Source organism: Myotis yumanensis, unplaced genomic scaffold (assembly GCF_028538775.1).
Source record: "Myotis yumanensis isolate MYYU_CA2020_CCGP unplaced genomic scaffold, mMyoYum1.0.hap1 SCAF_6, whole genome shotgun sequence".
Taxonomy (NCBI): Eukaryota; Metazoa; Chordata; class Mammalia; order Chiroptera; family Vespertilionidae; genus Myotis; species Myotis yumanensis.
Window position 1 is genome coordinate 28,040,651 of NW_027223757.1, and position 288,358 is coordinate 28,329,008.

The 288,358-nt window shown below is 37.8% G+C and overlaps 1 protein-coding gene across 6 annotated transcripts; it reads left to right on the top strand.

The window, feature by feature from the left end:
- The first annotated feature begins 62,215 nt into the window (after positions 1-62,215).
- ADGRG6 (adhesion G protein-coupled receptor G6) lies at positions 62,216-196,869 on the top strand. 6 transcript variants are annotated; one of them, XM_070417804.1, is made up of 26 exons: positions 62,216-62,457; positions 69,994-70,094; positions 127,676-128,017; positions 130,224-130,847; positions 139,373-139,441; positions 141,775-141,861; positions 147,668-147,753; positions 150,449-150,501; positions 151,680-151,742; positions 155,456-155,598; positions 158,490-158,601; positions 159,670-159,734; positions 160,302-160,512; positions 161,551-161,722; positions 163,275-163,415; positions 165,550-165,669; positions 167,756-167,801; positions 169,360-169,466; positions 173,145-173,272; positions 173,989-174,257; positions 175,407-175,503; positions 177,969-178,252; positions 188,129-188,230; positions 188,848-189,000; positions 191,193-191,238; positions 193,968-194,054. In XM_070417804.1, coding segments are annotated over exons 1-25 (3,591 nt in total). In that variant the 5' UTR covers positions 62,216-62,455; the 3' UTR covers positions 191,207-191,238; positions 193,968-194,054. The 6 variants fall into 6 exon arrangements, with proteins under 6 accessions (XP_070273905.1, XP_070273906.1, XP_070273907.1 ...); XM_070417805.1 differs by having other exon boundaries at positions 141,778-141,861; XM_070417806.1 differs by lacking the exon at positions 141,775-141,861.
- Positions 196,870-288,358: the final 91,489 nt, after the last annotated feature.

Here is a 288,358-nt window from a genome sequence, read left to right on the forward strand (position 1 = left end):
GTTTCTTTGGATTTGGGGATCTTTTTTATCCCCAGTATTTCTTGTGAAGAAGTTACATGAAAAGGTACTTAACATGTTAGAGTTATCATATAGCACAGGTCATGTTGATTGCCATTATGTGCTGTTATGTTTCGTCATGCCAGTAATTTAAAATCTGGTTGACCCAGCCTTAATGATGCTAATGTGACCAATGAAACAGGATAAACACATTCTGCTTCCTCCTTTGCTCAGTTATGTTTCCCTCCTGTTGCTAAAGCTTTACTTTGGCATTATTAAAAATCCAGCTTCCTGTCAACCATCAAACTAATGTTTGATTTTTTAAAAACAAAAACACCAATTGATATGTTCTGTCCGAGATAATACTTAATTGGATTTGTAAAATTATATTTTTAGTTCTGTCTTTTGTATTTAGTAAGTAGCATTATTCTGTAAAGGAGGGTTTTTGTTTTTTAATTACATGGGAATATTTGGTTACTCTGAAATACAGTTCCTATTGGCAAGGCAGAATAAATGCTTAATCTCTTTAGTTATCAATTTTCAAAGTTGAAGTTCTAGTACCACCTCAAATGGTAACAATTTTTTTCTCTTTTTTGAATATTATTATGTAGAGGTATATTTTCACTGATTCAGTCCATCGCAGCTATTATCTATCTTTTTTAAAATATATTTTTATTGATTTTTAGGGAGAGAGGAAGGGAGAGAGGTAGGGAGATAGAATCATCCATGAGAGAGGAAGTCATTGATTGGCTGCCTCCTGCACGGCCCCCACTGGGGATCAAGCCCGAAACCTGGGCATGTGCCCTGACTGGGAATCAAACCAGTGACCTCCTGGTTCCTGGGTCAATGTTCAACCACTGAGCCACAACACCTGGGCTATTTATTTATTTTTTTTTATCCTCAATTTTTACACTTTGGTTGGTAGAATGATAGAAACTTTCCCATCTGACTCCTCTGTCTACCCTCACCTTTTTTTTTTTTTTTTTAGTTAAAACTTCTTAAAAATTTTATTGAAGTATAATTTGACATACCAGAAATTTTATGTACTTAGAGTACACATTTTGATGATTTTTTCTATATACAAGGTGGGCAAAAGTAGGTTAAATTACCAGACATCATTACCTAAAAAATAAATTATAATTAAGAGTATAAAATAATAAGAGAAATAGTACAAATAAATAATACAATAATTAATAACAATACAGAATAGACTGTTGCACATACAACTGTAAACCTACTTTTGCCCACTCCATATATGTATCAGATAGTAATCCTCTTGAAAATAATTTTAGAATTATGTGGAGCAAAAAGCAAAGAAAATCAGAAGATAAGTTTCTATTCTAGTAACCTGAGGGCACACAGTTTCATTAGAATTCTCTATTGCTCAGGAGCTTAAAATCTAATTAGGGATTAGATTTGCACAAATCTAATTAGGGATTAGACATGCTTAAATAAACATAATTGGAGGCATAGCTTTAAGTGCCAAAAAGAAAACACTCATGAATTGCTGCTGAAACTTAGTAATTTATTTTCTCCAAATTAGGGAAGCTGGAGCAGGACATTTCACTGAGAGGGTGGCATTTGAGTTGCCCCTTATTCTAGTAGACTAAGGTGGATAAGATCAAAAGGAAGCATAAAAGGAAAATATATAATGGGTCTTTTGACAAGAAGGAATGAATCTTATGAGGAGTGTGTTTGATTTGGTCACTATTTACCTCCTCAGGAAAGTCTCAGTGTTTGAACATTTAAATTTCTTAACTACTTGGTGAAGCTGAATAATCCTGGAAACTTGAATTTAGTCCTAATGAAGTGTGAAAAATTTTATTAATGCTGATGCAGGTGACATAAACTCTTTGGTTCATGAACTCTTAAAGATGGAAGGACCCTTAGAGATGATCTAATCCAATCCTTCATTCTACAAAGGACAGAATGAAGCCCAGGAGAGATGCAGCCACTTGCTCAGGATCTCAAAGCTGGTTGTTGGAAGAGAAAAGGAGGAAAAAAATTCCAACTCTCAGACCAAGAATCTTTTCTTGGAATATACCTTATTGTGAGACCTAGTTCAAAAAGACTCTCAGCTAAACAAGCACATTCTTGAAATTTACCATGTTACCAAAATGTATATGTAATTCCAAGGGGGATCATTGATTGGTTAATTGGTCAATCGCATCATAGACATTCACTCCTTATTACCCTAAAAGCCCTTAAAGCCCCACTAAAAACAAAAAACAAAACAAAACAAAACAAAACAAAAGATGTGTATCATTTCTACTTACAAAGATCCCAAGCTTTTCAGAGTGGTAAGAAAAATTCACAGGAAAGGATATGTAGCATCCCAAGACAATGTATGATAAAATGTCAAATGATTGAGAGAACAGAACATGGGTTGTCCGGCCAGTGTGGTTCAGTGGTTGAACATCAACCCATGAATCAGGAGGTCACAGTTTGATTGAATTCCAGGTCAGGGCACATGCCTGGGTTTCTGGCTTGGTCCCCAGTAGGGGGCATGCAGAAGGCAGCCTATCAATGATTCTCTCTCTGATGTTTCTATCTCTCTCTCTCCCTTCTCTGAAATCAATAAAAATATATTAAAGACAAGACCAAGGGTTTAGGCTGTTGCTGGGTATGGAAAGAATGAAAAATCAGAGTTGGGGAAAAGGCCAAGAGGAGCTAGAAATATTCAAGAAGGTTTTCTGAAAAAGCAAAGCTTGAAGATAATAGGATGTTTTGGGTATTAAGAGGTTCTTAAGCCAAAGAAGGATCTGTGATTTTGACTAGGAAAAGAAAGACACGTCTTTACTCTCTTAATCTGCTAAAATTTATCATGTCCTACAATTGTGAATGTAAACAACAAAGCAATTTGTATAGCAAGTCCTGTGACTCTGTCACCAATAAAAATTACAGATATTTTCATACCTCATTACAGTTGTTGCAGTCATTACTGATATATTGAAAAGTCATTTATGCCCAATACCATCTTGAATGTATGGACATTATTAGAGATGCTTTAGATATTATTACTGTGTTAATAAAGACAAACATATTCTTAATCACATAATTTTTTCCACATAATTATTTTTAACTATTATCCTAATTAGGTAGAATAATGGCCCCAAAGATGCCCATGCCCTTTTCTCCAGAACCTGTGGGTATATTATCTTACGTGGCGAAAGGGGCTTGGCACATTTTTTTTTCATGTGTACTGCAATTTTTTATTATTATTATTATTATTATTATTATTATTATGTGTGTGTGTGTGTGTGTGTGTACTGCAATTTAAAAGGTGTCCTCATGCATCGGCTTGGCACATTTGATTCAGGTTAAGGACCACAGGGTGGGGAATGACCCTGGGTATCCAGGTGGGTTCAATCTAATCACATGCATTCTTAAAAGCACAAACCTTTCCCAGTGTGGGCAGAGAGGGGGATGTGCAAGGGACTTGATCAGCCTTTGCAAACTTGGAAGTTGGAAAAAGGGAGCCATGAGCCAAGGAATATAAGGGTGGCCTCTACTGGAAAAGACAAGGAAACAGATTCTCCCTTACATCCTCCAGAAAGGAATGAGCCCTGTCAACACCTTCATCCGAGCCCAGTAAGACCTCTGTCAGACTTCTGACCTTCAAACTGTAAGCTAATAATCTGTGTGGTTTAAGCCACTAAGTTTGTGGTAATTTGTTATGCAGCAATAAATAGAAAACTAGTACCCTATTTATTGTATGCATTTAAAAATATTACGTTAGGAAACTTCACCAAAGGTGTTCATGCACAAAAAATAGGTTGAAAAAACTGGCCTAGTAGTGTCTGTTGCTATAGTTAAAGGAAAAACCTTAGGTAGTTTGACATAGACACCAGTCAATGTCTATTGGTGCCCCAAAGGTTAATCTGACATATTTTTTTGACAATTGTCCAAATGTTCCAGTAACAAATTTTGTAGCAAAGTCACAAATACAGTTCTCATTCAAGCTTGGCTTTTTCTCCTCACTTTCTTTCTCAGTGCTTCTTATTTTTTCTGGCTTCTACCTTTTCCGTATCTGGATTACATTCATATATGCAACTCATTCATGCAGGAATGGGAGCCAAGGGAAGAGTGACTTTAATCCTCTTAATCAACAGTATTACTTTATTAGCTTCCAAATGAAACCAGCGGCTACTAAAATATCATGCTAGGGAATTGTAGGAAAAGGAAACCCAGTGAAGAGGACTTATGCCAAAGGAGACGGCTTTCCCGTTACCAACGGTGAGAGTCTTTGGTGATTCCTTTATTGAAATTCTTGGGATCAATTCCTAATTTGTTAAAACATGTTAATTCCAAAAAATATGTTTTAAAGTTTCCATTCTCCTGCCTATTAAACATAAGTAGCACATTTTGAAGTACCTGGTTAACTAAAATTGGTCATGTCTGTACAGTTCTAGGGAAGTGCCTTATAGAACTTTACCAGTGCATCCTTTTCTCTTCGTTTGGAACATATCAGAAAAAAATTCTTTGTAATCCAAAATAGATGTTTCTTCACTATGGAAGTAACCTGTGGAGAGCGGCTACAGCGTTTGGGCAGGTTCAAGCCTCGGACTAATGAGAGGGCACAGTCCTCTCGTGGCAAAGCCACGTGCAGGTCCCAGCTTGGAGGGCAGAGCCCTCCCAGGACAATTAGAGCCAAAGGCTATCGTTGTAAGCTTGACCTTATGGTCCGAACCTGTGGTCCCAGGTGGCTGAGTGATGTGGGCTGCGGGAGGTGCAACAAGTGCTGGCAAAACAAAGCTCGATAGAGTTCTCAGGTGCATGTAATCAAGTAGATTCGAAACCCACGAGAACATTGTAAACATCTTGACCCCGCCCTTGCTTTGCCTCGTGGGATCTGACTATAAAATAAAGACTGGGCTTGTAGGCTGTGGTACTGTCTCTCCATCCGAGAATAGTGTCCCACTTAGCTCCAGCTATATTCTCTTGTCTGTTTTCTTTAATCCTTCACCCCCTCAGGTTCACCACTGGCCTTGCTGGACACGGTTCAGTAACCAATATGAGTCTTCCTTTGTCAATAGCAGAGTTACCTGTCTGCTGTAAGGCACAGCTTACGACACATTTATCAACACATCCACATCCTCTTGTCTCAAGCAATCTTGTTAAATATGTGCAAATAGCCAGAATGGCTCAGTGGTTGAGTCCCCAGTAGGGGGCATTCGGAGGTAGCCAATCAATGGTTCTCTCACATCATTGATGTTTCTATCTCTCTCTCCCTCTCCTTTCCTCTCTGAAATCAATAAAAAAAATATTTTTAAAAATATGTGCAAATTAAAACTACCAAGGAAAACATTATAAAATTATAAATTATAGATCAATGTGCTTTTAAAAAATGCATAAAACAATCTCGTAGTCTTTCCCAGGGCTAGCTCCTTTAAGCAATGCAAGACAGACATGCTAGGTCAAGAACATACAGTGTGTAACTACTAGTAAGTATGATATCTAGACCTTATCATATGCAATGCCAAATGCAATGCCAAAACTAGCATGTTGCCAGATTTCCACTCTACAAGGTCTAATTTTGTCGATATACCTGCTTTTCATACTTCATAAAACTCAATGCATTTTCAGACATTTAAAGCTAATATTCTTTTTTGCTAAAGATGCATAGGTATGAGATTGACTTTTAGGTAAGAGATTATGCATTTGCTTTAGTGAAAAAGTAATTTAAAACTCTATAGAGCACATCTTAATTTTTATGGTTTTTCAGCTGAATTATTGCATCACTTTACTTTTTTTACATTTTAGAAAACACTCTGCAAGACATTCTGAAAATATTCCATGTTAAAATAGGTGTCATTTAGCACAACTGTTTGTACCCGGCACAACATTTTTAAATATATTGCCTCTCTGCTCCCACTATATATAACAAGTCATAGTCCCAACAAGGTCATGTGATAAAGCCCATTTCCCAGGATTATTTATATTTTACATTTGCAACATGACTAATGAAGTATATTTTATTTTTAATTGACATTTCTTTTATTACTAGTGAAGCTATTTTCAGTTCTTGAGGGCTGTTTGCTTTCATGTCCTATGAATTCCATGTTACTGTTCATTGCCAATCATTCTGTGGAAATTTAGTTTTATTACATTATATTACATTAATTTGCACATGCTTTTTGCATAGCGATGTTAATTCTTTGCTTTTCATATGTATTTTCAAATATGTTCCCAGTTTGTATTTTATCTTATCTATGTCTTTATATGTACACAGTAGAAAAAAATTAAATTTAGATGGGTCAACATAAAGAATTTTTAAAATTTCAATTGTATCTAAAGAAATTCAGTGCCCACCCCTCTCAGACCTAGATGAAGAAGGGCAGACTGTGGTGCTAGGCTGTCAGGCTGCCCAAGGAACAGTAGGGGGAGCTCCCTGGAGACAGAAGGGGGAGCTTCAGTGGGGCCTGTGTAGTTTGAAAAAGAAAAGCCCAGTCCTGGCTGGTTTGGCTCAGTGGATAGAGCATCGACCTGTGGATCAAAGGGTCCTGGGTTTGATTCCAGTCAAGGGCACTTACCTTGGTTACCGTCTCCTCCCCAGCTTGGGCTCTGGTCAGGGCTCCTGAAGGAGGCAACCAATTGATGTGTTTCTCTCACATCGATGTTTCTCTCTGTCTTTTCCTCTCTCTTCCACTCTCTCTAAAAATCAATGGGAAAATATCCTTAGGTGAGAATTAAAAAAAAAAAAGAAAAAGCCCAGCTTCCCAGGAAGTTCTGAGAGCTCTTCTCTCACCCCACTCATGCACTTCTTTTAGCATCCTTGTGTGTAACGAGAGAAGTTGATGTCTGCTGCATTTTAAAAGCTATATCTGAGTAGAAACACAGTGTCAAAAACTCCTGGACTAGCCGGCCTTGCTTAGTGGAAGTCCTTTCCTCTGTGAGGGTCCCTCTACTCTCTGGCCCCCTGACACTGTGAATAGATGAGAATCAGGAAAACTGTAACCTCACTGTGCACCGCTAACCCGACTCCTCTCCGTGCATTTCCTCACCTGCCCCCTGATTGACCTTTGAGGATGATGACCCAGTCTAGTCTGGCGGCTATTTTCTGCAACATATATGGGGCATTAAGATCTCTGACAGGACCTATGAGGAGAAGACCTGTGACGCGAAGGCTAGCACTCTGATGGCCTCCAGAAGCAATACCTGCTGAACAAAGAGAGTGTTCAGACTTTTGTTCATCATTTACTGTTAGATAGGTGCGTTCTCACTCCACGAAGGCAAGGACTTCATGCCCTTCACTGCTGTATCCCAAGGCCCTAGATTGGTGCCTGACATACTGTAAGTACTCAATACATACAAGTACATCATTTGGATTTTCAGAAAGAAAATCAGGTACCCTTGACAGCGTCCTCTTCTATGGCCATTCAACCGGGGGTCCCTCACCTCGGTGCTCTGGGCTCTTCTAACTCTCTCCCTACTCTGTCTCATCTGGCAGCCAAGCTTCACTTAGCCATCTCTTTGCTGATGTCTTCTAATTCCATTACTTAAGCTCCTTCCTTTTCTTTGTACTCCAGACTCTACTTGCCATTTCTATTGGGATGACTCTAAAGCTACACACATTAAACAGGTCCAAAATTAAACATTTTCTCACACCTTCTACCACCTGACCCTCCACCAATGTCTCAGGAAGTGCCCCCACCATCCACTCAGTTTATTCAATTATGTAATCTAGAAGTCATATCTGACTCCTGCTTTCCCTTATTCCCACAACCAATACGTTAAACCCTGTAGCTTTGAACTCCAAACATCTCATTTGTGTATGGCATGTTCTTTGACCCCCATGGCCATGACTCTAATTCAAATTACCAGTCTCTCTCATCTGCACTGTTCAACAGCATCAAATGCTTCTCCCTGCATCCTTTCCTTCCTTCTCTGTCTACTTTTCACCACTTAATCCCCTCCACCCAGCTCCTGCCCCCTCCCCAGGCCTTCACTGCACCGTTGTCTGTCCATGGGCTATGCATATATGCATTTAAGTCCTTTGGTTACTCTCTTCCCACCCTCCTCCACCCCGCCCTTTTCCCTCTGAAATACGTCAGTCTGTTGCATACTTCAAGAGTCACCTTTTAAAATCTTAATCTAATTCTTCATTCTGTACATCAGGTTATTTATTCACTTGATTCTTAGATTCATTTGTTGATAGATGCATGTTTGTTGTTCATAATTTGTATCTTTACCTTTTTCTTCTTCTTCCTCTTCTTAAAGGATACCTTTCAGCATTTCATATAATACTGGTTTGGCGGTGATGAACTCCTTTAGCTTTTCCTTATCTGTGAAGCTCTTTATCTGACCTTCAATTCTGAATGATAGCTTTGCTGGATAAAGTAATCTTGGTTGTAGGTTCTTGGTATTCAGCACTTTGAATATTTCTTGCCATTCCCTTCTGGCCTGCAAAGTTTCTGTTGAGAAATCAGCTGACAGTCGTATGGGTATTCCCTTGTAGGTAATTGAGCCTCTTTCTCTTGCTGCTTTTAAGATTTTCTCTTTGTCTTTTGCTCTTGGCATTTTAATGATGATGTGTCTTGGTGTGGTCCTCTTTGGATTCCTTTTGTTTGGGGTTCTCTGCGCTTCTTGGACCTGTAAGTCCATTTCTTTCACTAGGTGGGGGAAGTTTTCTGCCATTATTTCTTGAAATAGGTTTTCAATATCTTGCTGTCTCTCATCTTCTGGCACTCCAATGACTCTGATATTAGACCGCTTAAAGCTGTCCCAGAGGCTCCTTACACTATCTTCACACTTTCGGATTCTTTTTTCATTTTGCTTTTCCAATTGGGTGTTTTTTGTCGAATCTTTGGTTTGATTATTGTACTCCTCTGGTCTGCTATTGGGTATAATATTCTTTATTTCAGTCCGTGTATGCTTACTTTCTAATTTCTTTATCGTAGCATCGAGGGTCTCATTAGTTTTCGTGAGGTTCTGCACAAATTTATGGCAAGCCCTCAAAATTGCGATTCTTAGCTCCATATCCTCCATTTCTGTCATGTTTTTTTGTCTCTGCATCTTTTATGCTTTCTTGGTGCACCCCCTTGTGGTCTCTGTGCGCAGTCTTGTTCTAGCCAAGCCTTAATTGTTGTAGTTAACACTAGAGGGATTTGACCCTCAGGCCGACTGGCTATAGGAATCAGCTGTGCGGAAAACGTCTGCCTTCTGGGGAGGCGCTAATCCAGCCTTTGCCTGAGGCGATCGGCAAATGGCTGTGCGCAGGCTTTGGGCGGGGCGGGATCAACAGGGTGGGCGGAGGGAGCAGTTATGGCCACGCTCAGTCCCGTTCCCAGAGGCTCTGCTTCTCAGAACCCCGGCAGCCGCTGCAAACCTCGGAGAGAAAGCTGCCCTCAGGTTCCAACTGATGCCGGGTAATCCCGCTTCTCCCGTTTGAGTCTGGGTCCCTAGAGACTCGCCCGGATCTGGAGCCCAGAGTCTGAGACTCACTCCCGACAGAAAACGACAACCGCGCCCTCAGCCACCAGCCCGCTTTCGCGCGCACCTCGGTACCTTTGTATTTTCCACACTGCGCCGCCTCTGAGCCTCGATTTGCTGTTCTCTTTCCTTCTAGTTGTAGAGTCTCTCTTCAGCCAGCCTTCCTGTGGTTCTGGGTGATGTCCGTTCAGTCTTTTAGTTGTATTTTTGAAATGGTTGTTTGCGGCAGCGGTCTCCGGTGTTTACCTACGCCGCCATCTTGGTCGACTCCTTAATTCTTCTGTATCACTGTTGAAATCTCCTTGGTATGATCCCATTGCCCTCTGGATATAGACCACAACCCTTCACATTGACCTTAAGGTGACCCATCTGTCCTTGTGTCACTCTTTTCCTTGCTCTTTATGTTTAAGCCACCCTCAGCTTCTTACAGATCCCACACGTAGCTTTCTCCTGTTCCAGGATTTCTGCACATACTGAAGCTCTGCTGAGAAATACTCTTTTTCTCAACCTCATTTTATACTTTACCTAGATCAACCTTACTCATTTTAAAAATCTCAGATCTATTGCATATTGAGACGTGTTTTTATTTTTTTGAGAGCTCAAAGTTGTTTTTTATTTTATTTATTTATTTATTTTTTATTGCTTAAAGTATTACAAAGGGTATGTTTGTTTTAACACATTTTTGCAAGAAGAGATCCCCAAGTTTCAGATTTTGTAGTTATTTGAAAAATTTCTACAGAGCATGTATATTTTATTAGTAATCTACATGTTTCTCATACTTTATTATGTATGCAAGTAAAGTTGGCATTTCATTATGAGAATTAAGGACATTGAGAGTATATTTGCCTTGGGAAAAAGTATCCCTTCACTGGTGCAAACAAGCACTGATATATCTAGATCCCAGACAATGCTACCCTTAGGAAGAGGCCTCAGGATTTTATATCATAGAACAGAGGTCAGAAAACTATGTCCCACAAGTCACATGTAGCCCACTACTAGTTTTTATCAATAAACTTTTATTGGAACACAGCCACCCTCATTATTTTATGGATTAGCCTGTGGCTGCTTTCTTGGGGAAATGTGAGCTGAGTAGTTGAGACAGGAACCATGTGGTCAGAAAGCCTAAAATATGTTCTTTCTGGCCTTTTACAAAAAGAATTTCCTGATCCCTGTCAGAAAATATAATGACAAGGATTTTAACTCAGGGAGTTCAGTGCCAGGTAGTACCAGTAATCTAGCAAGACATCCAGTATGAGTTCTTCAGACCAGCTGGTCTAAGTTGCACTCTATTCTGATGGACCTGCCTGGAAGAGTTATCTGCAGATTGTACCAAAGTAACAGAACCAATTGATTTGTCTGAAGAGTGACTTGGAATTGTACATTAACTGAACATTAAAAAATATCTGCCAAATTTCTGTGTGTGTGTAAGAATGTTATAATGTTGGACTGTTCTATCAGGAAGTAATTTATCATCAGGCCCTATTCTTAAGGACATCTTGGATTATAACAGGAAAAGGGCATTATCATTGAAGAAGAGAAAGTTTTTTTGTATTGACAAGTTGTCAGTGTCCAACTTATCTAAAAACCAAGTAATTTAGATGTTAACCAGAAGCAGGCATGTGCCTCCCTTTTTCCCAGCAGTCAGCATCGAATTCTGATCTGCCAAGAGACTACTTATTTAATCGCTAACTACTTTATTTCAATACCTATGAAACATAGCTGTTAAAAGAATGCCTTCTTCCAGTCTTTCGAGCTAAGGATAATGCTAATGTGCATAAACTAACCTCCACTTCTGTGTCTTTAAATGTGTTGTAAATATTTATAATATCCCCTTGTTGATAAAAACAAAAAATAATAAAAATACAGGCCCTGAAGTCCAATCATCAGAATAAAATAAGGCTCGGCAACTTACTGTCCATGTAGCCATGGACAAGTTACTTAAAACGACAAAACTTCGATCTCCTTATTTATAAAATGAGGAAAATAATAGTGCAAACCACAGAAGTTTGGCTTCAATAAAAATAGAATATTGTGAAGCACTTACATGAGGTGCAGTGTAGAGTAAAATGTAAGTTCAAGTGTTTCAGTCTAAGATTGCCATAAATTGTGTAGGTGGGCCTATCAACCTTTCCGTCTCTGGACAGTAAAGTAGATGCTAGATCAACAGAGAGTACAAAGAGTCCTAATCAATGAGTGGTGAAGGGTGTATTGCATCTTCTGAATCTGCTTCTCAGTGAGAAGAAAAACGCAGCAATGGAAGAGCTACACCTAAAATCTCCTCCTCTCTTTTCACGGTATTGAATTAACATCCAAAACTGCAGCACCTTAAGAAAGAGATGATAAAATGTGAAGGGATGTCTAAATAAACTGTAAAGAACAGAGAATTATGTGTTTGAAATAGAGTAGATTGATGCTTCCCAGATATTCCTCTCCGGAAGGATGCCTGCTGCGTGCTCTGGAGTAGACAGAAACACAGGACTATTTCTGAAGTCATGAGGTGTAACTGATGATTCATTAAAACGTTATATTCTACATCTTGTTTTGTATATTTCTTATTTAAAAATACCCTGCCTGGCCAGTGTGGATCAGTGGATTGAGTGTCAACCCATGCACCATGAGGTCACTGGTTCGATTCCTGGTCAGAGCACGTGCCCAGGTTGCAGGCTCAATCCACAGTATAGGATGTGAAGGAAGCAACTAATCGATGTTTCTCATTGCTGTTTCTATCTCTCCCTCTCCCTCTGTCTCTAAAATAAAAACATATTTTTTAAAAATAAATAATAATAAAAATAAAATGTCCTTAAAATCTCAATAAAGAGAGGCATGCTGTACATTTGAGGGCTTCCTGCCACACTAGTACTTATCAGTTAAGAAGCACAAATTGCATAGGGATTTGTCTATGGTCTGTATACTTGTTGAGGAAATTATCTCTAAGGAATAAATTAATTTATGAGGTGAAAGAACCTATCATCTTGAACAGTATCCAAACAGTTATAGTGACATTTCCCCCTCAAGACTTACAAAGTTAAAATGATATTGGAGAAACACTATTTCAATAATCCTTTGAGTGGTAATCATTTTGATATATATATATATATATATATATATATATATATATATATATCTCCAATCAATACTGTGCACATTGTAAACTCACACAATGTTATATGTCAGTTATATCTCAGTAAAGCTGGGAAAAAAGAAAAAAGAATCCTTTGGGAATATTGTTAGATTTTTTTATTGAAGTAAACCAGAAGCAAACTTAATCTTAAGAAACTATTTGTATAATGGAAAAAATGAGGATTTTGCAGTTGGTGTATTTCTATTGTATATTTTTATTGATTTCAGAGAAGAAGGGAGAGGGAGAGAGAGATAGAAACATCAATGATGAGAGGAAATCATTGCTTGGCTGCCTCCTGCACACCCCCTATAGGGGATCAAGCCCACAACCTGGGCATGTGTGCCCTTTGCCGGAATCAAATCTGGGACCCTTCAGTCCACAGGCCAAATCTCTATCCACTGAACCAAACCAACTAGGGCTGCAGTTGGTGTGTTTGAAACCTGAAGTCTGAGTCTTGATTTTGTCATCTGCAAAGGAGAATAACAATGAAACATTCTTTAAATGATCAGAAATTATGTGTTTAAAATGCCTAGCTCGGTTACTACATGAAGTAGATGTTCAGTGTAATAGAAATGGTAATACTTTATAAGTCTTTACTTTACACTTTATACTTTATAAGGTTTTATTGATTCATTCAGATATTCACTTATTCCTTTGATGGACTGGTGTGTCACTGAGACAAGGTAAAGAGTAATAAACTGAATATTATTCTTGTCACACATTTTATTGATGTCCACTGCAGGGGTGCCTCCAGATATAAGTATAGAACACAGTGTGCACTGCCCACTAAATAGACCAGAGCAGTTTAAACAACTTGTTTATCTACAAAGTAACAAAGTTACAGTTCCAGTAGGGCGAGAGTACACATACGTCCTTCTGAAAATGTTTATTGAGCTTTTGCTATCAAAAAAAGCATTATACTAGCCATAAAATGCAAAGGGCTGGCCTAAAATGGAAGAATAAATTACAAAGACAGCAAACATTGCCGTTCCTAACTTCTAAGGAGCTCAGCAATAAAGGAAAATAGAATGATGTGCATGCATTAAACCTAGTGCATTTGTTCTGTAACAAAGTATAATAAACCTGGGCTCTGGGAGTGTATTTTCTCAAAGCTTATGAATAAAATTTTAACATAAATGGAAGCACCCAAATAAAACTCAACTCCAAAACTGCTATGTAGTTGGGGCTCAGAGACCATCTGCTTGGAATGAGGGCCAGACAGACTTGCCTAGAAGCTTGGTTTACCTGTACTCTGATTTTTTAAAATATTTTTATTGATTTCAGAGAGGAAGGGGGAAAGAGAGGGAGAAAGGGAAAGAGAGAGAGAGAGAGAGAGAGAAACATCAATGATGAGAGAGAATCATTGATTGGCTGTCTCCTGCACGCCCCTTACTGGGGATCGAGCCTGCCACCCAGGCATGTGCCCTGACCAGGAATCAAACCTTGACTGCCTGGTTCATAGGTCAACACTCAACCACTGAGCGACACCAGCCGGGCTGTACCCTGACTTTATTTGGCAAACCTTTGGTGGTGGCGAAGGAGATAATGGAACAGATTTAACCACAACCCCTCCCCACTGTTCCCACCCAGTGACCCCTTAGCACCACCCCTGACACCTGGGTTTTAATACTGGTTTTATCCTCAGGCTTGGAATCTAGATATAACTTCTGTTCTTTAAATAGATAGTGAGTGACTGGATGTCAGGCAAAGACACAATATCTTTTCCCAGGGGGCTTAGGAGCTGGTTAAGGGACAGAGACCTGAACACAAATAAGTACAGCAGCATGATAAACATCCAGCTGGTCTTCATTCGCTCCCAGGTGCTATGAATGGGATGGAAACCAGGCTTCTATCCAGAATAGGCTGTGCAGTCTTCACGGAACTGGGGTTGTTGGACATAGATCCTGAAGGAAATCTTTCTCTGCAGCACTTTTCCTATAAATAAAATGTTTCTTTCCAAAACACATGTTGTGTATACAAATTATCTTCATTAGTACATATTTTAAATGGCTCAAAATACAAAGGTTTGCATATAACTCTCCCGAGGAACCCACAAATGGAAAAGAAAAATCACTAGTGCCTGACCATTGCATTGGGGGAGAAAGAAAGGTACTCTGACCATTGCTAATTTGGTTATTTAGTGCCCAATGAAAGCTGAGCATTGTTTTATAAAACGTTGAAAATATTGAGTGACTGCCATGAGCCACAGACATAGCTGGGTGACTTACATATATTATCTCTAACAGAATTTCTCAGAATAGTTCTTATTCAAATTTATATCTCAAAGCCCCGAATTACTCATCCCAACAATAATGTTGTCTTGGAGGGATAGCCTTACCTATTAAATATCACTTCAAGGACAGAGTTTGAAAAGCAAGGCCCTAAAAAGCTTAATTTCCTGTGATTTTGGTCTATGTGGGATCTCAAATACTTGGTTTAGAATTGATAGCTTCCACAGCCCCTTAAAAGAGCCACATTCTGATGCGGGTCTGGCTGAAATATTTGCCAAAGGCTTGAGGCTGTCAGTATAATATTGACTTTATAAAACAAATTAATCGCACCTAAATATAAATGTGCTCTTCTCTTTTTGTCTAAAGAGTAGTTAGTTCAGGAGGAAAATGCTAAATGATATATTGAATAAAACATTTCTTTGTATCTCAAGTTCATTCAACACCAAATCATGTGCACTCAGGTCACAGAATGTATAAATTGATTTATAGGCTGCAACGGGCTTAGCCTGCTCAGTTTATGGAGGAAGAGGCCAACCTAAGAGATGAAGAGTCTCCATTGACATCATGCAGCTCGAAGAGAAATGCAAGCTGTGCTCGAATGCAGCTCTCCTCCCTCCATTTCCCTGCCTTTCCCACTGTACTGCTCCTTCTCCTATTGCTGGCATATGAGGTATTTGCCTACAAAGTTCCCAAGGAGATCTCTATCAGTGTACCATGCTCATGATATGTCCTCACTCTATGCATCCCATTATTTTTCTTAAGGCCCTCCAAACTTAAATAAAGGTCACTCAAGGAAATAGTCTTTCATAAGACAATACCCAACTGTAATATCAAAGCATGCTAACAATTTTCTAAGTCAGGAATCCCTTAATTCCATTGGATGTGGTGAAATGCAAATTTGTAGTAACAGTGACAAATAATTCATTGAAAACCAAGATAAGACATGATCAGAGTTTAGCTGGGCAGGGACAGGACTTTCAACTCTGGGAATGGCTGAGTTGATAATAGCGGAAGTGCAAACGAGTACATTGCAGTGTCTGTTCATTGATAGGGGCACAAAATTAATGAATAATAAGTAATCAGTAGCTTTCTAGTTACCAAACCCAAAAAAGCTTCTTGGGCTTTCTTGTCCTTCTTGTACCATTTTGCATCATTGATTGTCCTTTCCTTATTGAAACTGTTCTCCCTTGGCTTCTAGGACTCTGTTCTATATCCATTCTCCCTCTACCCCACTGATTGCTCCTCTAACTCCCTCTTTTGGCTCCTCATCTTCTAGACACCCCTCTACGACATTCTCTTTGTCTCTCTTCTCCCTATATAGCTCTCACTCTCACACTTTCTTTTGCCCTGATTTTCTATGGATCTAAACGTTTTCATATTTTAACACTCACAGAATTCCCACTACACTTCTCTGAGGCATCTCAAACTTTGTGTGTCAACAATGAATACATTTTATGAACACACTTTCCCCTTCAAAGGAGTGGAACACAGTTTTCCCTTCTTTTATGTTTGAGCTTTGCAGTGACCTCTTTCCAAAAAGTACATCATGAAAGGAGGGGGAAAGAGGAACTTTACAGGGAAGGAACCTGACAAACATGACCTCAGCCAGATCATCAAGATCAACATCCACAGTGAAATGTCATGGTGATTGTATATGTCCTTAATATGATGTGATGAAAAAGATACTTTTCCTCTGTGGTCTTCCTTATAATCTTAGTCTAATCTTGAGAAAAACATCAGAAAAATCTCAGTGGAAGGAAATTCTACCAAATACCTGGCCAGTACTCTGCAAAACTATTAAGGCCATCCAAACAAGAAAATTCCAAGAAACTGTCATAGCCAAGGAGTTTAAGGAGATATGCCAACTAAATGTATTGTGGATTCCTGAAAGAATCTGAGAACAAAAGAAACATTAGATAAAAACTAAGAATATATGAATAAAGTATGGACTTTAGTTAATAATAATGTATAAATATTTGTTTATTAATTGTACAAATGTACCATACTCACATAAGAAGTTAATAATGGAGAAACTGGGTGTGGGTATATGGAAACTCTCTGTACTATCTTTATAGTTTTTCTGCAAATTTTAAACTATTGTAAAATAAAAATATTATTCAGAAAATGAATTTAACATTTTCTTTCCCCAAACTTTTTTTTATGTTTCCTATTTTTGTCAGTGTAATTACAGTGGGCAAGTAGGACTTTGCCCTTGGTTATTCACATTTACCAGGCACATAGATTTTAGTGAATGATGTTTTATTATTTAAAAAATTTAATATCTGAGTTTAGCATCTGCATAGTAAGGGAGGAACAGTTAAAATAAGAAGCTTTTCAGAGAACCCCTATTTGTTAATGATACAAATCTGGGCCCCACACCATGAAATACAAAGTTGATTTGAGGCCATTCATAGTGGAGAAGTCAAAATGGACCCACTATGATGCAGATTTAGAAAACTATGAAATTATTTTTCTATAACTTAACTGTTTTATATAAAGACCACTCCACAGGATTTTCTGCCTTTTCTACTTGCCAATTTAAATTTAGCCTGACCTTCATGGCTCAGTGGTTGAGCATCAACCTAGGAACCGGGAGGTCTTATGGTTCAATTCCTGGTCAGAGCACATGCCCAGGTTGCGGCCTTGATCCCAGCGGGGGGCATGCAGGAGGCAGCAGATCACTGATTCTCTCAAATCATTGATGTTTGTATCTCTTTCTTCCTCTCCCTTCCTTTCTGAAATTAATAAAAATATTTTTTTTAATTTATTAAAGTCATTCCAGTTTAAATTCTAAATCTTTCTTCCTGATTAAATCTGTACTTTTGCAATAAATACTTGGGCTTCAAGTTCTTTTTCCCCTTTCAACTTGTCTGACCAGAGGTAATTTAATGTTTCAAGTAGCCAATGTGCCCGTTGCAATGAGAAGAGAAGTAGCTCCTAGTCAGCCACCATCCCCTGTGCTAGTGGCCTCTTCGGTGGTCTGTAGGGACCCCATTGGTCACTAACCTCCTGAACTGCTGCTCTTCACACCAGGAGCACAGCTAGGCCCACCTTTTCTCTCAGGATCCATACCTCTCCCCTGCTGACTTCTCTGCAGTGGCCTCAGGTGTTGCTGTTCTCCTCACTCTTCAGCTTCTGCTTCTTGACCTCTGACCTCTTCCAACTCTCTTACTATTTCCACATTCCTTTCCAGGACATAGGGAATGTTCTCTTTCCCTTCACTCCACATACAAGACCCGAGACACTGAGGAATGCTGTCTTTAGTCCATCCACCAAACCCCTTCTTAATCATTGGTAATTGCCGTTCTCTCACTGCTGTATTCTTGGGGTACCGTTGCTCTGGCATAATGCTAAAGTCAAGCCTTCTTGAAAGGACCATGCTATAGGAAAGAAGGAGCAAATCCTCTGGCTTTGGGATTATCCCAAACTTATTGTTTTTTCCTACCCTGTGCCCAACACCAGATCCTGTTCTCTCTTTTCCTTAGTGAGGGGGCAATGGGGCATAGACCAGACACCACTCTTGCTCTTTGCCTCTGCATCACTGTGTTGTGTTAATTGTGTTTCTATGCTCTCTCTCTCCTCTTTGCTGTCACTCTCTCTTCCACCTGCTATCCTACCAGCTCCTCTCCTTAGACATAGAAAGAATTTTTATTTTATTTTCCTGCCTAATTGGCAGTGTCTTCATGTCAGGGCTCCATGCTGCTATCCTCTGTGTACGGTTCTTCATATTCAAAGCTTAGATTTAGAAATTCTAAGGAAACCCTTTATCTCCCATAAATCAAGGCTCTTGCTAAGCAATAGTCTTTTCTTTTTCAAACTATCCTCTCATCATTGACTTTTTCAAACTGAGAGCAGCACATTCATTTCTTTTGAGTTCTTTGTACTAGTATAGTCTCTGCAGTGTCTGCCCTCTGCTGCCCTTGGGCAATAAGATCAGGCTCAGGGCTTCGCCTTCATGGCAGAAGAGCTGCCAGGAGCACATTTTCGTTACTCAGAGAAAATATTACAACAGGTTATACTTAAGGTATTATCCCAAAATGTTTTATTCTCTGTGTGGCTTTGATTTCAACAATGCAGGCTAGGGTTCTGGACAGAATCCCCACTTTCCCTAACCACCAAGACTTGTCACAGTGGCTTTTTCTTGGCTTCTTTCTTTGTCCCCAGACTCAATAAAATGTCAAGCATTGTCCATCTGTCAATATTTCTATCATTTTCCTCTCTTTCCAATCCCCATTAATTCAGCTTGTCCTTCTCACCTCGATTATTTCTGTAAACTTCTCATTGGTTTCACTGCCTGAAGTTTCCCCTTCAGTGTCTTTGAGATATTTGTGCCTTAGGTTGGGGAGGAACCTTTGAGATCCAGTTCTACTTCTGCATTTGCTTGTTTGTGAATTTGAGCAAGTTTTTAAACCTCTGCTTCCTCCATCTTAGGAAGCTATCCCGAGGATGAGATAATATATGCAGAGTGATTAGCATAGTGTCTGACTGAGGTCGAGCAGGTGCAAATGTTTGTCGTCGTTATTCTGCTCACAGGTATAAAATATTTCATGAGGTTCATGGGTGAGATGGACATCGAAGGCAGGCCAGGCTTCAGGAAACGCACAGTGGGGAAGATGGCGAGCACAGGTATAAAGGCAGGAAGGCACAGAGCAGGAAGCAGCGAGATGGAGCAGGCTGTGTTGAGAGGTTGGAAGAGAAATGTCGGGGAGGTTAGTTACAGAAACCTCAGGGATGATACTCATTTCTAAGGTTAAGAGTTTGTATTTTATTTCATAGGCATTTTAAGAAGTTTTTTGTTTAAAGAAACAGCAAAGTTGTGTGGGAGCACAGAGGTGTGTGAATTCTGAAAATAAAAGTAAAAACAATGTTCAAAAGATGGCAAAAACTAATAGAAGAAAGAGAGAGAGAAAAAAATACATTACAGGAACTGAGATAAAGAGTGAAGAAAATTGCCAGTGTAATAAGATTTTAAAAAACAAAACAAAACAAAAAAACAGAAACAAGGATAAAATCTTAAAGATAAGTTTCTTGGGAAGCAGAGTTACTTGAGCAAAATGACAAGTAAACTCACATACCTAGAGAGAAATATTCAATAACCCTACTAACAAATAACTCAAATAGAGGAATAAGACATACAATTAGGCAGATAAGTGACAGAATCCATTTATCTTCTGAAATAAAAGGCTCCAAGTGAACCTGGCTGCATCGATAGTCGTGTTGGGAAGAATTCATGATTCAGCTCATCAGGTGACCAATTGCCAAGCTCTTAGCAGCAAAAAACCATGCCTTATTTATTTCATCAGCTCCTGTTGCTAGCACATCACTGGCCTTCAGTAAATTTATTGAACTGAACTAAACTGAATACCTGAGGGTTGGAGAATGTGAAGTCTGGGCATGGAATGGGCTGACTTTTTCCATCCTTCACAAGGAGCTCTGTATTATTGCCCCTCAGCTACATAGGACCTGGCCTGCTGAACTGGTTGAGTCAAGTCTTGTTTAATTTTACATTCTGCCCAAGGAAAGTTTTATGGGTTTTTCCCCCTTATTACCCATCCGTGTAAAGAGAATTTATTTATCATGACTTTAAACTCAAGGATACAATTGTTTCCTTCTACCTAGGATCCCAGGAGCTGCATGGAATGGGCCAGTATTTGGACCACTGCCTTGTCCAGAAAGAGGATATTCAAAGTACAATCCTTATTAACTCTATTCTCCTTCCTAAAAGGCCATGTTATGTTCTCCAAGGAGTTCAGAATTACTAATGATAACTGAGGAAAGGGAGAAAGGTTAAGAATGCTAGGTGAGTGGATTAATAAAAAGGTAAACATTTGAAATAATGTATTGTATCCTTTACCCCATAGCCTTCAGGCTCTTAATTACCCTCTTCAGTGTACAAGAGAAATAGGCCTTAACTCCCTGTGGATAAGCATTCTTTGAACCTTTATGGTGCCTTTGAATTATAGCTATTAATAATGAGATCATGGAAGAATGAGTAAGACATTCCTACTCATTAAAGTTCTCCCAAATGATACATTCAAAATTTTAAGTCCCTTAAGTGGCTGTACTTTCCATTAAAAATGAAGAAAGTTGCCTTATTTTAAAATTTCTAGGATATGGGGCCTTGAAATACATCTACCCTAAAAAAGGTCAATTCATTTGTTTATGAATTACCTAGTATATTTTTTTCCTTTCCTTTTCTTCTGTCCTTCCTATTATTGGGGTGAAAGGAGGGTGACTAGAGTCCTAGTCTTTACTGCTAGGCCTCTCTAGGATGTTATATAAAGATCAGTTAAGGACTCAGAAAATCTAAAGGTGTAAAAAAGGCAGATACTATTATTATTGACATTTTGTTATTGTTATTACTCTGCTAACTTCCATTTTAACTGTTATCTTTCCATTCCCAGTTAGTAGTTTTATCCTGCTTTTAAAAAAATCATAATTTTTATCAATATTTGCTTAAGTATCAGATAAATAACAAAATGTCCCCCTAAATTTTAATGAAAACAGAAATAAAGTAGAAAAAGGGGGGAGGGGCTGGAGAAATATGCTCCTTGGAGAGTTATCAAACAGATGTTTGGACATCTGTGTCCCAGAACAACTCTGATTACCTAGATCTTACCATTTTTTTTTCTTTTCCTTGTGATGAGACCTTTTAAGATTCTCTCTCTTAGCAACTTTCAAATGTACAATAGTCATGATGCTGTACATTATATTGCCGTACTTTTTTATTTTATCACTGGAAGTTTGCACCTTTGGGACACCTTTACTTATTTGCCTGCTCACTGCCCTCCACCTCTGGCAACCACAGATCTGTTTTCTTTGTCTATGAGTTTGGGTTGTTTTTTTTTTGTTGTTGTTGTTGTTGGTTTTATTATTATTTTTATTTTTTGGTGTTTTGAGTGTGTGTGTGTGTGTGTGGTTTTTGTCTTTTAGCTTCCACATATACATAAGATCACATGTTGTCTATCTGTGTCAGACTTATTTAACTTAGTATAAAACTCTCAAGGTTCATCCACGTTGTCACAATTGTTCTCAGTTTGAAACGCAGCTGCATCGATTTATTCCTCAGTTTGAAAACCTGCAAGCGTTTTCTAAGAAGGATGAAAGTATTGTTGTTTTTTAAAGACACGGAAAATCTTAAAAAATTCTAATCTACTCAGGTCTTAAAAGAGTCCCAGTTCAATTTGCTTTTTCCCAGGCAGCTGAGGCGCTTCAGAGTTGCAGGGGGAATAAGATTGAAGTGAACTGAGAATGGTGTTGATTGTAAAGGAGAATTTTTCAGGTTTACTTTTACTCAAATTCCTGATGGATGAGGCCGCGGCACAACCTGAAAGGGGGAGGAGGTGAGGTTGGTCACGGTGCAGGCTGGAAGACTCCTGCAGGGGAAGAGGGAAAATCAGAGACCAAGCCAAATCCATGTGTCTTCTGTCCACCATTCCCCAGGAGGCTTACAAATATAATACACGTGAAATAAGTAATTGAGTAACTATGAGTTCCATCATAAAAGTTTCCCAGTGGGAATAGGCAATAAGTTTATTAAAAATAAACCACAACAGGCATCCCTGATGGTGGAAAACATTACAAAGAACTCAAAAGCTGGAAAGAAATTACAACTAATAGGCGTGTTCTAAGAATAGTAGACTGGGGGAGGGAAACTACCTAGAATAAATGATTTCCAAAGGAAACTCCAGTTATTAGAAAAGGGCCAGCAGAAGAGATGGAGATGGCCTGAGTTCTAGAGTACAGGTTTTGTCTCTCCACTGCCTTCAATTTTTAGAAGTTTTTGTTTTGTTTTGTTTTTAATTCTCTCCCTTATGAGTAGTTGCCATGCTTTAGGATAATCGGAAGATTCACACAATGTAAACAGGGGCCTAGTTCTTAAAGAAAAGAATGGGATTTACAAACAATTCTTACCATGACCTTGTCCAGAGAGGTTCATCTTTCTACATCTTGAAGAACCATCCATAGAGTTTACAGATAAGCCAGATGGTGGCTGTAAGTACTAGTCCTTTAAGAAATGTAGGCATATAAAGAGCAGGTGTGCCAATGGTCCACTGAGAGTCAGGCACTGGGGATTGGGAGTCAAACAATACCTTGGCCTTCCCATCAATGCTTATGTTTGAATGAAGGAGGGGAGGAGACAGACAAAATCAGCAAGATCACAGACCAGGACATGCCAAGCAATCACTTAAGTGTGTGGTTCTCAATGCCAGCAGAATGTTAGAATCACTGTCAAAACTAACAGTGTCCTGTTTCACCCCACACACCATCATATTGTTATTTAAGTTTCCCAGGTGATTCTAAGGTGCCATTAGGTCTGAGAACCACTGGTCTGGGTGCTGTGCTTTCTGGGGAGCCCAGAGACTAGATGCTGTAGCCCCTTTTTTAGCAAAGTCTAATACCAGAGATGGATTCATTTAGTCCAAGAATTCAGTTAAATATAGATCTCCCTAAAGGAAAAATATTTTGCATGGTAGTCACTTACACTTTAGTGCAGCCTTATCCAATAAATGGAACTTCCTACGATGATGGAACTGTTCTGATATAGTGTGGTATCTTATTTGGTAGTCCACTAGCCACATGTGGCTTTTAAGCACTTGAAATGGGTCTAGGAAAACTGAGCCACTGAATTTTTTATTTTATCTTATTTTAACTAATTTGAATTTAAATGGCTATGAGAGGGTGTCTTCCATATTATAGGTCAGCTCAGTTCTGGTGTGAATAGCTAATGAGGAAAAGGATAGCAGATAGGGTACTGGATACTGATGAAAGGAGTGAGAGGAAACCCTGAGGATGGAAAGATGGAAGAGAATGTAGTTAGGGCTCACTGTGAAAACTCATTCCCTAGGAAGAGGTGGAGGAGATTCTATAGCAAAATGTGTCATTCTCTATGCCACATTCAAACAATGCTGAAGGTATCCTACCTCTCTTCTACAGACAGCACCCATGCGACTAGGAAAGCTCACAGAAGCTCTTGCATGTGTCTGTTACTAGGAAGGCAGCAAAGGGTAGTGGAAAGAATAAAGCCCCCGGAACCAGGTAACCTGGCTCTGCATCTCAGCTCTGCACTTACAAGCTAAAAAAGACACCTGTCACCTGGGTCTCTGAGTTGTTGTTGTTGTTGTTGTTATTGTTGTTGTTGTTGTTGTTTGTGTGTGTGTTTTCATTTATAAAGCATGAGTGATAATGCACAAGGACCTACTTGACATCATTTAATGTATCTGATATTGTCAAATTAAATCAGCAACTGTAAATGAAGGTCTTTTGGACCTAAAAGAACCATTGGAATATTATTTCAGTGTGATGATCTAATCCCACTTAAATGCCAATCCTCCAAAGGTATTTCATAAAGAACTTCCAAAGACACAAAGGGCATGATGCTAATGACATCAAGACCAAAAGAAATATTCAAAGCATAAAGTTAGAGCCTACAGCAGGCCAGTCAACCATACCCCATAGATGGTTACTTACTCTATTAACTCTTTTTTCCTGTCTTACTCCAATCAGTTTATTAAGACACGTTTCATATACAAGGTCCAGGGCAGAAGGGATGGGGCTTATAAATGGGAATCTAGAAGAGGGCACAGGGTAGAACCCGAAAAAGAGAGTGAAATAAATAGAAGAAGGAAGTGCACGTTCAGGAGAGGAAACTGATGGGCTATCACTCAATGATCATGTCATTAGGAATAGGACTCCATTAAAATCCCATATATTTAAACAGATACACAAGGAGTTAGAGGGAACCTGGGGGCTTCACTCCACTCTCCATGCCCCAGAGAAGGGCAAGAGAAAGCCATCTCTCTCCATGGGTGAACCCACTGGGGGCTGTAAAAGGGGCTGCCCTTGGAAGGGTGTTGGAGGAAGGTAAGGTTAGATGTCCCCCTTTGATTAATTCTTGAGAATTGTTCTTTGCCTTCATTCCTGAACTGGGGAGTTGACCCCATCTGTCTCAAAACAGTAATGTTTTTTCAGTTGACAGTGTGCATTGAAAATGAGTTCATCTAGTTAGGTAATTTTGAGTTAAATAACTAGGTAGGGATATTTAGGTCTTATATCTATCCTTAAATCAATTTTATGTGTTTAATCATAGCATTAAAAAATAGGCAAATAGAATATCTGTATGTTTTACTTGGATAATGGTCCCAGAGAACTTTTGCATACATTTTGATAGAATGAAAGAGGTTCAGGAAAAAAGAAAAAGAAAAATAGAGAGAAAGGTGAAGGTAGCAGTAAGACTTGAATAGAAGTGACAGTGTGACCATCTGCAACACCAGTGTATATCTGGCTGCCCTAGACAATGCATCATAAAGCATTGTTAACACATCTTGGACTGTGGCTTGACTTCTAATATATTCCTTCTGATCATGTTTGCATAGTAATCCTTCTCTACTTAGTCTCACCAGCCTCGTCTTGCATGTGTAAGCTCTCGACCCAGGTGTATGGAATTCCCCATAGAAATTTCTAGACTCTTCCTTGTGGGCAGCACCTTTCCCAATTGTTCCTTCTGACTCCAGCCTTTTCAGCAGCCCAGAATTTTCATCTCTGCATCCTCAGTTCAGTGGGACCAGACAGAGTATTCCTCCTGTTTACATTCTACCTCCTCATGCCTTGGTCAGGAAGTTTTCTCAGGCACAGAGCCAAGATGAAATAGGACTTATTTTGTGATTCCTTTTTCTTAGTGATCACATGCTTGGACTACCCTTGCCTCATATATTTTTTCCAATTTTTTACTTTTTTTTTTTTATGGGTGGAAGTAGAAGCCAACTCTGTTTTATGGGATTTTTAACAACATTTCAATGGGGAGCAGGCCTAAGCCGCCAGTCAGACATCCCCCGAGGGCTCCCAGACTGCAAGAGGGCGCAGGCCAGGCTGAGGGACACCCCCACCCCCCACCCCAGTGCATGAATTTCATGCACCCGGCCTCTAGTTTAATTATAATTTCAAAATTATATTCAATAGCCTTAACAAAAATCCCTCCACACATGTTTTCAAGTGAGGTACTTCTAAATTTTAAAGCAATGACTTCAATTTAGAATTCACTTTGAACTTTCAAAAAGTCTGGAAACACAGGAAAAATCATGTGCCTATTCTGCTTTTTTCAGATTAACAATTGAGACTGAGATGATATATAAAAATAATAATTTTATAAAACATAGGGGAGAAAATTTTAATAATGAAAATTCAGTATTGTCTAACAATTTTAAAATTATAATTTTAAAAAGCTATAAACTAGCAAAATATTACAAATAAAATCAGGAGATAATAACAAAGATAGGAAAATATTTGTAATGTATATATTAAAGAATCTATATGTGTGCTATACGAAGAGCTATTAAACATTTATGAGAAGATGACAGACAACCCAATAGAATATCCAATAGCATAGCCTAGGAGTAAATAAATCACTGAGTTAATCCAAATGGGAAGGATATACTTGAAAGAAATGCTCATTTGAAAAAAGAGTGCTTAAAAAAAGAGGAAGATAACACTTTGTACCCATCAGGTTAGTAAGATTTAACAAGAGCTATAAAACCTATTGTTGGCAGAATGATGGGAAAGACTACTTTCATATATTTTCAGTGGAAATATGTTGTGTTAAACACATTTGGAAGGCAATCTGGCAAGATACACTAAAATTAAAAATAAATACATCCTTTGACCTAGCCATCCCTCTTCTGGGACTCTCTCCCAATGAAATAGAAGTATCAACATGTAGGAACAGATGTGTAAAGCTATTTGTTGCAATCATGTTTAAGTGGCAATAGAAGAGTAAATGAATAAGTTATGGAACACTTTTTTTTGTTCATAAACACTTATTCATAATGTATTATTCAGCCATTAAAAATTATTGTTAAATGAGTTTACTGGAGATATTCCCATGAGATACTGTTGAACAGGAAAAAAAACAAAATATAGACATATATAATATGGTCTCATTCGTATGAAAGAATGATTTTTTAAAACCCTCTGCATATGTGTGTTTATATTATACTAGAGGCCCGGTCCATGGAATTCGTGCACTAGTGGGGTCCCTCGGCCTGGCCTGCAGGGATCGGCCTGAAACCGGCTCTCTGACATCCCTGAGGGGTCCCCGATTGCAAGAGGGCTCAGGCCAGGTTGAGGGACCCCACCAGTGCACAATCAGGGCTGGGGAGGGACTGTGGGAGGGCTCCAGGGCATGTCTGGCCCATCTCGCCTAGTCCCAATTGGCCGGACCCCAGCAGCAAGCTAACCTACAAGTCAAAGCATCTGCCCCCTGGTGGTCAGTGCGTATCATAGTCAGAGGGACAATTAGCATATTAGGCTTTTATATATATAGACTAGAGGCCTGGTGCACAAAATTTGTACATGGGAGGGTCCGTCAGCCTGGCCTGCATCCTCTCACAATCTGGGACCCCTCAGGGGATGTCCCACTGCCAGTTTAGGTCCAATCCGGCAGTCGGACATCCATCCTGCAATCCGGGACCACTGGCTCCTAACCACTCGCCTGCCTGCCTGCCTCATTGCCCCTAACCATTTGCCTGCCTACCTCATTGCCCCTAACCCCTCTGCCTGTCTCCCTGATCACCCCTAACTACTCGCCTGCCTGTCTGATCACCCCTAACTGCCTCTGCCTTGGCCCCCGCCACAGTGGCTTCGTCCAGAAGGATGTCTGGAATGATGTCTGGAAGGTCATTTGGCTGTCCAGGCTAATTAGCATGTTACGCTTTTATTATTATAAATAGAGAGAGGAAAGAAAAGTTCAGTTTCTCAGTTCATTCTTCTAGTTCAATAGTCTAATATAAATTGGAACTTGACATATTACAGATCAGAAGGGCATTTCAGTAGGCTTCACAGATCTATGGAGAAACAATAAATATTTAATAGATAGTTCTGGGACAATTAACTATGGGGAAAAATAAAATTAGATCTGCAGTGCAAATTAAATACTAATAAAAAGCCTGGGAAAAATCAAGGCAAAAAACGTATCTTTACTGTTGAAAGTATTACAGTTGTCCTTTTTTTTTCCCATTGACCCCCTCCACCTAGGCACCCCTCCAGGCCTTCACTACACTATTGCCTGTGTTCATTGGTTATGCATATATATTCCATATCTTTTTTTATCCACTCATCTACTGAGAGGCACCTGGGCTGTTTCCAGATCATAGATATTGTACTAGTAAATGGTGCTTTTCTGAACATAGGAGTGCATATATTCTTTCTGATTGGGGTTTTGGGATTCTTAGGATATATTCCTAGAAGTGAGATCACTGGGTCAAATGGTAGTTCCATTTTAAAATTTTTGAGGAAACTCTATACTGTTTTCCACAGTGGCTGCACCAGTCTGCATTCCCACCAGCAGTGCACAAGGGTTCCTTTTTCTCCACATTCTCGCCAGCACTTGTCATTTGTTGATTTGTTGATGGTAGCCATTCTGATAGATGTGAGGTGATACTGTATTGTTATTTTAATTTACATCTCTCTGATGATTAGTGACTTTGAGCATTTTTTCATATGTCTCTTAGCCACCTATATGTCCACTTCGGGAAAGTGTCTATTTAGGTCCTTTGCACATTTTTTAATTGAATTGTTTTTCTTCCTTTTGTTAAGTTGTATGAGTTCCATATATATTTTGGATATTAACCCCTTATCAGATGTAGCATTGGCAAATATGTTCTCCCATACAGTGGGCTCCCTTTTCATTTTATTGATTTTTTTCTGTGTAGAAGTTTTATAAAACCAAAAATTTTAAAATAAATTTTTTCTTGCATGAACATGGAAAAGCATTGTTAGGATATTGAGTGAAAGATTTCTTCTTTAAAAACGCAAAAATGCAATTTATACAGAAAAAAAACAAAAATGGCTATTATTTTTGTTTTTTTAATCTTTTTAAAAATATATATTTTATTGATTTTTTACAGAGAGGAAGGGAGAGGGATAGAGAGTCAGAAACATGGATGAGAAAGAAACATCTATCAGCTGCCTCCTGCACACTCCCCACTGGGGATGTGCCCGCAACCAAGGTACATGCCCTTGACCGGAATCGAATCTGGGACCCTTGAGTCCGCAGGCTGACGCTCTATCCACTGAGCCAAACCGGTTAGGGCTGTTTTTTTAAATCTTTATTGTTGAAAGAATTACATATGTCCCCTTCCCCCCCACTAACCCCTTCTAGCCCACCCCATCCACTACCCCATTAAAAATGTCTATTTTTAATTAGAAATTTCTCTACACCAAGATATAATTAAGAGTGGAGAAAGCAGGCCACAGATTGGGAGAGGATATTTAAAACTTTATATATTCATCATGTATAAGAAAACTATTAAATATTAACACAAAAAGACAACCCAACAGAAAAATAGGTAAAAGAGTTGTATTAAGACAATGCTGATAGCTTCTCTAACAATAAACCTCCAAATTTCATTGGATTAACACAGAAGTTGAATTCTCATTCATATAACAGTCCAAAGGTGACTATTCCTGGCTGATGTGCTATAGTCCTCAGCCATTGGCTGGGCGGGGGCAGTGAAGTCTTGGGGGAAACATGGGATGCATACAGAGGGCGGGTGGAAGGCAGCAGCTGGAGCCATTTGTCCAATATGCTCCATGCAGAGAATCTGAGTGGTGTGCTTTTTATGATTTCCACAGGGAAAGAAATTAGAAATATTCCTTTGAATTTTCTCTCTCTGCTCTGGTAATAAATGGGCATTTTCTAGTGCCACCTGGAAACAAGGCTCTGTTTTTATTTGCCTTCATGCTTTTCAGGCTTTGCCTTATCTCGGCAAACTATGAAAATGCTGATATATTAATAGCTCATTGTGATAAATATAGGCAGAGGGGTTCCAGAAATCCAGATGACTGATGGAATCGATATCTCAAACTCTATTATCACATTTGAAGCACACTGGAGAGTTGTGATCTCACCCATTAGGTGTTTTACAGGAGGTATTTCTCCATAGTGATTCTCAAGCCCAGCTGTGCATTAGAATCACCTGAAGAGCTTGAAGAGCTTTTCAAAAATAATGAATACCTGACCCCACCCCCTATCAACATCTCTGGGTGGATCACAGACGCTGGCACATTGACTTTTATTGAGAACCACTCTTCTGGTGCCTTCTACAGTGTTAAGACAATGGAAAAGAGATTTTTGGACATCAGATCCTTCAAGCACACATTATTGACTCTAAATAGAAGTGACTCTGACTAGAATAATAATAATTAAGATTAGGATAGTCATTGCTTTCACCACACTTTTTTCCTATTCCTCTTGGTTTTCTAGGAGTTAGGAAGCATGCACTGAAGTTTCATAGCTGTACCACCATATCCTTTTCATCACCTAATGTTTTGGTACTGAGTTTAGATGGAAAGGCAATGACCCAGTAAAGTCAACATGACACTGAAGATGTTATGTAGTTTTTAAAATTTTCACACCACGGAAATTGGCAAACATGGCAAATCATGATTATTATTTTTTCCAAAGTGTCAATTTAACAGCACACCGCTATTTTTAAGTATCTTTTAATTTTTAGATTTCTTGTTCCTATTTTAGTTCTCTCTTGTCATTGTTCAATTAATTTGTTGCAGATAATGCTGTATTCTTGCTGATTATAGCACACTGATGCGATTTTACGTGTGTTTTCTATAAATAAGCAGTATGACGAGCTTCAGGTTTAGTTTTGAAGACTGGAACAAATCTACAAAGAGAAGCTCCCATTACCTACAATATGGTTGCACAGTGACATTGATTTTATAGGAAAAGCAGGAAACATGTTTGATTCTTTGCCTCTATTTCCCAGTTCTCAAAATAATCAATCAGTTCCCCCAGCTTCCTCTATTGGTGATTATTAGGTTGGAGTTTGTTTGTTTTTGGTATTAGTAAGACTTGTGGATATGAGCATATGTAATGTATTTTAATTCATTGTAATTATTATCTTTATAGATGTCCCATGTTTGATTGGTGGGATCACTTTAGGTTGGATCCTGAGTACTTTGATAGGTTCATTTCCATCTGATACGATAACATTTTCTAAACTCATCTTATACATTCCCAGGAATCATACATATCTTTAAAATATATTCCTTTTTGTAGGAAATAACATTCAGGAACCACAATCCAGGCTCTGGGAGTACTATTGCTACTACTCACCATTTCTAGGCCTTTTCAGTGGACATATCCTCAAAAATATAAATTAATTTCTATACTTACAATACAAATTTAGAACATTATGGTTTTTACTTACATCTCCTCAACTGTCTTAAATTCCTGTCTCTTTTCTTCAATGCTAAGAATTCTGTTTTCTTAAGAATACCAGGGATACTAAAATTTGAATATTGTATAATTTCTTATTTGATTTAATAGATATAACTCACAGAACACTCCTAGAATCATAGCATTATTACCACTAACACTATAATTACTGAAAGAACTAAACATCTTAGAAGTTCTTATATCCTTTGATACCCACTAAAACTACATGAATTCCTGTGATTTAAAGTAATTTGAAGTAATTGTACTTGGTGTAGTTGTGGTACAATGGGTACAAAGTAGATTCATTGATTTTTCTAATTATTTGGGATATTTAGAAATTCTTTTCTAAATTTAGTAACATCCTAGACACACTTAACTTTGCTTTTTCTACTTAAATCTTAGAGATGATTCCATAAAAGTACGTATAGATATTCTTCATTCCTTTTTTACATATGGATAATATTCCATTGTGTTTGATGCTTTTCCAACCAATCTCTTTTGGTGGAAATTTGAAGTGTTTCTAGACTTTTGCTATAACAACAACCTGGAAAAAATTGCCTTGAACATAGAGTCTTTTTACATTTTTGACAGTGTAGCTGTTGTATAAGTGCTTAGAAGTGGAGTTACTGATATAAATGATCTCTGCATATATAAGCTTGTTAGACATTGCCAAATTCCCCTGCATTGCAATTGTGCCGTTTCGCACTCTTACCAGAAGTTAGGAGAGTTCCTGTTTCCCCACAGCCCCTTTAATCTAGATTGTCAAACATTTGGAATCTCTTTTTAGCATAATAGATGATAATTTATAATTCAGTGATTTTAACTTGTCTCTTTTTTAAATTTATTTTTTATTGTTGATGGTATTACAGATATCTCCCATTGCTTTCTCTTATTATGAATAAGATCGTGTGTCTGTTTGTATAGTTAAGAACCATCTCCATTTCTTTTTGTGTAAACAATTCATTTTATGATCCCATTTTTCTATAATACCAGTCTTTACTTCTCTATTTTTAGAAACTCTTTAAATATTGGTAAACCTTTCTCTGTTATATGAGTAGAGCAAGAATGGGATTGAGAGATATGAAGAAATATGAACCCATTTATAATTTGACTGTGAATGATGAATAAAGCTCAGAACAATTTTCAATGTGGCTGCGGCCTCCCATCAGAACACCTTCCAACCTAGTTATGTGTACAAAGTAGATTCATTGTTGTTTTTTATTATTTTGGGTATTTAGAAATTATTTTTTAAATGTAAAGTTTGTTTTCTAATTATGTTAAATACATATATGCTTCAAAATGCAAATCTACAAAGAAAATACATATTGTAAAAAATCTAGTTCCTATCCCTTCTATACTATTCTCTCTCATTATTTATTGGGAACCAATAAATAAATACTGAATTCTTACCATGTGTCTTTTCTCAGTCCTAGTGCGGTCACTGATGCTTACTCACATGAGCCAAGCTATAAAATACTTAACATTTTATTCTTGCACTTTTCTATATTCCACGAGGCATTGCTTTCAAACCTTTTCTAAACATGGTTCAAATAGACAATTATAACATTTACATAGCATATTGAGGTAAGCTACAGGTATTTTGGAAATGTTCATATGGAGCTTGCTAAAACTATCTTTGTATTACTTAATTACTATAAAAGCCACATTATTAGAGATGATATTAACTGTTGAGTTGAAATGATAAAAATATTATGATCTCTTGCTCTACTCAGCAAAAAATGTACAGAAGTAGAATTTTTAAAAAATACATTTTTATTGATTTCAGAGAGGAAGGAAGAGGGACAGAGAGATAAAAATATCAATAATGAGAATCACTAATCATTGATCGTTTGCATCCTGCATGTCCTCTACTGAGGATTGAGCCCACAACCTGGGTATGTGCTCGGACCTGAAATTGAACCAGAATCTCCTAGTTCAGAGGCTGATGCTCAACCACTGAGCCACATTGGCTGAGCCAGAAGTAGAATTTTATTAGAGAAACTAATTCCTCTTTTTCTTCTTTCATTGATAAATGTAATATAAATTTGTTATGTTTAGTGAACACAGAGGTTTGGAGCTGACAACTGGTGCTGTTCTTGCCCATGGACATAGCCGAGCTTCCTTGAACAAGCCAACCTTGGTCTGCAGGCCTTTTCCTGGGGCATCTGGAACATGAGCTCCTGTGATGGCTTTCTAGTGGAAGAACACAATGGGCAGTGACATTCTCTGAGTCCAGGTGCTAAAGAAGTTGCCCAGGTGGCAGATCACCTCCTTGATGATCTTGGCTCACCAGTCAAATCCGTGAGGAAAGGTGAATGCTACATGTGGCTCATGATGCTTGTCACCTGCAGGGTTAGCAAGAAGCACCATTGGACCCTGTGCCACTGGTCATGATCCCAAGCTCCAGACAAGCCTGCTTTTGAGGGCTGAAAGGATCAATATCCCCTGAGACACAGGTAATCCACACCATTGAGAAGAGCTACTATCATGCACTATAAGTAAAACACATCTGAAATGCCCTTTCTAAAACCTTTCCTTATCTCTCCATGGTGGGTAGCATAAGTTAAACATAGGTTCAAATAGCTGTTTATAAATGGAATGTTTATGAAAATTTTTAAAAATTGAAAGGCAATCTCCACTGTAGATTTTATCTTACTCATTTTGGTGGAAAAGAGAGTTTTTAAGTGGAAAAAAAACACACATGTAAGAATTGTATTTCTTGGATTACTTCTCACATCATCAACCAACTGCTCCTATGGGGTAATAATGGCCATCCCAGTTGTCACCCTCAGATTGCGAAACTCATTTGGCCTTGCCTAACATTCCATTCACTATACCTAAATCAATGAAATATAAAAATGATAGAGGAAGAACATTACCTACAATGTTATAATCTTTGAGGAAGATATCCTATAAAATCATCAATTACATGTATGTATAGTCATCCAAATTCTATCAATTGGTTAAGGATTGGATGGCATTTATTTTTTGCTTCTCTAGGCAGATCTAAAGAATAATGTGGAATAATACAATAATAATTGTGGTGTGTGTGTGTGTGTGTGTTGTGTATGCATGCATGCACTAGATGGAGAGTAGGTAATAAAATGAGGTGGTGATGGGAGGAGAAAGGAAGGAAAGACAGAGAGGGAAGGGTGGAGAGGGTAACGATTAGATCATAATGATAGAGGAATTGAGAAAGCTATGTGATTAGAGCTAGAGATTGTTATTATAGGCACAGAAGTGCCCATATTATGTCATTATTAGTTAATTCCACAAATATTTATTAAATGCCAATGATACTGGGAACTGGGATATAACACTGGACAAAACCAGATAAAACCTCTGCCATTCATAGTTTACATTCTAGCAGATTCTGTGCTATTGCTAAACCTAAGTGAATAATCATTTTGTAATACATTCAGGAAAAATTCCTATTAATAGGGTTGCTTGAGGAAAAGAACTACATTCAATTTGATTTCTAATCTTGAGAAACATAATAGAAGATAATATATTATGCACCTGTCTTCATTTTGGGAAATATGGTGATTTATTAAGTGTTTAAAAACACACACAAATGTTTGGTGGAAAGTTATAAAAGCAAAGTTGTACAATTTATTATTACTAAGTATTCCCTTTCTATATTTTAGCAAGAGTTTTGTGAAGTCTGAGTTTTCATGGAATTCCTTTCTAGATTGCTCATTGATTCCAGGATGTGAAATTATAATGTTGTATGCAAAGGGGGCAGGACAAATTTTCTTCCCCACTAGTCATAGTTCAAGGTGCTTCCTACTCTCCTCCTGGGGCCCTGACTCACACTAAGTTAAGTAAAGAGAGCTGTCTGTCTTATCACACAATAGGAAGTGGAGCATTAGAGCCAGAGGGCATGTAGGCTGAGTGAAACACCAGAGAAGCTGTGTGGGTCAAGGGAGAAGTTTGTGTGACGCTGAGTATTTCAGGAAGGATCCTTTTTTTATCGCTCTTTTCAGATACACCCAAGACCTGAAAATATCTATGGCACACTCCTACAGCTCCATCAAAGGGAAAACCAGATGGAACGCTACAGTGGTTAGCTCAAACGTAGAGGAAAAAGAAGTGTGCTGGGGAGGAGAAAGAAAAGAAAGTGCAGCCAGCCCTGGCCAAGTAGCTCAGCTGGTTAGAGCACTGACCCCATAAGACAAGGTTGTGGGTTTGATACCCATTCAGAGCACATACAAGAAATAACCAATGAATGCATAAATAAGTGGAACAACAAATCTCTCTCTCTTCCTCTCTCTCTCTCTCTTCCTCTCTCTTTTCCTCTCTCTCTCTCTCTCTTAAATCATTTAAAAAATTTTTTTTAAAAGAGAGTGCAGCCAGAGAAAGATGAGGGCACTCTGATACCCACACAAATTTACCAATTTACACCAAGCTCTGGATTCCAAAAATAAGATTTTCTTCCTGTCTTTCAGCCAAAAAGGACACAGTTAAGGAGTTTCACAAATAATAATAATAGTTGTTGTTGTTGCTATGGAGACAGACTGTAAACGTGCCTCCCTCTCAAATCTCTCATGCTATCAGTGCCCACCCCCCAGATTCAGATAGTAGAGGTCAGATTGGACATCACACAGCAGCAGTCCATGCCCACGGCATCATGCCCAGCCATGGGACTGAGAGGGACACAGCGAAGCTGTGCATGTCCAAGGATCCAACCCTTGTCTTCCTCGTCCCCTTTGGATTCTCAGCCTGTCCCTTTGCTTAGTCCCACTTTCAGAATAGAATGAAACTAGAAAATACGAACTACCGAAGGGAGAAACACAGACATTGATAAAGAACTCCATGCCAGAAATTTTACTTTTTTTCATTGAATCCTAACAATAATCTTGTATATTATTTTTATTTACCATTATATTACAGGTGAACAAATGAAGGCTCAGAAAAGTTAATAAGTGGTAAAAACAAAATCTAGCCCTAAATCTATCCAATGCCACAGACTATGCTTATATTTTGCACTGACTATCTTTGTCCTGTTACTTTAAGGGGCTCTGTGAATATCCTCTGTGTCCAGAGCTGCACTGAGTGCTGGGAGGGCCACAAATGAGTCACTGTTTTGTGTGCTTGGTGAACAGCTCTGACCTGTGGGCTCACAGGTTAGCCACGTGCATTCCACTCAGAGCAGGCATTGAACCTGCTGAGCTGGGGCATTCTCAGGCTCACTTCCTGTGATGCTCTGAACACTGTTGTTCAGAAATGTATTTTTTGGATATCTTCTTTTCCAGAACCTGCTATTGTTTCTTTGGGTATAGTAGTGAAGTGTATGGATCAAACTATGCCCTTTGGAGTCAGACAAGATCTGGTTCAAAAGCTGGTTTCACCACATTTCAATGATGTGATTTTAGCCTTAATTTTCTCATCTGTACAATGGGGATGATAACAATATCTACACATGGAATAATTGAGGATCAATGGAATGATGTGCCTAAAATCATGGCACTGTGTGGTATATAGTAATCAAGGTAGTTGGCTAAGTTTACTTGGAACTGCATATGTGTAGGTGAAAGAACCCTTTAAATTTCATTGCCAAGGGCAATCATTCTGATTTGTTAAAAAAAAAAAAAACAACACAACTTTTCTACTCCTCCCTCTGTTTAAAGAGTCATAATTTCCTTGTTATACACACACATACACACACATGTACAGGCACATGCACACACACAGCCTATTTGCAGACAGTGATAATAAGTCTCCATCTCAGTTTTCCATTATAAAGTTTTGTTCCTTTTCTTCTTCAGCCAGGCCACCAAAACATAAAAGCTCTCAGCTATGTGTGTGGATCAAACATGTGTCAGACATCCCTACAATGTATACTTGTCTAAAAATCACGGCCCCCTCCTGAATGCCAAGGCAGGGGAAGAACTTAATTTTTAATCAGGAAAGTGTTTTTAACCAGCCACATTCTTCTCTAAACATGTTGGTAAGCATGAGTGGATTTGTATGCAATTCCACCTAATTAATAGACTTTTCACATATAAATTGCGAAGTTCAGTTCTAAATGGGCCTCTCTGGGGTGGGAACGGAGCCCCAGACATCAGTCGTTCCATGTGATATGCAGACATCTGGGGAAGTAAGGTGGCTGCCAGATGTTTAGAAAGTCTGCCCAGTGTGGGAGGAAAATAGATCACAGGGCTGCCTGCTCCTCTTTTGCTCTGAAGAGCCAGCGGAGTCCCCTTTGGGTCATATGTATTGAATTCTAATACATATCCTTCTTCAGCTTTCTCAGTGGCAGAAAGAAGTCCATAATGTACACAGGCATTTTATGGTTTGTCCTTGTGTTCCCAGCAGCCTATAAGGTGTTTGGGAGGCCACCTAGAGAGAGAAGAGGAAGGCATGGGCCTTTATTTCTTTTGGTGAGGAGCTTCCAAGGTAGGGCAAGTCAGAGCTCTGATAGGACTTTAAACCAGCAGTGAACACAAGATAATCAGAGCAGAACCAAATGTCAGTGGAAGTCATGGGTTTCATGTCGTTGTATCCAGGTAGAACTATCTTTAGATGATGGTCTATCCCCAGATCATCATTCTTTTTTTAAATCTCCACCTGAGGATATTTTTTCCATTGATTTTTCTAGAGAGAATAGAAGGGAAGAAGGGGTAGGTGAGAGAGATACATCTACAGTCTGCCTCCCACACATGCCCCCGTTGAGGCTGGAGACCTGCAACAGAGGTACATGCACTTGACTGGGAATCGAACCCATGACCCTTGTGTCCAAGGGCCAACCCTCTAACCTCTAAGCAAACCAGCCAGGATCATCATTCTTGTTTTTAAAAGTAAGTACATTATTTTCTTTTTATCAGTAATTAATTCATTTTACTGACATACAAAATTTGCTCAATGACATTTTATGCTTTCTTCTATCACCTTTTGTTGTTATTGTTTATATTTTAAGCCAAACCACTAACATCTGTGTTCTAAGAGGACATTAAATTAACTTTATTTTTGCTGTGGAGCTCACTGCTCATCAGGGGTCATTACTTATTTTTATCTCTAAACATATACATACATAGTGTTCACCACAAAGCTTTTCAGGTTGCTCTGGTTCCCATTGTGGCCACTGCATTGTACTCACCACCCACCACTTCCTTGTTTTTCATGCGTAGTAAATTTTAAAACCCCATTTCAGCCAACATTTCTGTTAGAAACTCCTACCTCTAGGGAGGAAAATTAGGTACTGTTTTGATTTATTAATTGACCGTTAAGCATAGGCATTTACATGCATGCAGAGAAACAAGGGCTGCGATGAAGTCCAGGTGGCTAAAGAATAAAGTTTTTCGTAAACAAAATAAAATGGAACAAAAAGATGCCCACTGTATCCATATTTAGGGTATCTCTTCATTAGCCTCAGCTACAGAGATGGTACACAAATTTCTCATGAACTTCTGGGAGCTTATAAAAATATTCCCCTCACTTGTCATAAGCTACTTATGCATCCACTGATATTCTGTGCCATTTGTTGGAGAATCTTACATGCGTTGAAATTTTACAGACAATAAGAGTTGTAAAATACCAGCCAAATGAAAAGCTAGAGTATGTGATGGCATAGAGTGTTTACTAGTTTTAGCACAATGGAGAATTATATTACGTGGTAGCAGAAGTAGGCATTTTTGTGTTACTTATATTTTACTCAAATTAAAATATAGACATAAGACAATAAATAAAAATCCATCCATGCCTTTAAAAACACAAATATCCCCCTCACCTTAAAAATGGAATATTGTAAGAGGATTTAATAGTGACTTGGCAATGACAACTGTGTTGAACAGCAGCTATTTTAATATTCAGCTTTTTCAACAGTTCAAGTATCCAGTATCCATGACTTACATTTCTATACACCTGAGGTGTAGATAAATGATATTTTACTTTGACCAAGTGTTCCCTCCAGACACAACCCAAAGGAAACCATCTCGAGTAGTTTTTTCACATCTTCTTACAAAGTATTGGGGTCTGTGTTGACATTGGCAACTTGCACAATAATAAGGTGCTGCTCTCTTTTGATCTTTTTAAAGATGACCTCCAAAAAGTAACATTCTAATGGCCATTCTGATTTTTTCTGAGTCACCCTGCTTAAATGTAGCTGCAGATTATGGCCTGCTAAGATTGGTGGCAGAGCTGATTGCCCGGTTGCTGGCAAAGGCCCTCTCCTATAAATTACCTTTGCTAATATTGTAAATTCCTGAAATTCTACCATCAGATAGTTATTAAATTTTTCTCTACATATTAAACTAAAAATACCCAGGGGAAAGGTAACTGTTGAGGAATAGAGAGAATATATCAAATGGAGTCAATTTAAATAAGCTACTAAAATGAATATTATGAAGGTTGAGGCATAAGGAACTTATTCTATTCTTGTTCTGACTAGCCTAGGAACTTAATCTTTTGAACTTTCCAGTCTTGCGTCAATGCCTAGATGTCTATCAGTTTGTGTGTCTCAATACCTGGACATACACCAGACCTCTAGATAACCTTCCGATTATTCCCTGGATGGTTTACATATGCAGACCACCTGACATCCATTATCAGACTACTGGACGTCACCAGACCTACAGGTGTCCACCTTTCAAACCACCTGGCACCCATCACCCAGATACCTGACATGTGACTGATAATCCCAACTCTAGGGCTAAGAATACAGGACTGATCATTCTAAAATGTACTTTTTACTGTAAGAACTCTTAACTTTAGTTTCTTCTTTGGAACACATGGGTTTTTGCCTCGCTATGTTTCCAGGTTGTAAACTCTAAGACCCTTGAATAAATCGTTATCATTTATTACTAGCCAAAGTCTCCAGGCTCTATTTGAGTTCATTAAACATTACAATACTTCTCATTCTAGCGCTTATTTGCAGATTTCTCAACTTTTTAGTTGGCAGCAGGTTTTATGGGGTAGAGAACAAATGGAAAGACCATGAAGGAGCCTGTACCTGAGGGAGGCGGGAGATTAGCTGTAAGAGACGGAAGAGAGAGATATAAAAAAAAAAAAAAGGAAGGTGCTTTATGGAGGAGTAAGGCCTGAGGGTTCACATTTTCAAAAAACAATATAATGTCACTTTGTTCCTAAAGTTTCCCCATGTGTCCCAGTCAGAAGCAAAATGCTGCCTCTCTCCTATCAAATCTGAACGGATTCCACAGCATGTCATGACATTCCCACATATTCCCTTGCACTGCGGTAGTTTTTACAAATGTTTAATCTCCTGTTTTGTATACAGATATATTTTATAAATTTCTGATCCTCTTTTTTAAATTTATAATTCATAAGTGGGGTTGCCTAAGTCTGGAACAAGTCATTTTAAATAGTATTAATTCTGTAGTGAGGAGATGAGGAAGAACAAAGACTGTCTTCTTTCATGAGAACAAATGATGGTCCCCTGAACTATATGAGCTCAGAGCACCCTGTGGACATATAGAGGTTGACTTTGACTCTAGGAAAAGCATGCTCTAAGTCAGATAAAGCCTAGCTTAAGCAAATACTTGACGTGATTAGATTATAGGCTATGTGAATAACAACAATAAATTCATTATTTGCATAGGTCTTTATTTCACTATTGGTAATCATATCAGGCATTTGTTAACTTCCCCTTTTCTGTTTCAAATAAAGATGAGTCATCTGCAACTAACAGAAGTTAAATGACTTGCCCTAAGAGCAGAAAGTTCCAGTGGGTGCAGAGCACCCTACATCCAGAAGGGAGAGTTGGATCATTTTAACAACATAAATGCCTGCTGATCCTTATCTAGAGAAGAATGCCTACACTTTTTTTCTATCTTATTTTGGAGTTATCATCCTTCTGTTTATCTAGATACAAGCCTCAGAACCTTTTCATCTTCTCCTTTATTCCCAGATTCCAAGATTCCTCCATTCTACTTTGGCAATCTTCAAAACATTCATTTTTCTTTGAAAATACCTTAATGCCAGTTTCACTGCCTACACTGTTGCAACAAAGACATATTTTAAATAAATATCCAACCTATTTTCTACACTGCCCCAATACTCTTCTTAAAGTTTTGAATATCTTACTATCTGGTCCAACTATCAATTGATGGGTGTGCAAAGAAAGCTACCTTTTATTTAGCATGACCTTCACATGTGCATCTGGATAGTTGATTCCCTTATTTCACATTTAATTACTCAGGCAAAGAAAAATCTTGTTTTTCCCAAAACATGTCTGTGCTTTTTTAATCCTGTGCTTTTTCTTGTTCTTTTCTCAGCATGATATCTATATCTAAAAATTTATTGATCTTGCCCTAACTGGTTTGGCTCAGTGGATAGAGAGACTGAAGTGTCCCAGGTTTGACTCTGGTCAAGGGCATGTACCTTGGTTGCGGGCACATCCTCAGTAGGGGGTGTGCAGGAGGCAGCTGATGGATGTTTCTCTCTCATTGATGTTTCTAACTCTCTATCCTTCTCCCTTCCTCTCTGTAAAAAAAATCAATAAAATATATTTTTTAAAAATAAAAATTTATTGATCTTTTCCCATGCTCTGGGTTCTGTTTTAAGCAATGTGAATACTTTATTTTACTTATTCCTCACAATAACCCCATAAGATGAGTTTTCTTTTTCCCCATTTTTTTTAGTTGGCACTCAGATTTTAAAACCTTTCAGAGTTATAAAGCAAGTGAAAGCAGAATGTGAATCCACATCTGACTTTAAAGGGTCACTCTTCCCCTTTCCTCTTTAACAGACTTCCATCTCAAATGCAAATATTTTGTTCCTCTTATGTTCTTTGTGTCATATTGTATTTAATTTACTAATGTCATCAAGAATTTTTGCAACTGAGCTTATGAGGGATATTTGTCTATAGGTTTTGGCCTTGTGCCCTGGTGCAGTAGCTCAGTTGGTTAGAGCATTGCCCCATACTCTAAGGTTGTGGGTTCATCCCATCAGGGCACATACAAGAATCAATCAATTAATGCATAAATAAATGGAACAGCAAACCAGTGTTTCTCTCTCTCTCTCTCTCTCTCTCTCAAATCAATAACTTTTTAAAAAATTAATAAAAAAATAATAAAGTGTTTGGCCTTGTAATGTTTTTCTTTCAAATTTTTGTATCAAAGTAATAATGGCCTCATAAAATGAATTGGAAAATGTTCCCTTTTCTTTTATTTTATGATAGAATTTGTATAGAATTGACATTTTTTTTCCTAAAAGTTTGATAGGATTTACTGATCAAGATACCTGGGCCTGGAATTTTCTTTATAGAAAGCATTTTAATTATAAATTCAATTTACATTTTGTTTCTTCTTGAGCCATAATTTTACGGTTTCTTTTAAGGAACTTTTCAATTTAATATAAGTATTAAATTTATTAGCATAAAGGTTTTCATGATATCCTTTCAATATCTATAGAACTCTCTCATTTTGTTATTTCTGGTATGGATAATTTGTATGTTTTCTTTTATCAATGTTATTGAACTTTTTAAAAAGCCATCTTCTTGTTGTACTTATTTTCTCTGCTGCTTTACTCCTTGCTATTTCATTGATTCCCACTCTGTAAGCTTTTCTTTTTAGTTTATTAAGTTGAAAGCTTACAGCATTGATTTTAGATCTTTCTTCTTTTCTATGTAAGCACCAAATGCTATAAATTTCACTTTAAACACTGCTTAACATTCATTGAACAAATTTTGATATGTCATGTGCTCATTCTCATTCATCTCAAAATATTTTCTGATTCTCCTTTTGATTTCTTCTTGGTTAATGGGTTAATTTAGTTTCCAAATATTTGTTTAACCACTTTTAAATTTTTTAATTTTTTCTATATATTTGGAAAATTTTTCAGATACGTTTTTGTTTGAATTCTAGTTTAATTTTGTTGTTAGAGGGAACACTTTGGATCATTTCAATTCTTCAAATATATTGAGAATTGCTATATGGCCTATGGTCTACATCTGTAAATACTACATGCATGCTTGAAAAGATTTTGTATCATGTTTTTGTTTGGTATCTTCTATACATACCTATTAGTTGATTGATAGTGTTGTTCAAGTTTACTATGTTATCCCTAATTTTCTATCTACTTTTTCTATCAAATACTGACAGAGAATCATTGAAATCTACTCTGGTTTTAAATTTACCTATTTCTCCTTTTAGTTCTGTCAATTTGGAGAGCTTGTTATTAGGTGCATATGCATTTTTTATTGTTGTATTTTCTTGTATAGACTCTGAACTTCAAGAGATGTTTCACTTTTTCTGCAGTAATATTCCTTGGTTAGAAGTTTATTTTTGTCTTATATTAATTTAGAATTCGTTGTCTCATGCTTATTATTTACATGTACAGACAGTCCTCGCGTTATGATGGACTCCACGTATCTCATTTTGTGATTATGTCGCCATCTCCCATTTATTTATAAAAAAAAAAGTTGTGTCATTTCGATGTCTGTACATATGTGCTTTATGTTTTTATTATTTATTTACCACAAGTAAAGATCAGGAATTGTCATCTTTCTTTTAAATTTTTTTACTATTTCACTTCATTACTGCTGTGTATGTGCTCCATGTGAGTGACATAGGTGCTTATGTAGGTGGGTTCCGACTTACAGGGAAAATTGCGTTACATTGCGCAGTAGGAACGGATCTCTGACGTAACCCAAGGACCTACTGTACATTGTTTTCTATCTTTTTACTTTCAAGCTATTTGTGCTGTGTATTTAAATATGTCTCTTGCCCTGGCCACTGTGGAGTGTTCTGGGCACCAAAAGGTTGCCAGTTCGATTCCTAGTCAGGACACATGCCTCGTTTGCGGGTTTGATCCCTGATGGGGGCAACTGATCCATGTTTCTCTCATACATCAATGTCTCAGTGAGGATTAAAAAAAAAAAAGTAAAATAAAGTATGTCTTTTTAGACAACACAGATTAGATTCTTGATTTTTAAAAAAATATATATTTTATTGATTTTTTACAGAGAAGAAGGGAGAGGGATAGAGAGCCAGAAACATCGATGAGAGAGATCGATTAGCTGCCTCCTGCACGCCCCCCAGTGGGGATGTGCCCGCAACCAAGGTACATGCCCTTGACCGGAATCGAACCTGGGACCCCTGAGTGCGCAGGCCGACGCTCTATCCACTGAGCCAAACCGGTTCTGCGATTCTTGCTTTTTTAATGTATTTCAGATTCTCTGCCTTTTATTTTGTGTTTAGTCAATTTACATTTAATAAAATTATTTATACTGTGGATTTTAAGTCTGCCATTTTGCTGTTATTTTTGTTTTATTTCTGTTTTTTCCTTATACCCCCATTCCCTGTTTTCTTTTGTATTAAGCAAATATGTTGCAGTATATTATTGTAAATCCTATATTGACTTTTTAATAGATTTGTTTATAACTTATTAGGATCGCTCTAGGGATTATAGCATGCAACTTTAATTTATCAAAACTTACCTAATTGGTATTGAATGACTTCCCATTGAATATAGGTCACTCTCAAAAGCATAGCTCATTTATCCATCCCTTCTTTGTATTGTTTTCATTATATATATATATATAATGACTATAATATAGTAGTATAAATTGGACTTTAATATTCATATATTTTTTCAAGAAACCAATAAAAACATACATTTTTATCTTAACTCACATATTATATATTAATTTTTAGGTGCTCTCTATTACTTCTGATATATCTGAGTTACCATCTGGTGCAATATTCCTTCAGTCTGAAGAAATTTCTATATCATTTTAAATAGTGCTATTCTGATAGCATTAATTTATCTCAATTATTCTGATAGCATTAATTTATCTCAATTATTTTAATATAACAATGTCTTTATACTATTATATTATAGGAATTATATATAATTATGACATATATATATATATAATTATATATAATTATGACATAATTATATATAATTCCTATAAATATATGAAAACAATATTATGAAGGGATGGATAAATGAACTATGCTGTTGAGAGTGAATTATATTCAATTGGAAGTCATTCAATACCAACAAAGGAAAAATCAAAAAGTAGTACTACATCAAACTAAAAAGCTTCTGTTCAGCAAAAGAAACCACTAGCAAAATGAAAAGGGAACCCACTGTACGGGAAAACATATTCATCAATGAATTATCTGGTAAAGGATTAATTTCTGAAGTACATAAAGAACTTATGCAACTCAACACCAGAAGAGAAAAATCTAATTAAAAAATAAAATAAAATAAAAATGGGCAAAGGACTTGAATAGACTCTTCTTCAAAGAGGACATAGAGATGGCCAATAGACATATGAAAAAATGCTCAATGTCACTAATTATCAGAGAAATGAAAATTAAAACCACAATGAGATATCACCTCACACCTGCCTGAATGGCTACCATCAATAAATCAATAAATAACAAGTACTGGAAAATATGTGGAGAAAAGGGAACCCTAGTGCACTATTGGTGGAAATGCAGATTGGTGCAGCCACTGTGGAAAATAGTATGGAGTTTCTTCAAAAAATTAAAAATAGAACTGCCTTATGACCCAGCTATTCCACTTCTGGGGATATATCCTAAGAATTCCAAATCAAAATAATATATGTACCCCCACATTCATAGGAGCACTATTTACAATAGCCAAGATCTGGAAATGGCCCATCAGTAGATAAAAAGCAGTGGTACATTTATACAATGGAATACTACTTGGCTATAACAAGAAGGCAATCTTACCTTTGTGTCATTATAGATAGACCTATATGCTAAGTCAAATAAGCCAGTCAGAGAAAAACAAGTACCATATGATTTCACTTATATGTCAATCTAAAGAACAGAATAAAAAACTAACAAACAAAATAGGAACAGACACATAGATACAGAGAACAGGCTGACAGTTATTAGAGGAGAAGAGTTTGGGGGACTGGGTGAAAAAGGTGAAGGGATTAAGCAAAGAAAAAGAAACAAAAAAAATGAAAATAAATTTATGAAGGCCAATTCTTTATTTTAATGACAGACAGTAGAAACTGTTTTGATGACAAATGAATACTGAAAAAATAAAACAATGCTTTCATTAACAATAATAATTACTGTAATTTATTGAATACATACTCTGTAACAGGCTGCATAATTAGTAGATGTTTTATGTTTATTACCCCATTCAGTTAGATTAAGAAAGAAACTTTACAACTAATCAAAATGTGATCAATTCACTTGAAAATTAGCTATAAATATGAGCACATACATAAAAACTAGTCTTATAGTCTGGAATAATTATTCCACTTTCTATAAAATATCAAATAATATCTCTTATTGAGTTCTGAATACATTAGGAACTTGGCAAATGTTGATTTGGTAACATTTAAATGTGAGAAATTCCCAAATGTCTTCATTAGTCTTTCTCTGAGAGTTAAAAACAAAGACTTACAGCAAATAATTTTATATTATATTATTTACATGTATAATGATTCACTGAAATAGATAAATTCTCCTTTAAGAAACAGTGCCACTTAAAGTATGTTTGAAGAGCAAATCTAGCCATCTTAGAACATGAGTCTGTAATATGTTCATCTGTGTTAAAATGATGAAAAAGACTGAAGAACAAACAATGTCCAACAGGAATAGATTAATAGTTCTCTTGAGCTGCATTGGAATCAGTTCCTACCCAAAGCAATGACCTATGCCTTAATTATAAGAGTAAAAGTTTGTTGAGTCTAGCTGAACTGGGAAAGCAAGATCCATGATTTAGGTTCACTTGGGGAAATCATAAAAATGAGCATGTGCTCACGGACATGACTCATTAATTTTGGCAAAGTTTCCACTTAAATCAATGCCCATGTATAAAAATAGAAATATATAAGCCAGCAGTGCAACTCCATAGATCATAGTGGTATTTGGCATTTAAAAAGTAGCTATATTAAATTTAACATACTCATATGGGGATGCTGATAAAGTAAAAGAAGAAAAAACTTGTGCTATGAATGATAATTTCTTTGATAGCAGCCATAATTTTTAAATGGGGTAAGGAGAAATTGATTATAAACTTATTAATATAGTAGATACATGATTAAGAAAAAACATTATAGGTACTGCTGAATATAGTCATTAAAATATTTTTAATGAAATTCATTTTTAAAAATATTTCATTGGTTGAATCAGTTTGGATTCTAGACATAGTTGCCCATGCCCAAATGCACTAGCATTTTCCATGTCAAAATATTTTTTTTCCTGAAACTACCTAACTATTAGCAGCTGTCTATGTGAGAATAGAGGGAGAATTGTTTTCACTTCACTCAAAGATTAATGATATTTTACAGCTTCAAAAGAAGCCTTAAATTCTGGCTTTATGACAGGCACCTCCTTCTTGTCTCCTTTAATTTTATTGACACTTTTTCAACATAATTATTCATTCTGTGGCATATCAAACTGGTCTACAAAGCAAAAGTTTTTATTGGAAACAAGATTTCACTTACTGCTAAATCTACAGTATACTGCTCTCTTTCTCTCATATACTAGGTAGCATTATAATAATTTCAATAATTCTTTTGGTTTTGCTTAAATATGTAATGCTGGTTAATGAAGACTTGGAAAGGGGGTGAAAGAGGGGAGTTGAAGTTGTCTTATTTCTCCCGTGGTTGTGCAATTTTTGGTTTTCAAAGGGAGAGAGAGAGGTAACAAAATTTCAATGATATAAAGTAAGTTGTGGAATTATTATCCACATCCACCATTCTCTGACCTGTTACCAGAGCTAGAACTAGGATAGCATGAAGACCTATATGGAAAATCAGCATGACTTAATCATGCCTGCCCTATTTCTGATCATCCACTTTCACTCCAGTTCAAAATCCTTGTGTTAACTGGTCACTTTTTAACCTTGTGTGTAATTTCAGCAGGACACCCTCCAAACTTTGAGAATTAAACTTTAAATAAATATATGTAAGTCCCAATTAAAATCCCAGCAAGTTATTTTGTGGAGATTGACAAACCCATTCTAAAATTATATATGGAGAGGCAGAAGACCCAATCTAGTCAACATACCATTGAAGGAGAAGATGTCAGAAGTCTGACACTATTCAACTTCAAGACTTACTTTAAAGCTCCAGTAATGAAGACAGTGTGGTATTAGTAAAAGAATAGACAAAAGATCATTGGGCTCTCCCTGGTTTGTCTTGGATAGAGCATCAACCTACGGAGTGAAGGGTCCCAGGTTCAATTCTGGTCAAGGGCACATGCTTGGGTTGCAGGCTTGATCCCCAGTAGGGGGCATGCAGGAGGCAGCTGATCAATGATTCTCTCTCATCATTGATATTTCTATCTCTTTCTTCCTTTCCCTTCCTCTCTGAAATAAATATATAGTTGAAAAAAATCATTGAACAGTATAGAGGGCCCAAAAATAAACTTACATAAGTATAGTAACTGAACTTTAACAAAGTAGCCAAGGCAGTACAAGGGAAAGGATACTCTTTTCAATGAATGGTGATAAAACAACTGGACATCCATATTAAAAAAGAAAAGAATCTAGACACAGATGTTACATCCTTCACAAAAATTAACTCAAAATGGATTATAAATCTAAATGTAAAGTAAGACATTAAACTCCTAGAAGATAACAGAGGAAAACCTAAGTGACCTTGAGTATGGTGATGACATTTTAGATACAACACCAAAGGCATAATCCTTAGAACAACTAATTGATAAGATGGACTTTACTAAAATTAAAAATTTTACTCTACAAAAAATAATACCAAGATAATGAGAAGAAAAACCACAGACTGAAAAGAAAATATTTTCCAATGATAAATTGATAAAGGACTGTTATGCAAAATATGCAAAGAAATCTTAAAACTCAGCAATAAGAAAACAACCAAATTTAAAAATGGGCCAAAGTCACCTCACCAAAGATATACAGAAGGCAAATAAGCACATGAAGAGATGCTTCATATCATATATCATTAGGGAAATGCAAATCAATATGATGATATACCACTACACAACTAACTAGAATGACCAAAACATGGAACACTGATAACACCAAAATGCTGGCAAGGATGTAGAACAATAGGAACTCTCATTCATTGCTGGTACAAATACAAAATGATACAGCCACTATGGAAGACAGTTGGCTGGTTTCTTACAAAGAAACTCTTACTGTACAATTCAGTAATTGTGTTCTTTTGTATTTTGCAAAAGAAGTTGAAAATTTATGTCTACCAAAAACCTGCACACAGATGTTTATAGTCATTTTATTTATAATTTGCCAAAACCTGGAAGCAACCAGGATGCCTTTCAGTAGGTGAATGAGTAAATAAAATGTGGTGCATCCAGACATGGAATATTATTCAATGCTAGAAAGAAAGGACCTACCAAGTCATGAAAAATATGGATGAACTTTAATACATATTACTATGTGAAAGAAGGCAAGATGAAAAAGCCATATACTTTATGATTCCAACTCTGGATACCAGCCTCCAAGGCCAGAGCAGGGGAGGGTGACAAAAACAATAGAATATCAGAAAGTCTGCATTATGGTTTAGGCCAGTGAGGGCGAACCTTTTGAACTCGATGTGTCAGCATTTTGAAAACCCTAACTTAACTCTGGTGCCGTATCACATATAGAAATTTTTTGATATTTGCAACCATAGTAAAACAAAGATTTATATTTTTGATATTTATTTTATATGTTTAAATGCCATTTAACAAAGAAAAGTCAACCAAAAAAATGATTTTGCGTGTCACTTCTGACACGCGTGTCATAGGTTCGCCATCACTGGTTTAGGCCACTTTCTCTACCTCCTACTTCCTTGAAGCCCAAATCTAGACTTACTAAAAACTTCAGGAGAAAAATAATTATTCAGGTAGTTAGTGTATTTGATATTCATAGCAAAGTAAGTGAATACTTGGTGGAGTTCCTGTTTGGTTCTCAACATCAAAAGAACCTGAGAAAGTCTAACTTGAATGAAAGTTCTCCTAATGAGTCATCAGTGAAGAATTTTTGTGAAGACATTAATCATCCTGGGATGACTGATGTTGGTGATCCATCAATATAATCATTATCTTGCCAGTTCAATTCTTGAATAGTGTGGTAGGACCTATTAAAGGCCAAGTCCTCCATATGTATTCTGGATTTCTCCACCATTCCCTCCAGCTTCTCAAGGATATGACTCCTGCAATTACCCTCCATCCTTATGGCCATCAGTTTATTCTTTCTTGAATCATTTATATTAACATAGAAAGATACTTTTGCATCTCTGTTTAGAGGGGAAAACATATCTGCTACACTCTTTTTCAAGAACATCATGTTCCATTGTTCTGCTCAACTTCAGAGCTAAATTTCTTGAAAAATTGAATAGTGTCAATGGCTCACCTTCTATTCTTCTCTCAGGTTCTTCCATTATGGTTTCTGGTTTTACCACTCCTCTGATACCACTCCTGTGAGTGACTGGGGAGTTCTACATTGCCACACTCAAGCTTCTCATCTTAAATCAACAATGTTCATGTAGCTGAGCCCTTCTTCCTTCTTGGAACATGTTCTTCTTTTGGTTTCTTTGACAACACATTTTCCTGCCTTTGTTCTAACTTACTAGTCACTCCTTCTTTGCCTTCTTGGTTGACCCCTCTTCCTCTTTAAACTGTGGTGTGTCTCACATGGTCTTGGGTCCTTTTTCATCTCTGTATGTCTCCCTAGATAGTATTCTGACTCATTCTATGAGCATTAAATGGCATTGCCATATATATATATATATATATATATATATATATATATATATATATATATATAGTTTAAGGGGAAGAGTTGGGAGTCATCAACAAACCAGTGCCATTTAATGCTCATAGAATGAGTCCGAATACTATCTAGGGAGACATACAGAGATGAAAAGGGACCCAAGACCATGTGACGTTTGTTGATGACTCTCAAATCTTCCCCTTAAACTATATATATATGTGTATATATATAAATATATATATATATATCAATGTCTATTTGATATCTCTACTAGATGTCTACAGGCATCTCAAACTCAACCTGTCCCCTTTCCTCCAAAACTACTTCTACAGAGTTAACCTTCACCCACTACCATCTAGGCAACTGTTCAAGCCTAAACCCCCAGTATCCCTTTTCATTCTCAGCTTCTTGTATCCAAACCATGATAAATCATGGGACCTCAACCTCCAAAATTTGTTCTAAAGCTCCCTATTTCTGTACCTATCTTTATTACCAACACTTCAATCTAAGCTGCCATTACCTCTCACTGCAGACTACAGCAATACTCATTTAAGTGGTTACCGAGCTTCTATTATTGTCCTCTTTAACTTCTCAAACCAGCATCCAATTGTCAAACCCCTTAACAGCATAGCATAGTACTTAAAGAAAATTCCCACTCTGTACCCTGAGTTACATGATTATATTATCTGGCTCATGATTATATCTCTGTCCTGTTTTCTCCACCTTACCAGCTTCACCCTTATTTTTCTCCTTTAAACATGTTAAATGTGCTCCTTCCTTAGATTTTTATAGTAGCTACTAGAAACCTGGTGCATGAAATTCATGCACTCGGGGGAGGGGGAGGGTCCCTCAGCCTGGCCTGTGCCCTCTCGCAGTCCAGGAGCCCTTAGGGGTTGTCTGACTGAAGCCGTCAGTTGGACATCCTTAGCACTGCCAAGGAGGTGGAAGAGGCTCCCGCCACCACCACTGCACTCGCTAGCCATGAGCCCAGCTTCTGGCTGACTGGCGCTCCCCTTGGGAGCACAATGACCACCAGGGGGCAGCTCCTGCATTGAGCATCTGCCCCCTGTGGTCAGTGCGTGACTGGTTGATCTGCCGTTCAGTCAATTAGCATATTAGCTTTTTATTATATAGGATACCCCTCTGCTGTGAACACCCATTCCCCAATTTTAGCATTGCTGGCTTCATTTTGTCAAGTGGGTCTCATTCTAATGTCACCTTCTCTAAGGTGCTTTCTACAGGTACCCAGTCTAAATTGGAACATCTTGTTCCCAGAATTATTTTCACATTTTTTTAAAGTAGCAGCTGCTTAGATTATACCTCTATGAGTTTCCATTGCCTTTCCTTTTAAAGAAAATAATTGAAATATGTTCTGTCAAAAACAAAATAAAAACAGAGCTGGGTGGTAGTTAAAATGGTAAAAGGAGATTTTATTTAGGATTAGTACAATAGGGGGAAAGAGACCTCAGTATAGATCTGGGATCAATTCCTATTGCAGCAAGAAAATGTGGGGATTTATAAGCAAGAGTCAGGGTTGGTGGGGGAGAGGTACATGACAAATCACTAAGAGGTTAAAGAGGGATTTCTGATTAAACCAACTTGACAGGATTCTTGCTGAAGGTATGCGAGGATGGTGAGATATCACCATGGGGGGTGGTGGGGATGAGAAATGTGTTCGTCTATCAAGGGTAGGAATTCTGGCTAAACTGACTTAGCAGGATTCTTGCTAAAGCTGGGATCTTGATGATATGAGGATGGGGCTTAGCCTGGCTCAGAGGAGCCTGTATAGAGTTTAGCCAAGGAGAGAGTCTTTGTCCATCATAATACAGTTGACCCTTGAACAATGTGGAGGTTATGAGCATTGACCATATCCCTCACCCAGCTCAGTTACAAATCTGAGCCCAACTTCCCAAAAAGCTAAGTATAATCATTCCTCAGTACCTATGGGAGATTGGTTCCAGGATCTTTGCAAATACCAAAATCTGTAGATGTTCATGTCCCTTATATAAAATGGCATAGAACAATGCATAAAGTCAGCCCTCTGCATGCACAGATTCCCAAACACAGATTGAGTAGACTACTTGATGTGAGATGCAGAGATATGGAGGGCTCATGGCATATTTATTGAAAAAAAAAGCTGCCTATAAGTGGGCCTGCACAGTTCAAGCCCATGTTGTCCAAAGGTCAATTGTATATCTAGAATGGAAAGTTGTTTATTTACCTCTATAATTTTTTTGGCTGCATAGTTCTAAATAAAATTGCATGATGTCCTTTGTTAAGGAGCGTGTTCATTCTTTTTAATTAATTAGCTTTTTAAATTAATAAGTTTTTTCTTTAATTGTAGAACAACATTTTAGATTTTAAATTCTGATCAATAAAGGATGTTAGTATTGGTTTCACAAAATGTTTACTTCTAGTCCCTTTTTGTCCTTTTCTCATGGGGAATGTAATATTTTTCCTTTTCATGCATACAATACACATACACACACACACATACACCTTCCACTTTGTACCAAAATCCTGGAAAACTATTTACGTAGCTTTTTTAAAAGCAGATCACAGAAAACTTATATAAAGTCAACTCAGAAAAGCAAGTACATAAGAAAAACTAATTACTTCCTGTTGATGCTTATTTCTTTTTTGGCCAGACTTGTGAATATCATTATACTTCAAGTGATGTATCTCTTGTTCAATACTTCGCAAATGGAAAAATAAGATTTCCCACATAAAATTGGTCCCTTTTAATTATTTAAGTATCTCTGGCATTTGACTGTATATTGCTTTATCAATCCTTTAGATAACAGTGTTTGTATCAGCCAGAAATAGTTAAATTATACCGTTGTAACAAATAACCCCAAGTTTTGGTGACATGAAAGAGCAAAGCTTATTTGTCCCTCCCACTCAATCCTGCAGGGTAGCTAGCGTGGCTGCTCCACCCTCACTCTGGAACCCAGGCTTGTGGAATTTCCATCATCTGATAATATTATCAGTTGCTTTGTCAGGAGGAAGAGACAGAGACAAGTTGCACTCTACTCTTTAAAAACTTCTGTCCCAAAGGGACACACATTTATACTCACATCCCATTTCCCAAAGCAAGTATTATTATGTTACCTAACACCAAAGGACAGGAAAGAGCACATCTACCATGCACTGAGAAGGAGAACCATCACCATGGTAAACAGCCCTAAAGACACTCACAGCAAAAGTATGCAAAATTAGCAAAGGATCATGTGAAGTTAATTGTATAAATTAATAAGAATCCAGCCAGTCATACTTTGCCTGCATGATGTCAAGCATCAAAGAGCATAGATATCTGTCATATAGATTTGGACTAGATGAGAATCACGTCTTTTTGACTTATGAGTCTCTTGAACCCGCTATTTCCTTTCCATTTTTATTGTTCCCACAGTACTTATTTTCTCACCCAGGGCTATTGTGGTCCTCTGTTTGCATAAATCTTCTCTACCATATTCCATCCTGATTAGTTCTCTACAAACATTGCTTTCATCATGTGACTCCCTTGCCAACAAGCTGAACAAAAACAGAAGACAGTTAAAAATAAGTCAAACGCCTTACCCTGACCCTACAAGCCTTCCACAATCTACCATCACTTAGCCTTTTACTCCTTGTCACCTCTAGATCTGTAATTGCAGCCAGAGCATTTGCTTACATGTTCTCAAATATTTTCCTACATTGTTGCTAAATAGTTCCAAGGCTTCAAATTCTCACTCTTTTGCTGAGAATTTAATCTCTTCTTCAAGATGTAACTAAACTTCCTTTGCAATTGTTTACAGAATAAACTTTCATAAAAGAATTAGAAGTTCAGTTACATCTTGAAGACTAGGTTAATGTTTGCTTGCTTAATTCATTTTATTGAGTCCTTAATGTATTTCAGGCAGTGTGGTAGTTGCATGTGTTCGATTTTCTAATAGACATCTCAGACCTTCCATGTCTAAAACTGAACTCTTGATTTTCCCTTCCAAACCTGCTTCTCCCTCACTCTTCTCCAATTCAGTTATTAGTAACTCCACTTACCCCGTTCCATAGATGAAAATCCCAGAGTACTTCTTGTGGCTGCTTTTTCTCATATCCCATGTCTAGTTATTAGAAAATCACCTTAAAAATATCCCAAGTCCAATAACTTCTCACCACTTCCATTTCTATTACCCTAGTTCAAGCCATCATTGTCACTGGCTTTGTGCAGCCTGATAAATATTCTTTGTGCTCTCCCTTTTTATTCTATTTTTAAAAAATATTTTTATTGACTTCAGAGAGGAAGGGAGAGGGAGAGAGAGATAGAAACTTCAATGAATAGAGAGACTCATTGGTTGGCAGCCTCCTGCATATCCCACACTGGGGATTGAGCCCGCAACCCAAGCATGAGCCCTGACCAGGAATCAAACCGTGACTTTCTGGTTCATAGGTAGATCTCAACCACTAAATCATGCCAGCTGGGCTGTGCTCCTACTTTTTAAATCCTTAGTCTACTCTTCAATATGTCAGACCATGCTCTTGTCTATTCAAAATTACTCCAATAACTACTTATCTTACAGTAAAATCCAAAGCCTGTTCTATTATCCATAAGGCAAAAAAGTTGGTCTTTTGCTATCTCTCAGACTTCATTCCCCCTTTCTCCCTTAAGTCCAGCCTTTCTGTTCCACTAGCTCTGGTAAGTAGGCCACGCCCACACTGCCCCAGGGCATGCATGCTTGCTTTTCCTTCTTGTTTGGAACACCCTTCACATAACTGCCTGGGTCTATTCTCCATTTAATTCAAGTCTCTTCAGGTGACATCTTGTCAGAGAGGCTTTCTCTGATCACTCTACATCACAGCAGCTGTCATCCCTACCTTCTTTAATCTCATCTTGCTTTACTTTTCATAGAACTTACCACCATCTGTAGTCTCCATATCCAATTTTTTTTATTTTTATTGATTTAAGAGAGGAAGGGAGAGGGAGAGAGAGATAGAAACATCAATGATGAGAGATAATCATTGATTGGCTGCCTCTTGCATGCCCCACACTGGGATCAAGCCCGCAACCCGGGCATGTGCCCCTGACTAGAATCGAACCTGGACCCTTCATTCCACAGGCTGACTCTCTATCCACTGAGCCAAACCTGCTAGGGCCATATTTAATTTTTATTACTTTGCTATCTACCTCTCCTTCCACCCCAAGTGGAATTCAAGCTTGATGCAAGTAGGGACTTCGTTTATTGTTATAATGACAGTGCTTAGAACAATAAGTGATAAATAGTTTTAATGAATGAATGAATAGGGAAATTAATAATTACTTAGATGAATGTAGCTTCCATTATTGCATTTTTGTCTATATTTGATTTTCTCACATAATTCAGGAGTGTTTTCCAGTTTTTGAAACTCAGAGGTTTACAAAAGCAACACACACACACACACACACACACACACACACATATATATATTCTCATAAACATTAATTGACATCCACCCAGCTAGCAAAAGCCAGTTTTGGAGTCCTTTTGAAAACAGCATAATGCAATACCAGAAAAACCTGTATGCTGGTATTTCCTAGATACATGTCTTTTTTCCTTGCATTTCTTCTGACCAGACTGTACACTGGAACCTTTACATCAATATTTCAGGCAATTATAGCTGGATCTTCATTGGTTGGTCAGGAATACAGATGTTGCAATAAGAAAAAAATCCTCTATTCCTAACTTCTTGTAGGCCAAGTTTCTGTATCTGTAGGGTTGTTATGAAGATTAAAAGAGATATTACATGTAACTATCTTAAAAACTGCTTTATATATATTAATTTCCCTATTCATTCATTAAAAAATATTAATATTTTTTATTATTTGTGGAAGAGCTTTTAGTATACAAAAATCAAAACAGTGTATGTTTATCACCAAACTATAAGAATCAGGCTCACATGTATGTTATGTTAGCTTTAAAACAATACATAATTTTTATTTATTTATTTATTAATTATTTTTACAAAAGGAGGATTTGTGGGAAGCAAAAGCTAATGATCTTGATGTTACTCCTAGATAATGTAATAAATGAGTTATGCAAAAGATGGCTTTTGAGATAATATCTGAAAACAGCCCAAGTGCTGTTTTTATCCACTCATCGAGAAGTGGCACATTTACACAAGGGAATACTATGCAGCTGTAAAAAGAAGGATCTCTTACCCTTTGAGACAGCATGGAAGGACCTGGAGAGTATTATGCTACATGAAATAAGCCAGTCAAAAAAAGACAAGTATCACATAATCTCACTCATATTTAGAGTCTAATGAACAAAATAAGCTGATGAACAAAATAGATCCAGAGACATTAATTCATGGAACAGACTGACTGATCTCAGAGGGAAGAGGGAAGGGGGCACTGGAAGAGATTAACAAAATAAGTTATATGCATAACCCATGGACACAGGCATAATGCAGTAAGGGCCTGGGGCGGGAGGCAGAATAGATGGGAGTCAATGGGGGAAAAAAGGGGACATCTGCAATAATTTCAACAATAAAACTAAATTAAAAAGAAAAAGAAAAGAATGAGATATTACTAAGAACCAGTAAGAGCTCACCAAGAAGAAGTCCTATTCTCAGATTCAGGCTCAGGATTGATAACTAGGATGTCTGGATTAGTGGATCAGGAGAATATAAAAGCTATGTGAATTTCCTGATATATTTTCTTCTGTGATCATTTGGGGGCTCCAGTTGGAGAAAGTATACCCGATGAAAGTAAGGCAACGTAGACTAACAACTGGTTAAAAAGGTGTGTTTCCAATGGTGATTATCAGAAGATCAGTATCGCTAGGAAGCAGCCCCACATGAATTTCCACAGGTATTTTGTTTGGGTGAATATATTACCATATATATATATATATATATATATATATATATATGTTCTAAATATAAGAAACAAAATTATTAAATGTGCATGTGACAAACTCTTGGAAAACATTGTTGACAAGATGAATGAAGGTACCAATTTTCAAATTTTACAAAGTTATATACTGTACTGAATGCATCAGAATAAAATGGGTTCCCTGACCATGAAGTCAGGATGGGCAGGATGGCTGTCTGACTTGGTGACAGCTCATGTGAAAAGACTTGGGGCCACCTGCGGGCAAAGCACAATATTAGAAGTTACTCAGACTTTGGTGTGGGCTCAGCTTGCTCTTACTACTCGTTGCATGATGTTGAGCAAGTTGCTTAACCATTTTGAACTTCAATTTCCTCTCTTTAAATGTGAATACTAATCAATAGCAAACAAATTGAATTTAGGGAAGCATGATAGTTTTGTGATATTAACTTTTTAAAAAGTTCGTCTTTATTGTTGAAAATATTACAGATGTCCCCCTTTTCCCACATTGACTCCCCACCCCCCGCCCCTCCCCCACCTGGCCTTCACCACACTATTGTCTGTATCCATGGGTTATGAGTATATGCATATAATTTCTTTGGTTAATCTCTCCCCGCCCCACCCCCACCTTCCCTCTGAGATTCGTTAGTCTGTTCCATGCTTCCATATCTCTGGATCTATTTTGTTTATCAGTTTATTTTGTTCTTTAGATATTCCTTTTCTCCTGGGGAGAGTATAGGAATTGGATTAAGACAGAATGAGAGGTTGAAACAGAGATTGGGTTGAATTATTTACAAATTAAGATGTATGTCTTGAACAACTTGATTTGTAGAATAAAATTTATACACTCCTGGCACATAGTAGAAGATCAATATAACAAAAGCTACTTCTATTCCTACTGTAAATATTTTATGTGGCTATTTGAAAGGTCAGTATTAACTTTTATTTACACAAGAGTAATATCCAGTTTAAGAAAGGTAAGGATCCCACTGTTACCAAGGTGTGGAATCCACTTTGAGGATGTTGTCAAGAGGGCTGGTATTGGGTCATGGGTGGATAGGGAAGGGTGAATCACATGTGTGGGGAGGAGCCAGGCACTGAACAGTTAAAATAACTAGGGCTGTGAAAACTGAAAAAGGAAAGGCTGAGAAGAGAGATGACTGCTGTCTTCAGATATTTGAAAGGCTTTTTTGTGGAAGATAGAATGTCCTTGTTCTGAATGGAAGTTGAGGACATGAATGTCTGATTCAATCAACAGAAAGGAAGTTTCTCATAGTTGAGTGTTCATCAATGTTAAGGATTCAAACAGATGATGTTCAATATTCACTTTGTCCGGAATGTTGTCAGGGGATTCCTGTAGGCAGAGGAATGTGGTCCTGGCTCTTTTGGTTTTAGAATGATATGCGGGGCAGGAGAAGGCAGACAATATTGCCAAGTTCCAGGAAACATGCTGGGTGCTCTGTATCATTAGCTCATTGAATCTGCCTGTTGGCCTATGAATTGAACTTTATAATATTTTTATAAATTAGATTACATAGTTGACATAGTAAAATGCCAGAGTTCACAGTGCTGGTTGATTTTTGAACACAGGATGTTGCATTAAAGGACCATGTAGTTTTCTTTACATGTTCCACTTCCCTAACATACTACGTCAAAGAAAAAAACAAAAGTATCAAAGTACATAGAGATTACTAATGTACTGACCAATGACAGCAATGACCCTTTGAACTATTTTAGCTATGATTCATGGAATTGTATAGAAATATCAGTAAATTCATGAACATTTAACATATAATAGCACAGGTAAGTATACTATTCATCTTTTAGATAGACATATTACGGTGATGGCTAATTTTATGTGTCCACTTGGCTGGGCCAGAGTCCAAATATTTGGTCAAACATTATTTTGGATGTCGCCAAAGAAGTGTTTCTGAATGAGATTAACATTTAAATTGGTGGACTTTGAATGAAGCAGATTGCTTCCCATTATGTGGCTTAGCCTCATTCAATCAATTGAAGGCCAAAATAGAGCAAAGATTAACTGCCTGCAAGCAAGAAGGAATTCTGCCAGCAGACTGCCTTTGGACTTGGCCTTCAACTCTTCCCTGAGTCTCCAGACTGCTGGCCTCCTCTGCAGATTTGGATTTGCATCTCCGCAATCATGTGAGCTGATTCCTCAAAGGGTTCTCTCTACATACATATATACACATCCTGTTGGCTCTATTTCTTTGGTGAACCCTGAGTAATACAGTACTTATATTTCTTTGCTTGTCCTTATGTGTCCTGGTTTCTTCTAACCTTAAAATTCTGTGTGGATCAACTACATGAATGAACTTGGAAGCAGATGACTCCCCAGTCAAGCTTTCAGATAAGACCTCAGCATTAGCTAATACCTTCTTTGCAGTCTTGTGAGAGACAGTGCACTAAGCTGTGCTCAGATCCCTAAACCTAAGAACTGTAAAATAATGTTTTTGCTTTAAAAAAAAGTCCATGTGTGGAACTTAAATCTCCTTGAGACAATCTGGTGTAATAGACACTGGTGTGAAGTGCAAGTTTGTAGGTGATTTGTGCAGATCTCACATCTCTGAGTCTCATTTCCCTATCTGTAATATGAGAGGACCTTCAGTTTCCCTTAAGTGCTACAATTCAATGTCTCTATTAATCATACTGTTTATTTGTCAAAATAAATGCTGATAAAAGTCACAAGAAGAACACACCCTGGATTTTCAAGCCTCTGGATGTGGTGGCATTGCTCCAGCTTCCTTTCTACACAGAGCTGTGCTCAAGTGCCGCTCTACCCCTTTTGTTCCACCCAACAGTTCTCTATCACTAGCCTATCAACGTTAAGTAATTCTGGGCACTTTTGTGTGTGGCCTGTGCATGTATGTGTGTACCTGTGCGCATGTTCACCGTTCAAGCTGGGCTGCTCTGGCTCTGAACATATATACAGTTCTGGTTCATAGTTATGTCTCTAGCATTTTGTGGATTAACTCTGCCAGTACACAAGGGGAAGGGAACGTCTTCCCAAGTGTGACAAGTGTGAATCCTTTTTCTCTCTTCTCATCTTCAGGAAGGTCCAGGTCCCTTTGCCAAGCAGATGGGTTTAGGGGAGAACTAGAGTCCAGGCGGTGGACTTTCCCCACTGAGTAACTAGATTTGCATTTGCAAATCAAAGGTCCTGGAAAAAATGTTATATAAACATCTTCCCAGCCCCTTGTTATTACCCCTTCTCCTTCTCCTTCCCCTTCCCCTTCCTGATTTTGAAAGAAAGCATGGCTTATTCAGCCTTATCCCCAACCCCCAGTAAAACAGCAGTGTGTGTGCACTCAGGCAGCAGGGTTCCAGGCCAAATTGTGGACCAGGCAGTTTGTCACTAGTCCTGCCAAGTTTGGCTTTCCCACTCTCAGACCCTTGAGGCTGTTTCCACATGACAGCAATGTACCCCGCGCCCCCCCCCAAGTTCTTTCTACAAGGGATTTGAATAATTCAAATCGAGGGCAATGGCAAAGGCTTAAAGCTTTACCAGTCCCTAAGGGTATTCAGATGCATTTAAAGAGAAGACAAGATTCTAAGCTTAAAGTATGAAACCTCTGTTTGAGCCACTACATAGAGGCGTCAACAAATCAGTGGGCCTATTTCTGTGGTGTGTGCAGTGGTGGTGGTGAGCACAGGTACACTGAAATGGCTGCCTGCTAAGCCACTTCTTAAAGCTGGTCTTCATCTTGGTTGGAGAGGGGTGTGTTGGGGTACTCAACCCCTCTGTCCCCCTATCTCCACAGAGACCAAGAGATGTGATGATGGTCTAGTGTGGCTGAGTGTGCTCTGAAGACAGATGGACTCTCCACTTCTGAAGGAGAGCGGAGAGAGAGGAAAGGCCAGAGAGAGGAGAGGAGAGGAGAGGAGGGGAAGGAGAGGAGAGAAAAAGAAAGGGGAAGAGCAGAAAAGGAAGGGTCAAAATAGTAAAAGAGAAGCTGGGCAGTGGCCTGGGGCTAGGCGGAGAGGTCCCCAGGGCTGACTTGGGTGGGCTGGGCGCAGCACCCCCGGGGCAGGGAGGAGATGCCCGCATCGCCGCCTGCACTCGGAGCTTCTCAGTTCTTGCAAGGAAGGTCTCCTGGATTCAGGGCTCCCTGCTTTCGGGTGACCACCGGTCCGTCCTCTCCCGCGCCAGGCAGCCGAGCCTGGCCTGGAGCCACTCTCTCCCCCGCATTCAGCCCCCGCAGCGCTCTCCTCGCCGTCCGTCCGGGGAGCGCCTCTCCGGCCCAGGAGCGAGGCGTCTCGCTTTCTGGCGATCCTGGGTGGGGCAGCTGCCCTGCGGGACGGCCCGCCGCCCAGCGCCCAGCCCGGGGCCGCCCCGGCCGCGGAGGCTCAGCCAGACGCCGCGCGCCGCCGGGGCAGCCGCACCTGAGACCCCGGCACGGCCAAGCCCGGGCGCCGGAAGCGCGGGCGGAGGGACCGGCCCCTGAGCCCGCGGGGGGGGGGCGGGGGGGGGGGGGGACGCGAGCCGCAAAGGGTGACCACGTGCTGCTCTGGCCGCGGGGGCGAGGACTGCCCCGTCGGACCCTCCACCCACGCTCTCCCCCCGCCTACCCCGCCCGGCCCCGGACGCGCAGCACCCGCTGCCTCCACCTCCTCGCGCGAACTTTCCTTCAACTTCTCTGCAAAGAGGAACCTGCCGCTCCGCCCGCCCCCTGGACGCCGCGAGCCGCACTTGGACGCCGCGAGCCGCACTTGAACTCCGCGGCGCTGCCTCCCACCTGGCGCCGCCCGGAGCGCGGCGAGGAGGCTGCGGGGCCCCCTCTGGTCCCTCCAGAAAGAGCGTGAACCAGGGTCCGCCCGCCGCGCTGCGCCCCGGCGCCGGGGGTCTCCTTTGGGGAGCGGGGAGCAGAGCCGGGGGAAGACCCGGAGGATGACCGCGCGGCCCGTGGGGACACCAGCGCAGTAATGCCAACATGTAAGTCTCCCCGTCGTCTCAGATTCCGTCACACCTTTACCTGTGCGCCCCCTCCCCCGCCCCCCTCCCCCAAGTGATTTGGTGAGGACTTCCACTGTATGGACCAAATAAACCGGTTTGTCTTCAGTGTGCCCCCAGGCCCTGAGGCATGAGCTGTGACATGTGTGAGTGTGTGTGTGTGTGTGTGTGTGTGGCTTGCTTTTTTCCAGGGAGAGGTAAACCTCATATTTGGGCGGCGTAAAGCATAATAAAAAAGGGCAGGGCTTCAAGAATGGGGAAAGCGTGTTTTCGATTCAAATTGAACAAGGAGTAACAGGCCGGGCGCCTGCGTCCAGGGGCCTTGCTCTGCCAAGAAAGCGCTCTCCTGGATCAACACCTGGGGCTTGGAAGGTACCGGTATGCTGAGAAAATGTTGACTTTACACATTGTCACCCTGGACTGGAGGAGTTATTCTTGGATCTTTGGGTTATTCAAATGGTTTTTAAAAAGCGGGCAGAAAAGGTTCTGGGTTGTACTTGGTAGATTTAAAAAGTCATTAAGGAATATGTCATGTGATGGGCTCTGCGGGGGGGACTTGTATAGAATTAGAAGTGTGGGGGAGGGTATAGGGCAAAGAGAAGGTTATAATAATAGGTTTTGTTTCTATGGAATTATCATCTAAGTGGTGAGGTGCCTCAGAGCAACCCTGCAGAAGGGCCACCGCGCACCGCCTGGCCTTCCAGAGAGGAAAAAAAAAAGGAAGGTTGTTCTCAAAAGAGCCAGGCTTATTTTTGTGGCCAACTCAGAAGTTACTTTTTCTTGTAATATGTAATTTTACCCCTGGTGTTTTATTTAACCTTGGGCAGACACCCTGATAGACTTTTTCTCCCTCCCACTAACTAAGATACAGGAGTTTCTAGAAATTGATAGTCACCCTACCTCCCCCAACTACTGGATCCTTGTTTATTTCCATTTAAATTCCCTCTTCATTTACTACCTGCAAAAAGACATACCCGCTCAGGCCCTGTCTTTCCCTTCCTTGCACCTTCACCTCCCAGTCTCCCTAGTACACATTTTTAAAATAGGAGCAAGAGCAATGACCGAAAGCCTAGTAGTCTGTAGCTCTGTTCCTGGTAGTGGCCGGTACAGTTAGAAGGGAACTACTTATTTTTATTAAAATTGCATGTGAAGTCATTCTTCACCTGTGAGCTTTAAAGTTTCATTTATGCCAGTGGAATCATTAAGGTATAGACTGAATTTATTTTGGGATACAGCCAACAGTCTCATATAAGAGTTGTTCTCATACAAAGGTGACGCATTTTTAATGAATGTGAGTTTGTTCTAAACCTCAGTTTTTCCTGAAAGTATATTAGGTTTTTAAACAGCAGATATTTGTCTAGCTTACTTTCAGCTCTCCTAGGTTATGTACATCTTATGGGGGGCGGGGGGGGGGGGGAGCATGTTATACGTAAAAATAAAATATGAGTACCAATTTTTGAAATAAAAGATGTGAAAATGGTCAACAGGTAATGGACAAATGTCCTGATTATGAAATGAAGTTATGTAGTCCATTTGAATTTGCACATGATTAAAAAATCTTATGTCATTATAGAGTGAAAGCATGAATATTTAATCACGTAAAATATAGAATTTAGTACGTTGATTGAGTTCTCTATTGAGCTGTTTTGGCTGGAAGTTTTTCTATTTCTTGACAGATAACTGTTTCTTTTTTCCATTTTGCTGTTTATAATTCACATGGAATGGTTTAAGATGCTCCGATTCTTTTTAGATATTAGTATGTTAGAACGTATAGAAATAACACCAACCTTTCCAATGTAAATATTTCCACTGTCTTCTTGAAAAAAAGTTAAAATGAGAAACAAACTATGTTACCTTTTAAATTTTAATAGATTCAAGTATACAAGCTAATGATATTTTCTGCCTACTACTTATGGAGAAAGAATATTTATATATCATTGCACTCAAGTTCTGAAATTGTGGACTTTTATAAATATATTTTGGAGTTGTAGGGACTGCATGCTTTTCAGGCCCTAGGGAATTTAGTAGGTTTAACAAGACTTGCATTAATTGGTCTCAAGCTGCATGAAGCTACTGTTCCATTTATGGCTTATATAAATTACATGACATTGTGCTTTTCCAAAGTGAATGGTGAATGAGGCTATTGTCTCTTGGCTTATGGGAAATATTAGAAGCTTGTAGTTTTACTGCCTAGCTGGACACGTCACTCTGATTTCTGGAAATAATGATTTGAAAGAGAATCAGTTTATATATTAAAAATAAACTTACAGATGCTTCCTTAAACCTGACCATTTTTTTAACTGCCCATATCTTCCAGAGTTTATGTTTATGATGGGTTGATTAAAAGTTTCTAAATACAATTTAGATTTTAGACTAAATAGAAAAAGACTTTGTTCAATGTGTGTGGCATGCTTGGGCAAAAACGGTATCTTTCCATGTTTGTTTCCAATTGGATGACTATTACATTATCTACATTAGATGCATACTGAGGAGATAGCATTTAAGGGACATTTCAATTGTAACTGAAAATGCCAATAAACCAAGTGTGGCTACCTGAGTATTAGCCTACTTTACTTTATAGGCATTACTCAGGATGGAAGTATTTCGTTTTCTTCAAGTTTACTGTATTTAAAACATTTATAGCAAACATGACAAAGGTTTAACATGGTTAGTATAGAATTGGTAAAAAAAATTACAAATCAGTAAGAAAACCATTTATATGTAACAGAACATTATACAAATAACTTCAACATGCCAATCCAAATAAAGGAAATTCAAATGAGACACTTCTTCTATCAAACTAGCAATGATTTACTCAATAACAATGAATGTGTCATAAGATAAACATTGATACACTTCAGTGTAAATGCATAGGTGTGTATTTAACTGTACTTAGAAATAATTTTAAACCTACAGAAAAGTTGCAAGAATAGTACAGAGAACATCTGTATGCTTTTACACAGAATCACTTATTAAAAATATTTACATCATTTATTTTATCACTTTCCTTCCTTTCTTCTTCCCTCCACCCTGTACACACACACACACACACACACACACACACTCACACACACACACACAATTTTCTTTGCAAAACATCTGAGAGTAAGTTACATACATCAGGGATTTAGGGTGACTTCTTAATTGAAAATTTTGTATTTGTAGATTCACATGCAGCTGTAAGAAATAATACTGATAGATCCTGGGTACGCTTTACCCAGTTTCTCCCAGTGGTAACATTTTGCTCTAGCATAGTGTCACAACTGCATGTACTCGTGTGTGTGTGTGTGTGTGTGTGTGTGTATGTGTGTGTGTGTATTTCTCAAGGGTGCCTTTTAATTTCACCTATGATATAAGCCAGTTATGCATGTTACAGCTCAAGTAAGAGTCAAGATTTGTACAGATTTGAAGAATAAACTCTCCCCCCTTTTTGAAGCAGGATGATCCCAACTTAATAAACAATCTTGAGTAATAGAATAGCATCTCCCTTTTCATTCATTGCTTAGACTCAGGAACATGATCCTTAACCAGAAGAAAAAATACAATTAGAAGCAGACTTGAATAAACTAAATTTCCATTGTTTTCACTCTGGAAGAATTAAGGCATGCTCTATGCTACTCCTCACACCCCTTTATGAAAGGGTTTGCCAGGGAAATTCATTTGGGACATGGAGAATGAAGTTAATTCTAATTATTGCTGATATTAATAGACCTAGTAGCATATCAGTTTCTCTACTAATTTCAGTATATATTTGCTAATTTCTTTTTAAACTGTGATGTTTAAAGGAGCTGGTAAGAGCAAATAGATGAATGATGGTTGGTTTTTTAGATTATTTCAGCGATGAATTTGGATTAAATCATGTCCACAAAGGGTTGTACCCACCTTTAAAACAGTTCGTATGAAAGAGTTAAGTTTTCAAGCTTCCCGAGATAGGACTCAGGCATATTGTGTTTTGTAGCCTTTGCAGATAGAAAAGGAGAGGCGAGTTTGCAATCGAGGTAGTTTGGTTTTCAGAATGACAGGTGAGTTGGAAGCCAGGTGACATGGGGGCAGGGAGGTCTTTTGGCTCTGTAACCACTGATTTTTTTTGGGGGGGGGGGCAAGTGGTTTATCATTATATAGTTCTTTCACCTGTGAAATGATAGGTTTTATTGTGTAATTTTTAGATTCTTTTCAGATTATAAAGTCTGTGACTCTCTTCTACTGAAAAATATCCTTGCTTTCTTCAATAGAACTTGGAGGTCACAACCCAAGTGACACAGATTGTACTATGTTTTTTTGTAGTTTTTACTTAGAACCCTAGTAACCCTGTTTGGGATTTTCCATTCTTGTGAGAAAATTGTTTAAATCTCAGGGATGTGTCTTTGCTAAATGATCCCCTGAGAAGACACACAGTGTTTTCCTTCCTCTGTTCTATTCTTAATTTATTTGTTTCTGTTCTTTAGTAAACAGTAAAGTGGACGAAAGTTGGCGTGTCATATGGTTTATGTTTGGTTACAAGTACTTGCCCTGTCCTGCGTGTGTTTTCTGTGCAGAATGGTGGAGTCTTCAGAACTGGAATGCATCAAGCCCTGGGTTGTCTGACAGGGCTGCAGGCAGCTTTTGTAAAACAACTTCAGGTTTGGATATGGAATCCATAAATGTCACAACCTTTTATAGTTGAAGAAAGTTGTGTGAGCACGTGAAATAAACAGGATTGAGTGTTGCCAAGCTAATGAATGTAATTCACTGAATCCTGTTCAGAGAGCATTTGAACTGAAAAGGGACCATAAGTCACATGTCGATAGGGAATTGTCACATGGGACTGAGATTAAGAAGCTGGGCCTTCTCCTGGGTATTCTCTTGGGCGTTCCCCCTTCTGTTAATATTTGTAAGGCTGACAAGCCAAGTTTGATTGGTCTGCTCTGGGCTTCAGTTTCCTCCTCTGTGAAATGAGGAGGTTATACTTCATCTTTGGTCCTCTCAGATCAAAACTTCTTTGGATATGGAATTGTGCTTTTGTCTTAGAAGCACAGTCATTCATCTTCAGCATGAATGGGAAATACCTCATTCATCCAGCATCAATGGGAAATGGACACATTCATCCAAATGAGTAAATTTTCTATGTGACAGAAGTTTATCATTTACCCTTTTTAAAGTCCTTACTAAGTGTCAGGTCGTGCTATCGCTAGTTCTTCTTGGTGGATAATTGGAAGAAAAATAGGCTCAGAGTTTTGCCTCACAAACCACACAGTAAATAGAAGCTCCAAGATGTAACTCTGTGATAGTCCACAGTTCACATTCATTATTATGATGATGACTTACTCTACTAGATTGCTTCTCACAAGCAGTTGCACTGCTCTTAATTTCAAATATTTTGGGTGGATGTATTTGAAAACATACCTTTCATACAAAAAAAATCTTTAGACCTTAACCCTTCCCTAGTTTAGAATTTCCATTAGGGGCTGTATGATGCTGGTAATTCTAGTTTGGTGAATATAAAATCATGGCATGAATATGAGACACTACTTGAAATTTTTGTATTCAAGGCCCAATGAATCATTTATTTTATTTCTGATCCCAGAAGTAGCCATGAAGTCAGTTCATTGGTGTTGGCTTATGGCATTAATCCTGTTGTCCATTCTTATTTTAAGTCTTTTCTTTTGATTTCACTGTGCAGAATGGTGGAGTCTTGGTTGACGGAATAACCACACTTATATTAGTATGCCTGGTATGATGGTTATAATAATAACATACTTATTGACTGCTCACTGAGCATCAGTCACTATCCTTAAAAGACATGGTCTGATTTAATCATCCAACAACTCTATGGATTAAATTCCATTGCTGTTCCTAACTTGCTGATAAAAAATAGTAGATACAAGGTGGTCAGGTAAACTCCCCCAGGGCTACATAGTTTATAAGTAACAAAGACAGGTCCATCTGAGTCTAGGGTATGTTCCTTTTGCTACTTAGATGGTCTCTAACCAAAAAATACAGATTGAAATGCATGCTTGAGACAAGTTCAAGAATCATTTGATGTCTGTTTTTGCTTGAGTATTTATTTCTCTTTCCACTTTTCTGGTATCCTGTTTAGTATTATATATTTTACTCCAGATGAGCCACCTTCAGGTAAAGAAAGTATCACAGTTGACCTTTGAACAGTATGGGTTGGAACGGCTTGGTTCCACTTATATGCCAATTTTTAAAAAATAAATAAATAAATAAATATATATATATATATATATATATATATATATATATATATAATCAGCCCTTCATACCTCTGGTTTCCCATCAGAGGATTCAACCAACTTAGATAGAAAACAGTATTTTTGATCTGAGGTTGGGAATCTGAGGGTGCATAAGGCCGACTGGATGCATTGTTCCATACCAGTTTATATAAGGAACTTGAGCATCTGTGGATTTTGGTATCGTTCCAGGGTCCTGGAATGAATCCTCCGAGGATACTAAGAGACAACTGTGGTTAAGATTTTGGGGAGTCATAAGTTATGCACGTATTTTTGACTGCACAGTCAGCAGCACCCCTACCTACCCTCCTGGGTTGTCTAAGGCTTAACTGTACTGTGACCCCCTAGGTTTCTTATTAGTTGCCCCTCTTTTGGAAGTAAAATGACTCTCAATTACCAATTACAATCAAAGTAACTAACTCTTTTTGGGGAGTTAAGATCTGGAGATTTCTTATTACTACTCATGTATCCTCCTGCTTTGTGACTCTCTTGTCACTAGTTCATTTAGGGTCCCCTTTGGTGACTGACTTTTATACTTGCTGCTCCTTCACTGACTTGCCTCTTTTGATGGGGTTTAGTCAATGAAAAATAACCACTATTTTGAGCAAAGATAATATGGCTGTTCTTGTCTAAATCATTATTAAGTATAACTTTGAGTTTAAAGACAAGACCATTAGATATACAGAGATTTATTTGAGAGTTTTCAAAGCACCACCCCTCCATGTAATGTCATTTACTAGTTTCTGTAATACATTGATAACTAGATAAAGACATTAATTAATCTTGTTGGATGTTAATGATTCAATGCTTTGTTTTAGGGGCAATTTAATTTAATTTTAATTGTCTCCATTTGTGAAGGAGCAGTTGTTATACAGTGAAAATGTTTTCTTAAAGTCTGAATTTCTGGAAGGTTATAGGGGATGTTGATATAATTGTCCTCTTGCCACCTCCATGGTCATGTGATGCTAAACTCTGAATCTGAAATTGCTTTATTTTTTAATATTATTTTTAAATTATATGAATATTTCCCCGTGTTCATGCAGAGATCACCTATTATATATTCTCTGAAAAAGAAGGTGCCACCAGATGGCAAGTAAAATAAATGGATTTTTTTTTCTTTTGCCTAATTAGCATAAAGGAGGTGATTGGCTCATCACCATTATTTAGAAGCAAGACTGAAAAAGGTTTCTATATGGTGGTTCCTGCTGGAAACCTATACATTTACTGTTATTGTCCTAATGTTTTATTGAATTCTAAGTGTCCTGATTGTTGCTTTCTTCCATCGCAGGATGTTTCGCTCAGGTGGAATGTGGAGCTGTCCCTGGAAGTGGAAGCCAAGTTCCCTTTTGTTCTTATTTGCTTTATCTATTGTCTGTGTTCCTCACTCAGGTGAGTAAGACTTTTTCTTTTTGAAGCCCCTGCTTTAATAATTGTCTTCAGTTTCAGAGTACTATCTGTTTAAGTAACCTCAACTTTATTTGTTGTCTTTTTTTTTTCCATTTCTATCCTTAAGCCTTTTTTTTTCCCCATTGCCTCTCATTCCTCTCTGAATTTTATGTGGATAGTATCACTTTGATCATTGTTTTATTTTCTAATGAGTATATTTCTTTAATTATCGTTGCATTTCTTTTAGCTTTATTTATTTATCTAGCTTGTGTTGAGTGATGAGATAGCTACAAATCTGACATTAAAAATGTACTAGCTGTTCTTCTGCTATTGAATAAATATACACTACTTAGTTTTTCTCTTTTTAAGTTTTTATATACTTATTTATAGAAAGTATAGACTTTGCTATTTTTATTTGTCCTGATTTTATTGCCATGTATGAGACAGGGATTTGAAATTAAGTTTTTAGACCATGAAGTTTATTTAGTTGAGTTAAAATGATATTAAAATGTTATTTGCAGTATTTTTAGAATTAAAATATCTAATTTTTCCAATTACCATTTTTTTTTTCTAAAATTTGAAGCAAGACTCTTTTAGCTGTTGTTGAAAGCTAAATTTTCCATAAACATCTAATTATATAAATGAGCCAGTCAGAACCCAAGGAATGTGAACGATGTTTTTAAAAGTAAACTGCTTCTTCATTATCTGGTTTTGTTACTGAGCAAACTACACGTCTCTTAATTCATTTTATTTTATTCATCTTTTATGCTTTATTCAGTTTATATTTTTCTTTTGAATAAAATCATTATTCATGAAGTTTATGTACTTATTGCTTGGATTTAACCAAAATTTTATACATTCTATAATTACAATATATCTGTATGTTATTATAAATAATACATTTAATAACTCACATAAGTAGATTATTTGTTAAAATTGCTTACTTATAGATCAAGAAACTCAACTTGCATTGAATATATAAGGACTGTTTTATAGTCATCAGGTATTTAAGAGTCTCAGCTGCTTGCTTGGAAAACACCTGGCACTTGTTTAATGGCTTCAAAACAAAACTTATCTTTGAGTGAATTTTTTTGCTTTTTTGTTTCAATTTCATTACAAAGTCATTCTTTCAGTTATGTTTATTGCCAGAAAGAGGAAACAAACTTGTAAAGGAATCTGAAAATTACATGTATATTGGACTTTTCTGATATACATAGTATTAAACAATTTTTTAACTTTCAAAAGTGATACTCCAGAAACCAATTCCACGATGTAAGATAAATTAAGAAATTAAAATTAGTTGTAGTCTGTTTAGTTTCATTTGTTTTTTTATTGTTTAAAGTATTATAAATAGTAGTACATATGTCTCTTTTTCCCCCCATTGACCTCCCCACCCCCTGGCACATGCCCTCACCCCCCCACTCCCAGTGTCTTTGTCCATTTTGGTTATGCTTATATGCATACATACAAATCCTTTGGTTGATCTCTTATCCCCTCTCCCAACCCTCCCCTGCCTTCCTGCTGAAATTTGACAGTCTGTTCAATGCTTCTTTGTCTCTGTATCTATTTTTGTTCATTAGTTTATGATGTTTTTTATATTCCACAAATGAGTGAGGTCATGTGATATTTATCTTTCTCTGACTGGCTTATTTCACTTAGCATAATGCTCTCCAGGTCCATCCTGTTGTAAATGGTAAGAATTCCTTCTTTTTTTATAGCAGCATAGTATTCCATTGTGTAGATGTACCACAGTTTTCTAATCCACTTATTTGCTGATGAGCACTTAGGCTGTTTCCAAATCTTAGCTATGGTAAATTGTGCTGCTATCAACATAGGGGTGCATATATCCTTTCTGACTGGTGTTTCTGTTTTTTTGGGGGATATATTCCTAGAAGTGGTATTACTGGGTCAAATGGAAGTTCCATTTTTAATTTTTTGAGGAAACACCATACTGTCTTCTACAGTGGCTGCACCAGTCTGCATTCCCACCAGCAGTGCAAGAGGGTTCTTTTTTCTCTGCATCCTCACCAGCACTTGTCGTTTGTTGATTTGTTGATAGACATTCTGATAGGTGTGAGATGGTACCTCGTTGTTGTTTTGATTTGCATCTTTCGGATGACTAGTGACTTTGAGCATTTTTTCATATGTCTCTTGGCCTTCTGTAAGTTCTCTTTCGAAAAGTATCTATTTAGATCCTTTGCCCATTTTTTGGATTGTTTATCTTCCTTTTGTTAAGTTGTATGAGTTCCCTGTAAATTTTGGAGATTAAACCCTTATCGGAGATAACACTGGCAAATATGTTCTCCCACGCAGTGGGCTTTCTTGTTGTTTCGTTGATGGTTTCTTTTGCTGTGCAGAAGCTTTTTATTTTGATGTAGTCCTATTTATTTATTTTCTCCTTAATTTTCATTGCCCTAGGAGCTGTATCGGTAAGGATATTGCTACGACAAATGTATCCTATTTTGCTGCCTATGTATTCGTCTAAGATTTTTATGGTTTCCACTCTTAATATAGCTACAATCAAAATGCGATGGAAGGTTTCAACAGTAAACTAGGAGAAGTGGAGGACCGAACTAGTTTTATTTTTGTTAGGTCATGGCATTTGTAAATTTCCAAGCCCTCTTTAAACTTTATTATTGGGATTTTTATTTTAGATGTCAACTTTTTAATTGATATATGCACATTCATTATTTTAGTCACTTGAATAAATGAAATAAAAAATATTTTAGACTAATTCAAAGGAATCAACTATGCTGAGAGAGGAGAGAGGGAAGGGAAAGCACCAAGGGTACAAAATTTAAAGAGGCATTCATTCTCAATGTGATAGGAATCAAAATACTTAAATATGTTTTTAATTTACTGTTTCACACAATAAACCCCCTTTAACAATTTCTTTAAGTAGTCAACACTTTATATGCACCAGGTAATAATACTTTGTGACAGACAGTTAATGTGTTTACTCATAAATCAGTATAGTTAAAAAACTGCATATTAAAGCTTTAGATAGATCTAATTTTCAAAGTCCTATCTTTAAATCAGAGTGTGCCATCACTATATTTTCAAGAACATGTAGTGCTTCACTGTCATGGTATTTCTCTATATATCCACCCTTTGACTTTTTTCATTTCTCTGGATGACCCTTAGGTGATTTTATTGAGTCTAGTAGCTTTAAATGGCATCTTGACGTCAATGTCTGCTAAATCCATATCTTTAACCCTGACCTCTTCCTGGACCCTGGAGTCACCTCTTGGGTTGCTCAACCTCATGTGCACTTGAATATATAATAGTCTTCAAACTTCACATGTGCAAACAAGATTCCTGATTCCTATCTCTTATTTGCTCCACTCTCAGTCATTACAGTCCAATCTACGATCCTGCCGTCACTATTTTCTAGACCCATTGGCCTTTCTGTTCCTTGACCATGCCTTCTGGACCCTCTTCTTCCTTATATACACACACTTGGTTCTTTTTTGATACCTAGATCTTAATTATTATCACCTCAGATAAGCCTTCCTGTTCCTCAATTCAAAGGAGCCCCATTATCACTACCATACTAAGCTTTAGTGATAGTCTGCAGATTTTGTTTGCCTTCTTGGTTGTTAATGCTTTGTTATTTTGACTTTGACAGCCAGGTTGGAGAGTTGGCAAAACCTTTTTGATGGTTAAGATTGACATGTAGTTCAGATGATTAAAAATTAGAATCCTGTTGTGTAATTTGGATAATATCCATAGTTGAATTCATGTAACAGAATTGCGGCATTAACTCTCCTGGTAGGTAAGTTAAGATCTTTATTTTCACAGGGCATTTACAAAGCAAATAGTATATAAGGTTTGTGTCCTTTGGGGTTTTAAAAAGAAATGTAGAAAAAGAATGTGGTATCTCTTGACAAATGATGAATATAGCTTTTAATACGAGCTACAATAAAATAACAGCTGAATATTTCAGCTGATCTTGTGAAAGTGCAAATTACAAAACCTGATTGTTTTTTACCCCCTACTTGACAATATTTAAAAGGTTAATAACATATAGTAGTATCAGAGTTGCTGGAAAAGGGCACACACTAACACTGTTGGTTCTGTCTTTTGGGAAAGTAATTGGCAGAATTTTTTAAAAAGTAAGAATGTGTACTCTCTTTGACATCACTCCCGCATATAGGCATCTATCCTACAGAAATAAAAAACATAATAAATTTGTAGAAAAACATGTGCCAGTATTTTAACTATAACATTATAATAGCAAGCCGTTGGTAAATACTCTAATTGTTCGTCAACAAGGAAATTGTTATATAATTTGTTTTACATTAATAGCGTGACATACTGTGCAGCCATTCAAAACAGTGTGGTCAAATTTTGTATATTGGCTTGGGAAAATGTTTAAGATAATGTTAAAAAGCAAATTGCAGAACAACATGAGATTATCCCATATTTGTAATAGGTTGTATTACAAAACTGGGGTATGTTATACAAATGTATGTGTGAATAAGACTGTGTAAACATATTAATAAAACATGGAATGATACACAATAGGCTTTAAAGTGGGTTATCTCATGGGTTAAAATAAAATCTCAGGGGCATAAGATGGGTTATCTTAAGGTTGGAGTGAGAAAGAGGAAGGCAATGGAACGTTATACAACTGAGTTATTTGCCTTGTTACAATAAGCATGTATTACTTTAATACTTTGGAAAACCCAAAAAATTTTACCCAATTCTTTGGTTTAAAAAAGAAGCTACATTAAAAAGAATGGCCAGAGAGACTGTGAGAGTGTATGAATATTATAATTTTCTGTTAGTCACCGAACTGTTACTCTGGCTCTTTCTTCATTTGATAAGAATGTCTGAAAGGTGTTTCAAATAATAACTTCTTTTTATGTAGCATGACACTCCATGACTCTGAAGATGAATGATGATATCTCAAGCAGACAGAGGTTATGACTTCAAGTAGAGTGGGAAACAACCAGTCAAGAGCCAACGAATTCCTAGGCAACCAGGGGCCTGTTTCCACACAGATAACCTTAGTCATGAGCACTGCGGGGAGGACCCTCCCTCCTCTCCTGAAGAGTGATGATATCAGCAGATTATTTCAAAGCTCAGTGTTGTTCTGATGTTTATGATACATAACTAAAAGGGGAAACATTTCTGAAAGTACAATGTGACTTGGACTTTGAGCTTTCTAGCCCAGAGCACAGCACAGTTCTGGAAGGTGAGTGATTGGCAAAAGGAACCTTGTGTCTCTTTTTGTTTGTGTCTTCATTTTTCTCTTGCAGAATGAGCAGTTATTCTGTAGTGTCGATTACATTACAATTGGTATTTAAGTGTTAGACCTAATTTTGTACATATGTTTATATTTGACTGAAAGGCTTTCAAATGCACACATAGAAAAATTATCCTTTTATAAATCTGCAAGTTTTTTAGCCATTTTAGCCTTAGTGTGTGCTCAAAATTACTAATCAAATGTATGTGAAAGGTTGAAATAAGATATAATTATACAAACTATTCTTATCAAGTGAAAAAAGAGCCAGAATAATGATTGGCTAACAGAAAATCATAATAGTTAATCATTTTTTTGGGTCCAAGTGCTCCAAATTATCCTGTCTGAAGCTTTCAGCTGAGGGCTGTTGTCCCATTCTGCACGTCAGATTAGATGAGCCAACGTGATTGAATAAAGAAGTCCTAGAGAGCTGTGTACACAAGTTTCTTTGAGGAATCTTCCCTGATAATTTTATTCATATACCTTTGAGATGACCTGAATTTGATGTAGGTAAAAATGAGATCTTACACTAGGGTCATCAACTCCATGACATAAAAGTGGATTAGGGATGACAACACCACAGTGACAATTTCAAATGACTAAGCAGTATGATGGGGTTATGGGTGAAGCTGATACACAGGAGGGGTTGGGAAGAGAGGGTGTCAGCCAAGAGTCCTGCTTTTCACCGGTCAGGGCACACTTATCTCCAGCGTGATTGTCAAGCTGTAGAGAGTTCCTAACAGCTGATCTGGGCAGGTGGATCTGCATGGTGATACAGGCCTCGAGCAATCTGAGGAATGTTTCAGGGCTTCTCAGTCGACACTGTGTCACGTGAAGCCACTGGGGGTGGGTGGACTGCAGCTGTGGACGCATGTCCTTTGTGTCAGCCACACCTTGTTGCTTTTGCGTAAAAATCTTGTTTTTTTAAGAGTAAATACTGCCGAATAAAAAAATTAGAGAAACAGCATATTTACTTTGGAGTAGCGAAGTCAGTAGGAATAAGCTATAGATGTTTGAACAGTGGTCATTTGGAAGTAACAGACTTATTCTAAGTACCTCAGAGAGCAGAGAGAGGGCGATTGAGTCAGTGCTTCAAGTTCCAAATGACTCTCTTAGTAATTGGTTGCCCCAAAATAAAACCAGCTGTCCTTCAAATTCCTCCTCATCGCTGGAATCAGGACATGAAAAAGGAATCTTAATAATGAAGAGGAATTTGTACTTAAATCCTTGAAGGCTTTCTCAGCCTACAGTTAAATCAGAGAGTGAGTGTGTATGTTATATAGTCTGTTTTGTATTTACACAGAATGCCATATGGTGTGTATATTTTACCTCAAAAGTTTTACCTTAAAAGTTTCTTCTTTGTGCATTTCCTTTCACTTTAGCAGGTAACTTTTATACTGAATTAGAGATTGGGCAGGTAACTTTCTTAGAAAAGATAAAACTGAGGACTCTAGAGTCTAGACTGTGGAAGGTACAAAATTTTCTGCCAATTCCAAATAATTCTTAAAGAAATTTTCCTTTTCTTTTCAGCAAGTAGAATATGTGCTCTTTCGCACCATTCTTACTAAGATTGCAAAAGCATAGTATTCAGTAAGTAAAGAATGTGGGAAAGAACCCCCCAAAGAAGGAAAAGCTAATTTATTTCAGTTTTAATGAATAAGTATATTTTACAGGGTGGGGCAGCAGGGAGGAATATACGGAGGTTAGGTGAGAAAATATATTAATCCCACAATGAGCATGAAGCCACAATATTAAAACCTTCCTTTTTCCTCCACTAAACTAAGACGATTACACACCTGAAAAGAATATAAGGTCATTTGTCAACATATGGATGGTGGCTATCATCAGTTCAGATGAACCTTTTTATCCATTTTCTGAAAACAAAAAAAAAATTTTAGAAAAGAAATAAAGTAGTCCAACAGGGACTACGTTGCCAGGATATTTTTATGGTAAAAACATTATCTTGATTTTTAAAAAGTCATTAAATATTTATAGCCAAGTAGATAAGCTTATTTTTCACAAAAATAGTTTGAATTATGATACATTGTATGTCAAAATATCTTGGGGTACAGACCTGGCTGGTGTGGCTCAGTTGGTTGGGCATCATCCCGTGCACTGAAGGGTTGCAGGCTCCATCCCTGGCAGCGTGCAGGAGGCAGCTGATCGAACGTTCTGCTCTCACCGCGATAGTTCTCACTCTCTCCCCTTCTCCTTTCTTCTCTCTCTAAATACCAATTAAAAAACTTAAAAAAATATTGGGGTACAGCCATTTCTAAACCGCTTCATCCTAAACTTGTGGTTTAGAAATGATACACTTTTTAAAAAATTACAAAATTTTCTTTAATAAATCAACTGTTATGAGTCAGAAAAGAGGCCTCCTACTAATATATTCTGCTCTGAGCTTGGTGTTGCTAGTTTAGATAAAGAAAGTGTTTGCACTAGAGCCAGGGGAATGGATTGTGCCAACGGACTTAAAATTCAGATTTTTTTCTCTTTATTTTAAAAATTACACTAATTACTATTATTGATCTGGGCAAAGCTACAAGAATGAGCTAATGCTCACAATTTTTGCAAATCCCCAAACAGAAGGATCTTTTTAGAAGGTTCTTTACCTGGTCAAAGATTTCAAGAATAGTGTTAAAGTAAAATGAAAAAAAAAAAAAAAGAACATACTCTGAATGAGAATATTAATCACTGCTTTTAAACACATGCACAGTTCCTTCCTTTACTTATTTTTTCCTTAAATATATGCACAGAAATATGGCATTGAAGCAGTTGATACTGGCTTCTAATGAGTACATGTAACAGTTTTGATGGACTTTTGGCTTTATTGAACATAATTTTAAAGCAGAGGATGAGAGTTTCCCACTTATAGTGATTTCAGTGGCTTTAGTAGCAGTACTGTAGGGGCAAAAAGCTGGATTTTTGGATATTTTTGCCTCCATGTTGGCTTTTTTAAGAGAGAATGAGCTCCAAGTATACCCACAAAGGCGTGGTGGAATGTGTTGGCCACCCCTTCCTGAACTCTCTTATGCAGACTGTGTACACCAATTGTGTCCTGGCTGGCTCATCAGAGGTCAATATTACCCTTGTACTTAGACTGTGAATCACATCTCTCTTTAGAATTGTAATCTGAAAATCTGTTATTTGTAGGAAGTTCATGACCACAAATACTGTTGCAATACTGATGAGGTACAAATATTTCAATAAGCAATAGGTTTGTGGTTCTTCTCTCAGAGCTTTTGCTATCTTGACATAGGATTTATTCCTTCCTGTTCATCAAGCCCCGAGACTTTCCTTGGTGTTTGGTTAGGGCTCTCATTATTTCTCATCATCCAACTTGCTTATGTCTCACACACACACACACACACACACACACACACACACACTTTACAGAGGTCTGCTTCTTTTAGTAATCATCTATATATATATATATATATAAAAGCCTAAGCGACCATTTGACCAGTAGCTATGGCATGCACTGACCACCAGGGGGCGGATGCTCAATGCACAGGCATGGAAACATGGAACAGACTGATGAATGTCAGAGGGAAGGGGGAGGGCGGGAAGAGATTAAACAAAGATCTTATATGCATACGAGAGGCCCGGTGCACGGATTCATGCACCAGTGGGTTCCCTTGGCCTGGCCTGCGGGGATTGGGCTGAAACTAGCTCTCCAACATCCCCTGAGGGGTCCCGGATTGCAAGAGGGCACAGGCCAGGCTGAGGGACGCCATCGGTGCACGAATCTGTGCACTGGGCCTCTAGTTTCAGAATAAAGCTATCTCTAAATGTGCATCCATTTCTTTTTAAAAATTCAGATATAATTAACATATAACATTAAAGTATGCAACCATATTTTATATTCAAATTGGTGCCTGTTTACAAACACGATGCTATCTAGGATTGTGCTGACACAGAAGAGGTTTTCAGTAAATGATCAGTGTCTGAATCAACTTGCTTTCCCAGCTTTCCTTCTGTGACTTTGGGCTTTCTTTAGCAGGATAAGTCCAGCAATCTGAGGGTTAGGTATTTTTAATCAAAGGCCCCCCTCCCCATTATTAAAGCAAGTTAAACATTTGTGAGAGCATTATAGTACCTAAAGGAGTTACATGGAGATCAACAGTTAGTATTATTACTCTTACTCTTAGACACATTTAAAAGCTAAGGCTACGTCATTAATATCATAATAATATTTGAGCATTATGTGTGTGTATCAGGTTTTTTTACATGTATATCAGCCTCTTTTCAAAGTCCTCCCTATGCAGAGCGAAGTCATGGATCTTAGTGTCCAGGAGACCAACATGAGACAAATAGGAAGCATTGTGATACATGGTCAGATAGAATTGCAAAGTTTATCAAGGGGTAATAAGAGCTCTCAGAAAAGTTTTCATGGAGGAGGTAATGTCTAAACTGGTTTTTAATGTTTTCAAAACCAATGAGTCAATCCTTCTATCTTTGTGAAAGACCAGCTATTTGAGAGGACACTTCATAAAATTTTACAATAACTATTTGTGCCAAAAGAAGAAAGTGGTCACTCTAAATGAGTAAATAACCAGAATAGTATATTTATTTTTACTCCATTCCAAGGGCTGAGCTTCTCATGGAAACACAGTTTTTCTAAGTGCCAAACTAATCTCATCACTATTAAAATGTACAGTTAAAAAAATAAGTATTTTGTTGAAAATATAAAATGTGATTACCTTGTGAATTTTTTTCAGCTATTCCCCCTTTTTCCCTTGGGAGAGCTTCTCCACATTTATCCCCATTATCACCAGTATCTTAAACTTTTTTTTTTTTTTTTTTTTTTATAGATAGTTCTTTTTTTTTTTTTTAATGTATTTTATTGATTTTTTACAGAGAGGAAGGGAGAGAGAGATAGAGAGTTAGAAACATCGATGAGAGAGAAACATCGACCAGCTGCCTCCTGCACATCTCCCACCGGGGATGTGCCCGCAACCCAGGTACATGCCCTTGACCGGAATCGAACCTGGGACCTTTCAGTCCGCAGGCTGACGCTCTATCCACTGAGCCAAACCGGTTTCGGCAAACTTTTTAATCTTGGTTTATACTTTCTCCAGCTAAGTCTACAAACATATTCAGAACAAACAGAAATTTCTTTTCAAAACCAAAAATTTCCACCCCCCATCAATTGCTTTTCATCTTCTAGGAAAAAGTTTACTTGTCTTTCCCTTAATTTCTGAATGTCTTAAAAAATGGATTATTCTATTTGGGGGATGCATTAGGTATATCAACTTTGTGTGTGTGTGTGTGTGTGTGTGTGTGTGTGTACAATTATATTATGGTTTTCTAAAGATTTCTTGAGTAGTTTGTGCTTCTCCAAAAGTTTTTATTTTAAAAAATTAATAGACGGAACATATTTGCTTCAATATTTGTTATTAAGGGGACAAGAAAACATGTTCTTCATAGACAGTTTTAGGATAAAATTGGGTCACAAAACAAGATGACTAATGATTTAGAATTTAGTCTGTTTACTTTTTTAAGTCCACTTTTAGACTATCCCTTTTTGCAGCAAGGTTTTCATATTCTTCAAAATGACTTTTTGGCTGTCTCTGACTTCTTAGCAGCTTCTATTACTTCTTTGCTTTTTATTTCTCATTTAAATCAGATTTGCATCCTGGTTTGCCTGGTGGGATCTGTTTCCCATTCTTATTTCTTTCCTGTGGAAGACTTTTCAATATTCTTATCATATCTTAAAAACTTCAATATGATAGTTGCTAGGATATTTAATTCAAAATGGTTGGTTGAAGCGAAACAAAGATTTATCTTTATTGTCTGTTCACTGTGTGTGCCTGGCTTTACTGTACTTTATATCTGTTATAATTATGTTTGAAATCGCCTTGCACTGGGGATTTTTGGCAGATTCACATTTAAAACTCCCATTTGTGGGAAGCAGAGATATATAAGATAAAAATTTAGTGCTGTAAGCGCAAATTATCATTGTTTGGGTCAGAACATACAGTTTAACAGGCTTTGTTAAAATAGATGTCTTTTAGCTCTTAGGGCAGAATATATATACAAAATCAATTTTGTTATTCATATGGTTAGATTTGAAATCTAATAAAATTAATCATGTGGAATTTTGTTTCCCCTATTATGAAAGAACTTTCTATTTTTTTCAAAAGTAAGACCATAGTTACTTCAAAGTATTCTAAATTTTAGTAACCCTTGTTAAAAATGAAATCAGAAAATATGTTATGGCATATTTCAGATTAAAAATACAAATGAATCCTGTATTGTTTGAGAGGAAATTGTGGTGTTTGAAAAATATTTAAAATAATTAAAATCTATGTTGGATTTTATTTAAACTTGAACTGCACATACCAGGGCATCAAGGAATTTTTTGATGCATCTGAACTAATGATGAAAAAGTTGGTTCGATATCAATGCCGCTGCTAACTTGACTCTGAGTAACTTGATCCATCAGTAACGTGAATTAAATGCTGACTCCGAAACAAAATTTCGCAAAGATATTCTTTTACAGTCAGAAATACCTACTCAGTGGGTCCTGGGGCTTTGTTCCTTGTGGGCTCCAGTAGGAGGGGACAGTTAATACACCTGATTTGAACCATCTGCAGGATCTTTTAGGTTCTATTTCTGGCAAAGTCAGGCAGAGAGGATGGTTAGAAGTGGTCAGACTGGAGAGATGATTTCTGTTTTTCTGACTGCATATCCCCAATGTCATTTGATCAAACATTAACTTCAGTTCTCATTTATTCAGATGAATGTGGCACGGCTCGAAATTCTTCATAAGTTGAGAAAGGATCCTATGAATTTGGTTTGTTATGCTGAATTCTCTTTCTGTAATTTTAACATACACTGAGTGGCCAGATTATTATGACCACCTGACGTTTGTAGGCAAATTAGCTATAATTTCACCCTGAAGTTGCTAGAGGGCCAGACCATTATAAATAGGGAAGCAGGTTGTTTACCACGACAGAAGTGATTTTTTTCTAAAGATATGGGTAAACAACATGATTTAACAGCCTTTGAATGTGGGATATATATATATATATATATATATATATATATATATATAATATTAGGGTAGTAGGTTTTCAAAAGCTAATAAATTTTATAATATCTATCAAGCTTTTTAAAGTTCTTTGGCCAGGAGGAGCCTGTGGGTAGCAGCACAAAGGAATTTCATTGCAGAAATGGTTACAATATGTAAATATTAAAGACAACCTAAATCTCCAACAGCAGGGGATTTGATAAATTATGGTATATTTACATAATGAAATGGTACATGTCTTCCGAACTTTATTTTTTTCAAATGTTTAGTGAAATGGGATAAAGATTAAAATGTAATTGAAATGAGCAGGACATCACACTGTGAGCAGTATGGTTTTTTTAAACATTTGAGTTTAAAAAACATACAACAGAATAGAAAGAAATACAGTGAGATAGCAATCTCTGTGTTCATAAGATTCAGATATCCTGCTTTTTTAGCATATCTTTTTTCCCAACAATAAGTACTCATTGATTTCACAGTAATGTAAGATTAATGCATACTCATTTTTTGCAGTTTTATATAAGGATATGATTATAATACTCCTTGGTTACATACTATATATATATGTGTGCATATGTGCAAATATAATATAAACATACAATGCACATTGGTTATATATGTTTATAAAATCCCTAATCTTAATTCTAGTAGTTAAGGTTTTTGCATAAGAAAACTGGTTTCAATAGTGGTAATCTCACCCTGAAAACAGGAAATTACCACTTCATCTCTGTTAGGTTGCCTAGAATTAAAAAGGCTGAAAAATACTAGTTTTGGTGAAGATGTGAACAACTGGAACTTTCAGACATTGCTGGAGCAAGTGAAAAATTATACAACCACCATGGAAAATAGTTCAGTAGTTTCTTAAAAGTAGATGTTTCTTAAAAGTTTATGATTTAATAATTATATCAGTGGTTATTTATTAGAAGGAAATGAAAACAATTGTCCACAAAAAGACTTCTATAAAAATTCCATAATATTATTCACAATAGCCCCAAACTTGGAAAAATCCAAATGTTTGTCAGGAGACAACTGGATAAACAGACTTCAGTATACTGATAAAATAGAACACTGCTCTGCAACAACAAAAGGAATGAACTTCTGATACATGCAGCAATGTGAATGGTGATCTCTCTAACATGTAGAGCAAAGAAAAGAGATAGAGTACATAGTCTATGATTTTGTTCAGATGGAATTCTAGAATAGGCAAAACTAAGCTATATTGATTGGGATCAGAATAGTTGTCTCCTCCAGGGAGCAACTGAATGGAAGGAGGCACAGTAAGATAGACTGGGTTGATGGAAATGTTCCAAAATTTGGTTGGGATGTAGTTACATGGGAGTATACATATGTCAAAACCCATTGAACAGCACACTTAAAATATGTACATTTTATTGTATGCCAATTATACCTCCAAAAAAATCCGCTAATTGGAAAAGTACTGTTATTAGTTCTAGAATACAGTAAATAGAATTACAGCGTCCCCAGAGCAATCAGGACTTTACTAGCTATATCAAGTATTAAATAAGAGCTTCTAAAACACACCTTCTTTGTTGTATTTTCTAGGTTTTGCTTTTGTTTTGGCCAGCAGGAAAAGAATATTTTGTTTTGCTTTATATGGTTTAGTTATGCTTATGGAAATATTTTCAGTACTTAAGAATATTCTTCTATGTGTGGGGGAGAGGGGTGTAGAAGAGATTTCTGCAAATGATATGTTTCTCCAAGCTCAAGTGTAAGCTTCCATTTCACCCTTCTTTAGCCTCTACACACATTCAAAAGTTCAAGTTATTAAACCTTTGCCTGGCAGCTTTGTTTCCCTGAGAGCTCATTTCCTCCATTTAATAAAAATGCATGCAATGATCATTGTATCATTTTTTCCTATTAGTTGTATTTTTCATACATATATTGGATTTTGCTTTTTAATTATGATCTTACTGGAGACTTATTGATATTGTTGGCTTGTTACCATTAATAAAAATGAAAGATAAAAAAGGGTGGCCCAGGAAAACTTACTCCATTTGCTGTAAGCATGTTCTGTCTGTTCATTGTGTTTTATCTTCACAAAGCTGTTTATCATTTACTATAAAGCGATTTGTGCTCTTTTCACAAACACATGATATCTGTGAAAAACTCCACAAATCTTTTTTTTTTTTTAAATATATTTTATTGATTTTTCACAGAAAGGAAGGGAGAGAGATAGAGAGCCAGAAACATCGATGAGAGAGAAACACCGATTAGCTGCCTCCTGCACATCTCCTACTGGGGATGTGCCCGCAACCCAGGTACATGCCCTTGACCGGAATCGAACCTGGGGCCCTTCCGTCCGCAGGCCGACGCTCTATCCACCGAGCCAAACCGGTTTTGGCTCCACAAATCTTTTTGGTAAATTTGATGCTCAGCAATATAAAGCATGAACCAAAAAGTACATTTCAATCAAACACTTGGAAATTCCGACCTCGAGTAGACTCAGCACCTGGTGAGTGGTTTCTGAGGGGTTATTTGTTCTGCCCTGGTCATGAGCTTGAGAGGTTTACTTGGATAAATGGTGGGTTGAAAGCATCCGTCAAGACAGTCTCATTTCTGAAGAAGCACCTGCTCTGACTGCATCCCTGGATAAAGGTCACTGTTTGCCTAACAAGGTTATAATGAGAATGTGGCCATTGATGGGAGCAGAGTAATGGGAGCCATAATCATCAACTGTTAATATTGAGGTCCCAGATGATGCACAAATTATACAAAAACATCTTGTGGAAGTGGGAAGGTATTCTTATTGGATAGATAGTTTGAGGAAGTACTATATATAATTCAGTAAATTGAATAAAAATGGTATAAGTTCAGACTTTAATAAATATTACAGCCCTGACTGGTTTGGCTCAGCGGATAGAGCATCGGCCTGCGGACTCAGGGTCCCAGGTTCGATTCCGGTCAGGGGCATGTGCCTTGGTTGCGGGCACATCCCCAGTGGGGGGTGTGCAGGAGGCAGCTGATCGATGTTTCTCTCTCATTGATGTTTCTGACTCTCTTTCTCTCTCCCTTCCTCTCTGTAAAAAATCAATAAAATATATTTAAAAAAATAAATAAATATTACAAAAGGGTGGCATCCAACTTTTACCTTAAAGTCTGATCTCATTTCTGAGTTTTGGACAAGCTGATTTAAGCAGATGTTTTGCTGCAGGGCCTATGCTATTAGTTATAATATTATTGGCTCTAGCCATTGAATAGGACAGCATTCTATTTTCCTAAAAATCTTCATATCCTATAGAGATACTTTGAAACCAAAAACCTATCTGATAATGGGATGGGGAACATTTTATGGATGTTCTGCCTTGTGAAGCCAGTTACCTGCACAATGGCTTAGAAAGTTCTGTCAGACAGAAATGGGGTCACCTCATGTATTTCTTTTCTCTCAAGGAGTGGGAAATAGTTGCTTCATATATTTTGTCCACTTATATTTTTGTTTATGCTGGAAGTGGAATGATACAATAATTGTTACTTTCTCCAGGCTGGAGCCAGGAGACTCTACCATTTTATTTGAACTTTAAGTAGGCTTACATTTATATACCAATCTTTTGACATAGAGTTAAGATCTTTTCTTTGAGGATAGATCTGCTCATTGGAGCTCAGTGTTGTCTCTCTTGCATCAGTCATGCCCAGAATGTGTCATCAGTGATTTTTAGTTTTGATTTTTTTTTTTTTACAGTGGAAGGAGATTGCTTATGAAGTGATATGAACATAGAATCCTATTTTTAGGACTTTTACCATCAATCAGCTATATTTTCCTTACCTTTATAAAAGCTTTCCTAACCATTCAACCAAGGTTTCCTAAGCCCATATATTTTTTTATGTTCATTATTTTGTTGGTTTATGTAATGTGCAATCACATTTGCAATGGAATATGAAGTACAACTAGCAAAGTCTGGGAACAAATAATCTAATAAGAACAACTCAACTCGTGGGAGCGGCTGTTCACAGAACTGTTAGTTTAGAATATTGGGCTTGTTGTATCATTCAGTATGTTTTAAGGAGAGTGTCATGCGAGTAGGTCAATTGGGGAAAAAATTCAGTGCAGGTTGGTTAGGGGAGCTTCTCATGAACCTCTGTGCAGCAGCCTAAGCTCTTTCTCCTGGCTTCAGTGTGTCCCTGGTATCATTATTTTTCTTCCTTTCAGAATAAAAATTCCAGAGACGTCTTTGACTCTTCCTTAGCAACACTTCTCTGAGATCTAACCCATTGCTAAATCTTGGAGCATCTCGTGCATCTTTCTGTTTTTTGTTTTGTTTTGTTTTTTTTGAAAGCTCTTCATTTTAATGCAGACCCTTATTGCTTCTTGCCTCAACCTTTGTAACATGATGCTGTTGCCTCCTGTTTTCTTTGTAATCTACTAATAAACCACTTCCATGTAAACATTTCTTAGTGTCATTTGCTCTGGAACCTTGAAGAGCTTTCAGTTACTGATTTAAGTACTGCCTACATGGATTGACAGTCAAAGTCTTTCCCTGTGTCTCCTCAACCAATATTTTCTAAGCTATATCTAAGTTTTCTTACTTAGGATCTAAAACATAAACAAATTGGAAACATTTTTTTTTTCTGATATTTGAGGTGCTTCCCTGCCTCTAAGTCTTTCTTTACACCATTTCCTCAACCGAAATATCCTCTTTTTTTTTTTACTACCTACTAAAGTGCTCTCCATCTCAAGATCTAAAGTAGGAAGCATTTCAAATGAGGGTGGTAAGATCAGTAGTCTTTTTCCTTAACTTTTATGCATGTATATACTCACATAACCACCTGTTGGATAGCATTTTATAGGTAGAAATAGAGACAAAGTATTTTCCAAGTCTTCAATCCTTCTCCATCTCTTCTTTAGGATTCTATAACAATTTGTACTTATTCAATATTTTGTTGCCATAATTGTATTTTATGATTATTAAAGTTTGTATTTTCTTCCTTATTATTTTTGTATTCTGTCCAAAACTGAGAGAGTGTAGATACTGCAATACAAATGAATTAAAGCACATTATTTAAAGAGAAACATCTGAGATTAGGGTTACCCATCCGTTCTCCAGTTTTGATGTGAAAGGCATAAAAGCTGTGGTGTCACAGAATAGAGAAGGTAGATCCATGCTTTTTAGTTATCATAATGGAGCAGACTTACTTGAATTATTCAGAGTGCTGCAAACCCTGATGGTTCATTCTGCATCTCACTCATTTGGACTCTGTTGATGTATGCACAAAATTGCATACTACCTAAAAAGAAGTTGGGAACATAGGAACGCTGGACTTAACAGAACGACATGGCTTAAAGGCTAGTTTCATGAAGTTGACTTCTTCCAGTCTTTGCATGACTGAAGTATCCCTGTGGTAGGTGGATGCTCCCAGCACATCCTCCACTGTAAACTGCCTCCCTCCCCTCTTCCATAAGGAGAGGAGGAGAGGGACTATGCTTCTTGAAGCTCTACCTTCTTATTCTTTACATCTCCCCTGAGGGTCAGAGTTTACAAGAATCTTGGATTGAGGCTCTAGGGTATTAAGTGGATTTGGCACTCTGAGCTGCTCTTAATTTTGTTTTAGCTCTGTTATGAATTGGCCTGGAATTTTAACTGAATTTTATAATGTTATTTCCATGGGAAAAATAATTCTAAAATCAAAATAACCAACTAGAAACTGAGTTTTTGCAATATAAGGAGTTAATACATTTTGGACTTGATATTTTTGACTTCTTAAGGCCAAATATTTCAAAACTCATTATATTTTTGGCATATTCTTGTAAATCAAATGGAAATATCCTTATTATGAATTATTTAGAAACATAATCATTGATTTAAATGTTTATCAATATATCTAATATGCTTCTCATTTGATTTATAGATTTTTAAAAAGGATTTATCTCTCTTATAATTGGATTTATTATGCTGAAATTAAATGTAGATTTTTTTCCCCCTCCTAATCCTCACCTGAGGATATGTTTTTTATTGATTTTAGAGAGAGTGGAAGGGAGAGGGAGAGAGAAACATCCATTGTCCTGCTTCTGAACACAGCCCACCTGGGGATTGAACCTGCTACCTGGGTATGTGCCGGACAGGGAGTGGAACCTGTAGCCTTTTGGTGTACATGATGACGCTCCAACCAACTGAGCCATACAGGCCAGGGCTAGATGTTTGATTTTTAAAAATAATCCATACTAGATTGATGTCAGAGATGATATTTACCTTCTGTGTAATTTCTAGGAGATTTACCAAACAGAATAATTTAATGGAAATAAAAGCTTCACACATGAAGATGCTCATTTAATATTATCTGTAGGAAAAAATACCAAGAAAACCCCCAAACAAAAAACAAAGAACCACCTAAACTTCTATTAATACAAAGTGACTTTATGAATCACTTAAAAATTACTATAATTACAATGTAGAAATGCATATAGGATTTAGAACAATAAAATATCAGTATTCAATATTAGCTATGCCATATTTGCAATATATGCATGCAAGTAGATGACTGAGAGGTGGCATGCAAGTATTAAAATAGGAGAAAGTTAAGAATATTAGTTTTTTTTCAAAACGTGTCATAAAAGTAATTCTATTTGTTTTTTAAAAAGTTACTTCTGGGGACAGTAATGCAAGCTGATTTAAAGCAGTATGCATCAAGACAAATTTCTAGCTATGATTTTTGTTTCTCTGCACACTCCCTTCTAATAAGAAAGTTACAAGTGATTCTCACTTGTGATATCATTTCCCTGTATTGCTACAAAATTTGTGAATTTTCAGAACTCCCATACAAAAATAAATGGGAATGAAAAATTAACTAGAGGTTTAGATAGATAATTGGCATATCTTATGAGGCCCAATTATTTCTTATATGCAGTATAATGATTTTTCATACTCTCGGCATCTTTTCTTTTGTTCTTTTTGTCTTGAATTGTGTTTCAAGAAGAGTGTCACTCTGCATGCTAACTCCTTATCCAGAGCAGAGATGTTTTTTCTTCTGTACCCCTTGACTCTTCGCTGTCCTTTTAAATTCATGATGCAGGGACAAACTCATTCTATGAGACTGAGGTCATCTGTTATCAAAATTCAGTTAGTAGGTGGAGACAGAGACCTCATGGCTGAAGTGATCGCAGAAGCATCTGTGGAAAGGCCCTTTCAATCAGGTTGTGTGAGGGTTAAGGGAGTGTGTGTGGTGGGGCGTCCACCGTTACTTGGCTGTGAATCTCTTTTGTAGCCTTATGGAACTTGTATTTGCGTGCATTTTTTAAATGAAAAATCATTTCACTTCAAGAATCCTTTTTAGATAAGTTGACAGGTCATTCTTTCAGAAACTGATAGCATACAGAAAACTCTTAGTATGTTATTTAATGATTCAGTACCAAATCATGAGTATTGTGAAAGTATAATTTCTCATCTTGGTCTGGTTATGAAAGACTAGCATCCCATCTTGTTCTAATACTTTGTTCCAGTGTTTATCCTTAATTAATTAACTTGTTTTCAGATGTAATGCAATCACCAATGGGATATTATTTTTTGAATATTTTAATTTTTAAAGCCTCATAAAATAAAGGATGAGGCAAATGAAGTACAGCTTCAGTTAAAATAGTGATAGTCAAGATGAAAAAAGGGGAATTTAGTGTGCTTTTTTAAAAAAATAAATCTTTAAGGGCCAAGAGGAACTGGAAATACCCTAACAGCAACTTTTTGTATAAACTGAAAAATTCCCTAATTCAAATTTAAAAGTTCAAATCCACTTTTTATGTCAGGAAGTATTGTTTCTGAACACTGTATAAAAATCAGTGCTAATAAGAAACAGATATTATCAGTAGAGGCATAGAATAAACATCTGTGGCTGAACACTGTGACTCAATTGAGTTTAAAAGTAAACTATTAGATATTTGTAGGAAATATATATTATATTTTCTTGGTGATTGCATAATACCAGAACTCTGACATGAGCCTGGTGGTAAAAACTTCTTACCCATCACCTTTCCCTCTGTTTCTGTTCTTTCTCCTCAAGAGGAATGTCCCCAATCTCTGTTCATTTTATTGTTCAGAAGTCAGTTATTTTTATAAAGGATAAACTCTTTCTCTATTTTCCCACTAAATTCTCTTTCATTGCCTAACTCTTTAGAAAATTTTTGAGTTAAAATATGCTCTAATCATGACTCATTATAATGATCAACAGTCATAAACTGGTATAAAATTTAATTATCTCTAAAGAAAACAAAATTCCTAGATTTTGAGATGAAATCAAATTTAATCAGAATTACAGTAATGCTACTTCATTATGTGTATTGTTCCTTGGTGTATAAAGTATTTTTATTCAATTACTTCATCAGAGTATAACAGTGTTCCAAGAAAAAAGCAAGGGAATTATTATTTCTGTATAACAGAAGAAGAAACTGATTTTAAGAATAGTTCAGTGCAACTATGTAGAGTAAGACCAGAAAGTAGTTCTTCTGGCTCTTAGTCCAAGTTCTTTTTATTTTAGAGGAAAATCACCTAAGGGCTTACAAATAATAAGCAAGCAACCCTGAAGATTCACACATGTTCACATGTTTACTCTTCTCCAATTAATCTTACTTCATCTCTATAACCAGGAGTCAGGGTATATATTTCATGCCTGATTTATTTTAGTACTCAACAAAATTTTTCCCACTGTTTTAGTTATAATTATCACCAGAGTGATGGTTTGTACGAGTGATTATCCTGGGACCAGTAGTTTCAGTGTTGCCTGGGAACTTGGTAGAAATGCAAATTCTTGGGCCCATTACAACCCTACTGACTCAAAAACTCTGGGGATAGGGACCAATAGTTTGTATTTTAATAAGACCTCAAGTGAGTTTGGTGTAAGCTAAATTTTGAGAACCACTTGGAATTCAGATTAAGTTTAATTTTTATCTCCTGAGATATCTAAGGATCCTATCCAACATTTATAATACTTTTTAAAATTTGTCTGCATCCCCTACATTGGCTATTTGAGGTTAGAAAGTATAGTGGTTCAGCACATGGGCTCTGATGACAAACTATGAGTTGAAATATAGGTACTATTGCTTACAGGTGAGGTGGCCCCAGGAGAAGGTACTTCTCTGTGAAATAGGGTCATAATGCTTCCTACTTCCTAGGGTTGTTGTGACAATTAAGTAAGGGGATCCATGTAATGTATTTAGCACAATGTGACCCCTTGGGAAGCACCGGTGAAATAAATGTTAGCTATAATTGTTATTATTGTCTAGCCCAGTAATTTGCACAGTGAAGAATTATTCACCAAGTAAACATTATTTTGAAAGTAATGTTTTGTTTCAACCAAAGATCTTAAAAATGAGCTTTTGAAGAAAAGAACAATTTCGAAGACTTTCCAGGGGTAGCACAATTATTTGCATGTATCATTAGCTGTTCTTTTTCTTTCTAAAAGTTGTTTTGGTTTCATCTTAAACAATTTATTAATAACTAAAAATAGGTATAAGGGAAATGTTTATGCCAAAAAATCACTTGAAGGTAATATTACTCACTTTTTTCCTCTAATATTTTTACTTTTGAAAGGGAAATAAAGAATTACGTAAGCATCCGGCTTCTGGGCATCAGCCCTCTGCTGCAACCTTTCGTATTTACTTTTGTTAATCCATGAGATTTTCATGATCCTTACTAAAAGAAACTTCTAACACAGTGACTGTAATCTACAACTTCTAGCATTCCCTCCTTCTTTCAACGAAAGGGTGAATGGAAGGACCTGTGAGTGATGGAAAGGCGTTCTTACACCGAAGGTTTCTTTTCATTAAACACTGAGGCTTAAATACTTAGGTGGCTAAAGCATTCCAAGTTTACTCCTTAAGATTTCTTGTTCTTCCCATAAGTTGGCCATAATCATGCATCTGCCAAGGATCTGCCACCTACAACAAGAAGGGGGTAGAGAAGATGGAAGAAGAAAGGCTGCTGTGTAGAGGTTAGATATGTGAGTGCTACTTTTGAACTTCACTCTTCACTGTGGCCCATAGCCAGCATCTCTTTGCTCCTTTATTTTTGTCTTTAATAGCCTCTGGCCAGGAGGGAGAAAAAAAAAGCATGTTCTGCTGGAAGAAATTTTTTTTTATTTGCCACTGCAAGGTTTTTAAAAGCAGAAAAACAGGGCAAGGAAGAGGTTAGGAATTAAATAGTGAAACATTTTTTCTTCCTGGTATTCTCAAGCCAGAAGGGGCTTATGCAACCCGGAAAGATGTGGGAGTAAATATGGTAATGCCATTCATTAATCATGAAGTCCATATTAAGAAAAGGGCTTCCCTAACCCCTAGTGTCACCAGATCCATTCAGGGACTTGGAGTTTTCTGTACTCTGTTCAGAATCAAGAAACAGATGATGTTTGACACCTTGCCTTCCCCTCAGGAAAAGAAACAAAATATACCCAGTACAAGACAGATTTGATTTACTATAACCTTGTACTATTGAATGCGTTCAGTGGGCAGAAAGTTGGAAATAGTTTATATGCCTTTTTCCCTAATGGTCATGAATTTGGGGTTTTGAAGAGGAGGAATTTACAACTTACCCTTTCCATTTTCATTACTAGAACATAAAAACATGCTCTTGCTATCTTGAGAAATCAATCTTCAGTTTATTATACATCAGAGGAACTGCAGCACAGTATTTTTAAAGCATAGAGTTCCTGCCCATGTAAAACAGTCCAGAATTGTTTTTGAAAAGGGGTTTTTAAGCTTCATTTCTATAGCTGGGCTTTGTCAACATTTTGTTTGTGGGAGCTGAGAAACAGAACCTGCCTTTACCTGGAAGTCTGAGGGTGGGGGGAGGCGGGGAGGGAGGTGGTCTGGGGAGGCACAGTTGCCTTTGGAGTTAAGGACAGAGATGCCTCTGAATGACGTGGATATTCTAGAGAATCGAGCAGAAAGAGAATGAAAGAAATAACTATTAAACGAGTGTTTCCCTGTGCCTCTAGTTCTGAGAAGAAGCACTGCCTCTTGTTTTTCTTCCCTTGCCGGCCCCTCCCCCACCTTGAATCCTATGGTTCCTTTAAGTGTGTGTAGTTCAAAGCAAAGCCTCAGAGAAAAGGGCTGTGTCTTATTGGGGCCACTGACACATGTCCTGCAGCCCATGGGCTTTGTGTGAGGTTTTCTGTGATCTCATCTTGCAGGGTCAGACATGAAAAGGGATTCTTCTGTTTGCTGGTAGAACCATCAAGCTGTATGACGAAAATGCAGTGGTGGGAACCCAACAATGACATGACCCTCTGAGAAGGGTACTAAAAGAAAACTTGTTAGAAATGCCCTTAACGTGACCTCGTTTTAGTTTCTTTGATAAAAATAATCCTGAAATGCACTGGTATTCACAGACTACAGATCTAAATTGGTGTATTAAAAACATTTTTTAAAAGCAATATTTATTGATCACTATTGGTAGGGTTAATGGAACAGATTAAATAGTTGATGAAAACTATTGCCCTCTGCTCTATTTTTTTTGAAGTTGCTCTCTTTTTTAGTGTACTGTACTTATGACTAAGTAGGAAAATATGTGTCATTACTCCCCCCACTTCTCCCCATTAACTAATCAACTTAATTCACAGCTTGTGGAATTTGGCATGTTTTCAGTGTTAGTTTTTTTGCCTAGTATGTTAGGTCATCTTTTTATCTTTTAATATATTTTTATTGATTTTGGAGAGGAAGGGAGAGAGAAGGAGAGTTAGAAACATCAATGATGAGAGGGAATCATTGTGTGGCTGCCTCCTGCATGCCCCACACGGGGGATCCAGCCCACAACATGGGCATGTGCCCCTGACTAGAATTGAACCATGTCCTCCTGGTTCACAGGTTGATGCTCAACCACTGAGCCATGCTGGCTGGACTTAGGTCATCTTTTAAAGAGATGTGAAGAAATATAGTTATCTCAAAAAAGGTAACTGCATTTTTACAATTCAGGACTGTATCAATATCTTGTGTTAATAAGTGCTTTTGATGGGAAAATGAAAGATTTTTAGATTTTTAGAATCTAAAATACACATTTTTGGCATTTCAGAACAAAAGAAAGCATATAAAAATCCAGGTATGGCACAGAATTATTCTTAAAATAGATGTAACAGAGTTTAATTAATATCAAAATGTGGGCAAGTTACCCCTTGTTGATTGCTTTAAAATGGCTAAATATCCATGATATCTAGCAGGTTCCCAACCTTTCTTGCCGAAGATTTGGACACAGAACTCTTGCAGCAGAGAGGTTGTTCTTGCTAGCATAGTGATGAGTAGGTAGCATGTCCTAGAATATTAATGAAAATTTCTTCTAATTCGATTCGCAAAGATATTTAAACATCTGTATTAAGTGACATTCATAGAAATGGAAAGTTGTTTTTTCTTTTTAATAAAAGAAATTGTGTAAATATTGGCTTGGTGACCTTTCTCTGGTCTTTACTAAACTAGAATGTCTTTAACCAGGATGTTTTTTGCCTCATTTGTGAAGGAAGTCTGAGTTAAGCAGAGTTGACAGTCTGCTGGCTTAGATAATGAGCCACCTCATTCCAAGGCAGTTTCTCTAGGAAGTGATTTCCTTTCCTTATAAATCTTGCAGGGAGGCTTAGATATTGTGTGGACAGAAAACATTATTATTTACCAAGCCAAGAAATGATAGCTTTTGCAAGAGAGATAAAGATAGACTATTTTATATACATCTGTTTTATTTATCTTTGGGGTTTTATCAAGATCTACCTCCTCGGTAAATTACTCTATGTAAATTAGTGAGAAAACCCTTGAGTCCCTTTCTCACCCACAACAGAGAAACAAGTAAAGAACCATATGAGCTGAAGGATCATGAGGGAATAGGTCACTGGGAGGTTTTGAACCTCTTAGAAAAGGGCTTCTGTCCAGATGCCTGGAAAGTTGAGCATATGGCAGCATCAGTGTGCTGTCTAGTTATCATCCTAGCCCAGCTGCATTAGGAAGTCTCCTGACATAAAAATAGCCTGGCACCTGACTGACTCAGAAGTGTTTGACCTGTTTCAAAAGCTAGAGTGGAGATGGTTACAGCTTCCATTATCCAAATGTTGATAATAGTGGAAAAGAATGATCCTGTCATTTACCTGGAATTTTACAGCAAAGATAATATGATACATGACTTGAGATAACATTCAATGATTTTCCTGCTTGATTTTGTCAATTAATCAGTGTCTCAGTGATCAAATCCACCTAGGAAACAATTTTTGGACAGAATGGGAGGCTCAGATGGTTAGAAAAGGAGCTGTGTATGTTGACTCATTTAATTCATCATTAAACATATTGAATGTTTTTTCAGGGTTATATCCTCTCTGAACTATTTACTATTTCCTAATTGTTTGCGTATGTCATTAGAATCATACAATATATCAGACCTTGACTCACAGTGAATTCTTCATCATATTAGTGTGTGGTGTACTCAAGAGTGGGTGTTAGAGTCAAACCAACTGGAGTGATTAATTGACCTTCAAAACCTTTAAAACTCAGGTTCTGGAACTTAGAAATAGTACTTAATGTTCTGATTCTTTGAGAATGGGGTTAAAAATACCTATGTCATTCTACAGTGAAGTTTTTTAATGAACAGGAAGGATATAGGCAAGCTAGTGGTGTTTGCTGAAGGAGAGCTGATATCAGTTATCACCAATTAATGATATCAGGTTGTTGACTAGGGGAGGAAAGTAGGTTTTTCAGTAACTTCCAATGAATTGGGTATAGCAGTCTGTTCTGTGGTTGTTTCAGGCTCTTTCTAAGATGACCCCCGAAGAATGACACTCCAACTTAAAATTCTAGAAATAAAATATGGTCATTAGAGGAACTACAAGATTCCTGGGCAAAAAATGGAAGAACTAATCCAATGAGGAAGCTAGAAAGAACATTTCATATAAGAAACAGGAATCAAAGCAGTGAATTTGGCCAAAGGAGGAAAGTGATAAAAAAGGAAAGAAAACTAGTCAGTATTACCAGATATAGTAGACATTTAGTATACTGATTAGCAGCTAGGGGATCCAGATTGTCCGTGCCATTCTGTGCCCCTTAAAATAATATGGTACATTTGCAAACATTAACAGATTGTGGGAGTCCTATTACCTAACTCTCCAGAAATAACAGAAACCCAAGTGTTTGTAGCACTAGAGCTGGGAGTAATGAAGAAAAGTTACCAGGAAGTGTGTCTTGGCGCAGAGCAAGGAAGAACTTTCTATCAATAAGAACTGCCAACAATGGAATGTCCTATTCCCCACAGGAATGAGCTTCCTCTCACTGGAGAGGAGGCAGCAGCCAGAACATTGTCAGGCAGGGGTGCCTCGGGGGTACCAGGATTGGGTTACAGTTTGCATTAGATGAACCCGAAGGTCCCTTGCCAAGATTCTGTGATTCTATGACTGTTTTGGTTACACCTTATTTCTCTTTCATACTCAAAGTTTTACTGTTTTTCACAAATATCCTGTAATATACACAGAGAGAGATTTGGGCTTATGCAATGAGATTAGCTGTGATGATCCTTTAAAAAGAAGTAATCAAATGAAGTACAAAATAATGTGTGTTAGAGGAACGTAACCAGAATACTAGTATGAGAAACTTTTGAAAGTCATATTGGATAAAGCCCATGGGAAATATGATAAACCTCAACAGAATGAATAAAGGTGATTTGCCATGGACAAGACACACTGAGGATAGAGCCTGCCAGTTGCATTGAGTATTATTCCGACAGAGGAAAGAACTTACACAGAATAAGCATAAAACATGTATAAGGAGCTCTGGGCAAACACTTTCATGCCACCAGTTTGACATGCTTGAGGGCAGTATTAAGTAAAAAACAGTCAGAAATAGTATCAGGTATTTCAGGCTCAGATGTTTGACCTTTCATGGGCACCTGATTTCTATTGTTTTTTGTTGTTGTTTGTTTGTTTGTTTTTTAAAATAGAGGTGGACATGATGAGTTTTGTTTCACAGATACGAATTTTGGTAGTGGTAGGGAAGAAGGTTTAGAAAGGAGAAGAATTGGAAGGGAGGGATAGACCATCTAGTTGAGACAAATTGCAGGCTAGAACAGAAGTAGGCTAGAGTTCAGCTCCTGGGAGGATAGAGTGGCCTTTCATTGAAATGGGGAACCCATGAGGAGAAAAGTTTTACAGGATATCGGTGTGAAGACAGGCTGTCTTGTCCAATTGATGGCCACAGTTGCACAATTGGTACATGGGACAGAGGTCAGGAATTGAGACACAGATTTAGGAGTTATTTACATAGAGGATGGAACCGAAATGATCAAATTTGATGAAATTCCAAAGGGAGAAACTATCAGGGGAAAAGATGAGTGACCGCTGACCTGAACTTTGGGGAATAGCAAAATATAGAGAATGAGAAGGAAAATCATCTGATCTTAAAGAATAAAAAGCTAAAAGAATAGTTAATGAACAAGGAGAAAAACCTAGAGTAATTTTTTTGGAACCTGAGAAAGAAGAGAATTTCAAGAAAATGTGGTTGGGGGCCCTCTGAGAGACTGTAAAGGAGGGAAGTAAGGAAAAATCTGAGTCTGAAGGATTCTAACCACCCTTCACGAGAGCTTGGGAACTGGGTTAACCATATAATTTTGTAAATGGTAAGGAATAAAAAGCAGCCAAATTATGAAATTAGTCAGTTTGGTTTGCTACTTCAAGCTGCTTTTCATGGTGTCGCCCCGCCACCACCCTCCTACCCCCCTGCCCTCCTCCAGCCCCCGACCTGGTGGGTTGTAGCAGTGTCCCTCTATGCCCATGTGAGCAGTTTTCTCTTTTCTCAGACTTTAGCTCGGATTTCTCTCAAGTCAAACTTCATTTGTAATTTTGGGCCAAGCTCCATTGAAGGATGATGTTGCTCCTGCCTTTTTGTTTTTTCCCCTTGGGGGGAAGTGGGCAGTTGGAGCATACTAGTGTGGAATTTCCAGTTATGTCTGAAATGTTGTCCTGCATGTGATAGCCTCAGTGTAAGACTGACTTTGGTCTAAATCAGTGGTTCTCAACCTGTGGGCTGCGACCCCTTTGGCAGTTGAACGACCCTTTCACAGGGTCGCCTAAGACCATCCTGCATATCAGATATTTACATTATGATTCATAACAGTAGCAACATTACAGTTATGAAGTAGCAATGAAAATAATTTTATGGTTGGGTCACAACATGAGGAACTGTATTTAAAGGGCCAGAAGGTTGAGAACCACTGCTTTAAATAGTACTTTGGAAAGGGCCAGTCTCTCCTCACAACTAATTTCAATATAAATACAGATAAGACTGTCACTAGGGAGTACTTAAAGGTTTGCTTTTTTTTTTTTTTTTTTTTTTTTCCCTATCTGATATGGTAAATATAAATAACTGCTTTAGTTGAAACTTCAGTCCCTTTTTTTAAAAAAAGAATATATTTTTATTGATTTCAGAGAAGAAGGGAGAGGGAGAGAGGGAGAGAGACATCAACAATGAGAGAGAATTCCCCCTGCACGCCCCACATTAGGGACCAAGCCTGTAATCTGGGCACGTGTCCTGACTGGGATTCAAATTGAATGGAGACCTCCTGGTTCCTAGGTTCACACTCAACCACTTAGCCACACTGGCTGTTCAATCCTTGGTTCAAATAGCTACCTGTTACATTGTATCAACTATAGTATATGCTGCTGTAGTCAAATACACTAATTCTAATATAAATACACATATGCATCTACCCTATCTTATTTTATGACAACCACCTTAGAGGGGTGATATTATTGTCATTATACAGATGAGCAAACTGAGTTTGTGAGAGATTTTGAACTGCCCAACCTCAGATGGAAGTAAGAATTGAGCTGAGAAATGTCTCTGGGTCAGTCTGTTTTCTTATCTCAGATTCTCAATCCCTGTGTCAGGCTGCACTTCCTAGAATTGGAGACCACCCCAAAATTTCACCTTCCAGGTATGCGAGTGAGGGACCTAAAGTGTGGAGAGGCTCAGGACCAGCTGGATGGCAGTGTCTACCAGCCCAGTGTCCCTGTCACTACAGGGTACCTCTTAGGGGAATGTTTTTTCTCTTTTTGAGTAAATTTCAAAGAGCATTCTATCCAATTTTTATCTTCAGAATTTCTTGCCACTTAGCATTCTTTAAGATAATATGCCTTTATTTTATCGTAATATTATGTACCTTTGAGGCTTTTACCTGATCTGGTATTCTTTGTGATTTTGGGACTACGTGTTACCAAAAAGATCCCAGCACTCTTGGGGTGAACAAAATTTCTACCTACCCGAAGTATTCAAATGGCATCAGAATTTAAGAAGAATTTTGTACTTTGTCTTTTGACAGTTTAATTAAAATAGATTGTGCTACTGTTTTAATCTTACATAGCCTCTTTTAGTGAATGCTGCAATATGACTCAAGCAATAACCCAAAACAAACCAGAAAAATGGCAACATTGCATTTTAGGGAGAAACATATCCATTCTTTTGATGGTTCCTCCCTATGAAGGGAGCTCCAGGTTGACCATTCCTGGCGGGACATAAATGATTGGGAATTTGTAGACGGCATCACTGGGCGTGCTCAGCCTGAATCGACCCTCATATATGGAGGTAGCTTCCTACCTGAGGGAGGTGGCATTCTAGAGTATCTCCACAGGGGCCCCTATGGATATAGCTGAAATAAATATTACTAGTGAATAGTTAATATCTAACCATTTATTTACATGTATGACATAATTCAAATACAGGGTGGGGCAAAGTAGGTTTATAGTTCATATGGAAACTAATACAATCTATATATACAAAAGAGTAATATGCAAATCGACAGAACAGCGGAACAACCAGAGCAACCAGTCGACCAGTTGCTATGTGGTGCACTGACCACCTCTTGGTCCCTCCCCCTGGCCGGCAGGCTCTGATTCCTCGATGGCGAATGGGGAACTGGGGGTGGGTGGTAGCAGCTGCCAGCAGCCAGGGAAGATGGCCCTGATCACAGGCCAGGCCTAGGGACTGTACCCGTGCATGAGTTTCGTGCAACGGGCCTCTAGTAATTTATAAATAGTAATACAAGAATAAACACTGTTTCCCATACTCACAGCTGTGAATTTACTTTTGTCCCACCATGTATATGTCTTATGTTGAAGAGGAACAAATATTCTGACAATAAATTTTTAATGCCTTGTGTCTTTGACACTATATTGAAGTTATGGAAATAAATCTTTGATTTTAAAGTTATTGAGAATGTACAATTTTCTTTGGGTGTAGCTCAATAATTCTTAATGTAGGTTCTAAATAAATTTATTATATTCCATAAATTTAAAAATTTAAAACAAATACTTGGTGTTTAAATAATGGCTAATAACTTGACATTGATATATCACCAAAGTCATCTTAGTCATAAAACTTTAAAATATCCAAATTAATTTTCTTTGATATTATTTAATACAGTGTCCTCAGCAAAAATATTTCTAAGGTAATTACCATTTTATAAATAGTTATAATATAGTTAACATTATTAGATTTATATACATAATCCTATAAATAATCTAAAAGAAGTTAAGTAAAATTTTTAATTTTATCTGATATGTAATTAAATCATTTTAATTGTGTTTTTTCTACTACAAATAGCAACACCTATCATCCATCCTTCCATCCAACCATCCACTTACACAACCACATGTACAGACTTACAAACTTGGAAGCAACCCAAATATAAAGCAACCCATTCTTTCAATGGCTAAGTAATTGTTCCAGAAATTTGTCAAATTTCCCCCCTGCAGACACAAACATATCCACATTCCCATTGGATGTGACTAACATTGTATTAACTCAAAAACTGATGTAGGAATTTTATCTCTATAATCCGAAATCTTCACATCCAGAACAGTTATTGATCTGTAACCTGTTTTAACCAGCTATTGTATGAATCTCAGATATTAATTTAAATATTTATGTCCGTTAATAGTGTTCTTCACACTTTTGAGACAGGAATCCTGTTGAGAATCTGATACTAGCTGTGCACAAGCTTTCATGATCACTTTCAGGAGGCTAATAGACTACTTAGAGCTTGTGCAAGGACCAGCCAGGTAGAGACTTTCTTTTATATTGTAAACTACCCACTGGCATTGAAGGTGTGACAACAGTGCGAATGCCTCCAGAGAAGCTGCAGACCAGCAGACAGTAAATATTATTATGAGGCACTGAAACTAGGGGTTTGATTTAGGAACGCTGGAGCACGATTATATCAGACCTGATTCAGAGCTTTCTAGAAACCGCACTAAAATGAGAACCACTCCTTTTCCTCTCCAGTGCCAAGAATGAGTTCTGATACAAACTTTGGCCCTTTCTTTGTCTCTATTTCTGCTTTGTTAGCCCAGATTTATCATTCTTTGTTGTTACTGATGCTGTCTTATGTTTTAAAACCTAATCCTTTTGTGATATCAAGGGCTAAGCAGGCCTTCCTTAAGACTATCCATGCTCCTGGAATGTTTTGACTTTAAGGATAATTATGTACCTCACTAGAAGAATAAAAACCACTATGAAATGACCTGTTTCATCTTTTCATTACAACTCTCTGTATTAAATGTCAAATAATTGTTTCTGGATTGGCTTACATCACTGAAACTTTAGAAACCAGGTGATTTTTTTTCTTTTATTCAGAGTAATACTCTTCAACCTAATGCAGTAAGCTAATCATTCCCATCTTGTTGCATTTTTATTGATGCGTGTGTTTTGCAGGTGTGGTTGGCATCAGAAATTCTGACTTTTGATCTTCAGACAAATTTAGATGCAACGTTAGGTGGTGCTAAGCCACTCTTGTTTAATAACGTTAGCCTCTTATTTTTTATTGTTAATAATAAGTATTGCATTAAGGTAGTTTATATGCACAGTGTGGCCAGGCTGCCTTTCCTGTATGTAACTGCACAGCTATGGAAAGAGGAACATTAGAAGTGGGCGTCAGATTAACAAGTGCTGTTATGCTGATGTACTAACTATTGCTGTATGTTATTTTTCAAGAAAGACAATGTGCAATGCAGGTGTATTCCTAAGAATAAATGTCTGTCTGTGGCTATTTATACATACCAAGTATTTATTGATTATCTGCTATGTACAAGTCTCCCTGTTCATAAATAACCCTGTATTTATTCAGTTCACCTTGTGTGTGTGTTCAGCTCACTATAGAAGGTTTTATGATAGGTAGGTCACTTGTAAGAATTTAGAAGTATATGGTTACAGAGTATATATATATATATATATATATATATATATATATATATATATATATATATATATATATAATGCTAAGTGTCCCTCCAACATTCTGACCGGTTGCTGTGACCCACACTGACCACCAGGAGACAGACACTCAATGCAGGAGCTGCCCTGACGCGCACAGGCCATTTACAAAGAAATGGCACCACAGACCTGGCACCAACATAGCAACACTTGGCTTCCCCCAGTTGGGACACAGGCCCTGCCACCACCCTGGAGCCACAGCCCACCAAATTGCAGCCTTCGCTGCGGAGACCCCATGGCACAAAATGCATCCCACAGCCCAGCCCAGCCCAGCCTGGAAACGGTCGCTGTGGGCGCCAGGTAATGACGTCATGTACCAATGCCCAACTTCCTTCCCTAGAGACTAGCCTCCTTGGAGTTTTTTCAGCAGAGGGACACGACTTGCTTTATACCCAGGTGCAAACATTTTACATTTTAACCAAATGTCTTTGAAGCGTTTTCCCGTGCCTCATCTCATTTGATCCTCACAGAAGGCCTGGAGTAGGTAGATAGGAGACTCAGTAGAATCCTATTTTATTTTCATTAGCCGAAAAACAGATTTAGAAAGTTTGGAAACTTGACCCTACTGAAAAGAAGTAAGAAATGGTGGACCTTGAAAATGACTTCAGGTTTTCTCACTGCACAAAATATAATCAAACACTGCTGCAGTTAAATATTTTACCCTTTGTTCTCCCTGCGTGATCTACAATAATAATCTGCTTCATGTTGATATTTACTGCTGTGTTGCTGACAATTACCTGAAAGACAAGTTGGGGTGCTTCACTGGGCTGGAAAAAGTTTAGCTGCATCAGAAAGCAGGTCTAATTAAGCAAGTTTAGTCTTTATATATAAAAGGCTAAGTTGACTCATGCATGTGTGATACATATAAAGCTCTCACTAGTGCCAATCACATGTGTGTGTTTTGATCTGTCATTGTCGATTGTGAATTTGGTTGACATCTCTATTATAGAGAAAAGGCGAATAGTGATATTAAAATATTTCTTCTAATTAATTTCCTTTCAATGTGCACGAATCTGTGCACTGGGCCACTAGTATAGTCATAAGTGCTCTTATGTACATCATGTAGAACAATACTTGGATGTGCTAAGAAAAATATTCAGAAGAATATATCCTTACTCTTGAGGGTTTAGGAAGTCATTTTGAAAGATGTCTTAAATAAAAATGAAAAAGAATGTGATCAGAAAATCAGAGATATTTTAGAATGAAAGGTCTTTAAAAAAGAAAATGACAACATAGGACTGACTTCTCTATTTGAAGATAATTAATAGGACTGCTCCTAGGGTGACTGGAGCCAAATCCTTGAGTTTGAATCCTGATTCAAACTTCCAAGCTTTGTGATTCAGCAGTTACTTAGTTCTCTTTAAGCCTTAGTTTTATTAACTATTCAGTAGGGTTATCAGTAGTATTTGCCTCAGTGGGCTGCCTAACATATTGTAATATAAGAACTTAACATTTTTTAATGGAAAATCAAAATCTTGGTTTATTGTTTGCTTGGAAATATGAATGGAAAACTTATTTGTGAGGAAGATTCTAATCATAGTTATACCACTATGTAACCTTGAATAGGTTGTACTCTCCTCTTTCTCTCCTCCTCCTCGACCTGCTCTTGCTCCTCTCCCTCCTTTTTCTCCTTCTCCTTCTAAATTATAAAATGAAACAATAGACTATATGTGTTCTAATTCTACTCCAATTAGAAGTCTATAATTGTATGAGTATTTTACAAATGAATACCAAATTAAAAAAAAAAAAGCTTGATTACTGGAACTTGACTAATTGAAATGCTTCTAAAACTGTTTTGTAAATGTAAAAAGTGGACTCCTTTGTCAGACCCAGTGCTTAGAAGTCTTGCCATTTAGGGTCAATCTAGAAAACACTTTTTGACTGAATTTCATCTCTTAAGATGCTCCTAGTTCCAACGTTCGGTGACTCAAGTAATTAAAAGAGCCTGCTGCTCTAAGAAACTGTGTGCAAAGAGAGGATCAAATAGAGGGGAAGCCAAGCAGGGCAGTGGGAGTTTTGGAAAGATGTAGCAAGTGGTAATGTAAAACTGAGTGGAAAAAAATTCTCCAGAGGCCAGAGAAAATTGTTGAAAGGAAAAACATTAGGAAACTAAGTTTATCTCAGGGATTTATTCCAAAAATGAAATTCCAGAGGAGATCCATTCCACAATGCTTTCTCAGTCCATATTTATGTTGTAGTGTGGTGATCATTACTACTCAAAATGAGAAATTATAAATATCCTTTATAATCAGGGGAAAATAGCATGAATTTATTGTTCCATGACGCACATTATATTTTTTTAAAAAAAGAATTTCAGGAGAAATGATCCATCTCATTAACTTGAAAATATTCATTATGAAACTTCTAATTTCCTGAGCATTCTTATTGAAGTTTATCATCTAAATAAAACATATAGAAATTTTCATCATTAACTAGCCATTTTTTTTAAAAGCAGGATCAAAATTAGTAAGCTACAAAACTGATAGTGTTTTTTCCATCATCCTCTTGAGTTTTTTTTTAAAGTTTGCTAATCTTATAAGTAATTTTTAAAAATTATTAAAATTCCTTAAAACTGATCAAACAGTAGAAAAATGAATGAAATTAGGTTTATTCAGACACATCTGACATAAATTATCATCTCCCCACAGGAAATGCACACTTAGCTATATAGAGGAAGAAAAATAATAGATAAGATCCAATTTTATTTATTTAAAAATATATTTAGGTAAGTAAAATTTCTGCTGAGATTAAAGGTGAAATTGTGACTTCTGATTAACTCATGAATTGTTACTTTTATATGCACCCCAACATGACTTCTATATACGCATGAGTGGATTTATTATATTAAACTAGGTAAAAATTTAAATATCTGTCTATGATATTTATTTCTTATATATTTTACAAAATGAGATGTTTTTGACAATTATATAAAATTCATTTTCTATGTTGTTATCTAACAATTTTAGTAATACCTAAATAAATGCCATATTCATGAAGAACTTAACTAAATCCTGGTTATTTGGAATAAAGAGTGCACTTGGAACTAAAAAATAACATACTTTTAAAAAATTTAATAACAGAGATACTGAAATATCTTTAAGCAAATATAAATTCTACTTTTAATAACTTTTATAAAAACAAATTATATTTGTTACTTTTAATACAAATAAGGGTTATCAGCATCTTTGACTAAGGATATTTATTTACTCTTTATTTTAAATTGCTTTTTCCCCCCTCATAATCTCACTAGTGAAATTTTTCTATGAAAGAGACAAAGGTAAAGTTTTTAGAGGTACATATTTTTATTATATACAAGTTAAGGTTTTATCTGAGATTGTGAAATTATAGATTTTAAATTATGAATTTTTATATTTGAACAATATAGTTTTAATATTTTAAGTACCATTGAAGAAGAGGGCAAGAGTCACCCAATTTGGGAAATACATTTAGTTTTCAAGCATGATAATGAATCATCTATAACTTTTAGAGACCACATCCAAAGACATGAAAGTTTACAGTTCAGTTTTATTTTTTATTTTAATATAGTACAAAAATTCAAGACATTTTATGTAAGTTATCTGGCAAAGGAAACAAAATTCAAAAAAAAACGGAAGTTTTCAATATGTGTTCGCCTGGATTGAAACCCTAGTCCTAAGCATAGTGTTGTATTTGGTAAACTTCATTAGTACTTGAAATTTATGGCACTGAATTCCTGTTTCTAAAGTTTATCTAAATGCTAACTGAAATGTATGAAAGATACCTCTGAACAATAGCTACAGTTCCTACTGGATTTTTCTTTTCATTGGAATACTGAAGTTCAGAGAAAAGTCAGAAAGATCTAGCTTACATGCTAACACATGATTTATTATTCTGGATTTATTACTGTGAAATGTGTGTGTGTGTGGGGGGGAGACTTCTCTAGATGGTGTCACTGATTGTTTTGTTTCCAAAGTATTAGTGATAAGAAAAAGATTACATTAACTCAAATTTCTAAAAGAAAAACATACTTGAAAAGAAAGTATCTAACAAGTTTTTCTTTATACTATAACTTTATAGTAAAAGGGTATTTGAAATGCTTTGTCAATACCTTCTGAATATTTTACATGAGCTTTAGCACAACACACAGAGCTATCCTAGGTCATGTCTATAGTACATTAAAAAATCTAATCTTAAAAGGCATGACAGTTATCTTTTAGATGTGTTCAATATTAACTTGGCATTTACAAATATATTTTAAATAGTGAAGAAGGATATTTAAAAAGTTCTCACAGAAAGGAAATTTCTGAGGCTCTAAATAGTCTAATAACTTTTACTATTAACTAGTTAACTGATGTTTTCTTTGAACATTTGATACTCTGAGATATATTAGGAGGTATTGCCTCCTCTAAAACCTTTTGTTAAAGTAGCTGAGTGTTTTAAAACTATATTTTAAGAGAAAGCTTTTGCTTTCATTCTATGTTAGGCAATAATTGGTAGGTAAGATTTAATGGAAAGGATGCATAGAGGAGCTACACACACAGGCACACATGCTACTTTTAACAAATCTAATATATTCATTATGAGTCTAGAATTATAATTATCAAGTTGTCTTGTAATAAAATAGATTGATGACTACAGGACATTTGAAACTCCCTTTAGATGATGGGGATACTAGGAAATGAACTTATTCTATTCCCATTTTAGTAATTCCTGGTACATGAGTCCAGAGCATAGGAGAACTAAGAGTCAAACCAGCTCAAATAAATATTAGAATTATGGGGCATTCAATAATTGGATTGTAAAATATTATCAATTATGAAGTCAAAAGAGATTTGAGAAATACTCATTTTAAAAGCTTTTCATGACTGAAAGATTTCCTACAGAATAGCAAAGGAGGAAAAAATATTTGCTACAGTTTTTGGTGGAAAAATGAAATTGTCCCTAATTTTGCTTTAGTTTTCAATTAAGAACTGGGCTAGGGGGAAATGTACATAACTTGAAAAAATACCTTAGTATTTGTTGGCAGCCACAGTGAAGGCTGTTCTGCTTATACTTGTTGGCGGTTCACTATAAACATCATATACATAATGAAAATCTGAGCAAAAGTTTTGTTTGTAAATATAAAATTAAACACTGTATTAAACCTCTGCTCTTTTGGTGAGAAATCTTTTTCACATCATGATCAACTATGTCTAAATTCAAAAATAGTATTTCTGGTTTACATGTCAGTTAAATACATGGATTTTTAGTGGGTGTTTTTGACATGAAAAAGGAAAGGAAAGAGAATATCACAATTATCCCCCCCAGCATGTTCTGAATATAACCCTCTAAGATGATGCCATTTCATGTTTCATGTGAATTTATGATCAAATAATTCCATCAACTAGAAATGCATTTTTCCCAGTGGCAATATGGCTAATAGCTTGAGGCTAAAGCATAATGAATCGAAAAGGGAAGTTATGCTATTACATGATTCAAGTGACTGTTTTAAAAATCAAACTTGTAACTACTGGTCAGACTAAAAATTGTGGCAGAATTGGCTTATTATCTTAATCCATTAAATTAGTTTGTTGTTTGTCTTAGATTTATGTTCAGATGACAAAGATTGTAAAGTTGTTTCCTTATATTGCTAATCTCCCTGTAGGTTCTGTGGAGAAAGTACCATGGTGTCTCCAGAGCTGGGTCAGGATAGTGGCTGCCTGTAGGGAGGCTGCTAAAATTGTTTCCCATGAGACTTCAGTGAAGGCTACTCCTTGCCTTTGTGAATTGGTGTAACCCTCACCTTGAAGGCTCAGAAGTTTGACTTGAACCCATTGTAAAAATGTATCCATCTTTTAAAGATAGGTTTATCCAAGCTAATATTGGTTAGTTTGTTTATTCACTTGTTCATTCACTTGCTCATTCATTCATTCTCAGGGCCAAGGCCAGGAATTATACTAGGTTTTGGAGATACAGTGGTAAATAAGACAGTCCCCATGCTCATAGACTTCCCATTATAAGAGGGAAGAAAAGTGTTAAATAAGGAATTGAAAGTTTACTTCCAGGTAAAGGGAAGTACAGAAATCTCACAGTTAGAACTCATATTCAGCTCTTTTTAATGGCCAGCATCTACTCTGATTGGTCAGGGTCCAGGTCCTAATTGTTATGGGCTATTAAATATTTTCAATATTACCCCTGTTTCCATCATTGTTATGGCAATATTGCTCTACTTGAGAAACCCACTTTTAATGAGCCAATTTATTGATATATAATGAGTAATATATGTCAGAGGAACTAGAAGAGTAGATGGTCCACCTACTTAGGAAACTAAACAATGATCTGAGCATGAATTAGAAGGTTGGAATGAATACAGTTTTAACCCTATCAATCCAAATGAGCTTTGTGTATTGGTTTCATGAGATGCTTGATCTTATTGGTGGCAGGAGAACACTGGGCTATTTTCTAGGATTATTATTTTTTTTTTTTTTTGCCCAGTACAGTCCTTAGATAGGTACTACCATTGAGTTCTTAGATTTTTATTTTATCATATTCAATGTATTTCTGAGTAACAGTCAAGTCTCACTCAGAAATAGTGTCTTTTTCTAAGATGACTATGTCTGTTGGTATCAAGGCAAAATAGTTAAAATTTAACACTTTAAGGAACAACTTGATTTCTAAATTCCCAGGAAACACTTCCTCATAAGTCCCAAGTACTGACAAGAGTTTGTATTTAAATAAAGTAGCTAAATATTCTCCCAGAATCTTATGTTAGCTTTTTTTTTTTTATTCTGGACCAAACTACCATGTTTTTTCTGGCCAACAGGTTTAAAATCTAAACATAAAGGTTTATTTTTCATAAATATGTTTTGAATTTGACCTTCACAGGGAACATTTTAAGTGTCGTAATCAACAAGGTTTCAGGTACCTCTTTACAGAGAACTACTGTGATTATGTTTTTGTGGTTGGATTTTTCTGAGCCCATTAGCTACATGGTAATGGAGTGGTGGAATTAAGGTTTTGAGAACCATCACACCACCCGCTTACCAGAAATTCAATAAAAAACAAAGATGACTGATAGGTTTATGTTCTAGTACAGTATATTTTTAAAATGGTGTTTGTTAAACCCTCTAGAGGATACATCAAAGGGAATATGAAACTTCAGCTTTCATCAGCCAAGCCTTCTTATAATTAGACTCTACATCAAATGTTATAAGATCAAATGGAAGAAGCAAATTTAGATATAGGCATGAGATAGGTTATTTTTCCAGCAGAAACAATGTGTATCTTTGACTTGGGAAAAATAGGATAGTATTTCTAATCCCTTATTTAAAAGTACCCCTCCTCTGTTTATTCCTAACATCATTTGAAAGCATCAGCTACTTGAGTGTGAATACAAAAGTACACTTTAGTAACTATCTTTCTTTCTATACTTCAATAAATTCATAAGACATGATAAAAAAAAATACTTAATCATAAAGTTTTCTTGTGAGATATTCAGAGTTCATAGACACAAAATAACTGGTTACCTAAAATTTACTTTCAGTCTTATTGGTAATATAGGTAATTTTACTTATCAAAAATATGCTTTGATTCGTACTCTACAATGAATTATTTAATTAATTTTCACTTGGTTAGATTAGTCTGGAATTTCTGCATTCCACATTTGTTAAGAAAAACATCATAATCTTTAAATTAGTCATCTTGGGTCTGTGAATTGATTGGGAGTTGATGAAATAAAATTGTTGATCTTTTTCAATACAGGTAATTTTTTTTCTTGGCCTAAAGAGAGAACTAAAATAGGGAACTTAAAGCTGAGATATTAAATAGTGACCCAATATACCTAGTTTGTGACTTAAGTATTTTTCTACTCTATCACTTCACTTTGAATGGAGTATTCTTTACTGAACATCTTCAATGCCTATTGTTTCATCAAGCATAAGACAATGAAATGACCAAATGTTGCAGGTAGAGTTCCTGTGACTCAAATTCTAAGACCGAGATTAGCATGTAGGAGGTTTATCAGGGAGTTATCCTTAATCAAAACTTGTGGGAAAGTGAAGGAAGAATAGAGTAGAGAGAGAAGTTGGACTTCGGCACAGTCACTGTAATCACCTTAGCAGATACCACAGGCAGCTGTGGAGCTGGGATGCTTTTCAGAATTCTAGGTTAGGGAGAGGGAGTTGGGCACTATACCCCTATTTTGGTCAGCCACTAGATGGGGGCTACCCCAGGAAGTGAGCATGACTTTGAGTGAGGTGTCTCCAAATCAGCTGACAGCCATCTCCTGAGGGAGACTCAACTGTGAGCTGTCAGTACCTAACCTCAGCTGAGAGAATGAGTACAGTGCTGAAGGGGCATCTAGCCAGTGAGGTCCACCATGTCCTGTCTCAGCAGCTCTGCTCAGCTCCTATAGACTCACGCATATGGCTTCTTTTATGGAGTCAATCCATCTCACACTTGGTCTTCCTCTTTTACTGCAGCCTTCTATTTTTTTTTCCAGCATTATAGTGTTTTACAAAGAACCCTGCCTTCTCATAATGTGCCCATAGTTAGGACAACATCAGTTTTGTTATTTTGGCCTCCAGTGATGTTTCAGGCTATATTTGTCTAGGGCCCACTTGATCATCTTTCTGGTGGTCCAGGCTATCCATACAGCTCTCCTCCAACACCATATTTCAAATGAATCCATTTTTTTCCTCTCAGTCTTCTTCACTATATAACTTTCATATCCATACATAGTAATTTTGGAATACAAGAGTGTAGCCTTGGTTTGTAATAACATTTTTGCTTCTGGTGATCTTTCCTAGTTCTTCCATTACTCTCCTTTTGAGTCTCAGCCTTCTCTTGATTTCATGGCTGCAGTCTTTGTTTGAATTGATGACGGACCCAAATTAGACCACCAGTAACCAAATGACTATACTCTTGTCAGCATTGTATAAGGCACTTCATATAGTGTTTTCTTACTCCATGTAGTACCCACACAAAAAAGGAGGTGATGTCTTTCCTTTTCTAAAAAGGAACAGAGGTTTAAAGAAATTGAATACTTGCCCAAGATCATACACAAATGGCAAGTATCCCTGCCTCTAAAGCTCATGATTTTTCATGTTGCTTCTTTTTACAGTAAGAAAGATGGTGGAGTGGACTATATAAACTCTAAGATTCCTTAAAATACTTTGATTGTAGAGAAAATGTGAAGATTAATAATTGTCATAATTAATACTGTGACCATCTATATTTACTCTTACCACCATTAGAAATAGATTTAGCTTGTAATTATTGAATAAACCAAGTTATATGTAATCCCTGACTATCATAAGTATATAGACTAGATGACACAGCAAAGTAATGCATTAAAATTATGTATGGAAATCTTAGTTTTCTCATCAATAAAGTAGTGGTAGTACTATATTTTTGTGAGGTTGTTATAAGAATTTAATTTATATATGACTTGAGACACCTTAGGCTCTCTAAAATTTATTTTCTATGCTTAAATTTAGTATAAACATGCACATTGAGAAATTTTGCATTTACCATAGTTGGGAAACAGAAATGATTCTCATTTTTATTTTAATTCAGAGTGTTCTCTGGGGCACATCATTTGGTATCTCAGGCATATTAGTTGGTATCCCTGGGCCTTAGCTCCAACATCTGCAAAAGATGAGGGGCATGAAGTGGGTGAACTAGAAAGTTTCTATAAGCAGTAATATCCTATTTAATGTTATTTATGACAGAGATCCAGGTGCTTCAAGATGAAACAATGCATAAGTCAAAGACTGGCCTTAAGTATAAGAACCCTTCTATGTCAGGAAGTTTATGGCACCTCTGCTGTGGCTTCTTGTTTTTCCAGAAGCTAAATCATTTTCTCTTTAGTACTTATGATGCGTGCCTTATACATAGTATGTGCTGAGTGAGTAGAGATTGACTAGAGTGATGCAAACATATTATATGAAATCAAACATAATCTCAGCTTAGAATGGAATTCAGTTCAACTTTTATCATGACTAGGAAGAAACAAACAACTTGATGTTCTTCTACCATGTAAAAATCCTGATTACTTAAAAAGATTATCATGAAATAAATATATATAAATATATGTAACATTATGTATGTCAATGTTATATACATTTTGAAGTTCATTCGTGTGTATATATGTTTGTCCTTTTTCCTCAATTTCTTGGTATTTGAGTGGTGAGTCTTTGCCATGTGTAACACTGGACATTTAGGGACATTGTCTACATATATATGATATGAATCCAGAAGGTATACATGTTATGTATATACATGTGGAACTCATCCCTTTTTTATTCTTTAATTTTTTTTTTAGCCTGGCCCATCTTATGAATTTTTGGTTTTAATTGAGAAAAAGTATCTGGCAAGGAAATAAAACTAGGTGAAAAGTGCCAAGGAAAATAGTCTTAAACTTCAGAGGGTGTACCCAGGATTTTCGGGTCTCCACTCCCAACACCACCAAAATAAAGAAAAAAAGGAACAAAACACCACCCAAACCTTTTTCTATGTGGGAAGAAGGAAGTCTGTAACTTTGTGTACTGACATTACACAATGTCAAAATATGAACTCAAGATAAATGGGTCATCTTAGAGATATCTATATTTTTTTCCCTCTCTACTTCCATTTTTATTGGATATAACCCAAAGAATCAAAGAGGAAGCAGACAGCAAAGGGCTCCTACCCAAGCTATGTCTAAAATGTATTTTATTTTACTCTTCTGAGTTTCTTATCATCAGTTATCAAAGGAGGCCAAGAGGAGAATGAGATAGTTTAATCTGCCATCATGCTATTGCAATTATATCTAACAGTAATTTAATCACAATCATATCAAAGATTCTTAGTGTAGAATGTTTCCTTCCAGCCTTCCCCTAAAATCCTGGGTCAAATCAACTGAACATTGGCATCATCTTTTCTTTAAAAAAATATTTAATTCACTAAAGACAGCAAAAGAATCAGCACATTAGTATTACTTGGATTTATACCAAGGTGGAGAATAATTTGATATATATATATTTTTTTATCTAGATTTTTTAAAACATGTTTTATTGATTTTTTACAGAGAGGGATAGGGATAGAGAGTTAGAAACATCGATGAGAGAGACATCGATCAGCTGCCTCCTGCATACCCCCCATTGGGGATGTGCCCGCAACCAAGGTACATGCCCTTGACCGGAATCGAACCCAGGACCCTTTAGACCACAGGCCGATGCTCTATCCACTGAGCCAAACTGGGCAGGGCTTGATACACTTTTTTCATTAAAATTTCACTAATATTAAAATTTGCCTTTAGTAATGGTTTTGATATACTAACATATGAGATTTTCTAACGAAAGCCTTTTTTTATATTTATGAAAAGAGTGTACCCCAGGAGGTAGATGCGCATCATTATGCATGGCTTCTATATCACTTGAAGTCATGTAAAAAGAAAAAATCAAACTGTGAATTGAAAGGCCGTACCTAAAAATGATGTCATGAAGCAAATTGATAGAACTAGCGAGTGTATAGTGCTGCCTTTGTCTCCTGCTTCAGCAGCCCCAATCTAATTGTTGAATAATGTGCTTGAGAGGACAGTAGTGTCTTTCACTGAAGTGCTGTGCAGAAAGTTCCAGCCAGGCAATGTGCTATTTCCAGTCAAGTGTATGGGGGGTTTACATGCTGAGAGCAGCTGTAAAGATGTTGGCGTTGGAGCAGCTCCGAAGCCAGTTCAATTGGAAACTTAGATTTGTGTCCAAAAGAGCTTCTGTGAACTATAGGTGTTTAATTTTCAGCTCTCCTGTGAACCAGTGTTTAAGTATAGTAAACAGAAGTAACAAGAGAGGGTCTCTTTTAAGGTTCTGCTTTTCGCGACTTTTGTGAAAGGGGGCCTTCGCTGTGTCTGAGTGGGTAATGGCCAGACAAGGTCCTCACTTTGTCAGCTATACATCAAGTCTCACAGTCACTTCGAACATTCTCTTTTATGTTTTGGCCAAGAGCTTTGGACTGTGTTTTAAGTTCAATGTTATACATATATTTCTGTTTGTTGTCTTTTTTGGTCATAAATATATTTCTTACTATGTTTGTTGTAAGACAGATAGAGAGCAAGGAATGTCATCTGCATTGCCTGCTTTGGAATCATGACTTCGTTTCATAGAAATTTGTAAAACATCATAAACTAATATCCATAAAATGATGTGTTAGAGAAAAAATATTTTGGTAACTTAAAAGAAACAATTCCTTTCAGGCAAAATTATACACATATATTAACTATTAACATCATTTTATAAGCAAATACTAACTTCTATTAAAATTTGATTAACATTTTTTGCCTATTTGGCATAGGGAGGCTAGCAGCAGTCCTTTCAGCTGGGACAGTGCCGCATTGGCCGGGTCCTTCAGAACAATGCCTAAGGCAGCCGTGGGCAAACTACGGCCCGCTGGCCAGATCCGGCCCGTTTGAAATGAATAAAACTAAAAAAAAAAAAAAAAGACCGTACCCTTTTATGTAATGATGTTTACTTTGAATTTATATTAGTTCACACAAACACTCCATCCATGCTTTTGTTCTGGCCCTCCGGTCCAGTTTAAGAACCCATTGTGGCCCTCGAGTCAAAAAGTTTGCCCACCCCTGGCCTAAGGTCTTCCTCATCCTAAAAACTGAAAGGCAGCTGGTTATATTGGAGGGAGAAGAAAACCATTTTGATTTCTCTGAGTAGTGATTCAATTCAAATTATCTTAGCAAATAGCTTTCAAAGAACCCAAAAGCCTAAAGTTTCTCATCTTTTCTTAGTTGAGATTTGATGCCAAAATATTATGTAGTCTTCTCATAAACCCTTCCCTGGGAAAATGACATATGTGTGTCTAAAGCTCTGTATTCATATTGGATCCCAAATTACCATTGTTTGAAAATTCTCTTTCAATTTCCCTGTAAGATGGATCTCCTTATGTGATTTCAGTATGCCTATTCATTAGTGTTATTTTGATGAAGATTGGGGTGACTAAACTATGTGTTATGTAGCTTGTATTGGGCCAGAATAGATTGACACCTATTATTATTTCAAAATAACTTCTTAGGTAGTACCCTACAAAACTTCCCTACTTCATGTTCTCACTGGGATCATGAAAGGAATCTGTATGTTAAAATAACACTTCTCTTCCTCCCAGAGCATAGAAACTAGTTTATAGAAATTTCTAATGATCATCCAGCTCCCCAACAGTGAGGAAGCAGATACAGGCAGCCTCCAGCGACAGTGAGGTTTGACCCAGCTCAGACCTCTGGGACACTGACAAACTTCTGTTCCCAGGTCTGCGCTTTCAGCAGGAAACAAGCTACACGGTTTGTTCTGTAGGCCACCCAGCCCACCTCCTTTCGGTGGCTTGGCCTTCTTGCAGGCTTGCCTGCAGGTGTGACCTTAGGCACCCACCTATAACAAGTCACTCTCCCATTTTGTGAACTTTAAAAATAGAACTGGCTGAAAGAAGACAGTAAGCCAGGCGATTTTTATACTATCCTGGAAACTTATAATTATAAAGTTTGGTGAACTTTGTGAACTTTTTAAAATGTGTTTTTGCTGCAGACTTGTGATTGATGTGGAGGACCCTGGGGCAGAGGTGAAGCAGGTTAAATGTGGAGATGCCGATTGAGCTGCCCGGATGTGCTCAGCCTGCCAGCGGTTCTACGGGGTTAGCACCTACATCACCTCATTCCCCAACCCAGTGCAATTTGAAATTAGATAAACATTTTGGCCGTGGTGTGCCAAGCCAGAATTCAGCCTCGCTTCTCAATAGGTGTGTTAACTTGATAGAAGCCAACTTTTTTTTTTGTAAAGTAAGCTGGTAGGCATCAAGAATACTAAAGCAGCACCATTAGGTGGAAAGGAGGTGATTTTTTTTTCCTGATGTAACCACACACTAAATCTTCACAATCTGTCACAGCTTGCTCTATAATTCTAAGCCAGCAGTATTCAAAATAGCACAATCAGGACTGTTAGCAAGATGTGGAAATTTTCTTGAGGAGTAGGAATATATCCCAGAAGCCAGGATGTTTGCTGACCATTAGCTCTAATTTCATTCAATCTGTATTGGCTGACTGGTGGCCCCAAAGTGGACAAATGAACACAAACAGGCTGAGGTTCATGACTACACAGAAAGACCCTCTTGTCTCATGATCTTGCGAGCTATACATTGGCACACTCTTTTCCTTAGGGAAGTGACAGATATCTTTATGACTCTTCTGGAAGCTTCTTCCTAGAAAAGGGAACAATTAAAGCTCCTGTGTGTAAGGACCTGAGTCTATCACCCACACTAGGGTTTTAGAACCAAAACAGACTTTTCTTTCAGATGCGGAAACCAAGGCCTCAATGCCTTGGGACAAGCTCAGAGTCATATGATTGGTTGATGGAAGAGCCAAGACTGGAACCCACTGGGATCCACTTGTAATGCAGCCAGATAGTCACAAAAACACGGCTCTCCTAAGAGGAAGGCAATTGACTCTGCTCTCATCTGGTACAAAGGAATTACTACATGCTACTCAGAATTACTGTTGTTATTTTTATTTCACTCCCTCTCTTCATATTGTGGACAATATATTTTATACGTTTATATGGCTTATATTCAAATTTTAAAGGAAATACCAGAAAGGCATACTTTTAGATTTGGAAAAGATCTTGAGAGGGTGTCTGGTTCAGCTTTATAAGCACACTGTCCTTGCCACAATGACTCTTTTTGAGATAATAACAAAAATATTCTTTACAAACTAGATTATGTGACTTAGATAGAAAGGCGTTAGTATAGAAGAAATCTTTTCAAATTTCAATTTTAGAGTTTGTTGAAAAAAACTTAAGACAATCTCTCTCGCTTTCATACAGTAATATACTCGAGATCTATGTGCAAACATGTGCATATTTTAACATTATATGGTTTTAACATTATGTAAATATTTTGAAAAGTAACGTAATTCTAGCAATGAATAAACTTAAGGCAACTGGACAACATATTTTAACAAGCTGTTTATATTAGGGAAAATTTTACTGAGAAAATATTTTTATTTTTTTAAAACCTATATTATGGAAATTTTACATCAGTCCTTTCTTATTACTATGATGTTAACATAAAAAAGCATTCCTTAAAGGGACAAAATTATGCCAGTTGCATCTATAATTTGCTGTACTCCAAACCTTGACTATTTAAACTGCTTCCATTTCTGTGTACAAACCTGAGTGGGTTTTTATTACCCTCAAATTAAAGGCTTATTTGGAAAATTTGAGCTAAGATGCACACTTATCCTGCTACTGCCATCTTCTTTCCAATATATTCTCCCAACCTGTTGGGAGGGCAAGTTTTTAAAACCAAAACTTGTTCTAGCTATTAATTTCAGGTTCTTCACCTGTACCACATAACATGGAATAAATTGGAAGCAATAGCCTTGACTGACTTTTCAAATTTGTTTTACTCATACCTCCCCTCCTCACCCTCTGGTAACCATAGGTGAAGACAACTAAAAGAAAACTGAAAATGAATGGAAGTAGGGGCCCAGAAAATTGAATGAATAAATGAATGAATGAGTGAATGAACAAACTGAAATATGACTAACATGCTCTGCTATTAAATAAAAATCATAATCACAACACTAAAAACTAATATTTTTAAGTATATTTTTATTGTTGATAGTATTATAGATACCTCCGATTTTCCCCCTAAAAACTAGTATTTTTTAGCATCTTACCATAAGCCAAGTATAGCCTAGTACTTTATATGGATAGCTCATGTGCTCAAAAAGTTAGTAATGCACTATTTAGTCAGTAATTACATCATTACCTTCATGGGTATTAGAACTATAATTAGCTTTTACTAGGCTAAGACAATTTCTTTTATGTTGGTAATATTTAACAATATTTTCCTAGTTAATGCCAACAAAAACAAATTTTATTCTGCAATGTTGCCTAGATGATCCATATAGAAAGATTTTCTGTGAGATTCCCAAGTGGCATGAACACTAGGTGAGTGTTTTTTATAGTTTCCTCATTTTTTTTAGGGTAATAAAACATGTAAGATCAAAGTAAGATAGATCTTCGATCAACTCTAGGTTGGTCACTTTGCTGCTTTTATGTTTTACCATCAACAGTTAGGCTTTGCTTCAGGGAGTGCTTGTAGATTAATCTTCCCACCCCTGACAGCTATTTGCTTTCCACAAACAAGCTATCATGGTGGCTTGCTGTCTTTTGTCTTTCTTCTTGTCATCTTTGAAGTCCTTTGAGTTAGGCTGCAAGGGCCTTTGGTCACTGGTAGTTTTGTGTTGTTTATGTGTAAAAGGGTGAGAGTTATAAAAATATCTGTGCTAAACACAAATTTGATTATTTTGCTTTCCCATAATTAAAACCTTTTTACTTTCACTATTGCTCTAAATATGTTTTTGTTTTCTTTAGCATGGTTTGCAAAATCCTGCAAGGACCTAATTTTTATCTCTTATTTTCCCCACTTTGCACACTATGCTTCAACTAAATTGAACTCTTAAGTTGTTTAAACAATCTGTGATCTCTCTCACCTGCATCTGCTGACGCTACTGCCCAGAACACTCTTATATTTTTCTCCTCTGCCTTCCCTTTTTATTGGCCCACTTTTATGCTGCATTTTTAGGTTCCAGTTTTTTTCTCATCTGTTAGAAATGGTACCATTTCTATGGAATCTAAACCTATATTATCACACTCATCTATCTGTTCTATCTAGCAATTTTCACATTATATTATCACTACTTCTGTATCTGTATTTGCACTAACCTATACATTCCTTGAAGTCAGAGATTATATCTTGTCCATTATAGTGTCAGGCACATAGATGCTTAATAAGTATTTATTGAGTGAATGGATGTGGGGATGGTAAGAGATGAGTTAGAAAGTATGAAAGGCAGATATGGAGTACTGTATGTGTTATTCAAAGAAGCTTGTCTTTTTGGGTCCCAGAGCAGATTTTGAGTTACAGAAAACATACCTGTAGATTTTCATTTTCATTTTCATAGATGTTTCTTGTAGTGATGTGGTGGTTGGGTTGGAGGTAACAAGACTACTGACAGGGAGACTAGTTACTGAGCTTTTTGTCCAAGAGAGAAAAGATGAGAACCTTAAACTAAGTGGCCATGGGAATGAGATGAGGAAATAAATTACATAACCATGAATAAAATAAGTATCATAACCCTTGAGAAACTCTTTGAAATGTTGTTGAAGAAGGAAGAGAGAAAGGCTATTCAGAGTTCTAGCTTGGATGATTCTCATGCTACTAACAACTGTGAAGTGTATAAAAACAAATTACTTGAGGACTGATATTTGAATTGCGGGATCTATGGGATATCCAAGTGGAGATGTCGAGTTGACATTCACAAGTGTGGGTGTGGTGCTCAGTAGAACATGTATGTCATCAGTATTTGGACATAATGAAGGCCTGGGTTTGTATGAAATCACCCAGAGAGAATGAGTGTAGAGAGAGCACTAAAGAGTGAGTAGAGCCCCAAAAATTATGAGCTTGAAGCATACCTGGTTGTAAGGAACAGAAACTCACTAAAGCTGAATCAAGTCAAGAAGTGGCCTGGCAGGTATAGTAAGAGTTCTTGTCATAGATTCCCAAGACAAGCTACAAAGAACAGCTCCTCCTGTTGATTACTGGTCGTGAAATGACTAGAATTGAAGCCTGTGTTTCCCAAAGGTCTGTTTCTTCTCATCTCTCTGTCCTGTACATTTTTCTCTTGCTTTCATCCTTTGTTGTCTGCCCATCCATGCCCTTTGCAAGTAGCCAAGGCATCTGTCACCTCTGAATTTATGTAATTTCACCATCCCATTGTTCACCATTCTCTGAGTAAATTATCTGTGTTTCTGACTTCAAATTCTCAAAGAGAGCCCTAGCTAGTTTTGCTCAGTGGATAGAGCGTCAGCCTGCAGACCTAAGGATCTCGGGTTTGATTCTGGTCAAGGGCATGTACCTCTGTTGCAGGCTCCTCCCCGGCCCAGGCCCTGGTCGGGGTGCGTGCAGGAGGCAACCAATCGATGTGTTTCTCTCACATCAATATTTCTCTCTGTCTTTCCCTCTCTTTTCCACTCTCTCTAAAAATCAATGGAAAAATATCCTCGGGTGAAGATTACTGGTAAACACACACACAAAAGCAACAAATTCTCAAAGAGAGAATCTGATTGGGTAGCCAGAGGTCATGATATAAATATGACTGCAGGAGATGTGGGAAGAGCACATCTGCTTGGGAAAAGGTGTATGTATGGAGACTGTGAATAGCTTCTGTTGTATGTTGTTATTTAAAGGAGCATTTCTCAGATTTTAATGTGCTTATGAATCACCAGAGAATCTTGTTAAAATACGGATTTTGAATAGTAGGTCTGGGTGATTTTTGCATGCTGACCACGCTCCCAACAGGTGATGCTGCTGCTGATGCTGTTGATCTAAGGGCCAGACTTGGAATAGCAAGGATTTAAGGACAAGTGGAGTAGTGGGGATTCTCAAAGAGGGCAGAGTGAGGGCCGGAGGAGAAAAAGGAGGAGGTAGGAACTATGGGTAGAGAGTAAAGAATCACGGAAAGTTCAGAAGCATTGAATGTTGCTGAGGGTGAGTGAGATAAAATTAGAAGCCTTTTAAGTATAATAATACCCAATACTTTGTGAATTCTTTAGTATAAATAATGTCCAATATTTTGTTAATTCTTTTCAGTAGTGCTCAAAAGCCTATGCATGAGACAGCAAGAAGATCCGTGGCTGGGTTAACAAGGAGTGTGTTTTTTGGAGGGGGTGGGGGTGGTTACGGTATAGTAATATGGAAGGGGATAAGAGACTTGAATATATTAACCAGAAGGTAGAGTAAGTGATAGTCCAGGCAGATTAGGTTGTTTTAAGTTATGCATTGCCTTTAGATTTTCTCTTCTATAAATACTGGCGAAAGACTCACCTGCTTAAGAAGGAAGTTTCCCATGAAAATGTGTGTGGGTGTGGGTGCATATGCCCACACATGTGCTTGTGTTTTTAATCCCCTTGCAATGGGTATATATCAATGTAATAAGCTGACTCTACATGGATTTACAACAGTTAACTTGTTTGGATCTTCCAAAAGTATTACCTTTGCCCTTACGTATGGAATGTTCCATGCTAAGCTGATTATGGAAAGACAGGACTCAAAGTTTAAACATTAACAATCTTATGAAGATAGAAATGTGTTTGAGGGTGTGGTGCATGTGAATTTCTTTGAAGATTCAAAAAAGTGTCAAGCTTAAAGGTGCCTCATCAAGGAAACTTTAATTCAGCTTCTTGTTAATTTTCTAGCTATATCAAGCTTTATTGAAGTGATTGAAGTAAGTGGTAGCCTTATATTCATGGTGCTTCCAAAGAATATTTTGAGCTGGAAACATTACAGAGGGAAATCAAACAATTTTCTGGTTAACTCTGGGGAAACCTGTTTTGGGAATAAACTGATATCCTTGCTTGGCTGCTGAAAGTCATAGCCGGAGATTGGAATGACCGATGTAGCCCTGGTCTAGGAGCGACCCTCCCAACATGGAGATGCTACTTTTGAGTGCAGAGCTTGAGGAAGAGAGGTAAGGGAGAGGGGGATACTTGCCAAGTCTATCACATTAGCAGAATCACAGATTTGTTGTGAATTGCAAATTCACAGCCAGATTGCCTCCAGATTCCTTGCCATCTTGAAATAATCTGCATGTAGGCCAGAAATCACTTAAGTTTAAATTTACTTTGATGAAGTTGTTCAGTACTGTATATTATCACTCATTTAATACATTCCAGTATCTAAAGTTTTATTTTTATTTTACATTTTAACGAAGTTATATCTGGCAGCATTTTACTTGATCTGGAGAGTTGGTGTGTGGCTGTCCTGATTTTGTAATGATTTAGGCATTAGAATTGGCCCTAGAATTATCAACTGCTGGCCATTAGGTTTAATCTTCAGAAACCATCAAAGCTGCTAAATATTTTAAACTGTTTTAAGCAACTAACAGACTTTTCATTCATTGGAATTAAATATAGTCACATTGATCATTCAAAAAAGGACTTTAAATAGATGCAAGCTGAGCCTGCAACTTAAGCTAAATTTTCTGAAAATGATTTTCACTGGCTAGTTTTTCCAACAAATTCATTAGTGAAATTTCACAGAAATTCAACCAAAGAACAAAATTTAATTTGAATGCATTCACCTTGTTCAGCATTTAACACAGTATAGGAAAAACAATTATTCCATCTACAGATCTGTGTTGAAAGTAGCTAAAATTGATCTCTAGATTTAGCTCCTGGGTTCTGAAACTCCTGTTTTTGTAAAATTTTAAAGTACTTCATATTTTATTTACAGAGAAGTATTTGGATCAAGAGTGGAGTAGAAATTCAAATTTCTGAGATTAAAAAAACCCCCATAAGATAATGGTTATTGAATCTATATTTAAATGTTTATAAATTAAGATAGGCTTTGGCATGACTGGGAGATTTTCCATTTTAGGTTTGAGTTCCTTTGAAAAATAAAATTTTGTAAAAGTATGTATGAGTAGATTATTGTCAAACATCCACAAGCATAGGCAAGCACCGAAGGTGAAATTTGTTTTGTTTAAATTACCTGAAAACTTTGCTTTTATAAATTATAAATATGTTACTATACAGTGGGGCCTTGATTTAGGAGTGTTCCGACTAACGAGTTTTTTGAGATACCAGCTTTCTCCGGGCAGATTTTTTGCATTGAGTTGACAGAGTAATTTGAGTTAACGAGCTCCTTAACGAGCTCGGTCTCAGAACGAATTAAACTCGTAAGTCAAGGCCCCACTGTATCTGTTTTTTAGAACATCTGGAACCAGATGTTTTGATTTGGGTAGCTCTTTAAAAATATTTTTTATTGATTTTTAGACAGAGAAGAAGGGCGGGGGGGCGGGGGGGAGAGAACAGTGAAACATCAATTGGTTGCCTCCTGCACACCCCTCACCGGGGATTGAGCCTACAATTCAGTCATGTGCCCTGACCTGGAATTGAACCTGCAACCTTTTGGTGCACAGGACAACCCCAACCAACTGAGCCAAATGAAGCAGGACTTGAGTTGGGTAGTTTTTAGAAAATATATTAACTCTGGTCACCCACAGATTCATTCAATGGGTACTTCAGTAGCCATCTTTTAGGAGATGTAGTAGCCCTGCCTTTAAGAGAGAACAAATTAATTTCTTAATTAGCTCATAGTATAGGAATCATTTAGTAGTGACATTTGATTTCTCCAAATGAGAAAATCCTAAGCACTATGTTTTAGATTGTCTAACATTCTTTACTAAAAAATATTTCACAATTAGCCTCTTAAAACATATTAATTTGGGTGTGATTGTACTATGTTTACGAAATTGCCCATTGAAAAATATTGTCTCTTAAAAGGGTACTTGGGCTTACCCCTTTACCCCTTTACTATGTCTTTTGTGTTTTTTTAAAGTGGCACCTTTTATTCCCTCCTAGAAAGACGATAGACTTAGTTTCAGAAGAGCTGGTTTGACTCTTGGTCCTGCTATGAATTTGATATGTAATTTGGGCAAATTATGTAATCTATATTAGCTTTATTTGTTTCATTTGAAGATGGAGGTGGAACTATTTCTCAGGGTTATTATGATATCAAATGAGGTAATATATGTGAGAGCCCCTTAATGTGAATTGATCTGTAAAGATAATGAACATGACAATACTGTGTTTACTTTAATTGACATTTAACCCAATTAAGATAATCACTATTTAGTAGCACTATCTCTAAATTCTGTCTAGCAATTGGAGATGAGAATCACGGAAACGGATGCTTTAACTGTTGTTTTTTAAATGGACGTTATGGGTGTTTCTTCTTTCTCTTTTTTATCCCACTGAGTGCCTCGGAGAAAAAGAGATGCTAGCAAGGTGGGGTGCTATTTCCTCTCTTAAGTTATTGATGCACATATTGTGTGTTATAGTAATGATGAATAATAGCCAACACTGATATAGTGCTAACTATTCCTGTAAAGCTCCCAGAACTTCACAGTGTTAACCCTTCTAGTCCTCCCAATAACCCTAGGAGACAGGTGCTGTTACTACCACCTGTATAAAGTTGGTGAAACTGAGGCACAGAAAGGTGAACTTGTTCAAAATTACATAGTCAGTGTTTTTAGTCAAATTGAATTTTCTTGTATCTTTCATTCAATTCTGAGGGAAGAATTTGGCAAGAATCATATATCATGATAAAGGATATCATGAATATTACTTGGGTCTTGGATACATGGAATGGCATCTCTTTTTGGATAAATGATACTGCCTGCATCCATGCTGGGATGACACAAAGACAATAATTTATTTTCCTTTCTGTTTTTTTAAAAATACATTTTTATTGATTCCAGAAAGGAAGGGAGAGGGAGAGAGAGATAGAAACATCAATGATGAGAGAGAACCATTGATCTTCTGCCTCCTGAATGCTCCCCACTGGGCAGCCTGCAACCTACGCCTGTGCCCTGACTGGGAATCGAACCGTGATCTCCTGGGTCATAGGTTGACACTCAACCACTGAGCCATGCTGGCTGGGCTGCTTTTCTTTTTAATCTTCAGTGCATATTACTGGATATATTAGTGTTAAATTATTTCTTTCTCCTGAGCCTAAGGTACAGTAACAGTAAGCTAGCCTTATCAGAAAAGCCCAGTCATCTGGGTCCCGTGCTGGAGGTGAAATAATTGAACCCCAAGCCCCATCTAAAGAGATACTCCAGAGCTCACACACCCTTTATCTTTTTTTAGACTTAGACATTGTTTGAATTAGGTTCATATATTAAGTCATTTTTAATTTAGGCATTTTCTCATTCATTTAAACTATTTTTTCATAACTTTTATCAGTTTCATCAAAGGTCTTCCATGTGTCAGGGATGCTATAAGGAGTAAGATGGTGAATATGACAGTACATACTTTCTGCTTGTTGAATTTAGAGACTAGCAGGAGAAGACAGACAGTAGGCAAATAATCTCACGCTGCTCTGAATAGTGCTACAAGGGAGAGGAGCTCTGTGGTCCAGGGATGGATGAGAGAAGGCATTTGGAGATCACTTGATGATCATAAATTGCTTTCTCCTGGCTATCTTTGGGCCTGTACAAGATGTTGGAGATTTAGGGAGGCAGAGCTAAGAGAGGGCAAGTTAGCAAGAATAGATGGGGAGCAGAGTTGGCAAGGCAGTGCATGATACAAAAACAGTGCATGACACAAGGTGGCTACAGGGAAAAGAAAAAAGCAAAAGGTAATCTGAGCAGCATAACATATACATCCTTGAATATATCACTATATAGGGAATAATATTTGTTATGACTATCATTTTCAAGAAAAGCTATTGCATCTTCATTCTACTCAATTCTGTGAAAAAGGGAGGAACATCATGTAGAGTGATTTCCATTATCATAGTGGAAAGTACTTTATTGTTTGAAAATTTCTGTGTCAGTTTTATGGCAATTACTTTATCCAGAATGTTGGATAAATGGAATTATGGCCTACATTTATGCAAATATTTAAAATTAGTATGAATATTAATTGCAAAGGCATTGGGATAACAGTAGACCTTGATTTCTGGTTCTACCTGGAAGCCAGAGCTTGGATAAATCATAATTGAGAAATAATTGATTGCTTTACATTTACGTCTTACTACCATGTGTCATTATAGTATTTGTTTGCCTTTGGATCCAAAACGGATATGATATGTAATAATCCTTCAGAGACTTCCTCTTTCCTGTTCATTGGTATATACTATTTACAATAGTGCCTGGTATATAACAGGCACTCAATAAATATTTACTGAATGTATGCATAAATAAGATAATCACACAAGTATATCATTACAAACTGTGGTAAATGAAACTATTTTCAAAACTATAAATATTTCACACAAGTGATGCTATTTATTTGAATTCTAGAAAAAATACAGTCTACCAGAAGATAACCTGTTTATTTTTTGTATTGGATATTTTCTCTCTCTTTTTTCTTTTTTTTCAATTACAGTTGACATTCAGTATTATATTAGTTTTAGGTGTACAGCATATTGGGTAGACCTACGATTTAGGAAGTGATACTCCAGTAATTCTAGTGCTCACCTTTTACCATTCATAGTTATTACAATATTATTAACTGTATTCCCTATGCTGTATCTTACATCCCTGTAACTACCGATTTGTACTTCTTAATCCCTTCACCTTTTACACTGAGCCCTATATCCCCTCCCATCTGGCAACCCTCAGTTTATTCTCTATATCAGTGAGTCTGCTTCTGTAGTGTTTATTTTTCTCTTTAGATTCCACATATAAGTGAAATCATGTGGTATTTATATTTCTCTGTCTAACTTATTTTCCTTAGCATAATACCCTCTAAGTCCATTCATGTTGTTGAAAATGGAAAGATTATGTTCTTTCTTATGGCTGAGTAATATTCCACTGCATGTGTGCACTGCATTTTCTTTTTGCAACCGTCTATTGATAAGAACCAGAGTGCCCTACCTGCCTTTTGGTTGAAATGCAAATTGGTACAGCCACTATGGGAAATAGTATGGCGGTTCCTCAAAAAATTAAAAATAGAACTACCTTATGACCCAGCAATTCCACCTCTGGTTGCTTTCTTTTTAAACATTTACTTCCTAAGTGTTTCTCTTCCTTTATACCCATGGTTTATAATATTGAGTTCTACCTTTCTGGTTCTGTAGCCCCTTCGAACCCAGTTCAATTACTATCTAGAATAGAGATTCTTACCTACGCTCAGTGAAGCTTTGTGAAATCTGTTGTTGCCTCCTGAGGCCTCATGCACTCCTAAAAATGTAGGCCAAAGGTGCATTTTACTAGAAACATTTCCCATACCTTTCATCAGATTCTCAGAGTACATGCCCGCCCCCCCCCCCCCCACACACATACCAGTTTAAGAATAATTGCTCTAGAATATGTATTTTTCTTTTCACTTTTTGATGTTTATTGGTTTATTTTTGTTGCTTCTTTTCCCCTGAGATGGTTTTATTTCCCTTTTAATATTCATGATTATGTTTTGGTATTTTAAAATGTTTACTGTTTGTCCCCAGCATGTGGTATTCTTGGATTATTGTACGGCCTCTGATCCTAGCCCTTCTCTCTTGTCTCTTTTTTGTCTGGCCAACAGTGTGGGGATGTGCCAACTGCAGGCTTGTGCTATCCAACCCTTCCGGTACCTTTACTTCTCCATGCTACCCTAACGACTACCCTAACGCCCAGTATTGCATGTGGACCCTCCGAGCCCCCGCTGGCTATATCATTCAGATAACGTTTAATGACTTTGACATTGAAGAAGCGCCCAATTGCATTTATGACTCATTATCCCTTGATAATGGAGAGAGCCAGAAGAAATTTTGTGGAGCAACTGCCAAAGGCCTATCGTTCAACTCAAGTGCAAATGAGATGCTTGTGTCCTTTTCAAGTGACTTTAGCATCCAGAAGAAAGGTTTCAATGCCAGCTACATCAGAGGTATGTAAACCAAAGACAGTGCCAACCTTCTGCTTTCATTTAACATGTTCTACAATAAACACAGAACCAGAAGCCAGACTTATGCTCTTTTATGTGAATGTGAATGATTAGGATTAGAATATAAGGGCAGGAAGTTGTTAATATTCTCTGAGTATTCTCACTAGCAATAGATAGCTAGCATATCCAAAAAGATCTGCTTGTAGTAGAGCTGAATTCCTTCATATTGTTTACATGCAGAACATATAAAGGCTGCTTGGAAGACAGTAGATTTTCCACAGCTAATAATTAAAATCTGTAATTTTAACATCTCTCTACTGAATGCTTAAAACATTCCTATTTATAAATCATTTTCTTTTAGGCTTTTAAGATGTTGCCTTTTAAGGAACTATGCTAGGGGATAAATATAAAAATTAGCATAGAATTTAAAATTTTTAAAAGAGCTATTTATTACTTACTACTAATAAACAACATAAACTGAGGAAAGCCTCTTGAAAAATGGCAATTGAAGGAAAGAAAATACATTTTTATCAAATACATTTCCCAGATTCTGGCATGTCTTAACATTTAAATAATTCTGTTCTTTCTAAAACCCATCGTTGCTTAAGAAGAATGCAAGCTTCAAAACTGTGAGATGTAGTTATACTATTTTTTATCTTGAGCTTCTTAAGTAGATATCATGTATCAAGGAAAGAAAAAAAAAAAGAAAGGCACTACAATGAAAATAAGTCATCATTATAAATTGTGTTTTTGGTGGCAAGGCTATTTGCTGTTTGTAATTGACAGATATGTGGTTAATTGAAACACATGCTTTAATTCTTCGAATAATGTTTTTAAAATGATAAAATATTATAGGAAATTTGAAAATAGAAAGGATCAAATTACAAATACCTATTGATATACCCCCCTCAGCCATAACCACTAATAAGATATTGATGGACATGCTTGCTCCTTTCTCCATATTTTAACAACATATGTAGAATACTGGGTTCATATTGCATAAGATCCCATTGGGTAAATAGACCTGTGAACTGTTTTATATTTAAAAAGTAGACTAAAATCTACAATTCTATTAAATTCCATCATGGATTTTTAACTAAAATATTTATATAAAGTGATGTTTCTTACCATCAACCTATTCTTGGTGTATATTAAAGTATATTCAAAGTAGTGTTCATTTGAAACCAGTATTAAGCAGTATTTTTGAAGAGAGCTGCTTCCCTCTTAAATCAGTTGATGATATTTCACAGTGTCTATTATATTAGCATCGGGCTAAAATACATTGTATTATTTCTTCATTTCACATATGTCACAGGAAGACGAGGCTAATTTATGTTATTTTGAATTTATTATGCATATCATAAAAGTAATCTGCATTAGTAATCAGTACTAGCTATAGATTGATATGGCACAGGCATTGCCCTAGTGCTTTGCAGGCATTAACTTAATTAATTCCTATTGACCACCTGTGTAATAGGCGCCATGGTCCTTCATTTTGCAGATAAAAAGACAAGGGTAGAACAATGTGAATAACTTGTCCAAGGGCACACAGCACAGTGGAAGGGCTGGGATAGGGAGCTCCATCGTCTGCCCTTTGAACCACTGCCTCTTACTATTCCTCACAAACCAGCTCAAATGTAAAGGAAATAGTGCTTCAAATTACAGTTTTGTTTGTTGTGTTACTAGACTCCCTCTCCTCAATGGCAGTGTCTTTTCCTTCATTCCTGAAATCCCCTTGTGATGGGGGACATGAGTAGGATATGGGGTGTCTGAAGAGGAGAAAGGCAATTGTTAATGAAAAATAGAACTATTAGTTATTATATTTAGAAATTATTTGAAAACTAACATTTTTTAAAAGTCTTACATATGAATTGAGCTTTCTTGAAACCAGTAGTTTTTTAATTATTTTTTTTCTTTCAGTTCAGGGATGAAGAAATATACTTGTTATTAACTTGGCTGGTTGTACCTCAAAGATTTAAGTGTGATATCCAACCATGATTAGAGTTTAAATGGGTGGGATTTTTTATTGCTATTACTAATATTGGTATAAGGTAATGGGTTGGTGATAGAGGGTAGATGAACAGCAAAAGAGGAGAGCCATAGGGAAAAAAGTCAATTAATGGTGTGGTTGGGTGTATCAGGCATTTTCTCTCTCATTAGTCCGTATCTGAAGTTAACATCTTTTATCTGTTATTGTGTTTTGTCCTAGTCGCTGTGTCCTTAAGGAATCAAAAGGTCATTTTACCCCAGACACTAGATGTGTACCAGGTGTCTGTTGCAAAGACTGTCTCTATTCCGGAGCTCAGCGCTTTCACACTCTGTTTTGAAGCAGCCAGAATTGGCAAGGAAGACAGTGAATGGATGGCTTTCTCCTACTCAAATCCATCCTTCACACAATTACTCAGTTTTGGAAAGGACAAGAGTGGCTACTTTCTAGCTATAGCTGGCTCAAAATGTTTACTAAACAGCGTGTTACCTATGAAGGGTAAAGAAGACGTTTTCACAGAAAGCTTTGAGCAGTTCTGCATTGATTGGAATAATTCTTTTGGTTATATTGGTGTAACTTTCAAAAGATGGCACAAAATAGTTCTGTGCAATGCTAGCATTAGTAAAGTTATTTCTGGGAATGGGAAATTGTTGTTGGGCTCCAATCAAAATGGAATTGCCTCTCTAAAAGCGGACATTTATAACTTTCGACTTTGGAATTTTTCCATGAGTTCCAAAATCCTCTTCAACCTCAGCTGTAATGTGAAAGGGAATGTGGTCGACTGGCAAAACGACTTTTGGAATATCCCAACCCTAGCTCTGAAAGCTGAAAGCAACCTAAGCTGTGGTAAGTCTGTGGCCTATTAACTCTTTTTTCTAAAGCATTGCTCTATGAATATGTTTGTCAACAAAAAATTGCATATACTTATATGTATATAAAATTATGTATGTACACATATATAATTACATTATGCATATATTTATATGGAATAAGTACATGTATTATATTTGCATATATATAATTAGCATTAATTAGCTCTTTTAATTTTTAAAATGTTATCTGCTCAGTTATTCATTGTAAACGTTTTATTATAAGCCATATTTTTTCAATCAAAGCCTTTGATTATACCATTTTTAAGTTTTCTTTATGGCATAAAATATTACACAGTTTATCACTAACAAACAATAGTCATAATTATCATGTATCAAATAGAAATATTAACACCAGACCTGAAAAAAAAGAAACTAATAAGTTATTGTTTTTAATTACATAGATGATACAGCAAAATGCTGATTTTTATTGTGTTATTTAAATAAACCACCACCACCTAAAAGCATGATATTTACTCAGTCAGTATTAAACATCACAACTGTCCATTTAAGGAAAATCTTTGATAATCAGAAATTATCATTGTTTTATTTGAACTTTTATTCTATTTATTTGAAAATGAGCTTTGTCATTTGTTTCAAATACTCTCCTCTTTGATTGCTTTTTGAGAGACTTTAAATGTGATAATATTAGATGTAGCTAAATGCAAAATGCTTAGAGAAAATAATTCTGTGTAGCATAATTATATTAAAACTAGAAGGCCGCTGCACGAAAATTCATGCACTCGGGTGGGTCCCTCAGCCCGGCCTGCAGCCTCTCACAGTCCAGGAGCCCTCGGGATGTCTGACTGACAGCTTAGGCCCGCTCTGGGGAGAATGGGCCTAAGCTGCAGTCTGGCCTCCCTTGGTGGGAGGCGACCAGCGTGCCAATCAGGGGACATCACAGTGAGCGGCCGGCCCTGCCCCCATCGTCCCACCCGTGGCAACGGGGTGGGCTGATCAGAGGCTGGCGCCGGCTGGCAAGCAGCTGGCCCCGTCCCCCCACCCCCTGATTGCCCCTCTGCTGCTGCTGGTCACCACTTAGCCCTGCCTGCTGGCACGAGCCTCGGCTGGCCTGGCGCCGCCCCCCACCGACTGGTCGTACTGCCATTCAGTTGATTTGCATATTATACTTTTATTATATAGGATAGACTTCTATCAAATATTCTCTAGGGTACCTAAGTTAATTTTGGAAGTCCTTATTTTACTACAGGACTAATAAAATACAAAATGTGAAAGTTACATTATCATATTGAATGTTATATGACTAAAGCTAAGGTATTGATAAATATAATTTGTAGTTGCAGAAATAATTCTCATTAAAGGAGAGAAGTGGCCTAATATTAAAAAGTAATTTGTATGTGACCTTGGAAGGGATTCTTTCAGAAATTTGTTACCAATATTTTTAAGAAAGTAGGCCCCATTGTGAAGACCTGAGGCCACCTCCCCAGTTTCCCTGACCTGTGTTTGCCCTGCTGGCCTGGGGAACTCCTGTCACCTACCCATCTTTGTGGGTAACCCACCTCTCCGTGTGGTCATGGTGCTGCTGCAGATGTTGGGAGGCTATTAAGTGATGTCATTTGCCAGTTATTTCCTTGTGGGTTGTTGGAAAGAGGGTAAACCACGACCCTGTTCCAGAAGGAGACTGTGGGGCTTTGTAAGAGCTAAAGGTGTTCCCCAGCTGCTCTCGGTCTGATTAGCAGCAGAGCACCTTCAGGGATCCCCAAGAAGTCTTCTACTCAGTGAGGAAATCGAGAAGGTCCAGCGTGTGTGTTTGGTGTGGGATGGTGGACAGGAGGGGAGGGCAGTGGGACTCTTCCTGCATCCTTAGTAGAGGGGCCTGTTTTCACCATGTCCTGGGTCATTACTAAAAGTCATAATGAAGACCATTTGGCATTTGTCTTTTTGTGGGGCAGAATTTGAGGACTCCGGCAACCAAAACAAAACAAAAAAAAGAAAAAGAAAAAGAAAATAATTAGCTAGGTATATTAGTAATTGCTAACACTTAATTTATACTTAATTGAATACATATATTATTTTCTAGGTACTGTTTTAAGCACTTTACTAGTATACATATTAACTCATTTTCTACAACATAGATCTCATGATGTGGTTTTTATTATTAACCTCATTTTGCAGAAGAGAAATCTGAGACCCAAAAAGGTTAAGGAATTTAACCAATGTCACTTCAATAATGTGGCCAATTCAGGAACTGGTTTTAGAGCAATGCATTCTTAACCAGATAAATAAGACTGTCCTTCAGAATAAGCAGGACTAGAAAACGGGACATAGTGCTAGAGCAGGTGAGCTAATCCTCACCCAGGTGAAAACTAGAAGATCCAGGAGCTGTCTCTTCTGGCCAGAGTGCCTTCTGCGGGAAAATGCTAGCTTTCCAGGATGTTAGCATGCCTTTGTGTTTTCTTAAAATCAATAAGGTTTCTTTTCTGCAATGCTTCTTGAGTACCTTAATATAATAAAATGTGAGGGATATAGTGTACAAGAATTCCTAAATTTCTCTGAGAAATTCTGTAGACCAGGGATTGACAAAATAGGAGGGCCTATGGCAGGTCATCTATTTTCTTCAAGTTTTATTGAAACACAGCCATGCCCATGAGTTGTTTCGTTTTGTTGTTTTGTTTTTAACAGCGTATTTAAAACTCCTTTCCCAAGTCTTAAGACTACAAGAATACATCAGATTCATGCTCAGGTATCACAGTCATCTATAAATTTTCAAAATGATTTCATTCAAAGGAGTGACACTAGTTTACCTAATCAGTGATGTGAGTTACTTTAATTTTTATAGTGGTCTTCTTGACATTCCAAGATGACACTAAACACCCACATTTCATAGGTTCAGATATCTTGGACTGAGTTTCAGGAACCATAACAGGGAGAGGGAGTTTCCTGCCGTTTAATCATCAGCTTTGGGAGTTGAAGAACCAAGTCACTTATTAACTGACAGGAAATACCTGTAACACAGATTATATCGAAGTTTATTAGTTCAGCAAAACTTCAAGAATTGGAAAAAAGTATGCTCTATTAACATTTTAACCTTTCCTTTCCCCCGAATGTAGTGGCTTGCTGTTTATGGTACTAATAATTTCCCCAAACTAATGATCAGTACAGTAACCAATGGGAAAGTAGAATTTCATGCCTAACATTCCATTGGCCTGACGATGTCTGTTAAATGTGAACTTTTATTTCAGAATCAACTTGTGATGGACAATGAACAGATTTTTTTCTAAAGGTGCATTGCTAAGTAAAGTTTTCATATGAAAATAAGATAGTAGAATTATCTACATTTAAATATCCTGTCATTTTTTTTTCAAATATGAAATATTCTAGCCTTAATAAAATAAAAGTGTTTCAACAGTTTCAGAATTGGACTTTTTTTGTTTGTTTGTTTTCCTAAACTATTCTAAGCATAGTTGGGAAATATACCTTAATTAAGAAATTTTCATCAGAGTTTCTTAAAAGCATGGCTAATCTTGTCAGTCTTTTTCAGAAAGAAATGCTTTATTTAGCAGGACTTCTTGTTATTTTATAGCATCATTCTTTTTCTTAGAACAATTTTCATTAAACATATTCAGTTTTATGACCTCCATAGATAGACAGTTTTCTTGGCTGGCTCTTTAATTATAGGTGCAAGTATTTGCCTGTGTTATGATTCAAGTTTAGATACTGGCTAGTGTCCACCACTTTTCACAAAGAACAGACAGTGCCTTCTCTTCCAGTTTTATTTATTTTACCGCTGACTGCTCTTTCCTGGGGTGTCATACAGTACAACTCAATGAATAGCCTAAGTTCAAACAAATTACATTTATTTAACTAGCATTAACAAGCACTTCCATTTATTAGCCACTGTGGTTATAGAGATAAGATACAATTCATAAGTACCCAACTTTGTTGTTATTCTTTTCTAGAAATGTTTGGATTTATACCAACTTTTGTTTTCATTGTAAAATTTAGCCCTTAATTACTAAGGCATCATCAACTCTTAGATCCCTACCCTTTCATTTTCAATTATTATAGTTCTGTTCTTCATGCCCTAAAACTGATTCACTATAAACTTCTTTCTACCATCCCTAACAAATTTTTGACTAGCATTTTTATATATACACTAGAGACCCAGAGCATAAAATTTGTACAGTGGGTGGGGGGTCCCTCAGCTCAGCCTGCACCCTCTCACAGGCCGGGACCCCTTGGTAGATGTCCACCTGCTGGCTTAGGTGGACATCCCTCTTGCAGTCCAAGACCCCTCGCCCCTTACCACCCACCTGCTGCGGAAGCAGGAGAGGCTCCCGCCACTACTGCTGTGCTCACCAGCTGGGTTCTCTGCTCCTTAGCATTGTCCTCCCCCCCCACCTACTGGGGAGGGGGGGATCGGGGGCCGGGCCAGCCAGGGGAGGGGCTGCGGGAGGTTGAGGTGCCGTGGTCACGCCCTGTCTCACCTCTGCAGAAGGGGTTGTGCTGGGACCGCCATGGCTGGCCTGACAGCACAGGATTGCTGGCCCCGCCCCCTGCCCACTGGTCATTCAGGAAGGTTGTTCTGCTGTCTGGTCTAATTAGCATATTAGCTCTTTATTATATAGGATAACGTATACATACATTATATTCACACAATGAAGATAAAATCACTTTATCTTTACAAAGGACTTTGTTATTTGGAGATGTTTAAACTCTTTATGAGCATAAATGATTCTTGGAGATAGTTTTATTTGAAATATATTATTTATGGAAAAATTGTAAAATTTAGCTTAGTACAGCTGCAAAGAAGGAATTGAAAAGGAATTATTTTTCCCCATTGTAACTCATGCTAAGGGTTCATTGCTGTCTACTATTATTTGGATTGTGATTAAATAGGTTATGAGATGAGTTGTTGACTACACATCAATCTTTTTTACCACAACCCCTGTAAATAAATAGTGATTCCTTTTAGTAGTATAATTTTGCAAGAACAACAGATAGAAAAGAAAGATTTTCAGCTTCTCATCAACTGCCCATTTTTAATGATTACATTTTTTCCAAAGAAATTTGACTCTAAATTTTGCAGTTAATATTAAGGAAATACCTTTAAACACCTTTGTGGTATCTATAAAAATGAGTGAACATACATAGGTTACATTCTGAAAACAATTCCTTGATGAAAAAGATATTATCATTATCCAGGAGGGAGAATTGTCTCGCTTGCTTAACGATATCCTGGTTTGTAAATCTGTTGGCCTAGGAAAACCGATAGCAATAGTGACTTTTTATGCAGATATGCTGAGCATGGAACTAGTTAGAAATTAAAAAAAATTTTTTTTGCATCTACTTTTTATATTTCATGTAATTATATAATTGGATGTTTTTATAATGCAATATTTTATTTATCAATATAATTTCTCTCTAATAATAATCATCACTTGTATTTATACTATCCCCCCAAAATTATTAAACTTAACATCTATTCCTATATTGAATCTCCATAAGGTAGTATTTATTGAGTATTTGTAAAGCAATGTTCATTTGCTAGGCTTTAAGGAACAACTGACAACTTAAATATTGAGAAGTAAATGTTACAATTTCCCATGAAGAGGTTGTCACATATTGAAATGTATACTTGTTATGATACAATGACACTGATAAAATGTTAAATAAAATTGTCAAATGTCTTACTGTAAATCATAACTCTTTGGGTTTTCTTTCCCATCCCCACCTCTAAGCTCTGTACTATACTGCAGTGGAAAAGCAGTTAGCCATAAAACTTCTTTCCCACAACAATGTCCCCTTATCTCCCTTTGTCGTCCAGAGATACTGTATCAGGGCCAGGAGTGGCCAGGGAGCCTTTGACTGCCAACATTGTGTGTAATTTGAGAAGCACAGGAACTCCATCCAAGGGTCTCCTCTGTCGCCTGTTACAGTGGCTGAGATTTCCTCACTCATTTTGAGTTTTTAGTTTTTAGAAGTTCCTTACTAACATGTAAGTACCTAAAGGAGAAATAAGGTCTGGCAAGAAGGGGGCATTAGTTAAGAATAATGGGCAGAAAACTTTCAAGATAGTATTCTACCTCAGTCCTGCCTGAGGCTGACCTCAACTTCTGTCTCCTCAAATGTTCTTTTTCCATGGTATACTTGTCCAAGCTTTCAATCTTTAAACCTCCCCTTCCTATCTCTGCTTCCTTTCATAGCCACGCTTCCTCTTTTTGCATTCACCCCTCAATCAAACATTGGCATCTAGAGTCCTTCGTTCCCACGCTCCTGAAGCTAAGTTCTGTAGAACTGCTACCAAAATTCCAGTGCAGAGTTAAAGGTCTTCTCAGTCTTTATCATTCTTGACCTTTCTTGTGCACTTGGTATTGCCACACCCTCCATGAAACTTTCTTCACTTTAATTCTGAAAAACCACCTTCTACAGAAGCTCTTTTTACCTTCTCAAACCTGATCCTTAAATAAGGGAATATCTATGGTTATATCCTTCTCAAATCTTCACTCTAGCTCCTGTGATCCTAGACCCGGCTATCGCTTCTGTTGAGTATTGCCTGGCTAGACCTCTTACAAACCCATGTGCACCTGCTGTGTGTCCAGGTGTCTCTCAGGCACCTCAGTTTTCATTACTGGATTTACTGGTGAGCCCCCCTCACCTAAGTTCATTCTTCTTCCAGTATTTCCTATCTCCTTTTATGAGGTTATTATGTACCAATTTCTCAAGCTAGAAACCAGAAGAAAATGTCTTCATCTCTTTTGTCCCACTTCCAAATAGTCTTTGAATCCTAGACAGTCTACTTGCAAATGCCTTGCATCTATCTCTTTCTGTCCATTGTCATTTTAGTCGTGATGCCAGCTTGAATCAATAGGGTTATTCATGCTTCTTGTACCTCCCCTCTTCTAATTGGTTATGGGCTTCAAAGGTGTTTTCAAACATAAATAGAAATTTCTCACCTAGTTCTCTTTCACTTTTTTCCCATTTCCTTTAAGAAAGAGTTCAAAATGTGAGCAGTTGTTCATCATGCATTCATTAATTTGTTCAGTAAAGCTCGAGCACCCACCTGAGATGTGGATGGGATAAACCATCCTTGGAAAGACACTCGTGGTGCCTACATTCTACAAGGCCCTTAACCCATTGCCTATATATCTGACCATTCCTACCAATTTTCTACAGATACCCAGTGATGCCATGTCACTTGTGTACCCAGATCTTTTCACAGCCTTCTTGGTATATGTTTCAGTAATTCTGTCTGCTAGAAATACCCATCTTTAGTCTCTTATCCCGTGATCAGTATAGTGACTCCTCATCTTCTTCACAGCTCTTCTTTGTAATGGGATGCACCCTTCTCCCTTCTCACCAAACTGCTGGTCACGTCCTGCTTTGGGCTACTAAATACTTATATCATTCAGAGAACTATGAAGCCATTTCCCATGTATGCCTCTCTGAGAGTAGGGACATTATCTCAAAGTATTACTCTAGCCTCTGAGCCTCGTACACTATAAACAGTCAGTAAATTTTTATTGAATGAACATGTAAAGGCCTGTAATGAGAGCTTTGTACCAGTTAACATTACAGACTTGCCTGTAGGGTTGGGCCCTTCTGAGGTAACATGATTTCCTTCCTTGGTCCAGGTGCCTGAAGCAATCAAGAATGAAGATGCTATTAAACTGGGGATGCTTTCTGTTCATGTACACCATTTACCTAGACATCTTTTGTTAGCTCATCTTTTTGTGCCTGCTCTACCTGCAGGTACTATTCCCACAGGAAAGTTTGGAAAGTGTTTAAACATTTGAATGGAATCACATGTCCTTTTAAAATTGAAATGTCCTTTTAAAATTGAATATATGTATTTATGTGTGTGTGTTTGTATTTATCCTCTGTCTTTATTCATAGTGCAATACGCTTTGTGAAAAGTTTAACCCAGCTCCCCTCACCTCAGCCTGTTTATAAAAGTCTGTTAATTGTCAGAGAAAGATGTAATGCAACAGAGAAAACCCACTACTCCTACTAGGAAATCAGCTCAAACTTGTTTCCTACTGAGGATGACTCAGTAAAAGCTTGAAAAAGGAAGACACAGAGACCACCTTGAAATCATAGAAATGTATTTCTGGAATTGTCAATAGCATCTGTTAGTGGCTAGCAACAAAATGTGCATATTATGAGTATTACTAGCCAAGTTTAGTTTTGAAACTTATCTTTGATGTGTATATTATTTCATCTGTACAGATTTCCACCAGAGCTGTATAATTTATTATGTGAAAAGGCCCTGGATTTTTTACACAAACTTGTCCTTTCATATGTGGATGGCCAATAAGTTGAGTTAAAGATTTTAAGGGATATTTCAATAACCTGGTTTTACATGTACAGAAATTAAGACACAGAGACTTTAAGAGACTCTCTTAATGTTGGAGTATTATTGGATGATGCTTTTAGAGCTGCTCCTGTTATACAAAACATATGACTCATGTTTTTTTTTCCCTGGATAATATTAAATCTTGTACACAAGTCAAACTTATATAACCTTCTGTGTTGATCAAGGTTCCTACCTGATCCCGCTCCCAGCAGCAGAACTAGCCAACTGTGCCGATTTGGGGACCCTCTGCCAAGGTAGGGAGCCAGCGTTGTCCTCTGGAGTCTCTCTGTTTTCTTCTTGCTATTTTGGATAATGGCATTTTTATTGTTTTGATTTGTATCTTAATTTTCTCTTGGGAAGTCAGAAACCAGCAAAACAGAAGAATTTCTGGATGTGTTTTAGTTGCGTGGGTGCACAGTACGTACAGTGTGGAGAAAGAATGCATTCACAGACTGGATGACCACATTTCCATAAAGCACTGAGTTTTTTAAATGTGAATGATTATATGCTATTAACCAAGGGTTGATTTCATTTTTCCCCTCTATGTCTCCTCAAGAATATTGCAAAGGTCCAGTATAAATACAGTCATACAATGTCTTGAAAAAGTATTCATGTCTAAAAAACAAGAGGAAAAATTAAGTTGAATATTCAGTTACGCTTAAGACAAGGCTGTGAGGCAATTTATGAGGTGCAATGTAACTTAAATATTGAAATAAAATTAGTTATACTAAACTAATATTAATATAATTTTATTAGTTATTATAATGCATAGTGACTACATTATGCCAACATTCTAATTATATATTATGGACTAAACAGTTGCATGCTAAATAATACATAATTAAAGTCCTGAATGTTTTAAACTTATGCATTTTGCTTTAATTTTATTATCGCTGTTCCTAATTTCCATGATCCATTTTCATTCATTTAATCTATTAAATACTTCTTTGTTCTATATACCACATTAAGAATCATGATCATGCCTTTTGTAAAAGCTGGATCTCTTATTAGGAGGAACATAGCATGAAAGTGACTTGGGTTAGAAGTGAGACTAAATGAATAGAAACTAAAGGTGTCTTCTGTGGTTCCAGTGTGGAAGTGGGGTTTTAATTCATTATTATCTTGTTTCCTTTCTGAGGGATTATTCCTCATATTATTATCAATGAGTACCTTATGAAAATAAAAGTATTAAGTGGTTTCCATAAACTCAGTGTAGTTTAAAAGTATTTATCTGACACAGAAAAAAATAATTTCGCCTAGTTCAAGACTAAAGGTTTTTAAAAATTACTTATTTTTTCTTTTAATCTGAGATACCTATAGTACTGATTCCTTGGGTCACAGGACCAGATGCCCAGCTATCCACCCCCCTGTGTCCTAAATGACAAGAAACAAAACAAAACATTTTCCTGTTTATTGATGCATTTTGCATTAAGATAAATATAACTGACTGTTCATCATTTTTTAAAAAAGAATTCAGAAAGAATCCCCATTCTTAAATATTACATATCACTTGGAAATGGAAAATTTTTTAGTTAAGAAAGAATATTTTGAAACAGGAAGTTTGCTATTTTCTACAGATCCCTTAGAAGGTAATTACTTAAATTTAGGTAATTTTAAAAAATGAGACACATAACAAATGTTTATTGTCCATATGAATGTACATTAATACAAATGTTTTAGTTTATCCCTAGGATAAACTAAAGGAAAATTATATGTATGGTGTTTCTACTACTTATACAGGGTAGGGCAAAAGTAGGTTTAGCATTGTTTGAATGGAAAAAGACATGGAGGTAATGATTATTACAGTAGCTTTATTAACTCTATGTTTCATGTATTCACAACTCTAAGCCTACTTTTGTCCCACCCTGTATATCTCCTTCAGAATTCCATAGAAAAATATTTTCAAAGCATTACGTAAGGATTTCATCTTTGAGTTTTAGTAATATCAGAAGCATATCTATGACATAATGCTTTGAAAATGTTTCCCCCTTAGGCTTGTCCTTATGAAATCCATTTTGTCCATCACTGTTCAGTAAAGTTATTGGGATCTATAAATGATTGATTCAGTCTATACATTTTATTCTTTCATTTTGTTTTATTTCATCTTCTCAAGAAGAAACATGTTTTTCTCTGAGATTTCATTTCTCTGTTCTTAGTGAATCAGGAAGGCTGACTTAGTTTGGATCATTTTCTAGCTGATTGGTGTGATAGAGAATGTCTCCTCTAACCTTTTGCTTTTACAAACTTAGGAAACTGAGTTCTGTAAAGGTTTACTTATTCACAGTGTGGTCATCCGCCTGTTAATTGCAGACATAGGTCTAGAATCTAAATGTTCTTTTTCCAGTTCCTCTGTGCCAGATCCAGACTATTGCAATGTGATACCAAAGGCCATGTGAACTGATTCTTACTGTGCCATGGAAAGCATTGCTTTATTTTATGCATTACAACCTCAGAGTCTGTTGTAGTTAATGGGAAGAAATAGATTCCATTCCTTCTCCATGTAGTGTCATGAATTAATTATAGGTTGCTCATCCATATTAACTGCCATGTGCTCCTTGCAAAATTACATTTTTCTCATCTTTGTTAGCAGCTACTGTAAGCTCTCCTAGTACTACACCACCTACTGTCACCACTAACATGCCTGTTACTAATAGAATCGATAAACAAAGGAATGGTAAGAAACTACCTTTTATATTTGTAATATGTCTGATGTAATAAAAATTGTATTCTCAGGGTGGAAATATCTAATGTTTCAACAAAGTTTGTATTATTGGAATCAACTGGTACATTTGCAAGACTAGTAAAATAAATAAAATCCTTTGGTTCTCTTGAGTTCCTCATTCTAGTGACCAGTGGAATGAGTTCACTTCCAGTGCCACTCATCTGTACTTTTAGCTAAAATTTCTTTCAAAGGAAATTTTGTGAGAAATTCATTTGATGAAAAGGAATGAATTTATATTATGCTAGAGACAGCAGAAAAAACATTTTTTTTCATGGTCTTTTGTTAGATTACTCTCTTCGGGAAACTACTTTCTAAAGGGTTTTATAATTTTAAAAATCTACTTTTAGTAATTTAACTTTTCACTAAAGCCAACTTTATGTTTAAATATTTGTGACATTTAAATTACTTTACATGGTAATAATTTGCTCTATGTTTTTATTTGTTGACCAATAATGATTAGAATATGATTGTCTATCAACTAAATCATAAATCAAACAGTTTCCTATATGGACCATATACATAGCTTTTTGGTAATTCAGAGTAAATGATTTTAGTTTCTTCTGAAAAAAGAGAAATTCCAATCAGGTGACTACACCATAGCCTCAAATACAGTAATATTCTCAAACATGAGGTATTAGAAACAAAGAGATTTTCTTACTCCAATAAGTTGTGAGGCCAAGACATCTGTTAATGTATCACTAGGGACCAAAACCCAGAGAAAAGAAACATACATAGTTAATTTTTTCTTTTGGCTTTGGGGTTACATCAACTTCCTCTGTAAGGACGTTTAAATTGGAAGTATGGAATATTTTACATGAAATGTAAAGGGTTATAAAGACATCGATTCAGGGAAGTGTTTATGGTTATTCTGGTAGTTACACCAAGGAGATTTATGATGGAGCAAAAATTCCAGCAACCCCCAAGAAAGCAACAGCAGCTGAAGTTTCCAGTGCATATTTCACATGGACGCCAGCCAGTAGATGGGAATATTATAATTCTAACGAAGTACTTCGTTCTTTGTATGAACATACAAAGAGCCTCTGTGGCATTCTCCCTCCAGGACTGGCACATCCTCTACTGCCCAAGAACATTTATATGATGTTACAGAGTCCTTGACTTGGTGGAGTAGAGCTGTATTCACCCAGTCATGTCATTTCTGACATTCTTGAAGAGAGCCTTGTTTACTCCATATCTCTCTGCGTCATAGCCTTTATTGGAGTTTCAACAAAGCGAGCAGATGTTAAAGTCAATTGAAATGGTTTGGCGACCACATTTAAGAAAAATATTCTAATTCAGATGATTCTTGATAAAAATATAATCTTAGCATTTTAAAATATTTAAAAATATTCATAGGTTATCATGTAGTAGAAATATTTTCAAAATTGTGTACTCAAATTTGTATACCATATTTTAATCACATCCTTGAACCATCTCTATTATCCATTTCATAGGTGTGGTGTTTTTTCTAAATTGGCTCACTTTTTTTTGCTTAAACATTTTTATTTGGATGGAAAAATTGATATCACTGTTGTAGAATTAAAGCATAACCACTGGTTTTAAAAAAGAAGTGAAAATAAATATAATGAAAACAATGTCATTGGATTCTCCCTATATCCTATTGCTTTCTCACATCTCAGCCCCCAAAGCTTTTATTGTCTTTTTTTAAAAGTGAGAGTAACAGTTAGAGATAGACGATAATCTAAGTAAGATTTTTTCTTTGATGTAGTCAAATTTGCAATAATTGAAGAGAATTACTTGTTCACCTTGTGAATAAGTGGGATTTGATGTCATGTTCTGGACTATCTAAGATCATTCACATACTGCCAACAATTTCCGATGCACTTTTTTTATTCCTTGAGAATCTGATATAGTGAACATTCTCAGGCCTATGATCTGATATAAGGGTGGAGCAAAAGTAATTTAAAGTTGTTCATATGGAAAATAATACAGTAATTAATAATAATACATGAATAAACTCAGTGTTTCGTGTACTCACAACTGTAAACCTACTTTTGCCCACCCTGTATTAGAGAATTTATTTTGTTCACTGTAAGAAAGATGAGCAAACTGTCAAATCTATTTTCTACCTTACCTGCTTTCTTAAACTCTGGACTATCAAAGAGTTTTGCTGTGTTCATCAACAGAAAGGGGAGAGGGGTTGAAATTGGTTAACAATCAGACATATTTCTTCAATATATCAATTAAATGTTCTTTTCCCACTTTTGTGAAATGTTCCTATTTTTCTGTGTCAAGAATTTTTTTTGTTATTTTCAATAGGACTTTGATATGATACCTCAGATTATATACTAAGAAAATCTTATCTTTTAAGCTACTTTTCACAGATATTTCAGGAACTACTGGATAACCTAGTTATTTTCACATATAACTTTTAGCCTTTTCTATTATATTCCCAAAAAAGCTCTTTGATTAATTTTTGTTTCCATTCAAAATTACATTTTCTATGCCTGCAGCATCACTCTAATGCTACTATGTGTTAAACTTTTGTGAGGTCAGCAACCCAAGTAAGGAAATACCTTTGTTAGTCTTTACGGTTCTAAAAACCTAGCTTACAAGTGCTATAGTAACACTGCTTCTAGTTTCTCACATGCATTTAAGTACTCAAATAAAAAATATCCTCTCATGATATTTATATGGATCCAACAACAATCTAGCTGTACTTAAAGAAATTGTGAATAGGATGAGCAGGGCTTCTGTCATATTACAAATACCACTGTCATATCGTAATTGTCTCATCACTAGTTCAAAGAAATAAACTTGAATCTAAAATAACATTTGCTTTATAAATGAACATCTACCTTTTCAAATATATATTTTAAAATCTGCCAAGACCGGTTTGGCTCAGTGGAGAGAGCATCAGTCTGTGGACTGAAGGGTCCCAGGTTCGATTCCGGTCAAGGGCATGTACCTTGGTTGCGGGCACATCCCCAGTGGGAGGTGTGCAGGAGGCAGCTGGTTGATGTTTCTCTCTCATCGATATTTCTGACTCTCTATTTCTCTCCCTTTCTCTCTGTAAAAAATCAATAAAAAATATTTTTTTAAAAAAAATAAATAAATAAAATAAAATCTACCTTTCAGCCCTGGTGGGTTTGATTCCTGGTCAGGACACATACCTAGGTTGTATGTATTCGATCCCCGGTTGGGGTGCCTGTGGGACGTAACTGATGTTTATCTCTCGCCTCTCTCTCTCTCTCTCTCTCTCTCTCTCAAATAATTTTTTTAAAAATATCCTCGGTGAGGATTTTTTTAAAAAATCTACTTTTCAAATCTATATTTCACAACCTTGACTATAGAGTAAAGTATGTCATTTCTGTATCTTCCAAGAAACTCCAAAAAGTGTGTTAAGAAGACAAAAAGGAAAAATTAAATTGGAGAAAGATCTCCAGACAGGAATAAGATTTCTTAATATCATGTGTAATGGCAAATAATAATTTGTAGTTTGATATTCTTCATGGCTAGAAGTGTTATCTAATTGAAAAATGGATATATTCTTACACACTTTTTTCCCCAAAGAAATGTCTCTCATGAATTTTTCTGGCCTGGGTGCCATTATTAGGAAAAAGCATTCATCTTTTGATGTCTCTGGAACAAATGAAGATTTGTGAATAGCTTTTCTATTGAGTCACTGTGGGAGTTGTAACGTTTATAGGGAAGACTGCGAGGATGACATGGAAAAGCCTGCATCACTGTCTTCATTGTGCATTTTCTGCACTGGCTGTGCTTAACCAGTTATTTTGCTGCAACTCAAAACCCCTTTCACCAACCCGTCGGTGGACATCTTATTTTGTTTTGACAATTCACTCTTGGACATTCCTCAGGATTAATTGTTAACTACATTATTCAAATTTTTTTTAAAATAAGTATAACAAGTAGCCTCTGCTGAGTAGCTTTCAGCTAACTATAAAAATACCACATTCTGAGGCTTCTGAGGAGAGACTACTTGATAATGATCCACAGCACAAGAGAATCTGTAACACAAGATGCTAGGTTTTTTGGCATATTCACATATTTTATTTGCTTTCAGCAATGTAACTCTAAGGAGAGTACTATATTTATAAATTGACTTAGTCTGCCTCAGATGTCTTTCTCATTTATAAAAACAGTGAACTGAAAAAAGTGAGGTAGAACATATTTAAAATTTAAAGAAAAGTATCTTAACTATTTGGATGCTTCTATAAAATTTCAGAAATGTCAGTGATATAAAACACTGATAATTAGTATTTTGTAATATTTTCCTGAGAGGGAAAGATTGCTAACTACTGTTGAACAAACACATGCTTTAGATCTCCATCTAGTGGCAGCTTTTCAGTTACTATACCGGCATCAGGGAACATTCACAGAAGATCCCTAGGAATCTGAACTAAATATAGAATCCTGGACCTCTGCAATATGAATTTCCTCTCAATCACTTGGAATGTCCATGTTTTGATATGATAAGATCTAGAGTATAAAGGGTTTTTTGTCCGAATTATTATTTATTTTAAATATCTTTCTCAATATTTCCATTCAGAATATTTTTAAGAGAATACAAATTCAAGATCATTCAAATAACTGAAGACTTTTAGAAGCTAAAATAACATAATCTTTATAAATTAATCTCACTTGGACCTGTATCAATTTCATATATTTATATGACATCTAGAGTGGTGATATTTTTTTTTGATTTTTTTTTTTCTGCATAAGATTCTGAACCATAGATTGGAAAAACATTCCTTTAGTAATTGGATAGCAATTTACATTTTGGTAGATTCGGGAGGAATACTTTTTGTAATTTTTTGGTACTGCTCCCCAAAATCTTTATTAAATCCATTTCTTATCATTGTTTTAATTACATATTTCTACATTTTCTATGTATATTTTACTCAAGACATACCAAAACATAAACATGAAGAAAGATGATTGACTATAGAGGAGATTCAAATTTTTTTTTCTCTCTCAGTAACCTATTATATTTTAGCATGGTGCCCTGTAACAAGCATCTAGAGAGATTTAGCAGGTCCTGGCTGGAGAGTTTGGTGTGTGTGTGTATGTGTGTATGTGTGTAGTGTGTGTGTGTATTATACTACTTTAAAGATTGCCCCCCGCCCAAAAAAAAAGCAGAACTTTCTTTGACATTGTTTTATTTTTAAATCAAGGTAGTAAAATTGAAATTCTTTCTGAAAATATTATTTTTCCCCCTCTACTTTGGTACAAATGACTACATTCATGAAATTTTGATGAAAAAAAAAAAAGTGAAATCCAACCCAATAACTTAGTAGAAGTAAAGCTTTGTTGGGGAGGAGAAAGAAAGGAAAGGGAGAATAAGGGGCCGAAGTAGTAAATATGTGTAAGCCTGTTCTTTTTCAAGTTACTGTCTGCCCATCATCCCACTCACTTTCACATGCCCAACTCTTTATAACGTACAAAAAAAGGATAAGTTCTTATTACAAGAAACCAAAGTGTACGTGAAGGGTCACTACTTTACAGATCATAGATACCAGAAATTTATAGAATTTAAAAATAGGAAGAAATGTGCAGGTGATGACTTAGGAGCAATGAATGAATTATCTATATGTATAATCAGTAACTCTAAGAAGTTGCAAAGGTCAATGAACATAAAGTAAAAAAAAATCTCAATTTTTCTGTACCTGTGTAGATGTTTCTTTTAAATTGCATGAAATTATATGATTGTAGATTTACCTTAATAATTATATGGCTCTGAAATATAATTAATGGGCTAAATCCTATTTCTAATGGACAGATGGAATTATCTATAGAATTTCCATAGTGATTCAAAACATCCTTCATCACCCTGAGGTAAAAGTACAGAACAAGGTGGCAGAATGGGTAAGTGAACTTGTAAAATTTCTTTTTTGTTTTTATACTGTTAACCTCTGGAAATCTGGAAAAGACCCTGCTGTTTGGCTAACTCAATCCACAGATGATACTGGTACATAGGTGTTGTTCATTATAAATGTATGAATTGATAAGTACGTGAGGTATTGTGCTTATGCATAGAAAGAGAAGTGCATTTGAAAAAAAGGACAAGAAACTGAGCCTAATAGACTATTCATGTCCAAACAAGAAATGCCACACAAATGGAAATGTGTGTTAGTAGGTATCTTTATTTGCTATAATATGCATGCATTATCAGCACTATTTTTAAAAGTATATTTCTTATTTTATTATTTTTTGAGAATTTTTGTATCAAAAACAAAAGGTATAAAAAGATATGCAGAGGTCCTTGAATATGCCATTTCATTCATGTCATTTTGTTCTAACACTGATGAGATGCCATAGATACTTGATTCTTATTTACATCAATTAGCCTATGATAAAATGAGTTTCATTATACATAATTTTGCTTAAAGTCACAGAAGCTATTGATGACTTTAAGCAAGGACTTACTGTATCATGAAAGTCTTCCACCCATCCTTGTAGCTTACATGGAGATGAACCTGGAAATCACTGTTTTTTTCTTGGGTTTTTCCAGAATTTGTGCATATAAAAGAAAGTAAGATTGTTTTATCCCTTTTACACTAAAAGTGACATATTTCATACACCATTCTTATTTTTGTTACTACCAGATTTATAACATTAGTACACAGAGACCTCCTTTTATCTTTTTTTTTTTTAAACACTGCATAGGGTTCCATGATGTGGCTGTCATTTATTTGCATCAGTTGATGCATATTTACAGTATAATTTATTTAACCTGTATTATATTGATGAAAATTTTTGTAATTTTCAATTTAAAAACTTTAATATGTTTTCTTTTATTTTTTTCTTCCTTATACAGTATAAAAAATTTTCTTTCACAGATTTTTATTATTTTTTCATTTTCATTATTTTTTTAATTTTTCTATCTATGGTAAACTATGGTACTTTGAACTACTTTTTATATATAATCCTATTACAGTTAAACAGCTGTTGTGAATAAAGTCACTTGGATATACATTCTGAAGTAAGAAAAATAGTTTTTTATAGGTGCCTAATAAATGTGTCCTTGGTGGCAAAAGAGAGTTAAACCATTCTTTGAGACATAGTGGTGACAATATATTATATGCATGTAACATATTTGAATGATAGGAAAACATAGTCTTATTTTTAAAGGTTACACCCTTTAAAACAAGTTGATCACAGGAAATAATAGTATGTAATTAACAACTCTATTACAAAACTGGGGGTAAAAGTGAAATTCTCTAATAGAAGTTGGAGAAAATGCTACTGTTGACTTTTTGGAATGACACATTAACTGTAGTGATTAATTTAAACACTGGAAGATATTTCATTTCTAAACAGAAAGCGGTCTTGACAGAAAGAGTATATTATTGCATCCCATTTTTTTTCTATCATTGTTCTTTTTTTAAAGTCAGAGTGTTTTCAAAAGATAAAACTCTTTATTTTCATTCCCAAATAAACCACATCTAATGTTATGAATCTCAAAAATTAGTCTTCACTGGAGAATCTGCTTTAGAGAGGTATTATTTTACATTTATACTTATTTCAGGAATGCTTTTCAACATAGGATCATTCTCATCTGAAGCTAAGCTTTGCTGGACACTATCAGCTTAAGATGCATGATACCAAAGCAGATACTTGATAACAGAGGAAATATAAGTGGTGTCCCTGATTCATATTATTACTATTACAATATAAAAAGTTAACTTTTATTGCCAGAATTTCATAAAATTTACATTTAATTTTAGAATTTTTGCAAGTAATGCTAAATGTTTATGTGAGAAGTGACCTAAAAAAGAAACCCTTTGGGAGTGATATATAAATAAGAGAATTTCACATCAGTAAGGAAATCCTGTTTTGTGATTGTATTGGACAATGCATAATGAAAATTGATTATTTATAATGAGAAGAATCATTGCTTCATTAAAAAGTCTGGTGCTGAGACCTCAAAAGACTGTTAAATAACCAGATAATAATTAACATAGCTCCCCAAATGTTGAATATACTTCTTGTTTATTTAAAGGTTTATACTGTTGACATAATTTTTCTTAGTACTAATATTTTTATGAGATTGTAATTACTAGGAAAACATGTTATTGCCCCTTGGTGTCTGTTGAATGAAGACTGTGGAAGTGTTTATCATTTCCATCTTCCCTCTTACAGCTTAGTTCTCAGTGTTAGGACTAACTCGGCAGCCCATTATAATATGAGCTGGAGGGGAAAGCATAGTGTTTCCAGACAGACTTGAGTTCCAATCTGGAATCTACTCATTCTTAGTTGGGTAACTTTGGGCAAGCTATTCCATCTCTGTTAAGCTCAGTTTCTTCATTGAAAAGGCAGCAGGGGCAGATAATACCTATCTCATTCGTTGTTTTGGGTCAAAAGAAATAACATTTGTAAAGTTCTTGGCATACAGTGATGTAGTAACTGTTATCTTTACCTTTCTTTCACTCCTTTTGCTCTCTGGGATTTTCCCAGGGTCTTGTTCCAATAATAACTTATCTTTTGGGAGGGAAGAAACTTGATTCAGATTTTTTTTTTAAGTTTTACCAAAACTCACCCCTTCCATTGTATTTTTCAGCTTAATTCAACCTTCCAGAATTGGAACTATACTGTTTACGTGGTTAATATCAGGTAAGTGACAGGATGAATTATTTGAGAAATAAAAAGTAGTATCTAATTTTATATTACTCTATCTTTCTCTGATTATACCCACACACACAAGCACACAATACACACATGTGCCATATTCATAATCTTTCTACAACAATTCTATATTATGTTTTTTCTTTACACAAAAGCTTCAGTGTTGCAGCAGTAATTTAAAAAAAATATTGATTTTGGATCCTAATCATTTTATTTTTAAATTTGGCCTGTACTCCCAAAATATATTTGTGATTTTAAAAGAAATTATATATACACTAGAGGTCTGGTGCATGAAATTTGTGCGTGAGTAGGGTCCCTAGGCCTGGCCGGCGATCAGGGCCAATCGGGGCCTTCTGGCTGCTGGCCGGGGCCTTCCTTCATTCTGTGCCACCCCGGGTGGTCAGTGCTCGTCATAGCGAACTCCTGAGGGGACACTTTGCATATTAGGCTGTGTGTGTGTGTGTGTGTGTGTGTGTGTATGTATTACTTAATGAATATATTATATGTCATAATGTACCACAATTGAAAAGACTATAATTAAATATTAGTTTCTTCTCAGATCCCAGGAGGCCATCTAGAGCATCCCCTGGGTTGCATGCACCCTAGTTTGGAGACCATTTTTTATAAGTTAAGGCATCTACAGTCTGATTGTAACCTAACTTTTCAAAATTATCTCTCACTCTTCTATTTAAATACTTCACTAAAGCTCAAGCAAATAGTTGCACCCATATATGCTCCTCCGACCTTGTTTTCACAGTTTTATACTAAAATTAGCTTTCTGAAATGTATTTTGTGAACCCTAAGCATATATTCTATATACCCAAGAGACATAATAACACAGAGAAAGGGATCAATTGGTCAAATGAGATCAGGAAGTACATTATTAAATAAACTGAAGCCACTCTAGATATCTCAGATGCTTTAGTATTATACTGACATGCATGTTCACCTTGAAAAGAAAGCAAGGGAACATAGTTGCTTAGCTTATTTGACTGTGCAGCTAGTTTTTGTCATGTGCATATGAAAAAAACTAGAACTACTCAGAACACACATTTGGAAATACTGCCTTAGAATGTACATTCTGCCTTTTTCTTTCATCTCCTCAAATTTTGTGGTGTAGTAATAGCATATCAGATGATAATGAATCTACATATTTTTATTTACAGTTTACACCTGAACTCAGGAGAAGACAAGGTTAAAGTCAAGAGAAGCATTGGGACTGATCAAAGGTAACACTGAGAAAGTCTTACAGAAAGTATAACACCCTGCCTCTTGCCCTCTGTTTAACTCTCTGGTAGAGAAATTAAAGCAATAAGATAAGAGAGAAACATTTTAATCACATAGCATGTTTAGATTATTTCTTTATCTTTAATGCACACTAACTACTATCTTTCTTATAGCTGAAACTTTAATATAGCAGAATGGATACAAGTATACATCTGATGAAAAATAATTCAGAATTAGGATATTTAAAATGGATGAATTATTAGTTTAGTATTTCCAGTTTTATTTTTATAATAACCATTTACCTCTCATTTCAAAGATACCTTCAAAGAAAAATAAAATTGTTTTAGCTTTTTTAAAATAAGGCATTTATGTATGATAGCATCATATAATAATATTGACAATAGGTGCCAAAATATGTCCTTCATTTGAAACCATCAGTTAATTTTCTGAAGTCTCCATTTTAAACTTATATCAAGATCATGACTGAAACAGGCAGATAATTTAATGGATATTGGACCGTATATAATCAGTTGGCATACAAAAAAGCCAGCAATTCAGAATGACATATACTGAAAAACAACCTAACCTCCTAAATGGAATAAATTTAGTTATGTTTATGTACTATTTTGCATCTCCATAGAATTAAAAAGTAATTACTAGAAGAGCAAAAGTTTATATAAGTCTTGCTCTGTTTCAATTGACTGAATTTAAATTATGGATTTACAACCATAATGATGGAATAAACTTTCTTTTCAGGTGACATATTATTATTATAGAAGATAAAAATAAAATTTCATATGAGAGTTAACCAGCAAGTTTTCTTGTTATTTTTCTGTTCAACACTAAAAAAAAAAAAAATTCTTTAACGTTATATTTGAAGCTTATCATTTCTGTATATATTCAACAGACTAGATCGAACCATCTGATTAGGGAAAGTTTTTATTTTGTCAAATTCATTTTCCTTTATTATCTGAGGGCTTGAGTAATGTATTTTAATACTATATTCTTAATGGATGTTTCTCCTCTATTTAGCCAATTAATTTCTCCTCTAATCCTTATTGCTAGATCATAGTGAGCCTCCACTAGTGAATCCAGCAGTGATCAGGATCCCTTGCTGGTTACTGTCTAACACTTGGGGCCACCCTAGTTTCAGGTATCACCAATAGTAGAATCTGTTAGGGGATCAGCCTTGCCCTCTTTAGTTCATTTATTGTAATTCTTCCACTACCTGACAGTACTACAATCAGCCAACAATAGTATATGTCAACACCTCAGAAACTCTTGCTTGAAAGAAATTTAAAATCATGGAGTCTCAGTTTCCTGTCTGTCAAACCACTGGGTAACTTCACAGAAAATTATAGGGAGAGTAAACTAAGACAGTGTATCTAGGAAAATCAACACGTTTAGTTTTTCTTTGGTATGAACTTTTGACGTTTTTTGAAAATTTATTCTCATAGTTTTTTCCACCCTCTCTTTTTTCCTACTTTCTAATGCTCTTAATAAACCTTTATAGTCTCTCATAGTTGTTCTTAAAACGATAGTCTACTAGTTTTACACATACTCTTTTTCTCCCCCAAACTTTCCTTTCAATTTGATTGTAACACTTAACACAGACTAGAGCTTCAGGTAACACCATCACACTCCCATCGCCTAGACAGACAGGAAACCAAAGCCAAAGAGACTGGTTTATTCAAATAAAGAATGATTGATGCTAACAACAGATAGAACTTGACTTTGTAGAGCTACAAAATAGTTTTAGTTTTCAGGATGAGAGAGGAAAACAATCCAGATAAGACCTGTAACAATACTTGCTCACTCATTCTTGAATTGCTGAATTGGGTATTCAACAATACATTGTGCTAATTATGTTCTCAATATTCAAGGGCAGTATAAGGTCACAATCCCAACTAGAAGTTCTCAGTGACTGGAGTGGCAAAACTTATTTTTCAATGATAATTTAATCAGTGGTTACTATTTTTTTTAATAAGCCATGTTAAAAACTATATGCCAGTTCACTCAAATCTATGTTTGAATCATCTTGAAATGTGTCTTATACATGAACATTAAGCAGTACATCATTTTGGAGATAAATAGCCCTTCAAAGTGAATTATGAAAACAGTAGAGCATTTTGTTCTTGAGATTAGTACAGGTTTAGGGGGAAAATAGAACTCTTCTTTAATTTCCCCTAACCTTCCATAGCAAAGATTTCACTTTTTCTTTTTAGCACCACAAATATATTAATACTCTGATTTTTTCATTTTTATTGGTACCCCCAGAATTTTATAAATAAAATCTACAACACTGCTCTATTGAGTGCTTCGTAGTTATTTTGAAATCAGTGACTTTGGCATGTGGACAGTCACTGATATTGATAATATAATGACTTATGTCATATTATTCATTTCTCCTCAGAATACGAAGATTAAAGTTCTGTTGTAAACCCAGAGTTTTCACATATAAGGGAAAATATATCTCTTCTACCTGACAAAATAATGTCATTTAATTTTCCCTCAATGTTAAATTAAATTTTTCATTTCTGCTGTTGACTATGGCTATGATTATAGTTCAGCCAAAAATTATATTACTTCAAATTATAGAGCCAAAAGTTTGGATAGGACTTTTAGGATACATCTCTGTTTTCCATAGAAGTATATATATTTTAAGACATTCAAAGTCTATAAACTTCTGAATATACTGGTCAATCACTGACTATATTTTGTAACTTTTTTTTTTTGCTTGATAATTCTCTTTATGTTAACAGACTACAATGAAACAAGTTTTTTGCCAAGTTCCATCAAAGTATTTGCAAATATTCCATTGAGATGGAAAATCAGTTATCACAATTCTGGAGAAATTGTAACACACGAATAATTTCAAAAGTCAAATGATCAGTGTAGTCAGATTGTTGCAATTCAATTTTTCTAACAAACTTTATTTGTGGCTATAAAGAAACTAAAATTAACCATATGTTCCTTTCTTGCATGTATGCTATAAAATATTACTAAGAGTGTTTTGCAAAAGAAATGGGTTATTAAAAAATAATTTTAAAAAAATCAGAAATTAACTAAAGAAATATGCATATATACATGATCCATGGGCATAGACAATAGTGAAGTGAAGGCATGGGATGGTGTGGCAGGTGCTGCGTGGAGGGGGGGTCAGTGGGGAATAAAAGGGGGATATCTGTAATACTTTCAACAATAAAGATACATTTTAAAAAGTCAGTTTAAATGATAAAAAAGAAATGGAGCCAAAACCGGTTTGGCTCAGTGGATAGAGCGTCGGCCTACGGACTGAAAGGTCCCAGGTTCGATTCCTGTCAAGGGCATGTACCTGGGTTGCGGGCACATCCCCAGTAGGAGATGTGCAGGAGGCAGCTGATCAATGTTTCTCTCTCATCGATGTTTCTAACTCTCTATCTCTCTCCCTTCCTCTCTGTAAAAAATCAATAAAATATATTTTAAAAAAAAGAAAGAAAGAAATGGAGTGATGTGATATATGAGCATTATAAAATAATATCCTATAAAATCCATTTACATTGAGATATTTTTGACGTTATCATTTATACAGCAATAGAAGTCTCTGTGTGCCTTGGAATATCTTTTTAGTGTCAGCACTTTATGATCATCCCTCTTACTGCCATATCCAAATGTTCTGTTTTTCTACATAAAAACAGCCAACCCAACAACAGTTCTATCTACAATGTTTCCCTAGGTTGGCGATTTGGGCCCTTCTGGTTTACAATGCTACCAACAATCTCAATTTAGAAGGAAAAGTCATTCAGCAGAAGCTCTTAAAAAATAATGAGTCCCTGGATGAGGGCTTGAGGCTATATACAGTGAGTGTGAGGCAAGTGGGTAAGTGCCTTTAATTTTTTTATTATATGTATTTTACATGATTATATGTTCAGGTTTAATTGAAACAACAGAAATATTCTTCCTATGTGTGTTGTTTCCTTATTTAAAGCTATTTTTTCTGATGATGAAACTTATAGTGGTGATATTGTAACAAATAGATGACATGGTTAGCGTAAAAGAAATGAACTCGATGCCTATGAATCTAAAGAAATGAAAGAGGCAGGGGAGAGTTTATACTCTCTTTTAGGGATGTATTATGAAAATACTAAGGGTATGAGCACAATGCCAGGAGAGTCTTGAGCAGGATTGACTTCAACTTTAGGAATAAAGAGTGCGTCTATATATGCATATGGGAACACAAATGAAGTAAATCTTAAAAAAGGTAATTTCTTATCATAAAACACTTTCTTCTTTTATGTTTTCTGTCTTTATTAATGACACTACTTTGTAGGAATAGGCCAGAAATCTGGGAGTTATCCAGAGCTTAGATTCAATTCTTATCTAGACACCATACACAGCCTAAGCTCCAACCACACACGTGGTACTGCTTGAAATTCCCCAGCATGCTGTGCCTCCTTCCTTTGTCTTTACTCATGCTGCTCTTCTCTACTCTCACCATCCACCTGCTCATCACCTACCTAGTTTTAAGGAGAACCCAGAGTCACCTCTTCTATAAAGCCTTTTCTGTCATCATCCATGTATAAATAGATGTTACTGCCTTTGAGCCACCACTTTATGTATGGTCTTCTAATGTCTACAGTACTCTAGGTATCTTGATAGTAATATTATGAAAAGCAAATGATCAAAAATGTGGACAGTAGAAAGTACTAGTAAACTTAGAAAGGGAAAGAGAGAGAGAGAAACAGCGATTTGTTATTCCATTTATTTATGCATTCATTGATTGCTTCTTGTATGTACCCTGACCTGAGATTGAACCCAAAATGTTGGCCTATCAGAACAAGGCTCTAATCAACTGAGCTACCCAGCCAAGGCTTATTCTAATGTTATTCTGTGATTACAACTATTACCTACATTAGTAGAGATCAAAAGATTACAAGGTACATTAGTAGAGATCAAAAAAAAACTTTGACACTTGGCCTTATACACACGCAGGAGGTTGAAGTGGGGGAAGCTAGAATTCCTCAGTCTCTGGGACCATGGTTATAACTGAAGTCAGACACAGTGAAATAAAGAAGCAAGCATCTTCCCTTCTACCAGGAACCTCCCATCTCTAATGCGTCAACTTACACAGTTACAGAGAACTCACAGAAATGGAAGAACACAGATCGTCATTGTCATCATCATCCACAGTTTCTGAGCCTCTTTGGGAAAATGCTTGCTTATTTACAAACGGGGCTTCTTGGGGGTGGGGTGGGTACAGATGCTGCCCTTTCACACATAGATGTCTCCACAAAGAAGTAGCTTGACGAATGGTAGTTTATATATGATGAAGGATCCCTGTGAGGACAGGCCTTACTCTGTCTTCCAAGGCTGAGGAGCCCCAGAACAACTCTCTCTGGATACCTTGACATGTAATTTATACCACTTAATTTAAATCCTATACTTTATTGTTTTACTGCAAGTGGATCTGTGAAGAAAAGTTTCTACTAATTGAAAAAAAGTAGGCTAACCCTTGACAATTTTAAGGTTCCAAATATAGGTGGGAAAGTCATTTTAAATGTTCAATCGGTGACTGCAGTACTGGTTCCCAGCAGTATGGTATAACTTTCCACATTTTTTCAGTACTGAAATACAAGATTTTGTTTTTGTCATTGTTATCAATATATTGGTTTTCTTTTGGTGTTTTAAAAATATATTGTTATTGATTTCAGAGAGGAAGGGAAAGGGAGAGATAGAAACATCAATGATGACAGAGAATCATTGATCTGCTGCCTCCTGCATGCCCTCCACTGGGGATTAAGCCACAACCCGGACATGTGCCCTGACTGGGAATCAAAACATGACCTCCTGGTTCACAGGCCGATGCTCAACCACTGAGCAACACCAATGAGACTCTTGATATTTTTTAAGTTGTAAAATCTGAATCATTTATAGGATGGCACTTATTGAGAGAGTTTTCAAACAACAGGTGGGATGATATGAGGATGGAGGCATGTGTGTAAGATGTGTGGCGGTGGACACAGGTGTCTTCTTTTTTTTAATATATATATTTCTTTATCAATTTCAGAGAGGAAGGGAGAGGGAGAGAGAGATAGAAACACCAATGATGAGAGAGAATCATTGATCGGCTGCCTCCCTCCCACACACCCCTCACTGGGGATCGAGCCCGAAACCCAGGCATGTGCCCTTGGCCGGAATTGAACCTGAGACCCTTCAGTGTGCAGACTGATGCTCTATCCACTGAGCCAAGTCAGCTAGGGCACACAGGTGTCTTCTTGCCATTCCCCCAGCAAACTAATAGGCAGAAGATGCTTTCAGAGCAGCTGGAGACTTTTCCAGAAAATATCCCCACAACTCAATGATGACATTATTTTATAGGCTTTCCCCTTTGAAAAAAGATCAGAGGAGAATTTACATTTTGAAGTTTTCAGGACCGTTTTCATTTTATATAGTGTTTTTTTAATAAACCTTTATTGTACTCATTTTACCTGCTAATGATTTCCTTTAGAGTGATATATTCTCTTAAGTGTATGGTTTTATTTGATGGTTGTGTAAGCTGTAATAATTTTTGCATCTGAAATGGAGTACATGGTTATTTTTCCAAATTTCTAATTTCAGATTTTTACAAATTCAGAACACAAAAATCTAGTAATTTGGTGGTACATGAAATAAATACCTAATTAGCAGCATTGCTATCTTGCTGTCATCTTGCACCTCTAACTTCAAAGAATAGATTAATGTTTCTCATGTTGGTTCTTATATTCATAAAGGCACATGTCCTGCGGAGGAGAAACCCAAAGGCTTTTACTGGCCAGTCATCCTACCTTCTGAATACAGGCATCCCTGTCCAGGGAAGCCGGGCTTTTCTGCTTCGCGGACCTGGTAATACCTTCATTGACTTTTGCCAGCAAAGTTCACATCATCATACCTTCCCAGGGTTCCACATGTTGCACCACATTTCCCAGGCATTGTTTATTGTTTAGAAAGAAGGGCAAGAATCTCTATGTGTGCCTAAATGATAACCTCCGTGAGAGGTAAGGATGAGGCAGGTTACCGATAAAAGCGTTTTTACTCCAGGCAACGTTTGAATTTAGCCTTCTCCAAAGAAAGATGGAGACATTTGGAAGCCAGAGGGTATCTCTAGAGCAAAGCACCTTATATATGGATGAACCAAGCTAGCTGACAGCCTTTGGCCATGCATGTGAAATTCCAAGACTTTTTTAATTACCTGGGATAGCTATTGTTGGAGGGGGAAGAGGCAGCCAAAGAGGGAATAAAGATAGGATCTGGGTCAGGGCAATTTGCTAATGGGGGCTGTCAGGGTAGAGATTTTCCCTGAATGTTTAACAGAAACCACAGGTCAACTACAAGTCAAATCCAGTTCTTCACCCTCAACCGCACTCCAAATTAGGGTTTTGTTGGTGGGGGGCTTTGGAAACAGAAACTTTGCTCCTACTACTGTGTTTCACACATGGTAGGAGGACAAGGGGTCTGTAGACATTGACCTGAGTGTGAAGCATGGCTCTCTCTGTCTCTTCCTGGTTGAGACCTTGGAAATCCCTTGACTTACTTTAGTCTGTGTTCTCATCTATGAAATGTGGACTGTACTCTGCTCTACAGAGTTATATGAAATCAATGTCAGATTTTACCTGGAAAGTTCTTAAAGCAGTACTTGACCCATGTTAGCAAATATGGCTTTAGCCTTAGTAACCTGATGTACCTAGATTAGCCTACAGGCTCTTGCTAGTGTTTTGTTTCCATGAGACATGCACTTGATTTTTTTTTCCCAATAAGAATTTTTTAAAAGGAGTTTTATTTCAGTATATTATACTTTTATTTTCAAATGAAACACATAGATATCAAGGCAAATTCTAAAACTTTTCATTACCTAATTTTGTCAGTTATGTCATTTATGCCAAATATTTGAAATACTTTTTTTTTGGTTCATAGTCATCGTGACCTTTCCAACACATCTTTAATCTACTGGGGGGATCCTGATATTTCCAATTGTACAAGTAAGTGAATGATTTTCTTCCGTTCTCAAAGACAAATGGAAATGACCTCATACTTCATGGTTTTCATCCTCTTCAGACATGCTCTTCTGCCATGTGATACTATTGTAATATTAAAAGCTAGCAAATGATAAATTTCACTTACTTAAGGTAAAACATACTTTTTTTTCTCATTCTGATTTCCTGTTGTATTCATTCTAAAAACTGTTTAACATTTTTAGAGAAAACAAAAATAATATACACATTGATATTCATATCAATGTTTTATAGTTTTGTATTATTTTAAATAGCAAATAATCATTTATTCTGGGTCCATTTCTATTAGAACTACATGTGAATATTGGTCTCACCAATATGTGCTTAAGGGCACAATTTGTGTATTACTAAAGAAAGAAGTTAGTTTGTGTGTGAAGAAATATTGCTCTGTGAGGATTGTTAGGAGGGGGTATACACAGAAAACTTGATATGCTGCTTAAACTATGAAGTTAAATAACACACTTTTTTTAAATCCTGGAAATGATTTTAAAAAATAGGTAAAACTTGATATGTTGTTTTTTCTGTCTTTTTTAGGGGAAGCAAATGAAGTTGCCAATCAGATTTTAAATTTAACTGGTGATGGACAGACCTTAAATTCGGCCAATATTACCAGCATTGTAGACCAGGTCAAAAAACTTGTGAATAAAGAAGAAAATATTGATATAAATCTTGGCTCAACTATAATGAACATATTTTCTAATATCTTAAGCAGTTCAGACAGTGACTTGATTGAGTCATCTTCTGAGTAAGTTTTTTCTGGAGAGTAAATTTATTGGGTGCATGTGTTGTTATATAATTTCTCACATATCTGAATGCTTTTTGCCCAAGATCTCATCATTTAAATCTCTAGAAGATCCATTGATATTTCCCAAGATCATTCACAAAGTGAACTTCGAAGTTTCTTTTTTTTTTTTTTTAGTTATATAATTTAAAAAAATATTAGGATTGTCATCTGGCAAGATATTAAATAATCCCAGAAGAGCATAATCAGTATGTCATTTGCATCTGAAAAATGTTAACTGGGTTTACTTCAATAGATTAATAAATTATCACAAATATTCATTTATAGCACCCCTCCCTCTTTTTGCTTGTAATGGAGACACTTAAGAAACACTCAACTCATAACTTTAAGGCATAACTTGGTCAGTGTGAGTCATTCTCCTATGAACTGTGATATAGAATTACCACAGACATGTTATTGTACTTCTGAAATGAAAAAGTCTAAGGGAGAAAATGTACCTATTTTTATATAATTTAATTTTTTTCTAATTATTTTACTTAAGATATTGCTATTAAGATACTTAATTTTACCTATCTCCTTCCTTTCAATGAAATTTCTTTGATAAAAATTATATATTTGTTCAAATGAATTATTATGTAGATAACTTACCTTAGCTACATAATAATTACAAACTATTTCTTACAGTTTTTTGTAGTTCAAAAAATACTTTTACACATTATTTTCATTGATTCTTACTCAGTTGTGAGTAGGACACATATTCTTTATATGAGAAAAGAAAGACTAAAATAGGTAAAAATCAGACTTTGTTTAGTATGATTTAATTGTTGATTTTTCCTTAAAGCCTATATTTTTCTCTTGAAGATGTATTTATCACTATGATTCTGTGTATTAAGTGCTATTATTGTGGTTTGGGTAATTTTGTGAGATCAGACATAAATACACAATTATTTTTTGGTTTGTATCTTGTCTGGCAACAAATCATATGTGTGCAGGTACCTAAAACATGTCACTTAATGGTGGTATTATTTTTCATTTCTTTAGAGCTTTAAAAACAATTGATGAATTGGCTTTCAAGATAGACCTAAACAGCACACCACGTGTGAATATTACAACTCGGAATTTGGCTCTTGGAATATCATCCCTATCTCCACAGACTAGTGAAGTTTTAAATTTTAGCATCAGTCTTCCAAAAAATAATGAGTCATATTTTCAGGTATGAGCTAGTACAGTAGTTTCTTTAACTTTAACTAATTAGATAGATAAACACTTTATGATCACCTACAAGTTGCTCTTCAAGGAGACGCTGGTCTGAGGGATGGCAGAAAGTTGGAATGCCAACTACGGTATGTGGCCACACAGAGGGAATATACTTTCAGAACCTAGATGATAGAGGTAGGCAGTTTACCTTCAGGTGATAGCAGAACTAAGTATGAAAGCACTAGTGGGGTCCACCCTTTTGGGAATGGGGATTGGGAATAAGTTCATCAAGAAGAAAGAACTTTATTAAGGGCCCAAAAGTGGGAAGAAGCATGGTGTATTCTCTTTGCCAGTGGCTTTCCCAGGTGAGGGTTATAATTAGAAACCTGAAGAACTTGTCAAAACAGAGGGTGGGATCCCATTCCCAGGGATTCTAATTTAATTGGCCCAAGGTGGATCTCAAAAATTTGCAGTTTTAATGCGTCCCCAGGTATGGCCGATACCGTTGGTCTGAGGATCGTGCTTTAAGAACCAATGATGTGGAAGGTTGGGAAGGCAGGTGATAGTGAGGCTGGACAGGAAAGCTGGGGCCAGAATAATGAAGCCCTATCCGACCTGCTCAAGTGCCACTTGGGCAAATAGCGTTTAAGTGTCTACTGTGTGCTAGACAGTGTTAGACGCGTGGGCAAAGGAAAGAATTGAAACAGTGCCCTTAACATGGGAAGACACACGGTGGCATGGCATACTCCTTAACTGTGGAGAAAAGCCAAGATAAAATATTTACAAATCTGGATGTGAGGAAGAATTTATTCTGCTTTAGACTCGGGGCTCTTCAGGGTAACTCTATTTGACATTTTAAGAGTGAAAACTCGGTCAGCCTCTGTCTCATTCCAAGTCCATTTGCTAGCAAACACTCTTGGGCCTGATCTGTGGGCTCAGGAAAAATGGCATCCAAGTGTTCATAAAATTTCAGCTGCTTCTCTATGTGGTAATACTCATTCTCAGCAGTCAAACAAATCAACTCTCTTTTTTTGGTAATTATTTTTCACTGCATGTTTTGAGAAAGCTCAAAATTTATTGTCACCCTGGCTGCAGTGCCTCAGTAGGTTGTGCCTCATCCTGTGCACCAAAATGTCAACAGTTAGATTCCCATTAGGGCACATCCTTGGGTTGTGAGTTTGATACTGGTCAGGGCACGTGCATGAGGCAACTGATCTGTGTTTCTCTCTCCCTCTCCCCCTCCTCCTCCCCCTCCTTTCCTCTCTCTCTTAAATCTGTAAAATATATTTTAAAAATATATATTAATGTAAATCTAACTCTTATATTTGGAAATGTTAACTGATTTTTAAATTTCTCAGTTGTCTTAGTTAAAATCCATGCATTTCCTGTTTTGCTACATATGGGAAAACCAGTGAGATGCATGCCTTTGTCCATAGGGGATTCACCAGGAGGGCAGTGACAGGTGGAGGGAAAGGGCAGCCCTGGTCCTAGCCAAGGTGATACTTGCAGTAAGTTATCATTGTGATTTCATGGTGATTACTCTACCAATTTATCCCCGTGTGTGACAGATGGATTTTGAGAGCAGACATATGGATCCATTGGCTTCTGTAATTTTGCCTCTAAACTTACTTGAGAACTTAAGTCAAGAAAATTCTGTATTAGTTAAAAGAGCACAGTTTACTTTCTTCAATAAAACTGGACTTTTTCAGGTAAGTAATCATTAAACTGTTATTTTTTCCATTGCAAATTGAGTTCCTTTGCTCTAAAGGGAAATAAAAGTTTAGCTTCCATGGAATTGTATCATGACGTAGAAAAATTAACCTACTATATTTTGAAAAATTAAACATGTTAAGTTTTTTATTTGATTACAGATAATTGCATGCTTATGAATAGATGCGTTCATTTAAATATTTTTAATAAATCAGATATTAGATTAAGACTTGCATGATACAAGTATAAATGGAATTTATGGAGAAGTTACTCTTTACCATTCCTTTTGTTAAATATTTTATTAAAAACTCTCCAGCAGTTTAGATCTTCAGAGTTAAAGAAATCATGTGCCAAAGGAAAGGTTTTGTTTTGTTTTGTTTTAATTCAACAGGAAGCACTGTTTACATAATGAGCAGCATTCTTGGCTTTAATCAGTTTTCCCATTAGTATTTCCAATGAACTTTGGCCTTCACACATTCCCAGATTGGGGTGGCATTGTGCTAAGCACATATTATCATTTTTATTGGCATCATTTCTGTATACTAGGAAGTCCACTGCCAGCAAACACTGGTGACCTCCGATTGCCTTTGAAAGCACAACCCCATCTAGGGCAATTTTACTCAGCCCTTAAAAAAAAAACTTATCTATTATATTGAAGATACCAGTGTCTATCAAACAGAGAGACCTATGTAAGAGAAAGTGGCCAGTCTCAAGGAGACTTGACTGGTTTCTAACAGGTCTGCCCTGCATGTCATATGTGGAACAACGGCAAAGTAGACCACCAGTAAGTAAAAGGAATAACATGGAATAATTTATAGTAATTCATCACCAAACTTTAAAAATTTACCAGTAAATGTGTTAGGAACAAGCTTTATAAAATTTTTGAGTAGATTAAAAATGTAATTACCCGTCATTACTCGGAAGGATTTAATAGCTATGAATACACAAAAAACTGCATTTGTGAAAATTATTTGAGACTTACAGTAATGTCACCTTTAAAACAAAACATAAAATGCAGTAGGTATCACAAAATGTGAATGGTGGTTCGGCCAGGGCGGGTGTCGATTTAGGGGGCAGGTTGAGCCCAGCAGGAAAGGTTTAGGACAACTGTTAGAGTTGTAAAAACCTGTCACTATTTCATTTTGAGACTTACCTTCTCCACACCATCTATTCCTTCTCCTTTGGCATTTCCCTGTCAATGTTTTGTTAGGAAATATATGTGTGTTTTTTAAAGTGAATGCATAGCAGAGTAAAGCAAATTTAAGGGTTCTATGCTTCTCTCTTCACATAGTGAACACAATTCGAGGTTTGTTTTTTTAAAGGAAAGGCCGAGTATCCCCAAACAATAGCCGACTTATTGAGAATGACCACACAAAAGTAATAAAAAGCTATATTCTAGATGCTGAGATCCATTTGGCATAGAGGAAATCCTATAATTATTCCAAACAACTGTGTTTATAAACTGCAATAGGGAATTTCAGGAGGTTTGACAAGAAACACAAGGGGAAGAAGAAAGTTGAGGTATCTCGTTGGAGAGTCTGTGGTCCCAATCGTTCTGAGCAGATTGACTAATTGGATTCCTGGCAACCTTGTCTCTGAAGTGGAAGCTACAGAAAGTATGGAGTCAGAGAAGGTGGATGTCTGAATGGAGCTTCACCCCATTACATGTAGGGCACATCAGTAAACCCGTCCGGCTTTCAGCCTGGGTGTGAAAGATGAATTGGTTTTATTTTCCACAACATCTTTTCTTCATGCTTCTCCAAAGGAAAACGACTTCATCTGTTTTCTAGGGCAGGGAAGTGACCTAATTGTTTCACAGCTTTTTATGAGTTTATATTATTTATGGCGGTGCATTGTTTCAGATGGTAACTGGCTGGCCTCTGTCACAGCCATCAAGATGAAGTTTTATGGCTATCGCCTGCTGCTCTGGCTCAGAATGTTCTCTCAAATGTATTTATTATAATAAGGGAAATAGCAAAGCCCTTTCAGGAAAGGCAGCGATTCGAACTTATAAACAGGATGTTCTATAATTCAAGATCTTAAGTGTAAAAAGTGCTGACAGCTTGCTTATTTTGGAACAGCGGAATAAAAGTGTGTACTTTTGACTAATACACATTTTTTTTTCTTTACAAGGATGTAGAGACCAAGAAAGGCACCTTAGTGAGTTATGTGATGGCATGCAGTATTGGAAACATTACCGTCCAGAACCTGAAGGATCCAGTTCAAATTAAAATCAAACACACACGAAACCAGGTAAGAAAACACTGCAAATAGTGATGGCGTCGAAGCAGACTGTTTCAGGGAAAGATGGGGATGTTTCTTTTGCATGAAAACAAGTAACTGACACTTTTTTGGAAGGGAACAATTTTCCTGAAAGGGGGGAATGGATAAACACGTAGAGCTCTAATATCACATGAAATGGTGGCAATCAAGGAAAATCTGTCTTATCTAGGACTCAATAATCGGAAGGAGAACGGGAGTGAAGAAAAGGGCACCTGTTGCTAAGAAATGATGTATATCACTTGAGATAAATTAGATGTAGATGCAGTTGTACTATCCTGCCATTAAAAGTTTTGTTTTTTTAACTTTAATATATTTTTCAATCACAGTTGACATACAATATTATATTAGTTTCAGGTGTACAACCCAGTGATTAGATAACCCTGATAAATTTAGAACCCCCCTGGCACCATACATAGTTATTACAGTATTCTTGACTGTGTTTCCTGTACTGTACTTTACATCCCCAATTTGTACTTCTTAATCCCTCCACCTTTTCCACCCAGCCCTCCAGACCCCCTCCCACCTGGCATTTGGTTGTTTTTTAAGGTCAAGATCATTGCTACAGAGAGCACAGCGGGGTAACAGGGTTGACTTAAGTTTTGAGAGGTTAACCGTTATCTAAAATCTTGGCAAATTTAAATATATTTTATTGATTTTTTACAGAGAGGAAGGGAGAGAGATATATAGTTAGAAACATCGATGAGAGAGAAACATCGATCAGCCGCCTCCTGCACATCCCCCACTGGGGATGTGCTGGCAACCCAGGCACATGCCCCTGACCGGAATCGAACCTGGGACCCCTCAGTCCGCAGGCCGACTCTCTATCTACTGAGCCAAACCGGTTTCGGTGGCAAATGCTTTCTTAATTGCTATATTACCCTGGTAATCATCTGTTTATATGAAAAAATTACATGAGGGTTTGTGTTATCGCAGGTGGTCCAGGCACGGGTTAGTCCCCTTCTTATGGAGGGTCCCAGTCACGATTCCACCATTTATTAGGCAGGCAGGAAGGCGGGCGGAAGTGAGCTGGCTGATAAGGACCAAGGCTTGGAAGTTAAGTCATCTACTCACTAGTTCTGCTCTGTCACGAAACCCTCGACCTCCTCGTTTTACCTTCTGGCCTCCTTTGTTTCAGCTCCCAGCTCCTTTATCCGTAACAATTTTTTTTTTTTATTGTGGTAAAATATACAAAACAAATTTTACTATTTTTAAGGACACAGTTTGGTGACATTGAGTACATTCACATTGTTCTGAAACCATCACCACGTGCATCTTCAGAGCTATTTCATATTCTCACTGAAACTGCACCCATAGAATAACTCCCCTTGCCCCTCCCCAGCCCCAGCCCCAGGCAACCACCATTCTGCTCTCTGTCTCTGAATGTAACTGCTCTAGATTCCTCATGTAAGTGGAATCATACAGTGTGTGTCCTTTTGTTACTAGCTTATTTCACCTAACATAATATTTTCAAGATTCACCCATATTATATATAGCATGTGTCAGAATTCCCTCCCTCTTTAAGTCTGAATAATATTCCATTGCAGATATACATACATACATACATACATACATACATACATAGCTCCCTCATTTTGTTTATGCATTTTTCCATCCATGGACTCTTTGATTTCTTTTACCTGTGGCAATTGTGAATAATATTGCTGTGAACATGGGTGTGCAAATACCTATTTGAGTCCCTAATTTCAATTCTTTGGGGTTATACTAGACATAAAGGAGAAGTTTAAAGAGGAAGTAAAATTACAGTGTAAAGAGTTTTGCTAAATGCACAGCATTTTATGATGGGGCATACATAGTAAACTTTAGGTAAATGAGTAACACAATTCCTCATGCGGTTAGAGTTGATTTCCACCTGAAGTCTGTGTGAGAGGAGGTTACCCCTGGATTGCCTGTCATTCGTAGGTGCTGTTGGTATGACTAATGCTGACCCATTTCTTTGTGCAAACCTTAGCATTTTACTCTTTTCCCATATCCAAATCATAGGATTTTTCCATTTATTTTAAACACAACTTCATATTTTATTCTTATGTTAATATAGGCCGTGCCTAATCCCATCTGTGCCTTCTGGGATCTGAACAAAAATGGTAAGTTTTCAAATATATTGGCTATCTTAATAACAACTGACTTTTAAACTTGTTAGACACCCCCGTATCCTTTCATTCCACCCCAAACCAGAGTGAGTCACAATGTAAGTGTGATAGCAACTGAGCTGAAAATTTTAGTTTGGGTAGCTTGGGAACTAAATTCTAATTTCTAAAACTTTTTATTCATTGCAAGAGGAAATAGAAAGGTGTGGCTCTTTAAAAATTCAAACCTCTTTAAGTTCAGTTATTTATAAAATAGAGTAACATTTGTATTGCCATTGTAGGTGAACATTTTGGTCTCACTCTTCTAGGACACTTCTGAGGAGGTTTTGCGGTGTGCATAAGGCATATAACTAGAAATCCAGCTTGCGGCCCTCAGAGTATGGGAGAAAGCCCACCGCAGGGCTGAAAGATAGGGATGGTTATAATAGCTGTCTACCACTGGGAACAAGTGAGCTGCCTCCTGAATGATGTTTGACAATCAGGAGACAAAGGCAAAATTCAGAGTTCGATCATGAGGTGTAAGGTGTGGAGATCTCTTTGAAGGGAAGGATCAGAGATGAAACCTCCCACTTCTACCCCCTAAGGGTCACCTTCCTTTGGGGTCCCCATTGGGATTATCCTGCTTCTTTCAGAGATGTGGCCTGCAGATGTCCAGACCTCTTTCCTCGATACTCTATCACAGCTGGACGGTTTTTTTTGTTTAATTTTTAGTTGCACAGTTTTGAAAAGTTCCTGATTTACTAGATACATAATTTAAAATGATATTATCTTCCATTCTTAAAACATTCTTCAAATGTGTGAGTTGCTCATATTCCACAGCATAGTATATAAGTCAGGACAGATGTATTAAAGGCATTTATCGGAAGTTGCCACTATGCACCACTGCCATGTCCATGCTAACATGTTCCAAGAAAGGCCTTCCTGTTCTCATGTCATCACGAAAACATAGACTGACTGACCCCAGGGGGGAAAACAGTTGATTTCTAGAGATTTCATCCGTATATAACGTGTTTGAAAAGGAATATTCCCTTTTAGGAAAGTCTGTCTTATAATATACTAGAAATTAAACTTGAATCAAAGTTTGGCAGAGCACCTGAAGCACTTCAGTGGAACACACTTGAAAACCACTGGCTAGATCATCTCTAGCTGCCCACCCAGCACTAACACTCTGAGATTCCAGAAATCTGAAGGCTGGGGAGGGTTGGAGGGGGTGGGAGGTAAGAGATCAACTGAAGGACTTGTATGCATGCATATAAGCATAACCAAGGTCCGCAAGACACTGGGGGCAGGGGGCAGGGGATGGGGCATGTGCCAGGGGAGTAGGGGAGGCTGGGGGAAGATCAATGGGGGGGAAAAAGGAGACATATGTGCTACTATTTGTAATACTTTAAAAAATAAATTTTTTAAAAAAAATATTCAGCTTTAAATAGTATGCATGCTACAGATAAACTGTAGGCGGGAGATATGGAGGCATTTTCTCTAAAGACGATGCCATCCATTATAGAGGAGGAACTGACCTGCCTTGTTTTTATTGTTTGCTGACTTCCCCCTGCAGAAGGGTCTGGATTTTGGAACACGTCGGGATGTGTTGCTCACACAGATTCAGACGCAAGTGAGACGATCTGCCTGTGTAACCATCTCACACACTTTGGAGTTCTGATGGTAGGGGAGGATTTTGAAACTCATTTTGAAATAATATAATTTTGGAAGGCATACTTTTTTGTGTGAGTCAGCCTTTTGAGCTTATGTGTTTGGGGAATTATTTCCTGATAATTTTCATCTATACTATGAATCTTGATTCTTAATGAAAAATCTAAGTAACAGAGATCATATATTAAAAATATACAAAAGTGCCCATCCGGCATGGCTCAGTGGTTGAGCATCATCCTATGAACCAGGAGGTCAGGTTTTGATTCCTGGTCAGGGCACATTCCCAGGTTGTGGGGCTCGATCCCCAGTGTGGGGTGCAGCCAATCAACAATTCTCTCTCATCATTGATATTAATATTTCTCTATCCCTATCCCTTTCTCTCTGAAATCAATAAAAATATTTTTTAAATAGAAAAGTAATTGCAGAAAAGGAACCTACTTTTTTTCCCATAGCATTAACAGTGTTGATAAATAATTCTAGAAACAAGAATATCACCATGAAACTTTTGAATTCATCCACAGACTTGTACCTTTACTTATATCTGATATTCTTGAGTTTTTGTGGATATATGTGTGTGTGTGTGTGTTTTATTGATTTCAGAGAGGAAGGGAGAGGGAGAGAGAGATAGAAACATCAATGATGAGAGAGAATCATTGATTGGCTGCCTCCTGCACATCCCCCACTGGGGACCGAGCCCGCAACCCAGGCATGTGCCCTTGGCTGGAATCTAACCCGGGACCCTTCAATCCACAGACTAATGATCTATCCACTGAGCCAAACTAGCTAGGGCAGCGGACACTTTTCTTGTAGTGTGCCCTTCAGATCCTAGCAGAGCCATTGTTTCTGTGTAGTTTCCATAAAGGGATCAGAGCACATATGTTTTTTAATGGAAGATGGGGGAAATGTGTGCTGAGGCAATAAAGCTGTATGCATTGGAATCACAGACATCAGATTACATTTATCCCCTCCCTTAAGTCTTACGCCCACTTCCTTTGGGACTGGGAGGAAGCTGTGAGGACCGTGTGATGTAGTATTTGGCTCATGTATCCACTCGGCCAATGTAAATGTCTATTGTCCTATGGTAATCCTGCGAGTTGTAATTTTCCTGACAACCCAGTACATAAAAGCTCTGAAGGATAAGAACAAGTCATTTAAAAGGGTGATCATCACAGAAAATAACTTCTTAACTTTCTCAAAATATATTTTTTCTTTTACCGCCAGAGCATGAAAATGAACAATTAAACTGTAGTGTGTTTTCACTAAGTGATTTTAAAAAAATACTGTTTTCTTCCATTTTCTCTTTTCTTCAAAAATGAGAACATTCTTTCAGAAAACACCTATGCATTATTACTCATTATATACAAAATGTGCTATTACTCATTCAGGTATATAAGCTTTAGCTTAATTGATTTAATTACTTCAGCTGTATTTGTGTGCGGGTGTGTGTGTGTTTGAGCATGATTGTGTTGTAAGTCTGATATTAGATAATAGATAACAGTAACACAATTCGCTATTCAGAAACAATTTATATGTAACAAAGTTTAGCTTCGCATTACTTTGAATAATCAGTAGTTTCTTCAAAATTGTTTAAATTATGAGTTTGTGATTATGTATGACTTTTTCTATTGTAGACTGATTAAATAATTAGCTTTATATGCAGATGGCTCTATGCATATTTTTAGTGCTATACTTCCGCTTTCCACCTTGGCTGGTTTTGTGAGTTTAGAAACTGCTGGAAGGAAAATTTTCCAGAATTTATCCTTTCTGGCAATGTGCCCACATCCTTTCAGCTTTCCAGACCACCAAGACTTTCTTCAGAGTCTTTCTTGATTTACAAACTATTTACTCACTCGTACAAGAAATCCCCAGTCTACATTGCTCCATGACACATTTGCCAGATGAGAAGTTTTAAAAAATGTACCTCCGATCCCATAATTATATCTTCTAATACACAAATGTATGAAGAATTTAATGGTTCTTCTATATTTCTTTGTAGTAAGACTGATTTTTATATTTTTAACAATCGGGAATTGTTGGCTAGTTCAGAGGAATAAATGTTTGTATACTTTTCATTCTCTAAAAATACAAAACAGTATGAGAATGGGGTATAAATTGGTATCATCAGTAAATAGCATTATTTTACTTACTTCACACTTTAAATTGTGGCTTTAATTGTGGTTTGCAGGTCAACTGCCTGGCCTAGTTAGGAGCCATAGGTTTTTCAAGCAGTAATGGCAAGTCACTTGGAGATTCCTCAAGACCATTTCACTGACCTAATGAAACCTTGGAGTCACTGAAATATTGGTTGAAGTCACCTATCTGTGAGTCAAGTGGCACTGACTCGAATACCATCCCATGTGACACAGGATCCCCCTTCCTGCAGTGTTTTGAGGGATTCCTAGAGAGGATGAAGAACCGCCCCCGACCCCCCGAGCCCATGCACCTGCTGAATTCTGTCACTTTGTGCCTTTCTTGGTGTCACAGAGGTGCTGTCCCTGCTACTTACTACATCAGCCAAACCTGGAACTAAGTCTGTGTCTTCATTTCACACACATGTACATACAACAAACACCCCTTACTGGAGGCCTTCGTGTGACTGGCAGGTTTTATTGACCTTTTGGTGAAAAGTAATAGAAAATAGAATGAAAAACTTAAAACACAAACATTTTTTCATAATTTAACACCTAAGAGTTTAAATCAGATATTCTTTTTGGAGGATGTCCCTTCTTCAAGAAAGCTCTGTTTTAGAACATCTGCATAATGGAGGTTTCTTTCTCCTCCAACCAGGATTGAGTGGTTGGTCTCAAGATTTATCCCTATCCCAATGCCCCAATTAAGGAAGAAAAGAACAGTTTTTCTACCAAGCCCAGACTTTGCAAGTCTGCCTCAACACAGTGAAGTGAATATTTCTTATTAATATGCTAGAAAGCATTTACTTCTTTCTACTCGACATGCACTCCCTAACATTTTACATGGTTCCTTTAACAAAGTTTGGCTTCCCATTACTTTGAATAATCAGTAGTTTCTTCAAAATTGTTTAAATCTTATTATGAGCTTATAATTATGTAGTACTTTTCAGGTCTATAAAGATAAAAATTATGACCCCAAAAGTCTTAATGGATTCTCATTTATGAAAAAAGAGATAAAGACCACCCCACCCCATACCTACCAAGCTTTGGGATAACATAGTTAGGAGCCTCAGCACCACTCTCAGAGCCTGACAACCACAGTGCAGCACCAGCCTCTGGTCGTCCGCTGGCTGAGCTCCTCCCTACTGGGCAAAGGACTCACCCAAGGGCTTGGCCATGAGGGCCACAAGGGCTTCCATTTGAACTTGTGCCCCCAACCCTGAAAATGTTAAGAATGGGCTTGATAACTATTGTGCATCTCCTCTCCAGTTTCTATTGGGGAACCCAGTGGTTTTGCTCTTCAAGATATACTACTGTGAAAAGAGCTTGGGTAACAAGGTAATAGATAAGAACCATCTGTAACTCCCTCAATACTGCTATATTTTGTTTCATGGAGTGATCCACAAGAGTATACTAAATGGAAATTTCAATACTGATTTACACTGTTTTTTACTCCTAAGGTTGTGCTGAGATTCTAAGTCCTAGCCAGGGACTTCTTAATAAAACAAAAGCATCCTTAGAAAAGAAAGATTCTCACAGCTGCTTTCCATGTTTTGTATAGGACCTTCAAGGAACTGCCTCACAGATAGATGCAAGAAACACTAGAATTCTCACCTTCATCACCTATATTGGATGTGGAATATCTGCTATTTTTTCAGCAGCAACTCTCCTGACATATGTTGCTTTTGAGTAAGTATTTTCTATCAGCCAAACCCAGTGCTAACTATTCTAAAATGTGAATAAGAAATTGCCTCAGCTTTTAAAAACTTTCATGCACTTTGCAAATCTCTGTGGGGTAGTTCAGTTTTAATGTTCAGGTTTCTTCTAAGATATGTCATACAGCATGAATTGTCCAGCTATAGAGTCTTAATTTATAATTAGTATATGTCTATTGATAAAATGCATTTAAACCTGTTAGAGATGATTAACATATAAGTAAATAAATATTGCATTCATTGTTTTTTGCATGGTACAAGATGAAAACATTTGCTTCACAAATATTATAACATTAGACCTAAAACAGAAATTTTTGTTTTAAAAATAATCTTCACCTCATTAAAAATCAAGAAACTTAAAAAAAATTTAAGGAAATTATTTTTAACAAAAATACCATTTTTATGACTATAGTTTTTCTAGATTAAAAAATACCAAGCTGTTGAAAAATACCAGTTGGCAATTATTTAAACAATTAGAGACCATTTTGAAATAAAATTAATATTTATAAAATCTTTCTAAGTTTCCAAATGCTTGCAAATATCATTAGCCCTCCCCTCATGGAACCAGATCCTGGAGATGGTGCAAGCTAACCCATTGCATTGCTGTGTGAGATATGAATTTACTGCCTGTACTTAAAAAAATTTTATTTACAATATTCGTTCTCCATATCTTCCTTTTTTCCGTTTTAGAAAATTGCGAAGAGATTATCCCTCCAAGATCTTGATGAACCTGAGCACAGCGCTGCTGCTGCTGAACCTCAGCTTCCTCCTGGACGGCTGGATCACCTCCTTTCACGTGGTGGGTCTCTGCACCGCCATCGCGGCGCTGCTGCACTTCTTCCTGCTCGCGACCTTCACCTGGATGGGGCTGGAAGCGATCCACATGTACATTGCTCTGGTGAAAGTATTTAACACTTACATTCGCCGATACATCCTGAAATTCTGCATCATTGGCTGGGGTGAGCATCCTCAAAATGTCTGGCTTTCTTTTCAATTCCCTGGGAATTGCCACGTTCTCATAGGAAAATGCTGTCTTGAGAGAATAGCATCGCTCAAAGAAACTTCAAATTAGCAAAGGATGTGGATGCAATACCTTAAGGAAGTATAATATTTGTAAAAACTGTTCAACAGGCCTCACTAAATGCAGGAGTAAAGGCAAAACCTCTGGCCCCTGAGTCACCACAAACTTATTTCCTGTGCCCTGAGCCAGCCCACCCGAGTCTGAAGAGGCAGCTGGCAGACAGTGGCGCATTTCCATTATGTTTCAAAATATAAAGGCCGGCTCAGACTCCTAGCTACACTCGTCCCTAGACACATGCCCATGCCTTAGAAACCAGAGAGAGAATGTTGGTTTTGTGTGTGCGCAACCAGAATACTGACAGAATTCTTTCCTTGAATGTCTAGTGATTTCTCAGCCAGACATGGTTGGTTGTATTAGTCTCTTTGGGATCTTCCAAATGGGCTCCTTTCTTTATCTGGGTTTTATATCAAACCAGGCATTTTAGAGCTTTCTAACAAATCTCTTTTTCAGATTGCAATGTAGAAATATGAGCCATTTCCAAGATGTTCACAATTTTAGGAGGCATCTTTAAGGGAATTGGGACAGTGTAATTTTTCTCAATGAAATATACATGGAATTGCTTTACTTGTTGACTCTCTTGAGAGAAAAAAGGAAGATTATAAAGACTTTATGGTCTCAGTATTTCTCCCCCATTTTTTCTAAAGACTTTTTTATATATAGAAAAGGGAAAAATGAGCTATAATTCCTGTGCTGCCTGAACTAACAGTTGGTCTAACAGGCATCATTAATGAAACCACATTTGCTGGTCCTAGATTCAATATAAATCAGCTTCTGGCTCTCCAGTGGGTACCAGAAAACAAACAGATATTTACATACCTGTCAGTTAAGAGTAGGTTTTGATCATTGACAATTGAGTTGGATGTTCCACACCAAAGAGAATTTATTTGTTATTTTAACCAAGCTGCCAGCTCTAAGAAATTTGATTCTGTGATATGAAGTGTTTTCTTTTTTCTGGCCATTATCAGTCTTAAAAAGCAGTTCCAGATGCTTTAGAAAAGTTGCTCATGGTGTGGTCTCTTTATAACAGGTTTACCTGCCTTCATTGTGTCAGTTGTTCTAGCAAGCAGAAGCCAAAGTGAAGTTTATGGGGAAAAGAGTTATGGAAAAGAACAAGGTGATGAATTGTAAGTAATAAAAACTTGTAGGAAATTTATCTGCAATGAGTGTATGTCCTTTGTTTCCTAAAGTTTAGTGTAAGTTTCCATGCCAACAGTGAGCCTTTTATTTTTGAAGGTTGAGTGCATCGGCATGCCTTTACCAGGATCTTTACTACACCATGATGTACTCAGTTGAATGCCCTGAACTCTTAGAGCCCCTGGGGGAATGCAGAAGTCTCAGATACTATCTTCTAGGCTCAGAAGACCCTTTCTATTTGAGATTTCCTAATACTCCCACCTCCTTAAACCCACGTACATCTTAAAGTGAGTTAAATAATAGTGTCAGACAATAATGCTAATGAGTCAATGCTAATATGAGTGTTCCATGGAAATGGAGAGAATGGACATGTCAGTGTGTTCTTGGATAATTTGGAAAATTTTCCTCAGGCTGTGATATCATTGAGGCTAAGGTGGTTCTATTGCTCACTTTCAGTAGTTACTTCTCTCATACAGGATGTTCCAGAAAAAATGTATACACACACTTTGAATAATTATAAAGGCAGTGTTTATTGAAATACATTTTATTTTCATTTAACAGCTATTAGCTGTTAAAGTGTGTATACATTTTGGTGGTCGGGGGGGCACCCTGTATTTTATGCAGCACATAGTAGGTACTCATGCGATTGAGTGAATAACTGAATGAATAAAGGAGCTTACTCCTGACTGTGCAGCCACATTACTATACACATTTCATGAATGGTAAACACTTTTATATCCAATTAATATCCAATCCTGTCCCATTTTCTTGTGGTCTTTCCTTAGTTTATATTTCCATAGTAGCACCCAAAAGACCCCCACAATAACAAGAATAAAATAAAAGTTTTAGGTCAGGAATTTCAGGATTCTAAGGGAACTGCCATATGTAAAGAAATATTAGCTTCAGGGATAAGCAGTATCATTTTGGGGAATCTTTATAATAAGATATGTTAAAAGTGCCCTGCTGGTGTGGCTCTGTGATTCAGCCTTGGTCCCTGGTTCCATTCCTGGTCAGTGCAAATGCCAGAGTTGTGGGCTGGATCCCCAGTAGGGGGCAGGCAGGAGGCAGCCGATAGATGTTTCTCCCTCATTGATGTTTCCATCTCTCTCCCTTCCTTCTCTCTAAAAAAAAACAATAAAAATATTTTTTAAAAGGTATGTTAAAAGTGAAAGTCAGTACATAAGTTCTAAATAAGGTAATCTTAAAAGTATGTTAGTCACCTCTTACAGAACTTTAAAGTACATTTAATAAGTTGCTATTCCATCAACAAATGTCATTTACTGAGCATTTACTATATGCCAGGAATCATTTTGGATTCTGGAATTCAGAGATGTTCAAGGTAGCTTTGGCCTTTGTGGCAGTCATGTTCCACTGTGGAAGACATAACCCAGAATGGTGACTATTTGTACTAGAATTTTAAGATAAATTTAAATGCCTTAAATAATATATCCAATTTTAGAGGTACCTAAGATCTTTCATAGTATTATTATTACGACCTGGGACATCTGCAAATTATAGTACATGTTAAATTTACTCATAGAACATTTAAACATAGTACAGTTTCTAAATTGCCTTTATCTGTTTTCAAATCTATATATATTTTTTAATATCAAGTATATCTTTCCTCATTTCATAAGGATATTGTAACTAATATAAGTTTTTTAATTGTACATGAGAAATGTCACTATAAGAATGTCACAGTTTTACAATAAGGTCTTGCCTCAACTAGACCAACTATATTAATAGGAGTTCTTTTGCAGTATGGGATCCACAATTATGTGTGTCTTAAGTAGGAATTTACTCTTCTTGCATAACAAAAAGACACCCATAGAAATAAGCAATAAACTGGCATTAATTTATGGCTGAAATGTCAGAGTCAGAACCTCTGCAGCTCTCTTGGCCTTTCTCTCATGGGTATAAGGTGATTGCTGCTGCTCCATAGCTTGCTCTCAGGTTTGAAGCAGAAAGAATGAATAAGGGCCTGGCCAGTTGAGTTTATCAAGATAGCTCTCCAGATTTTGCTTCCATATCATTTTGTAGAACAATGTCCACAGGACCAACCCTTAAATACAAAAGAGATTGAAAATATGAGTACTTAAACTTCCCATTCTCTGGAGTGCAGATACATATGAGAAAAGGGGTTAGACATGGTGTTGGGTAAACCAAACAAGAGTGTCCTCACGCCAAGTCAGAATTCAAGTAGCCACCTGGTTTTCTTCTCAACTCTTGACTTAAATAACTAGACATTAAAGTGACAGCTATCCAAAACAAACAAAGAAAACAATGAACACATCAAGAAGGAAATGGAGGTCCAAGAAATGAAGTGACTCTCAAAAGGTGTGTGAGAAAGGCCTAGCTGTGAAACCCACAGAAGCCAGAACCAAGCCAGAGGAAGTCTTAGGTCAACAGGCATGGTAATCAATTCCTTTTTCTTTCTTGTTTCTTCTCCTTTAAGCTGTTGGATTCAGGATCCAGTGGTATTTTACGTGACCTGTGCTGGGTATTTTGGAATCATGTTTTTACTGAATGTCGCCATGTTCATCGTGGTAATGGTGCAGATCTGCGGAAGGAACGGCAAAAGGAGCAACCGGACCCTGCGGGAAGAGGTCTTACGGAACCTGCGCAGTGTGGTCAGCCTGACATTTCTGCTGGGCATGACATGGGGTTTTGCCTTCTTTGCTTGGGGACCCTTATATATCCCTTTCACGTACCTCTTCTCCATCTTCAATTCATTACAAGGTAAGATAAATGGTACCTGAACAATGTCCACTTTCTAATTTTGTCATATTTGCAAACAGCTTCATTGTTGGACAGACGCCACACTAAGTTTCTGCTATTCCAAGTGCATAGTTTTGGGCATGGGGTAGGTATTCATGAAAAATGTATTGAATGGGAAATTGAAGTAGAATGTCAGTTTGTTTGTTTGTTTGTTTGTTTTCAGAGATGTAGCCCAAGGACCCAGGACAGTACCTGGCAGATAGTAGGTACTCAATAAACACATGTTGTCGCATGACTGAAAATGGGCAGGGAGGTGCCAGATTTAAAGGAGTTCACAGACCACTTTCACCCCTTACAGTTTTGCTGAGTGCTGGTGCTGCTCCTCATGAACCTCTTCCCATGTGGTGTGCTATTCTTGACCTGTAGAATTTTTAGACTCTATGCAGGGACAGAGCAATTCACCTTGATTCCTTGGATGCTTGTTTTTCAAAATAAATACCAGTACTTCAGTTAAGAAATGCTCATTTTTTCATGATATATGACAATTAGTTCCGCTTTAACAAACACTTGCCAATGGCCTGCTTTGTACAAAAAGTCAAGGCTTCCTTCAAGGAGCTCCCTGTCATACTCCTGATTCCATAATACAAATGCTAGTGTACATATGATGGATTTAACTTTAAGGGAATATATTTTTTAATTAAATGTCATTCTTCAAGACATTGGATATACTCTATTTTTAAAAACTTCCTAGTGTTCTGAAGTACCATGAGGTCCCAACTCCAGAAGGAATGAGGTGATAATGTTAGGTGTGTGGGGGAAGAAGAGCTGATTAAAGCAAGCTAGACAAATCTGTGCAGGGGTGGAAAGTGGTGGAAATCAAGTTCGTGCTGCTCACCAAATGAGATGCCTAGGCAGGTGCTCCCTACAGGTGTGTGCTCCCTACAGAAGTTTGTATTTTCCTGCAGGAGAGTGTTTACTGATTTGTATTGTGCAGATCTGCTTTGCTTTTCCTCTTAGGTTTCCCATTAGCTCATGAGCTCCTGAGGAAAAAAAAAGTCCCATCGTTGGTGCTGAACAATTGTTTATTAAAAGAATAAATGGATTGCTGGATAAAGAAAGGGAGGGTCTTTGGGTATGGCCTAAATCCAACTTGAGGCTCCTCTGACATAAATCCACATTAATTGGTTCAACAGACTTTATTCAGGGTCACTCTCCCATAACGGAGGAAATATGTGGGCTCATTATCTTCAGTAAATAGGATAATAAGCCTCAAGTGCACCTCCAAAAGGTAGAAACTGAAGAGGTAGCCTATGCATACATCTTCACTGGGATCTAGCTTTGTAAAGTGATTTTTCCTGTATTTAATCTGTTCTGTAATATACAACATAAATGTGCCTAGATAAATATTGACAAAAATGCCCATTAACATTAGAGATTCGATGGTTTTATATTTCAGGATTGTACATGAAAAGCACATTAATCTGCCACCCCAACCTAGTTTTTGCTTGTAGAATTTCCTGGCAGTTCCTATAATCTCCAAGAGCCATAGTTGTCTGTTCAGCTCTGTTTCCATTCATGAGAAATGGGATGTTTTATTTTTCCCAGCATAGGTCTTCTGTCAGGAGGGAAAAATATTATTAACTATCATTAAGTTATATCCTTCATAAATCACTAACTTTTAAGATTAAATTTAAATTATATAAATTCAGAACAGATTTTGCACATCTAATGACATTAAAACACCTCCTAAAAAGGAAATTAAAATTAAAAGGCAAGGATACATAGCACAAGCCTACCAACAATTAATTGCTTACTGACCAAGCCTGTACAAACACTACTCAAGACACCATGGGAAGGCACTTAATGGTTTTGATTTGAGTCATTTTCTGAATCTTTCAAGTGAGGTTTGTTGTTAAAAGTATATGCTTTATTAAAAGAAACATGGAATTTAGACAATTTAAAGAAACAATTCAGTGAGTGAAACATGAGCTCAGGTAGTACTAGGACTACATTATGTCTATTTCTTTTCTTTCTGATATTCTTTATTCCAGAAAAAAACAACAACAACAAGAACAAGAAAAACTCTATGTGATCCCTTTACCTCATGGAGCTTATATGCTAGTAAGAGAGATTGACATTAACCAATTATGTCACCATATAAAAGTACCTGGTGGTGTTAAGAATAATTGACAGAAGACATGGAATTCTAAGCTGAACTCTGAAGGATCAATAGGAATTAACTAGGTGAAAGTTGGGAGTGGACGTGGGGAAGAGAATATTTCAGGTAGAGGGTACTTCATGTGCAAAAAAAAAAAATTGTATAATAAAGTCCTCACTTAATGTGGTTAATAGGTTCTATGACTTTAAGCAAAATGAAGTATAAGGAAACCAATTTTACCATAAGCTAATTGATATAAACTAAAGTTAAGTTCCTATGGCCTCTCATCAACATTATAATGAAATGACATTATTCAAGGATCTGCTGCAGTTGGTAATTATAACACCTGCTCAAGGAATTAATAGAAAGCTCATATAACCTGAAGAACCGAGAAAGAGCAGGAGAGAGAGCAGTGTGGCACAAAAGGGAGTCTGGGTCTAGACCAGAAGGCCCTGTGTTTTGATCTTTATGAGAGCAACGCGAAGTCTTTGAAACGTTTTAGGCCTGTGAAATGACATCAGATGTACATCTTGCAAAGGAATCTGGATATAATGTAAAGAATGGATAGAGTAGCCCAGTAGCGTCTGTAGGGAGAGAAGATAGGAAGCTATTGCAATGATCCGGGTAAAATAACATGGTACAGTATTTTAGATTGTGGTGGGAATGGGGGAGCTGTCGAGATGTGAGAAAGAGTCAAGAGAAATTTAGGAAGTATGCTACTACAAAACACTCATCATTGGTTAGTTCATTAGAGTAAACTCTTATGTTTCTAATGATTTGGGTAAAAGGTCTTTTTATTAATGGAATCTTATAGTTCATTGAAGCCTATCATTATGAGAATTGGCAATGGCCAAAGACTGAGAATGTAATACAATATTCTGAAAACTAAAACTATGCCAAACATACTTTAATTTTCTCAAGCTTAGCTCATAGTTGAGCATCTGAAAATCAGCAGGATTTTCACCATGAATTCCCCAAGTTATCAATTGATAATGAATGGCTGTAGTACTATAGACGTGGCACCTGCAGGAGGGACAGGTGTTTGAGCTGAGTCTACAGTGATGTCTTGGTGTGTATATCACAGGACTGACTTTTGCTAGCAGATTTCTTCTAACTTTTGTATATGTCTTCAAATATTTGATTAAAGCATTTAAATTATTAAAAATAAATGTATATATTTTATTTGGTTAAATATGCTAAAATTTTTAGAAATGTATATATTTTTAATGTATGTATGTGTTTGTATACAAATACATATGTACATGTATAATTATATGGGTACTCACATAAATCAGTATAGCCTATAACAGTTTTATAAATGCTTTATTTTTCTTTTATATGTTTTATTTTTGCTTTTCATGTTTTCTATTTTTATTATTTTATATATTTTTAATTTTTATATATACTTATAACTGTACATTTAATGGCAAAATCATGTGAAATGGATATCAGAAAATTATTATAACCTGTGTGGCTATAACTAAAAATTTACCTACTTGACTAAGCAAATGAAATTATGGATTGAATCAAGGCTAGAACCAAATTTATTATTTTCTAATTTTCCACAGTGTATTGTTTTGTTCTTTTTATTTTGTCTAGTTCACTTGTTATATATTAATTGTTTCATCGAGTTTTTTCTCTATGATGAAAAGATAAATATATCTTCTCTAAACATGGTGGAATTCCATACCTATCTGCTTTTGCTATCCTTTCTGCTTTCCCAGGATAAAACTATCAGAAATTTTAATATTTTTCTAAAGAATACAACTTGAGAAAAATTGTATGGCATACAAATTGCTATTCAAAAGAGAACAGATGTTTGATAAAAGTATATCATAATTCACATGCCTGAGAACCTTAGCCTTTATTTCAACAAATATGTAACTCATCCTAAAGAAATAAAAGGCAACTCCCTGGTTGCTGAGGAGCTGTTGGCCAGAATCCTGATGGCATCTCTGTCCTTTGGCAATGTCAGTGCACTAGTAGGATTGAATTATTGCTCTAAGGTGCAGCACGTGCACATGGCTGTTCCTTAAACTAGGGGTGAAGATATCTCCGACTGGATATATTTCCGTTAACTGTACAAAAGTATGTTACACTTTCAGTTAGATCAGGCTTCTTCAATGTATAGGGAAGTTTACCTCTTCTAACAAGTTCATCAGGATCTAAAGTCTAGCCCCATACTAAGAGCTCAGTCTTCAACTTTCCTTTTCCAGGCGTGAGAAACAACATTGATTAATAGTCTCAGGTGTCATCAGCCCATATTCTGTACATGTATGTGACAACATAATACAATGCAACATGTGGTTCTATCAGTGGAAACTCTGATGGCCAACACAGAAGGGCATTATTAGCCTGCTCAGATATAATGTTTGCTGTTAATTAATTTGATAACATTAAGATATCAGAGCAACAGAAATGACATATTTGTTCAGTGCATTGTTGTTTACAAAGCACTTTCCCGTAACATCTGTCATCTGATGTAATTCTTACAGTAAGTTTGGAAGGTAGAGGGTATATTCTCCATTTTACAGAGTGAGAAACAGGCTCATGAGAGTCTGACTTTCCCAATATCAGTTTGAATCTGACAGTGTAATATTTACAATGTACCATATGTGGAAATAAAAAGGTACATTATTAGGGAAAGTTTCTAGGAAGTGAATATTTGCCTCCACTAAAAACAAAAACAAAAAACCTATTAGTAAATATATGTTTAATGAATAAATGTGAATTTAATCTCTTTCCCTTATCAGCAAAAATCATTAAGGAAAATATATTTATTATTTTAATACTTTTGGTAAAGTAAGAATATTAAATCAAATTTTCTAACCCATGGCTAGAAGCCTCCTGAGTGTTAAGCTGCGTCATAATCACACATACAACACACATAGTGAATTGGCTCCAAGGCAGTGAACCACCTTTATACCCAAACATCCGAAATGACATTGTGTTGGCTGAGACATTACACACATCAAGGAAATAAATTACTCATCTTCTGGCATGGAAGTTTGTGCCACAGAGAAGTAATTTTCTAAGGGGCACCTTGGTAGTATGAAAGGAGGATTCAGGAGGGTCCTAAACCTGAATGATCCCCAGCCCAGCAGCCAGCTGGCTATGTCTGTGAGACAACAGAACAAATGAGCTGTTCGGAGATTTGGACTCAAGCTTGCTGGGAAGCTCAGAGGTCATCTAGACCTTTTCTGTCAAAAGTCAGTTACGTAGAGCATGGGACCTCTTTTGCCCAAATGCCTGATTTTATTAATTCTTGACTGATTTTCCCTTCAAATCTCCAGAACCACTTATCACTCTCATTATTACCCATTCAGATTCTATCCCACATCCCTGACATGACCTGTATCTGCAGTCTTCCCCTTCATTGTGTTTCTGGTTCTTTCTTATCCAGGGTAAAAAGAAGTCAGTTTAGGTCATTTGTCAGAATTTATTGATGGCAATCTTGCTGAAAGTGTCAATGGCCTTTAGTTGGTCAAGAACTCATTAGGAGATGAGGATTCTAGGTTTTGTTTTGTTATTCTTCACCAGATTTCTTGAAAATGACCTTTTAGAGCAGTAAAAGAATGACAATCTGTGTTGCCCCAAATTTTGCTGTATAGCATTCATTTTCATATCTAAGGGAAACAGTTTTTTAAAACTTTTGATAATCAGGCTAAAGATCTGAGAACATCCCATTGGCCACTCATCTTACATCTGCCCCAGAAAGCCACATGTCTTTGCCAGAATCAACCAAAGGGAGTGAGTTCTGGGTGGGAGCCAGACTCCCAGCCAAAATATTGAGGCTAAGATGCTCTTTTTTTCCTAAATAAATACTAGTAGCTCTTATAAAGACAAAGGTGAAACAAGCCCATACAATCTACAGTGAATATAATGCCATTACTTTCAAGTAGGCTTTTTCTCTCTCCAAATATGATGCTGGAATGTGTCCTAAGGTAGGTGAAAGGAGGAAGTATAAAAAGCAAATCCACTACTTGAGATTTTTCAGAATGTTTGTGACTCCAAGTTTAGAGCACGCTCAGGTGTCCTGTTGCCAAATTTGCTGACCCAGCCTTGGCCTGTGGCCTGCTTCTCTCAGAGGCTTTGAGGAAGTGGGTTCCTCACGCTCCCTCCCTAGGCAGGGTCAACAGGCAGGCCCACCTTCTCACATACTTTGAACACCCTTCCTCCATCACAATTGAAAATATCATTTATTTTATGAGGAAATTGTAAAATTTACCAAGAATTGAGACATCTTGAATTCACATATTGCTCTAATTTTTTTTTAAGTGAGCAGATACTTCTGACTGACTAATGGAAGATGGAGGTAAAGGAAGAGAAGGCAGGGGTGAGGGTGGGATAAGCAAGTAAGGACTGGTCAGGAATCTGTTCAATTAGAGTAAGTTTAAACCTGGCAAGTGTTTCTCAGTTGGTTGGGTGTCATCCCATTCACCCTCACCAAGAGATCACTGGTTTGATTCAGATCAAGGCACACGACTGGATTGTGGGCTCTATCCCCAGTAGAGGGCGTGCAGGAGACAGCCCATCAAGGTTGTGCTTTCACATTGAAGTTTCTCTCTTCTCCCTTCTTCTCTCCAAAAAATCAATAACTATTCTTTTGAAAAAGGTATTTAAAGTAGGTGTAAGTTTTTGTTTTTCTTCTTGTTCTAGCAGGAAGTCTGGGTTCCTATAGGTAAAATAAAGAATCCAGGCAGTTACTAAGCTTAAGAAACTATTTCTAAGGAACTTTGGCTTAGAATATTCAGACTGGTGGTTTTTCAGGCTACCATTCACCAATAAAGGACCATTATGAACTCTGTTTTGTGAGATATAAAGGTTTCGTGAAACTAGTGCTAGCCTGTCAAGATGAAATAACGACTTTAACTCTGAATTCAATCTTTGAGCCATTTTAACTTCCAAACTTTTTTGGGCAATGTTCCCTCTCCCTGATCAGTTAGATAGCTGTAAGACAAACGATGAAGAGCAAAGGCTGATTATTCTGGTCCCCAGTCACAGCTAAGAAAGCTAGACCAGCACATTTTTCCAGGTGTTATGAAGAGCCTCTGACGTGCCATGTGGTTGATATGAAGATTCTCAAAGGGAAAATATTTGACAGAAAGGGAACAGAGATGAGAGTGAGAAATCGGACATAGTCCCTTGGATGTTAACATACAACTCTTAATGATTTCAGTTCTGCTTCTGCACCCATATCTGTAAGTAGGTGGGAGGAAAAACCCTCAAAATTGAGGAGGGATAACCATCTGTTTTCTCACTTTGGCCTCCAAGGGCCTTAACTCTCTGGCTATATTTTCTATTCTTCCTTCCTGAAGAGTTAGAATTTGTGTACATGTACTCTTCCGGATGGATGCCTACCACATTTCCCACAGTGGAGCTCTACAAGGATGTTTTGTCCTGAAAGAATTTGGCTGTATTTATTGCCAGACTAACCTAAATTCAGGTGAAAGGGGCTGGTTATCACAAATGGTCAAACAACATATTATGAGAATTCTATTCTGATTTAAAATGGAAATGTGTCTCATGACAAAAGAATTTTCATACTACCTTGGAATTTAAGAATATATTCATTCCTAAGAATTCTCATTTCTTATGCCTATTACCTAATTGTGTCGCACTGCATCACAATTCAGAGTGGGAGATGGAGATGAATTTAAGTGACTTCTCTTCTATCACATAATTTTAGAGGTGATGTATCAGATTTAAATCTAATTTATGTACCAGTGTCTCTTTAAGTTCTTGGATGCCTATGTATTTCCAGGCAAATGTGGTTGCTTAAAAATAGGAATGTCATCTAATGCTATATAATTTATTATGATTTAAGACAGCAGTACACAATCTAAAAGATGGTTTCATGAAGTTCGTTTTATCTTACATTTAACCTCCTCCGCTATGAATATAGTCCACATGAGATCCTCAAGTAAGTCACTTTTTAGTATCCCCGTAAGGCCAAAAGAACAAGTCTGAGAACAGGTTTCCTCCAGAATGTACAACATTTATAAAAACTACTGAGTATTAAAGGAAGCAACTTCTAGCAAATTTCACCTTCTTCCCTCAACTGAAAGAAATCATTTGCTCAAAGCAGGGCCCTACATTGAGCAATGCCTGGATTAATGCCTAGGAAAGAATGCCCTCAACTGGAGTTTATAATCTTTTTTCAGCTCTAATACGTGATTTTGTTAAACAGTGTTTAAGAACACATGCTTACCTGTATTTTCAGCTGTGTGACAAAAATACTTTCAGGAACAAGTCCTGCAAATTCTGCCCCAGCCAACAAACACAGGGTGGTGCACCTGAGATGGAGAGGGCCCCCTCCTCCCCGCCACACAGCCTCCTTCATCTGTGACCTGTGCTGACCCTACCACGGGCTCCATGCTGCTGCTCTCTTTACTCTGAAACTGCCACCACCTCTTAAAAACTTAAAAGGATCTGTTAACCAATTCAAATTATTTATTTTGGTGATTCACACTACAAAGCATGTTTAGTTATTAAAGGGATTTTCTGTGTTAGCAAACCCCCGAGGGAATTGGGGGCTGTAGGTGTGGGAGGCTTTGAAAAGCAGTCATTTAGTCAGGGTGTGACCTCCCCAAGAGCAGTTGGAGTGGCATAGTGGATGTGGGTTAAGAAGAGAAGAAATGAGAAACAGCAGAAGTTAACCATTTCAAGATATTGTATTGGGAAAGGGAATGGAGAAGTTGAAGCTGGAGGTTAAAGGAGAAATTACTGCTTGTTTTTAAAAGAGGGTTACCACCATAACCGGTTTGGCTCAGTGGATAGAGCATCGGCCTGCGGACCGAAAGGTCCCAGGTTCGATTCTGGTCAAGGGCATGTACCTTGGTTGCGGGCACATCCCCAGTAGGAGGTGTGCAGGAGGCGGCTGATCAGTGTTTCTCTCTCAATATTTCTCTCTCATCGATGTTTCTAACTCTTTATCTCTCTCCCTTCCTCTCTGTAAAAAATCAGTAAAATATATATTTAAAAAAAAAAAAAAGAGGGTTACTAGAATATGCTTGTAAGAATGGGAATAACCAAGCATAGAGGAAGAAATTGGTGAAACATAAAGAGAGGTTAAAATGCAGAAGCAAATTCCTTGAAAAGTTAAAAGGTATTGGCTTCCAAAGCACAAATGATGCAGTTAGCTTTTGATAGGTTCAAGGAGTGACCATAAATAAGAGGACTGTTTCACAATACAGAAATATTTCTGCATTAAAATGTTGAGAAACTAAAGCAGGTGAAGCCACATGAATTTGCTGATTTGTGGCCATTTTGACCTGCAAAAATACCATTTTTCTATGGCCCAAACTTACAATAATATGCATACATAAAATAGCTTAGAATACACAAATGGAAATAGGTGGTGAGAGGATGTTTTCTGTTTTTCACATTCTTTTCTAAATTTTGTGAAATATTTTCATATAATCTTAAAACAAATGTAAGGGACTTATTAAATATCTCGTAAATTGAGTATTGCTTCAAACTTTAGGTTATAAGGAATGCTGAACAGAACAGGCAAAGACAAAATCAGATACAAGTAACAATTCTGGTTTTATCTGAGCCTCTGTGTTCTTTACTAAAGGTTTACAACATCTATCACATACTTCAAGATTCCTCGGTATCTTTTCCTCTTAGCAACTCATGTATAAAAAGTTTAAATTAGAATGAATCTATGTGTTTCATAAGCTTTATCTTTAAAATGTGTTCATTGGCTTAAATGTTAATATTTTCTTTTGTCGCAGGCTTATTTATATTTATTTTCCACTGTGCTATGAAGGAGAACGTTCAGAAACAGTGGAGGCGGCATCTCTGCTGTGGTAGATTTCGGTTAGCAGACAACTCAGGTAAGGGGCAAGCTGATAACTGGTTTTTACGTCTAAGAGCAATAGTGGGAAATGTTTGTTACTAGGTCTTCCATTGCCAGAGAAACCCAGTCCCAGTGGTAGCAAGTTGTAAAGGTGGGGTATGTGACGATGCTTGGTTAGAGTCTTAGTATATTAGGAATTCAAGGGATCTGAGGCCTCTGGGCATGACCCTTCTGTTTGGAAAGGAGAATCATGAAATCCACACTGGTTAAGTGGGCTGCTCAAGGCTTCATGTCTAATTTAGTAAGTCACATGTCCAGAAGTTCCACTATGCCAGTGTCACCTGTCCACATTTTTGAGGTTCTAATTTTACATGATTAGGCCAAGAGAATTTTTTCAATACTGTAAAATGAAGTACCTAATAAAAAGTATTACCTTTTTTTTATTACCATCAGTGGTTACTTCTCACCCTTAGGATATTAAAGTAGGATTTCAAACAATATTTTACTCAGGGTCAAAGGAAGAAACTTATCTACTTCTTTAGTTTAATGTTGTTTGCATCTAATGTTCTAAGTGTTACTTAAATAGTGTAGTGATGAGTCTTCAGGCCATATTCCTTCTACAGCAGATTCATGGAGAGATGTCATTTCTTTCAGACTGGAGTAAGACAGCTACCAATACCATCAAGAAAAGTTCTGATAATCTAGGGAAATCATTGTCCTCGAGCTCCATTGGTTCCAACTCAACCTATCTTACATCCAAATCGAAATGCAGCTCTACCACCTACTTCAAAAGGAATAGTCACACAGGTGAGTCCTGGCCATGCAAAGGTGCTCTCTGATTCAGTTCTCATCACGTTTTTACTGACAACATTGGCAACGTAGACAAAAATTTACTTGAAGACCTTATCCAGCACCTCTGTAGATGTTTGTCTTTTTATTTTATTTTAGATTTTATAACCTAAATTGAATCTATATAGCCATAATGTTATTGGCCAGCAGTTCTCAACCTGTGGGTCGTGACCCCTTTGGGTCGAAGGACCCTTTCACAGGGGTCACCTAAGACCATCCGAAAACACATATATAATTACATATTGTTTTTGTGATTAATCACTGTGCTTTAATTATGTTCAATTTGTAACAATGAAATTGGGGGTCACCACGACATGAGGAACTGTATTAAAGGGTCGCAGCATTAGGAAGGTTGAGAACCACTGTTATTAGCTCTGAATATTATTGTGATTGCCTCCAATGCAAACTTAGCTTTCTTTTAAAAAATTATAGTTATCTTGTTTAACAGTTACTTGTTTTATTTTAAAATAGTATATAAAAATTGAGTTGAGATTATTTCAACATAGTATTAAAGTTACTTGGCAAGCTTGCATGGGAACAGAAAGAAACACCATCCAGGATATATGTTACCTTTAGGATTTAAAACTTTAAACATTGAAAATGTGATTGGCAATTACTGTTTGAATCACTGATTAAACAAAAAAAATTGTGAAAGAATAGAGAACATCATATTTGGGAAGGAATACAAGATGGTAAGAAATATTGTATCTTTGTTAATCTGTATATTCATAATATTTGCAATGATCACACATTCTAACACTAAGCATGAAATGAACAATCCTGAAGACAACATGGAAATAAAGATGATTTTGCAATATTGATAGCCAGTGACCAGTGGGATAAGGTGTAATCTTTTAATAATTTCAAAGGAAAATAGCAGAATTGCTACTTTTACATACTAATTAAACCTCAATCAATATTTAGCACCCAGCACTTTCCTAATTAAAGATGTGTCCAAAAGGATAATGCAAATAACCTTAATTTTGAATTTGTTTAGCTATTAAACAGAGGTGAATGGCACAGAGAAGATTCATCTTCGGCTGTTTGCAAATAGGGAGTGTGTAAATGTTCACATTGCAAACCCTTGAATTTCAAATGACCCTTATGTACATTTGAATCCTTCCACCTGCCCCTGCTTGCACCTCTGTCAGTGCCTCACCAGTGGAATAGCCACTGCCTGGGATTCAAGATAACACCATAGAAACATGTTTGAGTGTATAGAGAGTTTGTTAATTCCAAAATTAATTAAAGACCTGAGAACTTGGAACAGTTTAGGTGATTCTTGAAGTAAGGATGTTTAATAAAAACTATAAACTCCCTTCCAGAATAAGGTGCAGGCTTTGAGTTCTGTACACAAATAGCTTTGCCTAAAAATGAGAGGTCTGTGCTCCCCTGCTGTGTAATAAATAGGGATTATCTGAGATAGTCTAAAATAGATTATTCTACCTAATTGGTAGTTTTCTGGTACAAATTATCTTTTATTTACAATGAATGAAGGTTTCACTTAAGATATTCAACCTCAAAATTAGATACTCATTTTGCATCCCCCTCAAAAATGCAAATAATTTATACGTGATAAGCCAGTTATGAATGACTAGGAATTAGAAATGATTATCTTACCCCTAACACAGCTGAGAATTGCTGGCCTCAAGAAATGCCACTATGAAAATGGGAGAGAAGATAACAAGGTAGATAATTTGGAACAGAGGGCATTTTGGAAGCATTAACGGAATACTTGAAAATATTAAGGATCATGGGAAAACTCACTAAAAGATGAAAGGAAATGCAGAAATGAAGATAGATACCTAAGAAAAACTTTACTGTTTCAAAACATTGTGTATGTGGGTTTTTTTTAAAGAATGTATTAATATTTTTCTGCTTGCCATAATAAAACTGTTGGCATTAAATGGGTTCTTGTCAACTGGCATAAGGATATAGTCAGCTATATGACATACTTCTTTGATATAACAAATTCTGGTCTCCTATCAACTGATGTACAAATGGCCTTCTGCTACCTAGCCAGTTCTCAGTGGGACTGCTGGTGTACTTGGGTCACTTGGAGTATGCAAGAAGTCACTGCATATCATCATGGATATCTAGTTGGTTTATTTCTTGGAATTGATCTAGAAATTCATATGTTTATGGTGTAGATAATGTCTTCTAAGAGCATTCCTTCAACAAAAGTGGATCATTCAGGTAAACCTTATTATTTTTTTGAATGCATGATTTTTTTGCAAGGTAATAAGAGAATATTTGCATGAATTAAACTAAGACTCTTGCTGCACCAGCAAAATTGCTTGTTCTTTACAATACTTCTCAGCTAGCACAATGATGTTCCTGCCCTGAGCTGGAATTTCTGAAATTTCAAGTGGTTGTTTGCTGTGCTGGCTCTTGTCTGCATGGGGGTGTCTGCAAGCCGCTCCTTCTAGGAAATGTACCATGCTCTGGAGTTAGTAAATTTCATATCAAGTACAATAACAACAAAATAAAAGCAGTGCTTGAGAGGTTTGTGTTAGAAAGGTGTAAAGTGAAATTCTTTACTTTTTCATTGATCTGATGAATTACTGGAGTTGTCATGGTACATTCATAGAAGACATAAAATAGAAGTTGTCAATTCTTACCCTGCTTTTTGAGGATCTTATCTGCTTAAAACTTCAGCACAGGTCAAACAGTAGTTCATTTCCCTAGCCCCTGGTTTTCAAACTTGCAACTATAATCAAAATCCATACTGCCCATATGTAATAATCTAACCAGAGGACTGATAACTGCATCTACAGGGTGGGACAGAAGAAGGTTTATAGGTGTTCAAATGGTAAATAACACAATGATTAATAAATAATACCAAAAATAAATTCTGTGTTTTGTGTATTCACAACTGTAAACTCACTTTTGCCCAACTCTGTTTTGATATACAGACCTTGTTCAGAATTTCTTTTATTAGAATGTGAAAATCCAGAAAATTGGGTTACATATTGGGAATGGAGTTGGTTAAAATCTCTAAAAGCTACATGACCCTAGAAGTTATCAAAAAAGCAGAATGAATATACCCTTGAAGTTTGTTTTAAAACATCAGGCAAAAAATTATTCATTATTGAAATTTAATTCAATATAAAAATCCCCAACAGAAAACCAATGGCTAGTGAATGTATGAACTGAAGGAAAGCACAGAACCAATCAACTTGCCCAGAGCTAAAAGTGGGAGGGCCTTTATACAGTGAATGCCCTCAGCCTTTTTCTCACCAATCCTGGGGCATAATCATTCTGCCATGCTTCCATCTGCCCGTTCTTCCCATAAACCACCCATTTTGCTCCCTTTAGTGTGGGATGAACACACCATTTCCAATTTTAGCCTTCTTTTTTTTTTAAATATATATAGTTTTTGTTCCAACACTAAGCAGTTGAACAATTTGAATTGTTTCCAAAGACAATAGATATAACTCTGATGGATTTTACCAATTACTGAAGGATTTGTAATATTTTCTCACATACTGGGTCTAACTTACTCAAAACAAACAAAACAAAAAAAAAAATGGCAGGACATGAGCATTCCAATTTTGAAGCCATGATTTCTAGAAGTGGTTTTTCATGATAGAGCTTTTGCCTCTTCCACAGTGACTAGAAAACTACAACTGTAGGGAACTAGTATGTTGTAGACAGTCATATTTGCTCCTTCCTCAGTGTGAAATCTCTGGTTAATTTTAGGGTAGAATTTTTCTCCAAAGTGTGTTGGGAAAAGGAGCAAGGAAGATATATACAAGATATTCATAAGTTACGTACATGAAGACAGCCATATGTACTTGTAGATAATAGGGCCTCATTGAGTTTCAGAACACTATCTGAGTCAATTTTAGAAGCTTTTGTGTCTAGGACTTAATATTTAAATATATGGTATTGGGAGATTTAGAACAAAAATGTATTTAGCAGTCCTTTATTTCTATCCATTGTTCTCATATTGTTGTCAGCAATAACATAATTCTGAGATTAGCACAATTAATAAAAACATATACTTTAAATGTTTCTGATAAACAATTTTAATTTCTTTAATTTAAAAATAATTAATAAAACATTTTTTCTATATTCCAATCACTTTACAAGGCAACCGTTGGAAAATGTGTTCAAAATATCCTTTTTATGTTTATTTTCATTGACTTTCATTCTCAAAGTTCCTTTACATTATACTTTATAAATAATTTTTCCCTGGCTGGTGTGGCTCAGTTGGTTGGAGTATCACCATGTATACTGAAAGGTTGTTGGTTTGACTCTGGTCAGGGAAGATACCCAGGTTATGGGTTCAATCCTTGTGTGGCCTGTATGGAAAGCAACCAATTGGTGTTCTCTCTCACATCAATGTCTTTCTCTCTGTCTTTCTCTCTCTTTACCTTCCTCTCTCTCTAAAAATCAATATACACATCTATGTGTGAGAATTAATTTTTATGAGAAATTTCATATATATAAAGTAGAGAGGATAGTATAATGAATCCCCTTCACCTACCCGCCTTCCCTCTCAGTATTATTTTGAAACATATCTTAGACATCATGTCATTTCTTCCATAAATATTTCAGCATCTTTTTATCCATTTGTTATATAATCTGTCACTTTTTCTTTTGAGCCTTGCCACATTTTTTTCTTTGCAGCAATTTTCTGATTAGTCATCAGATCTTTGAAAAATACCACTACAGGAACATTTATTAAAACAAACTCTAACACATATTACTAGAAGGCAAATTGACATTGACCTATCCATAGGAATGCACTTTGAAGGGGAAAAATGTGAATTTTCAGTGCTGCCTATTACCTAACCTGAGAACCAGAGTTTTATTTCCTTTCTGTATTTTTTTAATGTGTAAAATACAGTGTTCAGTGTGGTGGCCCTTAGGCATTTCACCAGCTCCTCTTGCCTAATTTCTTGTATCATTTCTTACAGACAGTGCTTCCATGGACAAGTCCTCATCAAAACTGACCCATGCTGATGGAGAACAAACATCAATCATCCCTGTCCATCAGGTCATTGATAAGGTCAAGGGTTATTGCAATCCTCATTCAGATAACTTCTATAAAAACATTATCATGTCAGACACCTTCAGCCACAGCACAAAGTTTTAATGTCTTTAATATAAGAAAGAAATGTGATCTGCAAGCAGTGAACACTGTGACTAGCAGATGTAAATGTGCCGTTACCTAGGTAACTCCATATCTATGAGGAATGTATTTTGTTAAAAAGGCTTTTATGAAATTCAAAATTTGTCTTTTCAGTGTATTTCTTCCATGGGGAATTTTCCATCATCACTAAAACTTCAGTACTGAGAGCAACAGTATTCAGTAGCCACAGGAAAAATGAATTTTTAAAATATAAAATTGAATTCCACTAATCAGAACTCAGGTGGAGACATTAAAATTAGAGGAGAAGGGAGAGGCCGAGTTAGGGACAAACCCTAGTTTAGAGCTCATTCATGCCCCACCCAATAGTTAGGTTTGGGTTTAGCCATTTGCTTCATTGAAATCTTTCTCAACAATCAAAGCATAATGATATTTCTAACCTTTGTGGATGCCTGCAACTCCTGAAATGTGCTGGTTTCTGTGAATGAAGTAGCATATATCCTCTTTTTTCGTGAAATTTCGACCATAGATAGGAAAGAATGTCTGACCTGAAGAACAGATAGGAATTTTTTCTTATCATACCAATTGTTTAACCTTCAGGAACATAACATGTTTAAGAAAGAAAGAATTCACCAAATTTTGACCTAGTTAATATGAGGCCATGCAAATTTATACTATTTTACTTATCCTATTCAAGACACAAAGCTTAAGGATCATCATTAATTATCACTTAACCCCATATATTTGAATCAAGTTTAGCATTGATGGTTCATTAATGCGAACCTCCCAGTAGTTATTGAAGAATGAGTCTCTTATACCTCTGCTTTGCTCCTCTACTGAATGTTGAGCCCACAGGCTCTGGAAGGAATGAGAATTTCCATTAGGCACGCTGTGTGCCATAGTTTCTCCCTTTTAGGAAATATAATCATTGATAATCTCGGGTCCTACCCTTGCTCTGCAGACTTTAAGACATTTGCAGTTGCACAAATGAAAAGCCTCTTACTTTCCCCTTTAAGAGTTTTGTTCCAAGGAATATAAACTGAGACAAATGGGTGACTTATCATAATCAAAATAATTTATAAACATGTGGGTCTACAATTGCTAGTCGAAAAACTATTTGTACATAAGTCCTCTGATTATAGGAGCCAGAGGAGGTCTGGTAAGATAAATGGTGTTATTTATGGATTAGGTTTCTGCCTACAAGCCATGCATAATATTAAGCAACTTACTTAACTTTCAAACTATTCTGAGTAATATGCTTGCTAGTGAATGTTTAGGAGGCCACATTTTATTTGTTCTTAAATGATGGATTTGTATCCAGTTTCTTACAGATTGGTCTCAGTACGTGCTGTACCCTTACATCTGCTCTGGGTTATCTGGGAAGTATCAGATTCTGGGAGGTGGCTATGTGTTGGGAAGTTGAGCCATTCTGGAGCCAATCTGTTTAAAAGCAGCAGGCAGAACTGAGCACCTGGGGGCCTTTCCCTCTGTGCAGAAAGCAGATAGCTCTCAGCCTGAGACTTAGCATCCAGGCTGTGCAGCCACCAAGGGGCCTCTCACCTTTTGCTGATCCTCAGTCATGAAGCTATTTGCCAGATTGAATGGATGATAAGACAATGTGGGGGTGGATTTTATTACTGTTCCATTTCGCAGCAGGGTGGAACACTGTCCCGGGGGACATGAGCATTGCCCAGCTTTGCTTTCACAGGGGAGGGGTGTACATAGTAGGGAAGGATAGTAAATCTTCAAATCACAAAGATCCATTACAGTAGAGCCAGATTGTTCCCTGTAGGCATATGTTAACAGGCTGCTTATTCTGGCAGAAATTATATATAAATAAAAATTAATCTTAAATAGTCACTGAATCTTCATATACTGCCCCCAAGCCTTAGAGATTCATGATAGAATTTAATTAGCTTCCTACTGTGAGATTTCTACCCAAAGTGCGTATTGAGTTAACAGTGATTAAGAGGTAGCTACAAAAATTACTTTGATTTCTACTCATATTTATCCAGATCTGGGAAACCTTTTTATTCCTATTTGACAACAATGTCAGCTCCATTTTAGAAATGTCCAGTAACCAGGTAAGGAAAAATGGAAGAAACAGCTGAATAGAAACATTTGCAAGTGGATTTAAAGGCTGAGCCAAATTCTACCCTCAGTTCTAAGGATACAATTCTCCCCTTTACTTAACCCCCTCAGAACAGAATTACAGAAATTCAATTACAGGAATGTAATTCTGTGGAACCAAAATTTAGTTTCAGCTCAGCTTTGAGACTAATATCAATTCAGACTCTCTGGGATTTTTTCTTCTTTATCCTTTAAAAAAACACCTCCATTGTATTGAATCATAGTCTAGCATCCTGAGATATTTTGCCTTCTTGTCGCCATTACTTGCACTGTAATGCTTTTCTTTTTCACTGTTGTCATAGACTCTTTTGTACATGTTTATTTATTTATGTTTATAAATGTCAGCTTGTTTTGTATCTTAGCTTTATATTGCCTGGCTTTGTTATTTTAATTAACTTTCTATTGGAGAGACTGTATATATATTTTTTCTAAGTACCTTGTGAAATAGATTTCTGTAGCAGTATCTTTACTTATGATGCATTGAAAGTGACTGTGAGCGCAAATTGGAATTAGTAGTGAGAAGCTACTGTAGCTGATTTGCCATTGTACTTATATGGAAATGTTTTTCAAATAAATACTTACATTGTTTGTGTCCCAAATTATTCAATTCCTTTATGAGGGAATGTTTTATTTCTAACTCTTAAATAGGAAAAGATTATTTGACAACTGGAAAACAACCAGCCTCTAATTAAGCTAGTCACATGGACTACTTGGCCAAGTCACTGAGAATGAATATGTTACCAAAATCCAGTTTACTCAGGATTAATGCATTTTGAAGTTCTTAGATTTTAAGATGACTGATGCAACGCCAAGCTCTGTGGAAGATTAAAAGTAATCGTAGGTCTCTTTTTTGAGGAAGTCTTCAGCACCCCCAAAAGGGAACTGAGTCAGTAATATTATGTAGAAGTTAGGTCCTAGGATGTTTTCTCACCATTTATAGTTGCTATTTTCATTGTGGGAGGCTTAGGAAACGACAGGATTTCACCAACTCCAGCATCACTTGCATGATTAGAACAGAACACCTGCACTTCCTTTTGCGGTGGTTATTTAGGATAACTCTTTCCTGCAGAGAGCCAAGGCCCAATTTGGCTTAAGCCAGTGGTTCTCAACCTTGGCTGCACATTAGAATCACCTGGGAATCTTTTTAAAATCCTGATTTCTGGGCCTCATCCTCCGGAAATTCTGTTTCTTTGTTATGGGGTGGGGCCACAACATTAGTAACAAAGAAACAGAATTTCCGGAGGATGAGGCCCAGAAATCAGGATTTTTAAAAGATTCCCAGGTGATTCTAATGTGCAGCCAAGGTTGAGAACCACTGGCTTAAGCTGTGAGGTGCGTTCACTAGTCACTGCTAACCTAGGTCTTCTGAGCCAAAGTTCACAACTCCTGGCCAAGCCGTGTTAAGAAAACAGGCAAGTAGTTGCTTAAGATTCATCTGTGAGCAGGTTACTTCAGAAAGTTTGGAGCAGATGGGAACTACTTATTTGACTTGCAGGCTGACCCATGTTTAGAGTATTTGGAAATTTGAAAAAAATTAGGCTTTTTTGAGTTTTGGAAACACATCTGTATTTTCAGTTGAGTAACATTCTACTTTTCTCACATAAAAGAGTTGAATATCTCTTCCTCCTCTCCTACAACTTTCCTCTTTCTCTCACTTTTTTCCTCTGTTTCTCCCTTCACCTACCCCTCACCCCCCTCTTCATTTCAAGGAAGAATAAAGTAAATTTCCCCTTTCTGCTTCCCTAGAGAAAAATAGGAATAACTGTGAAATATTGAAATGTTTGCATTTATATTCTATGGCCTGTCAAAAAATAGGGTGGGGGGAAATGTCATGTTTTATTACCACTGGCAATAATTTAAAATAAGTAATTTGGACCTGATAGAACAAAAATCTGTAAACACGTTTGGGTGCCCTATACTTCTTTTCTATCTCTTATAATTTTCACCACAATTTTATTGTGGGCGGTTGTTATGCCAATCTTCCATTTGGTAAAAGTGGTGATTAAAGGCGGTAAGTAACCTACCTGTGGCCACAGAGAATGTTTGAGGAGGATTCAAACCTAAGTCCATCGGACTTTGTGTTCACTCTTCTGTGTCAGAACCGAGTGGCCTCCTTCAGAGAACATACAGCCTGTGAAGGAAGGTAATTCAAGGACAGGATCAGTATCATAAGATTTTGATAAAAGCTTCTAGAACTTCAGAGAAAAGCTCAGAACTAGCAAAACATTAGTGAGGATTTGGTCTCTGAAGTCTTGATTGATGCTGTTAGGCCTCTGCTGGAAGTAAGGAACGTCACTCCAGGCACAGAGGTTGGAACATCCAGGGCAGTGAGTGGAACAGCGTTGAGGTTTGCTTGATTGTGGGGTGTGCGGGAGAAGGTTGTGGAACTGTGAAGAAGCCAAAACCAGGCCACAGTGTGAGCTGAGTGTCTAGCTGGGTGAGGTTAACCTGTCAGCGGGCACAGGGAGGTATACAGGCTCTAGGCAGGGAGTCCTAGCTGGAAGGTGTCTGTGGCTGGGTTAGTAGAAGGCAGAGGAACTGTACTCAGGGAGAAGAGTGAGGAAGCCTTTGGAAAAGTTGATGGAACAGCAAGGCAACTTGAACTGTGTCCAGGGATCACAGGTCTCAGAGGAGTGATGATAATGCCTATCATAGGCTTTCAAAGCAGTGGCAAGCACCCCACCTTTTGGTAGGGGCTAACTCTCCATACTGAGTGGTGAGGGCCTGTTGCTTCCAGATGCCCAGGGGTTTGAGAAACAAAGCAAGCCTTTAGAAAGGAAGGAAGGAAGGAAGGAAGGAAGGAAGGAAGGAAGGAAGGAAGGAAGGAAGGAAGGAAAGAAGGGAGGGAGGGAGGGAGGGAGGGAGGGAGGGAGGGAGGGAGGGAGGCAAGAAAGAGGGATAGGGAAGAAAGGAGGGGAGGGGGATGGGAGAAAGAGGAAGAAAGAGGGAAAGAGGAAGAAGGAAGAAGCTGCTTATGTCAAGATATATAAGAAAAATGGTGCCAGGGGGAAGAAGTGGTGGGCTAGTTGTTCAAAGGAGTATAAACATAAAGGAAAGGTGTCTTATGGAGTTTCCTTTTTTGTTTGTTCTATAAACAAAATACAATATTTGAAGGTGACTATAAAAGGAAGGCAACAGGAGAGAGTGGATGGTGTATGGAGCAGGGCCATGAAGGTAAGAAGGTGAGGATGAAGAGAGCACACACAGAGAGTTAGTCCCAGCAGAGAGGGGACATAGCTCCCTTCTGAAGCTAAAAAGCAGATTATTAGATGAGACAAGGAGGGACAAGGTACAGATAGTGAGGAAAACTTGTTTCCTGATTTTTAAGTTAAAATAATTAGAGGCTCACTTCACCTGCCGGGTGTTATAAGGGAAATGGTATCAGGATGGAGAAATGAGCAAAATTAAAAAGATTTGAAACAATCTTAACAGGGGAATGCAAATACTTAGCTAAACTAAACAAATTAATAAGTGGCTTTTGCCCTTTGTGTAGCTTTTACAGGTATATTCCCCAAATCATTTCATTAAAATATTTTTATTTGGTGTGTTTTTAGAAACTACTTTATTTCAAGGTCATAATCAAAAGCTTAATATTCTGAAGTCTCAAAACCACCTATGGATCAGGGACTTATTTTAAACACTTGTGAATAATTGGGTGATGAGTAATTTCAGACATATTTTGACATCTTTTGAATTCTTAAAATTACATATTCTGGTTGTCTTGACTTATTTTTATGCTGAATTAACTGAAATAATTTATATAAATTCAAGATGTCAATGAGAATAAAGTATTTGATATTCACATTAAATATATTGCAGTATTGATCCTTATAGTGTCTAGTTATACTGTGTTAGAAAATAACAAAATGAAGAGTTTGCATACTCCAGGAGCCAAAGAATGACCTCTAGAGCACTACAGTACTTTGCTGTTTCATTGTCCTAACACTCAATCATTCAAGTGTATTGAGTGACTAAAACCCTGTGCTAGGTTATGGGGGGTTGCAAAACAAACGCAGAACCTTCCTACAAGGATTTCACTGGCCAGAAGAACTGACTTATCTGATACATTTGAATTACCTTAACTCAAGGAATAATTGGCTTATCTGTAGGGATCTGAAATGTGATCATTACTGCCAAATTAGAGCTAATGCATTGTCTTCCATAACACTTAACAGCACTATATTAAGTACCTACAATGTCTAGAGCACTTAAACTTGACACTTTGTATTGTTACTGGTTTTTTAAAATTTCATATGTGTGTGGCTTTTCTATTGAATGATGTTAATATTAAGGTCCCAGACACTGGGTTATGTTTATGCTTATCATTTGCATGGGCAATAGCATACTGCCAGGCACATAAGAGGTGTTTGGTAATGCTTATGGAATTAAATTGAAATTTGTATGTAGTTTTCCTCGTTCATTTGCATTTTACATTTTGGAAAAGTAGATCTCAAAGTACCTTGGGTTTGGTAGGTTTGCAAGAGCATGCACAAGAAATACAATGCAGAAGGTGGGGAAAACATATTAACACTAGAGGCCGGTGCATGAAATTTGTGCACTCGGGGTCCCTCAGCCCAGCCTGCGCCCTCACCGCTGCACTTGCCAGCCGTGAGCCCTGCTCATGGCTTCTGGCTGAGCAACGCTCTCCCTGTGGGAGTGCACTGACCACCAGGGGACAGCTCCTGCATTGAGTGTCTGCCCCCTGGTGGTCAGTGCACGTCATAGTGACCAGTCATTCTGCAGTTCAGTTGATTTGCATATTAGCCTTTTATTATATAGGATTATGCTATTTAAGGCCCTTTAAGCCAAGTACTATTTGTCACTTTATGTGATTCAGGCAAATGGGATAAGAACAAAAAGACATCAGTTTGATATTAACTCTGATTCTTTTTATTGGTATTGGAAAAGGAACTAAATTCAACTCAAGCCTGAGATGAGTAAGTACATAAACCTGTTCTGGAGCAATTGTCTTGGGAACTGTTTCATGGCTCAGACTGGCTGCAGTATTAGGGAATTTAAGATAAGAGCACAGAGTGTCCTCAAGGAGCCTGGCAGCCACATGTGCAGCCAGACTTTGGGGAATCTGGGACCAAGGGATGGTGGTCCTAGACATCAAGCACTTATTTTGTCTGCAATGCTATAGTTGTTTGTTTTTCTAAGGCTTTATTTTTTTAGAGCAGTTTAATGTTCACAGCAAAATTGAGAAGAGATTTTTCCATATACCCCATTCCCTGTTCCCACACATTCACAGCCTCCCCATTATCAGCATCCCCCACCACAGCGGTACATTGATGACTTCAATGAACCTCCACTGATGCATCATCATCTCCACAGTCCATAGTTTAGGTTCAACTTTCATTGTGGTAAATTCTATAGTTTGGACAAAAGTGTAATCATAGTCTCATACAGAGGTTTCACTGCCCTAAAATGCCTCTGTGCTCGCCTACTTATCCCTCTCTCCACCCAGCCCCCGGCAACCATTGATCGCGTACTATCTCCATAGTTTAACCTTTTCCAGACTGTCACATAGTTGGAATCATGTAGTATTTAGCCTTTTCAGGTTGGCTTCTTTCACTTTACTATATGCACTTGTTTCTTCCGTGTCTTTTCATGGCTCGATAGCTCATTTCTTTTTAATGCTGAGTATTATCCCATTGTCTGGATGCACCACAGTTTACTTCCCCACTCACCTACTGAAGGACTTCTCAGTTATTTCCAATTTGGGACATTATGAATAATGCTGCTATCTACGTCCGTGTGTAGGTTTTTTGGTGGATGGAAATTTTCAACTCCTTGGGTAAATACCAAGGAACCTAAAGGCTGGATTGTATTGTAAGAGTAGGTTTAGTTTTGTAAGAAACCATCGGACTGTATTCCAAAGTAGTGATGCAGGGGTGTTTCCTCTTCATTGTTTCTTCACATCTGCAGCCGACTCGCTTCCTCTCCAATGCCTTTATTTTCCGTTTCCTTGTGGCTTCGTTTTACATGAAGTTACTATGGTGCCAGTTCACATGACTGTGCAGCTCCAGTTCTCAATGCCTTGTAACTCTGGTTTCAACATCTTCAGCTCAATTCTCAAGAAAAAGCCCCCTGGTTGACTCAGCTTCACTCAAGTGTCTACACCCTGTCCAAGAACACGTGGTATGATGCGGCTGCACGGACTCACCCAGCAACAAAAGCTGTCAATGTGGGGGAGGGGCAAAATTGCTCCTTCAAACAAGATCTTAAACTATCTTCAGTTAGAACAATTGGATTATTTTTTAAAAGTGTGATTTATTAAAGGGTGTTAGCTCATTGTGTCAGGTTGGGTCACCCAGGAAGCAGAATGAATTTAGAGATTCACACAATTTTGGGGGAATAACTCTCATGAAAGATAAAGGAGAAAGGGAGGAGGAGTAGGCAAGTTGACCAAGTAGGTGTCACACTTGTGAAAGGAGAGTCAGAAGGAGGAGGATTGGGTAGGAAGAGCCTCCAAGTACAAGTCTGAGAAAGACTTGCCAGTGCCATTGGGAGCTCTGGCACTAAGGCCTCTCATTGAGAAGGGCTGGGTTGTGTAGACACGGACAGGCCCTGCTCATCCCACTGTGCTCAGCTATTGGCTGGGATGCCTGAGGGAGAGGCTCCTCACTCTGAGCCAGCAACAGATCTCCCAGGCCCGTAGCTGATTCCACTAGCCACGGCAAGTTCTCTTTAGAAAGATCCAAGAGACATTCCGTGGCCATCCCTCCATAGTCACAAAACTCCAGGATGGCTAAGCTGCCTGGCAGGCTGTGTAACCAGGGAGATACTGAGTCACCCAGCTGGGTTGCTCCCAGGCACTGTCTGTGCTTCTGAGCACAGGCCTGCAAACACCGAGCCCAGGACACCAGTGAGCAGTACCTACAGCCAGAGATTTACAGAGGAGAGATTTTAATAATAAAAAGTGGGGTTTAGAGATTAGCTGTGACTCTTAATGACCCATATTTTCCTCTCTCTACTTTTACTGTGTCAAATCAAGACATGTTATAGAAACCAGGCTGAATGAGCAGTTGAAAATTATTTATTTTCATCCCTCTTCGACAAATGTCTCTGTTTCCTTGAAGGCCTGTTAGGTTGCGAGAGAACAGTGGTAATTTGGCCAACAATAACCCAGTACTTGTTAGACTTGCTTTGTATGAATTCTGGTAAATATGTTTTTGTTCAGCTTACGTTGTAAAATCCCAGCCAGTTCATTAGCCTGGTTCTATAACTATCTGTCTTGCAGTTTCTATAAGTGAGAAAACTATGCTCTCCCTTCAGTTCGGCTGGTAAACTGATACTCTTCACTAGCAAGGGTCCGAAGAACCAGAGAAAGAAGTTACGTAGGATTACTGTTGTTTAATCATTAAAAAGGAGAACTGATCCTATTTTGCTAAAACCAACTATTTCTTCATTCTGAAGTGCCAGGGCCGACCAGCAGACCCTGAGCACTGAATGAACAGATTGCTCTGACACATGTTTCTGTGAAAGAGAGGCTAAGGGACTCTTTTTCTTTAGAAGTAAAAAGCAGTCCTGTTTGCCTGCCTTCTTAGGCCTTTGTTGTCCCAACAGCTTGAACTAAAATTAACTAGTAGATACAATCAGCAAGGTAAGTATCCTTGAGAAAGCACATGCTTCTATAAGGTCGGGTCTAAAAGACTAAACAGAGATTTTAGCAACCTCTCCCCTGACCCCCCAAACCCCCGGGGTTCGGACTTGTTTAGAAAAGTCAAGGTAGGGGCTGCCGCCTTCGGCAAGGTCCCCCCAGAGGCTCCTGTCCTTTCAGAGATTCCTCCTGTTACAGACCTTCCAACCAAGGCTTCCCCACACTGAAGGAATTGTTTCATGTAGAAGGAAGGTCACTGGTTTTAATTACTGGGAAATATTTCCTCTGCTACTGGTGACCTCTGTTGGGAGCTTCAGTGTGTCACCTGCCTGCTTTGGGCCTCAGTTCATTTATCTGGCAAATAAAGAAGGCTGATGAAGCGCTAAAATATTTTCAGCCCTAGAATTTTACAGTTCCCTTTCCTTCCTTAAATATAAAAATGCTAGTAGTTCTCATTTAAACCCAGAATCCAAAGACCTAAAAACTAAATGTGCTGCAAGACATTCAATCTTGTTCAACCTGAAATTTTCAAGAAAATAAGTGTGTTTTATGTCATTTTATTTGCAAAATTAATGCCTTTCTACACACATACTCTGATATTCTCAGGGCCGTTATTAACTCCTTTACAAATAAAATTAGTAGGAAAATTGTCTCACAAATACAAAAGAGAAGATGGTCCAGCCGAAAGGCAGATCTCATTGTGAATATCAGAGATGAAATTCCAGTTTTCTGTTAGTAAATCTGTGAAATTAGTGATCCCCCCAACATGGGTACAACAACCTAAGTTCTCCTCCCCAGCTGTGTGACACCACTGTGCACAGGCCATCGGGGGAAAGGAGGACACAGATGGGCAGAAAACCCGAAGATAACAAGCAAAACAGGTTTGACAGTTGCCAAGAGTTGTCCTCAGATGTGCAATAAGAATCTCTTGCTGGGTGAGTGAGGAAGGCAAAACCAATAGGTTCTGTTAACAAACACACATGGGCATGCCTCCGAGCACAGAGGAGCAGCTCTACCTCCGCCCGTGGACGCTTAAGCCAGGTTTACATTCCCATGAGAGAAAGCCATGCCCATATACTAGGTGATGGAGGATAGTTCTTAGCTGGGAACTCATTGCCAAAGATCCAAGAAGCACTTTAAAGAGATACTATTTCATGTGATTCACTTTCAAGGGCCCCTAGAGTCTCCCACGTTTTATTAAATATGAGTTGACAGACATGCCAGTGGGAAACCATCTGTGGCCATGCAAATAATGTAGGGCAGAGCAGGGGGATGCTCGAAGGATTTGCAAGTCAATACAATTACTAGATTAGTACCTTCATACTTAAAAAGGTAATATAATAGGAATTATTACTACTATGCCCTGGCTGGGTAGCTCAGCTGGTTAAAACTTTGTCCCAATACTCCAAGGATGTGGGTTCAGTCCCTGGTCAGAGCACATACAAGAATCAACCAATGGATGCATAAATGAGTGGAACAAAAAAATCACTATATATATATATATATATATATATATATATATATATATCCCTCTCTAAAAATCAATCAATACATAAAAATTTTAAAAAAAGAAAGTATCACTGCCTTGATCAGCGCACTTCCAGTTAACATTTTAACTTGAAGCTAATAAAAACTTATTTCTTCAAAATTTTTCGTAGATCGCTATATATGTCAATGTGTATACACATAAACATGGATTGTTTTCTGAATAAAGTACTCAGAATTGTCAAAAGAACATTTACTTTTCAGGAACAATTCCAAGCAAGTACTCCAAACATAAGCATTAGAAAATGTTTTGCTAGACTTTTGCCACCGTTATAGAAAAATCAGTTTGTAGTAACAAAGTGTTGGCTTACCCCCCTACCTTTATCCACAAAAGCTGTAAGGGATTGCTAACATAGTTGTGGCTTTCCTTCTTCCAAATAATTCCCAATTCACTGGAAACATTTTCCTTTAAAGGATCATTTTCTAAACATTCGTTCTGTTACTTAGCATCGTCAGTGTTTACTCAGTAAAAGCCCTTGAAGTTTAAGCATTCTCTCCCTAATCCTTCAGTTAATTTCCCCCCATATCTCACTTAGCATGCATGTGAGATGAAAGTGGCCGTGAGAAGTCCAGAGTCACAGTGAGGAAGCAGGTATTTCATACCCTGTCCTTGTTTTCCGTCCCCTCTTTTATGTCCACCAATCTGACCAGTGTGAGTGACCCCAGGTCCCTGACAACTTTCTAATGAATTATGATGTGCAAAGCATTGCTTTCTTCATAGTCACAACAAGGCAGCAGGCAAGTCACTGTCCTCTAATCCCTCTCTCCTAGATCCCTGTTAGCACAAACCTCTGTTACATCCAGTGTGGTGTGGGCAGGAATCCAGAATCTAATGTTTCCTGCATAATAATAGTGTTATTTCATAAAATTCATGAAAACGAGCTGTTAAGTTTTATCAAACATTCCTTCTCTTAAAAAATTGCTCCATATTGTTCAAGCCAACGAAAACAGTCTCCTAGAGGAACAGGGAGGCGAGCTGAGTGAGTTCCTATGTTTCCTTCACAAAGAGGAAAGCAGCTCTAGGGTTCAACAAAGACCTGAACCTCAAACCTGGAGACAACCAGGGTGTGGCTGGCATCTTATTAAAAGGTTGATCTGGTAAGTTATTTGGCAGCCTACTTTTAATTTTGTAGGGGACCAATAAAGCTCATTCATGTCAATGGCTGGATTGAGTATACATAGATGTATATGTGTCTATGTGTGTGTGCGTGTGTGTGTGTGTGTGTGTGTACACATATGTTATATACTATATACTTTATCTAACATTATTGATTATTCAGGATTCTTCAGAGAAACAAAACCAACAGGATTTGTGTATATATTTCAAAGAATTGGCCAATGCAGGTGTGAGAGATTGGCAAGTCCAAAGTCTGATGGGATTGGCCAGAAGGCTCGAGCCCAGGGAAGCAAAAGCAGTCTGCAGGCAGAATTCCTTCTGCTGGGGTGGGGGCTGAGGGGTGGGATCAGTCTGTTCTATTAAGGCCTCCGACTGATTGGATGAGACCCAATCCCCATTATGGAAGGTAATCTACTTTACTCAAAGTCCATCGATTTCAATATTAATCTCATTCAGAAAGCACATTCACAGATATACAGAAACACCCGGAATAGCCTTTGACCAGTTATCTGTGACCCAGCCACATTGACACATACGCATAACCATCATTCTTCTGTTAATACAGAGGGACTATGTGGGACATGCTTTTTGCAGGATGAAGTTATGTTAACCACTCATATACCAGTTCCTATTCTTGGCCCCATGTAAGATCAGGATATTTTCAGAAGGCAAATGTTTTATCACTTCCTGGAGTTTCAAGGGGGTAATGCTAGCTCATGTCCTTGGAAAATGGCTCTAGAAAGGCTAACATAATGGGGATGGCAGGAGGTCATATGGCCCTGTCACCAACTCCGAGAACTCCTCTGGACCCTATTTCTTCTTTTACCATCTTCTCCTTCATTTGAGCTACATACATGGTACTCACCAGGAAACGTCCAAGAAAATGATATAAAAATGCTATTAATTTCAAATAAAAATATTAATAATATTGATGATCTTTCTGTTTCCTAAGAGTGATTTCCTTTCATCAGAAGAGGAGGCCATGATGTTTTAGAAACAACAAAGGATTTGCTATTAAAAAATTTCGCAGTCCCAACTGTCACTTCCTGGGAAACAGTTTAATGTTGCCAGGCCTCCATTTTCTCATTTCTGAAGTGGGGATGATTCTGGTGATGTTGTCACTCGCTTGCTTGTGAGGATCAACGGAGCTAAAATATGTGACAGTGTTTTGTAAATGATAAAACATTATGGTCTTGCCGAAACCGGTTTGGCTCAGTGGATAGAGCGTTGGCCTGCGGACTGAAAGGTCCCAGGTTCGATTCCGGTCAAGGGCATGTACCTGGGTTGCGGGCACATCCCCAGTAGGAGATGTGCAGGAGGCAGCTGGTCGATGTTTCTCTCTCATCGATGTTTCTAACTCTCTATCTCTCTCCTTTCCTCTCTGTAAAAAATCAATAAAATATATTTAAAAAAACAACAACATTATGGTCTTGATTAGTATACCTGGCTATTCATTAGGTCAAATTCTCTGAGTTAGAGAATCCTGGGCCCCAGTCATGGCTCCAGCTTGCGACCCTGACTGTGGTAACTGTAATTACTGAGGAAGGCATCTCTGGTGTCTACATGAGGTTACTAACGTATCACACAGGAATTTGACCTTAAACTCGGTGGGGGAGACTTCTACCTAGTGAGTCTGTGGCCCTAGCAAACCCACTATCTCCTTTTTTGGAGAGGCTGATGTACTTCGGAATAGGCTGGATTTCATACTGGTGACTCCTTCAGCTTTAGGAATGCTTTCCTCTTCCGGTCCAGCCAGTAGTCTCTTACATGTGTTGCAACACTCAGAAAACTATTAGATGTACTTACTGTCTTGCCTGGATGACACTGAGAGCAGAAAGGGGAGGTATCCTTAGGGCTTGTCACTCCTGATGAAAACTAGTGTCCGTGATGCCAGTGACAATACTGTGCCTTCAAAGCCCAGGCTATCGAAACCAGTGTAAGTATAATCTTGGCGACATTCTGCACAGGTTGTCAGTGGGAAAAGCTCTAAGTGAACAGCGTCTCCAAAGTTTATGATGTGTTTCTGTCAGAATACTGGTTTCTAGCTGGGCTAATGTTCTCCAACTCTTTGAGGGTTTCATTGCCACCATTGCTGGTCTATAAAACACATTCCAATCTTACCATAATCTATCAGTGGCATTTTCACACCTCAATGAGATATGTTACCCTAGGCCAGTGATCGGCAAACTGTGACCCCTTGAGTGTGGCTCTTCCACAAAATACCACGTGCAGGCGCGCACGTACAGTGCGATTGAAACTTCATAGCCACATTCAAGGGGCCAAAGAGCCGCATGTGGCTCTCGAGCCGCAGTTTGCCGACCACTGCCCTAGGCCAGTGGTTCTCAACCTTGGCTGCACATTAGAATCACCTGGGAATCTTTTAAAAATCCTGATTTCTGGGCCTCATCCTCCAGAAATTCTGTTTCTTTGTTACTAATGTTGTGGCCCCACCCCATAACAAAGAAATTGCTCCAGAGCAATAAGTATAAATCAGGGCTGTCCCAAGCACATCAAGATGTGTCAGATTACTTAATCTAAACCTTGGTGTCCTCAACTCTAAAGTCAAAATAATTTTACCGCACAGTTATATGAGGATCTATAATAATACAAACGTAATATGCTAATTAGACCAGACGTCCTTCCGGGTGCCTGTCGGAGGCTGGAGGGAAGCCCGGGTCCCGGGTGCCAGAGGGAAGCCGATGCCGGCAGCCGGGGGAAGGAAGGCCTACTCTTGCACAAATTTCGTGCATGGGGCCTCTAAACAGGCATAAAGCACTGTTTCCATGAGTATTATTGTTATCATTATTGATACAACTGCGTACTGACTGCCATATTAGTGAAGCAGATAAAAATATGAGCCCTGCACTCAAGAAGCCTATCGTCCAGGAAGGAGACAGATGTGAAAACAAATAGGTACAATGAAGTGTAGAGGTAGGCATGTGTCCAGAGGTGTCACAGCCCAAATGCCAGCAGGTAGGACCAGAATGCCAATGGCAGGCAAGTCAAACTATTTGCCTCCTTAGATTTAAATGGGGAAATCGGTAGAAAAAAAATTTAAGAAGTTTTTGATGTCCTTGTACTTTAGGGTTGACCCAATTTTATTTTAGTAAAAAACTTCTCTAATTGTAATATGTATGAGGAGTTTTTTTAGAAAGGATAAAAGGAAATGATGCAGGGTCAACAGCAGGGCTATGTAATATTGAAATATTAAACGTGTTCCCTGCATTTGGGAACAAGAAAAGAAGACATAAAAACAACACCTCTATTAGCAGGACAATAACCAAGAAAAAAATAGAAATTGTAAAAAGGAAAAAAAATGTGTAATGTGTAGAGAATATAATTCTGGACATAAAAAAATCAGAGTCATAAGTTAGTTATTAGAATTAGTAAATATAGTTGATAAGATTACTAAGTAAAATGTCCAATACAATCAAATGTATTTCTATATATTTTATGTATTGCTATCGATGTAAGTACTCTGTGTTTCTATATATAAGCAATAAGTTATATTAAAATAGAACTACAAAAAAGTGCAATTTGCATTAACATGAAAATTATAAATGGAGAGGAAAAAATGTGCAAGTTGTTTACACTAAAAATATAAATCAGTATTAAGAAAACTTGAGGATGACTTAAATAAAATGATGACACATATCATGTTCATAGATTTTAAAAGTCAGTGATATAAAAATATCAGTTTTCCTTAAATTGATACATATATTCAATTCAATCCTATTTAAAATCCCAGAGGACTTTCATTTATGTATAGAAATCAACAAGCTAATACTAAAGTTTTATGGAAAAATAAAGGACCAATATAATTAAGGCAACCTTAAAGATCTATGTTGGAAGACTTACATTGCCATGTGTCAAGATTTACTATAAAGCTACAGTAATTAATATAATGTGATATTGACATGGATATTTGACAAATACAGATATAGAATAGAATCCATAAATAGACCCACACATTTATTATGGTATCTTATTTATGACAAAACTGAAATAGTCAAATGAAAATTCATATGGAAAAAAATAGAATTTGACTCCTACTGAACACAGAAAATAATTCAGATTTAGGTTGACAAGTAAATATGAATATAAAATGTGCAACAATAGAGCTTCTATACAGTAATATGCAAAACAATCCTTATGACCTTGCAGTAGGTACATATATCTTCAACATTGTTTTAAATTGAAAACTTCTTTCATCAAAAATACCATTTAAGGGATTGGAAATGTGCACAATAAAAAATTAAAATACATATATCCTGCAAAAACTCACATCCAGAATATGTTTTAAATGCCTACATTAAAAAAAAAAACAGTTATCTAACAGAGAAGTGGCCAAAAGACTTCAATAGGAGCATCACAAAATGAAAATTAAAATCCCACTGAGATATATACCACATACTTCATAATAGCTACAATGAACAAATTGTCAATATCAAAAGAATCTAGATCTCATACATTCTTGGTGGGACTATAAATGGACATACCCATTTAGAAATCTGTTTGGTAGTAATCCCAAAACTGAATAAACACATACCCTATGCCCAACCAATCCATTGTTACATATATAAATAACAGAAATGCAAATATGGGTATGCCAAAAATATGCACAAGAATGTTTATAAAAGCACTGTGGATAATAACCCCAAACTAGAAACAATGTCCCTAAACAATGCACTAGATAAATAAACTGTGAAATAAACTCATAATGAAGAAACTACAGCTACAACGCTCAAAAACGCAGTGTCGAATGAAAGAAACTGGAAAGCATAGAATAAATCCTGTCGGTTTCACTTACATAAGGTTTAAAAACAGGGAAAGTCAAGGTACAGGTAACCTTAGGGAGAAGGTGCTGACATGAAGAGCACAGTGGGGCTTTCTGGGGGTGGGGAGGCTCTATTTCTTGATGGACGGTGATAACATGGAACATTCACCTTTTCAAGACTCATCAAGCTGCAGCTTTGATTTGCGAGCTTCTTTCTAAGTATTAAAAAAAATGAAACAATGTGATAGTTGCGAGAGAAGCAGCCGAGACAGCTCTCCTTGGGGTTCTGTAAAGCAGCAACTGCAATTTCACAATGAAAATCAACGGGAAATGATGGTGTGCCAATATAGGTTCATCCCAAGTAACCATATATCACATTTGGTGAGCGATGTTGATAATAGGAGCCTGTGTATGTTTTGGCACAGAAAGTATATGAGAAATCTCTTTTTACCATCCTCTCAACTTGGTTGTACTTAAAACTGCTCTCAAATAATAAAGACTTTTTAAGTAAAAAACAAAAAAAGAAGAAAAGGACAAAAGAAAATCAATGGAAAAACTGATTTGAGATGCATCTCTACAGAGTGGAGCAAAAGTAGGCTTACAGCTGTTCATAGGGAAAATAATACACAAATTAATCAGTAATAGTACAGGAACAAACTCTGTTGGACATACTCACAGCTGGAAACTACAGTGTGCATGCAATTAGAGATCACCTCACTCTGTGAGGGTGCTGTTTCCTAGGGCTGCTGGACCAAATGACCACGGTCCTGGTGGCTTAAAGCAATCCAAGCTTATTCCCCTCAGACTCTGGAGGTCAGAAGTCCCCAGTGACCCTCACTGGGCGAAAGCCAAGGTGTGGGTGGGCTGTGCCCTCCTGAGGCTCCAGAGGAGAGGCTGTTTTCTTGCCTTTTCCAGCATCTGGAGCTGCGCTCCTTGCATTTCTTGCCTCGTGAGCCTTTCCTTCATCTCTAAAGCCAAGTCTCTGCTTCGGTCATACTGTGTTCCTCTCTGTGTGCAAAACTCCCTCTGCCTCCCTCTTATAAGGACACGTGATTGTGTTTGGGCCACAAAATTAATCCAGAATAATCTCCCCGTCTGAATATTCTTAGTTGAATCACCGCTGCAAAGTCCATTTTGCCACATGAGATAGCGTTCACAGGATCCAGGAACAGGGGCCTGGAGATCTTTAGAGGCATCATTTCTCTTCCCCCAATGAGTCCAATAGTGAAATATCCAGTCCCATCCAGGAACCATATCACACCATGAAGGGTTTCCATTGTTCTTTCCCTGCAGCTGATATTTTTTGTGTGAGATGACATTCATTCTACTCAATCTCAGGAATTAGATGACATTTTACATTAACTATTAATCATCACTTTCTAATTCACCTGATTTCGGATACTCTCTGGGTTAGGCTGTTACTCCCACCACCTACAGCTCTGCCACTTGAGTTATAACAAGTGGGGTTTTGCCTAAGCAGTCTTTTCTCCCTGCCCTGTTGGTTGCTGCACATGTCAGCTCTCTGAGCAGCTGCTGTTCATGTGCAATGGAAGGGGTTCACAGTAGCCATTTCTAGGGTTTGAATCTTCTCTCTGCTCATCACCTGTTGGATGGCATTTATCACGTTACTGACCTCCAAATTTCAGTTGGCCAACTATATGATAATACTACCTACTTCACAAAGCTGTTATAACAATTACCTTTTAAACTATGTCATACAGTGACTTTGCCATTATGATGTGATGTCTTTCTGACTTGGTATATATAATCATAATGGTGACATTGCATTTTCATAAATTTTACATCAAAGCTATTTTGATGTGATTCATTTCAATTTAACCTGATTTTATCAAGCATCTACTACTCTATGCTAGAACCTGCGTGCTCTAGGAAACACATTGCAGAATAGAATCAATCCCTCCCCTTAACAAGCCTGTCTTGTGGGGAAAGCAGGTGTGTTAAACAGATGACAATACACGGTGATCAGAGCTACAAAATCACGAAAATTTGAATATGAAATTTGATCTTATTAGGGAACTACTCCTTTTGTGAAGTCTTAAAAGAACACGATCATTATGCAAAAAATTCTTATTGGTTAAAGATGTACAGTGTTTTTTATTGTTGCTGTAACAAATTGCCACAAATTTAGTAACTTGAAACAACACAAATTTGTTTTCTTAAAGTTATAGATGTCATTAGTTTGAAATGAGTCCTACAGGGCTAAAATCAAGGTATCGGCAAGGCTGGTTCCTTCTGCAGTCTCCAGGGGAGAATCCATTCTTGGTCTCTTCTGGCTTCTCAAGGGCACAGACATCTTTGGCTGGTGGCTGTATCACTCCAATCTGTTTCTGTTGTCCCACTGCCTTCTCTGACTTTGGTCTCCCTTCTCCCTCTTATGAGGATCCTTGTGATTAGGTAGGGACAACCTAAATAATCCCCCATAATCCCCCATCTGACGACCCTTCATTTAATTATATTTGCAAAGTTCCATTTGTCACGTAAGTTCTCATATTCACTGGCACTGCATCCTAGAGAGGGGAGGGATGGGGGAACTGTTTGTGATCAGGAAAGCTGAAATGGTTATCAGATTTAATGGTTTTCAAGGCTGTAATGACCTTAGAGTTCCTCTAAAACAGGCCATATTTCATAGGACAAATTTGGGGACCAGAGAAATCACATAGTTGAAAAGTGAGATATCCAGGAATTTTATCAGATCATACGCTTTGATAGCAACCTCCCCTGGCTATTTGTTTCTAGTAAGGAACAAATTTCGAATCTTGTCTCTGCTTGATGGAAGGACTCAGACATGCTGATGAAGATTTTATTTCCAAAGGACCAGGCCTGATAACAAATGACACTCGGGATTTTTCTAGGGATTCAGAAAACTCACAATTAATTTTAAATTCTCTAAGAGTCTTCACTTCATCTTCAGAGCCCAACCTTCATCCCTTCATCCCAGTAAGGCCCTAAAGGTCCACAGCGGGGCATCCCTCACCATACTTCTTTTTGGTTTCTTTTTTTTTCCCTCCAGGTGAGTTTCTTTTCAAAGGCTTGTTTATGTTTCTCAGTACAGATAAGGGTACATGTTTTATTTTGTACAGAAAATGAAAAGGCTTCTGGTCTATAGAGATTATATTTTTTCTATTTTTTATAGGGAGTATATTTTTAATTTTACTATAAAACACATAAAGTGTTCCCTCAATATTTTCTCTATACACTGTTAAAGCTATATAAAAACAAAAAAAGTCCAAGATTTCGTTTTCATAGATGCAATTGTAATTATTCATATTGCCAGCAGATGGCAGAATATTATTAATAATAGTTGTATATACCATTGCAACAAGGTAGGTTATTCAATACTTTAGAGGTTGGTAAATCTATATACAAAACAAGTGGTTATGAATCTCCTACTGTGTGCAAGGTTCTTATTCAGACTCTGGATTGTGCTGTTTAACAAAACAGATACAAACTCTGATGGAGAGTATGCCTAGTGACGTAATGTGCAACAAGACAAGATTGTCCCAAGTTTGTCTTTTAAAATTTCCTCCCTCCCTCTTCACCTCATTAAAATTCACATTTCTGAGTGAAAAGAGGAAAAGCAAATGACAGTGAAAATTCTTTTATAGGTGAGGAGACTTAAGAAAGATAAATGGTTTGCCTGAATAATAGCTAGAAAGTAATAGTTAGATACAAGTCGTTGACCCAGCATTTTATCTAACATTTTCCACATTGATTCTCAAGGTACTTTTGCAGTGGTTCTCAACCTTCTGGCCCTTTAAATACAGTTCCTCATGTTGTGACCCCAACCATAAAATTATTTTCGTTGCTACTTCTTAACTGTAATGTTGCTACTGTTATGAATCGTAATGTAAATATCTGATATGCAGGATGGTCTTAGGCGACCCCTGTGAAAGGGTCGTTCGACCGCCAAAGGGGTCGCAACCCACAGGTTGAGAACAGCTGCTTTATGGGTTCTTAGCAAACCATTTCATCTCTCTGGGTCTTAACTTACTTTTCTGTGAAAATCCAGGCATTGGACTTAGTTACCTTACTTTAAAAGGTTATGTTTTTACCAGTGGAATCTCCTTGTTTATCTTCTCCCAAAGTTCGATACAGCAAAGAAGGAAAGTGCTTGGGTTGAAGGAGACCCATTCCTCCTGAGTCTCCAGCGTCCTTCCCTTGACTCTTCAGCCTCCTCAGAGCACAATGTGGAAACTACCAGTATTTTGCAGATACCATCCATCTCTAAATACTTATATTCCTTAAATGCAATGAATTAAGTGTGAAATACTAATAACCTCAAAAAAACGTCTTGCTGATTGGTAAAAATCAAAGCAAAACAACAACAAGAAAGAACACTAAATCTTAAAGAATATGCCAAACTGGTGCAATCGGTCATTAAGAACAAAAAGAAACTGACACGCAAAGCATTTTCGATGTTTTCAACACAGTTTCTTCTGAGTAATGACATTGTCTTCACGCTGCACACTGCGCTCGCTCGATCGCAGGCAGCCAGGTGTCAGCTGTGAACGTGCTCTGGCACACGCTCTCCGAGGCGACAAGGTGGCTCCCCTGCATCCAGGCGTCAGACACACAGGCTTTGGCTGTGAGGAATGCCAACAGCCCGATGGGGTATGGCCTACTGCTGACTCATGCTGACCTGGGCCAAAGAGTTCTGGAAGCCACTCAACCACAACGCCGTAGGCAGTGGTGGGAAGGGCAACTTAAGGTCAAAGAGCTATGGGGCAGTGGTTAAGACAGACTTGAACTTTAGTCTTCCTGAGTTTACATCCCAGCTCCATAACCTTGGCCAAGTTCATTTGGTTCCTATATTTTAATTGTGGAGAATAAAAGTTACTCCTTCATGGGAATAAGACCCCAGAAGGCAAATGACAGTGCTGTGTAAGCACCAAGTACAAGTTTAATGGTCTCTGGCAGGATTCACACAAGTGCCTGCAGGCTGGGATCCTCGCTGCCCCTCTTGTCACCTTCCAAGCTGTTCTTCACACAAAAGACTGTGTGACCTTTAAATTATATGTCCGGTCACATCGTGTCCATTTTTAAAATCCTCCAGTGATTCTCCCTGGCACTTGAAATAAAATCTAAATTCCTCAGGCTGACCTACGGGCCCTGCATGACCTTCCTGTCTGCTCTCCAACCTTAATTTGCCCCTTGCTGACCACACTGCAGCCACACTGGCCTTCGACAGTTCTGGGAACAGCCCGAGCCTTTCCCATTCCTTAGAACTCCTATGTTTACTACGTCTCTTCCCAGAAAACATTGGCATTTCCTAAAGTCTCAGCTAAAACATTTATCCTCACAGAGGCCTTTTCTGACCACTTTTTTATCTGAAGTATTCAGAATAAAGTGTGCTTTATTTCCTAGCACCTGGATTGGAAAATTTTGACCCATGAGCCCACCAGCTGCTTTTTTACATAAAGTTTTATTGCAACACAGTCATGCTTGTTCATTTATGTAGTATCTATATCTATATTGGGTTCCCATGGCCAAGGTGAGTAGTTGCAAAGCCTAAAATATTTACTGACTGAACCTTTACATAAAGTTTACCCAGCCCTGGTCTAGTGTATTACCATAGTCCCCCCCCCCCCCCCCTAATTACACCAATCACGTGGGTAATGTTTTCCCTCTCTGTTTACTTGTTCAATGTCTGTGCCTCTATTTCTCTCCTTGAGGCTGAAGACCTCTTCTGTCTTATTCTCCATTATATCTCCAGGGCACTGCCTAGTACAACTTATAAATCTGTTGATATTGTGAATTATATTGTTTGCAGAAACAATACATATTGGAGAAAAATAATAGAATCCAGAATCTCCATAACTCACCAAGTCCAGGATATAATCCAAAAGGACCAAGAAAATGGAACACCCTCTCAAGAGAAAAGAGGAGAGATTGCATACTAGCTTTTTTGATTACCATGAGGGTAAAAAAGATATTTTATGACACAAATGTGTTTAAAGTCATGACTCCAATGGCCAATGAATCCATGAGTGAAATGTAACTTGAAGGAAAGTGAAAACTGAGAGAGCAGTGTAATTCTTAGTAATGTTGCAATGTTCTGCCTCGGTGTATAAGACATCGTGAGCCCTGGCTGGTTTGGCTCAATGGATAGAGTGTCAGCCTGCGGACTGAAGGGTCCCGGGTTCGATCCCGGTCAAGGGCACATGCCTGGGTTATGGGCTCAATCCCCAGTAGGGGGTGTGCAGGGGGCAGCCGATCAATGATTCTCTCTCATCATTGGTGTTTCTATCTCTCTCTCCCTCTCCCTTCCTCTCTAAAAATCAATAAAATATATATTTTTTTAAAAAGACATCATGAGAACTGACATCTTCTGGAAAAGGTAGAATTCATAGATGGTTTTGAATTGCCAACTCGTTTGATGGGCAGCAGCCCTGGTTTCAATCCAGATCTTTTGCTTTTGCTTTCGCTGTGCGGTGTGGAGTCTGTTCTGCATGTGTTCTTCAGGGGTCAGAGATGTGGGTAGACAGGGTTTGGGGACGGCTTCTCTGTCTCTTTGCCTTCTATAATTTCCTTACTCTTTTCAGCATTCCTGTTTTCCCAGTTTCTCATTTCTGGTATTCCATGGGTTTTCTACATGATCCCCAGTCACCACAGCGATTAGCTTGAATTTCACTGAGCCCAGGCTAAAAGCTTGGGGACAGGAATGCACTTGTAGAATTCATCACACCCTTCCTTCAAGCAAGTGTGCACTCCCCACCTTTCTCTCTGTTTCTGCTCATTGCCCAACACCTTCAGGATGTTGCTTTTTTGTATTATGCCTAAGTTTTATAGTTGTTTTCTTCTGGCTGGGTCATCTTATGGATTCTTTTTCTGGTATACTCAGAAGCCAAATTTAGTTGAAAGAAGGAATGAAAAATAGGAGAGAGAGAGGAGAACTCACAATTATCATCTCTGATTCCTGGGAGCTATTGAATGTACCCAGATGGGAAAGGCCCTAAGATTGCATAGTACCAGCTAATGCTTATAGACTGTTACCTGCAACCCTACCGTGACCTGGCTGCCTAGCAGGGAACGCAGCTGTTGAATTCTCCAGCCTTGAGATTTTGGGGTTCATTGAGGTCTAGTCTTGTGGCTAACCTCTAGTTCCATTCCTCTTATCCTCATACCACCCTAAAAAAACAACCTCTACTCCAAAGGCATGACGCAGTGAGATCAGCACACAAAGAGAGGGATGCCACTGCCAATTAGAGCATGGTACCATGAAGGACGTGTGAACAATTAGTACTGCCATGATTCTGGACACGTGACAAATGAATTTGTGCAAGCTCTTGGCATGACTCACATACTTGCTTCGTGGATATCTGTTCAGTATTAAAACTCTGGAAGAGCACCAAGTACCACAAAGTTCACAATTTCCTTTTCTAGGGACAGTTTCTTTATTAACTAGCACCAATGACAAGCTGAAATGAAGCCCTTTTATCCGGTAGCTATTTGACTTCTCTCTCCCTGAACGAGTTCCTCCAGGCCTGTCTCCTACTCCTGTACATTTGCACTCCACACCTGGGACTCCTAAACACAGGACTGTGCCTCAAGTTCCTATTAACAAAGCCACATGTGAGGGTGGGAGTAAGTGCGGGATAAGGGGTGTCACAGTTTAATGACTTGAAGGGAGAATAACTCAAAATACTCGGGTCTAAAGGGATCTTCGTAATGTATGGTTGGGAAATGCCTGGATCCATTCAGGGCTGAGCTCTTTAAGTCTCACCTTCTATGAGACAACTGTCCCGAGATGTTTTATAGAATGTGGGGGGTCCGGAGACATGACATCATTCCCACGAGGCTACGCTGCTTTCTGTTTCGACTTTCCTTCAAGCTACACATCACTCAGTCATTCACTGGCTCTTTGGAGCCATAGCTTTAGGAGCACACATGTCATAAAAAATATTTTTCCCATCATGGCTCACAGATAGAAAAGAAGCCAGCATGTTACAGCTCCGTAGATTCAATTAAGCCAAATGCTTCAGGAAAATAACTACTTGGTCTTGAGTTAAATAGTCCTATTTATAATCACTCCATTTTAAACACGGAATCCACCCTAAACCTCACTGTCTTCCGAGTTTCCAGGGCAGGCTACATGGAGAAAGAACATGGATTTTGCCTCCATGTGCACTTCGCTTCCAAGCCCAGCTCTAAACCAAGTTCACTGTGTGACCCTGAGCAAGTCCCTTACATCGAAGAGTCTCAGTCACCTAGTTATAAAACAGGATTAACAACAATATTTTATTAGGATTAACAGTGCATATAAAGTGTCTTGCACACACAAGGTGCTTAACAAGGTCAGCACCTATTGTAATTATTACTACGTGGGACTGTGGCTTACTCTTTGACAATTTCTAAGAAAAAAAAGTGTTGTTGTCTTTTTAACATTCTTTAATTCAACTGACAAAAAAAGAGTTGGAAGGAAACTATGAAGAAAGAGAGAGAGAGAGAAAGGAAGAGAGACAGGAAGGAAGGAAGGAAGGAAGGGAGGGAGGGAGGGAGGGAGGGAGGGAGGAAGGAAGGAAGGAAGGAAGGAAGGAAGGAAGGAAGGAAGGAAGGAAGGAAGGAAAAAGAGAAAGAGAGAAAGAAAGAAAGACAAGTATTAAAGGAATAGCCCATTAAGATATATGGAGACCTGGGGTCTACTCCCACTGGAAATTTAGACATAGCCCCTCAAGCTGTCAATTTCCCTATCTGTAAAATAAGGCATCTTTTGTCTAGAAATGAGGTTTTGGAGGCAGCGGTTTCTGAGTGTGTGCTTGAAGAAGATAGTATGCTGCCCCTATGGGCTGAATGGTCAGCAGAGGATCCATGACAGAATATAGGCTAAAAGGACTAAAGTGATCGTGTAAGAATGGTATAGTAATGAACTTTTCCATTTTCCCTATTTTTTCCCCAAATTTCCCTTAATAACACTATGTTACTTTTAGATAAAACCCTATGCTTATATTTTAAAACAATTGGTAGAATTATATTTATGGTCTCAATTTAGACTAAAATTGAGTAAACTGATTTGTTTTTAAGGAAGAGATTCAAAGATTTCTACCTCCCTGCCCCCAAACATGAGAACTCAAGAGTCTGGTCTATGGCTAGAGGTGGTAAGACCTACCTTAAGGGGTGTCCTCTTTTTCCAAATCAAAACCCTATACTACCTTCTCCCAGTTAAGCCTGGGGAGAATTGTCAAAACCATCACGATCAGGGAAACTGCCTTAATTCCCAAACAGGTCAACCACCAGCTTTTTCCATAAGCATCCCATGAGCCCACAGAGATAGCTGAGGGACTGCCATGGGGACAGGCCAGATGCCTTCCGGTGCAAATGACCAGTAAGGGGCCTCAGGCACTAGATGACTCAGCCAGTTTAACCATCAACCTACATTGTAAGCATGGACCATACTGACACAGGTACCTTTGGTTCAGACAATACACTTGACATCAAGCCTATCCTTTTATAGGACACAAAGCCTTCTAGCTCGTCAGCATCTCCTTATCTTTTCTGTATGTGAGGATCTTCTACCCTAGGTCACGATGGGTGGAACGGACTCCCACTTAGGACGTGGAAAGGTATGAGTGCTCTACTGCACCCTTTTCCTGATCAGACCCACCTATCCAAAACTCTGAATTTGGAGACTGTGATGCAAAGAAGTGGGCGGAGTGAGAATTCATTCCTTCTTGGAGCAGCAGCAACACCAGGCACTTTGAAGGATGGGTAACAACAGAGGACCCCCCAGCTGTGTCTGGTGACATCACCAGGTAGGTTCTGGGGAGTGATTTTGGACCTTCTGCCCAGGCTGCCCGCGTGCCTGCTTGCTCCCAAGCCTCTGTTTCCATCATCTCTGTAACCTACACGAACCAGAGTCATTTCCTGGCACTAGTTCCTAATAACCCACCCAGTTCACACATCCAACTCTTAGTTTGACCAGTTTATTCCCAAATCCCTTCCAGTGGTTATCTTGACCTCACCTGTGCCTCCATCCAACCAGTAACAGTTATGTCAGTCAACACATGTGATGACATTTTACAGTTAGATGATTCCTTCCATCTTTGGAGAACTGGCTTAGAAACCTTAACCATTCTTCCAACACGAATGAGTAATGGTAATAATAACAGCTAAAATTTATAGTGAGTGTAACGTTGGCTAGATACTTTCAGTTATTCTACCAGATGACGTTAAGGAAAAATAAATTTGGGCAACTTCCTATCATAATACCAGTTGTAGTGATTAGGAAATGAGACCTGAGTGATTACATAACTGTCCAGTGGGCACAAGCCAGTGTGTGGCAGACATGAGGGTTGCGTCCAAGTCTGTCTGACTCTAGCTCCTGAATTCAAACCATTTCACTCTAGGGAATCCAACCAACTCTGTTCTACTTTAGCCCAAGAAACTGGGTCAGGTTACAAATAAATCACTATAGAAAAAGTTCATCTAAATTTCAAAATGCAAATAAGTCAGTTATCTCAATCTGAGAGATTTGTTGAACCATAATTCTACAATGATTAAATACTTTCTCTTTTCTCAGAGAGGGAGGAAAAGACTGGAATAATTCCTTTATAATTATAAAATAATTATTTTCAAAATTCCAGAAATGAGGAATTTAGAGAAAAAAGTCTCTTGCTATAGGTGTCAGGTCTTCTTTCAGTATTTCCACTGGGCAATGTGACTTTACCAGCACACACCAATTTCTATATATTAAAAATTCAAACTAATTTTAATTAGTATATTTTTTGAGTGTCTAGAATAGGCATTATGGGTCAGGCAGGTTAATCTAAACGACTATTTCTGATCTGAATGACTCAAACAGTGTATATATATTTTCCTTTCTCCAGTGGGACCTTGATAAAGACATGGAACTTACAGTGTCAAAATTATTTACTAGTCAGGAAGACATTGGTGAACTCTAGTTCCTCCTTCATAGTCCTTTAATTTGTAAATATTCTGAGAACCCTGTAGTTGGCAAGAGAAATTAATGTCAGAATCAGAAGTGGTACTGCTTGAGTCTCATTCATGGATATTTTTCTCTATAAAGATAATTTTTCTATTTTCTTATTTTTTCTTTTTGGTATATCAGCATTATTTTTAGGGTCTACTTATTTTTTGGTAATGGTGATCATTTAAAACATTGATGATATTTTTTTTCCAGGGCAGCCAAGCACCAGAAACCACAGTAAAGGGCATGGTCTTTTCTGGCAGGAGGGAAATATACTAAGTCCAACTAGTAACTGACAGCACATGGGGTTGGGAGATCTGTGTTTCTGCCATAAACACATATAAAGTGTTGGCTAAATGACTTGGTTATGTTGGCTAAAATTTCCCAACCAAAAACTGGGAATGATAACCTTGTGTCCTACAACTCAAACGTATTTTTGAAATTAGGTGAACATATAATGTGTTGAAGTACATTTTATAAAGGAGCAGATTTATAAACTTATCTAATATCTTCCCTTGTGTTGTTCTATCAATTTCATTCCTCTTCCTTGAAAACATTTACTATGTCACTTATGGTTGCCTTACTAGAAAATGATGATGTATCAGCTATGGCAGGAGAAAGAGTTTTATAATGTATTCTGCACGAACATTACCACCAACTTACGCTGTAGCCATCCTTCACAGGACAAACTAATCTATATTCCATTAGAAGCCCAGAGGAGCTAATGAAACATACCACTGACATTCAACCCTTTAGTCTCTGCTTGTTGCTTTTTTTAAAATTAGTGTACTCAGTTCTGTTTTCAATAAGTAGAACAGATGGATTAAAAATAAGAAGGTGTTAATGTTGTTGGCGGAAATCAGGCTCTTCCACAGGATGGAGGTTTGGGGGGCGGGGTATATTTACCAGACACACAAAGGAGGGATTATGGTGTGGCAAGATGATTTATTTGTGATGAAAAATCAAAGGAGTTCCACTCCTAGGTTCCCAATGTCCTATCTCATTCCTTCCCACCATAGCCGAAGTCCAACTGTGCCTTCTGCAAGGCCAAAACAAAGGCCAAGTTCAGTTTCTATTTCACAGTAAAGCTTAGTCCTTTGGAGGCCACACGGTCTGCTGCAACCCACATGGTTGAATGCTACTGGGCGAGAGACAATGTGTGAATGAACAGGCAAGTGCATTACTGGGGAAGAGAGAAAGAGAGAGAGAGAGAGAGAGAGAGAGAGAGAGAGAGAGAATCCCCATCCCCTGGGATTATAACCAGGAACCCTTCCAAACAACCAACCAGCTTCCCAAGCTTTCTCGGGCTTTTGATAGGTCCACTCCTTCTCCCAGCTTAGACTTGCAGGCATCTTTGCTCAAGCACCTGCCCCTGGGCCATTTTGACTTCTATTGAGCATGTGCTTACCTCCCCCTTCAATGTTCCATCCCTTCCCCAATGATCTGGGGGGAACGGAGAGTGAGGTGAAGGCTCATGCTTCCCAGCTGACCATGCTTAACCATGTCTGAGTCCCCTTGTTCTCTTCCTATTAATATCTAGCTAACTATGGTAGCATTTCCCCTCTGCAAACCTTGAGCCTTGTAATCTTACAAGAGTAAGGGGATGAAGATCTCATCTTCTGTATTTGCTTCCCTTGAAGACCTTGGGCCTTGCCATCTTACAAGGGTAAGTGGATGAAGTATCATCTTCTGTCACTGCTTCTGATACCGTAGTTAGCTGGCCTTTGTTTGGGCCTTGCTGAAGACACAGTGGACGTTTTCCATGGTGGGAAAGATGGAGATCAGACTTGGGAACCCAGGAGGGAAACTGCTCTGATTTTGCAAAATTAAATCATCTACCACACCACAATCTCCTTGGGTCTGGGAAATGCTTTTCCTGGGATCCTGTGGAAGAACCTAATATCCACCAACACCATTAAGACCACTAGAAATCAGCAACTTTCTCACAATAGCAATTAATTTTAACCTATCGGGTCTAGCAAGGAACATTAAAGGAAGGACAGCTGGGATCAAATAATCCAGATTGTGCTCATATTATTCAAAATCCTAAGGCAGACAGGAGGCACTTGTGGCATGTTGGGTCTTTCCCCAAAATATTTTTCAACAATTATCTCTAAAAATTAATATACCTGTTTAACCCTGGCTGGTGTGGCTCAATGATTAGACTGTCAGCCCATGCACCGAAGTTCAATTCCCAGTCAAGGGTACACACCTGGGTTGCAGGTTCACTCTCGGGCCCAGGTTGGGGCGTTTATGGGAGGCAACTTGTCAATGTGTATCTTCACATTGATGTATTCTCTCTCTCTATCTAACCCCCTCCCTCCCCCCCGTCTCTTTCCTTCCCTCCCACTCTCTCTAAAATAAAAATCAATGGAAAAAATATCCTTGGGTGAGGATTAACAAAAAAGTAAAATAAAAATTAATATACCTGTTTCAACTAATAAATATTTCTATAGCAAACACAAACTGTACACAGACACGCATATATTTACCATTCACAAAGCTATTGTTATGTAAAATATAAGAAAAAATTTTATGGTTTCTCTGGGGTGGGGGTGGGATGTAAAATGCAATTCAAATGAGAAGAAACAAAAATATTTACTTCTAATGTTTTCAAAGGGCACAGGCTAATGTTTCATAGGATAAGATCTTCAGGCTAAAATATATAATCAACCACTGCTCTCTGCCCTCAATAGAATTAGTATTGCTTGGATATGAAGGAATAAATATTATGAGTCCCAACCGACCAATTAATAGCATGCACAATGCAACTACAGAACAAATATAGATCAAAGAAAGAGCATCTGGCTTTTTGGCAGTCTGTGGATGCATAGTAAATGCAGTGGGAAATTATTCAGGGAACTGCAGAGAAACTAAGCTGCATTGCTCTTTGTTAAGCAAACCACGTGCAAGGTCATGTTATCATGCAAAAAAGTATTGGAATACAATCATCCCCTCTTCATAATACACACTTCAATTCTATTCAATTGCACCAACCACGAGAAGCTGGCACTAGAATGATCACAGACTTAGGAATCAGGCAGAGTCTGCAATCCAGCTCCATCACTAACTAGTTTTGTTTGTTTTGTTGTTGTTTCACCTTTGATAGTTCTCTCGAAACAGACAGCTAGTAGGGTGATGTTTATAGATACGCAGACAGATGGACATTCATTGGGACATAGTGGTAAAGAGATAACAATGATAAAAAAACTGTTGGCTGCCTGATGATTGGCAATTTGCTAAATACATTTTATATGACATTTTTCATTTTGATAAGCTATAGAGATTTAACTTCCCTTCTTTCTACATGATGAATGATTAAAGGTGATCCATCCATTTAAAAAGCTATAGTTAAACAGTTTTTAACTATAAATAGCTTTTAAATCGCTTTTAACCACTAGCAATGAAGTGAGGACTTTTACTGAAATGGTGGCTGACACCTAACATGACTTCATGTCACTTGGCTGTACTTGGTTCTGACCAGAGTTGTAGGAAGCAATAAAATTTTAGCAAGAATCAGAAATGAAGAAGCAATAAAGCTTTTAGCAATAGGTGGGAGTATCTGATAAATTAGCCTCAATACCATTTATTGTGAAGAAACTGGAGGTGTATGACTACACCCAGCTCTCTTAGAAGATAAAAACACCTGCCCAGGAGCAAGTGGGAAGGCCAGCTCTTTTGGGAATTTTCTTCTGAGAAAATAGCTCTTTTCATTTAGCCTAGTAATTTTTAAGAAAAGTAAAAGAAATGCAATTACAAAATAAGCTTTTCAATAGTCATTTTTGCTTTTTAAAACACAGTCTTTAATTTACTCTTACAGGCACACACATAATTTGAGATATAATTGACATACAATCAACTGTGCATATTTAAATTTAGAATTTTAAATTTTTGTACAATTCTGTACAAAAAAAATAAGTACAGTTTTAAACTTTTGACATGTGTGAAACTGTGAAATCGTCTCCACAAAGAAGACCTTGAACATATTCCTGATCCCCAAACCTCCTGTCATCCAAGCTTGGTATGGTATCTTTTTAATTTTATCCATTCTAATAGGAATATAACTATGTTTGCAATTTGCATTGCCCTAATGATTCATGGTGTTGAGTGTCTTTTCATATGCTTATTTGGCAGCCCTATGTCTTCTCTGGTGAAATGTCTGGTCAAATATTTTTATCATTTTTTAAAAATTGGGGTTTTTTTTCTTATTACTGATTTTTGAGGATTTTTTATAGACTGAACACAATTTCTATAACATATATATCTTCTAAATAGTTTATATAGTCTCTATTTTTAGCCTCTTAACAGCATTTTGGAGAACTAAAGGCTTTAATTTTGATAGAGTCCAGCTATCTTATTTTTAATGTTTAGTGCTCCTAGAATGAATGGAAGAAATTTTTGCCTAACCCAAGGTCACAATACTTTTCACCTGTTTTCTTCCAAAAGACTTATAATCTTAGGATTTTTATCTACTTCTATGATTCACTTTGACCTGATTATTGTATATTTCTGGGGAGAGGGGCATGTGGATGTCCAATTATTTCACCACCATTTATTGAAAAGATGATTCTTTCTCGTTGAATTTCCTCTGCACCTTTGTCAGGTATCAAATGCCCATATATGTGCCATCTATTTCTGGGTCCTCTATTCTGTCCCTTTTATCTATATCTGTTTTTATGTTAATACTAACCTGTGTAGATTACTACTACTTTATAGTAGATATTAAAAGAGGTAGTGCAAGTTGTCCAAAATTGTTCTTTTTCAAATTTTTTTTTCTATTCTTGGTTCTTCATATTTGCATATGAATTTTAGATTCAGATTGTCAATCTTTACAAAATAGTCTTCTGGAATTATTAGTGGGTTTGTTTGGAATCTGTAGGCCAATTTTGAGAGAACTAGCATCTTAAAAATATCGGGTCTTCTAGCCTATTAACATGGTATATCTCTATGTTAAAATTAATCAGTTTCCTAATAATGCTCTTTAAAGTAACCATACCCTCTTCAATCCAGTATCCAATCTCAGGATTGCATGTTACATTTGAGTGTGTGTGGTTTTTGTTTGTTTTTTGTGGTTTTTGTTTTGTTTTGTTTTGGGTGGTTTTTTTGTTGTTGTTGTTTTTGGAGGGGTTGTTCGGTTTCGTTTGGTTTGGTTTGGTCTCTTCACTCTGGAACTATTCCTCAGCCTTTCGTTGTTTTTTACGACATTGACACTTTTAAAGATTGCACATCAATTGTTTTGCAGACTTTGGGTTTATGTGTTCTTTCCTCGTGATTAGATTCAGGTTCTATATTATTGGCAGTAAGATGGCATTACACTTTATACCCCCACATTAGCTGGCCGATTCTCTCTATGCACCTGACCTCTTGCTCACTCTGCCCCATCTACTCTAGCTCCTTCCTCCCACAGAGCTCTGGTATTGGGATTCTCTCCATCTGGCAACTCTTAGGGCTGGCTCTTCAAGTTGCTTGACTATCCTCTCAGATCAGTATATACTGACCAACATATCAATGTAGGATCCACCTTCCCCTGCTCCCATGCCCAACTGTTACTTTCTTGCATATTTCCTTTATGGAACTTCTCATGTTTGAATGATTATGTTTACGTGTGTTTACTTCTTCATTTACTGTGTCCCCACACAACAAGCAGTTTGGGGGCAGTTAAAACCCTTCTGTTTTATGAACTTTTGAATTTCCAGTTTCTGAAATGGAGGGAAAAAGTTGTGGCTTCCTGTTTCTCCTCCTGCACTTCATTGTCATTTTAATTTCAGATGTGAAATGAGGACGGGCTCTACAGTACTGAAGCAAGATTTAGATTTAGATGCTTAAAGTTCAAAGCACCATGCAAGACATCAAAGCTCTTGATGTGACCTAAGTTGTATTTCCATGTACTTTTGGCTCTTCCAAATGTTCCTGAATAAGACAACTGGCCTAAGCATACTTGTCCGTATTCTGCGCCATCGCAAGTGGACACTTGGCCTTGGAAATGAGATAGCAACTTCTCAGTCAATGGCAATTCCACAACAAACAAATAGTTTTGAATAGCAGGTACTTTTTACAGCCCCATTATTTACCTCAATCACTGGATTTGCTGTAAATTAATAATAAATAAATTCTAAAAAATATTTTTTTCCTAATGATAAGTGTAAACATTCATTTACTTTAAAGAGAGGAACATTTTGTCCCTCTTTCAGGATAAAAATCAGGCCTACTGCCCTGCTCAGTTAGTTGAGCATCGCCCCATGCACCCAGAGAGTTCTCTGCTTCCATTCCCAGTCAGGGAACATGCCCAGGTTGTGGGCTCAATCCCCAGTAGGGCGTGTGCAGAAGCAGCCAATTGATGTTTTTCTCTCTCTCCCTCCCTCTCTCTCAAAAAATAAGTAAATTAAATAAAATAAATAAGCATTTTTTAAAAAAGACCTGCTAATCACTTCATTGGGCCCAAAACACCCTTGATAATTTCTTTATGGTTTTTGGTAACAAAACTGGAATAGCAACCAGAGAACATTACAAAACTCAGTTGGAATCATTCTGGAAATGTACCCTTAATGTGATAGAGTCATTCTCAGCTGCCAGGAAATGAAGGTTTAACGATATATTGGAATAACATAACTATAGAAAATTTCCAGCCCTCGTTGGGTAGCTCAGTTGGTTATAGTGTCATCCTGGTATGCCAAGGCTGTGGGTTCGATCCCCGGTAAGAGTAAATACAAAGAATCAACCAACGAATGCATCAATAAATGGGACAACAAATCAATGTTTCCCTTCCTCTCTAAAATCAATAGATAAGCAAAAGGAAAGAAAATTTCCAAACACTATGTCAAATGTTCATTTAAATAAATAATGAAAACCTAGAGAGAAATTCATTTAAAATATCCATTCCAAGAAGATGCATTGTGATTAATATCATTTTGTATTCTTTCATTTACTGTTGCCTGGATCCATTTATTTCCTAAAACCACTGTATAAACTCATCCGCACTCTGAGGTGCTTGTGCACTCTCTAGTCATTTCTCATTTGTGATTGTTTATAAGTTGCTACCTTTGAAAGAAAACTGAACTAAAACATTGCCTACATTTATTTAGCTCTAGCACAGCAATTCTTTATTCACACTGAAGTGAAAGATGTGAAAAATCTCTTCAAGGTGATTACATGATGCTATTTACTCTTAAACTTGTAAACATACTTCTATGATTTTTTTTTTGCCTCCATAGACAAAGGATAAAGGCAGCTTTTAAGTTTTTATTTTTTCATTATTCAACCAATCATTCAAGAACATGCAATGAGTGTCTCTTATGTTATGGATATAAGACATAAATCTTTCCCTTTAAACTCAGAATCCAGGAGAGTTCAGGCTTGCACACAGCCTATCAATCATTATAACAGAGCTACGCATGAGTTACTTGGGGAAGTCAGGAAAACTAGTGGAGCTCACTGAGGCTGGGGAAGTCGGGAAGTTTTATAGAAGACATAGCATTGGAGCTGAGCCATAGAGAAGATACATATGTTCATCAGAAAGGAATGTGAGTGAAGAGTAGTTCTGGATGACAGGACATGTGAAAGCAATACAGTGAGAAAGGCCATCAGTGGTACTGTCAGTCATGTTGAAATTAGAGAATTAATAGACTGAAAGGCACAAGACAAATTAGTTAATTTCCAAATAGTTATTTAATGCCCACTAATTGGAAACGCTGACTTAAGTGCTGGATGTGGGGAGAATAATCAGTTCCTGCCCTCCAGTTTACATTATAACTCAGAAAAGATATATGTATATTAAATCTGAGTACAATGATATAAGGCAATAATAGACTCTGAAAGATTTAGGAAAATGGGAACTTTATCAACTAAAGCACTTGGTTCCCAATCTCTTCCTTACTCATTCCTACCGCAAAAGGTGTTTGAGTGTGCATGCCTCCACATTTCATCTATTTAGAAGCCGTGCACTGTATTGTTGTCCAATCCTTTACAATTGGCAACATTTAACTTTTTGAGATAAAAGCAAATACAAATAGAAATTACAATTTTTTCCCACACCTCAATGGATTACCTTGTACAACTCTAGTGGTGCACACACCTGGTTGGAAGACCACAGCTTTGAGCATTTAGAAAGAATTTCACAGAGAGAATATTTTTCTCTTTCATAGCATGGCCTAGATTTGGCCCACAAATGAATGGCATTTTTAAGAAAGAGGAAAAATGGAAACAGAATGTGTTCTATAAACTGCAGGAAGAAAATACTTAACTAGACCTTTGATTAAAGGAGCCATACATCAAAGTTCATAAATCTATATTGTACCAGGGTTTCTCAAGTGCAGGCTATGAACCACCTGCGTCCAAATGACTTGGAGATGGTTGTGCTAAGTGCTGACCCCTGGGTACCACTCCAGACTCACTAAATCAGGATATCTGGAAATGGGGAAAGGGAATCTGTAAAAAAGATGATTATTTTCATCACTGAAGTTTAAGAACAGGTAATCTAAACAATAGAGACTTCAAGTAGTCTAAATTTTAGTTATGAAATCTCAAAGAGTCACAGAGATTACAGATATGTAAAAATCTGTTAGAGAATCCATAGGTCACAAACAATACAGAATATGTGAAAATGACTTCCTTCATTGTTTAGCTTTGTCAAGTAGAGGAAAATCTGTCATTCTGATCCCCATTCAAAATAAAAACATGCTTTCTGTGAGAGTGGTAAGTCCATTTACAATTAATGTTACACTTCTTTTCCCCAGTAGACTATATGCCATGTTATTCAGAAAAGTGGTTTGGAGTCTTTGGAGAAACTTTCATTACACACAGATGAGAATAGACAAATAGTGATGCCTGATGAACAGTTCTTTGGCATGATGGTTAGTAAGGCTTAATCTTTGGTTTATAGCTTTCATCATATTTTGGAGTTTCTTATACAACTAGCTCATTCATCTCTAAGGCTAATCATATGAGATAACTAAATTAGAACCAAAATTTGATTGGCTTATTTCATCAGTACATTTAATTACATATTGTAACTTCCACTCAATAGTACAAACTGATCTTTTACCTTAAACTGAAAAGAAACAAAATGCTGGTTTATGGTGCTATTCATGACACAGTTCCAATTTGTACCCAAGTATCCCCTGATTGAATTGGAACATAGAGCTTGTTTATGCCTAAATGACCCCTTAGTTAGATATAGCTTTTCTTGGGTTTAGAACAATTGAGGGGAGTTTTTTGTTGGTTTGTTTGTTTTTGTTTTTTATCAAATTTCTATTCCTTCCAGCTGGAAGTAATAATCTTCTAAATTCCCATAACATTTTTACCTACCTTTCACTTATGACACATTACTTTCCTACTTGTACCAATATACATATTTCCCTGCATATATCCCGATGATGATCTATGCTTTAGAGACAGTGTTTGGGTTTATTCATCTTTGTAGATCCTACCACACATAATAAATTACTTAAGAAGTAAATCTCACAAATATTTATTTAATATGAAATGAGCTCTCAGCACCTAATCGAAAGTCAGAGAAAATCAATTTTATACCTGCAGACATAGCACCAGTTTTTAGGTCCTGTTTTGGACCCTCCAAGTTCTTACCTTAAGCCTGTAACCAGGTGTTTTGACACCGGAGTCTAAGACCATGACCACATACACCATTATTGACTATTGTCTATTTTCCCATTCTAGTCCCTGTCTAGTTCCTAAATTTCTACAACAAAAGCAAAACATATTTACAATATGTAGTACCAAATCATTACCCTTGGTGAGAACACATTATTTTTCAATGAACCTAAACATAAAATTAAGTGAAGACTATTGGCTACACTAAAAAAATATAGTCGCATCACAAGTCATAGTAACCAAGCATTTTCTGGAAAGCTATATTTAAAGGTTCCAACATTCTCTGAAATAACTATAGGTACTCTTTGTTGAGCATCAATCATTTATCAGGCATTGTACTATCTACTTTCAGAGATTGTAAAAATTCCAAGGAGATCCTGGCTAAATTGCCCATCTTCTCTCTATATAAAAGCCTAATATGCTAATTGTCCCTCTGACCGTTCAACTGTTCAACCAGCTGCTATCACATGCACTGACCACCAGGGGGCAAACGTTCCAACTGGTAAGTTAGCTTGCTGCTGGGGTCCGGCTGATGCGGACTGGGTGAGATGGGTCGGACATGCCCTGGAGCCCTCCAGTGGTCCCTCCCTGACCCCAATTGTGTACCAGTGGAGTCCCTCGGTCTGGCCTTGCCCTCTCACAATCTGGGACCCCTCAGGGGATGTTGGAGAGCCAGTTTCACCCCGTTCCCCACAGGCCAGGCCGAGGGACCCCATGGGTGCCTGAATTCGTGCACCGGGCCTCTAGTTTTAAATAAGATAAAGAAGAGACTGGAGAAGGAGGAATAGCATTTCTGGCTTCACAAGACACAGTTAGGAAGCAACACTCAAATCTTTCACCTCCAAAGCCTTGTTTCCTCTCGTAAACTACATTTCCCTTGTCTGTGTTCCCTGCTATCTTCAACCCAAAGTTCTCCCTTTGGATAGAGGAAAAAAGTGCCATATCTGAACATTTATTATTCTCAATGTCTCATAACATGCCTGTGCTCTGTTCTTAAAGCTCTATGTTGAAAAAGTTCTGTAAGTAAATCTTTTAGTTTATACCTCTTTCCCTTTGTCTAGGATTGATATTTTCTCAATTAGCTGGACATCTGATTAATTTAGTAATTTTGTTCTACTCTATTTTTTTCTTTCTGACACATATTCCCATATATTTGTAATTCTGTGCTTCCCCCATAAATGTGCACATTGTTCCCATCTTCTTGTCCTATTTCTAGAAATCATTTTCTTGCTGAGTTTTTTCTGTTTGCGTTTCTTTATTCCATACACATCAGCATTCTCCTTGGCATCAGTACCAGTGAAAACATACAGAATGAGACAAACTGACAGCCTGCTTCCCGTCACCTGGTCTGTAGAAAAGTCCACAGTTGCTTAATCAAAGTCCATTCTAGGGCTGAAGGTACCCTGGCCATAGAAAACATTAGCAGTTCCAATCCCTGCCAGCTACACATCTAGAATGAGTTGTTATTTTCCAAAAAGGATTAAAATTATGTTTAACATGCTTCTCACAGGGAATAATTTTACTGAATTCTCTCTTTTGATTGCAACCAAAAAGAAATAGAAAGAAAAAAAAGAGCTTGCTATTTTAGTGCTGGTAGAGACTATATTTAGGGAAGAAGCTTGTGTTCTGTTGGAAGCTAATTTTGGATAAGATTACAGTGGAAATTAGGGATAACTAAGATGGAGGGTATTAAGTACACAAAGTTGAAAATGTTACTTTTACCTACAACCAGCCAAACTGGGAAACACTAACACCTGTTATGTAATTCTTCTTCCATGCCCTTTTAGAGATGCTATAGATTCTGCTTCCTTCCCCCAACTGAAAAACCAAAGCCTGCTGTTAAACAGCATGCTCCCATAGGAGAAAATGAAATATTCTGGGATGATAAATAAATAATAATTTACCACCTGAAGAAACAGCCACACTGCCATCAAGCATTTTTTAGGATAGGTCGGGCACCCATTGATCATGAATATTTACTCCTGACATACCCAGACCACCTGTAAATTTCTTGGTCTGGAAGGGAAAATAAAAAATGTTTGCCACATCATTGCACTGCTCCAAGATGAATGCTAACACTGTATGAACAGCATTTTACTTCAGAAGAGACTGAACACTGGAGTTAACTGCTTTTTTCCTGTGAGAGGTGAAGGAAAATGTTCTCTGTTAAGGATGTTAATGATGGAGAACCATGGGCCATGTAGGTATAATGTTGACAGTAGAAGTTGATGAAATACACAGAAAATCTTTTTTCTCAATTAAAAATAACATTTAAAAGATCAAGATTAATATTTTTCATTGCCATAAACTAGAAAATTTAGGTAAGAAAACCACACATACCTATGATTCCAACTTGTAGAAAAGTATGTGAGAGATACTTTTACTTTGTTAAACATCCTTCCAGGAATTTTTTAATGCACAAATATATTTTTTTTCTAATACAAATATTAAACATATGATTTATAAAATTTTTATTTCACTGAAATACATATCTAAATAGAATTTTGTGCCTGTTCTTTATTCATTAATGTCAATGGATATATCAAATTTAATAAATATTTTAATCTATTTTCCTCTTGTAGATTACTTTGTTTTCAGTTTTTAATTATTTTTATTAAGAGTACTGGGATGTACAAGTACATAATTCAATCTTTCTGATTTGAGAAATATTTTTCTTAGTGGAAATGTTCATAGCAAATATTCAAAATATCAAAATTTGAGGACTTCTTTATAGCATGAAGTTGACAGTTCCATAACTAGGAAGGTAAAAGGTGGGCATGAAAGGAAGGAGTTGAAGACTCTAGTTTCTAGGAGAAGCCATGAAGTGAGGTGTGATGCCATAGACGGAGACCTGCAACATCAGAGGAGGAGTGGGTGTGGTGGTGTTGAGACAATGGGTCCCGTTTTGAATTTTAAGTCCTGTGTAATGCTTGAATGGAGATGTCTGGTGGGCAGCTGAAAATACACATGTGAAGCTCAGAAGAGAGATCTGACCTGAACATATTGGCAGGAATCAATATCAATGAAAAATGAACATGTGTAGATATAACTTCATAGGCAAAAGGAGCAATCAGAGAAGACTGCCAAGGATCAAATCGGAAATACACCTACATGTTAGGGATGGGCAGAGGGCACTAAACCTGTAAAAGGCGCTGGTAAAGCGTAAAGAAACCTCAGCAAACAGCAGTGCCAAAGAAGCCCGAAGAGAGCGTCACAGCAATGAATAGAATACTGAGTAGATATACATATTAACGTTTTGCTAAATTTTCTGAAGAATTTATAATGGTAAAATAAAAAAGTTACCAACAGAATTAAAGTGCTCTCTGCCAACAGTTTGATTTCTTTTTCTCCCTATCTCCTTCCCTCCCTCTTTCCACTCCTTGCCAAACTTGCCTGTTGATCATCTTTAATAATAAAAGCGTAATATGCTAATTAATTGGACGACCTTCCAGATGACCTTCCGGACGACCTTCCGGATGAAGTGAAGCCGTGGCAACTGCGAGGGCTGAGGCAGAGGCAGCCGCCGTGGCTGCTAGGGCCGAGCCCCTTGCATGAATTTCGTGCATCGGGCCTCTAATGTATTCATAAAATCTATGATCTAGATCTCTAAAACCATATCAAAATGGTATAATACTTTATATGCCCTCTTGCCCATTATAACTTCAATTCAAAATAGTTTTTGGCACATATGGAACTAGTTCAATGTATTCTGCCAGTTAAATAGTATTCTGCTATATGAGTCTACCATAATCTATCTTTTCTATTTTTGATGAATATTTACACATTCAAATGTTATGCAATGAACATTCTTGTATATGCCTCCTTGCTCATGTGTTTGAAAATTTCTCTAGGGCAGTGTTTTGCAGTCTTGTTTTGAAAAGGACCCACAGTTGAACTATATTTTATTTCATCATTCACAAGTTCAGGTAGAAAGACATATAAACATACACACATGCATTTAACTGAAACAAAATGTAGGTGCATTCTGATATTTCTATTCTATTCTATTCTATTCTATTCTATTCTATTCTATTCTATTCTATTTCATCCCATCCCATCCCCATTTTTTTAAATACACTTTTATTGATTTCAGAGAGAAAGGGAAACGGAGAAAGAGAGAGAGAGAGAGAAAGAGAGAGAGAGAGAGAGAGAGACACCAATGATGTTAGAGAATCATTTATTGGCTGCCTTCTGCATGCCCCCTACTGGGGATCGAGCCTGCAACCCTGGGCATGTGCCCTTAACCAGAATCAAACCCGGGACCCTTTGGTCCGCAGGTCAAGGCTCTATCCACTGAGCCAAACCAGGTAGGGCTCATCCCCATTTTTAAATTCTGAGATTGATATAGTAAATGGATTCTATGGCCCAACAATGACTTAGGATCTAAGGTTTGAAAAACACTGACTTGAACTATATTTCTGGAAATAGAATTGCTGGGTCAGAGGGTGTGAACATCCTCAACTTTATTAGATATTGCCAAATTGCTCTCTCAATAGTAAGATGTATTCAAATTTAGAGATATTAAAATGTGAAAAAAATATGTTTTATAATCTAGGTTATACAATATTCTGGTTACTAATTCTTTGTTCATTATATGAGTTTCCAATATTTTGTTTATTTGTTCTTTCACTTTCTTTATGTATATTTTAGTGTATAGGGTTTTTTAATTTTAGCATAGTCAAATGCATGCAATTTTTTCCAAATGGCTTATTTATTTATTAAGGCTTTAAGGTTTTCCTAATTGTTGCCATAAAGATAGTATCCTTCATTTTTCTCTGAAATATCTGCAACTTGATTTTTAAATTTTAGTTTTGATCCATTTGGGGATGATATTTTGTCTTGGTGTGATATAGAGATTAATGCTAATAACCAATTATCAAAAAATAAATAAAACATTCTTGAGTAATCCATCCTTTCTCCATTGGTTCTGAATGCCATATTTATTGTATATCAAGGAACCAAAGTATGTGGGTTTGTTTCTGGGAATTCCATTTTTTTTCAGTTGATCTATTTATTTATTTCTTCATCAATAACATGTTATTATTTACTAAAGCTTTATTTAAAATTTTTCTACTAAATTGTGTTAGCTCATCTTGACAGTTATTGTCTTATAATTTTTTAAAATCAGCTTGTCTGATTTCTTGAAAAATCATGCTGAGAATTTTATTGTGATTACATTAAAATTATAGATTAATTTAGGCAGAATTGTCATATTTTGATTATTTACTTCTCTAGTACATAAATATAGTGTATCTTCTTATGCATTTAGTTATTCTTTTATGTCGCACAATAAAGTTTTTATAAATATCTTCATTTGGTCTTTCTTCTCTTTGGTAGATTTTCTTCTAGGTACCTTGGATATTTTTATGTTATAAGTGACATTTTATTTTATTATTATTATGTTTTCAAATTGATTGATGCAGGTGAATAAAAGTATTATGGATGTTTATATTTTGATCTTTTTATCCAGCAAACTTGCTGAATTATATAATTGGTTTTAATAGTAGGGGTGTATATTGACTCATTATCTGTGAAAAAGAAAACACAATTTACCTTATGCATCCCAATTCTTAAAACTCATTTTCTACTTTATAGTTACCTTATTGCTCTCACTAGGCCTCCATTACTAATATTAAAAACATGTCTTGTACATGTAGACATATCGACCCCCATGGCATGATGCATTGAGAAGAACACAACCTTATTTCTGTGTTATTCTTACCAAAAATTGCATAACTTCAGTCCAGTTATAAAAAAACAGCAAGCAAATCCAAACTGAGGGACATTCAACAAAATAACTGATCATCACTTGCACATGTGTCAAGGTCATGAAAGTCAAGGAAACAGTGGGGAACTATTAGAAATCACTTGAGACAGTTATATCTAAACAAGGAAATGCAAGCAGGAACCCTCTATAGGAAACTAGAACAGGAAAAAGATATCAGGAAACTGATGCCATTTGAATAAGGTCTTTAGTTGGTATATTGCATGAACAATTTTCTGGTTTGATAACTGTGTTATGGTCATATGAAATACTACCATTAGTGGAAGCCTGGTCAGAGATATAAAGAAAGTCTCCATATAATTTGTTCAACTTTTCTGTAAGTTGCTGTTATTCTATGGGTTTGGACAAATATATGACATGTAGCCATCAATGTAGAATCATACACAGTAGTTTCACTGCCTTAAAAAGTCTCTGGCTCAGCCTATTCACTCCCATCGCTATTTTTAACCTAGGCTGCTACATTTGGTATGCTAATGTATTATTCATTATTTTTATACCTATGTTCATGAGATGAGATTGCTAATACCAGGTAGTTTTGTTTTATATCATTTCTATTATTTTGTGTTCCTCCTTTTTTTCCAGGGTTTCATTTTACATCATAAATTATGGCTATCATATTCCCAGTGACTAATTCTCTTACCTTTCTTGCAGTTTAGCTTTTTCTCACCCTCCTTGTTGAATGATAGGACACCTGGTACAAAATTCTAGCTCATTGTTATTTTCCCTAGTACTTGAAAGGTATCATTCAATTGTCTTCTGGCCTTCACTTTTACTGTTGCCAGTATAATTGCTATTCCTTTACAGGTAAAACCTGTTCTTTTTGTAAAGTTGGGTGTGGGTTTTTTTGTCCATGTTATTTTTGGGGGGGAGGGGGGATTAAGATTTTTTTCTTTGTCTTTATAGTCTGCAGTCTGTTGATCATCTGGGATGCTCAGGGATCAATCTGAGGATTATGACTCTTCTTAAGTCTAGAAAATTACCCTCCACTATCTTTTAAAACACTGCCTCCTCTACTTTCTCCTCTCTGGAATTATTTTGGAGATATATATATATATATATATATATACACACATATATATAGATTATAAAGATATAGATATAGATATAGATATAGATATAGATATAGATATAGATATAGATATAGATATAGATATTTGTGCTTCTTTCTGAGGACTTACACCAGATCCAACTTCCATTGTACTGATTTTTTTCTTTGCCTATGTTTAATCAATTACCCAACCAATTTATTAAGTTTTCTCACTTAATAACTATATAATAACTATATATATATATATATGTATATATTCTTCTTTTTAGAGTATTTAAGTTCTCTTTTCCAAGTCCACATTATTTGTCCTCCCATCTTTCCTTTTATTTCCTGTTTCTTCTTTTATGCCTTAAATATTCTATTAACTAATTTATAATAGATTATTTTCATAATTTCACATCCTTGGGATATTTTTTATTAGTAGGTTGAATTCTGTTCCCCAAAATGATGTGTTCAAGTCATAACCCATGATAATTGTGAATGTGACCTTATTTGGAAGTAGTCTTTACAGATGTAATCAAATTAAGATGAAGTCCTATTGGATTAGAGTGGGCTCTAAACCCAATGACTAGTATCTCTATAAGAGAGAGGGTAGGGATATTTTGATAGAGAGTAGCACAGGAAAGAAGTCAGTATGACAATGCAGACAGGGATTGGAGTGATGCAGCTATAAGCACAGGAACAAAGATGGTTGGCCACCATCAGAAGTCAGGGCAGAGCATGGGATAGATTGTCCCTCAGAGCCTCCAGAAGGAACAACACTGCCAACACTTTAATTTTGGACATCTGGTCTTCAGAACTGTGACAGAATACTTTCTGTTGTCTTTAGCAGCACAGTTTGTGGTGCTTTGTTATGACACTCTAGGAAACTAGTACAGTGCTGGCTTGGGATTTCTATAAGAACATCAACATTTTCATTTTTAGTCTTTAAAGCTTTCATCTGGGTTAGATACCCCCTGGCATCAGCTTAGACTCTCACTACTTTAATTTTAAAACCTTACTTTCCTCCTACTCTTGAGGGCTTCCTTTTTCCCTATGAGTGGGTTTTATCCTATATAATAAAAGGCTAATATGCAAATAGACCAAATGGCGGAACAACTGAACAACCAAACAACCAGTCACTATGACATGCACTGACCACCAGGGGGTGAGTGCGGAACATGACAGGCGTTGGCCACAGTGGGATAGTGGAGCAGGTGAGCAGGGGCTCCAGACCAAGGTGGAGTGCCAGTCGCTGTCATCAGGGCAAGCCTCTAGTGGTTACTGAAAATTCTTTGCTCCTGCACACTGCGGTCCTGACTGGCTCTCGCACCGGCTGCCGGCACTGGTCCTGCTCACACCCGCAGCCAGTGCCTGGCGCTGATCCCGATTACTCTGCACCATCAGTGGGTGCAAGCAGTGGCTGCAGGCCCTGATCGCCCCCCAGGGCTTCTCCACTGCCCCCGCTCCTGAGGGGCAATCGGAGCAGCAGCCACCGCTTCAACAACCGGCCCTGCTCACACCTGTTGCTGGCACGAGCCCCAATCACTCCGCACCATCAGTGGGTGCAAGTGGTGACAACGGGAGTGAGGCTGTGGGCAGACAGGGAACCAGGGGCCATGGTGGGAGGGACCAGGTGGGGCCACAGAGGATGGGCCGAGACCCGCCCTGGTGCCTACCACAGCCTTGCGGCCCACAGTTCCTTTCAAGGTGCAAGAATTCATGCACTGGGCCCCCAGTAGTATTATAATTTGGCTTTAAATATTTTATCCAGCACAGATAAGTAGTATCTAAAAGGAAAGATATATATCTGAATTAACTCCATCTGCCACATACCTGAATGCTGAAAACTGATTCTCACTTACAGACATGGAAAGGAAATCATAACAGAGTGCTATTAAGGGAGAGCAAAATGTTTTGTGGGCACAAAAAGGTGGAAAGTAGGAAGCGTGAAAGGATCCCTGCACCTCTCCAAACTAGTCCTTACCTTCAATTATTCTCATAATCAGGAAAGCACATGCTCCTTCACATAACCTGCCAGACCTCTGCCTCTCCTCTCTTGCCTCTCACCACCTCCTCCTTTGCATAACTCAACACCTAGGCACAGGGATGTGCCTTTTCCTCAGTGTACTAGCTAGCCTTTCACTGGCATATGTCACATATGAATTCCTTCTGAGAGCATTCTTAGTTCTCTTCTGGTGTCTAAGTCCTACACATCCTTCCGGTCTTCTCCAGATGAGAAAAGCCCACTGGGTGTTGAAATATCAACTTAAGTCAGGAGACCAGTAAGGATAGAACGTAGTACAAACTAAGGTGTAGGGAGGGAGAGACATGGATGGTACTTGGGTAGGAAGAATCACTGAATTTCTTTTATTAACTGTGTGGTATTATCTGGTCAACAACTTTCTTGTGCATGTTTTGTCTTTATGTTTCTTATCAGGTCAAAAATTTCTTTAGGTCAGAAATATTATGGAAACATATTTTTATCCTTCGCAGAACCTATTCCAACATTTTGCAATAATACAATAAATAGTTTTTGAATGAGGGGAATGAAGGAATAAATGAATAAACATACATTCATTGAAAAAATATTTTTTACATATTCTAGTATAGATGGTCTCAATTATAAGCCTCATTGTATGTTACATTTTGTTTTTATTTGGGGAGTGGTGGTATTTTGTATTGTTTGAGAACAGCTAGTGGAATTCATTTTATAATTCTATAATTAGGTCTCCTGTTTTAATATTTTATTTTTCTATCCCCTTTCTGCCTTTATGTGATACCCAGAGCAAGACCTTTGCTCATTCTATGTACCATAGAGGGCTTGGCATATCTTCAGCCCTCAATAAATGATAACATCAGTAAGAGCTTCATGAAAAAGATTATACCAGAGGGGAGTCAACAGAAAGGCAAGAATTGGCAACTGTCAAATGGGTACCCCCACTTCTTCCCCAAACTCATGTGTCTAGAAGGTATCTATTTTTCTCAACATCTTTAACTCTATCATTTCTGGATACAAGTGCCAAGGTGAACAGATTGTGAAAACTATATTTTCATTGGAGGAGCTATTCCAAAAGTCATAAAACAACATCTCTTCTTTTGAAACCTGCCAGGTCAGCAGCATCCATGTTGGTAGGAATAGGACACATAGCCCTAGTTTTCCTTTTCCCCCCTTAGTGAAAGGATTCCCGTGTGAGGGGAGCTCTCTGGCACCAAAGGACTGCACCTCCTATAGCAAAGGCAGGGAAATACATTTTTTAAAAAGCAGGATCCAGCTACCAAACACCTTGTCTCCATCAACAGTTCTGGCTGGATCTGCTGCTCTCTGATTCTAATTAAGTCTTTCAAAAAATTTTTTGCATGTCAGCAGAAGTGAGATAAATAGAGGAAGCATTTTTACTTGACAATAGTGAAACTTTTTGCTGCGCAGAAAATATGTGAATGAAGTAAGCTTTTAAGAGTTTATGGTTCTTTGTCAATATGAGCCTAATAAGTTAAAATTGGAAATAGTTTCTGCCATGCTCACAAAAATCTCATCAATCACCAATTGGCTTCATCTCCCACCTGAATCCAATGAGGGAGATAGCTGGCAAGGCAGGGGCTTAGTTAAAGCCAGCCACATTATTAGCGAAGAAATGGAGCTCTTGCTAAAGGAAGTTTAAAGTGCTAGCTTCAGGTTTACTTTCTAAATGTGGAAAAGGAAGAGGGATGTTTTTGAAGAGAGAGAGATAAAGAACAAAGAAAACCTTTGGAATCTTCAAAGTTGGTGTTTGTTGGCAGCACAGCTAAGTGTTAGCACAAAAGCCCCAAAGACATGGAAATACGAGAAATGAATTAAATATTATCCTCACTCCTACATCCTTCAGTTTGAATGGCACCACCCGGCCAAGAAGTAGGTGTTCTCTGAGGGTAATTATCAAACACCTTTGAAAGCTTTAAAATTTGCATTCTAGTTAAATCACAAAACTATTTTATTTTTCTCCCAGATGCCTCCTTAGGCAACAATATCATTAACCTATTTGAGTACAATATAAATATAATACAGACTAAAGCCTTGATTTCTTGTTTATTTGTTTTTAACGGGACAGACAATGATAAGGCTTCTGCATTTGGAACATTCGGCTATCAAATCATGAAAGCACTAGAAGCACTAGAGCTATCAAATCATGAAACTCAGAATATCATAAGAACATCATAAACTGAATAGTTTACAGATTTTAAGTGAGTGCTACAGGGATGTGGTGAAGGCTATAGCAATTTCTATCTCAAGATAATGAGATTTAAAAGTTGTCATATAAATAGATAATATTTTAGAAAGCACATTGAAAACCAAGAAGATTTATCTGCAAAGTCTCTAGCTTTCAATTTGCAAACTCTTGTCTAGATTATAGGATGGTAGAATTTCTGACCATTTTCAGATTTCCTACCGGAAAGGCCATTCTCCTAGAAGATTGGGTGAAATATTTTGATGCCAACCTGGCTTTTGCAGCCACATGTGCTTGTCTTTATAGCTCATATGTATCCTGATGCTGACACATTAACCCAAAGAAGAGATTTTCTTTACTCCTCTGGCTAGGATGAAATCTTGTGTTACAAACCCTCCCCCACCCCCTTCAAAAGAAACTCTGAATTGCTTTCTATACTAAGGAGAACCAATAATATCCTAATAACACTGCAGCTGCTCCAATGGAAACCAAAACCTAGAGCCCAGACTTCCATTTGAGCTCGACAATGTTGCATGAAGCAATGACTTCCCTGTGGTGTGCGTATGTTAACCCAATGGCACAACATTGAAGAGTTAATGATGTGTGGTTGGTGGAAAGAATAGGACAGATGTGAGTTCAAATCCTGACTCTGCTTATATCTGATGAGCATGCGACTTAGTCTACCTACACTTTCTTGAGTTAGGGAACTTTACTTAATCCTCAACCCTAGTAAATGTGGATCCTGGGCTGTTTCATGTCTTACATGTGGATTGGTCCTTGTCTGGAGAAATTCTGAGTCTTCAGAAGAGAAGAGCCCTGGCAGAACATTTGGGATATAACCTGGCAAAGGCCTGGAAATGGGGTGAAGGCTGTACCAGCTCCCTTGCAGGAATGAGACAGGAACTTCCTATTTCCAATCTGGTTAACAGTTCTTTGATATTTCTTTTTCATATAAATGCAGTTGCATAAAATCTTAGTAAAGGTGTTCCATGTTTACATTGTCTCTTGAAACATCAAGATACAGGGAGACATCATGATGCTGGAGGAACTGATGTGACAGTTGACTCCCCAAGGCAACGTGCACACAGCAGCCAAGAAAAAGGTGAATGAGATGTGGCAGATAAGCAACCACAGTGTGAGTGAAACTCACATGGACTGGGATCAAGGTGTCATCAAATCAATTCAGGTCTCCTCACAGTGAACATTTAATCTATTTGCAGAGCCTGTTCACCTGTTAGTGTTCCATACCATACATATGCAAGAGGGATACCGCATCTTCATAAAAACAAAACAGCAGCCTCTCGTTGCTCTGCAGGCAGTGAAGATGTTTTTAAAGCTATGAAGAGTTCAACTCACTAAACTTAGAAGCAGGGAGACCAGTTGAGCCCTTGATGGCTGGGGCCTCAGACCAATTGCCTCTAGCTGCAAGCAACTCTGACCAGGCAGCCCTGATTGCTCAGTGTGGGTGAGAACGGAGGTTCCCAGAGCAGCACCGAGATAAGGCATTGCCCCAAACAGTCTCCTCACAATGATGCAACATCCATGTTATTGGATAATTGTAAATACTACTGAGATACAAAGACCTTGGAGCACATGTTTCTGCCTCAAGGTTCAATCACAGGTCTGGGAAAGGTTACACGACAATTCACTTACCTGTAACATATGTAGGAATGTGAGCAAAGGACACATCTCCATTTTTTAAAATATATTTTGATTGATTTCAGAGAGGAAAGGAGATGGATAGAGAGATAGAAACATCAATGATAAGAGAGAATCATTGATTGGCTGCCTCCTGCAAACCCCATAATGGGGATCAAACCCACAACCTGGGCATGTACCCTTGGCCGGAATCAAACCCGCGACCCTTCAGTCCACAGACTGATGCTGTATCCACTGGGCCAAACTAGCTAGGGCCACATTTGCATTTTAAAGAAAGTATATTGTTGTTCCCAGAGACTGAGCACTGAGAGGTCAGTGATCTGCCTAAAACAAGGTTTAATTGGGCTGGGAGGTCTTATGACATGTCACTTCTCACTTATTCTTGGTTACAACATAAGGTAACATCCTCAAATGGCTCCTTCACCACCCCCATGGAGCCCTTCTATATGCCTCACTTTTGGCATCTGAAACAAAGTGCTTTGTCTGGGGGGTGGGGAAGGGCTGCAACGCGTTCACCTCTTGCTAGATGCAGGGCTCACTGAGGCCTAAAGGATGGCCATACATTTTGGGGCTTCCACCCAAGTGAGGGTTCATGCCACATGTATGTACACACTGCTACAAAAGAAAAACAAAACACCGGGAGCTTTCGCATTGTGAACACATCTACCTGCAACTGAGACAATGGAGCAGTCACTTCTGCAGCTACTTTTGAATTCAGCCAACTACCGGGAGAGGTGTGTGTGTGTGTGGTGTGTGTGTCGGGGAGGGGGCGGTCTCACTTTATTCCTTTCCTTGTATTCATAGCTGGTCTGTAGAATATTTTTCTCATACACACGCAGTAGCTAGTGCTGAATATTTACATTTCAAGGCATACTGTTCAACCCCATATTTTTCGTTTTAAAAGATAATGTTTACTCAAGTGTTATTTATCAGAGATACTTGGTTTAAATCTTTTCTATGCTTTATGGGGCTCTGTACATATTCCCTCAGAGCATAGTTAGAGTGAGTCTGTCTCTCCAATTTCCTTAAGAAATAATCTCTGTGGGGGACTGTGTAGGACTCTGTGGCAACTGTCACCCGTTACACTCTTCCTGTTGAGGGTCATCCATGAGCTGAGAAAACACTCCTACACATGGGCACGTGCGCACAGTGAGCACACACACCCACGCACACATACACACCACACATGTGCACACACCACACACCTACACCCACCCACATACATGTGCATGTGTGCACGTGCCCATAAGCACACATGCACGCACACACCTATGCACGCACACCTGCAATGCACACACACAGGGTGTTTTAAGGATAACACAGCCTTTCGTATGTAATCCCACTTCTCTATTCAAAGCATATGGTTAAGTTCTGATTTTTAAAAAATAGCCAATTTGTATGCTTGCTCTGCACAAAACTGGTTTGACTTAACTTGACTTTCTCCAGCTAAAAACTTCTCTCCATGGCTGCCATCAATGGAAAACAGGTTAAGAGACAAATTTCAAGTGAACGCTTGAAGCCCCTTTTGGAGAGTAGGAAAACAGAAGGGGGAGGCTTTGCTGGGCTGGGCTTTGCAAGGCCTGCTGTCATCAATACTGGCCTCATTCCTCCGCGCTCACAGCTGACAGTGTGCCGGGCTGTGAAAACGAGTCCACCCCACACATTTCAAGGTCACATCGTTTACTGGAACACAATCATATTTTTTGCACATAAATTACCTATGTGCCTTTAGAATAAATGCACCCCCCCCCCCAATTCCACATCATTATTGAATTGCCATTTCATACACTTAACCTGAAATTTCCATCCCGTCAGTATCACTCATGTTACCCACAGCTTCAAAAGACTAAAATCATTTTTATTGTAACATTTTTTTTCTCAATACTAGGCCAAGGATAAATGTGGTTACATTGATTTTTCGCAAATGAACCTCAAACCCCTGATTTAAAATGAGAAAAACACTGTTCACAATCATTTTCAATCTGAGGTACATTTAATTGGTTTTAAGGAAATGTTGCCAACTCATTTGCAAAAAAACTTTTGAGCTCTCTCTTGTTTCCAATACCCTAATGAAGTTCACTGACCATGAACTGACCTCCCCTTCTTTGCTGATTTCATCTGCTCCGCCCTCATGGTAGTTTCTCTAAGAAAGTGAAAACCACTGCCCTCCTGTTGCTTCCCCTCTGGGTACCTAACAGCCTTGGCCCAGGGCCCTTAACGAATAAGCCAGGATTGAAATGGTCACAGCCCAGACTCTGGATTTGGACAGTGAAGTTCACTCTTCCGACTCACAGGGTGTTATTAACAGAAGAGGCTTTAATTTAGAGAGTAATTATCAAATATTTGTCCATCAGCAAAACCAGTATTGGTCCACAAAAAGATGACTTCACCTTAACCTCACTCACAGTCATCATCTGCACTGGGCACTTTCTGTTTGCCTCTCAGATCCAATCATACTCACTGTCTGACCCCTAACCCTGGGGAAATGTAGGGAGGGGGAACAGCATTCGGAAGAAGGACGGTTTAATGGAAGCATACCTCACTTTATTGCGTGTCACAGATACATGTTTTCGTCAAGGCCGAGACAAGACTCTCCATGAGCAAAATGATTAGGACTTGCTGCAAGCTCAGATGATGGCTAGCAGTTTTAGCAATGAAGTATTTTTTCAATTAAGGTAAATACATTGTTTTTCAGACATAATGCTATTGCACACTTAATAGACTGCAGTATAGTGAAAATATAACTTTTATATGCACTGGGAAACCAAAAAATTTGTGTGACTCGCTTTATTGTGGTAGCCTGGCACTGAACCTGCAATAAATAACTCCAAGATATGCCTTTAATCATTGGTTTGTGGTACAAGGAAGCTAAATGGGAACTCGAGCCTGCCTTACCCTAACTCCTTCTGCCTATAGTACTTTAAAAATGGCAGGGGGTAAAGTTAAGTACCATTCATTTGTACCTACATAAACTGCCCACTTATGACCCTCTTTCTTTTAACTTATTCTAATCACATGTATACTCTGTGTTTAATAACAATAAACAGGAGTTATAGGATAAGAAATTCCCTAATTCCTTATGAAAAAAAATAATTGGACAAGTACCTTGTTATCTTGTATTTCTGCAATGAAATAACCTCCTACCCAGTTCTAAGCCTTGAGAGTCTTTAAACTCAGGTTTTCATGAACATTTTCAACATCCAGTCCCTGTGCCCTGGCATGTCAAGTTCAAATCCTGATGTCTGGGTGTTGAGACCCATAATAATTGAGACTCACCCTACTTAACTTTATTTTCCATCACTTCTGCCATGTGTTTGTCAGCCAGTCTCCTAAATGCCCTCTCCTCCCCCCAAAAATTATATCTCTGCTTTTTTTATGCCACTATTTGATTGTTTCCCTTCCCTACATGCCCTCCATTCTTTTCTTCTCCCAAATTCTTCTAGTCCTCAAAGACCACCGGTTCATGACACTTACTGCCTTCGTTTTTCTCATACTTCTCTGTACTTCTTGGTTTCTTATTGACAGTATCATGTGATTTAACACCTAGCTTAGCACCCTCATATTGTCCCAGAATTAATGTATATGTGCTAGTCCTGTTTCCTCAAGTTGCCTGCAGTCAGGTACTGTGAGAAAAGTTATTTGTTTATATATATCCAAGTGCGAGATTAAATGTTTTAACATATGCTGTGCATAAAAATAACTCTGGTCTTTTCAAAGGAGGCTAAGCATTTAACTCATTCACTCATTATCAAACCTGAAGATTTGAAGACTGAAGTCATCAAAAGCTGGTCAGCACAGGCTTGGAGTACATAAAGCTATCTAAGAATTGGGGGAGGGGGGGATGGTCACACACAAGAGCAAGAAGCTCAGAGCAAGAGAGGCTGCTCCAGGAAGAGACATCATCACTTCAGAGTAGCAGTTTTGATCTCAGAGGAGGGTTTTTTAGGTCCTTCCAGGAAGAGGCAACTGGCTGCTTTGAAACCCGAGAAGTAAGCAAAACAGGGAGGGTAGAAGGTATTTGAACTCTAAGCAATGTGTGTATACAGTGGGGCCTTGACTTACGAGTGTCCCGACTAACGAGTTTTTCCGAGATACCAGCCGTCTCTCAGCTGATTTTTTGCTTTGAGTTGACAGAGTAATTTGAGTTCATGAGCTCCTTAATGAGCTCCGTCATGGAACAAATTAAACTCGTAATTCAAGGCCCCACTGTGTGTGCGTGTGTGTGTGTGTGTGTGTGTGTGTATGCATATATATATATTAAAAGCATAATTAGACCAGACATCATTCTGGACGAAGCTGGGGCAGAGGGAAACCCAGGTCCCGGGTGCCTGCTAGCAGCTGGGGGAAGGAAGGCCTACTCTTGCACCAATTTCGTGCAATTGGGCCTCTAATGTATGTATGGATGTGTGTATATACTGTGTGTATATATATATATATATATATATATATATATGCCTAAGCGACTGTTACAACTGAATGACCAGAACGACCGGTCGCTATGTTGTGCACTGACCACCAGAGGGCAGACGCTCAATGCAAGAGCTGCCCCCTGGTGGTCAGTGCGCTCCCACAGCCAACCTCCCACGACCAGCCAACCTCCTGTGGCCCCTCCCCCTGGCCAGCCAGTCTCCCTGATAGAGCTTGATCACTGGCCAGGCCGAGGGACCCCACCCGTGCATGAACTTGTGCACCAGGACTCTAGTTAATTTATAATTTTTCACAAGGACTTCAATCATTTAGATTAATGGCAGACCTGGAATTAGGTCCAAATTAAGCAATCACATATCTTACAAAGAGACAATATCTGACAAATCTACTTTGCATTGACTGTGTAAGCATTGGGGTGAGGGGTCTGGGGGTGAAAATCCAGCAGTGGGAATCAGAGCAGTTGAGTGCAGCGGGGCAGAGAGGGTGCTAAGATGGTACAATGATGGGTGGGAGGCGGCAGACAGGTAAGCTGGGAGGCAGTCTGAGGAAAGTTTGGCAGCAAATCCCAGGTACCTATTTATGAGAGTGAAGCTAAGAGGCAAGATATAGTCCCTAAAGCAGCAACTGTTTCCAGGAAAATTCAGGTATAGCAATCAAGGCAAGAATCCACTTACTCTGTTTTGGAGCACAAGGTCAGGTTTAATGCTTAAGGACTGATGGCCAATCACTGGATAAGGGCCCTTCTAATGCTCAGACAAGGAGGGGAAACCCGCAGGTGACAAGAAAGCAAATTGGTGTAGAAGCTGGAAGGCTGCAAAGACAATTATTACAACCACTGATTTTTAAAAAAATATATTTTTATTGATTTCAGAGAGGAAGGGAGAGGGAGAGGGAGAGAGAGATAGAAACATCAATAATGAGAGAGAATCATTGATCGGCTGCCTCCTGCACACTCCCTACTGGGGATGGAGCCAGCAACCCAGGCATGTGTCCTGACTGGGAATCGAACTGTGACCTCTGGTTCATAGGTCAATGATCAACCACTGAGCCACATCGGCTGGGCATGACCACTGGTTTTGATTTGCCTTTAGTTATTGTTATTGCTTGTTGCATTTAAAGTTGACTAAATAAATTATATTATGTTTAAGACCTTTTTTTCTTGCTGTGTTACCTTGACTTGGCATTTCCCCAGGGGCTCCTTCTCGTTCGACATCTGTCTTCCCTTCTGTGCTGTTCTCCTTATTAGAAGACAACACCCTTTACCCTAGAGGCCACCGATGGGGAAAGGACAGTGTCCAGAAGAACAATTACGGTGCCCTGACAAGACTCGGTTCAGCCCTCAATGTTCTGGCAAAGTCTCTGGGGCCCTTCTGTATGTTGTTTCTGAAAGGAGCCCTTCTCCAGGACCAGGCTGAGCACACAGCAGGTGCTCAGAAAGCACCTGGAGGGGTCGGATCACACCACATCCATGTTAAAAGATGATCTCATTTGCCAAGTCTACTTGCAGCAGCTCTGTTCACTGAATAAAAGATTTGCCCTGGTTGCAAGAATTTAAATGTTACCATTTTCTTCCAGAGGTACGCTTTTTACTTTAAATCAGCATGCATTATTCATTTTGCTTCAATTCGGTGGTGCTGACCCCAGAATTTTACAGCGCTGCAATCCGCTGTATCCCAGGGGTCTTCTAGATAAGGGCCAACCTGAAGCTTCTAATAATGTAAGCTTCAGAGAGCTCCATTTGCTGCTAGCTCCCGGGGACACTTCCCACACTCCCATGCACTCATCTCCCACTGGCAGAGGAGGTAACTCTGCTGGCATCGCTCTGAGCAGAGAATACTAGTATGTTCCATCCCTGAAAATACACGTTTAAATATTTAATAAAAGCATAAATTTGAAGAACCCCTAGCAGCTGAGGAGAGAGCAGCTGAATAGAGGCAAAACCGATCTTCATTTGCGGAGATGAAGAGAGTTAAAGAAATGGCTACCGTGTTATACAACTTCACGGTAAACAAACACTGCGGGCAAAAATGAAAGAAAGAAAAAATGCACGGAATGCTTGCCCCTGAAAGAAAAGGAACACAGCACAGAATATTCTGGAGGTTCAAATCTAAAGTGGAATCCAAGCTAAGACAGCTCCAAACAGGGTCTGAAGCCTCGCTTGTAAAGCAGCCGGCCCCTGGGGAAGACAGATGGCTCAGTATGTAACACTTACGTAACCACAACCTGAGCGGAGCTGGGCCTGCCAGAGCAAAGGAACAAGGATGCCTCTGAGGAGAGATAAATCGTGCTCTCTCCAAAACCCACTGGGCTGCTCTCCCTGGCAACCGTGGACGGCAGGGGGCATCCGAATCTTCCAACACACAGGCACCCAGCTGCACAACCTTGGCAAGGCTGCCGGGTAACCACAGCCAGCCGGTGGTGTGTCATTAACTCCAGCCTCCCCACCCCAGGGTGGCTCCCAGCTCCCCCAGGCTGTTGGCGGGCCTGGCAGGAAAGGCCTTCTGAAGGTTTGGAGCCGTGGGCATCCCAGTGCCCAGGGGCCGGAGTGTTAGCCAGCCTTCCTGAGCACAGACAGTACCAACTTGCACATTCCCCAGTTTATAAATAAGCGATCCGGGAGCGACACCGAGGGTCACTCCTGCCCGGGCTGAAGGCAGCACCGATGTTTCTGTTTCCAAGAAAGTCAGAATGAAATACCAGAGCATTGAGAGAAAATGTGGATCCTCAACGCTAGGCGAAATCTGGGAAAATCAACAACCATTTAGAGGATTGACCTCAATCGCCATTGCACAGAGCAAGCATCTCACAGATAAGGCATCCATTTAGAGCAGCTTGTTTTGTGCTGAACACAAACTTCAGATTTTGCATGGTAAGAAAGTTTGTGTTATAATTGGAGTAAAAAGGAGTATTTTTAAAAGTGGAGCACTTTAGGAAATAGGATAGACCTAGGATGAGGCAAAAGAATGTTCTAAGATAAATGGGAGAGTCTCAAGTATTTCTTTTTCCAAAATAACGCCAAAGGCCACCCCCACAGAGATGGGAAAAGACAGACCCTTTCCCTTCAATTCTGCACGGTGAGACCCTTGCCCCCTGGGTCCAGGTTTCAAGCTTGTTACATAAGTCTTACGATGTGGTTACTTTCTCCCTTACACAGAATTTTATAGTTTGGGTGGAAACCTACCTACCACATATAAAAAAAAATATATTCTTCCCAGAAACCCTTTCTAAGCTCTCCACTGCTGAATTAATAAAATCAACCTTTGGAAAGCAACGTTTGTAAATTGGGCACAGCCTGTCTAGTCATTAATACACCATCTTATTGTTTGTAGTGGATAAATAGAACATACAAAAAAATCTCAGAAATATTCTCCAAATTTTGTACTCCACATCATCTGCCCCTTGAGAGGTGAATTTTTTCAGTAGGTACACATGTGGTTCATCGGTATAAGTCATTTGGATGAGCACTCCACAACCTGCAGGTAGTAGTGCAAGGCTGTGCCATACGCATGCTGAGTTCTGCTTTCCTTGGCCTTGTGGCAGCCATGTGGGATGTAGAGCTGTCAGAGTTCCTGGACCAGTGGCCTCAAGCCAAGAGCATCTTTATCCATTTATCCAAATGCCTTAAAATATTACCATTTTCTAATTTTTGCATGATGGGGGAAAGATTGGGAAGCCCCGGTTTGTACTCTAAGCTTGTTGGGCCTTGGCCTCATCTTGTGCTAGACTTAGGGTAAGATCCAGGCAGATCTCATGCCCCACAACAGCTCTCAGGAGCTCTGAGCTGAGCATGTGGTCCTTCAGTCCTTCCATGTGCAAAGAGTGCTTATACACAGTGTTTGGTGCTGGTGATGGTGAAGTCTAGATTTCACACTTCTCACTCACACTCATCTGAGGCAAAGAAGTTGAATCAGCAGCAATCCACTTTGTACTTTTCTATTTGCCTCAACCCCCACCCACAGCTCACTCTTATTTCACAAAAGCAATTTTTAAAAATTCCTGCCGTAAGTAGACAACTCTTCTTTGTTCTGACTTGTAAGCAATCAAGTAAAAATTAGAAAATTTCACAATGACAAATAAAAGGATATACATCTGGGCCCAAAGTAATGTCAAAGCTCAGGTTTAATGAACTAATGGGAAAATCAATCATCAAAACCCTCTCAGTAAAGGGAAAGAAACGTGGTGGTATTGGTCAGTGTTGATGCCTGTTTCTGGTGGTGATGATGGCTCTGCAACAGCCTCTGGGGGCCCCATCGTGGCAGGATTAGAAGTCTCACTGAGCATTTGCACCCAAAAGACGTCACTGCTGGCATGCCTCCATTGTCACCTCCCTCCCTCCACTGGGACTTTGGACAACTGGCATCCTCTTCCTACCGAGTGGAGAGGTGTGAGGGACAGTGGGAGGATGGGCATATAGAAGCCACCTCATCTCACCATTTTTGCCCACCCGTGTCCTTCATTGCAGACTGAAGAGTTGCTCCAGCCAAACAGCTTAGAACAGTTCTCTTCAACGTGTTTGACAGGCCGCATGTGCCTTTGAGTGAGAGAGCACTGACTCAGGACACAAGAGGTCACCACCTCGCACCACAACCAGGGAGGCTGTTGGCAGTCTGCCCACATTGTTGCCTGGAGACAGATACTGTAATGGCAAGGGGATGAACCTATGCTTTGAAAAGATAGAGATCTGTACATTGTATATCCCTAGTCTGAGGGGAAGGATAGTTTACTAGTCTGATGGGGAGGATATTTTCCTAAGTCTTTCTTGGGGTTGAGCCTAGAGGATCTGGGTTGTGAGATGACAGTTGACACTTAAAAGCAATTTCTCAAGAAGTGCTCATGAATATTTGTTATGAGTGACACTGGTGAACATTTTGAAACAGGGTGGAAAGGAAAATACTAAGTGGGAGGCCCACAGAGCTGTAGAAAACATAAGACAAATCATAGGCCTGAAAACAGTGATTTGCTTCACACCGATCCTGTTGGAAATGTATATAGAATGTCTGTACATATGCCAAATAAATATACTTTACTTATATATCATATAGGTACATGTGACATATATGCGTATGTAATCTATATATGCACATATACATGTATGTATATATCATTCACATATATTGGGGTCATGGGGTCATTTCATCTACAAGAGGAATAATCATAGGAAAAAGCAACATTACTCCTTTACATATATAGATGTGCATGAGTGTGTGTGTGTGTGTGTGCATTATAGTATATTTATCCATAGATGTTTCATTCATCCATAAAATATGAGAAGGAATTTTTATTTATTCTGGAATAAGAGAAACCTGTAAACTTACTCTCACAAAAAAAGAAAAAAAATGCAATTGAATTGCATCAATATTTCAAAGACATGCTAAAATAAAAATTTACTAAAACTGGAGAAAAATAATATTAGTGAATTATAAATATTAGTTGTTCCCTGATTTCTTAAAGGCAAGGATTGACTTTAAATTCATTTGCATAGGCTATTAGACATTGAAGGGTTGTGGGTTTGATTCCCAATAAAGGGTATGTATCTGGATTGCAGGTTCAATCCTCGACCCTGGTTGTGGCATGTGTGGGAGGCAACCAATCAATGTGTCTCTCTCACATCAATGTTTCTCTCTCTCTCTCTCTCCCTCTCTTTCTCTCTCTCTTTCTCTCTCCCCCTCCCTCCCTCCCTTCCACTTTCTGTAAAAATCAATGGAAAGAATACCCTCCAGTGAGGATTAACAAAAGAAAAAAAAGAAAGAAACAAATAGACATCAAATAGCAACGCAACATTGCAGAGCACCTGATTTTTGATCATGAAACTAAAACCCGAACACGTGGCAGAGAATTCAGTGAGCAACTACCAGAAGTGCTCCTTGTGGCAGGAAATGTTGCCAAAAGTACAACTCAAGGTATCTTCCTTCAGAGTAAGACTCAAGGGGCACTTCTGACACTCCCCTGAAATTCCACGCTGCTCTTAGCATAATGTGGGAGTTAGCTTGCTAGGGTTAGAATCATTACAGAATTTATAGTGACTCAAGGCTACCTTGGGAAGTACTTTCTAGGCTGAAGGTCTTTTGGCCCAATGGAGCAGCCCCAGCCCTCCTTTTCTCTCTCCATGGAAATAGTACAGTATCCCAAAGTTCCTGGATTTCTTATGGTCCCTTCAAATCACACTACATCAAAGAAGCCCTCTTCTCTCCTACTGATGGAAATGAGTTCCCCTGCTGGTTATTGATTCTTGGTCTCCTGGGCTTTGTGGGATAACCTTCTATCTAGTAGTCCAGCATGCCCACTAGCCCAGGAGTGAGTGTTGGAAGTATGAAGATCATGGGTGATAAAGAACCGCCATAAACATTCGGTGAGCAGGATTCTTTAATCTTAGGCTAAGAAGCATTCTTCATCAGTTATCTCATCACCTGTTTTACTTTATGGATTCTTCAAGTACTGGCCCTTTTGTTCCAAATTCTATTCCTGAAAGCTCTCTGACATGGTACATAATTTCTTCCATTTGTTGGATTAGTGTGTATCACATAAACCCACATATGCAACTGTGGGAAATGAACAGGAAAATGATGTCACAAAGCAAAGGAAGTAAGGCTGCAAACCACAAGTCAATACAGAAGCATCAACCATCCATTTAGGACCACTCATTAGTTTTCGTCTCTTGGTGGAACAGATAAGATATGGAAAAGACAGAGCAGTCTCTTCCTGTCAGTGAGTCAAATTACTTTGATTGGCATTTCTTTTGCCAATCAAAATAATAACATTTTTTAAAAATGAGCAACAGCTTCTTTTTCTGTTTAACTTTCTCCAGGTAGTCTCTCTGTGAATCCTTACATAACCAGAAATAATGGTTACCTTGAGGCCATGATGCAGGTGACAACAGAAGCTCTCTCAAATGTCTGAGGACGACTTAGAAAGGTCTCCAGGACAGGGAATGTGTGCTGGGGTGATTCTGCATTCAGTTCTCTGGGGCTGATGAAGGAGAGTGGATGTGGAATGAGAGGGTCCTGTATACATGCACACACAGGCACACACACATGCACACACATGCACACACCAGTCATCAGAGGTGTAGTCAGGAACCTTTCAAGGTCTTCTGAATAGTTGCACACCTAGAACACCAACTAAAAAGCATCTTTTGGGATGAATAGAAAGTCAATAGAGCAACACTTCCCCATGTACAAACATATGTCATTCTCACAATGGGACTATAGTGGCCCTGAAATTTATTGTAAGTGCTACTTTTGCATATGCTATATAATAAAGAGGTAATATGCAGATTGACCATCACTCCAACACAAAATATGGCCGCCTCCATGTGGTCAAAGATGGCCGCCCCCATGTGGACACAAGACAGCCACCACAAGCTGGCCAGCAGGGGAGGGCAGTTGGGGCAACCAGGCCTGCAGGGGAGGGCAGTTGGGGCAACCAGGCCTGCAGGGGAGGGCAGTTGGGGGAAACCAGGCCTGAAGGGGAGGGCAGTTGGGGGGAACCAGGCCTGCAGGGGACAGCAGTTGGGGGTGACCAGGTCTGAAGGGGAGGACAGTTGGGGGTGACCAAGCCAGCAGGGGAAAGCAGTTGGGGGTGACCGGGCCAGCAGGGGAAGGCAGTTGGGGGCAACCAGGCTCTCAGAGGAGAGCAGTTAGGGGCAATCGGGCCAGCAGGGGAGCAGTTAGGAATCGATCAGGCTGGCAGGGGAGTGGTTAGGGGGTGATCAGGCTGGCAGGCAGAAGCGGTTAGGGGCAATCAGGCAGGCAGGCAGGTGAACGGTTGGGATCCAGCAGTCCTGGATTGTGAGAGGGATGTCCCAGATTGGAGAGGGTGCAGGCTGGACTGAGGGACACCCCCCCCCCCTCCATGCAGGAATTTAATGCAGCGGGCCTCTAGTATTTTAATAATAATAATAATTTTAAAAAGCTGTTGTATTTGATGGCAGCAAGTATAACATGTTGACAGAGAAATAGCTGATTGGTCTTAAATCAATAATTTGAATCACAAAGTAATCACACAGAGATAATCCTCAGGAGATCTGGAGACCAACCTGAAGGACAAACCCAATGCTGAGGCGTAGAATGGAACAGCCCACGGCAGCCACAAAAGCACTGGAGGACTCCCTAAGGTTTGGGAGAATAGCAGCTTCCTTGGTGGTGGTTGGGGTTCAATCAATTATTTCTATCAAAAAGCTGTCTCACCTGTAAGTCCTTCTTGCTATGTTGCCTAATATTTCCCATCAATTCTCTCCACTGCCTTCCTTTTGGTAGTGTTCCCTGCTCTGATCTGAGAGTAAAGTCTGCGTGAAAATCTACCAAAGTTCATAGCTTTATTTCCAGTCCCTCCATCCCCAAACTGGCCGAGGTTCCCAAGGCTTTCTAGAGACTTAGGGACACTCCTCAAAAGTCAGAACGATAAACAAAAAAGTTTTAAAGGCCTAAAATTGTGTCCTATACAGGAAGCCCAATACTTGATTCTTGAAAGGGAGGGCATGAAGGGAAACATGGGGCTTGATTAAGAATGCATGCCCCAGGGGCTGGCTCACTGCTGAATTGTGCGGTGTGGCTTTATGGCATAATAGATGGAGCAGTCATGAGAACAGGGTGGATCCTTGTTCTTTTATCTTTCAGCTCTGCAACCTTGGACAATTTATAACAACTCTGAGCTTTGATTTCCTTATTGACAAATTGGGAATAAGAAAATCTATTCTCTTGGATTGCTGTGTAGTTTTAATTAAATAATAACTGGAAAGTACTTTCATAATGCCTGCCATGTAATGGCTACTCAACAGATGATAATAACCACTTGAAAAATAGTATTTTTGGTGTTTCTTAACAGGCTGGTTGAAAAACCCTAATGATGACATTTTGTTATTTTAACTCCTACAGATATAGAATTATAACAATAGTTAGCATTTGCATAGTGTACACTTTGCATATCTTTACTACTTGTAGCTATTCTTACTCTCCTCTCCATTTAAATGTAAATAAATGAGGTCAAAGAGAGTTTAGTAACTTGCCCAAGGTCAAAGGGAGTTTAGTAACTTGCACTAGTCATAGCGCAAACCAGGTACAAACTCCATAGTTTGACTCCAGAGTCCAGACTTTTTAGCAACTTCACTGCCTCTCAGCATACCCAATGCTTTTAAATTAAAAGGCTATTTATTACTTTCATATCTGCCTACTATAGCTACCTATAGTTGTGCCTGAATCTAATTCCGATCCTTGGATTTATAAACTTATTCTGGCTCCAGCCTTTTTATTTCATCTTATACACAAACATATAGAAATAGTTCACCTTCTTCGGTTTAACTGAGAGTCAACCATCCTTACTGACTTCAAAAGCACTTTGCTTCACCATGTAGAACCAAACTAAGAGGAGTCACTTAAGTCATGACAAAATGGAGATCCTCAGTGCAGGTGCATAAAAAAAACAAGAAGTATGAAAATATGCCTGGTTTTATGCTTTCTTTGAGCCTCATTTTTGATGTGAGCATCATATTGTGGTTCTCCTGTGCACACGTTTTAAGTTGGTTTTTATTTTCCTGTTAATCTAGTCTTGTATCAATTTTATTATTTTATAACTAGTTCAATCATATGAGCTAAAGTAGGGTAGAGTGGGGGAATTACACTGAGTGGCCAGATTATTATGACCACCAATCAGTACAATGAAGTGAATTAGTTATGCTAATAATAATAATAATAATAATAAAACCTTGAGAGTATTTGCTTAGGAAGTTTTCAATATTTAGTATTTTTGGAAGTGTCAATGAAGTATGATGGGGTGGTCATAATAATCTGGTCACTCAGTGTATACTCAAGCCTAAAGCATCCAGATGAGCTTTTGCCTGGATCTTCCTGGAAATGGGCCCTGCTACTCCCCCTGCCAGGAGACAGCGTGCCCTAAGATGGGTCCTGAAGATCGGCCCGTTGTCCATGGAGGGTTCTTATAGATTAAAATCCTCAATTTGAGTCTAAGAGTCTGCCTGGTTAGATGTTACTTTTCTCTCTACTTGCATGAATTCCTGTGGTAGGGTTGTATTAGGTCAATTTAGCTAACCTGGATTAGCTTGAGCCCATGAGACAGTTTGCATGAGATCTGACAGGCACAAATGAAGCAGCAACAATAACTCTTTTATGCTCAGGAAGTAGGTGCAGACCATGAAGCACTGCTGATGCTCAGACATTTGTCACTTACCTGCTGGGTCACCTGCTTAGCGTGGAGCCCAGCCAGACCCACAGTCCCTTTAGCTTGGCCATATCTCCTCCTTCAGATTCTCTGACTCCTGGGACAAGTGTGTTGTTAGCTCCATGACAAAAGGTGCCAGCTCCTCCTTGATCACCCCATTATCAAAGGTGGTGTCCTGGCTGTGGTGAGAGACCAGCAGAGGAACAAGGGAGAACCAAGAGCACAGAAATGGAACTATAGCTTTAGTGACACCGTGGACCACTGCATCCTGAAACCCGATTTGGCTTTGACTTTAGGCAGGCTGTTCCTTTTATTATGAAATGAGAAAAAGGTCAGATGCTTGGTATTTGGGATATTAGGGATGGTTACTGACACATTCATTCCTTGCGGGAGTCATGAATGTATAACCTCAGTGCCTTATATAATGATGGGTCTCAGTCCTGAACAGGGCCATGAGAATCCTTTTACATGGGCAGGGGTGGTAGGGAAGGGACAGAGATTTGGCCAAAAGGATAAAGATGTTTCTGTTTTTATAGAGTCCAGCTATATTTGCTATGTAGGCCTGCATGTCTGCTTTTGCAACTTTGTGGTGAGAACTTATAGGAAATCAAGCCAACAAATTTTAACATAGAACTGAGAGATAAAAAAAAGAGAGAACATTCCTGTTGGCATCATCTGAGCAACCGCAAATGTATTCTATTTCAGATTATACCCTTGCATTTTGAAGATTCATAAGCAAATGATTCTTATTTTTTGCTTTTACTAGTTTGTTTCGTTTTTGTTAATTGCAACCTAAAGAGTTCTGATGTATGTATATTATTTTTCAGGATGGCTCTGCTGAAATGAAAATACAGGATTGGGCAAAAGTAGGTTTACAGTTGTAAGTACATGAAACACTGAGTTTATTCCTGTAATATTATTTGTTTATTATTGTATTATTCTCCATACAAACAACTGTAAACCTACTGTTGTATCACTCTGCATATCCCTTAAGATGACTACTAAGAATCCATCGGTTCAGTCAGTTTATCACAGTAAGTGCCTAATTGTGCTCCATAATGCTGCCTCCAGTTGGAGGCCAAGTGGATATGGCTGCAGGTCTTACCCCCTTCAAGCCAAACAGCTCTACTTCTACTGTTTTATGTACTAGGCTTCTGCATGAAATGCTATTTGAGTAAAGGATTCCACTATTGGCAGTATTTGAAAATCACTAGCTTGTCAGATTTAACAGAAGACAGTGAAATAAAAAGGCAATGGGATACAGAACAATCTGTTTTCCAAGGGAAATTCAGCCGACTTTCTGCCCGGAAGAGACAGAGCAGTACTGACTTACACCATCAGAGGGCAGTCTAGAGACACAGGAGACCTGGGGTGATTACAAAAGGTAGGCCGGAGGGCATTGAGCAAAGGGTTGGCTCAGATGATCTGTCTGCATTTTTCCCCCTTAATTTTATATTTTTTTATTAGCCCTCCCTCCCTATGGTGATTGTCTGAATTCTGCTGCAATGAAAACAGATACCAGAGTATTTTCCACTGCCTTTGCTGTTAGTCATGCCTAAGCCCATTTCCTGCCATGACCCATATTGAATAATTAACCACCCTGGGTTCTTCTAATAATGGGGACCACAGAATCGATCTCTCAGCTGTTCTAACCTAAGCTCCAAATACTCATGCTGAAGCCAAGGTTTTAAGACTTCCTATAAATCCAGGCAACTTTTCCCCTGGATATTCTTCACAGTCTTGGAAATGTGAATTCAGCTGGAATGGTTTCTATATAAGTGAATAAAAGTCTGTGATGAGAACACTAATCTCCCAGTCACCTGGCTCTCCCTGTGTCACAAGGTCTTCTAGCTGAACAAACATTCTTGGTCTAACTACTGACAGGAGTATGATGCTTTCCCTTGGCCCCCCAAATCTCCATTAGTCATTTCCTCATTGAGACCTTTTGCTAAAATGCTCCATAGCTTCAAAGTTCAATCTATTCTTGCTGCTTAATAAGCCATCTTAGGATCTGGTTTTCTTTTCAAAAGCTTTTTATGTTCTCTCTTCTCAAAATCATTTCCACTTTGCCAAATGATACTATTTTGAATAACAGTAAGAGCATTCTAGAAGTAAATTATGATTCTAAAATTGGCTTCACTGAAATAGGAGCAGATGAAAAAAATGTATGGGTATAATTCAAAGGACCTGAGCCAAGAAGGAGAGCAGAAAGCAACTGAACTTCTAGAACTCCATTGTTCGGAGAGGACCACCTGCTTCAGAATCACTTTACTACTGGTTAGAAATGCAAAGTTCTGGGTCCAACATTCAACTTTTAAAATCAGAAGTGCTGGGAGCAGGGCCTAGACATCTGCATTGTAACTCCCTCTCCAGGGGCAGTGTTGTATGCCGACAACATTTGAGAACCTCTGCCCTAATGCTGGGCCCATACCTGCTGAACCAGATTTTTCTTAAAATAAATAATAATAATAATGTAAAAAAGGGGTTTTGAGATTTTTAGATGATGCCTATTTCAGGGTAGACTGCAACAATTGATAAGGTTGAATATCAGGTAGACAAGAAGGTTGTAGCAATTGCCACTATTTATTCAGGAGGCGATTGAGGAGGGCTGATATCAGGGTCAAGGAGGATAATGGAAGCTGAAGTACTTAAAAACATAAGAGAAAATGAACTTTTGAGCCAATGGAGAGAATCTGTCACATGTAAAGATATCTAGGTTTTTAAGAATAAATAGCATGTTATATTATTCTATTTCTTAGGACATTGCATTAAATACTTTATTCAGTAGTCTCTCTCTGTCACTAAGAAGCTAGAATCTTGAAACAATGAATGATGATTTTTAAAAATAGATTGTCCCACCCCAGCTGGTTTGGCTCAGTGGATAGAGTGTCAGCCTGCGAAATAAAAGGTCCCAGGTTCGAATCTGGCCAAGGGCACATACCTGGGTTGCAGGCTCAATCTCCAGTGTGGGACATGCAGGAGGCAACAGATCAGTGGTTTTTGCTCATCATTGATGTTTCTATCTCTCTCTCCCTCTCTCTTCCTCTCTGAAATCAATAAAAATATATTTAAAAAATAGATTATGCCATTCAGAGACTATGGTAAGTCCATAGGGGAAGTTGGTCACCCTAAGATGTAATATAATGATTTGTAAATGAGTGACTAAATCAAAGGGTTTCTTGTAATCAAATGACCAAAGAAGCTTTAGAGCAGTTTTGCTTTTGGCAGTGTATGGAGACATTTTCATTGTCACGACCAAGTTGGGCGCAGAGGAGTTGCTACTGCCTTCTAGTATGTGGAGGCCAGGGATGCTGGTAAACAGCCCACAATGGACATGACAGTCCCCATAAGAAAGATTAATCCAGCCCAAGATGTCGATAGTGCAGGGTAAGAAACCCTGCTCTAGAGTTTAACCTAAGTACTGTGGCACCTGGATATTAAATCTGTCAAATATGCATGTTTATAAAGAAAATATAGGTTGTCACTAGCAGATAACCTGCATGGAGCATAGAAAAAGGAGTGGTACCAGAATTTTGTTAAGAGTAGTATTCAGGCCCTGCTGGCGTTGCTCAGTGGTTAAGCATCGATCTATGAACCAGGCAGGGCGCATGCCCAGGTTGTGGGCTTGATCCCCAGTGTGGGGTGTGCAGGGGGCAGCTGATCAATGATTCTCTCTCATCATTGATGTTTCTAGCTTTCTCTTCCTCTCCCTGCCTCTCTGAAATCAATAAAACATATTCTTTTTGTTAGGTTAGGTGGCTCAGGAGGTGGCGCAAGAAATAGAGTCCAGTGAATCAGAAAAGAAAAGAAAGGAAAGGTTTATTTCTGCATCCCCGGGAGACCCACGTACCCCCAAAGACAGGGCACGTGGATTCACGCCAACAGGGAGGGGGGCGCTTTTTTTATACTGCGGTTTGGTGAGGGGTGGGGACATGAGCTGAGGTATTCAGTTGAGGAAGTTTCAGCTGCAGGGGGGTCAGCAAGGTATTAAGGAATGAGTCAGTATCTGTGTGGGGGTATGTGGAGAAGCCAGTATCTGTGTCTGGCACGCTGATCTGTTAGAAATGCCGGGGGGGGGGGGGGGGGGGAGTTCATTATTTCATCACATGTCTGCATGTATCCGATCCTGGGCTCTCTCCGACCTAACATCCCGGCCGGCTTCTTCTCCCTGAATCCACGTGCCCTGTCTTTGGGGGTACGTGGGTCTCCCGGGGACGCAGAATAAACTTTCCTTTCCTTTCTTTTCTGATTCACTGGACTCTCTATTTCTTGCGCCGCCTCCTGAGCCACCTAACCTAACATTTTTTTTAAAAGAAGAGTGTATTCAGAGCTACCTAAGTGAAAATATTCTTGTCCATTGAGTACAAGTGTCTATCTCATGAGCAAGGTTGGCCCTCTCTCAGTGGAAGCACTCTTTATGAGATCATCTGAATTCCTTTTTCAACTGATCTCTGTGTTCACTAAAGAAACATTCTGATTATAATCTTGCTTCTTACACAACTTAGCATCAGTGAGAAAATGCTGAGAGTCTGACTTCTGCATTCTGGAGGAGTCTTTAATCTTCATTTTTAGCTAACGACATTTTAATCTCCTTTTGATTCATAATATGCTCCATGCTTCTTTAATAAGAGTACTACATAGCATTAAATTCTAATTTTGGGGCTACCACTTTCTTTTTTTCCCCCCTGAGAACCTGTTTCTGACTCATCAATGGGTGTGAAATAGACCCGTGGAGGAAAAGATAACAGATTGATCAAACAACAAGCATCACATTTTCCTGCAATTCACAGGAAACACATAATGAGGTATCACCTTACATATTCTTCACAACCTGCATCTACCCAGCAGTACCAAATGCAAATCAGCCCCCATAGAACTCCTCTCTTAAAGACTGCACAGCCTCTGAGACCACATAAATTGTGATCATTTGAGCTACAACTGAATCCTCTTGTATGCATTTTTTATTCATCTAAAATAAGATTTGCCATCCAGTATCTATTTAATGTTCAAAACCTTATGATGAATATCTACATTGCTGAGGAGATATTTTTCTGATCCCAATCATTCTTGAGCAAATGTCATGATGTTAAATGCTGGAACAGCAGGATTTCTTTTCCAGAGGCCTGCACTCACAGAACAGGAGAGGGAGGCAGGAAGGAAAGGGGTGGAAGAATCTGAGCAGTTGAATGATCAGCAAAGAACCCTTTTTTCTTTTCCTCATGGCTGGCTGCACTGGGGAATCAAAGGCATTTCAGGTTACTTCCCACACCTGAGATGTTGTCACTAAGCCATTTCCTTCTCTCCTTCTCTCTGAAGTGGTTTTAGAGAGGCATTTTGCTGTTCTGAAATTCACATCCTAATCTTTTCCCAAACCACATTCACTCACGCTTTCCTCAGCTCATTCTCCCCAGAAACACCTACTCCCATGCAGGGTTTGCATATGCAAGTTTAGAGCCTTACACAGCAGATAGGAAACAAATTAAACTGGGAGGAAAAGTCCCTTTCCAAGGAAATGAGAAGAGCTTTGAAATGCAGCCTATTTGGCCAGTTTTCTCATCTTCGCCAGCATGAAGGCCAACCAAAGTAAATGACGTTGTGATAAATGTCATTTCTGCTGAGTTTTCTTTAAACTAAGTATGTTGATAGAAGCTGACAACTTGACTTGCTTCACTGGGATGCTTACCTGAAACTCACCTCACACATTCCAATTTCTGAAGCACATGACAAGTTTTGTCTGGTTTATAGTGTTCTCCTGAGTTTTGAAGAGTAAAAAAAAACTGGTATTTAACTTCGTGATTTGTTAGGATTTAAATTTCTGTTGCTATTGCAGCTGTCTTAGTATTGCTAATCCCAAAGCAAAGAATGATGAAAAAAATCGTGCTCATTTTGGAAGTGTTAAGAGAAATTATTTTCTTGAATGCTGACTTCTTGAATTCTATAGGAAATGATGTCATTCAGTTTAAACAAACGCTACTTTCCAGAGAGCTGCTAGTCAAAAGCACATGCTGTTCTGTGTTCTTGGAACTCACAGGGTTGGTGTTATGAGAGGTGGACAAGGCCACTCCTAAATAATAGCAACGAGGAAGTATAAAAGAATTTTCAAGATGGATGAGTTCCGGAGTAATCACCTAATTCATTCCCTTAACTTCTAAGAGTTCTATGGATAAGCCATCCCTGATCAATGCCTTTCTATTGTGTTTTTAAAGATTTTTAAAGATGGTCTGCCTTTCAGGTTGGACAAAATTGGTAAATAACCAAACTGCATTTTCGTACTAACTGAGACTAAATATATATACTTTCATAACTGAGAGCAAATCCTAGATTTGACTATATCTCTTCACATTCAAGAATATATAAACAAACAAACCTTTAGGAAAATGATACTAAACTATAAGAAAATATAAACATAGTTCCAGAGAATCAGAGAAAAATCTTGTCCTTGAAAAATAATTTTAAGAAAGAAAAATTATAAGAAAAGGATATTATAAATATTTTCTCAATGTCAGTGAAAGAAGCAAGACTACATGGCAACTATGAAGAAGAATAAGAAATTACAGAGAAAATTAATTACAATAAAGACAGAGATAAAAGGAAAGCATTCTGAAATTTTAAAAAATGAAAAAAATCTAATGCAGAACCAAATTTAATTCTTGTTATTAATGACTCTGAATTGGAGTCATTAATTAATAGAATTGACAATGCACAAAATAAATTAGTCTTGTGTAATATCAACTAAAAAGTTTCCCAGAGTGTCAAAAAAAGTTTAAAATATTGAGAGTGAAGATGATTGATGATAAACATGGAATCCAGAGAACCAATAATGAAATGATAGATGTTCTGGAAAAATATATATGACTCATAGGAATAAACAGAAATCAAAGATGTAATAAAACACAATAAAAACCAAGAAAGGTCAAAAAGGAGAAGCATAAAACAAAATAACAGAAGAAAAAGCAAAAAAATGGAGTTAAGACTAATAAAAGTAAACAGAAAAAGTTCCTTTCTAAAGGACAAATACCAGGGTAAACATAAAACTATCTAGAATACTAAGCTCCTAATATAGAGTAAATCAAAATGACAAAAAAATATTAAACATAAAATAATAAAGAGTATTAGGCAAATATTAAACATAAAAGTGACCACGTTATGATATTTCTATCCACAGGCCCTGTTAGAAATACTGCATGGAAGTGATAGTACTTGGAGGTGAGAATTTAGGGAGGTGAATAGGTCCTGACAGCAGAGCCGTCATGAATGGGATTCGTGCCTTTATAAAATAGGTTCCAGAGGGATTCCCTTGCCCCTTCCACCATGCGACCATACAACTAAAAGTCTGCAACCCAGAAAAGGGCCTTCACTCAACCCTGTTGGCACCGTGATCTTGGACTTTCAGCCTCTAGAACTCTGAGCAATACATTTTGTTGTTTGTAAGCCACCTAATCTGTGTTATTTTGTTATAGCAGCCTGAACAGACTAAGACAGTAATATAATGTAGAGGATCAGTTTGAAACATTTCCAGATAATCAACTGTGAGGATTAAGATTCAATTTATAAACTATGAGGGGATACACTCAGACCATAGCAATGACTAATTCCTTTTCTTGTATTCCCAATTTTTCTCTCCTCTGCTTCAAATGCAAAAACTTGGCTTTGCCAGTGCATTTGGAGTTTCTTTGCATTCCTAATTTTATCAGCGTTTCCTTCATTTTCTTCATGTTTGCCTAATCTCTCCTTTATCTTAACTCATTTTCTCTTTATTACTCATTGTTTTCCTGTCCTAGTTGCCATGTATTATTTTCTTTTTGAAGACAGCAAACACATATCACTTCCATGCTGTCTTTCTAACAGGGCATGTGGATTAAGGTCATGGGATTTAAAATTAGATCTTAATTTTATCTTGTGTCTTGTCTCTGTATCAAAAATTCTATGCAAATAACTCGATTAATTCAACGCTTTTTAAAAATTTTGGTAATAGATTAGAGGCTTATGTCAGACCAACCTTTCCACAGAAAGTATATGCTCTAGATAAAACATTTTAAAAAATAAAACCATTGAAGGTATTGTAGAACAAACAAAACCAGACATAAACTGGAGGGAGCTGAACCATGAAAGGAGCTGTACTGGTGGAGAGTTGTGTTTATATGGCCATTCACCCGAGGGGACTCTTCAGTTTACACAGTGCAAAGATGTTGGGCACTGGAGCATACGTTCTTAGTTTTTCTAGCTTGAAGGGTCAAAGTGCAGGGCTCAGGGATGCCATGTAGCTGGAAGATATGAGAATAATTCCAAAAATAAGACTACTAAAAAGAGGGGACTGCAATATCTGAGCATGAACACTCTTCAATTCTATGGCTGAACCCTTATTTACATATGTGTCCAAACAAAGATTTCAGCTGCTGCTCACCTCAGAAGAGGGAGTTTGAATTTGTTTGCAGCCAAGATTACTACTTTTAAAAACAACAACGACAAATAACCAATAGTTTTCAACAAAGATAACAGAATCAGGAGTTCTAAAAATTATATTAATGAAACTGAAACTGGAGGTGTTTGGAAATGATAAATAGAAGAAAAGACTGAGAGGCTAGAAGGCCAGATGAGGTGGACTTCGAGGATTTGAGCAGGGGTCCTCAAACTACGGCCCGCAGGCCACATGCAAATACAAATATTGTATTTGTTCCCGTTTTGTTTTTTTACTTCAAAATAAGATATGTGCAGTGTGCATAGGAATTTGTTCATAGTTGGTTTTTTTTAAACTATAGTCCGGCCTTCCAACGGTCTGAGGGACAGTGAACTGGCCCCCTGTTTAAAAAGTTTAAGGACCCCTGGATTTGAGGCTGTAAGACAATGAGGTGTCTATAAAGAAAGGTAGAATTCTATTAGTAGTATAGGAAGAAAATAGATCACATGCCAAGTAAAGTAACATATTCCTAACAGGGAATACCTTTAAGACTAGCCTTCGACACTTTAAAATCAGTAGGATGTCGGGACATTAAACCTCTAATGTGTGCCCGCTGCCATGCCAGGCTCTGGAGATACAGTGGGGAGTTAAAGCAGGCACTGATCATGAAGGGGAAAGATATTCATCAAAAGGTCCAACAGGTGAAGGGTGAAATGGCAACTGTGAAAAATGCTTCAAAATAGAAATATGTTACACTCAGTAAGAACATTTAATAAGCAGTTGATCTAATTAGGATGTTTTTTGTAGGTATGTGACCAATTGAGATAAAATGAGTGGGAGTCAACTATTTATAAAACAGAGGGAAAGACCTTCCAGGCAGGGGAACTGGCATGTGCAGAGTTCATGTGCTAGCTTGGTGAATGTATGCATTTTCTATTTGCTGTCATAACAAATGACCTCAGATATAGTGACTTAAAACAACACAGATTTATTATCTTATAGTTCTTGAAGTCAGACACCTACAATGGGTCTCAGTGAAATAAAAATCAAGGTGTGGCCCGGCCTGTGTGTCTCAGCAGTTGAATGTTGACCCAGGAACCAAGAGGTGGCTGGTTTGATTATGATGCCCAGGTTGCAGGCTCAATCCCTGGGGGACGGGGGGTGCAGGAGGCAGCTGATCAATGACTTCTTTCATCGATGTTTCTATCTCTATCCCTCTCCCTTCCTCTCTTTCTAAATATTGATTTTAAAATATTTTTTTAAAAATAAGAGTGTGAACATAATTGTTTTCCTTCTTGGAGGCTCAAGGGGAGAATCCATTTTCTTGCTTTTTCCAGTTTCTAGAGGCTGCCTGCTTTCTTTGGCTCATAATCCCCTTCCTTCATCTTGGAAGTCAGAAATGGGAGTCAAACCCTTATCGTAGGACATCTCACCTGGTCTTCTGCCTCCTTCCTTCACTTTTAAAGACCTTTATGATTACACTAAGCCCACCTGGATAATCCAATATAATCTCTGTATGTTAAAGTCAATTGATAAGAAACCTTAATTCCATCTGCAATTTCTATTCCTTTTGGCATGTAACCTAACTTGTTACAAGTTCCAGTGATTAAGAGGTGGGCACCTTTTGGGTACCATTATTCTTCTTACTGTAGTAAATTTAATGGATATCAAGAAAGCCAGTATGGCTAGAGTCCAGAGAGTATGGAGAAAGTTGACAAAAAACACAATGGAGAGGCAAACACTGGGACTACTACACTAACCCAACATCATCAGTTATTAGGCTACAAGAAGACATATAGATTCCCCACTCTCTCAAAACTATTTCTCATATTGTTTTCCATAAGGTACCTGGAAAGAGGATAATATGTTATCTAAAAACTAGTTGGGAATTTCATGTTTAGCTGAATAGTTAGACATGCAAAATCAATGAAGTCTGGAAACACCTAAACTGGGAAGATTGATTTTTCTCCTTAGAAGGGAGCAGAAGCATCAAAGGAGAATGGGAGGGTGGCAAGAAGGGAGACAGATGATCAAGAAACACAGATTAGCTGTAGGATCTTTAAGAATAAAGATGTTGAACAGATTTTTTGCTACTGAAATGTAAATCTCTGACTTGATAAAGTTTTCCTGGGTAAGAAATTCCCTCCCAGAAATTCACAGAAATCTTGGGAGGGCATTCAAGGCAAACTTACTAAAATCCTAAGAAACCTGAAAACCCCAAGTTAACATATAACGTATAAACTACATATCTGCCTTCTTTCCCTAATGCAGTCCCGACCCTATTTAAAACCACATTTTAAAAAAGATACAGGTTTTCAGTAGCATTTCAAATTCTCTCATTCCTTTGCAGTCTCTTTGTCTTGCCAAGACCACCTTCCTATCATTTCAATACAAAATAGCTCTTTGAGTAAATATGTATGGAGAAAACAGAGGAAGAAGAGATAACATGTTTGCAAGTACAAAGCGGAACTGGGTCTCCTGAAGGAAGCTCACAGGCAGCAAGTACAGGACAACCTGAAGGGTCATAGACATTGAGTTTGTCCATATTAATGACATTCCACTTACATTAAAAGCCATTGTTTAAACTTTCTTTTCTGAAATGAGTAGTTGAATAGTGTTCAATTGCTCTGTTCAAGGAAGAAACTTTTACAAAGCAATAGGTAGTTTAGTTTCTTAAACTGTTAGCCAAATTGAAATCACTTTGGTGTCTGATACCTCATTCTTCCTGAAGTTTGGAAATGAGATGTAGTGAGAGAGAGGAGACTAGCCTCCAAGTTAGAGAGTCTTCACAGCTCTAGAGGGAGCGAATAGAAGCCAACCACCCGCACCCCAAAGAGGAAATGCTTCCCAACACCTACATGTTAAAAAAAAGGTTGCATTTTGCATGCTGTTCTATTTTAAATATAAACAGCTTGAGAAACTGCAGTGTCCTGTACTAGAGCTCATTTCTTTGCATTTTTTTCTGATTTCTCAGGATCAAATTTCTCCCTCCTGCCTTCAATTCTATTATCTTGAGTTATAGTAATTACTCCCCTCAAAAGTATCAGCACTCCAAGAATTTCAGGGCCTCCAACCAAATGGTCAGAAGAATAGTCTAGGCTTTGTACTCTGCTTCGATTTTAGTCGAGACCTCTATAATGAACACCCATGTCCCCATTCCACAGCCTAGGAGTTGAAATGTTACCTATCCTGCTGTTGAAGACACTTTTTTCAGTTCTATGGAAACATGAGTTAACAACAGAAAAGAAGGATTAGGACTGAGGTGAGATGCCATGGTTGAACTAACATAAAATAAAAATATCAACTATTAGACTGGCCTTAGAAATGTTGTTATTGTCAGAACATTTACAGAAAAATGAAACATCTTAACAAAAGTTATAGTTTTAACTTTGACCTCAGAAAATCAGAATGGAGAAATAATAACCATAAAAATGAAAATTGTAAATGGAAGAACTTATAGCACATAAACCTTAATGTGGATTTCAAAAGGGGTCACATCGAAGCCATAGTAAAGTTAATTGATTCTACTGAAAATAATTTTGGTAAGATAGAAAAAGAAAGTCTAAAATGGCTTGACTGCCCTTTAGAGGGAAATGAAAAATGAACTAAGTTAGCATAATAGATTTTATCAAAAAAATAATGTTTGGCAAAAGTTTATCATTAAATATGTATATGTACATCATTAAATATATATACACATAAATATCTATCATTAACTATATATGTATGTATTTATATATATATAAAGCCAGCGACCAGAATGCTGTAATGACTAGTTGCTATGACACCCACTGTGGCCAGCAAACCAGCCAATCTGGGGGTGGGCCCAGCCAGCCAACCTCCCACGGCCCCTCCCCCCAGCTTGCCCCACCCCTGATTGGCCCCCCACTCTTATCAGGGGCAGGGCCAGCCAGCCAACCACCCATGGCCCCTCCCCCAGGCTGCTGGCCCCCAATTGGCACTCCCACCCCATTCTGGGGCGGGCTGGCTGGCCCACTGCCCACAGCCCCACCCCAAGGCTGGCCCCACCCCTTAATCAGCCCCCACCACCCCGATCAGCCCACAGCCCTTCCCTCCAGTCAGCTCCACCCCTGATTACCCTCCCCCCCCAACACCAATCAGAGGTGGGGTTGGCTGGCCAACCTCCCATGGCCCCTCCCCCAGCCACTGACTCCCAATCGGCCCCCACACCCCATTTGGAGGTGGGGCAGGCTTGCCCACTGTCTATAGCACTCCCCATGGCTGGCCCTACCCCCAGTCAGCCCCCTCACCCACTGGCCAATTGCCCTCAGCCCCTCCACCCAACCAGCCCAACCCTGATCAGGCCCTGATCAGGGCGGGCCAGCCAGCCAACCTCCCACCATCTCCTCCTCCCGACAGGCCCGTCCCCAATTCACCCTTATTGGGGCCGGGCCAGCCAGACCCCACTCATGCACAAATTCATGCACTGGGCCTCTAGTATATGTATAATTAACTATATATATGTATGTACACAGTTGATGTATGTATAAAGTTGATAATGTACACATACATATACTAGAGGCCTGGTGCACAAAAATTTGTGCACTCGGGGAGGTCCCTCAGCCTGGCCTGTGCCCTCTCGCAGTCTGGGACCGCTTGGGGGATGACCACCTGATGGCTTAGGCCCACTCCCAGGGGATTGGGCCTAAGCTGGCAGTCAGACATCCCTCTTGCAGCCCGGAAGCCCTCGGGGGATGTCCACTTGCCAGCGGGGAGCAGGCCTAAGCTGCAGTCAGACATCCTTAGCGCTGCTGAGGAGGCAGGAGAGGCTCCCACCACCACCGCTGTACTAGCAGCCATCAGCCTGGCTTGTGGCTGAGCAGAGCTCCCCCTGTGGGAGCGCACTGACCACCAGGGGGCAACTCCTGCATTGAGCATCTGCCCCCTGGTGGTCAGTGTGTGTCATAGTGATCAGTCATTCCCAGTCCTTCTGCTATTAGGGTCAATTTGCATATTACCCTTTTATTATATAGGATAGAGGCCTGGTTCATGGGTGGGGTCGGTCTGGTTTGCCCTGAAGAGCGTCCCAGATCAGGGTGGGGGTCCCACTGGGGTGCCTGGCCAGCCTGGGTGAGGGGCTGATGGCTGTTTGCAGACTGGCCACACCCCCTTCAGGGTAGGGGTCCCCCCTGGGGTTCCTGCCAGCCTGGGTGAGAGGCTGATGGCTGTTAGCAGGCTGGCCAAACCCCCCAGCAGGGACCCTCACCCCATGAGGGTGTGGCCATCCTGGGTGAGGGGCTGATGGCTGTTTGCAGGCTGGCCACGGTCCCCAGCCACCCAAGCTCCCAGTAGAGGCTGGCTGGAAGCAGGTATCTGGGATTTATTTATCTTCTATAATTGAAACTTTGTTGCCTTGAGCGGAGCTCAGGGTCTGCAGGGCACGCAGGAAGCTTGGCTTCCTCCATCACCGGGGCAACCAAGACTCCTGCTTGCTCCAGCTCCGTGGCTGCCGGCTGCCATCTTGGTTTGGTTAATTTGCATATAGCCACTCTGATTGGCTGGTGGGAGTGGCTTGGGCATAGCGGAGGTACGGTCAATTTGCATGATTCTCTTTTATTGGATTAGATATCATTAAGAGAAAATATTATATATATAAAATAGCATACATATCTTTGGAGCAAAGAACTAAGTCAGATGGGTCAAAACAGTTGGGTCAAAAATATCTATGACCCAGGTATTATCTCCTATGGTCAATCTCATAAGCTCACAGTAATGTCAATGAGAATCAGAGGATTGCTTGGTAAATAGAGAATAAAAACAAAAAGAATTAATTCAAATTAAAGTATTAGATAGGAATGGCCTAAGATAGCCTGAAGTGTCCATCTTCACAGCCAGGACTGAATGGCACAAATTATTTGGCTTTATTATTAAAGTTTTCAAAAGGTGTGTGTGTGTGTGTGTTTGGGCAGACTTGGATTGCAAAATTTTCCCCCTTCCTTCTCAACTTAAACCTTTAACTCCAAGACTGGTTTTCTCATTTACACACAAATAATGTCTTATGCCATGCCAGCTTTGCAATATTTCTTCCTACCTGGAAGGCTCCTCTCCTGTCCTCTTATCCACGTCTAAGCTATGCTTTCTGCAGTATAATTTCTACATTTATCAACACAGCCTTATATTTATTTTCAACATCTCCTTTGAATTCATAGAAATTTTTACAGTTTATAGAAATATTTCCTTGGCATTTACAATTTTCCTGCTTTGGGGAAGTCTCACTTTATAGGAAGGGCAATATACTCTCTGTTTCTCCTAACTAAATAATTATCTCCTTGAGGAAAGGAAAAGATGATGCCTTAAACAGCTTTGTATCTCCCACAGTTTTGCACATATTGGCAATTGATGCAAATTTTATTGCCTTTTAGATTCTATCATAGCATCCTATCATAGCATCATTCTGATAGATATAGTCTCCATGAACACTTAAGAGAGACGGTAGTATCCTATTTGATAATTTAATTTTTAAAAGCTAGAATTGTGGGATGTACAGAGAGATTGTAAATGAATAGCCTTTGGCCACCAATGCATTTTGTTTAGCACTTAAATATTTTTGTTGTTTTCAACTTAATTTGTTTTCAGTATTTGAACATCAGATAAATTCATATTAAAATCTGAACTTAGATTTTTCTCTTGAAAAGTTGTAAGTATTGGCAGTAGTGGGTCAACCTGGCCATAATTGTCCAAAGCCAAGCATGGCTGCCCCTTTTCGGGTGCATGCACCTGCATTCCACCATCCTCCACTCGGCCCTCTTCACTAGTTTTACACTTGCAGCTAGATTTATACAGGCATTTGGGGTTGCAGTCCTGACCCTAGTGTGACAATGTTTGCCGTTAGTTTTAAAATAATTTATTTCCCTAGAAGCAAACCGCCTTCTGATCAGAAATGTGCCTCTGCTTCTCTGTCCTCAAACAGGCCAAATAAATTATGACTCAGATCTCATTCTACTGATGTCTGCAGTAATCCAACTAAAAGGTAGCATTCCAAGTATTCAGGGAAAGAAACCAAGCTACTATTTATGTGATGAAATCATAGGATGGCTCAAGAAAAAAGGGACCAGATCATTAGTCAGCCAGACAGAATGTAGGATCTGCAGGAACCAGCAGAACGTTCACTAAAATTATAGCAGAGAGGAGCACATGCGTGCACAGAGACACGTGCTGAGATTTAAGACCCAACAAAGAGAATTCCAGCCCAGCTCTGCAGACAACTGTTTTTCTTCTTGCACTCGGGATACCTAATTTAGAATGCAGTAATGAGCCTCGATTGTCACATAATTTCTCAGAAACACTGCACAGCACAATCCACACCAAATGACACCAAGATTTCAGCGCTTTGTAAAATGTTGATTTATCATAAGAATACAGTACGGGTGAGATCCAGAAAGGCAGAAAGAAGTACTGAGTGCAAACAAGAGGAAATGGAGGAAAAATCTATATTTTTATATAGAAAAGACTAAGAGGATATTTGGGGGCTTTTGTGCATGTCACATCCAAGAGACACAGTGTCTGTTTCTGACTGCAGATATTGTGAAGATTTTAAGTAGAAATGTATCACCAAAAGGAGCCGAGTCTGTATACTCTGGCCTCTGCCCCCAGACTATTAGACTACATGGGGTTTCTAACAAATTGTTTTGTGAAAGGGCAAAGCCTGGAAAGATTTTGGCGATTTTAATTTTCTTGTCTTCCAAGTGAGGAAGCTACAATCCAGACAATGCGCTAAGGTCATGTGTTCAGCAATTATTTACTGAATACCTTTCTGATGTGCAAGGATTAAATGTCCAAGTCACTGCCTCCAGACAACTTATAGTCTAATAGGACAAAATGGCAGGAACCCAGAAACAGTATATGCTCATTAAATAATTAATGGTAATGAAAATACTTATCAGTTACTGTGCTGCATGATGTCTTTCTGTCACTTCATTTATTCTCCTAAACTTCTTACTAGTACATATAGTTGTTCAAACATTAAAGATGCCGCGGTTGAGACTCAGGAATTATACACTATCATTCAACAAATAATTCTAATGGAAGGTATTTGAAATATAGTAATGATCACAAAGAAAGAGACAGCATATACCAGCCATATGCAAGGTGGTTCCCCCAAATGTATACACACTTTAACAGCTGATAGTTCAATTTTGAAAATGAAATGTATTTTAATAAAAGTGCCTCTATAATTATTCAAAGTGTTATTTTTAGGACATGCAATATATGTACATATATATGTCTGGCAGGAATAAGTGATATGAAGAAAAATAAAGTAAGAAAAAAGGATAGAAATAGAGGACAGTCTCTTTGCAAGGTAATACTTAAGAGAATACTTAATACTTAAAACAGGTGAGGAGAAGAGCCATGGAGATACAGGGGAAAGAATATTTGAGGCACATGGAACAGAAAGTGCAAATCCCTGAACCAAGAGTGGACGTGAGAAATATTAGTTCCCCCTTTCTTATTTATTAGGAGTTAAAACATAAATCAGACATGAATCTTTCCCGCAAGAAACTTATAATTTACTGGAAGGTTAATACATATGCACTAGTAAAACATGATACAGAAATAAAAGATACAGAAAAAAAATAAACATCAAAAGAGGTAGATATATTGTGTAACTTAGCAAGAGGAAAATTACTGCCGATCAGGGACTACTGAAAACCTCCTGGAAACGGCTCTTGATCTGTACCTTTAAAATGGGTAATTTGACCACTGAGATGATGGGTATGGGTAAGGTGTTGAGAGTACAGGACACGTTTTAACCAGTGAGAAGAAGTTGATTAAAATAGAGCATTGCAGAAAAAGTAGACAGCAATGGGAATGAGAGCAAAGAGAGAGGGGGAAAAACCCACATTTGGAAACACTGAGGGCATATTCAGTCCAAGCTCAGGCACTCACAAGACCATATTGGTAGGAATTGAAGATTTACTGAATGTGGGCCTTGAGAAGAAAGAATACAGATGATACTGATGCTTTATGCCTTGGTCAAGGAGAAAGCTTAATAGAACTAAGGAACTGGAGAAGAGGAGCAGTTTGTTGACCTTGAAGACAGCCAACATGCTAAATAGGAGTTCCTGGAGCAGTAGTTCTCAAACATGGGCCTGCAAAGGAATAATAGACAGTGATTGTTAAAACAGGGATTGCTGGGCTCCACCTGCTGAGTGTTGGAATCACTAACGCGTCATAATTGCATTTCTAATAAATTTCTCAGGCAATTCTGATGCTGCTAAAGCATGAGAACCACTCTCCTGGATGGATATTTAAGTTGGAACAGACAGAGGAAAGTTCAGGACTATAAAAAGGTCATCTGCCAAGAGTAGCAAAAAAGCCAATCAGAGCTTAGGGAAAGTGGCAAGGTTTTGCCAAAGTCACGTTGGTCTTCTTCCTAGAGAACTTAGATCACACTCAAGTCATTTATTTAGGTTTCTCTCCATTTTCATTGTCACACCATTTCTTATCTTTAAGTGCCATTAGTAACATTAGTGACTATTCTATGATTAAGACCAGATGTTTACAAATTATTCAGAAAGTCTTCTAGAAAGCACTGTTCAATAGAAATATAATGCAATCACCTATGTGATTTTTTATTTTACTATACTCATTTAAAACTCATTTTAAAGTAATAAGAAACAAATGAAGTCATACATAAAACATGTCCATTTTCAAAATATAATAAATATAAGAAAGTATTAAGGAGACATTTTACTTCTTTTGTAATAAATCTTTGAATACTCAGTGTGTGTTTTATACTTACAGGCCATCTCACTTTGGACTCCTTATACTGAAAACACTCAATAGCCACGTAAGAAGTGCCTATCTTATTGGACAGTGCAGTGCTAGACCAAATGATTGGAATGTCTACTAATAGTAATGATAGAGTTTACTATGCCTAGGTTTTAAGAGCAGCAGTCAAGGAAGTGGAACCAAAATTAACTTAAATATTACTGATCTTAACTTGTTTATGCCAAGGAAAAAGCCAGGAAACAGTACATGAAGGTAGGACCAAAAGTAAGATTAAGTAAAACTAAATTGACTTCTCTTCCAGCCAATATGGAGTAACAGAAACCAGATTTTCCTTCATGACTGCAAAATATTTTTTTTAAAAAGTGCACATGTCAGCTGTCTTCAAGGTCAACATACCACTCCTCCAGTTCCTTATTCTATTAACCTTTCTCCTTGAAACCAAGGTGTATAGCATCAGCATCATCTTTATCCTTTCTTCTCAAGGCCCACATTCAATAAGTCTTCAGTTCCTACCAATATGGTCTTGTAAGTGCCTGAGCTTGGACTGAATATGCCCTCACTCTGTGCTTCCAAATGTGTTTTTTCCCCCCCTCTCTCTTTGCTCTCATATGAAACAATGGTTTTTATGTATTAGGTGTCAGTACAGAATGTAATTCCTGAGAGGAAAGAAATAAACAAGGTGAGCTATAAAATAGAGATGCAAGTTAATTGTTGTTGTAACAAAGGTTAATGACAATATATCTGTGGCATGTAAAATGTACACATTAATATTTGAATTGCCTAAATATAAATTTGTTATTTATTTCCTATATCAAAATTAAATTTTTTGCTAAAGCTCTGAATCACCACAGAGTGGAAAATTATTATTCTATCCAATTTTAATAATTCTAGAGTAATTCTGTGATCTTTCAAATCAAATTCTTATCTCAGTCACTTTCTAATACTTGGATACATCAGGAGTACATATTCAGTCTTTAGAGGTTTCTTCCCTTTTCCTTTATCTATTATTTTAAGCCCAATGTTGACCTAAATCCCCTGGGAGGTTGATGTGTTGCACTGTCCTGGCACCAGGGAAGAGTTAACCAATGTCCCTGGGTCTTGGTTAGAGATACCTCATCCTCATAATCTCTGGTCATGGGCCTACCATATTATTGGACATCCCTGGCTGATACCCACTGAAGTTGGTTTACCCTTGCTAGCTTTTGAGGCATTGCACCAGCATCCATCACAAAAGGCAATGAACTTGTTCCTAGCACTCACTTGTACAATGGGAGGGTAACCTTTGTGTGGGCTCCAAACTAGAGGACGTTGCATTTGTCTAGTGCATGGGCCAGAGAGTTGAGTTTCATCTTTGAAAACTAGTCATCAGTAGATGTGTCTGTTTGAAGAAACACTGGTGTGAAGTTTGGCCACATGTCCATAAATCTGAAGCATTATTTTCCCAGGGCATAGGAAAAGTTGGAGACTTAAAGACTTTTACACAGGAATAAAAATAATTTTAAATCAGTGTCTAACAACAAGTGAAAAAAAAAGGCTTTGAAAAACGACAAAATCTTCAAAGCAAACACACTATGAGAGAATAAAAAATTAATTCCTGTGAAAGTAAAAGCAACTAATTCAGAATATGCAAAGTAACTTCACAGATTCCCAAACCTCCATGCCCTGAAGTTTTTTTGCTTAGAGAACAAAATGCTTCTCACTTCACTAAACCAGCTGTCTCTTAAGACATAGGGAAGAGCTGCTAACTCTGGGATCCTGAGTGCCTGCTGGGTCTCAGGCTTTGTTCCAAAGTCTCTCTCTCTCTCTCTCTCTCTCTGACAGCACAGTCCCCATTTTGATAGACATCAGTGTCCTATTAGGAGGGGAGATCACACATTAAAATGACTACAGGAGATTTTCTATCACTGGACATATTTTATCCAAATGTTCCAAGAAAGGTCAACAAAATTAAGCAGCAATTTTCAAGGAAGAGAAATCATCCATGATCTTCATTATTAGACATTTTGAGCTGTTATATTGAATAAGGACTATCACCTGCCAGACTAATTCTTTGTCTAGGCTAGTCTTGTCTTGCTCTGAAACAGCTAATGAAGAGGCATAAATGACTTACATCCTAACCCATTGAGTTCCAGCTATTATGATTTGAGAACACAAGGAAAGATCTTCTGCTCTAAAATGTTTACCCCACTTGTTTCAGTGGTTTTGTTGTTGCCATGATTTTAGAAAAAAATATTTCAAGCCTGCCTGAGGTAAATAATAACTCAGATAAAATACTCTAAGTGTGGATTAATTTATTAGATCTTTCCAACTAAACGTGAAAACAGCAGATACTTTTGGAAATGGATCCAAGAGATGTTAAATAAGGTCTTGGAAAACAAATAAATGGAATACACTCACAGAAAAGATGGCTGAACGTCTAGTTAAATCAAAAGAATTAAAAGGACATTAAATTTCTTTAAGGGCAGGGAACCTCAGCTATGAAGTCATCTAGCATATGGGAAGGAGCAAACATACCCAAAGTTCAGGGAGAAGAGTTAAGGCCAAAATATGAATGAGGAAAGTAGCTGGGAAGTTTCTAAATAAAGGTTAGGTTCAACATCTCAATTAGGAGGACTGGAGCTGCCCCAGATTCCAAGTGCACAAGCCAGTTGGCATCTTCTGAGACCAGCACAGTCCAGAGTGAATGGACCAGGATTGATAGGATGTGCTAGCTGAGAGCAGTCTGTTCAGAGCCCATCACAATCTGGCAGATGCCTAGATGAGGTTCCCTGAGAATGTGAGGACTGAGCCTACTATAGCCTCTCCTCCTTATTGTTTTCAGGCATCCTGCCTAGTATGATATGAGATGGACAGGAGTCAGAGAGAAGCCTGTCTCCACAGGCTACTTGAACCCTTTCACTATGGTGCAGAAAGGAAATTCAAGGAGAGGTCAAATAAACCTTAGAACTGACTTTGATAATTCTACTTTATCAAACAACTAGAGGCCCGGTGCACAAAATTTGTGCACCGGGGGTAGGGGGGGTTGTCCCTCAGCCCAGCCTGCACCCTCTCCAATCTGGGACCCCTTGAGGGATGTCAGACTGCCCATTTAGGCCCGACTTGGTGGGATTGGGCCTAAACGGGCAGTTGGACATTTTTCTCACAATCCAGGACTGCTGGATCCCAACTGCTAGCCTGTCTACCTGCCTGATTGCCCCTAACCGCTTCTGCCTGCCAGCCTGATCACCCCCTAACCACTCCCCTGCCAGCCTGATCGATGCCTAACTGCTCCCCTGCAGGCCTGATCCCCCTCAACTGCCCTCCCCTGCTGGCCATCTTGTAGTGGCCATCTTGTGTCCACATGGGGGTGGCCATCTTGTGTGTTGGAGTGATGGTCAATTTACATATTACCTCTTTATTATATAGGATGCCTAGCACATTTGTCCTTTGGTAATTGAATACCTCAAAATATTTGATGTTGAGACTAGGACTTTCTAACTGTAGTCCACAACGTATTAATCATTCTTATCAAATCTCTTTGATTCTGTCACACTTTAGTTCCTGATCCTTCCATATTGGCTCTTCCTGTTTGCTTAACTCCTTATCCAGCATGGTCCAACCTTTCCCTCTGTGTTCTCATCAGAAACCTCATGTGTCTCACCCCACTCAACCTAGCAAATTCCCTCTCTGGGGTCAATTAAGCCATCTGTTTCTTGTCTCTGCACCCTGGGTGCTGAGAAAACCAAATTACTTTACTCAGCTGGTTGGTTATAATAATGGATTCTGGTTTTAGTTGGTCTCTCAGAAGTACACATTTTAAAAAAAATTTAGTCAACAAACTATCGTTGCTCACTACTTTCCTAATTTGTGCAAAATGTGTCAAGTGCTGAGATAACATCAAAAGTAATAAATATTTATGCAAATTTGAAAATTGAAGCACTCTTGAGATACTCAAAATGATTAAGATGCATTAATTCTTTTTACCTTTCACTTTACCATAAGGATGATGGCATCTTAGAATCTAAAAGATCAACCTCCAAAAAATAAATCTGAACAAAAACAGAGGTGAGCTGTCAGCCTCCATAGAGGGCAACACTATAGATTCTAACACCTGCAAGAGACTGAACTTAAAGGAGGAAACACTGATTTCCAGTTCCTGTCTAGTTCTTCGTCCCCTTCAGAGGACTGGGGTCTCCAACATTCCTTGGGCGGCCTAGAATTTCTGGCTGTGTTGCCCAGTCTTTCCTTTTTAGGAATGCTCTGAGCTAGAAATCCTCCCTGTGTCTTATTTCAATTTGTTTTAGAACATATTCATTGTGTATTTACTGTATGACAGACCCTGTGCTGAAGATATAAACAAGAAATATCATACCTTCAATAAAGTCACTGAATCTCCCTTGAACTGACACTTTATGATGGTTTTTATTGTTTTAATTTAAAAAAAGGTATCATAGACTTATATGCCAATTGTATTGTGGGAAATGGATAAGTACATTTCTTTCCTGGAAAAAAGTTGAATGATGAGTCCTAAGGAGGGTATGAAGAAAGCTGAAAACTTTAGATACCATCATCTTTCCTTTGCCATATAAGAGGATCTGTGGGTGAAGGGTGATGGAGACATGGATGGAGTAGGAACTTTAATGAGAAAAAGGTCTGGGATAGCTTGCTATTGATATGAAAAGTAAAAATAATATGAGCACACTTTAAAAAGCCTAACCTACTAAATTAACAGGTTATTTAACCTGTCTTTTCTAAAGAACCAGATGTTAGTTTACTTCAAGGCTCATTCTTGTTTGATTAGCCTCTTCTTTATATTAAAAAATTTTTACTAGGATCCTTTCTTTAAAATATGAGACTTTATATAATAGTTCTTAAATGATGTGCTTATCATGTAAACCAATTTTATAATTTCTGCATTGTCTGAGATAGGACATTAGAAAAGCAAATGAGATTAAGCTTCACCCTCCAGAAGGACACACTCATGGGAGACAGTTCGCTGCTCTGATGTGATTAAGAGCACAGGTTCTCACACCACATGTCTAAGGTGTCAAGCCCTCCTGCCATTATTTAGTTCAAAGCTGTTAGACAAATTACCTAACCTCACCATCCCTCCGTTTCCTTGTATTTAAAATGGACATAGTTATGGTATTCACTTCATAGTATTATATTAGGATGAAATAAGATAATATAAGTAAATATTATTCAGTATAATGCCTCATATGAAGAAAGTGCTATATAAATTCTGTTATTTTTAGCCTTGGTACTTAGATAATATATGCAATCATAATTTCTATCGAACAATCACATAACTAATGTCACAGTTATCAACTCACCTAAATTCTAAGGAAAGATAGGCACCCTAAGTAGAGGCAACTGCAAGCATTTTCTCCCTTGGAGAAAGAGATGCCAGAAACCACACAAACTAGTAAAAGAAGCCAGGTATAATTTTTTAAGTATTGCTAAAGGCCAATTCTATTCAATCTCTTCCACAAAACAAAAGAATAGTAGAGTTCCCCAATTATTTTATGATGCTAGCATTACTCACATACTACAACCAGACCAAAATATTGCAAAAGAAGTAAACTACAGACCAATATCCTAGTAAATAGAGATTCAAAAACCCTCCACAAAATAGTAGCTAATTGAATTCAAAAATATGTTTTAAAAATATGTCACAATTAAGTGGGAATGCTAGGCTGGTTTAACATTCAAAAATCAATGTAGTTCACCATGTCAATACACTGAAAAATATACACTATTTGCTTGTTTCAATAGAAGCAGAAAATACATTGGTCAAGACTGAACATTTACTCAACAAACTAAGAATATAATGGAATTTTCTCAATTTGAAAAAAGCACCTATGAAAAAACTACAGCTACCATCATATTTAATGATGAAAGCTTGATTGCTTTAAACTCCCAAAATAAGAAACAAGACATAACAATCCATTGTTACTTCTTACTTAATATCATTCTGAGGATTATAGTCAGTGCAATAAGTCAAAAACTAGAAATGAAAGGTATAGAGATTGAAAATAAAATGTCTCTATTCACCAAAAAAATGGGAAAAAAAGAGAAATTATCTACACAAAATGTCGTGTGTGTTTCCTTCCACGTCCCGTGTGGATTAGGGTTCGGGATCTGAAAAGAGGAGCCGCACACAAATGAGAGAGAAAAGAGACAAGATAATTTGGAAATATTGGGGGACCAAGCGGGCAAGTCCAGAAGGATTTACCCCGATGCTCAGGCTGCTCCAACCTTTTATTTGATCTGGGGTAGCCCTAGGGTAAGGAGGTTTCAATGACACACAGATTAGCTCATCAGCAGACAATTTCCAGTAATAAGCAGAATATCTAATCAACAAGAATTTACATAAGCATCTAAGGAATTAAGTGAACTAAGGTGGGGATGATGCTTCAGCTACCATTATCTAGATTAACTGGGTGGTGCACAGCCCCAACCTTTGCTAGGGCTTCAAAGGTCACTTAGCTTTTGGGGGTCTCTACTCTATGCTCAGCTAGTGAAGACAATAAATAGTTTCCGGCACAAAAAATTCCAAAGAATCTATAAAGATTTTGTAGGCCTAATAAGTGATTTTTAGCAAGACCACAGATTATAAGACCAATATCCACAAATCAAATATATTTCTAGAAGCTAGCATTGAATAATTAGAAATTAAAATAAAAAGCACTATATATGACCACACCAAAAAACATGAAATGCATAAATATAAAGCTTAAAATTTCATGCCTGCCAAGAGCTGTATGCTGGTCATTGCAAATACTGATTATAGAAATGGACCTAATAAATGGAGAGATATGTCATGCTCATGCAGCAAATGACTCATTATTTTTAAGATGTCAATTCTCCCCAAACTTTTCTATAGATTCAACATAACTTCAATAAAATCCCAATTTTTGGAGGCTATAAATTGTCAAGGTAATTTGAAAATTATTATATGGAATTGCAAAGGACCTTGAATATACAAAAAAATTTTTAAAGTAATATCTAGACTAGAGTCTACATTACCAAATTTTAAGACTTACTAAAAATACTACATGAATCAAGATATCATATTGCCATAAGAATAGATTAATAGATCAGAGGAATTTCAAAATAGATGTACACATATGTCAACTGATTTTTTACAAAGGTAATTCAATGTAGGAAAAGATAGTACTTTCAACAAAGCGTGCTGAAATTTAGAAAATGAAAGGGCGAGGGCTAGGCCCTCCACCTTGCCCCAGGGTAAAGGCTACACCCTCCATCTTGCCCCAGGGTAAGGGCTACATCCTCCATCTTACCTTGGCCACATGCTTGGCAAGAAGGTTCTTCCTGGAAGACATCGACTTGCGCCTGGCCAATCAGCAGAGCACAGTCCTTTCTCCTCCCCTTACTCCAACCCTCCCTTTAAAACCCATCTCTAGGCGGGGTTCTCTCTCTCGGCCACTTGGTTTGCCATTGTGTTGGTGAGTTTGGTGGACGGGGAGCTCAAGCTAGCTTGAAATACAGATTCTTATGCTTTTGCATCGGATTGGCTGGCTCCCTGATGTGGTTTCTTGGGGATCTTGAAATCTGGGCATAACAGAAAACAAAATCAACCTTTATTCTTACTTTATACCATAGACAAATATTATTGCTCAATGTGTCAAACACCTAAATAGCAATTGTAAAATTATAAAACTTCCTATACAAAAATATAGATGAAAAATCTTTTCAATATTAGTTAAGCAAACATTTCTTAGACAAGACACAAGTGAAATAAGCCAGTCAGAGAAAGACAAGTACCATATGATTTCACTCATATGTGGAATCTAATCAAAATAAACTAACAAAATAGAAACACTCATAGATAGAGAACAGACTGACATCTATCAGAGAGGAAGGGGATCATGAGGCTGGGTGGAAAAGGTAAAGGGATTAAGCAACACAAAACACACAAAAAACACCTGATAGATAGAAAACAGTATGGTGATTACCAGAGGTAAAGGGGAATGGGGGGAGGTAGAAAAGGGTATAGGGAGGATAAATGGTGATGACTTAGGATGGTGAACACACAATAGAATATATACAGATGATGTATTATAGAATTGTACAGCTGAAACCTATATAATTTTATTAACCAACTAGAGGCCTGATACATGAAATTCATGGAAGAGTAGGCCTTCCTTCCCCCCACTGCCGGCACTGTCTTCCCTCTGGCACCGGGGACTCCTGCTTCCCTAGCAGGCCCGGCTTCGTCCGGAAGGACGTTCGGTCTAATTAGCATATTATGCTTTTATTATTATAGATGTCAATCCAATAAATGCAATAAAAAAGAAAAAAAATTGAATTCATCAAATTGAAAATTTATGATCTTTGAAAGATATTACTAAGCAAATGTATGAGTAAATTATAAACTGGGATGCAATGTTTACAATACATATACAAATACAAAAGACCCACATCCCAAATATATAAAGAACTCTTAAATGCAATAATCAGAAGAAACAGAACCCAATTTAAAAAATTTAGCAACATAGTTAAACAGACACCTCACTAAAAAAAGATAAATGAATGGCCATTAAGCAGGTGAAAAAATGTTCTACATAATTAATCATTGGATAATTAAGTTAAAACCACAACAAAATACCATTTTATAGCCACTAGAATGTTAAAAATTTTAAAGCATAAACACCAAATATAAATGAGAATGTAGAACAACTGAAATTCTCATATATTCATTGTGGGAGTAAAAAATCGTAAACCACTTAGGAAAACTGTTTGGTGGTGTCTTTCAGTTAAATGTGTGCTTAAGAAAAATCTACAAAAAGACTTGTACAAGAATGTTCATAAAAGCTATATTTTTAACAGCCAAAATTGAAAACATCTCAAAATACATCAGTAAGAGAATGGTTAAAATATTGTGAACTATTCACACAACGGAAAATTAAGTAAAAGAAATAATCAACTAATACTACACATAAGAGTGTGCATGAATATCAAAAACAAGATGCTAAATAAAAGAAGACAGACACTAAAGAGTATATCCCATATGATTTCATTCATATGCAGTTCTAGGACAGATAACTCATCTATTATTGCAGGGAGGAGGTAGGTGGTTTCCAGAAGCCAGGGTGGAGGCATGCCCTGCAGAGCAGCAAGAGTGTTGGCAATGATGTCCAAGAGTAAGCAGTGGGTGTGATCTACCTGGTTACAAGCATAAACAGACAGTACATCCTGTATAGGCCTGTAACCAGGGTACATTGTCTATAGATATTTTCAAACAAAATTAAATGAACCAAAAATAAGATTATTTTTATCACCACATACTAGTGATTCTAAGCCATGTCAATGACTAATTTCTCCTCATCTTGGGAAGCCAGTGAGCGATGGGAGTGTTGACTGGGGGATACATGTTTACATTTGTCAGGACTTATCACACTGTACACTTAAAATTTATGTATTTTATTTTATGTAAGTTATACCCAAATACAGTTTATTTTAAAAGTCAAAAAAATAAAATTAGTGAACATGCAATGTACAGTTTTAGGAATCATGAGCATGTGGAGATGAAAATATATTCCTAGTCTCAGGGAAGTACTCTTTATTGAAGGATGGATAGTGTAATCAGGGGATTCTCAGAATGTACTAATTAGTATAACCAGAGGTATTAATAAAATACTTGGCAAGCAACAGTAGGTATTATCATCTGGGAATATCTAAAGAATATTCACAGAGAAGGCAAGAAGGCTATGTCCCTGCTATAAAGAAAAACTAACTGGCCTTCACAGTGGCCACATCCATCTACAGGAGCTCAGTGAGGGAGGTTTTCCTGTGTAGAGAAGTCTATGGCACTTTTTTTTCTCTCAGTGTGAGAGCAGAGGCAGTGAGCAACCACAGACAGAAAGACTGCAATACCAGCATGCCAAGACAGATGTTCAACTGTGGCTAAGGTTGTAATGTAGATCTATGTAAAATTTGCTAACATGGAAACAAAATAAGTATAAAATTTACTGTGCAATACTGTGATCTGTAAACATAGGGAGAGAGAGATTGCCTCCAGATAGGGTACTCAGGAAAGGTGTCCAGAGGGAGTGCTGTTCAAACAAAACTATAAGAAATGGATAGGATTTCTAGAAATCGCAGCAGCCCAGAGTGGGCGAAGGTGGGATAGAAAGAGGCATCAGGAAGCAGGATCACCAGACCAACTGGCATAGTTCAGAGGTTCACTGTCAACCTATGAACCAAGAGGTCACGATTCGATTCCTGGTCAGGGCACATGCCCAGGGTGCGGGCCTATCTCATGATTTTCTTTCTTTCTAGTCATTGATGTTTCTATCTCTCTCTCCTTCTCCCTTCCTCTCTGAAATCAATACAAATATTTTTTAAAAGGAAGCAGGATAGCATTGCTAAAGATGCAAAGGAAGAAAGGACTGGATGAATTTCAGGAATTTATGGAGGTATCTTGATTTTTGCATGATTATCTGAATTACTTGAGAATTCTATTTGCTGTGATCAAACAAAGAAATGGTAAAGAAAAAGCAAAGTTTTGCTGGAACATAAGGAATGTAACATATAAAAAAGAAGAGAAAGATGGAGTAGAAAAAGCAATTTGTAGCCAAATTATTAAGAACTGTGAAGGTCAGGTTTTCATGCTCACACAACCCCTTGTATTATGTTCTTGCAAGGAAGATAGCATAGCAGCGTGCATAGGCACAGAAGCCCTGAGGCTGGACTGCACTGGCTACCATGCTCTCACTCTACCAGATACTTCTGTGTCACCCTGTCAAGTCACGTAATCCCACTGTGCATTGCTTTCTTTTCTGAAAAATAGCTATAATATTACCTAGTCAGAGGTTATGTTGGTGACTAATGGAATTAATACAACCAAAGTGTTATAGAAATGTTAGTTATTATTTGTGTATGTGTGTGTATATACACACTTACTTATAGGTCACACTATTCCATGGTATTTTTGTATTATACTCTCTGTGGGAAGTCATTGGGCAGAATGAAATCAACAAGTATCTAGCATACATCATGTGAATGACTTCCTTCCATCTGAGTTCAGGAAGTCAGTCCGATAAACATCACAGCTTTCCTCCA

What these genes read in the sequence shown, in the direction of transcription:
- ADGRG6 (XM_070417801.1), top strand. An exon ending in TTGATTGAGTCATCTTCTGA is followed by an intron (nt 160,513 to 161,550) that starts GTAAGTTTTTTC and finishes TCATTTCTTTAG; the next exon opens with AGCTTTAAAAACAATTGATG. An exon ending in CAAAAGGAATAGTCACACAG is followed by an intron (nt 189,001 to 193,967) that starts GTGAGTCCTGGC and finishes CATTTCTTACAG; the next exon opens with ACAGTGCTTCCATGGACAAG.